General features: G+C 43.9%; 5 protein-coding genes across 44 annotated transcripts; 2 read left to right on the top strand and 3 right to left on the bottom strand.

Annotated features, from left to right (window-relative positions):
• The first annotated feature begins 11,196 nt into the window (after positions 1 to 11,196).
• Positions 11,197 to 25,340, top strand: SMIM17 (small integral membrane protein 17). Of its 2 annotated transcripts, none has more exons than XM_016936942.3 (4): positions 11,197 to 11,253; positions 13,642 to 13,910; positions 15,652 to 15,728; positions 23,181 to 25,340. In XM_016936942.3, the coding sequence occupies exons 2-4, from the start codon at positions 13,742 to 13,744 to the stop codon at positions 23,289 to 23,291; spliced, it is 357 nt and encodes a 118-aa protein (XP_016792431.1). In that variant the 5' UTR covers positions 11,197 to 11,253; positions 13,642 to 13,741; the 3' UTR covers positions 23,292 to 25,340. The 2 variants fall into 2 exon arrangements, with proteins under 2 accessions (XP_016792431.1, XP_016792432.1); XM_016936943.3 differs by having other exon boundaries at positions 11,204 to 11,253; positions 13,649 to 13,910.
• A 5,435-nt stretch (positions 25,341 to 30,775) lies between these two features.
• Positions 30,776 to 39,413, bottom strand: ZNF835 (zinc finger protein 835). 3 transcript variants are annotated; one of them, XM_003316752.6, is made up of 2 exons: positions 39,216 to 39,413; positions 30,776 to 33,367 (listed from the first exon to the last, which is right to left on the bottom strand). In XM_003316752.6, exon 2 carries the CDS (start codon positions 33,318 to 33,320, stop codon positions 31,707 to 31,709), a length of 1,614 nt encoding a protein of 537 aa, XP_003316800.2. In that variant the 5' UTR covers positions 33,321 to 33,367; positions 39,216 to 39,413; the 3' UTR covers positions 30,776 to 31,706. The 3 variants fall into 3 exon arrangements, with proteins under 3 accessions (XP_003316800.2, XP_524413.5, XP_009434768.2); XM_524413.8 differs by having other exon boundaries at positions 39,241 to 39,407; XM_009436493.4 differs by having other exon boundaries at positions 39,189 to 39,407.
• Positions 39,414 to 39,518: 105 nt separating this feature from the next.
• Positions 39,519 to 168,175, top strand: LOC104003467 (olfactory receptor 1L4-like). 15 transcript variants are annotated; one of them, XR_010153635.1, is made up of 7 exons: positions 39,519 to 40,051; positions 51,828 to 51,898; positions 69,430 to 69,499; positions 77,068 to 77,125; positions 158,476 to 158,627; positions 159,604 to 159,856; positions 166,529 to 168,175. XR_010153635.1 is itself a non-coding variant. In XM_063800893.1 (4 exons), exon 4 carries the CDS (start codon positions 129,265 to 129,267, stop codon positions 129,634 to 129,636), a length of 372 nt encoding a protein of 123 aa, XP_063656963.1. In that variant the 5' UTR covers positions 39,525 to 40,051; positions 51,828 to 51,898; positions 77,068 to 77,125; positions 113,393 to 129,264; the 3' UTR covers positions 129,637 to 130,326. The 15 variants fall into 15 exon arrangements, 1 of the variants encoding a protein (XP_063656963.1); XR_010153634.1 differs by lacking the exon at positions 69,430 to 69,499 and having other exon boundaries at positions 39,521 to 40,051; XR_010153638.1 differs by lacking the exons at positions 69,430 to 69,499; positions 159,604 to 159,856.
• On the bottom strand, positions 139,294 to 164,308 carry ZIM2 (zinc finger imprinted 2). 3 transcript variants are annotated; one of them, XR_010153633.1, is made up of 6 exons: positions 164,000 to 164,042; positions 158,420 to 158,499; positions 150,519 to 150,687; positions 147,940 to 148,035; positions 143,064 to 144,079; positions 139,294 to 141,399 (listed from the first exon to the last, which is right to left on the bottom strand). XR_010153633.1 is itself a non-coding variant. In XM_063800892.1 (6 exons), exons 4-6 carry the CDS (start codon positions 150,550 to 150,552, stop codon positions 143,238 to 143,240), a joined length of 972 nt encoding a protein of 323 aa, XP_063656962.1. In that variant the 5' UTR covers positions 150,553 to 150,687; positions 150,966 to 151,037; positions 158,420 to 158,499; positions 164,000 to 164,308; the 3' UTR covers positions 142,905 to 143,237. The 3 variants fall into 3 exon arrangements, 2 of the variants coding, with proteins under 2 accessions (XP_063656962.1, XP_063656961.1); XM_063800892.1 differs by lacking the exon at positions 139,294 to 141,399 and adding an exon at positions 150,966 to 151,037 and having other exon boundaries at positions 142,905 to 144,079; positions 164,000 to 164,308; XM_063800891.1 differs by lacking the exon at positions 139,294 to 141,399 and having other exon boundaries at positions 142,905 to 144,079; positions 164,000 to 164,023.
• Positions 168,176 to 178,609: 10,434 nt separating the features above from the next.
• Positions 178,610 to 233,199, bottom strand: PEG3 (paternally expressed 3). 21 transcript variants are annotated; one of them, XM_063800336.1, is made up of 12 exons: positions 232,684 to 233,199; positions 226,524 to 226,653; positions 204,458 to 204,544; positions 202,389 to 202,423; positions 201,728 to 201,858; positions 192,706 to 192,871; positions 192,034 to 192,123; positions 191,197 to 191,280; positions 190,096 to 190,199; positions 187,045 to 187,147; positions 186,191 to 186,283; positions 178,610 to 186,024 (listed from the first exon to the last, which is right to left on the bottom strand). In XM_063800336.1, the coding sequence occupies exons 6-12, from the start codon at positions 192,719 to 192,721 to the stop codon at positions 182,126 to 182,128; spliced, it is 4,389 nt and encodes a 1,462-aa protein (XP_063656406.1). In that variant the 5' UTR covers positions 192,722 to 192,871; positions 201,728 to 201,858; positions 202,389 to 202,423; positions 204,458 to 204,544; positions 226,524 to 226,653; positions 232,684 to 233,199; the 3' UTR covers positions 178,610 to 182,125. The 21 variants fall into 21 exon arrangements, with proteins under 21 accessions (XP_063656406.1, XP_054528469.1, XP_009434723.2 ...); XM_054672494.1 differs by lacking the exons at positions 202,389 to 202,423; positions 226,524 to 226,653; positions 232,684 to 233,199 and adding exons at positions 194,829 to 194,904; positions 195,575 to 195,687; positions 208,989 to 209,081; XM_009436448.4 differs by lacking the exons at positions 202,389 to 202,423; positions 226,524 to 226,653; positions 232,684 to 233,199 and adding exons at positions 194,829 to 194,904; positions 202,081 to 202,201; positions 208,989 to 209,081.
• Positions 233,200 to 288,358: the final 55,159 nt, after the last annotated feature.

The raw sequence follows: 288,358 nt of genomic DNA on the forward strand, positions 1-288,358 counted from the left end.
TCATCTGTAGAGTGGGGATAACGATAGTATCTGCCTTATAGTGTTGTCAAGAAGTGAAGTAACACAATGATGCATTTAGAACATGCTTATGGCCGAATGTGGTAGCTAACAGCCAGATGTGGTGGCTAACGCTTGCAATCCGAGCACTTTGGGAGGCCAAGGTGGGCAGATCACTTGAGGTCAGGAGCTTGAGACCAGCCTGGGCAACATGGTGAAACCCTGTTTCTACTAAAAATACAAAAATTAGCTGGGTGTGCTGGTGCACACCTGTAGTTCCTGCTGCTCAGGAGGCTGAGGCATGAGAATCACTTGAACCCAGAAGATAAAGGTTGCAGTGAGCCGATATTGTGCCACTGCAATCCAGCCTAAGCAGCAGAGTGAGACTCTGTCTCAAAAAAAAAAAAAAAAAAAAAGAACAGTACTTACACATGGGAAGTTTTGTTATGTGTTGTTATCATTATCAGTATAATAATACTTTCATGTTATTTTTTGAGAATGGGTCTTGCTGTATCCCACGGCTGGAGTGCAATGGCGTGATCATGGCTCACTGCAGCCTCAACCTTCTGGGCTCAAGTGATCCTCCCACCTCAGCCTCCTCAGTAGGTGGGACTACAGGTGTGTGCCACCACATCTGGCTATTTTTTTTTTAGAGTTTTTTGTAGAGATGGGATCTCTCTATGTTTCTGAGGCTGGTCTCAAACTCCTGGGCTCAAGCAATCCTCCCACCTCAGCCTCCCAAAGCATTGGGGTAACAGGTGTTAGCCACCACACCCAGCCAATAATACTTTTATTATCAGCTCCTAAGGTTGATGTAAGGTTTAAATATGACCAAGCTCCATGTCTATTATCAGAACAAGTTTCCCTGATGCTTATTTGTCTACCAAGACCAGGAAGAAATATTAGGAATTATATCCATCCATCTACTCCCTCCTCCCCAGCACCACCCCATGAGGCTCAATAGATTTTCCATTTCCTTTGTGATACGTACTCATTTGCCCAATAAATCTTTTTCAAGGCATGAAAATTCATAGGGGGATCTTTTTGGCCCAAATTTCTTGTAAGAGATGCCTACAGGGAGGTAAATGTTCATTTATAGCTTATCACCTGTTTTACAGAGAGGTTGAGAGGTGGAAAGAAATGGAGGGAAGGAAGAGGTAGGTGTGAAGTTGGCATTTTTCATTGTTGATCCAATGTAGCACAGAGACGTTGGTGTGAGCAGATGCATGTGGAAAGGAGGAGGAGAAATTTGGGTCAGGAAGGAACCTGAGCTATTTTTTTCTCTCAGTGGTGGGTGAGTAGCTGTTTTAAGGAAAAAGAAAGTGGAAAAAAGGAAATAAGAGAGTGAATGCCTAATATATAAATACTCAGAACTTCTCCACCCTCTGATAAATAGGAACCCCAAGAAACAAGAAGCTTTGGGGGTGAACGGGGTGTCGTTCATTCAATAAACATCTGAGCACCTATTCTGTGCCAGGCACTGTTGCAGGGTCTGGGAACCGAGCAATGAACAAACCAAAGTCTTTTACCATATGGAACCACCACTCCTAATTTCTGGGCATGATCAGAGAATGGGATGAAATGGAGAGTGAAGGGGAGGCCGCCTCAACTTCAGTGGTCAGAGAGGGCCACTCTAAGAAGGTAACATTTGAGCAGAGACCCACTTGGCAAAGAGAAGACAGTTACATAGGTATCTAAGGAAGGCATTCTCCTTTCATCCAAGTGTTCACTGATGCTTTGCTTAGAAGAATTGACAACACCCAAGAGTCCATCCTTAGAAGACTGGCTAAATGTATCAGGATTCAACTGGGTGAGAAATGAGTTGAATATTTGAATATGGTAGGAGTTCTGAATTACAGAATTAAATGAAAACAAACAGAACAATCGATGACAGCATATATGTGTACTCTCATTTGTGTTTTCTTTAAGTGAGGGGGCTTCAGGGGCTTTCACTCAGCAGCTATTTACCTACTTTCACAGAAACATTTCAATAAGTTAGCAACCTATATAGAAGTAGTAGTGCTCTGCTAATTATCAGTTGTGTATATAAAGTGTATCAGTCAGTTTTGCTGTGTAACAGACCACTCCAAAACTTAGTGACTTAAAATAACAAGCATTATTAGCTCATGAATGTGGCCACAGGGGCTAAGTTAAACTGGATAGTTCTGGCCTCAGCTGACCTCATGTGTTCAACTGTGGTCAGCTGTGGGCTGCCTGGTCCAGAATAACCTTGTCCAAGATGACTCGCCTCTTCTCCTTGGGCATCTCATCCTCCAGCAAGCCAGCTCAAGCCAGTGCACATGACTGAGCAGGGATTTGAGAGGAAAAGAGAGCATAGAATTCTTTTGAGGTGTGTGTGTGTATGCATTGATCCTCGGCCTCACTTTTCCTATACATAGAATGAACCTGGTTATTATTACTCATTCCATAATAACAATGCCAGATGCCTATCAGCCGCAAACTATGAGATATGCACTGTTGTTATTGGATAAGTTGTGATAAGTAAATTTTTTTTTTTTTTGAGACAGTTTTGCTGTTGATGCCCAGGCTGGAGTGCAATGGCACAATCTTGGCTCACTGCAACCTCTGTCTCCCGGGTTCAAGCGATTCTCCTGCCTCAGCCTCCCAAGTAGCTGGAATTATAGGCACCCACCACCACGCCAGCTTTTTTGTGTGTGTGTGTTTAGTAGAGACGGGGTTTTGCCATGTTGGCCAGGCTGCTCTTGAACTTCTGACCTTGGCTGATCTGCCCACCTCGGCCTCCCAAAGTGTTGGGATTACAGGCTTGAGCCACCGCGCCCGGCCAGTAAATAATATTTTATTGATGCTGAGTTGTTAGTTATTTACATTTTAATATTTCTCACATTGAAATATGTCTTACAATTGTTCATATCTTTGGCTTTTCTTTTTTTTTCTTTACAAAGTTCTTAACTTCTTTATTTTATAAGCAATACATCTGAAAGGAAAATCATCACATTCATGGCATATCATAGTCAGGAAGAAAAATTAGGTTGCATCCTGAGGTTGACCAAACATACCAGATTCACCCTGTTAAGTCCTGGTCCCCAAATAAAACATTGAGCACTTCCTGTAAGCCGGACTCCTTAGCAAAAAAAAAAAAAAAAAAAAAAAAAAAAAAATATATATATATATATATATATATAAAATGATTACCACATCCAGAAAGTTTGTGAACTCTCTTCAAATCTCAGCATGGCAAAACTCAGATATATATATATATATAAATATAATATATAATATATAATATAAATAATATATAATATATAATATAAATAATATATATTATATAATATATAATATAAATAATATATATTATATAATATATAATATAAATAATATATATTATATAATATAAATATAAATATCTATCTATCTATCTATCTGAGTTTTGCCATGCTGAGATTTGAAGAGAGTTCACAAACTTTCTGGATGTGGTAATCATTTAATATTATTACCGCTTTTTTTTTTTTATCATGAAAGAACAAATGTAATGTTGGTAAGCCTGGTGATCTTGTGATTTTTTTTTCTTTTAAATACCTTTTGTGTTTTTAACTTGAGAAGACTTTATAGACATATCTATGTGCCCACAGAAAATATCGACATTGTTTTATGTGTTGTTGGGTTTTCACGTCATTCATGTCAGACTGCATCTGTAGATTTGCAACTTGCTTCCCCCATCCTCCCATGAAATGATGTGTCTTGGAGACCTTTTCATATCCATCCACGATGATCTATTTTGTTCTGTAAAATGAGTATAATAACAACACTCAACCAACATGATCTTGATGAGGACACATTAAGCTCTCAATAAATGTTACTTGATTTATAACGATTCTGTCTTTGGAATCATTTTTCTAGCTAGACTGCAGAAAAGCCCTTTGGGCTGGAAGTGGCTAGGAGAACCTGTTTCTCTAAGCAGACTTGACAGCTCGCTGCCCTTGTATGATTTACCCCATACACCCCTAAGTGATTGTATCCTTCTAGGTTTTAAATAACAAGGTGAGTTTTCCCATTTCAATCATACTTCTTCCCCTTGCCATCCCACCTTAAATAAATGGAAAATTTTTTAGTAGTAGTGAAACAAGAAGGTCTTTGGGGACATATCGCTCTGGGTTTAATCCTGGATATGCCATTTCCAAGCTGACCTGCCCCAGGGGGTCCGAGGCTCCCAAATGATCACAGTTTGGAGATGGCCACGTACACTAGATACATCCACACAATGTGATTAATTCCCTGCAGTTGCCAAAAAGCATGAAATAGATTCCTCTCCTTGTGGGATGGTCCCTACTGATAGGATTCCTTGCTTGGTGCCACAGAACCCTGCCTTATGGGCCACAGCAGATGTACCAGAGGATAGAACAACAGGTCACTGGCCCATGAAGTGGTCTTATGGCAAAGTCTTACTCAACAGGGGTCTGTGATCTTGGATGTCTCAACCTGGCAGATCATAGACTTCATCCTGCCAACTGATGAGCACAGTTCAGGTCACGTCACTCATTTTCCTTGTAATTTAATGAATTACCATCATTAAAACATTGAGATAGTTTACATTTACAAACACTGTCTTTCATTCATTCGACTGTTTCAAAACAACATTCATGGGCCATCTGGTATGTGCCAAGACACGTTCCAGGTTCTGGAGGCTCAGAGGTAAATTAGAAACACACAGCCCCTACCATCATGGGTCTGTACCATTTTAGAAACAAGGCAGACAGTAAGCAAAAAGAAATATTCATAAAGTAATGAGCTCCAGCTTATTTTGAGAAATTGAAATATCAAAACTCACTGGGCCAGCAACTCCATTAGAGGACATAACAGAAAGATAGTGAAGAGCCATATCATAGTGGTTCTAGGTAAACAAAGAGCTCAAAGTCAGAGCCTCAAAGCTCTCTGGCCCTTGAAGAGTTGTGAATATCATCCTATTAGGCATACAGAATATGCTTCAGGCATACTGGGTGTCACCTGCAATGTCCAGCACGTAGTGAGTGCTTTATGAATGTCTGTCTCTTGAGTGATTGTGGAAGCTGTGCCTTTTCTGGTGACCAGATCATTGGGAAGAACACTTATTCATCCATTCAACAATTCCAGAGAGGTTTGATTTTGTGAAGGACTCACTCTTGCAGAGGGTGTACAATTCAAAACCCACCTAATTCAAGACTAACCCTGACAAAAAGATGGTGGGTGTGTCTATTCACCAGCCAAAGCAACACTAAAATAACAGTCACAGTTTACAATGTATGTGATTGGTTGTATTTGGAAGCATGAGAAATTGTAGCCATGCTGCATTTCTGTAAATCTACAATAACATCCCTCTTGTGACCCCAGCTTGCAACATAAAAAATAGGGCTTTGCCGGCTGGGCGCGGTGGCTTACGCGTGTAATCCCAGCACTTTGGGAGGCCGAGACGGGCGCATCACGAGGTCAGGAGATCAAGAACATCCTGGCTAAGACGGGGAAAACCCGTCTTTACTAAAAATCCAAAAAGAAAAAAAGAAAAAAATAATTAGCCGGGCGTGGTGGCGGGTGCCTGTAGTCCCAGCTACTCGGGAGGCCGAGGAAGGAGAATGGCGTGAACCCGCGAGGCGGAGCTTGCAGTGAGCCGAGATCGCGCCACTGCACTCCAGCCTGGGCGACTGAGCGAAACTCCATCTCAAAAAAAATAAAAATAAAAATAAAAATAGGGTTTTGCCAATAACTCGCATATATTTATATAGTCCTCTCCTCCCCACTCCACTGCTTCTCCCAACCCAGAATAACCAACAGCCTGAATCCGGGGCATACCTTTCTCTGAATTTCCTTTCTGTACTTTCCCCCTCTTCAGAGCTTTTTGGGAAACTTCATGTTAATAATTTCAATCCGGTTCAGCCAGGCCCTGCTGTCCTAAGAACAAAAGCTGTCACTTAAAAATGACTTTGCAGTTGTTGCCCTCATCTGCTTTCATCCCATGATCTCTACAGCCCAGAGATCTTTGTTTCCAGGAAACAGCAGGGCTTTCCCCAGGCGGATGGGTTCTTTGAAGGAGGGGGAAAAAAAAAGTCTTCTCCAGCTATTCTGTGTAGAGCGTCAGCACCACCGAACGCTAATGCTTGAATGGTTTAGAACTGCGGACAGCTCATGCCAGACAGATTCAGCACCACGGACAGCCCCCAAGGCAGCTCGTGATGTGAATGGTTCAGCACCGCAGACAGCTCAAGCCTCGCCGGACAGCCCTGCTGGAAGTGGTTCAGCACCACGGATAGCCCTGCTAATATCCATCAGAACCCCGGGCGGCTCAGGCCAGAATGGTTCAGCACCACAGGCAGCCCCCCAGCCTCGCAGGACAGTTCCCCCCAGCCTCGCAGGGTAGCCTGTGCTGGGACTATTCCGGTATCACGAAGAGCCCTGCTGGACTGGTTCTGCAACATGGATGGGAACAAGTGTATTTCGCCATCACCTGTGCTAGATGTAGACGCTCTTCTGAGCTGATTCCTGAGCCCCCTCTGCAACTTTCACCTCTGGAGACTCTGATGGGGCTATATGGGTAATCCAGGCTCTTCTGGAGTTGACCTCAGAAATGCAGGCATCCAACAGTTAATATGCCCAAAAGGGAACTCTGGATTTTCCCCACAAAATAAACTTGATCTCACTTAGTGCACTTCAGGGCACTCAGTTGCTCAGGCCCAAAGCCCAGAAGTCTCCCTTGATTCGTCTTTTTCTGTCACACCTCTCACTCCACCCATTAGTGAGTCCTCTCAGCTTCACCTGTAGAGCAAATCCTGAATCTACCCACTGCTCTCCATCCCCATTGCCACTGCCTTACTCCAGGCCACCGTCGCTTCTCACCTGGTTTACTGCAAGAGCCTCCTAAGTGATCCTCCTACTTTACTGCCCCTTCTAGTGCATTCCCCACACAGCAGTTTCAGTGAGCCTTGGAAAATGTAAACCAGAGTCTATCATACCATTCCTCAGTACCTGCCACTATCTCCAATACACCTATAATAAAATTCAAAGATCTTCCTGTGGCTTTCATGACTCTGGATGCCTCTCTATCTTTTTTTTTTTTTTTTCCTTTTGAGATGGAGTCTCACTCTGTCGCCCAGGCTGGGTACAATGGCGTAATCTCGGCTGCAACCTCCGCCTCCCGGGTTCAAGCGATTCCCCTTCCTTGGGCTCCTGAATAGCTGGGACTACAGGCGCGTGCCACCACGCCCATCTAATTTTTGTATTTTTGGTAGAGACGGGGTTTCACCATGTCGGTCAGGATGGTCTTGATCTCTTGACCTCGTGATCTGCCAACCTCAACCTCCCAAAGTGCTGGGATTACAGGCGTGAGCCACCGCGCCCGGGCGCCTCTCTATCTTACATCCCATGACACTCTCGCTTTCCTGGTCACACTGGCCACACCACCTCCCTGTTGGTTCCTCAGGGCCTTTGCCGCTGGTGTGCTCTGTCCATGGTGCTGAACGCATTCAAGTGTGGATTCAACTATACCTGTCTCCTTTCCACCATTTGGTCCTTAGCTCAAAATATTACCTTTTCTAAAAGGCCTTCCCTGACCATCCCCATCTAAAGTGGCTTCAAAGTTACTATCACAGTGATTTATTTCACAGAATTTAGTGCTTCACAGAATTTAGCACAAACTATATTTCATTTTGCATTTATTGGTTTACTTGACACTGTCTGTTTTCATCATTAGAATGTAAGCTCCATTAGGCCACAGACATTAGTTGCCTTAGCTACCCGGAACAGCATCTTCACATGGCAGTTGTTTAATAAATATTAGTTGTATGAGTGAATGAATGAATGAGTGGATGAATTCTCAGCCCTGCATTAATTTTTCTTTTCCTGGCTAGTCATGGAGCCCCAAAAAGATGTCAACAGCACTTACCTCCTGGTAAAATTGTGGTCCAGGGTTTGTGTTGGGGTCCCCAAGATCATCCGCAGGTTTTATGATTTCCTGGGAGGAGGACTCAAGAGAGACTCAGCACATAGTCATACTCACGGCTATGATTTACTACAGTGAAAGTATACAAAGCACAATCAACAAAGGGAAAAGGCCCATGGGCATAACACATCTGTACTCCAGCCCTTGGCTTGCTATGAGGCTATGGCAAGACAGAGAATATGTTATGTTACAGTAGGATAATGAAGAATTGGAACCAATAATTCAATCTACCACACGTAGTGGTGGCATGTAGCTATAATTTTTTAATCGTGATTTTATTTCCCTTTTAGGTTATGGCACTTGAAACTGGCTTTCCATTTATAGGAGTGCTGTAAAGTTTCCATTTAAAGGTACTTCTTAAATGGTTTTAGAAAACAAAGTCATTTAAAATAAAAATATTAAGTAAATAGGAATGCAGGGATGTTATGTGTAAATGAAAGCAATCATGAAGATGTTACTCATTGCTGCAGAAACAGGGCAAACATTGAAAAAGGACGTTTGAGAGGTTGAAGTTTGAGAAACATTAAAGACATAAAACAGGATTCCAGACACTTTCCCTTCATTGTTTTCTTCTGTTTAGGGAAGAAATCACCTCTAAGGGGTCACTCAGTAACATTCCTTTCGGCCAGGCACTGTGGCTCACGCCTGTCATCCCAACACTTTGGGTGGCCAAGGCAGGTGGACGACCTGAGGTCAGGAGACCAGCCTGACCAACATGGAGAAACCCCATCTCTACTAAAAATGCAAAAATTAGCTGCACATGGTGGTGCAAGCCTTTAATCCCAGCTACTCGGGGGGCTGAGGCAGGAGAATCGCTTCAACCCGAGAGACGGAGTTTGCGGTGAGCCGAGATTGTGCCACTGCACTCCAGTGTGGACAACAAGAACAAAATTCCGTCTCAAAGAAAAAAAAAATTTGTTCCCTCAGAATTCCGGGGAAGCCCCTCAAACTTGAGTCCATTTTGAAACAACCATAATTCATCTGGACTATCAGGATCATAACTGGAGATTTTTACCCCATATTGAGGACCTGCTGTTCAATAATTATAATGATAATACCAGTGACATTTACTGAGCACTCAAAATTAGGAGGCATATGTATTAACCTATATGATGTTCACACTAACCCTATGAGGTAGAAAATATTATTGTCCGCATTTTGCAGGTAAGGAAACTGAGACCGAGTTAATTCACTTCCCAAAGTTATACAGCTAGTACATTGTTAGATCTGCATCTGGACACCCGGTTCCTAACCCTCTCAAGACTCTGTGACCTGGGGCAGCTCACCTGGTCTCCTGCACTAAATGTCTTGTTATCAAAGGAGGTGATGAGGATTGGATGAAATGTCTAATTCTTGACACTTCATCTCTCTTCTCTGCACACTCTGAACTGTCTTTGGAATGGCAGGAAACTCATCTCCTAAACATAGAAATGAAGAAAGTTTCCCATCCCAATTACATAACCTATCTGAAAACTCGTAGGCAAACCCAATCTCAGTCCTTCCATAATCTTGCTGTGTGTCCTTTGTACAACTCATTTAACTCCTTTGTGCCTCAGTTCTCTTCTCTGTTAAATGGGGATAATAATACTACCACTTTGGGCTGTTGGAATTAAATGAGATAATATTAACGAGATGCCTTTCCTTGTAGTATTTTTTTGATAAATGACAGTTATTTTTGTTTTTCTGAATAACCAGGGTAATTCAATTTTCTATCCATTAGGAAAAGGAGGTTAAATCCTTACCTCATACCATTCAAAAAAATTCCAGAAGGTTCAAACAAAATGAATATATAAAATAAGACTGTAAAATATAAGATTATACAGGAAAATGTGTTTATGAGAGTAAGGGGAGGCCAGGAGAAGTGATTCATGCCTGTAATCCTAACACTTTGAAAGGCTGAGCCGGGAAGATCAGTTGAGGCCAGGAGTTGAGACCAGCCTGCGCAACATAGTGAGACCCTGTTTCTACAAAAAATTTAAAAATTAGCCAGGTGTGGTGGCACATGCCTGCAGTCCCAGCTACTCAGGAGGCTGAGGCAAGAGCGTCACTTGAGGCCAGGAGTTCAAGGCTGCTGTGAGCTATGATCACACTACTGCACTGCAGCCTGGGTGACAGAGTAAGACCTTGTCTCAAAGAGACAAGGAGGGGGAGGAGGGGCGGGGAAGAGAGGGAGAGACAAGGCTGAGGAAGGGCATCTTAAGACCCTAAAAGCAAAAAATAAATAAATAAATAAAAAGGATATCTTGTATTTTTATTAAAATTCAAAACTTCAGGCACTGTGTAAACACAATAAAAACATAAGGGAGGAGCCAGGAGAAAATATTTGCCACAGATAGAGTAACAGGCAAAGGATTAATGTGCAGAATATAGAAAGAATGTCTATTCATCAGTAAGTAAAAGCTATATAAACAAATAGAGCAATGCGGAGAGGAGGAGATAAACGGGTAATTCACAGAAGAGAGAATAAGCCTGTTCAAAAACATGTGTTTAATTCTCCTCACTAGTAATCAGGGAAATGTAGCTAAGATGATGCAGGGACACCGTTTTCCCCCTACCTATGGCTTTGCCGAAAATTTTAAAAATTTAATGTAGCCTCCATGAGAGCAACTTGGCTGTAGTCACTGCATTATAAATTTGAACAACAATGGTCATTGATAATAATAGCAGCTATTAGGCACTGTTGTAAGAACTGTACGTGTATTACTTATTATTGTTATTATTGTTTTACTTTCACAGAAATCCTGGGACTTGGTAACCATAATTATTCCCACTTAACAGCATGGGCAACCGAGGCACGGAAATGTTAAGTAACACACCCGAGGACTCACTAGTAACAAATGGCAAAGCCAGCCGCTGCCCCAGGCGGTCGGGCCTCAGGGTCCCCGGGCTGCCACCCCCTGCCCCAGCTCCTTCTCCCTTCCGCCCACCCCGGACTCCCGGTTTGCAGACTGGAGAACCACGGGGGGCGTACGCAAAGCCGCTGGCCTTGGGGCGTCTGTCGCAGGGTACCTCGAACATAACCTACGTGCTCATCAGCTAGGGATGGACCAGCTCGGTACCACACCCCCCTGCAACCACGCCGCGGGTACCCCGCCTCTGCGGCCCATCCACTCCCTTCCCCACGCCCCTCCAGGTGCAGGCTTCCCGGGGGTGGAGGAGGGGAGGAGGACGCCCACGCTCCCCAATTCCCCCACCTCCCACCTCCCACCTCCCACCTCCCCCCACCCCCCCCCCGCAGCCTCCGCGTCTGCGCAGCCGCAGTCAGTGCGGCGCCAGCTCTGCAGAGCCCAGACAGGGTCCGGTTGGGGAGGGTGAGTCCTTCGAGGGACCCCCGCGGGCGGGAAGGAGGCGGAGAAAAGGGGCTGGGGGCGCGGGCGGCGATCCGGGGATGCGCGCGCGAGTATGGATGCGCAGAGGGTGTGTGTGCCTGGGCGAGGGTGAGGGGCAGAACAGCTCCAGGGATAGGGTCCGGGGAGAGGGCGTCTCCAAGCCCGTCCGGTGGGAGAGGACCGGGGTCTGTCGGGGTCGGGTCTGTTTCTCCGCAGCGGCGGTCTGTGTCCTGGCTTGGGGGTTGCAGGTGAATTCCAGCCTCCTCGTGAGGAGGGGAGCACAGACCTGTGTACCCTCGTGGGGCGGCACGGGCACGTGCGCTCGTCTCGCTGGGGCTTGGTGTCGATGTTCGCTCCCCCTGGGGTGTTCAGCGCACCTGCCCGAGTGTGCACCTGTGCGTGTTCGCGTTGTGTGTCCGCCTGGGCCCCTGTGGACCACCCTGCAACGGTGGGAGCGCAGGCTCTCAGCAAACAGGTGCAGCAGCCCCGCCCCCACTCTTCTGAGCTGTGTGGCTTTGATCAGGGGACTTCCCTTTCTGTTAAATGGAAACCTAATAGTATCTGTAGCGAGAAGTATGGCCACCTTTATGTGAGAAAAGGGATTCGCAGGGCTCAGCAGGGCTGGGCACAAGGAGAGTTCTGGGCTCCGGGAAACACTGCCGGTATTTTTATTGCTTTTACTGTGGTTGCTGGTTGTCGTTGTTGTGACTGCGTCTCCATTCTCTCAGGGGATGACTTGTTTGCTATTTCACCATGAACACTGAGGCTGTGGGGTGTGAATCTCCTCCCCCCACCATACCTCTGTCTCATCCCTTTCCTTCTTCCTCCTCCATTCACTGCGGATCCAGCTTCTCCTGACCTTGACCTGATGGCTGTCGTCTTTCCCATCTGTCACCCCGCTTGCCTGCATTTTCTCCTTTCTCATGCCTTCCCCTCCCCTCAGCCTAGATCCATGATTAATTATGTCTCATATTAAAAACAAAGCCAAGCAAAACCCCAAAGCAATAAACAAATCAGAACTCCCTAATGGTACTCTCTAACACTCTTTCCCACGAAGGTCCCATAGGAATTTTCTTGCCCTGAAAGATGTCTAGGCAGCCTCCTCTCCTCACTCCCAACAGACTCCCCGGCCCACACTGAGGTTGCAAATGGGCAACCCCAGGGTCTAATTCAGCCCCACAACTTGTGCTATTTGACTAAAGGTGTCTTCCTGTTAAACACTGGAAATAATTATTGACATCATGAAATGTAGAAAATGCCATCTGAAAATATAGATTTCCAGTCTTCTTTTGAGAAATCACAGGATGGGCGACACCAGTCCCATGCGTTTGCTCTGCAGACATTAGCTGAGTTGCATGGTGCAGCTTCTTCAGACAGGAGACCTCATCTCTCTTGCCCCACTGCCTCCGTCGTCTCTCCTCATGCCATATATCCACTGCCGTTTGTTCATGTGCTCCTTACAATAGAGAAGTATTTCTCTGGACCTATATTTAATTTTCATTTGTAGAAAAGTGACAGTAAAAGAGTCCTCTTGATTGACTCATTGATTGATTTTTGAGAGAGTCTTTCTCTCTTACCCAGGCTGGAGTGCAGTGGCACGATCCTAGCTCACTGAAGCCTTGAACTCCCAGGTTCAAAGGATCCTTCCAATATCTGAGACTACAGGCTCGTGACACCACACCTGGCTAATTTTTAAACATTTTTGTAAAGACTGGGTCTCACTCAGGCTGGCCTCAAACTCCTGGGCTCAAGCAACCCTCCCACCTTGGTCTCCCAAAGTGCTAGGATTACAGGTGTGAGCCACCTCGCCTGGCTGATTTATTTATTAATTCATGTCGTTTCCTATCCCATTTGTTATATACAAATGTGCAGACTGGAGAACCATGTGTGGCTGTAGGTGTGTATATGAGTATGTGAGTGCGTATGTGTGTGAGTATGAATGTGAGTGTGTGTGACTGTGTGTATGAGTGTGTGTGTGTTAGTCTATGTGAGTGTGTGTGAATGTGGATGTGTGTGTGTTTGTGTTTGTGTTGGTGTGTGTGTATGTGACTGTGTGTCTATGTGTGTGTATGTGTGGATGTGTTTATGTTTGTATGTGTGTATATGGGAGTATGTGAGTGTGTGTGTCTGCATGTGCCTGCCCATGACAATCACTCCCTTTCCAGCTTTGTCTCCAGAGCACCCTCTACCGTTTGACCTGCTGTGTGCTTTATTTGTTCCCTGCCTGTCTCTTTGTCTCCCTACTAGAATGTAAGCCCCAGGAGGGCAGGAATCTCCACTTGATTACTGCTGTATTTCTAATGCTTACAGTCGTGCCTAGCCCCTGCTGGCCCTCTGTAATGATTCACTGAATGATGAAATGTCCATCAGTCCTCAGGTTCTGAATCTTGTGCCTGGAGAACCAGAGAGGACCCTGGAGCAGGAGGAGAAAGAGAAGCTTGTCTCAGAAGCTCCACCTCCTCCTGGGGCAATGCAGAGTCTCAGGCCTGAGCAGACACGGGGGCTGCTGGAGCCTGAGAGGACCAAGACTCTGCTGCCTCGGGAGAGCCGGGCCTGGGAGAAGCCTCCTCATCCCGCCTGCACCAAAGACTGGGAGGCTGTGGAGGTTGGGGCCTCCAGCCATGACAGTGATGAGAAAGGTGAGAGGCAGGGGTCCTTTGGGAGGTGAGTGGGTGGAGAGGAAGGAATTGGCAGAGCCTAGGGAAAGACTAAACATTCACTCCTTCACTCATCCATTCAACAGCTATTCATGGAGCACTGTGTCAGTCAGCTTTTGCTGTGTAACAAGTCATCCCCAAACTTAGGGGCTTAAAGCAACAATCACTTATCAGCTCATGATTCTGTGGGTCAGAAGTTTGACCTGGCTTCAGGGGACACTTTTCCTGCCTGTGCTTGTCTGTGCAGCCTCAGAGAGCTGGTGAGGCCACTGGTCGATCTCAGACGGCTTTACCCCCATGTCTGCTGGTGCTGGCTGTTGGCTGGCTTGGTGGTGCTGAGGACAGGCCATGTGTCTCCAGCAGGATTTTTCAGGGTTATCCTCATGGGGGTGCTTGCAGGGTTCTCAGGGATGGCAAGAGAGGGAATTCCCCAATTTTCAAGCACTGGAAGATTTGAAGAGGAAAAACACATGATCTCATTTGCATTTCAAAAATATTCCTCTAACTCAGTGGATTTCAACTGGGCGTGGTCTTATACCCCACTTCTCCTCCCCAGACGATTTTTGGCAGTGTCTGGAAACATTTAGGATTATCCTAACTGTGGAGATGCTGCTGTTATCTGGTGGGGAGAAGCCAGTAGTGATGCTGATAAACGTCCTACCATGCACAGGACGGACCCTCCCCCCACAGAAAGAATGGTGCAGCTCCAAATGCCGATAGTGCCAAGTTTGAGAAACCCTGAGTCTCACTGCATGTGAGAATGGATTGTAGGGCTAGGAAGTCAAGAATGGAAGGTGGGAGGCCAGTTAGGAGATTCCTGCAACTGTCCAAGACAGAGGTGAGGTAAGTGGAGAGATTTGGGACATCTTTGGGAGAAGGAATCAGTTCTTGCTGATGGATGTGGAGAAGGGGAGGAAAGGAGAGGTATCATGATGACTTTTAGGGTTTTGGCCCAAACAGATGGATAAAGGGTGGTGCCATTTGCCGACATCTCAATGGCACCCCATAGCAGAAAGGGGCTGAACCTTATACCAACTACTAGGCACTGTCTTTTTCCTCAGGGGATGAGCAGGGCTGGGACAGAAGGAGTGGATAACAGAGGCCAGCTCTGCTAGTGAGGCTTGGAGCTCCTGGCTGGGGCTAAGGTGCAGAAAGAGTGGAAAATGCCAGGATTTGCCCAGTCTATTCAGCTTAGGGATGAGAAGGACGCTAAGGTTCTGACTATGGGGACATGTCCCCACTAGTGTCTGTTCTTTGGAAGCTGGGGAAGCCTCCATCATCCTGGTTTACTTCTGTGGCTTTTTCTTCTGCTCCTTCACTCAGTTTCTGCCGGGGGCCTGTAGAGAAGGAACTCTTTTATCTACTGGACAGGTAAGGGACTGAAGACTCAAGTGGCAGGGCACATCAGGTGACCCAGTTGAAGTTTTCTAGGTAGTTATAGAACAGAATTCAGGTCTTTCATTCTCTCAGCCCCATATGAATCATCACATAGGCATATGTGTGTTTGTGTGTGTGTGGGGTTGTGTGTTTGTGTGTGTGTGTGTGAGAGAGAGAGAGAGAGAGAAGGAGGGTGAGAGAGAGAGAAAGAGAGAGAGAGAGAGAGAGAGAGAGAAAGAGGAGGCTATTACTAGAAAAGGGACAAGATGCCAGTGGGAAGAGCCCACTCCTGCCATCTGGCCACTCACTCATGGCTCCTTTTTCCTCCACTCCCACCCTCACCCAGACCTGTCTTCTCAAGAGACTGGGCTTTCCCAGGAGTGGAGCTCGGTGGAGGAAGATGACGAATCAGAGGGCTCCCAGGTACACTGGGGGGTTTGTTCTTTTTCCACAAATGTCCCACTCTGTAGATCTCAGCACTTTGTCACATTTGCATTCTCAGCTTGGAATTTACCTGCCCCATAAAAATCTCAAGAGATCTCTTGTGTCTGATCTCTATGGTGATCAGACACAGACTGGAGGGTCTCCATGTGGTGTGTGTAACTCAGTTCACATGTACCCTCCAACACTTCCTTCATAAATCCATCTACCCATGCATCCACCTCTGTACTTCATCTTCTGTCCACTTATTCATCAACCCTCCCTTCCATCCACCCTCTTACCTTTCCAATCACTCATCCATTCATTCATCCACCTCTCAAACATCTACTAGCCATTCACTCATCTGTCCACTCATTCATCCACCTAAACTTTTATTCACCTACTCACTTGTATACCCATTCCATCCATCCATCCATCCATCCATCCATCCATCCATCCATCCATCCCTATACTTCATCTGTTTATCCACTTATCCATCCATCCATCCATCCATCCATCCATCCATCCATCCATGCATCAACCCATCCCTATACCTCAGCTGTCTATCCACTTTTCCATCCACCCATAAACCCTCCCTTCCACCCACCCTCTCACCTTTCCATTCACCTGTCCATTCATTCATCTACCCATTGAACATCCACCAACTATTCATCTGTCCACTCATTCATTTACCCAACCTTTCATCCCTTATGCATCCATATACCCATGCCATCCATCCATCCATCCATCCACCCATTCCTCCATCCATATATCCAGTTATCCATATACATACTCATTCACCCTTTTATTCAGATGCCATCAATCCATCTGTTCAGTCCACCCACCTACATATCCATCCCCTATCCACTCAACTGTCCACCCACCTATTCATTCCTCTACTACCTGTTGGCTGTGGTGAGGATATGGCTAGTATGCATCCACCCATATGCCCACACATTCATTCATCCATCTGTATCTATTCACACACCCAGTCATAAGACCACCTACCAATCCATTCACCCATCCACCCACTATTCCATTTATCCATCCACTAATCATCTACTGAGTTTTAATCCAGATACTACAAGTAAAACCAAAGACAATTATCAAACACATTTCTTTCACTCAAAAACCTAATGTTTTCTTTTTTGAGGAATAAGATATCAATATAAGAAAACCAGTGGTTCTTTCATTTATACATTCATCTCATACATGAGAAAAATCACATAATCACTCTCAGTGAGCACATGAGAGTCCCATCCATCTCCCAATCATGTCAGGAATGTAACTCTGGCTGCCTCAAGCCAGAAAATGGATTTATTGGCTCGTGGTGCAGGGATGAGGGCGAGGGAAACAAACTGGCCAACAAACCATGATAGTGCAGAAATAAGTGCTGGGCACAGTGGAGTGGCCCAAAGGAAGAAGTTAACTGCATGCCAGGAGGTTTATTCTTGGATATCCCAGAGAGGAGGACACACCACACCTGGGGTTTTTGGAATAGTAAGAATTCCATAGGCATAGCAGGGAAGGGAACAACATGTGCACAGGCAAGTTGGTATAGCAAGGTACGTTTCAGGGACACTGAAGTTAAGGGCAGAGCAGTGGGAGGTTTGGGTAAAAATATGGCTGGGATGACATCATTCAATCATTGCACGTCTATTTCTTGAGCACCTACTCAGTGCCAAGCAGTGTTCAATGCACAGAGTGTACAATAGTGAGACAGAAATGGTCCCTGCCTTCATGGAGCTCACAGTCACCGAGGTAGACAGATGACAATTGAAATAAGCAGCTAAAATATGAATTGGGCTGAGTGGTGATAGCTGCTATGGAGAAAAATGAAGCAGGAAGGGGGTTTGGGAGTAGGAGTTGGGGCTTGGGGTTGCTGTTTTAAGAAGCGTGTCTAGGAAAGTCCCCACTGAGAGGGAGCTATTGAGTGAGGACCTGAAGGAGGTGGGGAGTGAGACTGGCAGATGTCTAGGGAGAGCGGGCTCTATGCAGAGGACACAGCAAGTGCAAAGGCCCTGAGGTACAGATGTGCCTGGTACATTTGGGGAACACCAAGAGGCGTGGTGGTCAGTGTGGCTGGAGGGTGGGAGGGAGGACTAGGAGGTGAGGTCATGGGGGCGATGGGGTGGATGATGTAGCGTCTCATGGGCCATGGTGAAATGTGAGTTTTACTCTGAGTGGGGTGGGAGCCATAGGCGAGTTCTGGACAGAGGAGGGTCACGTTCTGATTTGGCCTTTAGCAGGACTCCTCTCACTGCTAAGTCCCACACCGAGGAGGTTGGATGTGTTTTGCAGGCAGTGGGAGCCATCGAAGGGGTTCGGGGACTTACAGAATCACTCTGGGAGCCCATGTGGAAGGAAGGTGGGTTGGATGTGGCTGGGGTTAGAGTTTAGAGGGGCAAAGGAGCAAGTCAGAAATGTGTAGTTAGGGAAAAAAAGGTAGAAATGAAACAGAGAAGAGTTGCCACTTTCCTTGTGCATGTTACAAGCTTCATGCTATTCTTTTTATTTTTTATTTTTTTGAGATGGAATCTCGCTCTGTCACCAGGCTGGAGTGCAGTGGCACTATCTTGGCTCACTGCTCACTGCAACCTCTGCCTCCTCTGTTCAAGTGATTCTCCTGCCTCAGCCTCCTGAGTAGCTAGGACTACAGGCGCACACCACCATGCCCAGCTAATTCTTGTATTTTTAGTAGAAATGGGGTTCCACCATGTTGGCCAAGATGGTCTTGATCTCTTGACCTCGTGATCTGCCCACCTCGGCCTCCGAAAGTGCTGGGATTACAGGCATGAGCCACGACGCCCAGCCAGCTTGATGCTATTCTAAGCTCATCTTATTATAACACATCTAGTAACTGAACACTCATTAACTCTCATAACTCATGAGCCTTGTGAGATTGTTAGCATGGTTTCCTCCTCTACAGATGAGGAAACTGAGGCAGAGAGGAACCAAATGGCTTCCTTCAGGTCCCACAATGAGTGGGTAGCAGAGCTAGCATAGAGTTTGGGCTTGGAGGGGAGGATAGGAGCGAATGGGACCCAGGACGTGTTGAGTTGGGGACCTGATGACATTTCCAGACCTGTGGGACGTGAAAGGTGAAGGAAAGGGACAAGCCCAGGGGCAACACGTGAATTCTGATGTGGGGACAGGGTAGAGGGAGGTTCTAGCCTCCAGCATAGGGATCAAGGAGGCAGTTTGGAAGAAATGACAAGGTTGATTTTAGACATGCTGCTTGGGAGAGGCCTCTGTGACATCATTCATTCACTTGCTCATTAGCCCAGTTGTAATTCCTTGAGCCAGCATTGATGGAGCACACACCAGGGGGCTGATAGGGGAGGGCCTCTCATTGGCAGGCCCTGGGCCAGTTTTCTGCATGGACAGACCCTCCTTCCTGCAGACAACCACCCTCTTTCAAAAAAGAAAGAGGAGCGGGCTGTCTGGAACCAGAGACCTTTGATGACAGTTACAGCCTCATTATGGGCCAGGAGCTGGACTTTGTGCTCTACTTACCTTAATTTACTTGGTCCTCTTATCAGTCCTTGATGTAGGACCTGTTATCCCATTTTACAGATGGGAAAACTAAGGCACAGAGAGGTTATGTGACTTTCCCTTGTCATGCAACGTGTAAATGGCAGAGCTAGGATTTGTACCCAGCATGTCTCTTAACCACTAGGTGTCCTGCCTGTTTGGGGCTTGGGGCAGAGATGAAGGCCTCTCTCTCCCTGTTCTCCTAGTCACTATACCTCCTGTGGAGAGGAGTGAGTGAAGAAGTGGAAGAAAGAAAAAGAGTTACTTTCCGGGAGGGCAGAAGTTCCCAGTCTGTGGGCCCAAAAGAAAGCAAGCAGGGGAAAATGGTCCCATCATTACCGTTCCATAAAATGCAAGCATATGTAACAGCTGCAAATCTTATCTAAGTGCATGAGATTTTAAAAAGATCAATGCCCAGAAATAACTCCTGGTAAAAGTTGCTGTAACAGGCCAAATTCATCCATAGTGTGAGAAGTTGGGGTAGTGGTTACCTTTGAGGTGGGGGGATTTCGGGGTTGATAATGATCTGCTTCCTGTTTGGGGTGCTAGTTACATGGTGTGTTCACCTTCTGAAGGTGCCTCAGGCTGTACACCTAGGATGTGTGCAATCTCCCCTTTCTACATTCCACTTCAACAGAATGTTTTACGCTGGCTGGGCGCAGTGGCTCACGTCTGTAATCGCAGCACTTTGGGAGGCAGAGTCAGGTGGATCGCTTAAGGTCATGAGTTCGAGATCAGCCTGCATAACATGGCAAAACCCCATTTCTACTAAAAATACAAATAGCTGGGCATGGTGGCGCATGCCTGTAATCCCAGCTACTCAGGAGACTGAGGCAGGAGAATCGCTTGAACCTGGGAAGCAGAGGTTGCAATGAGCTGAGATTGTGCCACTGCACTCCAGCCTGGGAGAGAGAGTGAGACTCTGCCAAAAAAAAAAAAAAAAAAAGTTGCTGTATATATCCTTGTATATATCCTGCCAGACATGTTTCCCTATATACTGAGACTGAATTGAGATTTGTGTGCCAGTGCTTGATTGAGGGTTGTGCTCTCAGGTGAAGCCCAGCGGGGAGTGAGGGAAGCTGGAGAGGGGAGGAGAGGGAGCCAGGCAAATATACTGGTAGAACTGAAGTCCAGCCTCCGTCTTATCGCAAGGGAACCCTGGAATGTGAATAGAGAGTTGTCCTCCTCTGGGCTGGGTGCAGTGGCTCACACCCGTAATCCTAGCACTTTGGGAGGCTGAGGTGGGTGGATTACGGGGTCAGGAGTTCAAGACCAGCCTGGCCAAGACGGTGAAACCCCGTCTGTACTAAAAATACGAAAATTAGCTGGGCATGGGGGCGGATGCCTGTAATCCCAGCTACTCGGGAGGCTGAGGCAGAGAATTGCTTGAACCCGGGAGGCAGAGGTTGCAGTGAGCTGAGATTGCACCACTGCCCTCCAGCCTGGGCGATACAGCGAGACTCTCCTTCTCAAAAAAAGACAAAAAAAAAAAGAGAGAGAGAGAGAGTTATCCTCCTCTGAGTCAGTGGAGTGGCCTTTTGTATCCCATATGAGTTATTGTTGGCTGTGGACTGCCCTGGGGGGCGAATTAACCTCCTGGGTAATCCTCTAGGAAGGAGGATCTCATTAGCAAAGGGCATTTGTCAGAAGAGAAGGAGCAACTACAAACTGTAAACCATACAAGTAGCGGCCAATACCCCTAGCCTCCAGGGGAGAGCTGCACCAGCCTGAAAAACAGAAATAAAGAGAAATTAGGTGAGGCATCTATGGGTCTATTATGTGTGATGTGTGTAAAATTATTGGATTTCAGATTACCTGTATTTATTACATTTTCTTAACTTTATATTCTGCTTTTCAAAATTGAAGTATAATTATTTCCAATAAAATGCACTAACCAGAGAGTGTTTACACATGTACATCTGTGTAACCAACACCCCAATCAAGATATTGAGTGCTGTCATAATTCTAGAACATTCTCTTATTTTCCCTTCTGGTCCATCTCACTCCCCAGCCCTGGAAGCAACTACAGTTCTTGATTTCCACTTGCATGGATTAGTTTTGCTTGTTGTTGAATTTTATCTAAATACTGTCATGTAGTAAACTACATATATATTTTTTAATTCCAAAAAAGGAAATTATGGCAAAATTGTTATTCTTCCAGTTGGCATTTTCACTTAATACATGCTGGACAGTTTTCCATTTAATATATATTGATTATCTTCATTGTATTTCAAAGTTACTTTTTCCTGCTGCCAAATATTCTCTAGCTCAGTTGTGTCAGACCCATTTCCTTGGGTGATGAATTGCTAGGCTCCCATTGCTGTCACTGTTACAGAAGGCAATGCTACAATGAGCGTTTGTTCAGTCGGCCCAATTTTATGCATGGATTATGAGGAACTTTATAAAAATTCACATTCTCTGGTTCTCCTCAGATACACTGAACCAGAAAATCCAAAGGGGATCCCAAGATATTCGAAAAATTCTCCCAACAACTTTTGGTGCTCTACCAGGTTTGGGAACTGCTTAAGTGGGTCATTGTCCCTAGGTATCTGGTTGTAAAGGAAGATTTGAAATAAGGTGTCATCCAGAGGGAATCAGCAGGCTAAAGGGAGGAATTTGTTTCAAAGATTAGAAATGTGAATTCCATCAATGATTTATAATATACTTTAATAATTCATAGTCTGTGTCCTTCCATTTTTCTTCTTTCACAGGATTTTTTTCAGTGTTCACCATTGCCTAACTTTCCAGATAATCCATTATGTCTTGTACATTCACCAAACTTCCTTGATATTTTAATAGCAATTGCACTAAATTCATCATTAATTTGGAAAATTGTCATCGTTAAACATTTTGTCTTCTCATCTCTTATCATGGTATGTTTTTTCATTTATGAACTCATTCAACAAATATTTACAGAGTTCATACCCTGTTCCAGGCACTGGGAATACAGTAGCAAACAAAGCAAAGGTTTGCCCTCTTGGTGCTTACAGTGTCATTGGAGGAAGAGACAATAAACATACATAGCATGTCAGGTGGTGATAGGAGCATGGAGAAAAAGACAAGGGGCATGCATAGTGCAGGGTTAAGGGTATCTGGAGGAAGGGCATTCCAGGAAGAAGAACTCATAACTACAAAGGCTTGGAAGTGACTGTGGCTGGAACAGAGTGAGAAAGGCAAGCAATGACGTCAGCGTTAGAAGGAGCACTCTGACTGGCCCATGGGCAAGAAATTGGGTGGGATTATCAAGATAAGAAACAAAATTCTGTATCAAGAGTACAAGATAGATGACAGTGGCTTTAGCCAGGGTGGTGGTAGTGAAGGGAAGGGAAATGGTCAGATTCTGAATGTTTTGAAGATAAAGCCAACAGTACTTGCTGATGTCTTGAATGTGGGTGGTGTCAGAAAGAGAGTCAAGGATACAACAATTGGAGGTCTGGAGGGGCCTGAAGGGGTAATGGGAGGAAAACTGCATGAGGAGCTTTTTTTTTGTGGGGGACATTACAATATTTGTTTGGGGACATGTGAAGTTTAAGATGTCCATCAGATATCCAACTGGAGATGGCAAATAGGCAGTGAGATATATAGTTGGGTCAACAAATACACATACATATGCAAGCACACACATATCTCTTGAGGGGGTGGGGTCATTAGAGCATAGATGGTATGTTAAAACTGAGATTTAATATACCAGTGAGATTTTGAAATTGTCATCCCATTATTCGAACATTTCCTCTGAGAGAGTATAGTTATGTTACATTCTTTTGTTTATCTTATATCTACTCAGTTGTACCGTTTTAAATTCAAACAGCTTTTCTCTTGATATGACATTTCATTTCTGATCATATAAGTCTATTTTCCTGCAAGTAACAATGGTGGCCCCTTCCTTTCCAATATTTATCCTTTTCCTTTTTTCTGTTTCAGGGCTTTGTGGAGTGGTCAAAAGCTCCACAACAAACAACCATAGTCTTGGTAGTGTGCGTGCTTTTTTTGTTCCTGGTTTTAACGGGGATGCCTATGATGTTTCACATTTAACTATAATGGTGGCTGTTGTTTTAAAAGTTTAATTTAATGAAATAGATGCCCTATGTCATGTTAAGGAATTGTGCTAGTTAAAAATCAGGAATAGGTGTTGAATATTTTCAAATGCCTTTCAAACATCCTTTGAGATGATTTAAAAAAAATTTTTGGTGTGAGTTTGCACACACTTTATTTCCATGAAATGAAGACATCATTGATTGTAAAACATTATTTTGTATACCACGGAGAAAGAAAAGTGCTAATTAATCGTTAAGATGCCAGTTAAGATGCCACCAACTGGAAGATATCTCCTGACTTTGAGAAGATGAAAAAATGTGCAACTGAAGATCAATGAAATCTGGTACATTTCCTAACATCAAACCAACTTTGCATTCTTAAGGTTTTGGTGCACCAGTCTTTTCATACACTAGATTATATTTATTGATATTTTATGTAGGATTCTTGCCTCTATCTTCACATGTGAGATTGGTGCTATCTTTGTGAAGTTTTGGTATCATGGTTAAGCTTGCATCATAGAAAGACTTGGGTAACTTTTACCCTTTCTATGCTTTTAAATAGTTTCTGTAGCTTAGGAAGTATCAGTCCCTTGACACTTTAAATGAATTCATTGTTATAACCAGGTCATAGAGTCATGGAGAGAACGTTTCAGCTAATTCTTGGGCAGCTTTCTTAGTTCTTTACAATGTTATCAGTTTATTAATACTTTTTACCTCTTGCATTTATTTTGGAGAATTACAGAGGTTTTTTTTTTTTTTTTTTTTTTTTGAGACCAAGTCTCACTCTGTCACCCAGTCTGGAGTGCAGTGGCACGATCTCGACTCACTGTAAGCAGAGGGTTCATGCCATTCTCCTGCCTCAGCCTCCCAAGTAGCTGGGACTACAGGCGCCCACCACCATGCCCAGCTAATTTTTTGTATTTTTAGTAGAGACGGGGTTTCACCGTGTTAGCCAGGATGGTCTCGATCTCCTGACCTCGTGATCCGCCCGCCTTGGCCTCCCAAAGTGCTGGGATTACAGGTGTGAGCCACCGTGCCCAGCCCAGAGTTCTTTTATCCTCTAGAAAATTCTTCATTCCATAGAGCTTTTTCATATTATTAGCTTAATTATGCATAATGTTTTATAATTAAAAATTTCTCTTTATTTTGTTCTATCCCCTGTATCCTGTAAACTGCTGTTTGTGGTTTACTCATTATTAGATTTGTCAAAGGTTTATCTAGCTTACTATTGTTTTTCCAAAGAACCAGCATTAGGATTCATTTATATCCATTATTTCTTTTATTTGTAATTTGTTTTTCTTTGATATGTATTGCATTTATTTTTTATTGTTTTTCTTCTTTGTCTCAGTTTTTATACTGAATACTTGATTTATATTCTCTTTATATTTTCTATAATAGCATACTTATTAACACAAATGTACTTCTGGATATAGCGTTGGCCACATCTTAACATTTGATTATTCATTTTTGTTTATGTTGTCTAAAAATTACATTGTAGTGTGTCTAAATATTACATTGTAGTGTTTCTAAAGAGTGCTTTGAAACTCAGTGATTTGGTTTATTTTTTGTTTAAAAATAGTTTTGTTTTCTTGTTTTACTGCACTGTGAACACAGAATGTGGCCTATAACACATCTGCTTCCAAAACTTTTTAAAAAGCTTTTAGTGTGGCCTAGAACATGTCCATTTTTTGTAATTGTTTCACGAACATTTAAGATGAAGATATCTTCTCTGTCTGTAGAACTGAAAACTTTATGTGCCTGTTAGTTAACTCAGTATCGTCAATTATATTGTTCAGATTCATGTGTTATCTAATTTTGGCCTATTATATTCATTAAAAACCAATAAGGTTATGTGAAACTTTGTTAGTACAATTGTTTTTGCTAATAAATTTTTATAATCTTTGCTTTATGTACTCAACAGCTGTGTAATTCGAGGCATATAAGTGCAGCATTGTTATGTCCTTGTTAATTAAATAATATATGTAAAACACCATATGACAATGGCTGGCAGATAGTAGGCACTCAATAAATGTTAATTAAAACCTGATTCTGAATCCTTTGTTAAATATAAAATGATTGTTTTCAGTCAATTTAATCCGTTGCCTTAAATTTTACCTTGTCTAATACTGGTTGATATTATCATCCTGTGCTCTTCTATGTATATGAGGTTCTTTAGAGAAATTAACAGGGAAAAGTATGGATTATCTCTCCATTCCTCTCTCAGGCTGATTGCCTGCAACAAGCAACCAGCCCTTAAAAGAAAGGAAAACAGGCCTTAACTATTACATTTTTTGAGATTCTACTGGAAATAAGAGAAGCTCAATTCAAATGAGCTTAAGCAAAATAATAATAATAATTATTATTATTATTCGTTCATGTTACACCAAAGTTTAGGATAAAATTGGCTTTATTTACAGCTGGTTCTGGGGGACCTAAAAATATCACTGGGGCTTTTCCTCTCCTCACCTCCCTCTCTTCCTTCTACATGGCTGGAGACAGCTATCATGGACCCTGTGATCATCTCTTCCACACGGCAAGGTGGGAGACCTGGCAGATTCCCATCACGCACACCTGCAACTCGCATCCTTGTTCTGCCTTGGGGACAAGAGTCCTGAAATTAGGGGAGAGAGAGCAGCAACTGCAAAGGCCCTGAGACATAAACCGACTGCCCAAGTAAAGGATGGAGAATGGACTGCAGCAGGTCAAAGGCGGAAGCAGGGAGATAAGTGTGGAGACTGTCTTAGGTGTCCAGTCAACAGGGGATGGGCCGGGCATGGTAGCTCATGCCTGTAATCCCAGGAGGGAGGCCAAGGCAGGAAGATCACTTGAGGTTAGGAGTTTGAGACCAGCCTGGGCAACACAGTCAGACCCTGTCTCTACAAAAAATAATAGTAATAAAAATTGTCAGGCATGGTGGCATGCACCTGTAGTCCCAGCTACTCAGGGAAACTGAGGCAAGAGGACTGCTTGAGCCCAGGAGGCTGAGACTGCAGACAGCCATGATCGGGCCACTGCACTCCAGCCTGGGTGAAAGAGTGAGACCTTGTCTCAAAAAAAAAAAAAAAAAAAGCACCCAAAAACGAAAAGTAGGGGATGATGATGTTGGGGGGCTAACTGGGCTCTGATTAGCTCAGACAGTGCCACAGGTCTTGATTGATTTTGTGGAATATTGAAAATAATCATGGCCGGGCATGGTGGCTCACACCTATAATCCCAACACTTTGGGAAGCCAAGGTGGGCAGCTCACTTGAGGTCAGGAGTGCGAGACCAGCCTGGCCAGCATAGTGAAACCCTGTCTCTACTAAAATACAAAGAAATTAGCTAGGTGTGGTGGGCACCTGTAATCCCAGCTACTTAGGAGGCTGATGCAGAAGAATCACCTGAACCCGGGAGGTCGGGAGGTGGAGGTTGCAGTGAGCAGCAGAGATTGTGCCATACCACTGCACTCCAGCCTGGTCAACAGAGCAAGACTGTCTCAAAAAAAAAAAAAAAAAAAAAAAAAAAAAAAAAGAAGAAAGAAGAAAGAAAGAAAGAAAGAAAGAAAAAAGAAAAGAAAAGAAGAAAGAATCATGATACTATCAGTAATATAAATCACATTAGCAATGGTCTGCTAATTAGCTCTACAGTATGCCAGGGACCTAATTTCATTGATGACAGAAGTATCCACTCAAGCCACTGACGTTCCATTCTCTACCCGACAGCTGGATAGATCCCATTAAAACATAATCAACCAGATTGGGCAACATAGTGAGACCCTGTCTCTACAAAAATAAAAATAAAAATAAAAATATTAGCCAGGCATAGTTGTGTGCCCCTGTAGTCCCAGCTACTGTGGAGGCTGAGGCAAAAGGGTCGCTTGGGCCCAGAAGTTCGAGGTTACTGTGAGCTACAACTGTGTCACTGCACTCCAGTCTGCACAACAGAGAGAGACCTTGTTTCTAAAACAACAACAACAACAACAACAACAACAACAACAATAATAATAACAATAACACAATTAGGACCATTCATAATCCTCCCATTTCAGGTAAAGCCAAAGTCTTCACAATGCCATCCAGCCCTATTCCAAGTGGCTTCTCTTCCCTCCTCCTTATCTTGCTCCCTCCCACGCAGCCACACTGGCCTCCTTGCTGTTTCTCAAACTCGCCTATCATGCATACTTCAGGACTTTTGCACTGTTCCTGCTCCGCGGAATGCTCTTTCCCCAGAAGCTCCCATGGCTCCCTCATCTCCTTCAGGTCTCAAATGTCACTTCCTCACAGAAGCCTTCCCCGACCACCCTCAAGTAGCACCTCTCTGCGCAGGTCCCGCTCTACTCGTCTTCACAGATTGTATCATGACCTGACAAGTAATGGGTCAATGCAGTTCCAGTCTAGCGTCCTCAATGGCCATTCCTGCCCCTTGGGTGGTTCTCCCTGGAGGAACTGTGAAGATGGAATGGGGGGAGGAGAGGGCTGTGGAGTTCAGGTTGTGCCTCCCCGGAACTCCTCACACATCCGTACCAGCTTGTGGCACCTCCACACGACCCCACCCCCATGCTCTTGAAGCTCCTCCGTCTCTTCCTGGCTTTTTTTTTTTTTTTTTTTGAGACAGCATCTCGCTCTGTCGCCCAGGCTGGAGTACAGTGGCGCGATCTCGGCTCACTGCAAGCTCCGCCTCCTGGGTTCTCGCCATTCTCCTGCCTCAGCCTCCTGAATAGCTGGGACTATAGGCACCCGTCACCACGCCCGGCTAATTTTTTGTATTTTTAGTAGACACGGGGTTTCACCGTGTTAGCCAGGATGATCTCGATCTCCTGACCTTGTGATCTGCCCACCTCAGCCTCCCAAAGTGCTGGGATTATAGGCGTGAGCCACCGCGCCTGGCCACTCTGTCTCTTCCTTTAACAGGGCAGGTTGGACCAGGGTGGTATTTGAATATAGTATCTAGGGAACACTGCGTAGGGGGAAATAAGTACTAGAAGTTGGTAAATACGGCAAATCTAAAATCACAGGGATTAGGCCGGGCGCAGTGGCTCACGTCTGTAATCCCAGAACTTTGGGAGGCCGAGGCAGGTGGATCACCTGAGGTCAGGTGTTCGAGACCAGCCTGGCCAACATGGGGAAACCCCGTCTCTACTAAAAATACAAAATTAGCCGGGCGTGGTGGCGTGTGCCTGTAATGCCAGCTACTCGGGAGGCTGAGGCAGGAGAATCACTTGAATCCGGGAGGCAGTGAGCTGAGATCGAGCCAGTGCACTCCAGCCTGGGCAAAAAGAGTGAAACTTCATCTCAAATAAATAAATAAAATAAAGTAAAATCACAGGGATTAAGTGGACCACCCCTTGGGCCAGTCATGTGGCCTGTGGTTAGTAATTCTCATAGTGAAATAGCCCGATTACCCGCGAGAAGGTTTGGGAGGGATTAATGAGAAGGCTGCACGCTGCCACCAGAGGGCAGCTTCGGCATCCAGTGCTTTGAGGGTTCACAGAATCCTAGGTCCATTTCCTCTTTACCTTATCTGTCAATCCTTACATTTCAGAAGCTCAGAAATATTTTGGATAATTTTTCCTCCACGGACTCAGAGGACTCTAACCTCCCGGGTGCTTTTCTCTTTCTACAGCAGGAGGGGTTCATGGCAAATTCTCATCACCCCTCCCTATTGCTGCTCTGCCACTGAACAGGCGCTCACGGCAGACCAATCTGCCCACACCCAAGGCACTTTCCAGCGGCGCCGCCCATGGGCGTCCCTGCTCCGCGGGAAACTCTCTCACCGGTGGATGCAGCCCGACGCCTGCGCACTGGAGAGGCGCCAAGCCCCCTGCACCTGCGCACTCCGACTGGGCGGGGTCTCCTCGACGTCCTGGCGGAAGGGTTCGGAGGACCGACGCCGACCATGCCCACTACCACGCCCGCAGCCCTGCCAGTTCCCCACAGAGCAGGTTTGACCCAGCTCTTTCTGCTGCTCTCTTGGGTGATAAACTGTGCCCCATGTCTGTAAACTAGGGTAGCATTTCACGCATTCATCCTTTCACCCGGCACTGTCTGAGCCCGTACTGTGTGTCGAGGCCTGGACTGGGCGAAGTTCGGGTCTCTGTGGTCCCTGATTCTGAATAGCTCTAGGGCTGGTGCTGGGATGTTCAACTTACTCATTCGGTCACTCAGCTTTTCTTGAGGACCTACTGTGTGCTGAGACCAGGGCTGAGCAAAGTTTGGGTCACAGGAAGAAACTAGAATGCATGGTCCCTGAACCTGTGGGCTCCAGGGCTGGTGCTGAGGATGTTCACCTGTTCATCCATTTACTTGGCCTCTCCTGAGGACCTACTGTGTGCTCGGCCTGGGCTGGGGGATGTCGGGGGTGAGGGGGATAAGGAGAAACTAAATGTGTGGTCCTTGTCCCTGAATGACTCCGGGGCTGGTGCTGGGGATGTATAACTCTTCATACTGTCACTGACAATTCTTGAGGACCTACTGTGTGCTGAGGCCTGGGTGGTCAGTCAGGAGCCAAGGGAAGAACCAACTGCTTGGTCCCTGGCCCTAAAGAGCCTGGGCAACAGAGCAAGACTCCGTCTCAAAAAAAAAAAAAAAGAAGAAAATTCTGCATATCATATGCTACCATTTGTGAAGAAAGGTGTACTATATATCTTTCCAGAATATTCTATGCATATAAATATTCATATATATGCTTACATATAGTAAGCATTTGCTTCTAGTGAGGGGGACTTGGTAGCTGGGAGACACAGGAGTAAGAACAGTTTTTTTATTTAACTTTATAAATTGTGGACTACATGAGTGTATTCCACCATAAAATAATTTTCCAATGATTATAGTCATGTGAAGTTATGAGATTATAACTTTAATTCAACATTGTAGTAGGTGGATTACATTCATAACTCCTACTTTTCACCCTTCCCTGGGACCACATGCTTAGGAAGGCTCTTCCTGTGCTGATCCTAGGCTTGGCTAGGAGGCTTGCTTTGGCCTGTGGGACTAGATGCAAATGTGACAATATCAGAGACTTGAAAGCATGCCTGTGTGTCCACTCCCTCTCAGACTCCTGCCACCTCCCTGAGAACACACCCAGGTGAGATGTGAGTCAGGAGAAGAAGATCAAATTGGCCCAGCTGAGCCTTCCTGGTCCAGGTCCAGACCAACAGAACCAGCAGCTGACCTCCAGATGCATGAGAAATAGTAAATGGATAAATGAGGGCTGGATGGTTTGTTACACAGCAAGAGCTGACTGATACAAGCATTAAAGTCAGGTCTTTGAGTTAGGGGGAAAAATGGTGGAGATGGGTAGGTGTTTCCTCATACTGAAAAAAAGACTAGGCCCACTCTAAAAATCTTTTGTAGAGGAGAAGCACTCCCTTCTTCTAGAATAACTTTCAGCTCTAGATTTCTCCTGCTCATTTTCTCTAAGCACTATTTCTATCTTAGTGAATCCAGATTTCTTCTTCAGACTCTGCTCCTTTAGTAAATATGCCAACTTGGCCAAAGAAACCAAACCTTTTATTCACTTTAATTCAATTAAATTTACTGAGCAAGGGCTTACTCAATAAAATCAACAATGAAAAGGCCAGCTGGCCAGGCACCGTAGCTCAGGCCTGTAGTCCCAGCACTTTGGGATGCCAAGGCAGGCAGATCGCCTGATGTTAGGAGTTCGAGACAGCCTGGCCAACATGGTGAAACCCTGCCTCTACTAAAAATACAAAAATTAGGCTGGGCGCGGTGGCTCATGCCTGTAATCCCAGCACTTTGGGAGGCCGAGGCGGGTGGATAACGAAGTCAGGAGATCGAGACCATCCTAGCCAACATGGTGAAACCCCGCCTCTACTAAAATACAAAAAAAAAACTAGTCCGGGTGTGGTGGCCGGGCGCCTGTAGTCCCAGCTACTCGGGAGGCTGAGGTAGGGGAATCACTTGAACCCGGGAGGCGGAGGTTGCAGTGAGCCGGGATTGCATCACTGCACTCCAGCCTGGGCGACAGAGCAAGACTCCGTCTCAGGAAGAAAAAAAAAAAAAAAAAAAAAAATTAGCCAGGCTCCTGTAATTTCAACTACTCGGGAGGTTGAGGCAGGAGAATCACTTGTACCCGGGAGGCAGAAGTTTCAGTGAGCCGAGATCGCTCCACTGCACTCTAGCCTGGGTGACAGAGAGAGACACTGTCTCAAAGAAAGAAAGAAAGAAATTAAAGGCCAGCCATAGGTGTTTCTGCAGGTCTACTTGCCCGTGCCCCATTTATAATTTTGCACCAGGAAGACCGCAGGGGAGTCTGGCAGATGTGAGGTACAGTCCTAGCCCTGTGTCTTCCCCACTGTGTGCCCTCAGGCAAGTTAACAAGCTTCTCTGAGCCTCGGTTTCCTCACAGGAAGCGTCGGGGATAACACAGTATCTCCCCCATAGCACTGTGAGGTTGGAAAGGAGGCCCTCAGCTCTTAATCTTCTGCTGGTCCACGCGGGGTTCTGCCAGGGCACCCCTGTTGACAGGTTTCTCCTCCCTGTGAGAGCCCAGGTGTTGAGTCAGGCGTGGGAGCTGGGCAAAGGCGTCCCGAACTGTCTGCATGCGTCCTCTGGTGTCGGATGAGCGCGGAGGAGAAGCTGAAGGCCTTCCCGCAGCCGCTGCACTCGTAGGGCTTCTCCCCGGTGTGCACGATGTGGTGCTGGATCAGGTAGGAGCGGTTGCTGAAGGCCTTGCCGCACTCGGGGCAGGTGTAGGGCCGCTCGCCCGTGTGCGTGCGCTGGTGCAGGGCGAGCGAGGAGCCCTGGCTGAAAGCCTTGCCGCACTCGCCGCACTTGTAGGGCCGCTCTCCGGTGTGGATCTTCTGGTGCTCTATAAGCGAGGACACGTGGCTGAAGGCGGCCCCGCATTGCAGGCACCTGTAGGGCCGCTCACCGGTGTGCACGAGGCGGTGCTGGAGGAGGTGGGAGCGGTTGCTGAAGCGCTTGCCGCAGTCGTGGCAGGGGTAGGGCCGCTCTCCGGTGTGCGTGCGCTGGTGCTGCGTCAGGTGCGACACCTGGGTGAAGGCCTTGGCGCACTGGCCGCACGCGTAGGGCTTCTCGCCTGTGTGGATGCGCCGGTGCTCGGCCAGAGAGGCGCTCTGGCTGAAGAGCGCGCCGCAGTCCTGGCACGTGTAGGGCTTCTCGCCCGTGTGCACGCGCCGGTGCTGGGTCAGGTGCGCGATCTGCGCGAAGGCCTTGGCGCACTGGCCGCAGCGGTAGGGCCTCTCCTCCGTGTGGATGCGCTGGTGGCGGATGAGCGCTGAGGAGAAGCGGAAGGCCTTGGCGCACGCGGAGCACTCGTAGGGCTTCTCACCGGTGTGGATGCGCTGGTGCTCGATCAGGGACGAGCGGTTGCGGAACGCCTTGGCGCACTGGGCGCACGCGTAGGGCCGCTCGCCCGTGTGCACGCGCCGGTGCTGGGTCAGGTGCGTGACGCGCGTGAAGGCCTTGCCGCAGTCGGCGCAGCGGTGCGGCTTCTCGCCCGTGTGCGTGCGCCAGTGGGACGCCAGGTACGAGCCCTGGCTGAAGGCCTTGCCGCACTCGTGGCAGGCGTAGGGCTTCTCGCCCGTGTGCGTGCGCTGGTGCAGGGTCAGGTGCACGCTCTGGCTGAAGGCCTTGCCGCACTCGGGGCACGCAAATGGCTTCTCCCCGGTGTGGATTCTCTGGTGTAAGATGAACGCTGAACAGTAGCTGAAGGCCTTCCCGCAGTCCCCGCATTTCCACGGCTTCTTGGGGCCTCCACCTCTCTCCCGCTGGCGGCTGTCAGGATGCCTCTCCTTCGGGCTCTCCCCAGGCGCGCTGCACCTCCGGGAACTGCTGTCGTCGGGGACACTGGCTTGGGTAGCAGCAGGGCTCGATATGGTTCTTGGGATTCGGCTGAATTCATCGCGTTCCTGCATGCTGTCCCCAGCAGGGTCTCCCTTGCAGGCCACGGCCTCTGGCTCTGGACAGCTTTCCTGGTTTTCCTGCAGGTCCTCAACCTGGCCCTCGTGTTTCCAGTTTCCTTCCAACTCTGCGCCCTGGAGGGCGACCCTCAAGAGTCCCTCCATCCTCGATCCCTGGGCTGCTGTCTTGATCTCACATCTTTTCTCTGGATCTGAAAAGAAAAAGATAGAAAAAAAAATTAAATGTTGCCACTTGTCCTGAGCTGGAAAAATGGCTAACAGCTGAACTGGTAAGAACTTAGCATGGGGTCCCTGGACCTCTGTGCCAATGACATTTTGGGTACAGTAATTTGGTGTGGCGGGACCCATCCTTGTGTTGTGAGATGTTGAGCAGCGTCCCTGGTCTCTCCACACTGGATGCCAGGGACACTACCCCTCAACCCCTGAGTTGTAACAATGAAAAATGTCTCCAGGCCGGACGTGGTGGCTCATGCCTGCAATCCCAGCACTTTGGGAGGCCAGGGCAGGTGGTTGCTTGAGCCCAGGAGTTTGAGACCAGCAAACTGTCTGCTGCCTGGGCAACACAGCAAGATCTCATTTCTACAAATGAAAAAAAAAATTAGCCAGGCATGATGTCGTGCACCTGTGGTCCCAGCTACTCAGGAGGCTGAGGCAAGAGGATCACCTGAGCTCAGAAGATTGAAGCTGCAGTGAGTAGTGATCACACTACTGCACTCTAGCCTGGGTGACAGTGTGAGACCCTGTCTGAATTTTTTTTAAAAAGTCTCCAGACACTGCCAGGTGTCCCCTCCCCTGGGGACAAAATTGCCCCCAGTTGGGAATCACTGATTTAATGGAACTAAAAACAAATTTAAAAGATCCCTGAAAAAGAAAAAAAAAGCATGAATCTGTCAGCTCTTAAAATATGGCCCTGTAATCTGGTGCTGTGAACTGAATTGTGCCCCCTCAAAATTTATACATGGAAGCCCTAACTCCCAAGGTGATGCTTTGTGGAGATGGAGCCTTTGGGAGGTGATTAGCTTTAGAGGGGGTCATGAGGGTGGGGCCCCCACAATGGGACTGGTTTTTTTTTTTGACATGGAGTCTTGCTCTGTTGCCCAGGCTGGAGCACAGTCTTGGCTCACTGCAACCTCCACCTCCCGGGTTCAAGCAATTCTTCTGCCTCAGCCTCCTGAGTAGTTGGGACTTCAGGTGCACGCCACCATGCCCGGCTAATTTTTGTATTTTTAGTAGAGATGGGGTTTCACCATATTGGCCAGGCTGGTCTCAAACTCCTGACCTCAGGTGATCCACCCACCTTGGCCTCCCAAAGTGCTGGGATTACAGGCGTGAGCCACCGCGCTTGGCTGGGACTAATGTTTTGATAAGAAGAGGAAGCGACACCAGAGCTCGCTGTCTGTCAGGTGAACACATGGCAAGAAGGCAGCCGTCTGCAAGCCAGGAAGTGAGTCCTCAGTGTGGTCTGACCATGCTGGCACTCTGATCTCAGACCCCCAGCCTCTAGCACTGTGAAGAAATAAGTGTTTGTTGCTTCAGCCACCTAATCTGTGATTTTTTTGTAAGCTGGAGCTAAGATAACTGGAAAGACAGTTTTCTTTTCTGGGGAAAAATCAGTTGAAACTTTAATTCCCAGTGTGACAGTGTTTGATGTGGGGCCTTTGGAGGATGATTAGGTCATGAGGGCACCCTCCTTAATAGGATTAGCGTCCTTATAAGAGGAGACACCAGGGGGCTCACTTACTCTCTGCTCTCTCTGTCCTCTCTGCGTGTGAGGACACAGGGAGAAGGTGGCCATCTGTAAACCAGGAAGAGAGCCCTCACCAGACAGAATCAGCCAACAGTGATCCCAGATTTCACATTATGGGGACACTATTCAACTCACTATGCTCCCCTTCTACAGGGCTCCATCAGTGAAGGAGCTGCCCAGGGTCTCCCAGGCTCAGAGGTTCATGCTGGCTTGTGGGCCCAGGGTCCTCGTTAGAGATGGTGATCTCAAGCTATTGCAGGTTACCCTGTCTGCTTTCCACATTTTCAGTGGAAAGCAGGGATCTGTTTTTATATGAGCCCAGGAAGTCACTGTTTTTTAGAAAGCCATAACAGAAGCCATACACTTAGTTACTTCTAGTGGGGCTGTGATGCTGAAGGATTTATACCAATTGCCTGGTGTACACTGGACCTGCACGCTGGCGAGAAACTCACCACTGACTTCTGATGCTTTAGTTCTAACAGAATGGGAAGACAGATGGACAAATAACCTCCTGGTGCTGAGAGAGGGAAGGAGGCAGCTGCCTGTGGATCCACTGTGCTGGGGCTAGCCCCAGAGGAGGGGGCTCACACTGCTGGGAGGTCCTTTCCAGGCTGTGTGGCTGCAGGTAAGTGGCTACCTGCTCTGAGGCTCTGCCTGGTTTTCTCTCTCTAAACAGGGCTCCAGCCTCCCCTTCTCCCGAGGGACATGGCAGGTCTCTCAGCAAGCTTGGCCTCATGTTATGTGTGGGCTCAGCCCCTCACACACAGGCATTCCCTGAACCAACTAGTAGGCTGTGTGCATACAGCAGAGAGTGCTCGGCCTTTGGCTCCTCCGGGTACACTCCTGCTGCTGCTGGACAGGCTACGTCTGAAGCTTGTCCTCCCCACTTCCTGTGTGAGATCCTAACCCTTTGTGGTGGTGCTAGGAGGTGGGGCCTCTGGGAGGTGATGATGACATGAGGCTGGAGCCCTCAGGCGTTGGATTCCTGCCCTTATAAAAGAGGACCCAGAAGCCTCCCTTGCCCCTTCCTCCAAATGAAGACACAACAAGAGGGCCCGGTCTATGAACTAGGAAGCAGCCCTCACCAGACACCAAACCTGCCGGCACCTTGACCTTGGACTTCCAGCCCCTAGAACTGTGTGGAAATAAATGCTGTTTCTTTCTTTTTTTTTTTGTTTGTTTGTTTGTTTTGTTTTGTTTTTGAGATAAGAGTTTCGCTCTTGGTGCCCAGGCTGGAGTGCAGTGGCACAATGTTGGCTCACTGCAACCTTCACCTTCCGGGTTCAAGCGATTCTCCTGCCTCAGCCTCCTGCATAGCTGGGATTACAGGCATGCGCTACCATGTTCAGCTAATTTTTTGTATTTAGTAGAGATGAGGTTTCACCATATTAGTCAGGCTGGTCTCAAACTCCTGTCCTCAGATGATCCACCCACCTTGGCCTCCCAAAGTGCTGGGATTACAGGCATGTGCCACCGTGCCCGGCCAATAAATGCTGTTTCTAAGCCACCAGAGTATGGCATTCTGTCACACCCCAAAGGACCTAAAATAGGGCTTTTTTTTTTTTTTTTTTTTTTTGAGACAGGGTCTTGCTCTGTTGCTCAGGCTGGAGTGCAGTGTTGCAATCATAGCTCGCTGCAGCCTGGGAATCCTGGCTCAAGTGATCCTCTCACCTCAGCCTCCCAAAGGGCTTGGATCACAGGCAGGCACCACCAACCACACCTGGTCAAGACAGGGCTTTTGTGTGGGCTATTCTTTCTGCCTGACATGCTCTTCCCGCAGCGTGTGCCTCAGCAAGAGGACAAGAGGAGACCCTGAGGGAGTGATGATGTTTGTGTTCAGGGTGGAGAACACAGCAAGTGCAAAGGTCCCAGGGCAGGATGGTGACAAGGGTGGTAGAGGAAAAGTAAAGGGGGTGTGGGGCTGGACAGAGCAACTGAGGTGCAAGGCAGGGGAGATGCGGTAGAGTGGGGTGGGGGTCAGCTCACACAGGAAGTCACGTGTGCTGGTAAGAACTTGCTGGTGGGGGCCAGGCTGGGTCGGCTCAGGTGCCACATCCACCGGCATCCCCGGAGTGTGCAGGGGTACCCACCTCGTGTGTGGGGGGAGGGCAGGTGGGTTCACAGCGGGGTTGGGTAAACCTGGGTGTTGTGCACACACAAAGGAGCCCAAGGGGAGACACAGGCTTGCTCGGGGGCAGTAGAAGAAAGCTGTCTACTCCCAGCACTTCTGACACGTGGGCTTTCTCCACACCAACAACCAAGTCTCCAATCTGCTCTGGCTGGGAGGCACAGGCAGCTACCAGCCATAAAACTGCCTCAACCCCTCCTTGGGTTTGGTGATTTGCTCACATAGCTCATTGAACTTAGGGACATGCTTTATTTACGGTTACTGGTTTCCAGTAAAGGATACAACTCAGGAACAGCCAGATGGAAGACACACAGGGTAAGGTATAAGGAGGAGCTCAGAGCACCATGCCCTCTCTGGGTGCTCGACAACCCCAGAGCTCGGCAAACCCTAAGTTTAGGGTGGTTATGGGGGTTCCATGACACAGGCGTGACTGACATAGGTGTGATGACACTGGCCATCGGGGAACTCAACTTCCAGCCCTCTCCCCTCCCAGGAGGTAGGGGCTGGCTGAAGGCTGGAATGCTCATCAGGGCTAGCTCCTGTGGCAACCAGCCCATCCTAGGGGCCTATCAGGAGTCCTCCATTAGCATAAATGTACTTGGGGGTCTACCAGGAGTCCTCCATTAGCATAAACACAGGTGTGGTTGCAAGGGGCTTATTAAGAGTTGCAAAAGACACTCCTTTTACCCCTCTCACTCAGGAAATTCCAAGGGTTTTAGGGGCTCTGGTACCAGGAGCTGGGGATAAAGAGTAAACATATATTTCTTATTATATCACAAGATCACAGGTAGACACATGCATTACATCACACTCTGACACACACAGGGTCATACACAATCATACCTGCCCAGACACACACAGACATGCAGAGACACCCAAACCCATATCCAGGGACACACAGTCGCCCTCCTAACCCCCATGCAAGGAGGCAGGTGGGAAGCCATCACCTGCAGCCACACTCACACATGCACACAGGGTCCCAGGCACACGTAGCTACACACACACCCAGCCCCACATGTAGCTCCCTGTGTGAGGAGGTGCACAGAGACGCACAAGGTCACACATGCCACCTGCTCCACACAGGCAGGCCATTACTGGGACATACCCACAGGGGATGGCTGGACACATGTGCAGTCACACTCGGTGGATAGAGCTCCAGCATAGCCAAAGCCCACATGTGCAGCGTCTCCATCATGTGCAGATGCACACACTTCAGACAGCACGGCACTCTACAGGCTCGAACAGCCAGGTCACCCATCATTGTGCTGGCAGGCACATGGGCCGAGCCAGCCTACACGGTGGCACACCCAGACATGCACACGTGGGGTCACACACCTCACATCCAGGAGAACTTTCAGACTTGCCCAAAGTCAGTCACACGTGTATGTGACATGCTGTGATATGCAGACACCGCTTCACATGAACGAGCACATAACACACCGATAAAGTGTTACATGCCTTTACATGCAGTCACATAACACCTGCCTGGACTGGCACCACTGAGTGAGCAGGTGCAGACACAGTGACACTCGGGGACGGGCTCACAGGCAGTCACACACCTGCAAGGCCTGGCACCGCCGAGTGAGCAGGTACAGACACAGTGACGGGCTGGCACCGCCAAGTGAGCAGGGGCAGATGCTGTGACACTCAGGGATGGGCTCACAGGCAGTCACACACCTGCACATGCTGGTACCGTCGAGTGAGCAGGTGCAGACGCTGTGACACTCAGGGATGGGCTCACAGGCAGTCACACACCTGCACGGCCTGGCACCGCCGAGTGAGCAGGTGCAGACACAGTGACGGGCTGGCACCGCCGAGTGAGCAGGTGCAGACGCTGTGACACTCAGGGACGGGCTCACAGCCAGTCACACACCTGCACGGCCTGGCACCGCCAAGTGAGCAGATACAGACACAGTGACGGGCTGGCACCGCCGAGTAAGCAGGTGCAGATGCAGTGACAGGCTCACAGGCAGTCACACACCTGCACCTGCTGGTACCGTCGAGTGAGCAGGTGCAGACGCTGTGTTACTCAGGGACGGGCTCACAAGCAGTCACACACCTGTACGGGCTGACACCGCTAAGTGAACAGGTGCAGACACAATGGCACTCGGGGACGGGCTCACACGCGGTCACACACCTGCAGGAACACGCGCACACTACACACCGTTGCTCTCGCCTCCCGGTATCACCTTCGAACGCGCTGGCCGGCCCCCTCCTAGCCTGGTGGAGTCGGCTCCGCTTCTACTCAGTCTCGGGTCCTCCTGGGCCTACGCAGACCCTGGTGCCTCCTTAGACGAGCGAAGGTCAAGACTTCTGCTGCTGCGGAGGAGCCCGCGCACCAGGCCTGGGTGGACTGCGCCTGCGCATCGGGCCCGGCTGGTTCTTAGGAACTACGACTCCCAGGGGGCGCTGCGCGCTCGCCGGCACCGCGACTAAAGCTCGCAAAGCCTGGGTCATCGAAACTACAACTCCCAGAAGGCTAAGCGTCTGCACACGCTAGGTCCGCAGGGCGCTGACCCCTGGGGGCCCGAGGAGCGCCGGGCTGCTGCCCCGAGCCCCGCCCACTACAGCCTCAGTGCATGGCGGTGGGAGCAGCCAGTAACTCAGGGGTGGGAATTTTTCTTGCTCAGGGGATGAGGCCGAGCCCACAGGCTTAGAAAGAAGGAACCTGAGTCCGGGCACCTGTCATCCCAGCGCTTAGGGTGGATCACCTGAGGTTAGGAGTTCGAGACCAGCCTGGCCAATATGGCGAAACCCCCGTCTCTACTAAAAATACAAATATTAGCCGAGCGTGGTGGCACGCACTTCCAGCTACTTGGAAGGCTGAGGCGGGAGAATGGCTTGAACCTGGGAGGCGAGGGTTGCAGTGAGCTGAGATCGCACCACTGCACTCCAGCCTGGGTGACAGAGCGAGACTTCGTCTCAAAAAAAAAAGAAGAAAGAAGGAAGCTGAGGTTCAGACAGGCTAAGTCCCTACTGCAGGCTGCGGAATCTAAAAAGGTAGGTGCCAGGGTTTGCAACCCACACTTTTATTTTGGTCTCAGGTAGCTGATGTCATTCCAGTCTATGGCAAAGAAGGTGGCAAATCCATTAACATAGATGAAGAATTTCATTTTACTTTTTAGTTTTATTTATTTATTTTTATTATGTATCATGCTTTTAATACAAACTTAAAAAAATCTGGAACAATAGAAACTGTACAGATTTGATCAATCTTTTTGTTTTGTTTTTAAACTAAAATCTCTAAACACACCAATGTCCTATTCCAAAATATTGCACAACATTCTGAATACAAAACCCTTCATTGTATTCCTCCTTCACTGAAGAAAAAAGTTCATGACCCTGCTCCCCAGGCTCCTCTCCAGGCTTGCGTCAATGCCCCCTTCCCATCCCTAGGGAGAAAACTAGAGAATCTATAACTCACTGCATTGAGAAAAAGACATCATTCTGGACTAACAGTTTCCATTCTTCAGAAAATAATCCACCTTTTGATTTGTTCCTGGGAAAGAGGGATAGATAGAGGATGGGGAAAGGGGAGAAAAGGTTTTATTTCTCCTCTTTTTTTTTTAAAGTTTGTTTTTCCTGAAAAAATATGTTTCTCTCATCTTTTTAAGAAAAAATCTTGAAAAGAAAAAAATTATGTTTTTTACATTAGAAATATACATATATTATATATACCTCTTACATTTTACAAATGTAGCAAATTATTCAATACAAACGGACACCAAAAAATGTAAAAAATAAAAAAAAGTTTTCCTAAGAACCAGGTAAATTAGTGCAGATTTCTGTTTTTGTTTTCTTAAAAAAAATAAAATTGAAGCAAAAGTGCCTAGATTTGAGACAAGACAGACTGAACTGGGCCCAAGAGCCCAGCACTGGAGTCATGCTCCTGAACACACATTTTTCTTCCTATTTCAAAAGACACAAAGGGGTTGGTCTCCCCCTCTCTCCCTACATGTGAGAAACAAGCAGACCTGGTGTGGGTGGGTGCCTGTGTGTGTGGATGGGAGGAGAGATAGAAGGGGATGTAAGGCAGCATCCAACCTTTCCCAGAGAGAAGCTATATGCTGGGCCTGTCACCTGTGTGGGAGCCGAGGATGAGGGAGAGGGTGGCCCAGACTGGCCCCTGAGAAGTCTAGGGGAACAGATGGTGCTGGGCTGAGAAGCCAGGACATTGCCTGCCGGGGGAGGTAGAGCTGGTGCCTACTGCAGGGAGAGGAGGCTGGCAGTGCCGGCCTGGGCTGGACCCACTGCCATAGCAGTTGCCTACTTGGGGTCCCTGGGTAGGATGGAGTGGGTGGGGTGCCAGGGGCTTTGGTGCTTTCTGGTGATGGGACCCTGATGCCAAGTGCCCACTTTGCAAAGACGAAAAAGTTCATGACCCTGCTCCCTTGGCTCCTGTCCATGCTTGCCTGGCCTCCTGGGGTTGGAGGAACAAGCCCTCTCCTGGCAGAGGCAGGAGAGAGTTGTATTTTTTAGAAACAGTTTCGCTTTGTTGCACAGGCTGGAGTGCAGTGGTACAATCACGGCTCACTGCAACCTCGACCTCCCCAACTCTAGTGATCCTCCCGTCTTAGCCTCCTGAGTAGCTGAGATTGCAGGCATGTGCCACCACACTGGCTAATTTTTTTTAACTTTTATTTTTTGTAGAGATGAGGTGTCGCTATGTTGCCCTGGCTAGTCTCGAACTCCAATCCTTCCACCTCGGCCTTAAATAATTTTAATAGTTGACATGCACATGGCATTTACTATTGGCCAACATTATTTTAAGGTGCCTGCTCTGAAGGAATTCTGTTAGCCTTCCTAAATTATTCCCTTGGCCATTGGAAACATAGGCATGAGATCATTTTTAGATAATTGGAAAAGCAGAGAAATCTGTGAAGATAGAATGGGAAAAAAATGCATTTCACTAAACCAACATGCCATTGATTGTGAGATACCACATTACTTTATGTAGCCCCAAGGCTGCCCTTAAACCATGACACATGCTTTATTTACAGTTCATATTTTACTTATTTGTAGACCTCAAGAGGCATTCTGTGCTTCCCTCTTCCTTCTGAAAGCTTCATGAGAAGGGACACTTTCCTCAAAGGATGGACAACAGAAACAACTCAAATATTCATTTCCTTTAAATATGGTTTTTAAGACAATTTTCTTTAGAAAGCCACATTTACCTGTTGGGGGTTGATTTATGCTCACCCCCCTCCCAAATATATGTTGGAATGCTAACCCCCTATTCCTCAGAATGTGACTTTATTTGGAGACAGGTTCTTTACAGAGGTAATAAAGTTAAAATGAGTAAATAGGGTGGGCCATAACCCAAAATGACAGCTGTCCTTATAAAAAGGGTGCATTTGCACGCAGAGACACGCATAGAGAGAACATGATGTGTAGAGGCACAGGGAGAAGGCCGCCATCCGCAAACCAAGGAGAGAGGCCTGGAGCAAATTCTTCTTCATGGCTCTTAGAAGGAACCATCCCTGCCTACACCCTGATTTCAGATTTCCAGCCTCCAGAAGCGTGAGGCGATAAATGTCTGTTGCTGCAGCCACAGGTTGGCGGTGCTTTGCTACAGTAGCCTTAGCACCTGATAGATGGTCTCTTTACATGTCAAGCACATTGCAGCGCACATTTGACACACAGGGAGATGGAAGCTCCTGGAGGATAAGTGTTTTGTCTGTGATTTTGAAGGTTGCAAGTGGAGGAACTGGGATTTGAACCCCTCTCTGTGTGATGCCTATGCCTCCTCTGTGTTAACATTTATTTTTACTTATTTTTATTTTTTAGTTTTTGTAGAGATGAGGGTCTCACTATATTGCCCAGGCTGGTCTTGAACTCCTGGGCCCAAACGATCCTCCTGCCTTGGCCTCCTGGTCTTGGGATTACAAGCATAAGCCACTGTGCCAGGCCTACACTTCCTCTTTAAAGCACTTTGCCTCTTTCATTTCCTAGCCTGGAGAAAATGTACTTCTGTGGTCACTAAGAAAACACCTTCACAATCAGGCAAAAATGTCCCCAGAAAATGCTGGCTTGGGCTGCTGAGGAAATGCACCATCAAATCAGGCCACACAACGTTTCAGAGACCCTGAGGCAGGGACTCCATGTCCCAGCTATGTTTGTCACACACCAGTAGGCAGCCTCTACCCAGGGGTGGAAGATTCTAGACCCAGCTATAGGCTCTGGCAACCAGGGCAGGCAGCTCCTTCCAGGAACCGGTTTCTGTGGTTTTCTTTGGTCACTTCCGTTAAGTCTTAAACACCCCCTGGAAGAAAATGAAAGTGTGACGTTGAGGAACGTGAGATCAGATGGCGGAGTAGTTTTCTAGAGCCACCATAACAAAGCACCACAGACCAGGGTCTTAAACAATGGAAACTTATTTCTTCACAGTTCTCAAGAATGGAAGTTCATGATCAAGGTATGGCCAAGGTTGGTTTCCCCTGAGGCCTCTCTCCTTGGCTGACAGACGACGGTCTTCCCCATATCTTCATATGGTCTTCCCTCTGTGTGTGTCTGTGTCCTAATCTCTCCCACACTCTTTTTTTTTTTTTTTAAGAATGTCAGCCATGGGCCGGGTGTGGTGGCCCACATTTGTAATCCCAGCTCCTTGGGAGGCTGAGGCGGGTGGATCACCTGAGGTCAGGAGTTCCAGACCAGCCTGGTCAACATGGCGAAACACCGTCTCTACTAAAAAAAATAGGAAAATTAGCCAGGCGTGGTGGCAAATGCCTGTAGTTCCAGCTACTCAGGAGGCTGAGGCAGCAGAATAGCTTGAACCCGGGAGGTGGAGGTTGCAGTGAGTGGAGATCACGCCACTGCACTCCAGCCTGGGCGAGAGACTGAGACTCCATCTCAAACAAAAAACAAACAAACAAAAAAACCAAAAAACAATGTCAGTCATATTGGACTTGGGACCCATGCTAATGACCTCATTTTATCTTAATTCCCTTTCTCCATCTCCAAGTACAGTCACATTCCAAGGAATGGGGGGTTAGGACGTCAACATAAAATTTCGTGGTGGGGCACAATTTGGCTCATCACAATGGGTAAAATGGGGCATTAAGCTCACATCCTGAATCTAAAACCCACAAGAGGCTGGAGTACTTTGCTTTCCCTGGTTCATGATCACCGTGCTAACTGGAGTGTGGTCACCTTGAAATTGGCTTAGAGGAAGATTTATGGTATCCTCCCAAGTCAAGGGCTCAGGCTCTAAACACCGGCTTAAATAACAGCTGAGTGAAAGTCCACAAATCTTGTTACATCAACTTCTGCTGGATTTTGTTGGACAGATGCTGAAGTCCTCTGTGGAGAAACACCTTAGCAAGCTGTCCAAGTAGTTCATTTCTAGAGATCTCATGACCAATGAGCAATTATTCCAGATTCCCTGTGGGTTGAAATATTCTGAATTTTATGCTGCATTATCATTATAACTGGCTTATCTCTGGCTTAGCATCACGTTTGTGACCTCCTGGCTTCTAAATGTTTAGTGCCCACCTGGCCTCTACCACCAAAAGATCCTATTATTCCCACCAAGCTCATGGAATCCAATTTCCTCGTGGCATTTTCTCCATCCTACAATGGACAGCAGCCACAGGGCTCTTCGCCGATCCAGAAGCCTCTTCACCTTACAGTGTTGGTGAGGCAAGTCTCCCATGGGTCCTCCGGGAGTGTGTTTAAGGGTAGCTGGGCAGTTTGCCTGCATAGACCGATGTCTACATTCACGTTTCCTTAAGCTTCCAGACTCCCCCCTTTACCGTGTACTAGGAAATGGCTGGGATTTTGACCTCAGGGGGGTTGCCAGTCCATTCCAGCTGCTATCACAGGACAGCATAAACAGGGCAGCTTATAACGAGCAGAACAGGTGATGTATTTATTTATTTAAACAGAGATGAGGTCTCCCTGTGTTGCCCATTCTGGTCGCAAACTCCTGGACTCAAGTGGTCCTCTTTCCTCGGCATCCCAAAGCGCTGGGATTACAGGCATGAGCCACTGTGCCTGGCCTTGAAAAGAATCATTCTGAAGGCTAGAAAGCCTAAGATGAAAGTGCCAGGAGATTCGGTGTCTGGTGAGAACCCAATTCCTTGTTCGTAGATGGCACCTTCTTGCTGGCTGTGTCCTCACAGGGTGGAAGGGAGAAAAGAGCTTTCTTGGGCCTCTTAGAATTATGCTAATCCCATTCATGAGGGCTCTGCCTTCGTAACCAAATCACCTCCTCAAAACCTCACCTCCCAACACCATCACCTTGGTGATTAACTTTCAACATAAAAGTTTTTGGGGGGTGACACACACATTCAGGCCTACAGAGGTGGAGTGATCTGCAGACCACGGTTGATTCAGGCGTCACCGCTCCAACATTGGAGACTCTTTTTTTTTTTTTGAGACAGATTCTTGCTGTCTGGAGTACAGTGGCACGATCTCAGCTCACTGCAACCTCCACCTCAAGCAATTCTCCTGCCTCAGCCTCCTGCGTAGCTGGGACTACAGGCGTGTGCTACCACGCCTGGCTAATTTTTGTATTTTTAGTAGAGACAGGGTTTCGCCATGTTGGCCAGGCTGGTCTCAAACTCCTGACCTCAGGTGATCCACCCTGCTCAGCCTCCCAAAGTGCTGGGATTACAGGCCTGAGCCACTGCGTCCGGCCCTGGCCCCTTGATCTAGGATTTCAGCCTCCAGAACTGGGAGAGAATAAGTTTCTGTTGTTTAGGTGACCCCGTCTGTGGCACTTTGTTATGGCAACCCAAGCTCTCTGACATAGAGGCTAAACAACTGCCATGCTTCATTTACTTAATCAGCTGTGGGTCGGCACTGTGGGTTGGGTTTAGCCAACTAGTTCTTCTGTCTTGGCTGGGCCCACTCGTTCATCTGTGCTGAGCTGGGTTGAGCGGCGGCTGGCCCATCTGTAGCCTCTCATCCTCTGCCAGGACAGCCTAGGGTCATTTCCATGGCAGCCTGGCAGGGTTCTGAGAGAGTTAGTAGGAACCGTCAAGCCCGTTGAGCACAAGGCTCTGTACTGACAGCTTTGCACTTCCACTGCAAGCTACTGGCCAAAGCAAACCACAGGTGCAGCCCAGATTTGAGGGATGGGAAAATGGCCACAGGACAAACGGCATGGGTTCAAGGAGGGGTGGAATACTAGGATGAGTTTTGCAATCTGTCATATGCACATACACACATGTGGTGAGTTGGATACAGCCTGGTGTGTGTAATTACAAACACCCCTCTAATAAAAATGTGCAAAGATCTTTCAATTACTCAAGTGATGTTATTTCCAAACCTTTCCTAGCAGAGTCAACCCCCTTTAGATACGATTATTCTCGTGCTGGCTGGGCATGGTGGCTCACACGTGTAATCCCAGCACTTTGGGAGGTTGAGGTGGGCGGATCGCCTGAGGTCGGGAGTTTGAGACCAGCCTGATCAACATGGAGAAACCCTGTCTCTACTAAAAATACAAAATTAGCTGGGCATGGTGGCTCATGCCTGTAATCCCAGCTACTCAGGAGGCTGAGGCAGGAGAATTGCTTGAACCCGGGAGGCGGAGGTTGCAGTGAGCCAAGATGGTGCCACCGCACTCCAGCCTGGGCAACAAGAGCGAAACTCCGTCTCAAAACAACAACAAAAATTATCCTCATGCTAAAATGTATTCCCAACTATGACTTGAATTTCTCTATTCTTTATTGGTAAAAGAAAAATTCAGCCAAGCGCGGTGGCTCACACCTGTAATCCCAGCACTCTGGGAGGCCGAGGCGAGAGGATCATGAGGTCAGGAGATCGAGACCATCCTGGCTAATGTGGTGAAACCCCGTCTCTACTAAAAATACAAAAAATTAGCTGGGCATGGTGGCGGCCGCCTGTAGTCCCAGCTGCTCAGGAGGCTGAGGCAGGAGAATGGCGTGAACCTGGGAGGCGGAGCTTGCAGTGAGCCGAGATTGCGCCACTGCACTCCAGCCTGGGCAACAGAGCATGACTCCGTCTCAAAAAAAAAAAAAAAAAAAGAAAGGAAAAGAAAAGAAAAAAAAAGGAAAAATTCAGAGGTGGCATGTGCAAAACTTGCACCATACATTTATATAGCTGATACTCAATTGAAGAACATGTATGTGATTTTCAGATTCTTGCTGTGATAAATGATGTTTCTGTGAACATGGTTTTTACCAGTTTTTAAAAATGGGTGATATAATAAATAGAATGTGAAGCTGTATCAGTCAGGGTTCAGAAACAGAATCAATAGGAGATACTATGTACCTATCCACATATATATTATAGATGTATATATTAATAGATACAAATTGATCATGTGAGCCAATTCCTTAAAATCTTTCTCTTATCTCTCTCTGTGTTGTCTATATGTATACATATATAATAGAGATTCTGGTGGAAGGCTCTGAGATCAAGGGGGAAGGGAGGCGGGCCATGAAAAGGTCACTCCAAGCCAGATTGGGGTCCTCAGCTCTGCAGACCCAGGAAATTCAGATATATGTGTGTATATATACCTGTCCCTATCTATCTATCTATCTATCTATCTATCTATCTATCTATCTATCTATCTGCCTGCCTGCCTGCCTGCCTGCCTGCCTGTCTGTCTATCTATCATCTAATGTATGCAGAGATTGAGATTTATTTTAAGGAATTGTCTCACACAGTTGTGGGAGTTGGTTTGTAGGGCCAGCCAGCAGGTGGGAAACTCAAGCAGACATTGATGCTGAAATCTTGAGGCAGGATTTCCTCTTCTCTGGGAAACCCTGAGTTTTACTCAGAAGGCCTTCAACTGATTGGATGAAGTCCACTTACATTACCGAGGGCAACCTTTTCTTAAAAAAAACTGGTTGTAGATGATAACCACATCTACAAAATAACCTTCACAGCCACGCCTGGATTAGCATGTGATTGGATTACCAGGCACTGGACCCCAACCAGGTTGGCCCATAAAACTCACCGTTAGCAGGAGTGTTATGGGGAGTGGGCAGGAAGGGGTATGTAGAAAGAAATGACTGAGGAAGACTGATGAGATAAATATTGGTTCTAAGTACAATTAGGAAAGATCACCAAGTCCTACTTTACCAAAAAAAAAAAAAAAAAAAAAGAAGAAAGTAGGCCAAATGTAAACCATGATACATGTTATTTTGTTATTTATTTATGTTTTTTTGAGACGGAGTCTCGCTCTGTCGCCCAGGCTGGAGTGCAGTGGCGCGATCTCGGCTCACTGCAACCTCCACCTCCCGGGTTCACGCCATTCTCCTGCCTCAGCCTCTCAAGTAGCTGGGACTACAGGCGCCCACCACCATGCCCGCCTAATTTTGTCTTTGTATTTTTAGTAGAGACGGGGTTTCACCGTGTTAGCCAGGATGGTCTCGATCTCCTGACCTCGTGATCTGCCCGCCTTGGCCTCCCAAAGTGTTGGGATTACAGGCGTGAGCCACCGCACCCAGCCCACTGCTTTCCATTTTTAAGGTCTTTATCTAGAATTAGAATTGCTGGATCACATGACAATTTTATTTTTAATTTTTTTTGGAAACCTTCAGACCATTTTCCAGAATGACTGCATCATACCACATTCCCATCAGCGGTGCAGAAGGGTTCCAATTTCTCCAAATCCTGCCAATATTTCTTACATTGTGTTTTATGGATAGTAGCCATGTTAATGAAAGTGAGGTGGTTTCTTATTGCAAAGATAATGATTTTTTAAATTTTTTCAGTCGTAATTGCTTAATAATAGAATGTGTGGCCGGACACGGTGGCTCACGTCTGTAATCCCAGCACTCTGGGAGGCCCAGGCGGGCATATCATGAGGTCAGGAGATCGAGACCATCCTGGCTAGCACGGTGAAACCCCGTCCCTACTAAAAATACAAAACAAAGACAAAAAAAAATTAGCCGGGCGTGGTGGCGGGCGCCTGTAGTCCCAGCTACTTGGGAGGCTGAGGCAGGAGAATGGTGTAACCCGGGAGGTGGAGCTTGCAGTGAGCCGAGATCGCGCCACTGTACTCCAGCCTGGAGGACAGAGCGAGACTCTGTCTCAAAATAAATAAATAATAATATAGTAGAATGTGTGTGCCTGCTGGGCATTCTATACCTTCTCAAACATTGGCATCAGACTGGACTATGCCACCCGCACTTCCTCATCCTTGTTGATTTTCATGTGTTTGATTCACAGCAAACACTGCCAACCCAGCATCACAAAGCATGATGTTATCAAAGGAAGTGTAGAGAGATCTTAGGCTGAAACTGTGGAACCCTGGAGGTGGAGGTTCATGTGTGTCAGATGTCTAATACTGCTACGCTTCTCTAAAATTGAAAGAATCAGAGTACCTGGGCTGACAGTTGCAGCTGTGGGGATAGAGAGGCAGAAAAGCAGGAGGTGTTCATTGGAGGGGGAGAGAACGGAAGAGCTCCCCTGGTCGCCTAGCAACGCGGAGACGCCCCACAGGGGACTCTGGTGAGAACAGGCAGTGGCAGAGGGGCTATTCTGCCTCAGCCAAATGTAGCTGCAGAGACTCAGGAAAGTAATGTAGATGTAGAAATTAGAAATTAATTAATTTCTTTAATTAATAACCCTCAGTTGTATATTGAGACGGTCTCCACTGATTTTTTCACGTCTACCGTTTGCATAGTTTTAGGCCAGTAGTTCCCAAAATGTAGTTTAATGACTCCTGGGGGAATCAAGACCCTTTCTGGGGGTCCATAATTCCCAACATTTTCCTAAGAAAATTAAGAATTTACTTGCCTACCGACTTTTCAATTTATCTGCATGATGTAATACTGCAAATGTTTAAGTGGCAGGTTTGAGAATCTAGCTGTCTTGTACTAAGGCGAACATTAAAGAAATTTGCAAAAAAGGCCGGGTGCAGTGGCTCACGCCTGTAATCCCAGCACTTCGGGAGGCCGAAGCGGGCGGATCACAAGGTCAGGAGTTTGAGAGCAGCTTGGCCAATACGGTGAAACCCCGTCTCTACTAAAAATACAAAAATTAGCTGGGTGTGGTGGCGGGCACCCGTAGTCCCAGCTTCTCAGGAGGCTGAGGCAGGAGAATCGCTTGAACCCTGCAGGCTGAGGTTGCAGTGAGCTGAGATCGCGCCACTGCACTCCAGCCTGGCGACAGAGCGAGACGCCGTCTCAAAAAAACAAAACAAAACAAACAAAAAAACCCAAACCCTCAGTTGTATATTCCCAAACCCATCCTCAGTGGAGACGGTCTCCACTGATTTTTTCATGTCTACTGTTTGCATATTTTTAGGCCAGTAGTTCCCAAAATGTAGTTTAAGGACTCCTGAGGGAATCAAGACCCTTTTGGGGGTCCATAATTCCCAACATTTTCCTAAGAAGATTAAGAATTTACTTGCCTACCGACTTTTCAATTTACCTGCATGATGTAATACTGCAAATGTTTGAATTAAGTGGCAGATTTGAGAACCTAGCTGTCTTGTAGTAAGGTGAACATTAAAGAAATTTGCAAACATGTAAGACAATGCTAATTTTCTTACTAATTCTTTGGAAAATACTGTATAATTGCCTATAAAAATTGTGAAATGTTAATATATAATAAGATTATTATTTTGTAGTTTTAGATGTATAATTTTCTCAGCTTCAATATGTAATTGTATGTAAATATAGATCATACAAAGAAAAAATTTTAGGGGTTCTCAATATATTTAAAAAATATAAAATTGGCCTGAGATGAAAAACTTTAAGAATTACTGTCTTAGGTTAAGTTTTTAGATATCAGCTGGCTGGGTGGAAGGAATGTGCACACTCCGTGCTTTTCATACATGGTGTCAAATTCCCATGAAGCTATCCAGTTGTTTCCGTGGCTCTAAATTCTCATGGGAAATGTAACCCAGATCTGTCTCGCTGTTATCAATTTTTCACGCTGCCTACCATAATTAACCCAGTGAAGAATTTCAGTGAAAGGTAGATTGAGCTATTTGTACCTGGCCTTCCAGAGAATTCCCTTTATATAGGATAAGTTTAAATTCTTTTTGGGGGGCCGGCGGGGGTGGGGGTGGTGGTGTCTGGAAAGGAGGATCATAGGATAAGTTTAACATTCTTAGATGAGAAAGTCAAATGTAGATTCCTGAGTTCACAAACCCCAGCCCCAACATTCATGATGTGGGTGATCCTGGGGAAGACATCTGTCCTTCTGAGCCCACCTCCTTCACCTAGAAATGGGCACTGGGGGTGGGGAAGGATTGGACCTGGTGCCCCCCAAGACATTGTAAGAATCAAGAAATAGTAGCTAGGTGGGGGTTTTTGGGCATTTCTACCATAAATATGAAATATAATTTTATTTTAATAATGTGACAAATAAGATAAAGAGTCATCTTCTTATTTATTATTATTATTATTTTTTGAGATGGAGTCTTGCTCTTGTTGCCCAGGCTGGAGTACAGTGGCTCGATCTCGGCTCACTGCAACCTCCGCCTCCCAAGTTCAAGCAATTCTTCTGCCTCAGCCTCCCCAGTAGCTGGGATTACAGGCGCCCACCACCAAACCTGGCTATTTTTTTGTATTTTTAGTAAAGACGGGGTTTCGCCATGTTGGCCAGGCTGGTCTTGAACTCCTGACCTCAGGTGATCTACACACCTTGGCCTCCCAAAGTGCTGGGATTACAGGTGTGAGCCACCTTGCCTGGCCGAGAATCATCTTCTTTGTGAATTTTTCCCCAACCACTGTATCGATAATCGTTAAAACAAATTCCTCCTCAATGCTGTCATAAGAGGTATGCTGGTTCTCTTGTTCCCCATCCCTCATGGGGATATAACTGACTGTTTACCTGTTTCCCCCACCAGGTCATGAACTCTGAGAGTTTGAGCTGAGCCTCTAAAAGCTGTATCAATAGCACCTTGCACTGTTGAAGCAGGTAAGTGTTTTCCTTGTTACTTCTTAAGTTCAGTTGGAAACCCAACATAGCAAATCCTCTGGAATGCAGCTGAAGTAGTACTAAGGCTGGGTGTGGTGGCTCATGCCTATAATCCTGTAGGGAGGCAAAAGCGGGAGGATTGCTGGAGCCCAGGAGTTCAAGACCAGCCTGGGCAACACGGCAAGACCTGGTTCTCCACAAAAAGGAAAAAAAAAATGCTAAGAGGCAAGTATATAGCAATAAACTCCTACATCAAAAAAGTAGAAACATTTCAAATAAGAGATTGGGGGCAGTGGCTCATGCCTGTAATCCTAGCACTTTTGGAGGCCGAGGTGGGTAGATTGCTTGAGACCAGGAGTTCGAGACCAGCATGGGCAACATAGCGAGACCCCGTCTCTACAAAAAATCAGAAAATTAGCCAGGCATGGTGGTGCAAGCCTGTAGCCCCAGCTACTCGGGAGGCTAGGGTGGGAGGATTGATTGAGCCTTTGAGGTAGAGGTTGCAGTGAGCTGAGATTGTGCCATTGCATTCCAGCCTGGGTGACAGAGCTAGACCCTGTCTCAAGAAAGAGAGAAAGAGAAATAAATAAATAAAGAGAGAAAGAAAGAAAAGAAAGAAAACAAACAAGGAAGGAAGGAAGAAAGAAAAAGAAAGAGAAAGAAAGAAAGAAAAAGAAAAAGAAAGAAAGACTTCAGTAACCTAAGGATGCACCTCAAGAATCTAGGAAAGCGAGAACAAACCAAACCCAAAAATTAGTAGAAGAAAGTAAATAAAGCACAGAGCAGAAACAGATAAGATTGAGACCAAAAAAATACATAAAAGATCAATGAAAAAAAAATTGCTTTTACATCATGGTCTTGACCTTGCAGGGATGGCCCCTCCCAGTTTTAGCCAATTTCTCGAGTGATAAATAACTTGCTTGAGAGCATGCCTTTTAGATATAAACCACCAATCCAGAGCCCACACCCCACCCACTCTCTAACAGGGCGCTATACTCACCCCAGGGCCAGGTATCACACCACTAAGAACAGCCCTTTTCCCCAGATCCCACTGAGGTTATCCAAAGTGACCAGCCCTAACCTATGAAATCTGCCTCACTTCTTCCTTTCCACAGAAGCTATAGCAAAGTCTTGTCCACATCCACATTTCACTCACCTCCTTCTGCCTCCTGGCAGACCCTGGCGCTTTCCCCATGGGGCTGCCTGAGCTGAGACGGGCTCTCTTCTCCTGGAAACTGAGTAACACAGTTTATTTCAATAACAGTCACTTCCCATCTGTTGGCCTCAGCATACCTCCAATTTTCCATTACACAATAAATTGAAAATAATATAGGCCGGGTGTGGTGGCTCACGCCTGTAATCCCAGCACTTTGGGAGGCCGAGGTGGGTGGATCACCTGAGGTCAGGAGTTTGAGACCAGCCTGACCAGCATGGCGAAACCCCATCTCTACTAAAAATAGAAAAATTAGCCGAGCTTCGTGGCTGGAGCCTGTAGTCCCAGATACTTGGGAGGCTGAGCCAGGAGAATTGCTTGAACTCAGAAGGCAGAGGTTGCAGTGAGCCGAGATCATGCCGCTGCACTCTAGCCTGGGAGACAGAGCGAGACTCCATCTCAGAAAAAAAAAAAAAGAAAGAAAGAAAATTGAATTGGGCCAGCCCCTCCACACCTGTGGGTATTTCTCATCAGGTGGGACGAGAGACTGAGAAAAGAAATGACACAGAGACAAAGTATAGAGAAAGAACAGTGGGCCCAGGGGACCGGCGCTCAGCATACAGAGGACCCGCACTGGCGCCAGCCTCTGAGTTCCCTCAGTATTTATTGATCATTATTTTTACTGTCCTAGTGAGGGGAGTGTAGCAGGGCAACAGGTGGGGGAAGGTCAGCAGAGAAACATGTAAGCGAAGGAATCTGTATCAGGAATAAGTTCAAGGAAAGGTACTGTGTCTGGATGGGCACGTAGGCTAGATTTATGTTTCTCTTCACCCAAACATCTCAGTGTAGCAAAGAGTCACAGAGCAGTATTGCTGCCAGCATATCTCGCCTCCAGCCACAGGGCGGTTTTCTCCTATCTCAGAATAGAACGAATGGGAATGATCGGCTTTACACCTAGACATTCCATTCCCAGGGACGAGCAGGAGGCAGAAGCCTTCCTCTTATCTCAACTACAAAGAGCCCTCCCTCTTTCACTCCTCCTCCTCAGCACAGACCCTTTAAGGGTGTCCGGCTGGGGGATGTAAGGTCTTTCCTTTCCCATGAGGCCATATCTCAGGCTGTCTCAGTGGGGGAAACCTTGGACAATACCCAGGCTTTCTCAGGCAGAGGTCCCTGCAGCTTTCCGCAGTGCATTGTGTCCCTGGTTAATCGAGACTGGAGAATGGCGATGACTTTTACCAAGCATACTGCCTGCAAACATATTGTTAACAAGGCACGTGCTGCACAGCCCTAAATCCATTAAACCTTGATTCAATACAGCACATGTTTCTGTGAGCACAGGGTTGGGGCTAAAGTTACAGGTTAACAGCATCTCAGAGTAGAAACCATTTTTTTTGGTACAGATCAAAATGGAGCTTCTTATGTCTTCCTTTTCTACATAGACACAGTAACAATCTGATCTCTCTTTCTTTTCCCTACAGAAAATAATATGGAGATGACAGTGTCTTGTACAACTGTGTGATGGCTTGTCTCCCCATGTCTGTGTGATTGTGTGTCCTTGAGTGTGTTGGATGGAGTGTCCTTCTGTGTGTGTGTGTCTGTGTTTCTCTCTGACTCTGTGCGGTTGAGGGCGTGTGGTCTCTCACGTATGATTGGATGTGACTGCGGATCTCCATGTGTGATTATGAGTCACGTTTCACCGGAAAGTTTCTATCTCAGCCTGGATGAGCCACAGGAATGTGCGTGTTCAGGTTTGCTGTGTGTCTGTGTCTGTTTGACCATGGGCTGTTGTGTGTGCATCTTAGTCTGCTGTGTTACATCATGCGCCATTGTGTGTGACTCTCTCTAGGACAGCCCGAGTGTGACTGTGATCATAGAGGGGATGAAGCCCCCTGTGTGTGGGTTTGTGACTGTGAGTGTGTGCTCCAGTTAGGAGGGTTTTGAGCGCTCATGTGAGTGTGTGGGAAGGTTGTGGATTAATTTGCTATGGCTGCTGTAACAAAACACCACAGACTGGGTGGCCTGGGTAGACTGGGTGGCTTAACCTAGTACTAATAGAAGCTTGTTTTCTCCCCGTCCTGGAGCCTGGAGCCCAAGATCACGGTGTCGAAGGAGCCAGTGCTCAGGAGGCCTCTCTCCTTGGCTTCCTGGCGGCCGTATTCTCTCGGCGTCCACGCTAGGTCTTTTTTTTTGTATGCATCCCTGGTGTCACTGTGTGTGTCTAACTCCCTCCTCTATAAGGATGCCAGTCAAATGGGAGTAGGGCCAGTCCAAAAGCCTCATTTAATCCCCTCTTAAAGGCCTTGACCCCAGATAGTCACATCCTGAGGTTCTGGAGTTTAGGGAATCACCAAATAAGTTTTCAGGAGAAAACAGTGAGCCCATAACAGTGTGTTTGTGTGTGGATGTGTGGTCATGGGAGATGCTGTGAAGGTTGCCATTGCGTCCACATGACTCTGCGTGAAACAGTGATTTGTGCAATTATGAAACCCATGTTGTGTGAGTTCCACAAGACCAAGGCACCTTTCATCCACTAAATGTGCACGTGTGTGTGTGTGTGTGTGTGTGTGTGAGTTCAAGACCCAGGCACCTTTCATCCACTAAATGTGCACGTGTGTGTGTGTGTGTGTGTGAGTCCCACAAAACTCAGGCATCTTTCATCCACTACATGTGCGTGTGTGTGTGTCCCACAAGACCCAGGCACCTTTCATCCACTACATGTGCATGTGTGTGTGTGTGTGTGTGTGTGTGTGAGAGTCCCACAAAACTCAGGCACCTTTCATCCACTAAATGTGCATGTGTGTGTGTGTGTGTGTGAGTCCCACAAAACCCAGACACCTTTCATCCACTAAATGTGTGTGTGTGTATGAGTTCCACAAGACCCAGGCACCTTTCATCCACTAAATGTGTGTGTGTGTGTGTATGAGTTCCACAAGACCCAGACACCTTTCATCGTGTGTGTGTGTGTGTGTGTGTGTGTGTGTGATTGAAGGAGATACTATTTGTGGATAAATAAATTGAAACCTCAGGCCACTTTCCTGTCTTATATCAACCTTATTAGAATCCTGCCCACCCCAAATGCGCAATTCCAAACGTAGAGCAAGATAGGTCCTAGGATCCGTCTGGGAAGTGCCCAGGATGCCCTTCCTGGGATGCTTGGAGACAGGATTGGAGCAGGTGATGGAAGCATGGGCTCAGGGCCAGGCAGTCTGGAGACCTCTCCTCTCTGAGCCCAGTGTTGTCTGTAAAATGTAGACACTCCTAGGACCTCACTCACAGCCAGGGGTGCGGGAGATGGCCATGCATATTGTACTGTGCACTTCGGCTCCTGTTCAAAAGGATACGTGGGATGTGAAACCCAGCCTGCACTCTCTCCACAGCTGTGTCCATGCCAGGGCCAGAATTCCCACTGGAGTACGACATCAGTCCATCCAAAGTCCCAGAGCCTACCATGGCCATGTGCACCGTTGTCACTTGGGGAAAAAATCTTCTTAAACAGATAAACAAACATGTGAGAATGCACATATTTTAGAGTATCATCTTGTTTTTAAGCCTGGGCAACATGGTGAGACCCCTTCTCTACAAAAAACAATTAGCTCAGCGTGGTGGTACAAGCCTGTAGTCCCAACTACTCGGGGACTGAGGTGGGAGGATCGCTTGAGCCTGGGAGGTCGAGGCTGCAGTGAGCTGAGGTCGCGCCACTGAACAGAGTGAGACCCTGTGTAAAAAGAAGAAACAGGACAAAACAAAAACCAAAAACCAAATCTTAACTTTTGTCCGCTAATTTGAAGGAACGCCTATGAAATCATCATTGCTGTCACTAGATGGCACTCTTGCACCATGAAAAAAATAGGCTCTAATTATTATTTTTTTCTTTTCAATTTTCAATTGTGGCAAAAAAAATTACACAAAATTTACCATCCTAAGCATTTTGTGACTAATATGTGAAAGATATATTACTAATATCAAAAGCCTGTGATATATGCCCTTTTTATTTTTTTAAACTATGGTATTTATCATTTTAAATATAGTCATGAATCGACCACAGGGATACATTCTGAGAATTTTGTGGTTAGGCAATTTTGACATTGTGTGAACATCTTAGAGTGAACTTACAAACACCTAGACGGTGCAGCCTACTACACACCTAGGCTCTGTGGTATAGTCTGCTGCTCCTAGGACACAAACTTGCGTGGCACGTTGCTGTACTAAATACTGTAGGTACCTGGAACACAGTGGTATTTGTGTATCTAAACATAGAAAAGGTACGGTACAAATTTGGTACTATGATCTTATGGGACCGCTATAATATATGAGACCTATCATTGACTGAAATGTTACTATGCACCTTGTGACTGTATTATTTATTTATTTATTTATTTTTGAGACGGAGTCTCGCTCTGTCACCCAGGCTGGAGTGCAGTGGTGCCATATCAGCTCACTGCAAGCTCCGCCTCCCGGGTTCACGCCATTCTTCTGCCTCAGCCTCCCGAGTAGCTGGGACTACAGGCGCCCGCCACCACGCCTGGCTAATTTTTTGTATTTTGGTAGAGACGGGGTTTCACCATGTTGGCCAGGATGGTCTCGATCTCCTGACTTTGTGATCCACCCTCCTCGGCCTCCCAAAGTGCTGGGATTACAGGCGTGAGCCACCGCGCCCGGCCATGACTGTATTTTGAGTGTGCATCACTATTAAGTACATTCACTTGTTCTGCCACAATCTGCACCATTCCTCTTCAGAGCGCCTTTCATCTTGGAAAACAAGGACTCTGTGCCTATTAAGCAATAACTCTCCATTTCTCCCCCTTCCAGCCTCTGGAAACCACCCTTTTTATTTTCCATTCAGGAATTCTGACTCTTCTAAGTACCTCGTATACCTGGAATCATACAGTATTTTGTCCGGTTGTGATGGGCTTATTTCAATGAACATTGTTCCTCAAAGTTCATCCAAGTCATAGCATGGGTCAGAATTTCCTTTCTTTTTAGGCCCGAATAATATGCCATTGTCTGTATAGACCCCATCTTGCTTATCCATTCCCCAATCAATGGAGACTTGAGTTGCTTCCACTTTGACTGTTATGAATAACGCTACTATGCACGCGGGTGCACAAACGTCTCTTTGAGTCTCTGCTTTCAAAACTTGTGGGTAAGATTCAGAGGTAAATTGCTGGTTCATGGGTAATTTTATTTCTGTTTTTTCAGAACAGTCGGATGGTTTCCCACCACAGCTGCATCACATCACAATCGCACCAACGGTGCAGGTGTTTCAGCCTCTCCAAATCCTGTCAGTGTTGTTATATTCTGTTTAACAGATAGTGACCATGGAAATGGCAGTGAGGTAGTTCCTTATTTCTTTGCCAGGGAAAATATTGCTTTCATTTTTAATACTTATTACTTAATCATGGTATATGTCTTTGGTTATACCGTGGCAATGGCTACTGAAGAGTATCCTGACACATGGATGGGGGTCAGGTCTTGACCTCTGGGGTGCTTTATTGTTAGGGCTGTTGTTAGAGTTGGCAGCAGTTGGATGAATAATGGAATATGATGAGGTGGAAGTTGTAATTGATTTTTTTTTTTGAAACAGAGTCGTTATCTGTCGCCCAGGCTGGAGTGCAGTGGCATGATCTCAGCTCACTGCAATCTCTGCCTGCCAGGTTCAAGCAATTCTCCTGCCTCAGCCTCCCGAGTAGCTGGGACTACAGGCGCCCACCACCATGCCTGGGTAATTTTTGTACCTTTAGTAGAGATGGGGTTTCACCATGTTTGCCAGGCTGGTCTCGAACTCCTGACTTCAGGTGATCCACCTGCCTTGGCCTCCCAAAGTACTGGGATTACAGGCGTGAGCCACCACACCTGCCCAACTGATTTTTATATTATGGTATATTATGGAAAATTGTGTAATTTTTGAGGGCGAGGAGGTAGGATTATTGTGTGAAGATTCTTTAGGTGAGGCAGCCTTGTATAGTTACAGATGCTGATTGGTGGTGGTTGCTGGTTGATCTGTATTTGTGAGCATTTATCTTGCAATTGAGCGTACTCAGGGGAACAGGTTAGATAACTAAAAATAGAGTTAGAAGAGACAGGATAAGGAAAGAGAAGAAGTAGAGTTTAATTAGGCCTTTTTGGGCGGATATGAAAGTGGAGGCTGAAGTTTGGATTTGGACAATGTTTTTTGGTATTGATTTCTTTAGTCAGATTAGTCTAGTAGAAGAGACACTAAACATTGACTTGTGTCTAGATTTGTGTGCGGGGTTGTATGGTGTACTTGATTGGATAAAAACCTAGTATAGGCCGGGTGTGGTGGCTCATGCCTGTAATCCCAGCACTTTGGGAGGCCGAGGAGGGTGGATCACCTGAGGTCAGGAGTTTGAGAATCAGCCTGACCAACATGGAGAAACCCCATTTCTACTAAAAATACAAAAATTAGCTGCGCGTGGTGGTGCACGCCTATAATCCCAGCTACTTGGGGAGGCTGAGGCGGGAGAATCGCATGAACCCAGGAGGTGGAGGTTGCCATGAGCCAAGATTGCGCCACTGCACTCCAGCCTCGGTGACAGAGCGAGACTCCGTCTCAAAAACAACAAACAAACAACAACAACAACAAAAACCTAGTATATTTGAGAACTTGAATGTTTGTGATGGGTATTCAAGTTTAAAGTCACTGGTTATGAGATTAAGATCTGTTGCTACCGAGAAGCCCGTTGGGAACTGCACAGCTTCTCAAACCTTGGACCCAGATTGGCCCATGCCACCCTCACTCCTCATCCGTGTTGATTTCAGTTGATTATTGCTGTTCTTCATGGTGACCACTGACACTCCAGCACCACAAAGATGTCAGCAAAGGAAATGTAGAAGGATCTAAGGTGGAGACTGTGAACCCCTGGAGCCTTTACTTCATGTGGTGTCAGGAGATATTGAATATTGCCGTTCTTCCCTTAAATTTCAAGCATAGAGGTAACTCTGCAGACACTTGCAGCTGTGAGGATGGAGCGGAAGGAATGCTGTACGTGTTCATTGGAGGGGGAGAGAATGGAGGCGCTAATCTGGTTGCCAGGCAATGCTCAGTGTCCTTGGAGATGACTCATGGTGGAATTAGAATGAGAACACGCAGTGGGGGAGGGACTCTTCTGCACCAGCAAAATGCAGCTGTAGAGACTAATAAACTGTATGGAAGTCCCACAGTCTTCCAAATGGATAATCTGTCATTTGTATATTCAGATAATCTCCATTTATATTTTCAGGTCTCTGATTTGTATATCTCTCAGGCCACTAGTTCTCAAAATATTGTTCAAAACCTCATGGCAGAATCAAGATCCTTTCAAAAGGCACACAATTCCAAACTATTTTCCTAGGAACATTAAGATTTTATTTGCCTTTTCTCTTCTTAGCTTTTTCTGCAAGATATGTTCCAGGTGTTTGAATTCAGAAGATGATTGGAGGGGATTAAAGGGAGTTGTAAAATGTTAGACAAGGCTGGGTGCGGTGGCTCACGCCTGTAATCCCAGCACTTTGGGAGGCTGAGGCAGACAGATCACCTGAGGTCAGGAGTTCAAGACCAGCCTGGTCAACATGGTGAAACCCCATCTCTGCAAAAATACAAAGAATACAACAATAGACAGGCATGATGGTGGGTGCCTGTAATCCCAGCTACTTGGGAGGCTGAGGCAAGAGAGTCGCTTGAACCTGGGAGATGGAGGAGCCGAGATGGCGCCACTGCATTCCAGCCTGGGCAATGGAGCGAGACTCCCTCTCCAAAAAAAAAAAAAAAAAAAAGAATCCCACAGCCCCACCATTGACGATGACCTGTCCATGGTGTTGAAGGACCCATTGGGTCTATGAACTCTTACACAGGTAAGGGAGGTAGTTGATGACTACTGACTTATGCAATGGCGACTTCAAAGTATATTTCTAAAATAAATTGAAACCAAGATTCCTTGTTTGATAACCAAGAAAAGAAGACCCCAATTGGGTCGTGTTCTGCCCACATCTTCACATAAAGACTGATTATGCATTTATCTCATCACTCAGCATTAGGGTAGTAAGTGCCATGTGTTAGCCTCCTCCTGTTGGGATCTGAGGGCCACAAATTATCTTTTCAGTGACAGCTGTTTTCTGATTGATTGGTATCACCTTACTTCATATTTTCTATGAAGGATCCATCTTTTACGTCAATGTGGAGGTGAAAGTTTCCTGAGCGACGGATTGATAGCCCATCTCCCTATGTCTCTGTGACTGTGTGTCCTTGACTGTGTTAACTGTGTGTCCCTCTGTGAGTGTGCGTTACCTTGTTTGTGGTTGTATTTCTCTATGATTCTGTGTGGTTGAGAATGTCTTGTCTTGAACGGATGATTGGATATAACTGTGTGTGTGTGTGTGTGTGTGTCTGTATTTGTATTTGAGTTCAAATAAGCCTGCAGCACATTGTGTGTTTGTGTCTTTCTGTGTGAATGTGTCTATGTTTGATCAGGAAATGCTGGTGATTCTTCATCTTGGGTGGTTGTGTTTTATCGTCTGTCATTGTGTGTGACTCTAAGAACTGTCCACATGTGATTGTACTTGCATGAGGGATGAAGCTCCCTGTGTGTGAGTTAGTCACGGAGTTTGTGCACTGGTTAGGTAAGTTTGCATCTTGAGTGTGTGTGAAAGTGTATATACTAATTTGTTAGGGCTGCCAAAACAAAACGCCACATCCCGGGCAGCTTGAACAACAGACATGTATCTACTTACCTTTCTGGAGGCTGAATTTTGAGATTAAGATGTCAGCAGGGCTGGTTTCTCTTGAGGCTGCCTCTGTAGATTGTGACCAATGCTTTCTTGCTGTCTCTAACAGTCTTTCCTGTGTGTGTCCATCTCTGATGTCTCTTTGTGTCCATATTGCTGCTTCTATAAGAAGAAATTGGATTAGAGCCCACCCTAAGGACCTCATTTAACTTAATCATCTCTTTAAAAACCATATCACCAAATACAGCCACAATATGAGGTACTGTGTTTGGGAAGAGGAGGCAGTATTCAGACCATAACAGTGTGTTTGCGTGTAGATGTGTGCATGCTTAAGAAGTGGTTTGAAGACCATTTATTCTGCATGGCCTTGCGTGAAAACATGTGATTCATACTATTACAATCTCCTGCATATAAGCTAGGCTAGCTCAGTGTGTGTGTGTGTGTGTGTGTGTGTGTGTGTGTCTGTGACTTTATTGGAGTTTTGGAGAATACTTCAGGGACATACAAATTGGGTTCTATTTCCACTCTCCCTGCCTTATACCTACTTCACCAGGACCCTGCACACTTCAAAAGCCCCATCCAGAGGTTGAGGAACAGTTTCAGATCTGGACTCTCTTCTCTGGGAAGTGCCCAGAATACCTCTCCTTAGATGCTCAGAGACAAGATGGGAGCAAGTGATGGAGGCATGGGTCCAGGGCCAGACAGCCTGGAGACCTCCCCTCTCTGAGCCCAGCATCCTCCACTGTAAAATGCAGACGCTCCTAGGACCTTACTCACAGCCAGGGCTACTGGGGATGGCGGGATGGCTGTGCATACTGTAGACTGCACTGAGGCTCTGATCCAAGGAGATGACCTGGATGTGAACTCCAGCCTGTATTCTCTCCATAAACTGTGTCCAAGCCGGGGCTTCAGGCTTCCTACCATAGCGTAGCATTGATCTCTCCAAAGCCAGGAAGCCTACCATGCCCATGTGTGCAGTTATTGTCATTTTGGGGAAAAACCTTATTAAACAGAAAAGCAGACTTATAAAAACATACCCTTAGCCGGGCATGGTGGTGTATGCCTGTAATCCCAGCTATTTGGGAGGCTGAGGCAGGAGAATTGCTTGAACCCAGGAGGCGGAGGTTGTGGTGAGCCAAGATTGTGCCATTGCACTCCAGCCTGGGCAACAAGAGCGAAACTCCATCTCAAACAAACAAACAAACAAACACAAACTAAAAAATACCCATTTTGGCCGGGCACAGTAGCTCACGCCTGTAATCCCAGCACTTTGGGAGGCCGAGGTGGGTGGATCACCTGAGGCTGGGAGTTGGAGACCAGCCTGGCCAACATGGTGAAACCCCCTCTCTGCTAAAAATACAAAGATTAACAGGCGTGGTGGCACACGCCTGTAATCCCAACTACTTGGGAGACTGAGGCAGGAGAATCGCTTGAACCCAGGAGGCGGAGGTTGCAGTGAGCTGAGATCGCGAAACTGCACTCCAGCCTGGGCGACAGAGTGAGACTCTGTCTCAAAACAAAAAACAGAAAACAAAAAACAAAACAAAAAAATACCGTCTTAATAATATCTTTTTGTTTTCTCCTTTCTTCCCATTTGAAGGAATGTCTGGGAAATTTTCAAATGCCTTTGCTTACGCTAGATGGCAATCTGGCATCATGGTAAAATTGGCTTTTATTTAACATTTTTACTTTTCAATTTTTAATTGTAGCAAAATATATATTATACAAATAAGCCATCTTAAGCATTTTGTTACTAATATGTCAATAATATGTTACCCATAGAATAAGCTTATTATTTTAATTTTTTTTAATATTCTTAAACCATGGTAAAATAGTACAATTGAATATTCACCTTTTTACCTAGAGACAGGACTCACCTAAGGGCAGAGATGTGTTCTGAGGATTGTGTTTTTAGGTGATATTGTCATTGTGTCAACATTCTAGAGTGTACTTACACAAACCTTGGTGGTAGAGCCTGCTGCTCCTAAGCTACAAGCCTTTTCAAGATGCTACTGTACTGAATTCCGTGGGGGACTTTAACACAATGGTAAGCATTTGTGTAACTGAACATGTCTAAACACAGAAAAGATACAGTAAAAATTTGCTGCTAAAATCTTATGAGACCACTGTTCTGTATATAATATAATGTCATTGACCGAAATGTTGGTATGTGGCTCATAACTGTGTGTGTGTGTGTGTGTGTGTGTGTGTATATATATATATATATATATATATATATATATATATATATATATATATACTTTTTGGAGACAGAGTGTTGCTCTATCCCCCAGGATGGAGTGCAGTGGTGCGATCTTGGCTCACTGCAGCCTCTGCCTCCTGGGTTCAAGTGATTCTCATGCCTCAGCCTCCCGAGTAGCTGGGATTACAGGCACGCCACCACGCCTGGCTAATTTTTGTATTTTTCGTAGAGATGGGTTTTCGCCATGTTGGCCAGGCTGGTCTCGAACTCCTGACCTCAGGTGATCCACCTGCCTTGGCCACCCAAAGTGCTGGCATTACAGTAGTGAGGCACTGCACTCAGCATATATATATATGTGTGTATATATATACACACATATATATGTGTGTGTATATATATGTATATTTATATGTGTGTGTGTGTGTGTGTATATATATATATATATATATATATATATATAGTTTGTTTTTGTTTGTTTGTTTTTGAGACAGAGTCTTGCTCTGTCACCCAGGCTGGAGTGCAGTGGTGTGATCTTGGCTCACTGCAACCTCCGCCTCCCGGGTTCAAGCGATTCTCCTGCCTCAGCCTCCCGAGTAGCTGGAACTACAGCATAACTATATTTTTAAGTGTAAAGTTCAGCAATTAAGTACATTTACTTGTTGTATCCTAATCTGTCCCATACATCTTCAGAACTCCTTTAGTCTGGGAAAACCACGACTCTGTACCCATTAAGGAATAACTCTCCACTTTTCCAGCCCCTGGCAATCACCATTTTATTTTCTATTTCTATGAATTTGACTCTTCTAAGTACCTCGTATACCTAGAATCATATATTATTTGTTCTTTTGGTGTGGATTTATTTCAATTGACAGCATTCTTCGGGCTTCATCCAGATTGTAGCACCTGTCAGGATTTCCTTTACTTTTGTTCAATTTTTATTTTGGAATCATGGGATACATGTGCAGGTTTGTTGCAAAGGCATACTGCCTGATGCTGAGGTTTAGGATGTGACTGAACCCATCACTCAGGTAGTAGGCATGGTACCTGATAGGTAGTTTTTCAACCTGTGTCCTTCTTCCTCTCTCCCTTCTTTGGTTGTCCACAGTGCCTGTTGTTTCCATTTTTATGTCCATGTACACCCAATATTTAGCTCCTGCTTATAAGTGAGAACATGTGGTATTTAGTTTTCTGTTTTGAGGTAATTTGCTTAAGAAAATGGTCTCCAGCTGCATCCATGTCGCTGCAAAAGACATGGTTTCATTCCTTTTTTTTTTTTGAGGTGGAGTTTCACTCTTGTTGCCCAGGCTGCAGTGCAATGGCACGATCTTGGCTCACTGCAACCTCCACCTCCCGGGTTCAAGTGATTCTCCTGCCTCAGCCTCCCAAGTAGCTGGGATTACAGGCGCATGCCACCATGCCAGGCTAATTTTGTATTTTTAGTAAGAGATGGGGCTTCTTCATGTTGATCAGGCTGGTCTCGAACCCCTGATCCCATGTGATCTGCCCACCTTGGCCTCCCAAAGTGCTGGGATTACAGGCATGAGCCACCGTGCCTGGCTGGTTTTATTCCTTTTTATGGCTGCATAGTATTCCACAGTGTACGTGTGCAACACTTTCTTTATCCAATCCACTGTTGATGGGTACATAGGTTCATTCCATGTCTTTGTTGTGAATAGAATGGTAATGAGCATACAGGTTCATGTGACTGTTTAGCAGAATGATTCATTTTCCTTTGGGCATATACCCAGTAATAGGATTGCTGGGTTGAATAGCAGCTCAACGCTTAGTTCTTTGAGAAATCTCCAAACTGCTCTCCACAGTGGCTGGACTAATTTACACTAATTTGCATTTCAACCAGAGTATGTAAGCATCCCCCATTCTCTACAGCCTTGCTGATATGTTATTTTTTTTGACTTTTTAACCAAAAGTTGGTTAACGAGCAACTTGGGTTGCTTCCACTTTTTTTTTTTTTTTGAGATGGAGTCTCGCTCTGTCGCCCAGGCTGGAGTGCTGTGGTGCCATCTCGGCTCACTGCAAGCTCCGCCTCCCAGGTTCATGTCATTCTCCTGCCTCAGCCTCCCAAGTAGCTGGGACTACAGGCACCCGCCACCACGCCTGGCTAATTTTTTTGTATTTTTAGTAGAGACGGGGTTTCACCATGTTAGCCAGGATGGTCTCGAACTCCTGACCTCATGACCCACCCGTCTCGGCCTCCCAAAGTGCTGGGATGCTTCCACTTTTGACTCTCATGAGTAATGCTGCTATGCCCACGGGTGTACAAATATCTCTTTAATTTTCTGCTTCCATTACTTCTGGGTAATATCCAGAGGTAGAAAGATAATTTTATTTTTATTCTTTTCAGAACTGTTGTAATTTTTTTTTTCACAGAATCTGCATCTCATCACAATTGCACCCAGAGTGCAGATGTGCCAACTTCTCCAAGCCCTGTGGGTGGTTGTTATCTTCTGTCTTATGGATAGTGGCCATGGACATGGGAATGAAGTGGTTCATTATCTCTTTGCCAAGGAAAAAATATTTCTTTCACTTTTCAATAGTAATTACTTAATAATGGGATGTATTTGTTGGTTCCTGCACAACTTCTCAAATGTCGGAATCAGACTAGACTGTGTCACCCTGATGTCCTCATCCTCATTGATTTTCATGTGGTTATTGTTTTTTTCATAGATACCACTGATAACCCAGCATCACAAAGATATGACGACTGCAAAAAATAAAAATAAAAAAATGAGAGAACCAATGTAGAAACCATGAATCCCTGCAGCTTATACTTAATGACTTAATGTGGTGACAGAAGATATGAAATATCACCATACTTCCCTTAAAACTAAACTGTAGGGTTACCTCTTTAGACAGATGTGGCTATAAGGTTATAATAGCGGGAATGCAATGCGTGTTCATCGGATCAGGGAGAGAATGGAGAAGGTGACCTGGTTGCTGAGCAACCCTCAGTATCCTTGGAGATGAGTCACCATGGAAACAGCAATAACTCTTCATTTCCTTTTTTCCAGCCCCGACAACCACCATTTTATTTTCCATTGCTATGAATTTGACTCTTCTAAGTACCTCATGTACCAATAATCAGGTACCTAAGTACCTCATATACCTGGACAGTGGTGGGGGATGGCGGGGAAGAAGTTCCTCCTCAGCCAAGGGAGCTGTGGAGACTAAGGAAAGTGATTGGATGTTCCACAGTTTCTTTCATGGACAACCTCTTGTTTACTCAAATGATCTCCACTTATAATCTCCTGTATATCATTTGTATATCTCTTAGATCACTTTTTCCCAAAAATGTAGTTCCAGGACTGCAGGGGGAATCAAGATTTGGAATCCACAATTCCAAATAATTGTCCTAAACACATGAAAAGTTTATTTGCATTTTCCCTCATTTTCTCTGGATGACATAATATTGCACATGTTTGATTTAAGTAGACAATTTGATCATAGCCATCTAGTGGTAAGGAAAACATTAAAGATATTTGCAGAAATGAAAAGCAACACCACCTTTATTGCGAAGTTTGTTTGGAAAATGCAAGCGTACATTTTTCTGTTGTGCTTCGTTTCACTGCGCTTCACAGATACTGAGTATTTTTGAATGGAAGGTTTGTGCAAGTCTGCATTGGCAAGTCTGAGAGTGCCATTTTCCTAAAGTATGTGCTAGAGAGAAGTCAGTGCCTGGCTTCAAGGCTTCAAAGGACAGGCCGACTCTCTTCTTAGGAACTAATGCAGCTGGTAATGTTCAGTTAGATCCAATGCTTTTTTTTACTATTCCAAAAGTCCTAGGACTCTTTATTTATTTATTTATTTTGTGAGGCAGAGTCTTGCTCTGTTGCCCAGGCTGGAGTGCAGTGGCACAGTCTTGCCTCACTGCAACCTCCACCTCCCGAGTTCGAGTGATTTTCCTGCCTCAGCCTCCTGAGTAGCTGCGATTACAGGTTGCACCACCATGCCCGGATAAGTTTTGTATTTTTAGTAGGACAGGGTTTTGCCTTGTTGGCCGGTCTGGTCTCAAACTCCTGACCGCAAGTGATTTTGCTGGTTTTGGCCTCCCAAAGTGCTGGGATTACAGGCGTGAGCCACCATGCATGGCCTAAAAATTCTAGGACTCTTCAGGATTGTGCAAAACCTACTCTACCTGTGCTCTATAAATGGAACAAGGTCAAAATATCAACATCAATAGGAGTTTGAAAGAAGTTGATTCCAACTCCTATTTGATGACTTTGTGGGGTTCAAGAGTTCAATGGAGGAAGTCACTGCAGATGTGGTAGAAAGAGCAAGAACACTGGAATTAGAATTAGAGCCTAAAGATCTGACTGGATTCTGTAATCTCATAAGAAAGTTTTAGATGAGGAGTTGAGGAGTTGCTTTTTTTTTTTTTTTTTTTTGAGAGACAGAGTCTCGCTCTCACTCTGTCGCCCAGTCTGGAGTGCAGTGGCACAATCTTGCCTCACTGCAACCTCCACCTCCTGGGTTCAGGCGATTCTCCTGCCTCAGCCTTCCGAGTAGCTGGGACTACAGGCACGTGCCACTATGCCTGGCTATTTTTTTTTTTTTTTTGTATTTTTAGTAGAAACAGGGTTTCACTGTGTTAGCCAGGATGGTCTGAATCTCCTGACCTTGTGATCCACCCGCCTCAGCCTCCCAAAGTGCTGGGATTACAGGAGTTGCTTCTTTTGAACGAGCAAAGTAAGTGGTTTCTTGAGATGGAAACTACTCCTTGAGAAGATGCTGTGAACATTGTAGAAATGACAACAAAGAATTTAGAATTTAGATTATATTCTCCAGTTCACAATATCCCCACCTTAATGTAAAATATATTATTGCTAGAAAATTATAAGAATCACCTGACCCTTCAATGAGTCATAACCATTTTTCTGGTGGAGGGTCTTGCCTCAATGTTGATGACTGCAGACTGATCACGGTGGTGGTTGTTCAAGGTTGAGGTGGCCGTGGCAATTTCTTAAAGTATTTCTCTGTAGCATGTGATGCTGTCTGGTAGCATTTTACACACAGAACTTCTTTTAAAATTGAAATCCATCCTGTCAAAACCTGCTGCTGCTTTATCAATTAATTTTATAGTTTATTTTTTATCTTCCAGTTTACAAACACCAGCCCCAACATTCATTATGTGGGTGATCATGAAGAAGCTACCGGTCCGTTCTGATCCTCACAATACATTGTAAACAATCAATAAATAATAGCTTGTTTTTTTGCATTTCTAGTGTAAATATGGAATACAATTCTATTGTAATGATACAGCAAAAAAAGTGTTAGAAAGAAGAGTCACTTTCTTTGTGAGTTTTTCCCCAACCACGGTATCCACAATTGTTAAAGCAATTTCCTCCTCAATATTGTCATAAAAGATGTGCTAGTTTTTTTCTTCCCCATCTCTCATGGTGAAATAACAGATAGTTTACCTGTTTTCCCCTCCAGGCCATGAACTCTGAGAATTTGGGCTGCATTTTTAAAGCTGTATCACTGGCAGTTTGTACTCAAAAAGCAGGTAAATATTTCCCTGGTTACCCCTTGATTTAAGAAGGAAACACAATACACCTAAACCTATAGGATAGAGCAAAAGCAGTACTAAGAGAGAGGCTTATAGCAAAAAACTCATACTTTGAGAAGTAGAAAGACTTTCAAATAAATATGTTAATCATCCACCTAGAAAACCTAGAAATGCAAGAACAAATCAAACCTAAAATTAGTAAAGAAAAGAAATAAGGAGCAGGGCAGAAATAAATGAAATTGACGCTAAAAACAATTACCAAAGATCAATCAGACAAAAAGTTCATTTTTGGAAAAGATAAACAAAATTGAGAAATCTTTAGCAGACTATGAGAAAAAGAAGGGAAAAGATCCAAATAAGTAAATCAGAGACAAAAAGCAAATATTAAACTGCTACCAAATAAATATGAGGGATTATTAGTGGCTATTTTTAACAACTATTTTCTAATAAATCGGAAAATCTTGATTCTTCCTATCCATGAGCATGGAATGTTCTTCCATTTGTTTGTATCCTCTTTTATTTCATTGAGCAGTGGTTTGTAGTTCTCCTTGAAGAGGTCCTTCACATCCCTTGTAAGTTGGATTCCTAGGTATTTCTTTCTCTTGGAAGCAGTTGTGAATGGGAGTTCACTCATGATTTGGTTCTCTGTTTGTCTGTTACTGGTGTATAGGAATGCTTGTGATTTTTGCACATTGATTTTGTATCCTGAGACTTTGCTGAAGTTGCTTATCAGCTTAAGGAGATTTTGGGCTGAGACGATGGGGTTTCCTAGATATACAATCATGTCGTCTGCACACAGGGACAATTTGACTTCCTCTTTTCCTAATTGAATACCCTTTATTTCTTTCTCTTGCCTGATTGCCCTGGCCAGAACTTCCAACACTATGTTGAATAGGAGTGGTGAGAGAGGGCATCCCTGTCTCGTGCCAGTTTTCAAAGGGAATGCTTCCAGTTTTTGCCCATTCAGTATGATATTGGCTGTGGGTTTGTCATAAATAATCTTGAAAAAAATGAATAAATTATTGGGCACATTAAACCTACCGAGATTGAAACATGAAGAAATAAACAGCTTTAATAGACCAATAACAAATGACTATATAGAAACAGTTAAAAAAAAGTGTTCCATGAAATAAGAGCCCAGGACATGATGGTTTTACTGCTGAATTCTAGCAAACATTTAGATGAGAACTAACGCCAAATCTACTCAAACTCTTCCAAAATATTGAAGAGAAGAGAATACTTTCACACTCATTCTAGGAGCACAGAATTATCCTGATACTAATATCAGAAAAAGATACAACAAAAAAGGAAAACTATGAGCTAATATTCCTGATGAACATAGAAGCAAAAATCCTCAAGAAAATGGTAGGAAACTGAATTCAACACGTAAAAAGATCATTCATCATGATCAAGTAGAATTCATCCCAGGGATGCCAAAGAGGTTTAACATATGCAAATAAGTAAACACATTAGCAAAATCACAGACAAAAACCATATCATTGTTTTAATAGATGCTGAAAAAGCATTTAATAAAACTCAATATCCCTTCATGAAAAAAACTGTTAAACAGGGTATGAAAGGAACGTGCCCCCAGATAGTAAAAGCCATGTGTGACAAACCCACTGCTAACATCACAATAAATGGAGACAAATAAGCAGGCTTTCCTTTAAGATCTAGTATAAAGGAATGAGGCCCAATTTCACCACTTTTATTCAGCACAGTTCTAGAAGTCCTAGCCAAAGCAGTTAGACAAGAGAAAAAAGTAAAGGGCGTCCAAACTGGAAAGAAAGAAGCCAAATTGTCCTTGTTTGCAGATAACATAATCCTATACTTAGAAAACCTAAATATCCCACCAAAGAAGACTGTTAAAATTGACGAATGAATTCAAGAAAGTTGTATGATACAAAATCAAAATGTAATAGATGGTAGATTTTTATATGCCATCAGTAAACAATCTGAAAAGGAAATCAAGAAAGCAATCCCATTTGCAATAGCTACAAAAAATTACCTAGAAATAAATTTAAAGAAGCAAAAGATCTCTACAATGAAAACTATCAAACAGTGATGAAAAATATTAAAGAAGTCACAGAAAAATGGAAACATATCCCATTGTGATGGGTTGAAAGAATTAATATTGTTAAAATTTTCATACTACTGCAGCAATCTACAGATTCAATGCAATCCCTATCAAAACACCAGTGACATTTTCCACAAAAATAGAAAAAAAATCCTAAAATTTGTATGGAACCATAAAAGACCCTGAATACTGAGCAAAGAGAACAAAGCTGGAGACATTACACTACCAGACTTCAAAATATGCTGCAAAGCTATAGTAACAAAAACAACATGGTACTGGCATTAAAAAACAGGTACATAGGCTGGGCACAGTCATTCACACCTGTAATCCCAGCACTTTGGGAGGCCAAGGCTGGTGAATCACCTGAGGTCAGGAGTTCGAGACCAGCCTGGCCAACATGGTGAAACCCCATCTCTACTAAAAATATGAAAAAACTTAGCTGGGTGTGGTGGCAGATATCTGTAATCCCAGCTACTCAGGAGGCTGAGGGAGGAGAATCACTTGAACCCTGGAGGCGGAGGTTGCAGTGAGCTGAGATCACACCGTTGCACTCCAGCCTGGGTGACAAGAGTGAAACTCCGTCTCAAAAAAAAAAAAAAAAAAAAATCCGAAAAAACAAAATAAAACAAAAAACATGTAAATATATCAATTAAACAGAATAGAGAATAAAGAAATAAATCCATGCATTTTCAACCAACCCATTTTCAATAAAGGCACCAAGAACATACACCAGAAAAAGGTGGTCTGTTACATAAATAGTGCTGGGAAAACTGGATATTCTTATGCAGAAAGAAACTAGACCCCTATCTCTGACCACATAAAAAATCGATCAAAATAGATTAAAGAGATAGATGTGAAACTATGCAACTGCTAGAAGAAAGCATTTGGGAAGTGCTTCAGGACATTGGTCTGGGCAAATACATTTTGAGTTGATCTCCAAAGGACAGGCAACTAAAGCAAAAATGGGACTACATCAAGCTAAAAAGCTTATACACAGTAGAGGAAAAAATAGCAAAATTAAGAGAAATCTACAAAAGAGATACCTGCACTGTCATGTGTATTGCAGCGCAATTGAGAAAAAGCCAAGTTATGGAATCAACCTATGTGTCCACCAATGAATGAGTGTGAAAGGAAATGTGGTAAATATATATATGTATATGTATATATACATATATATATATAATGGAATATTAGCCATAAAAAAGAATGAAATCCTGTTCTATGTGGCAAAATAAATAGAACTGGAGGACGTTATGTTAAGTGAAATAAGCCAGGCACAGAAAGACAAATATGACATATTCTGACTCATATGTGGTTGAAATAAAATTGATCTCATGGAGGTAGTGAATAGAATGCTGGTTACCAGAGGCTGGGAAGGTAGGGGGAGGGAGGGATGAAGAGAGTTCGCATAATGGGCACAAAAATACAATGAGATAAAATGAATAAGATCTAGTGTTCAATAACACAGTAGGGTAACGAAAGTTATCAAGATTATATAGGGTATTTCAAACAGCTAGAAGAGAAGGTTTGGAATGTTCCCACACAAATAAATGAAAAATGTTTGAGGTGATGAACATCCTAGTTACCCTGACTTGCTCATTATTCATTGTGTGCATGTATTAATTTATCACATGTATCCCATAAATATTGCAAAAATTATGTATCAATTAAAAAATCACCACCATTGACTAAGGCCTGTCCATGGTGCTGAAGTGCATGTCAGGTCTGTGAAGAGACCTGATGCTACCTAATGTAGGCAAGGCTGACCTCAAAGTATGTTTATAGAATAAATGGCAGCCAAGCTTTGTGTATTATAAGTGAAAAAGGAGACCCCAAGTGGGTCATGCCCTGCCCACTGCCCCACATAAGGACTGGTTATATATTTATTTTATCACTCAATCATCACTTAGCATATGACACATGTTAGGGACAATGCTGGTAACAGAGGAAACAGAAATAGTGCATATGTGGTCATAGCATTCCACATTCCTCACAGTCTGTGGGTTTTCTGAAGGCACAAAGCTGACAATTGCTGTTTATATTTTGTTTCCCCAATGGTTTAGAGCAGTGCCTGAACATAAAATGTATTGATTGCTAAATAAATGGGATTTCTGGAGATCCTGGCAAAATCAGAGCATATTGAAGGATGAATCAGAAAAAAAAGAAGCAAGGGGAAAATATGGGAGAAAGGCAGAAAAGATTGGAAGAAGGAGGGAGAGAACATCAAAGAGAGGCAGAGTCCATTCACACAGAAGGAGATTCTAGGAGAGAAACAGAGAAAGGCAGACAGTCTGGCTCCAGCCACATTGGCGTTTCACCTTCCCTGTATTGAATAAAGTTCAGGACCTTTGCAGGTGCAGCTCCCTCCACACCCTGAGTCTGTCTTCATGTGGCTCCATCTTGTCTCCAACCAGTGCTCTGAACAGAGTTCACTACCCAAGGGAGCCCTCTCTGACTGCTGTCCCCCGAGCACCTGCTTTGTTCCCTTCTTGAGGCCGGTGCTTCCTTTATTCGCTTTCTGTTTACCGCTTTCTCTCCATTGGAATATAAATTCCTTAGAGTATGATAAAAAAGATGGACCTAAAGTTGTGAGATTTTATTGGTCCTAGGTTTCTTACTGGAGGTTAGATAGGTCCAAAGGACAACAATAACAACCACTTCTCACTTTCCTGTGTATCATTATTAAAAGTATTATCTTCCTGCTTCTACTCTTACTTGGGAAATAAGAATAAAATGATAATGGGGTAAGAGAGTTGGAGGATACAGGATAGAAATGCAGTTATGCAGTAAGAATTCATTTGAAGGGAGAGAAGGAAGGAGGTAATTTTCCAGGCACTGCTCAGCATCCTTGGAGAGGCATCATCATGAAATTACAGACAGAACAGGCAGTGGAGAATGAGCTGTTTCTCCCCAACCACATGCATCTGCAAGAGTGAGGAGTGGAACAGGCAGAGTCAGAGAACAGCAGGGTTGAGGTTTTCCAAGGAGGTACATGCAGCAGAATATGCAAGAGATTCGAGTGTGTCCAGAGGAATTTATTCTAACAATTGACCATGGAAGGTGACCAGATGGGTGTGAAGGTCAGTGAAAAATGGTTAAATAAAGACAGTGTTCGTCTCCAAAGAATAACGGGATGTAGTCCTTAGGTGAGAAAGAGGAGTCACTTGGAAAGTAGGACGTGATGTTGGAGATGGGATGCTAGAACTGAGGGCTTGGAATGATTTTAGGCTAATGGGAGTGGATGGCTAAGGGCATTTGGACAATAGCCATGGAGGAGAGAGGGTCCCTATATAGCTAGTCAGGAGTGTCAGGAGAATCATCTCCATTAGGGATTATCTACCCTGACATTATTGAAAATATGATCTAGATAGTTATTTGTGTTGCAGGGAAGGCTGCATTCTGCATTGTACATTGTTGTGTGTGGAATATGGTCTAGATAGTTATTGGTGTTGCAGGGAGGGCTGCTTTGTGCATTGTGCACTGTTGTGTGTGAAATATGGTCTAGATAGTTATTTGTGTTGTGGGGAGGGCTGCTTTGTGCATTGTGCACTGTTGTGTGTGAAATATGGTCTAGATAGTTATTTGTGTTGCGGGGAGGGCTGCTTTGTGCATTGTGCATTGTTGTGTGTGAAATATGGTCTAGATATTTGTGTTTTGAGGGGAGGGCTGCTTTGTGCATTGTGCATTGTTGTGTGTGAAATATGGTCTAGATAGTTATTTGTGTTGCGGGGAGGGCTGCTTTGTGCATTGTGCATTGTTGTGTGTGAAATATGGTCTAGATAGTTATTTTTATTTGTGTTGCGGGGAGGGCTGCTTTGTGCATTGTGCATTGTTGTGTGTGAAATATGGTCTAGATAGTTATTTGTGTTGTGGGGAGGGCTACTTTGTGCGTTGTACATTGTTGTGTGTGGAGCAGCACTCTCGCTTCTACCCAGAGGATGTCAGTAATTCTCCTCTACTTGTGTCCAGACCTCGCCAACTGTCTCTTGGGGGCAAAGTCACTCCTAGAATAAAAATACTAATATTATATATTAGTATTTAACATTTTCAGCTGTTATAATCTTTTAAAAATTTCAACCTTTGTTTCAGATACAGAGGGTGCAAGTGCAGGTTTGTGACAGGAGAATACTGCACCCAGATATTGGGCATAGTACCCAATAGGTAGTTTTTCACCCCACACCACCATCCCCTGTCTACGAGTCCCCAGTGTCTATTGTTCCCAAGTTTATGTTCATGTGTGCTCAATGTTTAACTCTTGCTTATAAGTGAGAACATGTGGTATTTGTTTTTCTATTCCGGCATTAGTTTGCTTAGGATTATGGCTTCTGGCTCCACCCACGTTGCTGCAAAAGACATGATTTTATTCTTTTTTATGGCTGCATAATATTCTGTGATGTCTATGTACCATATTTTCTTTCTTTCTTTCTTTCTTTCTTTCTTTCTTTCTTTCTTTCTTTCTTTCTTTCTCTTTCTTTCTTTATCTCTCTTTCTTTCTTTCTCTCTCTCTCTCTTTCTCTCTTTCGATGGAGTTTTGCTCTCGTTGCCCAGGCTGGAGTGCAATGGCACAATCTCGGCTCACTGCAACCTCTGCCTCCCAGGTTCAAGCAATTTTGCCTCAGCCTCCTGAGTAGCTGGGATTACAGGCACACGCCACCACACCTGGCTAATTTTTGTATTTTTAGTAGAGTTGGGGTTTCTCCATGTTGGTCAGGCTGGTCTTGAACTCCCGACCTCAGGTGATCCACCCGCCTTGGCCTCCCAAAGTGCTGGGATTACAGGCATGAGCCACCACACCTGGCTCACATTTTCTTTATTGAATCCACCATTGATGGGCACCTAAGCTGATTCTATGTCTTTGCTATTGTGAATAACATGACAATGAACATATGAGTTCATGTGTCTTTTTGGTATAGTAACCCATTTTCTTTTGGGTATGTACCCAATAATAGGATTGCTGGGTTGAATAGCAGCTCCATTTTAAGTTCTTTTAGAAATCTCCACACTGCTTTCTACAGTCACTGAACTAATTTGTATTCCTCTCAACAGTGTATAAGTAAGTGTTCCCTTTTCTCCGCAGCCTCACCAGCATCTATTGTTTTTTGACTTTTAATAGTAGACATTCTGACTGGTGTGAGATGGTATCTCATTGTGGTTTTGATTTGAATTTCTCTGATGATTAATGATAAAGAGAGTTTTCTCATGTTTGTTGAACGCTTGTGTGTCTTCTTTTAAGGAGTGTCTGTTCGTGTCCTTTGTCCATTTTTTCATTGGGTTATTTGGTTTTTGCTTGTTAATTTAAGTTTCTTATAGATTCTGGATATTAGACCTTTGTCAGATGCATAGTTTGCAAATATTTTCTCCCATTCTGTAGGTTGTTTGCTCTATTCGGTTTCCCTGGCTGCGCAGAAGCTCTTTAGTCTAGTAGGTCCCACTTGTCACATTTTCTTTTTGTTTCAAGTATTTAATATTTATTTTCTTTCTTTTTCAGATAGTGTCTTGCAATGTCGCCCAGGCTGGAGTGCAGTGGTGCCCCTCCTGTTGTGAATGTGAGTAACAAACCATCTTTTCAATGGCAGTCTTCTGCTGACCTTTCTACCTGTTGTGTGTGAAGCTGTGTGATTCAAATCAGCTTGAATTACATTTTTGTGAGTTCTGGAAAACCCAGACACCATCTGTTCTTGTGTGTGAGTGTGTGTGTGTGTGTCCGTGGTTGAGGAAGTTTGGAAGACACCCCATGGTCAAACAAGGTGGAGTCTAGGGCCACTTTCCCTGCCACATGGCTATCTTATTAGAACCCTGCCCACCACAAATGACCAATCCCAAGGGTAAGGCAAGACAGCAGCCCTGGAATCCCTCCTTTGGACGGTTCCAGGACCCTTCTCCTTGGATGCTCAGAGATGGGATGAAGAGCAGGTAAGGGAGGCATGGGCTCAGGGCCAGAAAGCCTGGCAACCTCCCCTTCCTGAGTCCTGTGTCCTCCTCTGTAAAATGCAGACACTCCTGGGATGTCACTCACAGCCAGGGCTGCTGGGCTTATTGTACTCTGCAGTTAGGCTCCTGTCTGAGGAGATGAAAGGATGTGAAATCCAGCCTGTACCATTTTCACAAGCTGTATCCATGCCTGGGCTGCAGGATTTCAACCACAGCATAGCATTGACCTGTCCAAAAGCCCCAAAGCCTATCATGGCCATGTATGCAGTTATTGCTACTTGGGAAAAATTCTTATTAAACAGAAAACAAGCATAGGTGAAGATACCCATTTGGAAACAATCTTATTTTTTATCTTTTAATTTGAGGTGATGCTCATTGTCTTATAAGGGGCCTTTGCCATCACTAGATGGCATTCTTGCATCATGGAAAACTACACAGGAACTCCTTTAAAAATCAATTTTGAACTGTGGCAAAATGCACATCACATAAAATTTACCATGTTAAAATTGTACCAAGTACAATTTTAAAACGAATATTGACCATGACCATAGGTTTATAATTTTAAAAATTATTTATGTTTTCAGTTATTTTTCAACTTTTTATTTTTTAACTTGCATTTTAAGTCCAGGGGTACAAGTGCAGGTTTGGTAAATAGGTAAACTGGTGTCATGGGGGTTTGTTGTACAGATGATTTCATTACCCAGGTATTAAGTCTAGTACCCGTTCATTGGTTTTCACGATCCTCTCCCTCCTCCCACCCTTCACCCTCCAGTGGGCCCCAGTGTGTGTTGTTCCCCTCTGTGTTTTCATGTGTTCTCATCATTTAGCTCCCACTTGTGGGAAACAACAGGTTGTATTTGGTTTCTGTTCCTGTGTTAGTTTGCTAAGGATAATGGCCTCCAGCTTCATCCATGTCCCTGCAAAGGACATGATCTCCTTCTTTTTTTATGGCTGCATAGTATTCTGTGGTGTACATGTACCACATTTTCTTTATCCAGTCTATCTTTTATGGGCATTTAGGTTGATTTGCCTTTTCGAAATATGCTAACAGGCATATAAGGTAACTGATCACTATAATTATTTTTACTTGTATAGTCCACTGGTGTGAAGGGCATTCACATTGTTCTGCCACAGTCTCCACAAACTATGTCCCATATTTTGTTAATCTTGCAATCCTGAAACTCTGTGTCCATTAAACCATAACTCCCCATTTCCCCTCCCCCGTCCCCTGGCAACCTCCATTCCACTTTCTGTTCCTGTGAATTTGACTATTCTACGTCGAATCTATTATACATCTAATATACAAGTGAAATCATACAGTTTCTGTCCTTTTGTGGCTGGCTTGTTTCACTTAGTGTAATGTCTCAAGGTTAACTCATGTTGTAGCATGTGTCAGAATTTCCTTTGTTTTTAAGGCTAAGTAATAGTTCGTTGTATGGGCAGACCACACTTAATGTCCCTCTTTATTCTTTGATAGATGCCAGGCTTTGCTGCCACCTTGACTATTATAAGTCATGTTGCTATGAACTTGGGCATGCAAATATCTCTTCAAGACCCTGCTTTTTTTTTTTTTTTTTTTTTTTTTTTTTTTTTTTTTTTTTTTTTTAAGACGGAGTCTTGCTCTGTCACCCAGGCTGGAGTGCAGTGGCATAATCTCGGCTCACTGCAACCTCCGCCTCCCGGGTTCAAGCAATTCTCCTGCCTCACCCTCCCCAGTAGCTGGGACTATAGGCACATGCCACCATGTCTGGCTAATTTTTTGTATTTCAGTAGAGACAGGGTTTCACTATGTTGCCCAGGCTGGTCACCAACTCCTGAGCTCAGGCAATCCGCCCACCTTGGCCTCCCAACGTGCTGGGATTACAGGCATGAGCCACCGCGCCCGGCCGAAGACCCTGCTTTTAATGCTTTGGGCTCATATACCCAGAAACAGAGTTGCTAGATCATATGGGAATTTTATTTTTACTTTTTTCAGAAACTTTTATGTAGTTTTCCGTAGTGGCTGCCTTATATCACACCCTAAGAACAGCACAAAAGTTTTCCAATTTCTCCAAAACCTGCCAATACTTCTTATGCTCTGTCTTGTGGATAGCAGCCATATTATTGAGAGTAACATGATTTCTTTTCTCTTTGGAGAAAACATACTATTTATTTCACTTTTCAATATAGCTTAATAATAGGAGCTATGTGCCTGTTGGGCACTGCACGGCTTCTCACACTTTGGAATCAGCCTGGAAAATGTCATCCTCAGTTCCTTGTCTTTGCTGACTTTTAGGTGATACTTGCTGTTCTTCACAGCGACCACTGACAACCCAGCATCACAAATATGTGATGTGAGCAAAAGGAAATGTAGAGGGATCTAATGTGGAGACTGTGAACCTCTGGAGCTGGTAGTTTGTGTGATGCATGATATAGAATATTGCTGTGGTTCCTTTCCATCGAAAATATAGCTATTCCTCTGCCGACATTTGCAGCTGTGAGAGCAGAACGGCAGGAATGCAGTAGGTGTTCATTGGAGGGGTCGAGTGGAGGAGCTCATCTGGTTGCCAGGCATTGCTCAGTGTCCTTGGAGATGAGTTGCCGTGGAAACAGTGAGGGGCAGAGAGGAGGGGCCGTTCCTTTCTAGCCAAGTGAGCTGCAGAGACGAAGGAAAGTGAGGCGGACGTCCCACAGTGTCTTAAAAATCCTCTCCCATTGACACATTCAGATGGCCTCCATTTATAATTTCATGTATATCTGTTCTGCCTGTGGTTTCCAAAAAGCAGTTCAAGGCCTGCTAGGGGAATCAAGACCCTTTCAGTGTTCCAAACTATGTTTCTAAGAACAGGGAAATTGTATTTGCTTTTTTCCTTCTCATTTCCTCTGCATGATGTAATAATATTGCAGGTGTTTGAATTAAGTAGTCTATCCAGCCAGCAGTTTTTTCATGGGGAAAAAAAACCAGAACAGAATTAAAAAATCAGAGCATGTGGCTTAGAGTAAGTGCCATTCCTTTAAACTTTCACTTCAGTTACACAGACATTTACTCACAGACACACACACTTGCATGTGCACTGGATCAACATGGAGAAGGTGTGGGTTCCTGGGGCCTGCAGTGACCAATTTTTTTTTTCTTTTTTGAGACAGAGTTTTGCTCTTGTTGCCCAGACTGGAGAGCAATGGCGTGATCTTGGCTCACCGCAACCTCTGCCTCCCGGGTTCAAGCAAATCTCCTGCCTCAGTCTCCTGAGTAGCTGGGATTACAGGCATCCCAGCCACTATGCCTGGCTAATTTTGTATTTTTAGTAGAGACGGGGTTTCTCCATGTTAGTCAGGCTGGTCTCAAACTCCTGATCTTAGGCGATCTATCTGCCTTGGCCTCCCAAAGTGCTGGGATTACAGGCGTGAGCCACCACGCCCGGCCTTGCAGTGACCAAATTTTCAATGGTGCTGGTGTGAGCCAAGCTTCCAATTTTCACAGACACGGACTCAGGGGTGATGCTGCAGCTGCAGTAGTTGATAGCCCAGGGCCCATAACCAAGGGGATCTTTTCCTCCCTGCTTTTTATTATGGAAATTCTCAAAAATACACAAAAGTAGACAGAATAATGTATACCCACTGTGAAAGCATTCAGCTATCTTCTCCTTTTTTTTCCTTCGAGTATAAGTAAAGTAAATCCCAGAAATAATATAATTTTACCTACAAATACCTCAGTACGTATGTCTATCAGATCATAATTTAACATAATATATTAAAGGAATTTGCAAAAATGTAAAATAATGCCACCTGTATTACTATTTTTTTTTGTTTGGAATATGCAGTGTAATTATTGTTCAAAAAAGTGTGTTATGATAATACACAATAGATTTATTGCAAAATTTATTATTTTATTTTATTCATCTATTTTGAGATGGAGGCTTGCTCTGTCACCGAGGCTGGAGTGCATTGGCGTGATCTTAACTCACTGCAACCTCCACCTCCCAGGTTCAAACGATTCTCCTGCCTCAGCCTCCTGAGCAGCTGGGATTACAGGCACCCACCACCATGCCCAGCTAATTTTTGTATTTTTAGTAAAGATGGGGTTTCACTATGTTGGTCAGGCTGGTCTCGAACTCCTGACCTCAAGTGATCGGCCCGCTTCAGCCTCCCAAAGTGCTGGGATTACAGGCGTGAGCCACCGTGCCACAATTTTTATAATTTTAAACTTAATATTTTCAAATGTCAATGTATAATATGGCAAATATACATAGATACAAATCGTAACCAACAAAATTAATCATAATTCCTTATTTATCATTTAATATCTAGTCCTACATTTCTGGGGAACTTTATAACCTTTTCTAAAAATTTAAGTAATGTAAATAAATTAGATCAGTGCAAAAATATTTAACTTTGTTCAAGTTGAAATCACGGGCACCTAGTGGGGCAACCTGAGGCAGAGGCAGCAGACGCTGGGATCCACAACTGAGTTAAGACCACAAGGCAACTTCCTCAGGCTGCAAATCCCAACCCGAGCCGACATGAAAATGCTCACAACTGAGAATGATGCTTCCCAGCTTCATCCGTGTCCCTACAAAGGATATACACATGTATACATACGTAACAAACCTGCACGGTGTGCACATGTACCCTAGAACTTAAAGTATAATAAAAAAATACATATATAAAATAAAAATAAAAATAAGGGCCGGGCGCAGTGGCTCACTCCTGTAATCCCAGCACTTTGGGAGGCCGAGGCGGGCGGATCACGAGGTCAGGAGATCGAGACCATCCTGGCTAACACGGTGAAACCCCGTCTCTACTAAAAATACAAAAAAAAAAAAAATTAGGCGGGCACAGTGGTGGGCGCCTGTAGTCCCAGCTACTTGGGAGGCTGAGGCAGGAGAATGGCGTGAAGCTGGGAGGTGGGGCTTGCAGTGAGCCGAGATCGCGCCACACTGCATTCCAGCCTGGGCGGCCGAGCGAGACTCTGTCTCAAAATAAATAAATAAATAAATAAAAATTTTAAGAAAAGCTTGAAACCTAAAAAAAAAATTAAAAAAAAAAAAAAAGAAGATATGCTAACACCCCCCACCCCCAAAAATGCTCACAACTCCATTTAAGCGTACATCTGAGTTTCTTACGGAAGGGAATTACATCTCGAGGGGATAGTGGCACAATGCCGGGGACTGGGTCTATTTCGTAGGTAGGAGCCTTATTCTCCAAACTCCAAATCAGGACTTGCAGGCTGAAAACTACCGTTTACTCTGCGGACATCAGGGCAGGAGAGCAGCCCCCCAGCTGGTCACCTCTACACCCCAGGCCCCCGCCTCTGGCGGCCAGTGGACTTCTCTGTCAATGTGCTCATTGCTTCAGGTGAAACCAGCACCGATTCATGTCCCCGTCGGCTCCTCAAGGCCCTCAGCTCTTCCTCAGTGGAAACCAAAAACTATCTGAGTCTGGTCTCAATCACTTGAGAAGTTTATTGGCCGGGCCTGGTGGCTCACGCCTGTAATCCCAGCACTTTGGGAGGCCGAGGCGGGTGGATCACCTGAGGTCAGGAGTTCAAGGCCAGCCTGGCCAGGATACACACTGCCACATTGCTACAATGCTATTGTTCTGGCTGAGAAAACAATACTCCAGAAGCAACCTCAGTAACAACCTCAGACACAAACGTTTTTCCTTGACCATCTCCTATCCTCCTGTCATTCAGCCCCATTCTTCCCTTGGGCTAGCCATAGAAACTAGAATCCCTCCTTTAAGGTGGGCGATAGAAACCAGAATGCCTTTTCCCCAAAGCCAGTTATAAAATCCAAAAATATTACTTTAATTTTCCATCCATCCTTCTGTTGAAAAACTGGCCATAAAGAAACCTGGCTGGGCGCCGGTGGCTCATGCCTGTAATCTCAGGATTTTGGGAGGCCGAGGCAGGCAGATCACTTGAGGCCAGCAGTTTGAGACCAACCTGGTCAACATGGTGAAACCCCGTTTCTACTAAAAATACAAAAATTAGCCAGGTGTGGTGGCTCATGACTGTAACCCCAACTACTCAGGAGGCTGACACACGAGAATCCCTTGAGCCTGGGAGACAGAGGTTACAGCAAATGCTGAGATTGCGCCACTGTCCTCCAGCCCAGGAGACAGAGCAAGACTCAGTCTCAAAAAAAATAAAAATAAAAAAATAAAAATAAAAAAATGTCTGATCTACCTTGTCTGACTGTAGGTTACAAGACCCTCATTCCAGAGAGTGTCCCTGCACAAAGAGGCCAAGGAGAATCTAAGCAGACAAACCTCACTGGGTTTCCCCACTCAGTCCATTAGCATTAAACCAGACCCTTAGCATCCAATATTTCTACATGGCTCTCCACACTTTGTTGAACCTAAGCATAAAAATGGGCAATTTCTCCCGTATCTTTGGGTGTTCATTCTTAAAGTTCCCATGCGTACATTTGTTTTTTTTTTTTTTTTTTTTTTTTGAGGCAGGGTCTCGCTCTGTTGCCCAGGCTGGAGTGCAGTGGTGTGATCTCGGCTCACTGCAAACTCCACCTCCCGGGTTCAAGAGATTCTCCTGCCTCAGCCTCCCAAGTAGCTGGGATTACAGGTGCACACCACCACACCCGTCTAAGTTTTGTATTTTTAGGAGAGATGGGGTTTCAGCATGTTGGCCAGGCTGGTCTCAAACTCCTGACCTCAGGTGATCTGCCCACCTTGGCCTCCCAAAGTGCTGGGATTACAAGGTTGAGCCACTGTGCCCAGCCTCCATATGTACGTGTTAAGTAAGCTTGTTATACCTTTTCTCCTATTAACCAATCTGCCTTATGTCACTGATTTTCAGTGAACCATCAGGAGGCCAAGGGCCTTGGCCCCTACACCATCCCGTTGTTCCTATGGCTTTGAATTCTCATGGGAAATGTAATCCAGGCCTGTCTGATTCGTTGATTTGCCAGGCTGCCTGCCCTGATTAACCCAGTGAAGGAATTTCAATGGCAAGTGTGCTTGGACTCCAGTGACCCGGGCTTGGCGAGATCGCCTCTAGCATAGGATCAGTTTAGAATTCTCAGAAGAGAAGGTAATATGTAGATTCCCAAGATTACAAATCCTAACTTTCATTATGTGGGTGATCATGGGCTAGACACCTCCCTTTTCTGAGCCTCATTTTCTTTTCTTCTTTTTTCTTTGTTTGTTGTTGTTGTTGTTTTGAGGTAGGGTTTCACTCTGTCACCCAGGCTAGACTGTAGTGGTGTGATCATGGCTCACTGCAGTCTTGACCTGCTGGGCTCAGGTGGTCCTCCCACCTCAGCCTCCTGAGTAGCTGGGACTACAGGTGAGTGCCACCATGCCGAGCTAATTTTTGTATTTTCTTGTAGATAGGGGGTTTTGCTATGTTGCTCAGGCTGGTCTTGAACTCCTGGGCCCAAGTGGTCTACCCACCTCAGCCTTGCAAAGGGCTGGGATTACAAGTGTGAGCCAATGCGCCCAGACCCTCTGAGCCTCATTTGTTTTTACCTGTCAAAGAGTGATAGACATGGGTACAATTTTGACACAATGCCCAATACATTGTAAGCAATCAATAAATATTAGTTGGGTGTTTTTGTATTTCTAACATAATATAAAATACAATTTTAATTTAATAATATGAGCCAATGAGTGTTAGAAATGGTAGTTACCTTCTTTGTGATGTTTTCTCCATCCGCTGCTTCCACAATTGTTACAAGTTCCACCTCAACACTGTCATAATAATAGTGCTAATAGGCCAGGTGCGGTTGGTCACGCCTGTAATCCCAGCACTTTGGGAGGCCAAGGCGGGTGGATCACAAGGTCAGGAGTTCGAGACCAGCCTGGCCAATATGGTGAAACCCCGTCTGTACTAAAAAAATATAGAAATTAGCCGGGCGTGGTGGCAGGCGTCTGTAGTCCCAGCTACTAAGGAGGCTGAGGCAGGAGAATCGCTTGAACCCGGGAGGTGGAGGTTGCAGTGAGCCGAGATTGTGCCACTGCACTCCAGCCTGGGTAACAGAACGAGACTCTGTCTCATAATAATAATAATAATAATAATAATAATAGTGCTAGTACTCTTGTCCACATCTCTCATGGTGATGTAACTGACTGCCTGTTTCCCACACCACTCCATCAGAATTTGGGCTGTGTCCCTAAAACCTGTATTACCAGCATTTTGCACTTGTAAACCAGGTAAATAGTTCCCTGGTTAAGCACCTGATTTAAAAATCAGCACAGCCCAGCCATTGACCACGACCTGTCCATGGTTCTGAAAGGCACGTCGAGTCTATGGACTCACCAACTGGCAACGGAGATTGTTGATGCTAACTTGTGCAAAGGTGACCTCAAAGTATATTTCTGTAGGGCCCAGCCGCACAGGGTTGGTGGGTCTCTCCCCATGTGCGGAGACGAGAGAGTGTAGAAATAAAGACACAAGACAAAGAGATAAAAGAAAAGGCAGCTGGGCCCGGGGGACGACTACCACCAAGTTGTGGAGACCAGTAGTGGCCCCGAATGCCAGGCTGCACTGATAGTTATTGGATACAAGACAAAGGGGCAGGATAAGGAGAGTGAGCCATCTCCAATGATAGGTAAGGTCACGTGGGTCACGTATCCACTGGACGCGGGGCCCTTCCCTGCCTGGCAGCCAAGGCAGAGAGAGAGAGGGAGAGAGAGAGACAGCTTACGCCATTATTTCTGCATATCAGAGACTTTTAGTACTTTCACTAATTTTGCTACTGTTATCTAGAAAGCAGAGCCAGGTGTACAGGATGGAACTAGGAGCGTGACCGCTGAAGCACAGCATCACAGGGAGACGGTTAGGCCTCCGGATAACTGCGGGTGGGCCTGACTGATGTCAGACCCTCCACAAGAGGTGGAGGAGTAGAGTCTTCTCTAAACGCCCCTGGGGGAAAGGGAGACTCCCTTTCCCGGTCCGCTAAGTAGCGGGTGTTTTTCCTTGACACTTACGCTACCACTAGACCACGGTCCGCCTGGCAACGTGCGTCTTCCCAGACGCTGGCGTCACCACTAGACCAAGGAGCCCTCTGGTGGCCCTGTCTGGGCATAACAGAAGGCTCACACTCTTATCTTCTGGTCACTCCTCACTATGTCCCCTCCGCTCCTATCTCTGTATGGCCTGGTTTTTCCTAGGTTATGATTATAGAGCAAGGATTATTATAATTTTGGAATAAAGAGTAATTGCTACAAACTGATGATTAATGATATTCATATATAATCATATCTAAGATCTATATCTGGTATAACTATTCTTGTTTTATATTTTATTATACTGGAACGGCTGGTGTCCTTGGTCTCTTGCCTCGGCACCTGGGTGGCTTGCCACCCACATATTTCAGGAATAAATAAAAGCCAAATTTTGTTGTGTTGTAACCAAGAAGAGAAGGCCCCAATTTAGTCATGTCCTGCCCACAGCCCCACATAAAGACGGGTTAGGTGTGTGTTTCTCCCATCAACAGCCCCTTAGCATGTGCCATGTGTTATGGATACTGCTGGGACAGAGGAAAGATGGCAGAAATAGTGCATATATAATCCTGCATTCAAAACTCATCACAGTCTGTGTGATAGAAAGAATGAATGGCAGGGCACTGTGGCTCATGCCTGTAATCCCAGCACTTTGGGAGGCTGAGGTGGGGGATCACTTGAGGTCAGGAGTTCGAGACCAACCTGGCCAACATGGTGAAACCCCGTCTGTACTAAAAATACAAAAATTAGCCGGGCTTGGTGGTGGGTGCCTGTAGTCCCAGCTATTCAGGAGGCTAAGGCAGGAGAATCGCTTGAATCCGAGAGGTGCAGGTTGCAGTGAACCGAGATGATGCCACTGCAATCCAGCCTGGGTGACAGAGCAAGACTCTGTCTCAAAAGAAAGAAAAGAAGAGAAAAGAAAAGAAGAGGAAGAAAACAGAAGAAAAGAAAGGAAAGGAAAGGAAAGAACCCAAAATAATGGGCTTCTGAGGTTCCAGGTTGTTAATGGGGATTGAATAGGTCCAAAAAACCCACCAAAACAACTATATCTTCTTTCCTGTTGAACATTTAAAAATATTCTTTTAACATTTCTACTTTTGTATGGGAAATAGAAATCTGATGACAATGGGGAGAGAGTGTTGGAGGCTTCAGGATAGAAAGCCTGCAGTGGACTGTGTATTCATTGGAGAAGAGAATGGAGGAGCTGGCCTGGTTGCCAAGCAACGCTCGGTGCCCCTGAGATTGGAGATGACTCACCAGAAAATTAGAGTGAGCGCAGGCAGTGAGGGAGAGGCTGTTGTGCCCCATCAAGAGCAGCTTCAGGACAAAGAAAAGTCATGTGAATGTCCGGCAGTTTCTCTAAAAAAATAGCCTGTTTGTTGTACATTCAGATGATCTCCATTTATAACTTTATGTCCATTACTTTTATATATCTTAGCCCACTAGTTCCAAAAATGTAGTTTAAAAACTTCTGGTGGGGTGGGGGCGGGAATCAAGTTCCTTTTAAAGGGTCCAGAATTCCAAACTATTGTGCTAAGAATGTTAAGATTTTATTTGCCTATTTCCATCTCATTTTCTTCATGATGTAGTATTGTGAGTATTTGACTTACTGAATTTGAGAATGTGTCTTGTATTAAAGGGTTTTATTGCAAAAATATGAAGCAATGCTACCTATATTACTGTGTTTTGTTTGGAAAATATAATCGTTGTTCATAAAAAACATGTTTGTTAACAAATAATAGGTTTGTTACATTTTAGAGTTTTAAGTTTAGAATTTTCTGAGCTCCAATTTATAATATGGTAACTGGGTAAAAAATACAAATTATGCAAATAAAAATTATTTGAGGATCCCCAGTTACTTTGAAAAATATAAAAGTGGACTGAGATTTAAAAGTTTCATAATTGCTCTCTTAGGTTAAGTACCTAGGTATCATCTGATTGGGTGGAGTAAAGCACACCTTTAATGTTTTTGACACGTGAATTCTCATTGCTGAAGTGATAGACAGCTGTTCCTCTAGCTCCAAATTCTCACGGGAAATGTAATCTAGGTCTGTCTGACTTTAATTAATTTGTCAAGTTATAAAATCAACCTAAGTGACCATCAACAGATGAAAAACGTGGTATATATATATGTACATATATATATATACATACAATGGTTTATTATTCAGCCATGAAAAGAGTGAAATCTTGTCATTTGCAGCAGTGTGGATGGAACTGGAGGACATTATGTTAAGTGAAATGAGCCAGGCACAGGAAGGCAAACATCGCATCTTCTCACTCATACATGGGCGCTGAAAAAGTAGATCTAATGGAGGTAGAAAGTAGAGTGGTGGTTTCTAGAGACTGAGAAGCAGGGAAGATTGGGCAATGGGTAAAAATGGTTAAACAGAAGGAATAATGTCTAGTGTTTCATAGCACAGTGGGGTGGCTATAGTTCCTAAGTATTTATAGTATATTTCAAAATACCTAGAAGAGAAGATGTGGAATGTTCCCAAGAAAAATAAATGAGAAATGTTTGGGTGATGGATAGCCTACTCACCCTGATTTGATCGTTACACATTGTATGAATGTATCAAAGTATCACATGTACCCTATCAATATGTACAACTATTATGTGTCAATTTAAAAAATCAGTGCAGTCCCATCACCGATAAGACCTGTCCATGGTGCTAAAAGGCACCTTGAGTCTTGAACTGATGGCATATGCCAAGTGTTTGGAACCATACTGGATACAGAGGAATGAATGCCTGTATGATGCATGCATTTAAACTTTTTTACAATACATGAGTATTCTGAAGGTACTAAGCTGGCTGTTACAAGGTTCATATTCTTATTTTTCCAATGGTCTAGAGCATTACCTGTAGATAACATGTGCTGATTGCTAATTAAATGGATTCTGGAGACCCCAACAATATTAGACTATGTTGAAGGAAGGATAAAACAAAAATAAGAAAGAGAGGGGAAAATAGGGAGGGAGTAAAATGGAAGAAGGATGAAGATAACATCAAAGAGACAGAGCAGAGTCCATGCAGACAGAAGGTTTTCTAGGAGAGAAATAGGGAGAGGTAAACAGTTTGGCTCCAGCCACGTGGGCCACTCTCTTTTCTTGGAATGAATCATCCTCAGGACCTTTGCACATGCAGTTCTTTCCATGGCTGTGGGTCTTCATGTGGCTTCTTCCTGTCTCCATTCAGGATTCTGAGCAGAGTTCACCACCCAGGGGAGTCCTCACTGATTGCCACCCCGAAGCATTTGCTTTGGTTCCATTATGAGGCTGACACTTCCTTTTTAAAAAAAATACAGTCTCACTCTGTCACCCAGGCTGGAGTGCAGTGGCACGATCATAGCTCACTGCAGCCTCGAATTCCTGGGCTCAAGCAATCCTCCCAAGTAACTGAGACCACAGGTGCACACCACCACAGCCAGCTGATTTTTTCTTTAAGACAGAGTCTACTCACTCTGATGCCCAGGCTGGAGTGCAGTGCCACAATCTCAGCTCACTGCAACCTCTGCCTGCTGGATTCAAGTGATTCTCTTGCTTCAGCCTCCCAAGTAGCTGGGATTACAGGCATGTGCCATGAGGCTTGGCTAATTTTTGTATTCTTAGTAGAGATGGGGTTTTGATATATTGATCAAACTGCTCTCGAACTCCTGGCCCCAAGTGATCTGCCTTCCTCGGCCTCCCAAAGTGCTGGGAATTATAGGCATGAGCCGTTGCGCTAAGCCCCAGCTGATTTTTTCTATTTTTAGAGATGGGGTTTTGCTATGTTGCCCAGGCTGGTCTCAAACTCCCGACCTCAAGCAATCCGCCTGTCTCAGCCTCCCAAAGCATGGGGATTACAGGCATGAGCCACTGCACCTAAACTGATGCTTCTTTTCCTTGCTTACTGTTTGCGCTCTTCCTTGCCTGGAATGTAAGCTCAGAGTGTGGTAGAAAAATATACCTAAAGTTGCAAGTATCTCAGGTTTTAGGTTTGTTGCTGGAGATAGAAGAGTTTCAAAGGGCAAAAGTAAGAATTGTATCTCATTTCCTTTTGGACATCATTAAAAATATTATCTTAATCTTGTTACTTTTGTTTGGGAGATAGGAATAAGGTGGCAATGGGAATGAAAGAGTTGAAGTCTTAAGATCAGAAAAGTCTGCCTGGGGCAGTGGCTCACGCCTGTAATCTCAGCACTTTGGGAGGCTGAGGCAGGCAGATCACTTGAGGTCAGAAGTTCGAGACCAGCCTGGCCAACACGGTGAAACCCTGTCTCCACTAAAAATACAAAAAAATTAGCCAGGTGTGGTGACGCGCACCTGTAATCCCAGCTACTCTGGAGGCTGAGGCAGGAGAATCCCTTGAACCTGGAAGGTGGAGGCTGCAGTGAGCCGAGATGGTGCCATTGTACTCCAGCCTGGGTGACAAGAGTGAAAAACTCTGTCAAAAAAAAAAAAAAGCCATTATGCAGTGGTCATGCATTGAAGTAGTGGTGTGCATAGAGGAGCTGGTCCTGCTTCCAGGCTGTGCTCAGAATCCTTGGAGGTGAGTCACCATGAAGTGAGGGTGAGAACAGCAATGGGGTAGCAGCTGTTCCTTTCTAGCCACCAGGAGTGAGGAGTAAGGGGGAGGGCAAGGGTAGTCAGAGCCCAACAGGGATGGGGTTTTCCAAGAGAATCACATGAAACGGACTATGAGAGTGGAGTGTGTGCAGAAAGAATCCATTTCACAGATTGACCCTAGAAGGTGACTTGGATGTGGGAGTGAAGTTTTGATAAAAATGGTGGAATCAATGGAGCATTGGTCCTTAAAGGATAAAAGAATGTTGGTATCAGGAGAGGAGGATAAGTCATCTGTTAGGTAGGATGTGATGTTGGAGATGGGAATGGGATGCTGGAAATGAGGGGAATGAGTGATCTTGGTTATTGATAAGTCATCTGTTAGGCAGGATGTGATGTTGGAAATGGGAATGGGATACTGGAAATGAGGGGATTGAGTGATCTTGGTTATTGATAAGTCATCTGTTAGGCAGGATGTGATGTTAGAGATGGGAATGAGATACTGGAAATGAGGGGATTGAGTGATCTTGGTTATTGATAAGTCATCTGTTAGGTAGGATGTGATGTTGGAGATGGGAATGAGATACTGGAAATGAGGGGATTGAGTGATCTTGGTTATTGATAAGTCATCTGTTAGGCAGGATGTGATGTTGGAGATGGGAATGAGATACTGGAAATGAGGGGAATGAATGATCTTGGTTATTGATAAGTCATCTGTTAGGTAGGATGTGATGTTGGAGATGGGAATGGGATGCTGGAAATGAGTGGATTGAGTGATCTTGGTTATTGATAAGTCATCTGTTAGGTAGGATGTGATGTTGGAGATGGGAATGGGATGCTGGAAATGAGTGGATTGAGTGATCTTGGTTATTGATAAGTCATCTGTTAGGCAGGATGTGATGTTAGAGATGGGAATGGGATTCTGGAAGTGAGGGGATTGAGTGATCTTGGTTATTGATAAGTCATCTGTTAGGCAGGATGTGATGTTAGAGATGGGAATGGGATTCTGGAAGTGAGGGGATTGAGTGATCTTGGTTATTGATAAGTCATCTGTTAGGCAGGATGTGATGTTGGAGATGGGAATGAGATACTGGAAATGAGGGGATTGAGTGATCTTGGTTATTGATAAATCATCTGTTAGGTAGGATGTGATGTTAGAGATGGGAATGGGATGCTGGAAATGAGGGGATTGAGCGATCTTGGTTATTGATAAATCATCTGTTAGGTAGGACGTGATGTTGGAGATGGGAATGGGATGCTGGAAATGAGGGGATTGAGCGATATTGGTTATTGATAATGACAAGGCAGGTAGGAGCGGGTGGCTTAGGGAGATTGAACAAAAGCCTTGGAGGAGAGGTCAATATGGTGATGGTCAAACATGTTGGGAGGATCATCTGTATCATGTATTCTCTTCCAGGGTAACACTGAAAATTTGGTAGGATATTCTTTGTTGTGGCAGGGAGGGTTGTGCTAGGCAGTGTGGGTTGCTCAGGGGCATTCCTGGATTCTCAGCAGCTCTCCACTCCTGTGATGACTAAAAACTCCTTCAGACACTGCCAACTATCTCCTAGGGGGCACGAGGGCTAGCCCAAGCCTGAGGGTGGAACAACACAGAAGCCCTGGAAACCCTTCTCTAGGAGGTGCCAGACCCCTCTCCTTGGATGTCCCGAGACAGGCTGGAGGAGCAGGTGATGGGGGTGTGGGCTCAGGAACAGGCAGCCTGGAGACCTCCCATCTCTGAGCCCAGTGCTTTCTGTAAAACATGGACACTCCTAGGAACTTGCTCACAGCCAAGGCTGCTGGGGATGGTTGTGTGTATTTTCCCCTGCAGTTAGATTCCTGTCCATAGAGCTGATCAGAATTTGAAATCCAGCCTGCACTCTCTCTACAGTTATGCCCACGCCAGAGCTGAAGAATCTCACCAGAGCCATACCACTGAAACTGTCTTTGCAAAAATTACAACAGCAAAAATTATGGCAGTGAAAGAGATCTGATCTAACCGATCCCCATCTTGCCTTTAACCTCCAAAGTGCCTAGATCAGTGCTGAGTTTAGGCCAGGTTAATCTGGGGAGATGTTTTAATTCATAATTTAAGTGATAGTAGCCCTTCCCCCCCAAAACTGAAACTGCCTTTGTAAAGCTAAAGAAAGGTCACCAGGTTAGGAGGATGAGGAGCCTGAATTCTGCTCAGGTGTAGACCTAAATGGTAACCAGGAGTCTGGAGGTCACAAGATTTGCCACTTCCATAATTACCTCTGCAGATAACATCGCTCTTGTAGAACCTAAGATTGGCCTTTTGAAATGTCCTTTCAGGTTTTTGCATTTCCGATGGCCAATGGCTCCATTCGAATCTGTCAACCCACCAACTGGTCCTTTAGCCCCACCCAGAAGTGAAGTCCCTGGCCCACCAAACTAGCCTTGAAAAACCCTAACCTTTGAATTTTCAAGAAGATTGATCTGAGTAATAACTGTCTCCCACGCTGCGTGGCCAGCCTCATATCAATAAACTCTTTGTTGCAGTGTCCTGGCCTCAGTGAATTGTTTTTTGCTTGTTTGTTTTGTTTTTTCGTTTTCGTTTTTGTTTTTGAGATGGAGTCTTGCTTTGTCGCTGAGGCTGAAGTGCAATGGTGCGATTTCGGCTCACTGCAACCTCCGCCTCCGGGTTCAAGCGATTCTCCTGCCTCAGCCTCTTGAATAGATGGGATTAGAGGCATCCACCACCATGCCTGGCTAAGTTTGTATTTTTAGTAGAGATGGGGTTTCACCACATTGGTCACCTGCTCTCAAACTCCTGACCTCAGGTGATCTGCCTGCCTCAGCCTCCCAAAGCGCTGGGATTACAGGCATGAGCCACCGTGGCTGGTGTCTCGGTGAATTGCTTTTTTCTGTGCAGTGAGCAGGAAGAACCAGCCCATCAGGAGCTTACACCATTGCAGATCAATCCAAAGTCCTACAGCCTTCCGCGGCCATGTGCTCATTAATAAAATTTGGGGCACAAATTCTTTTCAAAGAACAAACAAGAAAGTGACACAGCAATTTTTAGGGTCTCATTTTTTTCTCTTCTCATTTGAGGCAATGCGTATGATTTTATCAAATGCTATCAAGCCCCTTTGCCACAGCTAGATGGCACTGTGGAAGCACTGGAAAGTAAATAGGCATTCCTAGTTAAAAATCTGGCAAACTACACAGGATATAAAATTTACCATATACTCCATATTTTGCTAATATTAATTTATAAGCAAAGACTTTCAAGTTTGTTTTAAATTTTTAAATAAAAATGGGTTAAATTATTACATAATTCAATATTTATATTTTAATCATTTTTAAGTGTGTAATTCAGTGTCATTAATTGCATTCACATTATTCACAAACATCACCACCTTCCATACCCAGAGTAGTTTTCATATTGCAAAACCGGAATTCTGTACTCATGAAACACTAACTCTCCGTTCCTTCTCTCTTCGCCCCTGGGAACCGCCATTGTACTTTCTGTCTTTATAAATTAGACTAGTTTGGGTACCTTATGGAAGTGGAATCATAGAGAGTTGTCGCTTTGGGACTGGCTTATTCCCCTTGGCATCGTGCCCTAAAGTTCTTCCGTGTTGTAGCATGTGCCAGGGTTTTATTTCTTTGTAAGGCTCAGTAATATTCCATCGCATGCAAAAACCACAGTTTTTTTTTTTTTTTTTGACAGTCCTGCTCTTGTCGCCCAGGCACGACCTCGGTGTGGCATGATCATTCAGCGGCACATTCTCAGCTCACTGCAACCTCGAGATCGCTCAGTGGCACGAACTCGGCTCACTGCAGCCTCCGCCTCCCGGGTTCAAACGATTCTCCTGCCTCAGCCTCCCGAGTAGCTGGGATTACAGGCGCCCGCCATCATGCCTGGCTAGTTTTTGTATTTTTAGTAGAGACGGGGTTTCACCGTGTTGGCCAGGCTGGTCTCGAACTCCTGACCTCAGGTGATCCACCCCCCTCAGCCTCCCGAAGTGAAAAACCACAGTTTGTTTACCCATTATCCACTCCTCCCTTGATGGACACTTCAGTTTCTCTACTTTTGACTATTATGAATAAAGCTGCTATAAACACGAGAGTACAAATATCTCTTTAAAACACTGTTTTCAATTTTTGGGGGTATATACCCAGATGAGGACACAGGTGGATCATCTGGTAACTTTATTATGAATTTAACGGAAACCATCTCACTTCCAAAACCCCTGTACCACATCATATTCCCAACAACAGGGCGGAAGCCTTCTTATTTTTCCATAGCCTGCCAACACTTGTTATATTCTGTTTTATGGATAATAGCCATGTTAATAATGTGTGGTGGTTCCTTCTTTCTCTCAAAATCTATTTTTTCGATTTTTCGATAATTACAATTATTGAATAATGGGATTGTGTGTCTACTGGGCACCGTGCAATTTCTCGAACTTTCGAATCAGATGGGGCCATGCCACCCTCACTCCTCATTCTCACTGATTTTCACTGGGGGATTGCTTTTCTTCACAGCAAGCACTGACACCTCAGCTTCACAGAGACATTGTGTCAGCCCAGGAAATGTAGAGAGACCAAATGCAGAATCTGAGAACCATTGGAGCTGGTAGTTTCCGTGGCATCGGATGCGGAATGTTGCTGTTCTTCCCTCAATTTTAATGTATCCAGGGTTCCTCTGCAGACAATTGCAGGTATGAGGATAGAAGAGCAGGAAGGCAGTAGGTCTTCATTGCAGGGGGAGAGAATGGAGGAGCTGGTCTGGTTGCCAAGCAACGCTCAGTGTCTTTGGACATGAGTCACCATGGAAACTGAGTGACAACTGGCAGTGGGGGGAGGGGCTGTTCTGCCCCAGCCAAATGCAGCTGCACAGAATTTAAAAAGTGATGTGGATATTTCACAGTTTCGTGAATTAATAACCTCTCATTTGTACACTCTGATGGTCTCCATTTGTAATTTCTTGTTCATTATTTGTGTATCTCTTAGGCCAGTAATTTCCAAATGTAGTAAATCAAGATCTTTGTAAGGGTTCCACAACTTCAAACTATTTTTCTAAAAACATTAATTTTATTTTATTTTATTGATTTTTTTGAGACAGGGTCTTACTCTGTTGCCCAGGCAGGAATGCAGTGGTGCCATCACAGCTTACTGCAACCGCGATCTCCTAGGCTCAAGTGATGCTCCCACTTCAGCTTCCTGAGTAGCTGGGACTATAGGCACACACCTCCATGCCCACCTGGTTTTTAATTTTTTAATTTTTAGTATTTTTTATTTTTAGTAGAGGTCTTGCTACATTGCCCAGGCTGGTCTCGAACTCCTGAGCTCAAGCGATCTGCCCTCTTTGGCCTCCCAAAGTGCTGGCATTACAGGTGTGAGCCACTATGCCCAACCAGAACATTAATATTTTATTTGACTTTTTTCCTTCTCATTTTCTCTGCATGATATAATTCTATGAGTAGATTGAGGAAATCTCTCTCTCTTCTATTTAGGAGGAAATTAAAGGGATTTGCAAAAATGTAAAACAATACCACCTTTACCTTTACTAAGATTTTATTTGAAAAATATTAATGTTGTTCATAAAATGTGGGTTCTTTTAACATATAATAGATTTGTTGCTGTTTTTGAGTTTAAAATTGAACAATTTCTCTGCTTTTATTTATAATATGACTAATATAGGAGATATAAACTGTAGAAAGAAACATTCTTCGGAGATTTCTCAATAATATTTAAGAGTATTGGGATTCTGTCGATGACACAAATGGAGGGAAAATCATTCCATGCGCAAGGATTGGAAGAATCAATATCATTAAAATGGCTATACCACACAAAGTAAACTAGAGATTCAACGTTATTCCTATCAAATGACCAATGTAATTCTTCACGTAATTGGAAAAAACAATCTGAAGCAGCAAGAACAAAGTTGGAGGTATCACATTACCCAACTTCAAACTGTAAGACTACAGTCGCCAAAACAGCAGGGTACTGGTACAAAAACACACGTAGACCAATGAAACAGAACAGAGAACCCAGAAATAAAGCTACTCACCTACAGCCATCTAATCTTTGACAAAGTTGACCGAAAAAAGCAATCCAAAAGGACTCTCTATTCAATAAATTGTGCTGGGATCACTGGCTAGCCATATGCAGAAGAATAAAACTGGCCCCCTACATTTCACCATATACAAAAATTAACTCAAGGTGGAATAAAGATTTAAACGTAACACCTCAAGCTATACAAATCCTAGAAGAAAATCTAGAAAACACCATTCTGAACTTGGGCCTTGGGAAATAATTTATGACTAAATTCTCAAAAGCTATTGCAACAAAAACAAAAATTGACAAGTGGGACCTAATTAAACTAAAGAGCTTCTGCGCAAGAAAAAAACTTTCAACAGAGTAAACAGGCAACCTACAGAATGGGAGAAAATATTCACAAACTGCATCTGAAAAAGGTCTAATGTCAAAAAAATCTGTAAGGAACTTAAACAACCAAACAAGGAAAAACCAAATAACCCCATTAAAAATTGGCAAAAGATATGAACAGACGCTTCTGAAAAGATGATATATAAGCAGCCAACAAATATATGAAAAAATGCTTATACTCGCTAATCATCAGAGTAATGCAAGTCAAAACCACAATGAGACATCATCTCACACGAATAAGAATGGCTATTAATAAAAAGTCAAAAAACAGTAATCGCTGGTGATGCTGTGGAGAAATGGAAACACTTACACACTGTTGGCAGGAATGTCAATTAGTTCAGTCACTGTGGAGAGCAGTTTAGAGATTTCTCAAAGAACTTCGAACAGAACTACCATTTGACCCAGCAATCCCATTACTGGGTATATACCCGGGCATGGTGGCTCACACCTGTAATCCCAGCACTGCGGAAGGCTAAGGCTAGTGGATCACCTGGGGTCAGGAGCTCAAGACCAGCCTGGCCAACATGGTGAAACACCGCCTCTACTAAAAATACAAAAATTATCCAGGTGTGGCGGCGGGTGCCTGTAATCCCAGCTACTCGGGAGGCTGAGGCTGGAGAATCACTTGAACCCAGGAGGCAGAGGTTGCAGTGCAGATTGCGCCACTGCACTCCAGCCTGGGCAAGAAGAGTGAAACTCTGTCTCAAAAAGAAAAAGGAAATTGAGAATACAATGACTAAAATTTGAAATAGATAATGTAACCAACTTTTCCGTTATGTTTGGGGTCATTGCTATGGCAACAATAAAAGGGTTCCCTATTTCCCATCAGTCTTAAGCAAGATCTAGTGGCAACCTAACTGACACTGCTGGCACTTAAAAAGCAAAGGCTAGGCCTGGTGGTGTATGCCTGTAATCCCAGCACTTTGGGAGGCTGAGGTGGGAGGATCACTTGAGCTCAGGAGTTTGAGACCAGCCTGAGCAATATAGCGAGACTAGATCCCTACAAAAGTTTTAAAAGTTCACTGTGCGTGGTGGCAAGGATCTGTGATTCCAGCTCCCACTCAGGAAGCTGAGATGGGAGGATCCTATCAGCCCAGGAGGTCAAGACTGCAGGGAGTCATGATCACACCACTGCATTCCAGCCTTAATGACAAGAGTGAGACCCTGTCTCAAAAACAAACAAACAAAAGCCAAAACAGCATGCTAAAAATATTTTCATAGAAGAAAACAGTCGGCCAGGCGCGGTGGCTCACGCCTGTAATCCCAGCACTTTCGAGGTGGGCGGACAACAAAGTCAGGAGATCGTGACCAGCCTGGCCAACATGGTGAAACCCCATCTCTACTAAAAATACAAAAATTAGCCGGGCGTGGTGGTGCACACCTGTAGCTCCAGCTACTTGGGAGGCTGAGGCAGAATAATCGCTTGAACCCAGAAGGCAGAGGTTGCAGTGAGCCGAGATTGCACCACTGCACTCCAGCCTGGGTGACAGAGTGAGACTCTGTTAAAAAAAAAAAAAAAAGAAAAAAGAAAGAAAAAGAAAAAAAAAGAAAGTCGAAATTATTTGAGGTGTATAATTGTTTTCTTAGCCAGTATGCATGTTTTAAATTTAGGACAATTTATCATTAACTATAGAAATTATAAAGGTGATTAAACCCATATTACTCATGTTCTGAACCAAGAAAGCAGCATATTTGGCATTCTAAATAGTTACAAAACATAAAAGACTGCTAGAGCAACAAGTCAGCCTTGTAATTAAATATGAAAAATCAACTTTTGGTTGTTGGTAAGTCGTATCTCATGCTTACTTTCTGTTTTGTTGTTGGTAAGTCGTATCTCATGCTTACTTTCTGTTTTGTTGTTGATAAGTCGTATCTCACGCTTACTTTCTGTTTTGTTGTTGATAAGTCGTATCTCACGCTTACTTTCTGTTTTGTTGTTGATAAGTCGTATCTCATGCTTACTTTCTGTTTTGTTGTTGATAAGTCGTATCTCATGCTTACTTTCTGTTTTGTTGTTGATAAGTCGTATCTCATGCTTACTTTCTGTTTTGTTGTTGGTAAGTCGTATCTCATGCTTACTTTCTGTTTTGTTGTTGGTAAGTCGTATCTCATGCTTACTTTCTGTTTTGTTGTTGGTAAGTCGTATCTCATGCTTACTTTCTGTTTTGTTGTTGGTAAGTCGTATCTCATGCTTACTTTCTGTTTTGTTGTTGATAAGTCGTATCTCACGCTTACTTTCTGTTTTGTTGTTGGTAAGTCGTATCTCACGCTTACTTTCTGTTTTGTTGTTGATAAGTCGTATCTCACGCTTACTTTCTGTTTTGTTGTTGATAAGTCGTATCTCACGCTTACTTTCTGTTTTGTTGTTGATAAGTCGTATCTCATGCTTACTTTCTGTTTTGTTGTTGATAAGTCGTATCTCATGCTTACTTTCTGTTTTGTTGTTGATAAGTCGTATCTCATGCTTACTTTCTGTTTTGTTGTTGATAAGTCGTATCTCATGCTTACTTTCTGTTTTGTTGTTGGTAAGTCGTATCTCACGCTTACTTTCTGTTTTGTTGTTGGTAAGTCGTATCTCATGCTTACTTTCTGTTTCACTGATTTCTATTTTTAACTTTATTATTTCCTTCCGTTCTTCCTCTTTCTTTCCTTTTTCTGAGACAGGGTCTCGCTCTGTTACTCAGGCTAGAGTGCAGTGGTGCAATCTCGGCTCCCTGCAGCCTCTGCCTCCTGGGCTCAAGCGATCCTTCCACCTCAGTCTCCTGAGTAGCTGGGACTACAGGTGCATGCCACCATGCCTGGCTACTTTTTGTAGAGATGGGGTCTCACTATGTTGCCCACGCTGGTCTCGGACTTCTGAGCTCAACTGATCCACCCACCTCAGCCTCCCAAAGTGCTGGGATTACAGGTGTGAGCTACTGCGCCTGGCCTTCCTTCCTTCTTCTTTCTTTAGACTCAATTTTGTTTATTTTTCACCTTTTTGAAATGGATGATTAGATAATCAATTTTCAGCTTTTCTTGTTTTCCATTATACGTATTTAAGGCTGTACATTTCTATCTAAGCACAGCTTTATGTAAGTATCATAAGTTTTGATAAATAATGTTTTCATTATTTTGCAGTCCAGATTTTTAAAATTTTTATTTTTTGACTGATGCATTATTTAGAAATATATTGCTTATTTTTCTAATATATGGATGTTTTTGAGTTTTCTTTTTGTTTTTGTTTGTAGTTAATTTATACCATGATCAGAAACCATACTCCGATTCAGTTCTTTGAAATTTGTTGAGAATTGCTTTGTGTTCTGTATTTGGTTAATTCATGGGTACTTTATATGATTGTCTCTTCTAGTTATTGGGTGCAGTGTTTTATGTACACCAGTTGGGCCAGGTTTGTAATCACGATGTTTAAATATTCTTGTTTAAAAATTCACAATGTTTAAAAATTCTTGTTTCTTGTCTATTTCTTTTTTCAGTTACTGAGGGAATTATGTTAAACTCTCCTACTAAGAATATGAATTCATTTATTTCTATTTCCAAAAAGAGCATGAGTGTTCTAAAATAAAAGGTTTGAGGATTACTCTCCTAGAATAAATTTCTAGATACAGTTTCACTGAATAGAAGGAAATACACCATTTGTGGTTTCTGATACATGATGCCAAATTGCGACAATGCTTTTCAGTAGTGTTCCTGGGCCCCGAATTCTCATGGGGAATGTAATCCAGCCTGTATGACTTTTCCCCATTTGCCAGCCTGCCTCCCATAATAGACCCAGTGATGGAATGTCTATGGGAAGCATGCTTGGGCTCCTGTTACCTGGACTTCAAAAGATATCTTCTAATATAAAAACTTTTAGAGTTGTCAAAAGAGATGGTAGATTGCATATACCTGGGTTTACCAACCACGGCCCCAACATTCATTACATGGATGATTGTGAGCCAGACACGTGCCCTTTCTGAGCCTTGCTTCTTGCACCTGGAAATACTGGATGAGGTTGGTAAGAACTTGACAAAATACATTCTAGGTGCTTAAAAAATCATTGCTGGGATTTGTTTTTTTGTGTTTTCACAATAAATATGAAAACAGTTTTAATTTAATGATTATGAACAAAAAAGGATGAAAACCAATAGTCAGTTTCTTTGTAAAATTTTCCCCAGCCAGTCTATCATCAAGTCTTTAAATAATTCACTCCTTACAACTGTTGGAGTAGGTGTCACATCTCTTGATTTCCATAACTTCTGGTGCTGTAACTGGCTGTTTGCTGTTTTCCCTATCAGGCCATAAACTTCTTGAGAGTTTGTACTGTGTCTTGACAACCTGTATCACTAGTGCTTTGCATCCAAGAAGCAGGTGAATATTTTTCTGGTGAAGCCCTTGATTAATCAGTACAGCCCCACCATTGGCTGAGATCTGTCCGTGGTCCTGAAGGTCACACTTGAGACTATCAACTCATTCACAGGAAAGGGAGGCAGCTGATTCTAGCTGACTTGTGCAAAGGTGATCTCCACATACATTCGTGGAATAAAGTGAGGACAAGCTTTATTGTTTAGTGAAAAGGGAAGGCCACAAATGAGTTCATGGCATGTCCACAATCCCACATAAAGTCTGGTTTTATGTTTATTCCATCACTCAACAGTCACTTAGCAAATGCTGTGTTAGGGAAAGTATGGGGGGCGGGGTGGAGGCAGAGGAAAAAAAACAGAAATAATGCATATGTGATTCCTGCATTCAAAATTTCTCAGTCTCTTGGTATTCTGAAAGTACTAACCTGACTATACATGTTCATATTCTTTTTATTTTTTGAGACAGAGTCTCACTCTGTCACCCAAGCTGGAGTGCAGTGGCACAATTTTGGTTAACTGCAGCCTCCACCTCCCGGGTTCAAGTGATTCTCCTGCCTCAGCCTCCTGAGTAGCTGAGATTACAGGCACGCACCACCATGCCCAGCGAATCTTTGTATTTTTAGTAGAGACGGGGTTTCACCATGTTAGCCAGGCTGGTCTTGAACACCTGTCCTCTAGTGATCCACCTGCCTCAGCCTCCCAAAGTGCTGGGATTACAGGCGTGAGCCGCGCCCGGCCTTGTTCATATTCTTGTTTCTCCAATTGTCTGTAGCAATGCCTGTACATAAAATGTGTTGACTGCTAAGTAATTGTGCTATCAGGAGACCCTGAAGAAATAAGACTATATTGAAGAATAGATAAGAAGAAATAGAAAAATATAAGAGAAAGAGAAAATATAGGGAGGTTGTAATATGAGAGAAAGGATGAGAAAGTGAAAGAGAGGAAGAAGAGCATATTCAGATAGAAGGAAATTCTAGGAGAGAAATGGAGGTGAATTATTTCTCTCTAGGAGAGAAATGGAGGTGAATTATTTCTCTCTAGGAGAGAAATGGAGGTGAATTATTTCTCTCTAGGAGAGAAATGGAGGTGAATTATTTCTCTCTAGGAGAGAAATGGAGGTGAATTATTTCTCTCTAGGAGAGAAATGGAGGTGAATTATTTCTCTCTAGGAGAGAAATGGAGGTGAATTATTTCTCTCTAGGAGAGAAATGGAGGTGAATTATTTCTCTCTAGGAGAGAAATGGAGGTGAATTATTTCTCTCTAGGAGAGAAATGGAGGTGAATTATTTCTCTCTAGGAGAGAAATGGAGGTGAATTATTTCTCTCTAGGAGAGAAATGGAGGTGAATTATTTCTCTCTAGGAGAGAAATAGAGGTGACATGAGCCTCTGTGTGGGCCTTGAATGAGCCACCCCCAGGACCTTTGCACGTGCTGTTCCCACTGCCACCCGGGTCTTCACAAGATTCCTCCTGTCTTCACACAGGGCTCTGATCAGAGGTCACCTCTCATGGAAGCGGTCCCTGACTGCTGTCCCCAAAAGCCCTTCAAGCACCTCCTGCATTCCACTCATCATGAGGCTGACTTTTATTTCTCCCTGTTTGTGCCTGTACTTACAGTGGAATATAAACTCAATGAACAATGGTAGAAATAAGAAACTCCTGTTTTGAGATTCTTCTGGTGCCAGGAGATTGTTACTGGAGATGGAAAAGGCCCGAAGGACAAAAATAAAACTATACCTGATTTCCTGTTAATCATCATTCAAAATGTTCACTTCCTGGTGTGGCGTATGTGAAGGAACGAGGAATAAAATGTCAACGGGCAAATGAGAGTTGGAGGTCTGAGCATAGAAAAGCAGGAGATCAGTGGGTATTCCTGGCAGGGAGAGTGAACAGAGGGGCTGGTCTTGTTTCCAGGCAGTGCTCAGCGTCCTTGGAGAGGGGCCACCGTGAAGTTAGGGTGAGAGCAGGCAGGATGAGGGCAAGGCTGTTCCTCCCCAGCCACCTGCAGCTGGAGGACTGAGGGATGGAGAAGGTAGTGTCAGAGCTCCGTGGGGATGGAGCTTTCCAAGGGAACCACATGAAGCAGAATATAAAAAGAGATTCAATTGTGTGCATAAAGTACTGATTCTACTGATTGACCATGAAAGGTGACCTAGAGGTAAGGTCAAGATCAGTGGAAGATGGTTGTATGAATGGAGTGTTGGTCCCCAAGAGATGAATGGATGTTGGCATCAGATGGGAAGGAGGGGTCCCCTGGAAGGCAGGAGGTGATGCTCCAGATGGGATGCTTGAACGGAGGGGATGGTGTGATACTCTTTTTGTTTGTTTGTTTGTTTTGTTTTAAAAGTCTAGGTTTATTATGGGTCAACTTGATTCTTTTTTATTATTATTATACTTTAAGTTTTAGGTACATGTGCACAATGTGAAGGTTTGTTACATATGTATACATGTGCCATGTTGGTGTGCTGCACCCATTAACTCGACATTTTGCATTAAGTATATCTCCTAATGCTATCCCTCCCCCTCCCCCCACTCCACAACAGTCCCCGGTGTGTGATGTTCCCCTTCCTGTGTCCATGTGTTCTCATTGTTCAATTCCCACCTATGAGTGAGAACATGCGGTGTTTGGTTTTTTGTCCTTGCGATAGTTTGCTGAGAATGATGGTTTCCAGCTTCATCCATGTGCCTACAAAGGACATGAACTCATCATTTTTTATGGCTGCATAGTATTCCATGGTGTATATGTGCCACATTTTCTTAATCAGTCTATCATTGTTTATTGGTAATGACAAGGTTGATGGGAAGTGGAAGGTTAAGGAAGTTTGGACAGGAAATTTGGGAGAGAGGAAATCAATGTGGAGATAGTGAAAAGTGGTGGGAGGATCACCTGTGTTAGTGTTCTTGCACCTCAGCATCATAGAAAATTTGGGCTGGAACGTTCTTTTATGCAGGATGGAGGAGGCCGTCCTGATTTTCTAGGGCATTTGTCAGCATCCCTGCCTGCTACCCAGGGGATGTCAATAGTTCTCTTCAGTTGTGACCCCAAATGTTTATCCAAACTTGCCAAATGTCTCCTATGGGCAAAATACCCCTGGTTGGGAACCACAGATTACAATACACATAACATTCACCTGTAAATTAGCGGGAAGTAATATTGGTGAGGATGACAGTTCACACCCACAGAGGACTAAGATCACAAAGAGTAAGGGTTTCGTGAGGATCTATGCACCAACCCTGTCTGTCATTTTCTGTAATTCTGATCCATGACATCTGGGACCTTGCTGACTCCACAGGGATGATCTTGCCAGGTCTTGCCTATTCCGAAAGACAGCAGTCAGTTTCCTTGAGAGGAGGGAGCCTTTCACGTGGAAATGAATCCAGAGCCCACACCCCAACCAGCTTCTATGGAGCTGTCACACTCAGGGCCACTGTGACCTGCCCTGTCACCCAGGGCCATAACCATGGACAGCCATGGGCTCTGCCCAGAGCCACTGAAATTATTCCAGGTAGTCAATCCTCAGCCTGCTCGTTTTGTCTCCCTTGTTTTTTCCTTCAGAAACCATAAGGAAGGCTCTTTGCCCACATGCTCGCCCATGAGCTTCTGCCTCTTGACGGACACTGGGGCTTCCCCTGCGGCCCCTCTTGGCTTGGTGTGCCCCCTCCTCTTGTGAATGTCACAAGCTATTTTTGTTTTAGTGACAGTCATTTCCTACTCTTTTTTTATTTTGTTTTGAGATGGAGGGAGTCTTGCTCTGTCGCCCAGGCTGGAGTGCAATGGCACGATCTCGGCTCGCAACCTCCGCCTCCTGAGTTCGAACAATTCTCCTGCCTCAGCCTCCCAAGGAGCTGATATTACAGGCGGCCACCACCACACTAGCTAATTTTTTTGTATTTTTAGTAGAGATAGGGTTTCACCATGTTGGCCAGGCTAGTCTTGAATTCCTGACCTCAAACGATGTGCCCGCCTCAGCCTCCCAAAGTGCTGGGATTACAGGTGTGAGTCACTGCGCCTGGCCCTCCTGTTCTCTTTAATTGTTTTGTGTGAAACTTTGTGATGCAGGGAATTTCTTCCTGCAAGAATTCCTAAATTCCATTTTGTGAGAGTCCTTCAAAACCCAGAGGCATTTTCTCATACTACGTGTGTGTGTATGTGTGTGTGTGTGTGTGTGTGTGTGTGATTGAAGGGGAATTGGGAGATGACTCTTGAGTCTCAGATCATTTACTTGCCCCATATTTACCTTATTGGGACCCTCCCTAAACCCAAACACCTAATCTCAAGGCTACAGCAAGGCAGCAGCCCTGAAATCTTTCCTCTGGGAGGTACCAGCACCCGGCCGCTTGGATGCTCAGAGGCAGGATGGGAGCAGGTGACGGGGGTGTGGGCTTGGGACCAGACAGCCTGGAGACCTCCCCTCTGTGAGCCCACTGTCCTCCTTTGTAAAATGCAGACACTCCTAGGACCTCGCTCACAGCCAGGGCTGCTGGGGATGGCTGTTTATGTTGTACCCTGCACTTAGGGTCCTGTCCAAGGCAAGGGGCAAAATGTGAAACCCAGCCTGCTCTCCGCAGCTGTGTCCATGCAGAGCTGAGGGATTATTTTCAGGCATCCCACTCATCTATCCCACTTCCCACAGCCCACCCTGTACATAGGCACAGCCAGTGTAATTTGGGAAAAACTCATTTTAAACAAACAAAAAAATGTCCCAGCCAATACAACATACCCCTTTAAAAAGTACATTATTGTGTGTTTCTTTTCATTTGAAGCAATGTCTATGACACTGCAACATATATATAACTTAATATTTAACATTTTAACCATATTTAATTGTATAGTTCTCATATTAGGTGCATTCACATTGTTTTACTATGATCTCCGTTGTTCATCTCCAATATTCTTTTCATCTTGAAAAACTGAAACTCTGTACCCACAAACAACTCCCTACTTCTCCCTCACACCTGTCCCTAACATCCATTTTCTTTCTTCTTTCTTTCTCTCTCTCTCCCTTCCTTCCTTCCTTCCTTCCTTCCTTCCTTCCTTCCTTCCTTCCTTCTTTCTTTCTTTCTTTCTTTCTTTCTTTCTTTCTTTCTTTCGAGATGGAGTCTGGCTCTGTCGCCTAGGCTGGAGTGCAGTGACACGATCTCTGCTCACTGCAACCTCCGCCTCCTGGGTTCAAGTGATTCTCTGCCTCAACCTCCCGCGTAGCTGGGATTAAGGCTCCCACCACCATGCCTGACTAATCTTTGTATTTTTTTTAGTAGAGACAGGGTTTCACCATGTTGGCCAGGCTGGTCTCAAACTCCTGACCTCAGGAGATCCACCCGCTTCGGCCTCCCAAAGTGCTGGGATTACAGGCATGAGCCACTGCGCCCGGCCCACTTTCTGCTCTATTAGCTGGACAGCATTAGAGACACTTTTTATTGGAGTCATAGGGTACGTCTTCTTTTGTGCCTGGCTTGTTTCACTGAGCATAATGTCTCAGGGTTCATACAGACTGTAGCATGTGGCAGGATTTCCTTCCTTCATAAGGATGAATAATATCCCATGGTATTGATAGAGGATATTGTGTTTATTCATTCATACTTTGATGGACCTTTGGGTTGCTTCTACTTCTTGCTGTCGTGAATGCTGCTACGAACACGGGTGGACACATATCTGCTCGAGTTCCTGCTTTCGATTATTCTGGGTCTATATCTCGAAGTGGTGTTGATGCATCATATTGTTAGGGAAACAGGAGCATAGGAGAACCAGGGCGACACCATTTTAAAATCTGTCCAAAAAAACTAGCAAGGCACATTCCTTGCCAGCCCTCCTCCATGGCCATTAAGATGTGTATAGCTGAGGAAACAGCTCAATCAAGCCTGCAAGGACAAGCTCCTATGAGAGCAAAATGTCTAGATACCCCAATATGGCATTATATGCTTTTAAGAAGATTATAGTTATGCTTTGATGCATTTATGCACCAAAATGCCAAGGATAGCTTTCTTTAAATCAACAAAATAACAAATTTTGTCATGCTGCCAGCCCACCTGCACATACACATAACTTTGCTTAGCTATTACATAGATAAGACTCCCACATAAGTACAACTTAAAACAAAGATGAGGCATTCCTCCTTTTGCTTTCTGAGGACACCCTACTCTGTATCCGAGTCACTTTCAGTAAATGATCTCTTCTTACTGCACTCCGCAGCTCACCCGGGAGCCCCTCCTGCAAGAGATCCAAGGACCCTCTCTTGGGGTCTGAATTGATAACTGTTTTCTGGCAACAATATGGTAATTCTACTTTTATTTGTCCAGAAACTATTGCACTGTTTTACAAGGCAGCTGCACCATGTGTCCATCCCACTGTCGAAAACCAAAATTTCCACCAGCTTATTTCCACTGTAATCAGATTCAGGATCAGCTGCTTGACGCTCGAAAGCCAGGCACGGGAGACAAGGGTTGGCAGAAGGAAAGACAGGTTCAATCAGAGAGCCAGAAAACCGAGAAGGCGGTGAACTAGCATTCTAAAGCACCATCTTCAATTTTAGAATTCACCATGGGGGTTTTAAAGGGAAGCTTGGTATGGGAGACACGTGGAGTGTGCAGGGTGCAGGTCTGTGTCTGTTCTGATGGCTATCATGGGTTCAACTGGAGAGCCAGAAAACCGAGATGGTGGCGAGCTAGCATTCTAAAGCACCATCTTCAATTTTAGAATTCACCATGGGGGTTTCAAAAGGAAATTTGCTGTGGGAGACATGCGGAGTGTGCAGGGTGCAGGTCTGTGCCTTTGTTCTGGTGGCTATCATGGGTATCACCCACCCTGAGACCTGGCTGGCATTATCCTGACTTCAGAGGAAGAGATAAAGGGGTCAGATGGGAGGGAAAGGAAGTGAGTGATTAAAATATATTTTGAAAACGGAGGTCCCTGGCCTCACAATGATTGAATTGGCATTTGTTAGCGATTTATGGATCGGGCTGCATCCCATCTAGAAATACAAAGGCATTTTTGCCCTCATGGCAGAACAGTTGGCGCACTTTTTTGTCTTTTGTTTTTCTTTTGAAACGGATTCTCACTCGGTCACCCAAGATGGAGCGCAGTGCTGTGATCTCAGCTCACTGCAACCTCTGCCTCCCGGGTTCTAGCAATTCTCCTGCCTCAGCCTCCTGAGTAGCTGGGATTACAGGCGCCCACCACCACGCCCGCCTAATTTTTTGTATTTTAGTTGAGACGGGGTTTCACCGTGTTGCCCAGGCTTGTCTCAAACTCCTGAGCTCAGGCAATCCACCTGCCTCGGCCTCCCAAAGTGCTGGGATTACAGGCGTGAGCCACCGCACCCGGCCAACAGTTGGCTTTTGTAGGGCTTCTTGAGCAGGAACAAAGAAACAGCACCATACAAAAAGGTGGCTCTTTTAACGTCTGGTTATTTTAGGTTACTTTCCTTTTAAGGGTTAAAGCAGAGGGGCTTCCTTCTCTTGGCAGCTCACGTTACTTGGGTCCTTTTAGATCAGATGCTGTGGATCTCTTGTGTTTTGAAAAAACTGGCCTGTTTAGGGATTTTCCTGTTTTTCCAAGTTTCAGTTTGACGACATGCACTTAACCTGAAAGACTCCATTTTTATTTGGTTTGTGAAGGGCTAGAGAAGGAGCTCCGTCCACAACAACGGTCTCCTATCAACTTCATTTAACCACTAAGTGCAGAAGGGTTCCAGTTTCCCCAAAGCCTACCACCATCCTTTATTTTCCATTTTATGGAGAGTAGCCATGTTAATAATGTGTGCTGGTTCTTTTTTTTCTTTTCAGTGGAAAAAATCATATTTATTTCATTTTTCAATAGTAATTATTTATTAATGGTATGTGCATGTCCGTTGGGCACTGCACAATTTCTCAAACCTTGGGATCAGACGGGACCATGCCACCTGACTTTTGAAACCTTGCTGATTTTCATGTGGTAATTGCCCTTCTTCACAGCAACCACGGATGCCCCAGCATCACAAAGACATGATGTCAGCAAAGGAAATGTAGAGAGACCGAATGTGAAATCTGTGAGCCACTGGAGCTGGTGGTTCACATGGTGTCAGAGGTGGAATGCTGCTGTGCTTCCCCTAATTTTAAAATATCCAGGGTCCCTCTGTGGACAGCTGAAGCTGTGAGGATAGAACAGCAGGAATGCCATAGGAATTAGTTGGAGGGGGCAGGTAATGGAAGAGCTGATCTGGTTGCTAAGCAGCTCAGAATCTCTGGAGATGAATCATAATGGAATTAGAGTAAGAGCAGACAGTGCGGAAGGGGCTACTCTGCTCCAGCCAAATGCAGCTGCAGAGAATAAGAAAAGTGATGTGGATGTTCCACAGTCTCCCCTTTCCTTTCCTCTCCCTTCCCCTCCCCTCCCCTCCCCTGCCCTGCCTTTCCTTTCCCTTTCCCTTTCCCTTCCTTTCATTTCCTTTCCTTTCCTTCTTTTATTTTCTTTCTTTCTTTTTTTTTTTTTTTTGAGACAGAGTCTTGCTCTGTTGACCAGGCTGGAGTGCAGTGGCACGATCTTGGCTCACTGCGACCTCCGCCTCCAGGCTCAAGTGATTCTTCTGCCTCAGCCTCCTGAGTAACTGGGACTACAGGCACCCGCCACCATGCCCGGCTAATTTTTGTATTTTTAGTAGAGACGGGGTTTCGCCATATTGGCCAGGCTGGTCTCAAACTCCTGACCTCAAATGATCCGCCTGCCTTGGCCTCCCAAAGTGCTGGGATAACAGGCATGAGCCACCGCATCCAGCCCCAAGTTTCTTAATAAGTTCTCGTTTGTTTATTCTGATGGTCTTCATTTGTAATTGTATGTCCATTGCCTGTATGTATATTTGGCCAGCAATCCCCTAATGCAGTTCAGGATCTGTGGAAAAAATCAAGACATTTCCAGGGGGTCCACAATTTCTAGACTATTTTTTTAAAGAACATTAATATTTTATTTGCTTATTTTCTTCTCTTTTTCTCTGCATGATGTGATATTATAAATATTTGAAGTAAGAAGCAGATTGGAGAATCCATTTCTCTTCCATTAAGGAGGAAATTAAAGGAGTTTGCAAAAACTTCTAACAATATCACCTTTATTACTAAGTTTTTGTTTGGAAAATATAATTATTGTTCACAAAATATGAGCTATGTGAATATACAATAGATTTGTTGTTGTCGTTAAGCTTAAAAAGTAACGTTTTCTCTGACTTTATTTATAACATGATCTACATGAGATCATGTTATGTTTTATTTATATCTTATACCAAGAAACATCCTTTGGGAGTTTCCCAATAATTTTAAGAGGGTAAAAGAGTTTGAGATGACAAACTTTGAGAATTACTGTCCTGGGTTAAATTCCTGGGTTCCGTTTTGCTGGATTGAAAGACACACACACTTAATGTTTCTGAGACATGATGCCACATTGCTATGATGTTCCACAGCTGTTTCTCTGGCTCTATTTTCTCACGGGAAATGTAACCCAGGTCTGTCGGACTCTTACCAATTTTCCAGTCTGCCTCCTCTCATAAATTCAGTGAAGGAACTTCTTTCTCTTTCTCTTCCTCTTTCTTTCTTTCTTTCTTTCTTTCTTTCTTTCTTTCTTTCTTTCTTTCTTTCTTTCTTTCTTTCTTTCTTTCTTTCTGCCTTTCTGCCTTTCTGCCTTTCTTTCCTTCTTTCTCTTTCTTTTCTTTCTTTCTTTCTTTCTCTTTTTCCTTCCTTCCTTCCTTCCTTCTTTCTTTCTTCTTTGTTTCTTTTTCTTTTTTTTTTCGTCTTTTTCAGAATCTCGCTCTGTTGCCCAGGCTGGAATGCAGTGGCGCAGTCTCGGCTCACTGCAATCTCCGCCTCCCGGGTTCACGCCATTCTCCTGCCTCAGCCTCCCGAGTAGCTGGGACTACAGGCGCCTACCACCACGCCTGGCTAATTTTTGTATTTTTAGTAGAGACGGGGTTTCACCGTGTTAGCCAGGGTGGTCTCAACCTCCTGACTTCGTGATCCGCCTGCCTCAGCTTCCCAAGGTGCTGGGATTATAGGCATGAGCCTCGTGCCTGGCCCAGTGAAGGAATTTCTATGGGAAGTGCACGTGGCCTCCAGTTACATGGATGTTCAGAGATCTCCCCTCATGTGGGGTAAGATTAGATATCTCAGAAGATAATGTTCAAGGTATAGTCTTCAGTTTATAAACCCCAGTCCCGACATGGGGTGTCGTGGGTGATCGTGGGCCAGACATGTGCCCCTTCTGAACCTCATTTCCTTTACCTGTAAGTGGAGGATGGGCTGGGTAAAAACTCAACAAAATGGCCAACACATTGTAGGCATTTAATACGTTATAACTAGGTTTTTCTGAATTTTTACACTAAATAGGAAGAAGAGTTTTAATAATTATGAGCAAAAGAGGATGAGAACAAACACAGAGTCAGTGTCTGTAAAATTTCTCTCAATAGGCCAGGTGCGGTGGTTCACACCTGTAATCCCAGCGACTTGGGAGGCTGAGGCAGGAGAATCACTGCAACTCGAGAGAAGGAGGTTGCAGTGAGCCGAGGTCACGCCACTGCACTCCAGCCTGGGTAACAGAGAGAGATTCCGTCTCAAAGAAAGAAAGAAAAAAAAAAAAGGAATGGATATAGAAGAAAAGGAAAAAAGAAAAAATATAGAAGAAAAAGAACATAGGGAAACTCATAATTTGGGATAATAAGCATAATAAAGTCAAACTCAGGAAGAAGAATGTGATTCTAGGAGACAGAGAGACAGGCAAATTATTTGGCACCAGGCCTCTGTATTTCCCTTAAATGAGCCACCCCAGGCCCTTTGCACATATTGCTCCTTCTGCCATCACTGGGTCTTCATGTGGTGCCTTCCTGTCTCCATTCAGGACTCTGACCAGAGGTCACCTCTCAGGGATGCCTTCTTTGATTCCTGTCCCCAGAAGCTTGTCATGCACCTCTGCCTTCCAACCATCATGGGGTTGATTTTTTTTATTTCTTCCATATGTATAAAAAAACAGGATACATGTGCAGAATGTGCCGGTTTGTTACATAGGTATCCATATGCCATGGTGGTTTGCTGCACCTATTGACCTGTCCTCTAAACTCCCTCCCCTCACCGCCTACCCCCCAACAGGCTCTGGTGTGTGTTGTTCCCCTCTCTGTGTCCATGTGTGCTCACTGCTGAACTCCCACTTATGAGTGAGAATATGTGGTGTTTGGTTTTCTGTTCCTGTGTTAGTTTGCTGAGGATGATGGCTTCCAGCTTCATCCATGTCCCTGCAAAGGACATGATTTCATTCCTTTTTTTGGCTGCACAGTAGTCCATGATGTATATGTACCACATTTTCTTTATCTAGTCTATCATTGATGGGCATTTGGGTTGGTTCCATGCCTTTGCTATTGTAAATAGTGCTGTGATAAACATACATGTGCATGTGTCTTTATAGCAGAATGATTTATATTCCTTTGGGTACATACCCAGTAATGGGATTGCTGGGTCAAATGGTATTTCTGGTTCTAGATTCTTGAGGAATCACCATACCGAATCACCATACCATCTTCCACAGTGGTTGAACTAATTTACATTCCCACCAACAGTGTAAAAGCATTCCCATTTCTCCACAGCCTCACCAGCATCTATTGTTTCCTGACTTTTTAATAATTGCCATTCATACAGAATCAAAGAAGACTTCGTATAGCCAAGACAATCCTAAGCAAAAAGAATAAAGCTGGAGGCATCACGCTACCCGACTTCAAACTATACTACAAGGCTACAGTAACCAAAGCAGCATGGTACTGGTACCAAGACAGATATATAGACCAATGGAGCAGAACAGAGACCTCACAAATAACACTACACATCTACAACCATCTGATCTTTGACAAACCTACCAAAAACAAGCAATGGGGGAAGGATCTCCTATTCAGTAAATGGTACTTGGAAAACTGGCTAGCCATATGCAGAAAACTGAAACTGGATCCCTTCCTTACACCTTGTACAAAAATTAACTCAAGGTGGATTAAAGACTTAATTGTGAAACTGAAAACCATAAAAACCGTAGAAGAAAACCTAGGCAATACCATTCAGGACATAGGCATGGACAAAGACTTCATGACAAAAATGCCAAAAGCAACGGCAACAAAGGCTAAAATTGACAAATGGGATCTAATTAAACTAAAGAGCTTCTGCACAGCAAAAGAAACTATCATCAGAGTGAACAGGCGACCCACAGAATGGGAGGAAATTTTTGCAAGCCAAAGAAACTATCATCAGAGTGAACAGGCGACCCACAGAATGGGAGGAAATTTTTGCAATCTACCCATCTGACAAAGGTCTGATATCTAGAATTTACAAGGAACTTAAGCAAATTTACAAGAAAAAAAACAACCCCATCAAAAATTGGGCAAAGGATATGAACAGACACTTCTCAAAAGAAGACATGTACGCGGCCAACAAACATATGAAAAAAAGCTCAATATCACTGATCATCAGAGAAATGCAAATCAAAACCACAATGAGATACCATCTCACGCCAGTCAGAGAGGCTGACTTTTTTGGTTTACTTCCTGTTTTGTAAGATATTGATCAATAGGATGCTGTCTGCTACCCAGCTGATGCCTTATATTCTCCCTCTAGTGGAATATAAGCTCCTTCGAGGATGGTAGAAATAATGAACCCCTGGTTTCCATTACTGATTGTGCCAGAAGATTGCTACTGTGAATGAAAAGCTCCGAAGGACAAAAATAGATCCATACCTGATTTCCTGCTCATTATCATGAAAAATATTCATTTCTCAATGCTGCTTATACCAAGGAAATAGGAATAAAGTAACAATGCACACAAAAGAGTTGGAGGTTTGAGTATAGAAAAGCAGTCATGCAGTAGTACTGGACACAAAGTGAATGGAGAAGCTGGTCCTATTTCCAGGCAGTGCTCAGTGTCCTTAGGGATGAGTCACCACGAGGTTAGAGTGAGAATAGGCAGTGGGGCAGGGGCTGTTCCTCCCCAGCCACGTGTACCTGCAGGAGTGAGGATGAGGAATGACATGGAGGGAGTCATGGCTCATCAGGGTTGAGGGTTTCCAAGAGAATCACATGAAGCAGAGTATGAAAAGGAGATTTGAGTTTGTGCAGAAGAAACTGGTTCTAACAATCGACCATAGACAGTGACCTGAAGGTGGGATGAAGATTAGCAGGAAATGGGTGAATCAATACTATGTTTTTCCTAAAGAAAAGGAAAATTGGCATCAGGTGAGCAGAAGTCACCTGGAAGATAGGCAGTGATGTTGCAGATGGGAGGCTTGAGCTGAGGAGATGGGCTGACAGCCTCTATTGGTAACAAGGCTGATGGCAATCGATGGCTAAAGGAGTTTAGATAGGAAATTTGGGAGAGAGGAGATCAATTTTCAGATAGTGAAGTGTTGGGAGGGTCAGCTATGTTAGTGTTCCTCCACATCAGCACTATTGAAAATTTGGGCTTGAAAGTTCTTTGTTTGCAGGGTGGGGAAGCCTGTCCTGTTTTTGTAAGATATTGATCAATAGGATGCTGTCTGCTACACAGCTGATGCCTACAGCCCTCCTCCAGTTGTGACAGCCAAACATGTTTCCAAAAATTGGCAGATGTCTCCTCATGGCAAAATCTTCCCTGGTGGAGAACCACAGATATTAACGTGTAGGATATTCCCCAGGATTATAGAGGAAAGTGATGTTGGTGAGGACAACAGTCCACATCCACAGAGAATTGAGATCACACAGAAATCGGGGCTTTTCATGAGGCTATGTGTCCCAACCTTGCCTGTTATTTTCTGTAATTCTGATGGGCCACATCTTGGACCTTGCTGACCCTGGAGGGATGATCCTGCTGGGTCTTGTCAATTCCTGGAGATAGTAAACAGCTCCCTTGAAAGGCAGCCTTTCATGTGGAAACCAATCCAGATCCCACTCCCCAATCATCTCCTCTATGGAGCATTCACACTGACGGCCACGAATCACTCAGCTGCCCTAATCACCCCAGGACCAGGCATCAGACAGCTCGGGGACAACCCCTATGCCCAGAGCCACTGAAATTCTTCAGAGAAGCCAATCTTGTTTACCTGCTCATTTACCCCCACTTGTTCTTTCCCTTGGAAACCATAATTAAGGCTCTTCACTCACAAGTCCTTCCATCCCCTTCCTCTTGCCAGATATTTGTCCTTCCTGTGTGACTACCTGATGTGGTGTGCCCCTCCTCTTGGGAATGTGAGCAAACAGCTATATTTGCAGTAACAACTTGTCCCTCAGTCTGTTTTACCGTTGTGTGTGAAACTTGGTAATTTCTGGTCTTGATTCATGCAATTATGAGCCTCATTTTGTGGGAGTCCCTCGAGTACCCTGATGCATCTCCCCGTCGTGTGTGTGTGTGTGCGAGCACGCACCTGTGTGTAGTTGAAGGGGAGTTTGGGAGACACGCCATTCTCAAGCAAATTGGAGATGCAGCCCACTTTCCCTGCCTCTTATCTACATTATTAGAATATTGCCCAACCCTAAATGCCCAGTCCCAAAGATGGAGCAAGACAGGGGCCCTGGACTCCCTCTTCTGGGAGGGGCCAGGGCACTTTTCTTTGGATGCTCAGACATGGGATGGGAGCCGGTGATAGAGGCGTGGGCTCAGGGCCAGAGAGCTTGGAGACTTCCCTCTCTGAGCCCAGTATCTTCCGCCATAAAATGCAGGCACTTGTAGGTCTCACTCACAACCAGGGCTGTGGGGATGGCCATGTGTATGTTCCTCAGCATTGAGGCTTCTGTCCAAGAAGCTGAGGGGAGGTGAAATCCAGCCTGCACTCTTTCCAAGTTGTGCTTAGTTCGAGGATGAATAATCCCACCAGCGCCACTCCCTCATTGATCTCTGCAAAGCCCCTTAGCCCACCGTGGCCTTGGGTTCACTCATGAAATTTGAGAAACAAATTAGTTCAAGGAACAAGAGAGCAAATAAATAGTGACACAGCCATTTTCAGGATCTCATTTTTTTCCTGTTTCTTCTCACATGAGGCAATGGTAATGCTACTGTAAAGTGCCTTTGCCATCACTAGGTGGCACTCTTGAAGCAATAGAAAGTATACAAACGTTTAACACTTTTTATCTTTTCATTTTTAATTGTGGCAAAATACACAGAACATAAACTTTACCGTATAATCCATTTTTTACTAATATTAATTGAAAAACAAAGGCTGGCAAGTTTAATTTTTTTTTTTTTGAGACCAAGTTTCACTTTGTTGCCCAGGCTGGAGTGCAGTGGCGTGATCTCGGCTCACTGCAAGCTCCACCTCCCGGGTTCAAGTGATTCTCCTGCCTCAGCCTCCTGAGTAGCTGAGATTACAGGCCTGCACTATCACACCCGGCTAATTTTTGTATTTTTAGTAGAGACGGGGTTTTACCATGTTGACCAGGCTGGTCTCGAACTGTTGACCTCAGGTGATCACCTGCCTCAGCCTCCCGAGGGCTGAAATTACAGACGTGATCCACCGCGCCCATCCTCTAATTTTTTTTTTTTTTTTTTGAGACGGAATCTCGCTCTGTCGCTCAGGCTGGAGTGCAGTGGCACGATCTCGGCTCACTACAAGCTCCGCCTCCCGGGTTCACCCCATTCTCCTGCCTCAGCCTCCACAGTAGCTGGGACTACAGGCGCCCATCATGCCCGGCTAATTTTTTGTGTTTTTAGTAGAGACGGGGTTTCACCGTGTTAGTCAGGATGGTCTCGATCTCCTGACCTCGTGATCTGCCCGCCTCCGCCTCCCAAAGTGCTGGGATTACAGGCATGAGCTACCACGCCCGACCTAAAAATTTTTTTAATTGTAAAAAATGATGTAGGCCAGGCACAGTGGCTCACGCTTGTAATCCCAGCACTTTGGGAGGCTGAGGTAGGAGCATCTTGTGAGACCAGGAATTCGAGACCAACCTGGGCAACAAGGCAAAACCCTGTCTCTACAAAAAATAAAAATAAATTAGCTGGGCATGGTGGTGCAGGCCTGTAATCCCAGCTACTCAGGAGGCTGAGGTGGGAGGATGGCCTGAGGTCTGCAGTGAGCTGTGATCGTGCTGCTGCACTCCAACCTGGGTGACAGAGCAAGATCTTTTCTTTAAAAATGGTGTAAATTATTACATAGTGTAACGTTGATATTTTCATCATCTTTTAAGTGTGCAGTTTGTTGGCTTCCATTACATTCGGGTTATTTGCAAACATCACTACCTTCCACGCCCAGAACAGTCTTCATCTTGCAAAACTGGAATTCTGAGCTGATTGTACATGAGCTCTGCATTTCTCCTCTCTAAGCCCCCATGAACCACCATTCTACTTTCTGGGTCTATGAATTAGGCTAGTCTGGGGCCTGACCTAAGTGGAATCATGCAACAGTGTCCCTCTGGGGCTGACTTATTCCACTCGGCATAACGTCCTCAGGGTTCCTCCGTGTTGTAGCATGTGTCTGGGTTTCCTTTCTTTGTAAGACTCAGTAATATTCCATTATATGTGAACACTACAGCTTGTTTACCAATATCCACTCATCCTTTGATGGACACTTTCGGTTTTCCACCTTTGACTATTATGAATAATGCATCGTGTCACATTTCCAGCACCAAGGCAGAAGTTTCTTACTTTTCCAAAGCCTGCCAGCACTTGTTATTTTCAGGCTGGGCGTGGTGGCTCATGCCTGTAATCCCAGAACTTTGGGAGGCTGAGGTGGGCAGATAACCTGAGGTCAGGAGTTCGAGAGCAGCCTGGCCAACATGGTGAAAACATGTCTCTACTAAAAATTCAAAAATTAGCCAGAAATCTCTTGAACCCTGGAGGTGGAGGTTGCAGTGAGCCAAGATCATGCCACTGCACTCCAGCCTGGGCAACAGAGTGAGACTCCGTCTCCAAACAAACAAACAAAAAACCACTTGTTATTTTCTGTTTTATGGATCATAGCAATGTTAATAAATGTGTGGTGGTTTCTTCTTTCTCTTAAAAATAATTTTTCTTTTCAAACAAAAACTATTTTATTTAGAAAAGCCATGTTGAATCATGGCCCAGCTTGGAAAGTTATTTATTTATTAAAATTAATTAATTTTTATTAAAACTTTTTAAAAATGTAGATACAGGCTTGTTACAAGGACATCTTGCCTGATGTGGAGTTTGGCTTTTAATGGCCCCGTGGCCCGCATAGTGAACCTGGAGTGAGACAGGCGGTACCTTCCCTTCTGCTGTTGACAGTGTCTACTGTTCTCATATCCTTGTGCCTGTGTACCCAATGACAGGCGGTACCTTCCCTTCCGGTGTTGACAGTGTCTACTGTTCTCATATCCTTGTGCCTGTGTACCCAATGACAGGTGGTACCTTCCCTTCCGCTGTTGACAGTGTCTACTGTTCTCATATCCGTGTGCCTGTGTACCCAATGACGGGCGGTACCTTCCCTTCCACTGTTGACAGTGTCTACCGTTCTCATATCCGTGTGCCTGTGTACCCAATGTTTAGCTCCCACTTATAATGGAGAATGCATGGTAAAAATCATTCTTTATTCTTCAATCATGGCAATTCCTTCATCATGGGATGCACGTGCCTGTTGGGGACTGCAAACCTCTTATCCCTTGGCATCAGCCTGGACTGCACCACTCTCATTTCCTTATCTATGTTAATTTTTGGGTGGTGATTGCTTCTCTTCACAGCAGCCACTGACACCCCCGCATCACAGAGATGTGATGTCAGCAAAGGAAATGTTGAAACTGTGAACCCCTGGAGCTGGCAGGTTCTGTGGTGTCAGATTTCGAATACAGCTGTATCCGATGCCTTCAATGTTAAAGTACCTAGGATCTCTCTGCAGAGATCGTCATAGCGGTGAGGATAGACCAGCAGGAATGCAGTCGGTGTTCACTGCAGGGGAGAGAATGGAGGAGCTGGCCTGATTGGCAGGCAATGTTCAGTGTCCTTGGAGAGAGTCACCATGGAAACAGAGTGGGAACAGGCAGTGGGGGAGGGGCTGTTCCTCCCCAGCCAAATGCAGCTGCAGAGAAGAAGGAAAGTGATGTGGGGCCAGTGCAGTGGCTCAGGCCTGTAATCCCAGCACTTTGGGAGGCTAAGGCGGGTGGATCACTTGAGGTCAAGAGTTCGAGACCAGCCTGGCCAACATGGTGAAACCCCGTCTCTACTAAAAGTACAAAATTATACAAAATACAAAAATACAAAAAATACAAAAATTAGCTGGGCAGGGTGATGCACACCTGTAATCCCAGCTACTTGGAGGCTGAGGCAGGAGAATCACTTGAACCTGAGAGGTAGAGGTTGCAGTGAGCCGAGATAGTGCCATTGCACTCCAGCTTGGGTAATTCAAAGTGAAACTCCATCTAAAAAAAAAAAAAAAAAAAAAAGAGAAAGAAAGAAAAAAAGGAAAGTGATGTGAATGTCCTGTAGTTTCTTTCATGGATAACCTCTCATTTGTATGTTCAGATGATCTTATAATTTCATATCCACTATTTGAATATATCTTATATCAATGTTGTCCCAAAAGGTAGTTCAAGGACCTTGTGAAAATCAAGACCATTTGAAAGAGTTCACAAGTTCTATATGTTCTTAAGAACACTGTTTTATTTGCCTTTTTCCTTCCCATTTTCTCTTCACGATGTAATATTGTATGTTTGAATTAATTAGCTGAAATGAGAATTCGGCTGCTTTGTATTAAGAAAAGGTTTCTTTTTGTAGAGACAAAGTCTTGCCTTTGTCGCCCAGGCTAGAGTACAGTGGTGCAATCATAGCTCACTGAAACTTCAAACTCCTTGGCTCCAGGAATTCTCCCACCATAGCTTCCAGAGTAGCTAGGACTACAGGCACATGCCATTCAACTGGACTAATTAAAAAAAATTTTTTTTTTTTGTAGAGGGGGAGTCTCACTATGTTGACCACGCTGGTCTTGAACTCCTGGCCTCAAGCAGTCCTTCTGCCTTGGCCTCCCAGCATGCTTTGATGACAGGCATGAACCATAGCACCTGGTTATTAAGAAGAGTATTGGCTGGGAGGAGTGGCTCCTGCCTGTAATCCCAGCACTTTGGAAGGCCGAGGCGTGCGGATCACAAGGTCAAGAGATCAAGACCCTCCTGGCCAACATGGTGAAACTCCGTCTCTACTAAAATTACAAAAATTAGCTGGATGTGGTCACGCACACCCGTAATCCCAGCTACTTGGGAGGCTGAGGCAGGAAAATTGCTTGAACCTGGGAGGTGGAGGTTGCAGTGAGCCAAGATCACGCCACTGCCCTCCAGCCTGGGTGACAGAGTGAGACTCTGTCTCAAAAAAAAAAAAAAAGTATTAAAGGGATTTATAAAAAAGTGAAAGAGTGCTCCCTTTATAACTAATTTTTTGTTTGGAAAAAGTAATTGTTGATAAAATGTGGGTTCTGTTAATATGTGATAGGGTTGTTACTTTTTTATGTTTTAAATTTAAAAATTTCTCAGCTTCAATTTATAATATGGTAAATACTCCTAGATATAAACCATGCAAAGAAAAATTCTTTAGAGATTCTCAATTATCTTGACAAGTATACGGGCCTTCTGACTTAAAAGTTTGAGAAATACTATTTTAGGCTAAATTTCTAGGTATAATTTTGTGGGGTTGAAGAAGACACATGCTTAATGTGTCTGATCCACAATGCCCTATACTTTCAGAGTAAGCGAAAGAAAGTATAGAGCTGTTTTCTGGCTCTGAAAGTATAGAGCTGTTTTCTGGCTCTAAATTCTCATGGGAGTGTGATTTATATGTGTCAGGCTTATTGATTTGCCAAGCCGCCTACCATTATAAACCCAGTGGGGAGATTTCTCCAGGAAGTATGCTGTGACTCCCATTACCCAGGCTTTCAGAGATCTCTCTTATATAAGTTTAGAATTCCCAGAAGAGAAGGTAGAATGTATATTCTCAAGTTTATAAATCCCAGGCCAACATTCATTACTGGGTGATCATGGGCCAGACACCTGCCTCTTTTGAGCCTCACTGCCTTTGCCCGTAAATGAGGATTGGGGGTGTATAAGGATTTGGCACAATGCCCAATACATTGTACAAATTCAATAAATAATAGTGGTACATTTTGCATTTCTACCATAAATAAGAAATACAGTAGTAATTTAATGATGTGAGCATATGATGGTTAGAAAGAATAGAGAGGCATTTTCTTTGTGAAAGTTTCTCCAATGACTGTATCCACAATGGTTAAAGCTCTTCTCTCCCCAATACTGTTATGATAGGTGTGCCACTTCTCCTGTTCCTTGTCTCTCTTGGTGATATAACTGTTTACCCATTTCCTTCACCGGGCCATGAACTCTTAGTGTTCGGGTCGTGTCTCTAAAACCTGTATCAATAGCACTTTGAACTTAGAAAGCAGGTAAATAGTTTCCTGGCTTAGCTCTTGATTTAAGAATCAGGACAGAGGCCAGGCACGATGGCTCACGGCTGTAATATCGGCACTTTGGGAGGCCGAGGCAGGCGGATCACGAGGTCAAGAGATGGAGGCTAGCCTGGCCAACATGGTGAAACCCCGTCTCTACTAAAAATACCAAATACCGGGCATGGTGACGCACACCTGCAATCCCAGCTACTCGGGAGGCTGAGGCAGGAGAATCGCTTGAACCCGGGAGGCGGAGGTTGCAGTGAGCCAAGATCGTGCTACTGCACTCCAGCCTTGATGACAGAGTGAGACTCCATCTCAAAAAAAAAAAAAAAAAAAAGAAAGAAAAAAAAGAAAAAGAAAAAAGAAAAGAAAGAATCAGAACAGTACCATCAATGACTAAAAGCTATCCTTGGGGCTGAAGGACAATGAGACTATGGACTCATTGATAAGGGAAGTAGTTGATGCTAACCAACTTATTCAAAGGTGACCTCAAAGTATATTTGTGGGATAAATTGAAAATTTATTATTTTACAAATAAGAAGACAGGGCCCCAATTGGGTCTTCTTCTGCCTACAGCTCCACATAAAGACTGGTTATGTGTTTATTTCATTATTCAACAGTCACCAGCACATGCCATGTGTTAGGCACAGTGCTAGGGACAGAGGGAACAGTAGTGCATATATGATACCAGCATTCAAATTCTTCACAGTCTATGGGTTCACTGAAGGTCCTACGTAACCATTCCAATGTTTGTATTCTTGTTTCTCTAATAATCTAGAGCAATACCCATACATGAAATATGTTGACTGGTGAATAAGTAGGCTTTCTGGAGAACCTGAAAAAAAAAATCAAACTATAGTCCGGCGTGGTGGCTTATGCCTGTAATCCCAGCACTTTGAGAGGTCAGGAGTTCAAGACCAACCTGGCCAACACAGTGAAACCCCATCTCTAATAAAAATACAAAAATAAAATAAAATACACCAGGCATAGTGGCACAGGCTTGTGGTCCAAGCTACTCAGGAGGCTGAGGTAGGAGGATCTCTTGAATCCAGGGGGTGGAGGTCACGGTAAGCGAAGATGACACCACTGCACTCCAGCCTGGGTGATAGGGTGAGACTCCATCTTAAAAAAAAAAAAAATCAAACTGTATTGAAGGATGGGTAAGAAGAAAGAGGAAAGGGGAAAATGAAGGAGAAAGGGGGAAAATGAAAGAGAAAGAGAGAAAATAGGTAGTTTGCGATATGGAAACATGAAGAGAAAGCAGAGAGGGAAGAGAGAGCATTCAGACCAAAGGAGATTCTAAGGGAGAAATAGAGGCAAAATGTTTAGCTCCAGCCACATGGTTATATCTTATACCCTGGAATTAATCAGCCTCAGGACCTTTTCATGTGCAGCTCTTTCCATCACCCTAGGTCTTAATGTTGCCTTTCTCTGACTCCAGTTAAGGTTCTGATAAAAGTTAACCATCCAAGAAAGCCCCCCCTATATTTCTATTTCCTTAATAGAAAGCAGCCAAATTCTCATTTCAGCTAATTAATTCAAACATACAATATTACATCTATTTCCTTCTTTCTTTCTTTCCTTCCTTCCTTCCTTCCTTTCTTTCTCTCTCTCTCTTTCTTTCTTTCTCTTTTTTTTTCGGAGTCTTGCTCTGTCACCAGGCTGGAGTGCAGTGGTGCAATCTCAGCTCACTGCAACCTCCACCTCCTGGGTTCAAGTGATTCTCCTGCCTCAGCCTCCTGAGTAGCTGGGATTACAGGCGCACACCACCACGCCCGGCTAACTTTTTTTTGTATTTTAGTAGAGACAGGGTTTCACCATGTTGGCCAGGCTGGTCTCGAACTCCTGACCTTGTGATCCACCCGCCTCAGCCTCCCAAAGTGCTGGGATTGCAGACGTGAGCCACCACGCCCGGCTGCAGATGCTTCTTTTATTTGCTTGCTGTTCACTGCTTTCGATCCACTGGAATGTAAACTCCATGGATAATGGTTGAAAATGAACCTAGCGTTGTGAGTTTCTGCTAGTTTCAGGTTTATTACTGGGAATAGAATAAGTCCAATGAGCAACAGTAGTAACTATATCTCATTTTCTTTGAGACATCATGAAAATATTCACTCTGTGATGCTACTTATATTTGGGAAATATAAATCAAGTGAAAATGGGGATGACAGGCTTGGAAGTTTAAGGATAGAAAAGCTGGCATGCAGCAAGCATTCATGGGAGGGGGATTGAATGGAGAAAGTGGTCTGGTGTTCAGGAAGCCCTCGGCCTTCTTGGCAGCGAGTCTCCATGAAAGCAGAGTGAGAACAGGCGGTGGCCGAGGGTCTGTTACTCCTCAGCCATGTCCAGCTGCATGAGTGAAGGACAGAGCAGGCAGATTCATAGTCCAGCAAGCATTTATTTTTCTAAGAGACTAACAAAAAGTAGAATACGAAAAATTGCTTCATATGTGTGCATAAAAATTTTGTTTTAACCAGAGATCATAGAAGGTGACCTTGAGGTGAAAGTTAAGATCAATGAAAAATGGGCAAGTCAATGGAGCATTGGTCCCCAATGAATGAAGTGATGTTGGCATCTTGTGAGAAGTTACCTGAAATGTAGGAAGTAATGTTGGAGATGGGGTGCTTTAGGTAAATGGATGGGAGCGGTTTGGGTTATTGGTAATGAGAAGCCTAATGGGAATGGATTGCTAAGAGGCATTGGACAGAAGCACTGAAGAAGAGGAAGTCAATATATTGATAGTCAAGAGGTTGGGAGAACCATCCATGTTAGGTATTATCTACCTTAGCAACGTAGAAAATTTGAGCTGGATAATTCTTTATGTCAGGGGGCTTCTGTTCTGACATTATAGGATGAGGAACAGCATCCCTGACTACTATCCACCAAAAAGCTCACTCATCATAATCAATTGGGTTATTCCAGGGATGCAAGGATGTTTCATCATATGTAAGTCAATAAATGTGATACATCATATCAATAGAATGAAGGACAAAAATCATATAATAATTTCAACAGACGCAAAAAAAGCGTTTCACAAAATTTAATATCCTTTCAGAGTAAAAATTCTCAGCAAACTAGGTGTGGAAAGAATGTACTCAATATAATAAAGACCATATATGGCAAACCCACAGCTAATGTCATGCTTAATGAGAAAATGTTGAAAGCCTTTTCTCTAAGATCTGGGACAAGAACAAGTATGCCTATTCCCACCACTTCTATTGAGTATAGTACTGCACATTCTATCCAGAGTAATTAGGCAAGAGAAAGAAATGAAGGCATCCAAGTTGGAAAGAAAGAAGTTAAATTGTACTTGTTTAGAGTGACTTGACCTTACATATAGAAAATCTTAAAGGTTCCATTAAAAAGTGTTATAACTAATAAACAAATTCAGTAAAGTTGTAAGATACAAAATCAACATGTAAAAAGTAGTAGCATCTCGATACACTAATGGCAAAATATCTGAAAAGGAAATTAAGAAAGCAGTTTCATTTACAATAAGCTTCAATGAAATAAAATTCTTAGGAATGAATTAAACCTAGATGGTGAAAGATCACTACACTGAAAACTATACAACCCTGAGGAAAGAAATTGAAGAAGATACAAGTAAATGGAAAAATATCTTGTGTTTATAGATCAGGATAATGAATATAGTGTTAAAATGTCCATACTACGCAAAGTGGTTCAATGCAACCTCTCTAAAATCACAAATGGCATTCTTCATAGAAATAGAAAACAATCCTGAAATTCATATGAAACCATAAAAGACCCAGAGTAGCCAAAGCAATCTTAAGCAAAAAGAATAAAGCTGGAGGTCTTACACTACCTGACTTCAAAATATACCACAAAGCTATAGGAACTAAAACAGGGTGATTCTGTCATAAAAACACACACATAGACCACTGTAACAGAATAAAAATCCCAGAAATAAATCCACACATTCACAGCCAACTGTTTTTTACTTTTGACAAAGATACCAAGAACACATAATAAGGAAAGGACAATCTCTTCAACATATTGTGTTGGGAAAACTGGATATCTATATGCAAAGGAATGAAGTTAGACCCTTATCTCACCTTACATACAAACATCAACTCGAAATGAATTAAAGACATAGAGGGAAGCCTCAAAACTATAAAACTAATAGATGAATACATAAGGGAATATCCCCATGAAATATAAAGGAAAAGTCATTCGCCTGGGCAATGACTTTTTGGATATAACCTCAAAAGTACTGGCAAGAAAAGCAAAAATAGCCAAATGGGATTGCATCAAACTAAAATGATTCTGCACAGCAAAGAAAACAATCAACAGAGTGAAGAGACACTGCACAATGAGAGAAAATATTTGCAAACTATATATATCTGATGAGGGGCCAACTCACACTCACACTCCTCATCCACGCTGATTTCAGGTGGTGATCTCTTCTCTTCACAGCAACCACTGCCAATCCAGTATCACAAAGGTAGGATGTTAGCAAAAGTAATGTAGAGAGAGCTAATGTTGAGTCTGTGAACTGCTGGAGCTGGTAGTTCATGGTGTGTCAGATGTGGAAAATCGCTGTTCTTCCCTTAAGTTTAAAGCATGGGGATACCCCAGCAGACAGTTGCAGCTGTGAGGACAGAAAAGCAGGAAGGCAGTAGGTTTTCACTGCAGTGGGAGAGAATGAAGGAGCGGGTCCTGTTTCCAGGCAGCTGTCAGCATCCTTGGAGATGAGTTGCCATGAGATTAGAGGGAAAACAGGCAGTGGGAGAGGAGCTTTTTCTCCCCAGCCACGTGCAGCCACAGGAGTGAGGGGCAGAGCAGAAAAGGGTCAGAGTCCAGCAGGGATGGGATATTCCACAAGAATTGCATGAAGAATATAAAAAAGAGATTTGCGTGTGTGCAGAAGGAATTGATTCTGAGGATTAGCCATGGAAGATGGCCGGGTGTAAAGGTGAATCTCAGTGTAAAATGGTAGAATTCCTGGAGCGCTGGTCACCAAGGAACGGGGGGACATTGGTGTCAGGTGGGGAAGGGGTCGCCTGGAAGTCAGGGAGCTGATGTAGGAGATGGGATGCTGATCTGATGGGATAAAGTGATTTTGGTTATTGGTAATGAGAAGTTCAATGGGAGTGGAAGGCTGAGGGAGGATTGGAGAAGAGGTCAATATGTGGATCGTCAAGAGGGTTTGGAGGATCATTATAATGGGTTTTTCCACCTTGGTGGTGTGGAATATTTGGATTGGATAACGTGTCGTGTGGGGACAGGGACTTCCTGTGCATTGGAGGATGTTGAACTGTATTCCTGGCTTCACAGGACCCTTTCAGAGGTGAAAATTAAAAATTTCTCTAGATATTGACAAGTGTCCCCAGTGGGCAAAATCACCCTGGCTCAGAACTACTGATCTAAGTGGGTTATAATAATCAACCACAGTGTGGATCGAAGTATTTTGGGGTCATCACTCCACATCCACAGAGAACTCAGAATAACAGGAAGTGGGGAGTTCCCTGAGGATGTGGGCACCAAACCATCTTTAACTTCCTGTATTCTGATGCTTTGACATCTGGGACTGGCTGACCCTGGAGACATTTCCCCTCTTAGCTGTCTTCAACTGCTGGAGATAGTCACAACTTTCCTGCAAGTGTGCCTTTCATGGGTAAACCAACCAGTCCTAGCTTACACTCCCAGCCACACCTTATGGAGCTCTGAGCCACAATCCACGTGCACAGTCACCCAGGGTCAGGTATCAGAAACAACGAAGGACGTCCCATAACCCACAGCTACTAAAATGACCTAAATGAGCCTGTCATCAGCCTGCTTATCTCGCATGACCTGTTTCTTCCAAAGGGAACTTCAGTGGCTTTGTCCACATTTCCTCCTGCATCTCTCTGGGTTTTTGCTGACCAGGTGATTCCCCGTGTAGCTCCCCTGGCTGTGCTGTGCCCTCGACTTGTGATTATGAGCAACAAACTTTCCTTTTAATGGCAGGTATCTCCTGATCTGTTTAACTCCTGTGTGTGAAACTTTGTGATTCATGCAATGAGAACCAGGCTTTACGTGAACAGACCAGAGCCCAGGTGCAGGGCGGGCATTCCAGAGCCCAGGTGCAGCAGGTGCAGGGCGGTCATTCCAGAGCCCAGGTGCAGCAGGTGCAGGGCGGGCATTCCAGAGCCCAGGTGCAGCAGGTGCAGGGCGGGCATTCCAGAGCCCAGGTGCAGCAGGTGCAGGGCGGGCATTCCAGAGCCCAGGTGCAGCAGGTGCAGGGCGGTCATTCTGCCCACACAGGTATGTGTTGGGGGAGGGCAAGTTGAAACAGAGCCTGAGAGATGAATTCATTAACGAACAAATTGGAGCCCCAAGCCACATTTCCTCCTTTACAGCCACCTTGGTAGGACCCTACCCAAGCCCCAAATGCCAAGCCAGAGTGCAGAGCAAGACAGCAGCCCTCAAATCCCCACTCTGGGAGGTGCCAGGACACCCCTCCTTGGATGCTCAGAGACAGGATGGGAGCAGGTGACGGAGGCGTGGGTTCAGGGCCAGGCAGCCTGGAGACCTCCCCTCCCTGCGCCCAGTGCCCTCCTCTGTAAAATGCAGACACTCCTAAGACCTCACGCACAGCCAGGGCCGCTGGGGATGGCCGTGCGTATTCTACCCCGCTCTTAGGCTCCTGTCTGAGGAGATGAGAGGATGTGAAATGCAGCCTGCACTCTCTCCACAGCTGTGTCCATGCCAGGGCTCAAGATCCCACACCTCAGCCTAGCATTGCTCTGTCCAAGGGCAGACAGCCTGGTACAGCCATGTGTGCGGTTATTTTCACTTCAAAAAAAACCTTATTAAACAAAAACCAAATATATGTAAACACACCAGTTTTTTAAGTATCTTATTTTTTTTTTCTAATTTGAGGCAATGCCTATTGTTGTCAAGTATCTTTGCTGTCATTAGATGGAACTCTTGAAGAATGGAAAAGTAAATAGGTATTCTTTCTTAATATTTAGTTGTAGCAAGATACACATAATACAAAATTTGCGGCCACACACGGTGGCTCATGCCTGTAATCCCAGCACTTTGGGAGGCCGAGGTGGGAGGATCACCTGAAGTCAGGAGTTCAAGAGCAGCCTGGCCAACATGGTGAAACTTCATCTCTACCGAAAATAGAAAAAAATTAGCCAGGCTAATTTGATTCATGTCTGGCTCCCCCGCTCAACTGACAGCAGGCCCCAGGACAGCCAGTGGCTGTGTCATCATGATCTGCTTTGCCCTCACCGTCCTCTCTTACATCCGCATCTTGGCCACAGTGGTTCAGATCCGTTCAGCAGCCAGCCGCCGGCAAGCCTTCTCCACCTGTTCTTCCCACCTGGGCATGGTGCTCCTGTTCTATGGCACCGGCAGCTCCACCTACATGCGACCCACCACCCGCTACTCCCCGCTGGAAGGGCGCTTGGCTGCTGTCTTCTACTCCATCCTCATACCCACCCTGAATCCACTCATCTACAGCCTGAGGAACCAGGACATGAAGAGAGCCCTGTGGAAGCTCTATCTCCAGGTGCCATACTAGGGTCTGCCATCTGGATGCGGGAGGGACCCAAAAATCCACCTTCCCAAGATTTTCCTTGTGGTCGTGGTGGAAGTGTTAGTGCCTCCAGAGACCCCCAGGAACACACCTATTCGCCAAAGTTGTCAACAAAGTTGAATTGCAATGAATCATGCAGGAGAACCCTGATGGATATCTGGATAAAATGGAGACAAATCCAATGTGCATTTAATTTAGGCAAATAGTATTAAATATACACAGGGGAGGAGAGAAAGAGGAGGAGCAAATAATTTAAATAGGGTGGGTGATTCCACCCAAGAGCTCACTCAATAAATTTATGACCTGGACTACGAATCCAATAGGAGACTGTCTCAGCCTGCCTCGGTTTCCATGCACTTCCCCATGTGGACATGTTTTATCCTGCTCAATGTGGTTCTAATGTTTAGTGGTACACATTTTTTCATCTAGTGTTTGTCCTAAATGCAAGCCAAAGCCTTCATCACAAGCAGCAGCATCTATTCCAGAAGAAAAATAGGCCATATTGGACGTGCAGAGAAATGGTTGGTAGTCTTCACGCGGCTGCTTCCTAAGGGAAAGTCAAGGGTACCTTTATCTTTCTGCAATGTTTCTCTGATAGCAAACCCTGTATTTGTTGTATTTCTGGTTCAGCTGCTTTAACAGAAACAAAATAACAGCAACTTAAGTCATACAGAAGGCTTGTTTCTCTTTTGTGTAATCATTTGTGCTTGGAGGTGACCCTGGGTGTCTCTATGCCACAGTCATCCTGAGGCCAGGTTCCTTCTATCTCGTTGCTCTACCATCCCTGAAGGTTTCCTTATTCCTATGGTGGGAGTTGGATCACTAGCACCTCATTCACAATCCAGCTGCTGGAAGAGGGACAGAGGAAATGGAGGGCAAGCTACATGGTTTTAAGATGTGACCCAGAAGTTATACGCTTCACTTCTGCTAACATCTTATTGGCTGGTGTTTAGCCACATGGTCACACTGACCGCAAAGGAGGCTGGGAAATGTTGTCTCCAGCTGAGAGCCCAGATAAAACTCATGAAAGGAGAGAATGTTATTTACTAATTTGTAATCAGTCCCTCACATCTGATCTCTTGATGAGCCACCATTTATCTTCTTACTCAATCCTACCATTATGCTTCCAATGGCCACCTGTACTAATGTTTAGTGGCACTAAAACTTTACATACATTGTCACTTTTATGTACATTATCTCTAATATTCAAAACACCTCTGTGAGGTAGTTGTAATTTTCCTCATTTTTCAGATAAGCAAAATAAAATTCTGATAAGTTAGGCAGTTTACCCGGAGTTAAGAAGGTTGAGAAAGGCTTGATATTTTTAGATTGATATTTTTAGGTTTGATATTTCAGAATCACTCAGGATTCTTTTTTTTTGAGATAGGGTCTTGCTCTATTGCCCAGACATGAGTACAGTGGCATGATCATAGCTCACTGTAGCCTCAACCTCCTGGGCTCAAGTGATCCTCAACCTCAGCCTCCCAAATAGCTGGGACTACAGGCATGCACCACCACACCCTGCTAACATTTAATTTTTTTTTTTTTGTAGAGATGGGAGTCTCATTATGTTGCCTAGGCTGGTCTCGAACTCCTGGGCTCAAGCGATCCTCCCACCTAGGCCTTCCAAAGCGCTGGGATTACAGGCATGAGCTACCATGCCCAGCCTCTACTTCTTTTAATGATAGAGATTGAATTATATGTGTCTAGGGCTTTAAAAAATCTTACCTTACAGAGGCATCTCTCAGAAGTTTTAGGAGTCAGTTGCAGTCCTACCAACGTATCCCTGAGGATTGAACAATTCTGCTCTACCTGGGACCACCCTTTGATCAAAGACATAACCCTTAGGAGAGACATAAATTGGCCAAAGAGAGAGAAAATGGGTAGGTGACCAGCCAGCTTGATCCAGTCTCTGGTGACTACTGGGGCATGGCAGATGCACACAAAGGTGACCACCAATCAGTCACTTTCTTGTATAAACCCTTCCCCTTGAGTGTGGTAGGAACCTGGGATTTGCCTTCAGCCAATAGAATATGGCAAAGGTAAGGGTTGGTCACTTCCACAGTTATCTGAGAGCTCCTCTCTGAGGTGAAAAACACCTCATTCTGTTTTATTATCTCCATTACATTTACCACCCTTATGAAATTATCTAAATTATTGAGTGTGTTTGTTCTACCCCAACCACCCCATTCCTCTGAATATAATATCCATGAAGGCAGGGTCTTGTTTTCTTCAATGCTGTATCCCCTGTGCATAGCATAGTTCCTGACACATATTAGGTGTTAAATATGTATTTTTATGAACAAATAAATGTGAAGCAGAACAACAAAAAACAAAAACCAGAGCTGTTCTTGTGTAAACGAGGGTGAGAGGGCTGGGATCCTTGTCTATTTGGTGTTTTCCCAACCCCTCAGCACAGTCATTTCTGCAACACCTACATGGGATCTTTGAGCTCCACAAACCTGGTTCAGACACCTCTTCTCTAATCAGATTAATACATGCTATTGAATCGAAACCACCATTGATTGTAAGATACTCCACTATCTTGCATTCCATTAAGAAAGAAAAAGACACTGCCAATCAAATTGTGACACTCCATCAATAAAACATCTTGATTTTCCATGCTAAAATGTGCTCCTCAGCCTTCAGATCACAGCTGAAATGTCACTTCCTGATCACCCCTGCTGGCCAACCTGTGTCATTTCTCCTTCTATACTCTCAGCGAACACACACTGCAATTTTAATTAATTATGTAATTATTTGTTTAAAATGTCTTCTGACGCAAAAATGAAAACAGAATGAAGGTTAGAATTATGTCTGCTTGCATACTATTATCCAGTGGTATGTTGATAAACTTGCTCTCTCAAAAAAAATTATAAATAGCATTTGACAGTTTCTATGGTGTAAATATTCTCACCACAGCTGATGTCAAGCTATCAATAGTTCAACAACTTATTTCCAACATTCCTGAATATTTATAATTGGCTCTTGTGAGCTGACACCAGCTTGCTCCAGCACAGTTCACCCAGGACCAGACACTGTATCTGTACATAATAATGGCTTAATAAATGATTGGTTAGTGAATGAATAAATGGTTGTGAGTCACACTGAATGAATATGTAGCAGGTATTTCAAAGTTAACATTTCAAAATACAGCCCTTTATGTCTCCTTCATACCTGTGGTTTTTCCGTTTTCACCTCAGTTAGCAGCACTGACATCTGCTGGTCACTCAGGTCAAAAACCTCTAGGCATATTGATTTCTCTCTCTCCCTCACCTCTTCCCAGCACTCTTCTCATTATGTCCATGAGTCCTGTCAATTCTATCCTCAATGTGTATTCTATTCTGTTCCAAACCCATCCCTCACACCATCCCCATGGCCACCATGCTAACCCAGCACATCATGGCCTGGCCACAACAGCCTCCTGCCTGGATTCCCTCCCTTCAGTCTTACCTTTCAAAGCTCATCCTCCCTCCACCTTCACTCCCCACACCCTGCCTATGCAAAAGCCACAGGGTGTTGCTGAAAAGATAAGTCAGGTCCCATCATCCTCCCGCTGCGGCCCTCCAGGTCCTCCACGATCGGACCCCACCCAGCCTGCAGCCTCCTCTATCACGCTCTCTCCTGCAGCTTTTATTCCCAGCTATGCTGGCCTTAGCTCAGTTCTTCAAGCAAACCATTCTTCTCCCTACCTCGGGGCTCTGCACTTGCTCTTCCGTCAGCTGAAATACCCTTCCCCAAATCTGAGCATCACCGCCTCTGCATATCTGAGCTTCATTCTAAACGTCGTCTCTTTGGAAAGACCTCTCCTAACCACTTCTTTAAGTGGCATCATCCCCTCCCCCTCTCGCACATCCCCTCGTTTTATTGCTTTCTGAGCCCTTATCACTGTTGGAAATCACCGTGTTGCATAACTTTGCAGAGCGTGAGACAAGGACTTGGGAAGGGTGGTTTATGCCTGGGAAAAGGCAGGCCGGGTGCCGGGATGTAGTGCGCCTGCGCGCCGTCTCCAGACTACAACTCCCAGAATGCGCGGCGCCCCGAGCGTATTTCCGCTTCCGGTGGCGTTTTAGCGGGAGATCCGAGCGTCTCGGCTGGTGGAAGGGGCGAGGAGCTTTGCAGTTGTGTGCGACTGTGTACAGGTGAGTTTGTCCGTACGCGTGATTAAGTGTGTGCGTGTGATGAAGTGTGGGGGCGAGTGTTGCGTGAGCAAACCTGTGAGAGGGTGAGAGTCCGTCCGTGTAGGTGAGGGAGCTAGCAAGAGTGTGAGCGAGTGCGAATGTCCCTGCAAGTGTGGGCGCGATGTGTTTGAAGGTGTGTTTGTTCGAGAGGGTGTGTGTTGGGGTCAACGAGGGTGCATGTGTGTGAGTGAGGAAGCGTGAGTGTGTGGTGTGTGCGCGAGCCAGCAAGCTGGAATGGCTCTCGCGTGCTTGTAGATCGTGAGCGTGACTTGGTGGCTTTCTGTGATGGTATTGGGTGTGTATGGCTTTTTGCTGTCCATGCATGATTGTGTTAGGTTGACTCGTGTTGGTGTTGTTTATGTGGGAATGTGAGGGATTTAGTTCATGAGATTACGTGTGTGTTGCTCTGCAGTCTCAAGCTTGCTGGGTTAGCTGTTTCTGAATAGGATTTGACCCAAGTTCAGTGTCAGCTTTTCAAACAGCCTAAAAACTCTGGCCTTGGGCATTGAGAAATCAGAAAGTTTTTTTTTTCTCTCTGTCTCTCTGACTATAACAGTTGTGGAAGAATTAGACAATTCTAAGAAAGAAAGTTTCCTGAATTAGCATTAGGAAAACTAGACACAAAAATCCCACTTTCTGAAAAAATGAGAAACTTCCTAATTGTAACTAAAATGATCAGTAAACAAGCCACTTGCTGGTTTGGAAGAAAGGAAACACACCTATGTGTTCTCTTTCTGCCAACACTTGAATTCTCTGGTCCAACTGTTACGCCTTCTACATGACTTCCATTAAGAACAAGCAGCACCCTTAAATGCATCTCAAGTGTTGTATGTCGCTAAAGGCCATGACCGGTTCTTGGTTTTCCTTATCTCCAAGCTAAGCCTCAGTTTCTGCATGCACAAAATTAGGAAGATAATATCCACCCATCTACAACTCAATGCATTGAGTCACATGAAAGTTTTGTAGACAGGAAAAGTTCTGTGGCACTCGGCCTGATCAAGTCAGCTTTCCTGGGTGTTGCTGAGTTAACTGTAAGGATTATATGGAAGGACCATCCCTAGACTAATTCTAGACCTGGCTCCTAATGTGCAGGTCAGCAGTTCTTTCCGTGACTGGCAAGTCTGAGGTCATTTGCAAGTTAAGGAAGATAAATGTACTGATATCTGACTTGGTTTGCGCCAGAGATGATTTTTTCAAAAGATGTATTAACTGGGTTGGATGCAGTGGCTCACCCCTGTAATACCAACACTTTGGGAGGCTAAGGCAGGAGGATCGCTTGACCCCGGAGTTCAAGACCAGATTGGGCAACATATCAAGACCCTATCTCTACAAAAATAAAAAATAAATAAAAAATTAGCTGGGCATGGTGGCACTTGCCTGTAGTCCTAGCTGCTTGAGAAGATGAAGTGTGAGGATTGCTTGGGCCCAGGAGCTCGAGGGTGCAGTGAGATGTGATCACATCACTGCACTCCAGCCTGGGCAACCGAGCAAGAACCTGGCTCTTAAAACAAAAATTTATTAACTGGAAAATTAGGCTTCTTCAACAGTTATTTCAAACTTAAGAGCCGGATGCCCCCACATAATATTAAAGCTGATTTTCAAGGATCTCTTTTCTCAATGTAAGAATGAGTCCCAAAAGTGAGAAAAGATCTGTGAAGGCTGTGGTGGAGCAGTGAAAAGCATTGTAATTTTCTTGACTCTTTGGGCCAAACATACAGGAGGGACTTCTTTCCAGTAAACAGGAGTGAGGAAAAGACAAGGAATTTAAATATATCTATGTATGATCTGCAAAATACACGAGCTGTGGCATATAAGTTAGAAAGATCCAGCCATCTTTCATGGTTTACAGCAGTAGATGGACACAGCTTTGCAGAATTGCAGAACTTGGGTGATTGAGATACCTAAACCTGGAGTTTTGAATCCCAGCTTTGTCATTACTAGTTGTGTGGCCTTAAACAAGTCACATCACCTCCCTGTGCCTTAGTGTCTCTGTATGCAAGATGGGGCATTGTTACCCATCTCACAGTGATGGTGTGAGTGACCGATGTGAATCTCCCAGCATCCAGAAAGGCCCTCCAGTCTAGGAGGGGCCCTGAGACTATCAACAGTGGCCAGTTAGGACAAACCAAACTGAAAATAGCAATTATCAAGCCTTTATTCACTGACTTCAATAGCATAAACAGAGGCCAAAAAGAAAAAAGTGCCAGCTTCTCTGTTCTTCTTCCCACGTAGCAGCACCGGGCGAGGGTCAGATGAATCTATACAGGAGGTAGGGCTCATCTCCCTGCCAGGGAACCCTGAACAAAGGGCCCCAGATCAGACTTCTCCAGTCGGGATGATTTTACCTCCCAGATAAAATGTCGAATGACATTTTTGCTTGTCACAATTGGAGAAGCGGGTGCTCCTGGCATCCACTGAACAGAGGCCAGGGATGCTACTAAACACCCTACAGTGCACTGGATGGTCCACAGGAGTTGCCCAACACCAAATGTCAACTGCACCAGTGGAGAAATCAATCCTGGTGCTGCTCCCACATCTGATCCTATCACTCTCCCTCTCACTCGCAACTCTTCTACTGTCTCCTCCACCAACATACAAAGCTATTTTCTGACCAAAGAGCTTTGCTCATGCTGTTTCCTCTGCCCGGACACTCTCTTCTCCAGGGTCCCAGGCTGACTTCTCATCTGATGGTCTTTGCTTAAAGGCCATCTCTTCAGAGAGCCTTTTTTGGACCAACCTGTCTTAAATTAGCCCTCCCACTTCCATGGTAACGCTCTACCCTCTTTCCCGGTTTTATTTTTCTTCATAGCATTTACCACCTTACTTTGCTTATTGCCTGTCTCCCCCATATTGCACATTAAAGTTTGAGAAATACTGGTTTCAAGAAAGGATTGAAAACTGAGGATCCTACAGGGGCCAGCAGAGATGATCTTGGGTGACTTTAATAAAGCAGCCAAATGTAGTTAGTCTGGTTGTACAATTTCAGAATTCCTTGGCAATGCTGAAGTGACCCTATTCTTGAGATGCTGGCTTTCTACAAGAAATGTAAGAAAAACTCTATAGAAGAAAACTCACAACTGCAAAAACATGCAGAAATAACTAAGGAAAACTTGTGACATTTTGATAAGAAAACTATAAAGCTTTACTGATTGATACAAAAGCCTGAATGAATGAAAACACAGTATCATATTCCTGGATGTTAAGATTAAATGTAACAATGTTAATCCTTCCTAATTTATAAGTTCATTGCAATAATAATCAAAAGGTTGGTTTTTGATTACTAAAGATAAATTTTAATCTGGAATAACGGAAACTTACATATATAACTTCACATAAATTTATGCATACATGTACATATACTTTTTAAAGGCACAATGATGGAAAACATTAAATATAGCCATAAAAATTAAGAAGAATATAGATCTAGGATAAAACAGGGCAACAAGCCAATAAAAGCAAGTAGATGGTCCAAATATAGAACCTACATTATAAAATATAACAATTTATAATTTACTAATAATGTTGGGGCAATTAACAATGAGGAAGAATAAATTTAATTCTCTTTTCATACAATATGCCCAAGTAAATTCAAGAATCACTAAAGCATATTTTTAAAACTCCAGAATAAAACACTAATGTTTACAGAGGGTTAGATTTTGTAGGGTTGGAAGAAAATAGAAGGATTGAAATATATAAAAATTGAAACATTTTCAAAAAATAAAGAAAATACCAAAGAGGGAAAATCATTTGCAGCCAAGATGACAACAAAGAATTAATATCTTTATTATGCAAAGAGATGGTTCAAACTGATAGGAAGCTATTAAAGTCACATAGACAAATGATTAAAAGACAGACAATGTGAAGAGAGGAAACAATGGCTTAAGAAGCTTACAGGAGAAAGTTCAACATCCTTAAAAATCGAAGACAATTAAAATGAGATGCCCTTTCCCCTATTAGCAAAGTTGCTACTAAACACCCTACAATGAAAAGTGCTGTTATTACATAATGCCAGCTGGGCGGGAGGTGTGGGGGGTAGTGGGTGTGTGTGAGGAACACGTATCCCCAAGCATTACTAGCAGTAGCAGCAGTGCAAACTGATGTAATGTTTCCAAAAGGAACTTGGATATATCAAAAATCTTAAAAGCAATTATACACCTTCTGATGCAGCAATTCCTCTTTGGCAAATATGTATCGTAAAGAAATTTTACATTTGGAAAAAGGTTTAAGCACCGAAATGTTGATTATAGTATGTTCATAACTATGAAAAATTGAAACTGAATTTTACCTCCTAACAACAGAGGAGGAGCCATCCACAGAAAGCACTGGGTTTGCTGTGCCACTGTTAAGGAGGTGATAACCACAGACGAGTGAGTGATGACAGCAGTTTTGTAAGGTATAAGATTGGGTAGAAAAACAAGATATACTATCGCACACATGGAATAGTCACAGCTATATGACAACTATCTATAAATACCTTAAGAATAGGTAATACAGGGTTGGGTGCAGTGGCTCACACCTGTAATCCTAGCACTTTGGGAGGCCAAGGCAGGCAGATCACCTGAGGTTAGGAGTTCCAGACCAGCCTGGCCAACATGGCAAAACCCCATCTCTACTAAAAATAGAAAAAAAAAAAGCCGGGCAGGGTGGTGCATGCCTGTAGTCCCAGCTACTTGGGAGGCTGAGGCAGGAGAACTGCTTGAACCTGGAAGGCAGAAGCTGCAGTGAGCCACGATCGTGCCCCTGCACTGCAGCCTGGGCAACAGAGCGTAATACAGTCACGAGGGTAACAAAGTGGACAGGTATAGACCATGAAAATGAGATCTTTACTTCAGCTACTCCCCAGAGGCAACTACCTTCATAAATCTAGTCATTAATTTTAAGTTACAAGAAAACAGACTAAAAATGTTAGTGGTGTTCATAGTGTATTTTTCTGTTTCGGGGCAAAGGGAGGGAGAGAGATCTACATTTCTATAAAGTAGTTGCCTTTAATGAGTCAAATATTGCTTTAAAAAGAAAAATAAACATTAATCCATCAGAAATGTGTACTTAAAAGGAAACTGAGTTCACACAAATTAGTAAGAAAAAGCATAAAGACAAAAAAGCTAAAGAGGTAAAGGGCCTAGGTTATACATAAAGAAGTTTTTAAAACTTATTTGGAAAAAATGCATAATAATGCAAAAATGGATTAATTATTGTTAATAATAATCTTTTTTTGGTTTACCAAATAGGTGAAGATTTTTTGGTTGTTAAGTGAATAAATACCCAGTGCAGGCAAAGTTATTTAAAGGGAGTATTTATTTGGTACCAGGGTGACAAAGGCAGTTCTTTGCACATACAAAAACTGCTTAGTGTGTCTTGTTTGCCTTGGGTGCTGTGCTGAGAAAGATCCAACCCTGTCCTCAGGTTCACTGGAACCAGAGAGTGCATAACTGGTTAACAATGCCTGCCAGGGACTCAAGAGGGAGGATGGTAAGTTCACCACCTATTTCATACCTCTGGCCCTCCCTATGCTGAGGGCTACAAATGGCAGAGCCCCTCCACAAACAAATCCAGCAGGATCTTTCGAGAGCCTTAGAAATGTTCATCACATGTCATCTAGTGAAACCACTTTTTGGAAATCGATTCTAAACTGTAAATACAGTAATTTATGCTTTGTTAATCAGACTTTTATATAAATTAAAAATTGTCACAAAATCAGAAAAGAACTTTAAACTTGTAATGCTATTTTTAAAAACCTACACATAGAAAAAAATATTTGTAGAAAAAATACTAAAATATGATAAAACGTGGTTGCGTTTTGATGTGTTAACTGTGGTTTACAACTCTAGTTTATTGCTGCTAATAAAACATTTTAAAAAATAAATTTTAGGCCGGGTGCAGTGGCTCACGCCTGTAATCCCAGCACTTTGGGAGGCTGAGGTGGGCACATCACGAGGTCAGGAGTTTGAGACCAGCCTGACCAACATGAGGAAACCCTGTCTCTACTAAAAATACAAAAATTAGCCGAGTGTGATAGCACGCACCTATAATCCCAGCTACTCAGGAGGCTGAGGCAGGAGAATCGCTTGAACCCTAGAGGCAGAGGTTGCAGTGAGCCGAGATCATACCACTGCACTCCAGCCTGGGTGACAGAGTGAGACTCCATCATCTCAAAAAAAATAAAAATAAAATAAAATAAAATTTAAAATACTCCCTAATTGCAACTACTTGTTACTGAGTGCCTTCTAAATACCAGGCACTATTAGGCTCTTTTCTATAGATGAACTCTAGGCCTTTTAATGGTTCTCCCAGGGGAGGATCCCCATTTCCTAAGAAAACGAGGTATAATCAGCCTCTAAGGAGGACCTTGAAATTTGACCTCAGCTCTCCCTGGCTCCAAAGCCCACCCTCTCTCTTCTCTGCCAAGGGTCTCTTCTACTTGTGAATATAACTACCTCCCTGGACTTGTACTAGTTGCATACCTAGAACTATTAGGAAGTTTATTAGCCTTCTCTGTTTTGCAAAATTTTCTTTAATATGCTCAATATTATTTGTATAGTGAGGAAACAATACCTAATAAAACTATGTTAAAAATCATAGTTCAGGCCAGGCACGGTGGCTCCACACCTGCAATCCCAGCACTTTGGGAGGCCGAGGTGGGGTGGGTCACAAGGTCAGGAGATCAAGACCATCCTGGCTAACACAGTGAAACTCCATCTCTACTAAAAATACAAAAAAAAAAAAAATTTGCCAGGCATGGTGACGGGTGCCTGTAGTCCCAGCTACTTGGGAGGCTGAGGCAGGAGAATGGCATGAACCCGGAAGGCGGAGCTTGCAGTGAGCTGAGATTGCGCCACTGCACTCCAGCCTGGGTGACAGAGTGAGACTCTGCCTCAAAAAAAAAAAAAAAAAAAAAAAAAGTTCAAACAAAAGACTTCAATTCATCTGTGGCTCTTTTGAGGCCTGACTTAAATCCTGTCATATCCTAATATGGGTTCATCATGCAAATTCTTCAAGGAGAAGAGGGTTGTGGAGGAGAGGTAAGTGGTTTATAATCCTTCCCTAGAGAAAAAAAATCAACACAACTTTTAAACCCTGCTAGAATGAGGCTAGGAGTGTTTCTAAAACCTTCAAGATACAGACATTTTGGCTCAGGAATTCCACTGCTGAGAATTTCCCCTTAGGAAACAAGACCAGATGCAAAGACGTTAGAGCAAATCAATAAGGAAAAATGCCAAAACCCCAAAACCCAAGGGCTAAAGGGGTGGAAGCATAACTATAGCAGCAATGTGTATATAAGAGATAAATTGGCCGGGCACGGTGGCTCACAGCTGTAATCCCAGCACTTTGGGAGGCTGAGGTGGGTGAATCATGAGGTCAGGAGATTGAGACCATCCTGGCTAACATGGTGAAACCCCATCTCTACTAGAAATACAAAAAAATTAGCTGGGCGTGGTGGCGGGCGCCTGTAGTCCCAGATACTCGGGAGGCTGAGGCAGGAGAATGGTGTGAACCCGGGAGGTGGAGCTTGCAGTGAGCCAAGATTGCACTACTGCACTCCAGCCTGGGTGACAGAGTGAGACTCCATCTGAAAAAAAAAAAAAGAGAGAAATTATAAGCAACCCCAGTTTCCAACCATGAAAGGCCAGATGAAATAAATTAGGACACATCCATGCAACCAAGTACTAAAAGGAAATTTAGGAATGTATTTCTGTATATGGAAAGATGTTCATAATATATGAGAATGAAAATGATAGCCCTCAAAACAGTGTTTATGGTAGTATATTTCATTTCATAAAAATATAACTTTTTTTTTCTGAGATGGAGTCTCATTCTGTTGTCCAGGCTGGAGTGCAATGGTGCAATCTCAGCTCAGTGTAACCTCTGCCTCCCAGGTTCAAGCGATTCTTGTGCTTCAGCCTCCCAGGTAGCTGGGACTATAGGCGAGCGCCACCATGCCCGGCTATTTTTTCATATTTTTAGTAGAGACGGGATTTCATCATTTTGGCCAGGCTGGTCTCAAACTCCTGACCTCAGGTGATCTGCCTGCCTCGGACTCCCAAAGTGCCAGGATTACAGGCATGAGCCACCATACCCAGCCTAAAAATATAATTTTTAAAAGCTATACAGGTTTATGCGTAAGAAAAAATGGGCATAAACTTTTAGCAGCAAGTATATTTGGGAGGGGGAAATACAAATATTCAAAGAAAAAACAAACATATTTTCTAGTTTTCTTCAGGGAATGTATATTACTTGCATCACCACTAAAAAACTTAAAACATGAGTGTTTCTAAATTTATAGGCACGAGCCACCGTGCCCGGCCTACAATGTGAATATACTTAACATTACTGAACTGCATGCTTAAAAACGGTTAAGACACTAAGCTTTATGTGGTTTTTACCACAATGAAATATAAGAATTTTTAAATGAGTTCTTCTAAATTTAAAAATGTAAACATGAAGAGGAGTCTCTAAACAGACATATCACGAACTGGGTAGGAACAGGAGGGAAGTTCTATATTAACCTCAGGGTTGCACAGGCCTTAAAAACGTGAGAGGGGATTGCTTTAGATTAAGAGACTTAAGAGATTAAACAACCAAATGCAATCTGTGGACCACATTTAGATCCAGATTGAAACAAGCCAACTGTCAAAGGACATCTTGGAGATAATCAGGGAAGTCTGGTTATCGTGTGAGTAAAACCCTTTGTCTGAGGTGATTTAAAAATTTCCTTTTTAAGTAGAGGTACTGAAGTTTAAAAAACATAAATGAGTCCATTAAAAATATGTCAAGTAAATAACAGTTCAAGCAGAATACAGATTTAGCAAAAACTGCAACAGGAGAAGTGAAATAAAAGACTGATCAGGCTATGAGCCTTCTGACCATGAGGAAAGAAGCAGATTTCATGAGAGTGAATGAGGTAGAAACTACCTTAAAGACATGATAGGGTTTTCCTGGAGGTGAAGGGAGAAAAATTATGGAAGATATAGAAAGGAAGTGGTTCCTGAAAAGGATGGGAGCTTATTGAAAAGGCACAGGAGCCGACTGAAAGAGCTCCCAATGGCCAAAGCTGTAGCCATTTGAACAACAAAATCAATGACAGTACTGAATTACAGCCCGTAGAATACATATCCACGAATCCAATCTGATATAAAGGAGGGCAATCCTCCCTCACGATGAGTATCACTGAAAAAGGCAAAATCTATTAGCTACTTTCCTATGCAACAAAAATATTCTTTGTAAGCTTTTCACCTGTGTGACGTGAGGAATCCCCTCTTCGAAAAATTGCAACTTTTTTTTTTTACCACACTTTGATGAATGTTCAAGTTGTTAAGCTGGGGCTAGTGAAAGGCCTTCTCACACTCACAACACTCTAGGAGGAAGCCAACAATGTTGAGAAAAGTGTGTGCTGTGACTGAAGGTTTCTCAACAGTGATCGCACTCAACAGTTTTCTCTTGAGAATGGAGTTGATAATGTTGAGTGAGGTATGAGGGTCGGCCGAAACATTTCCCACATAGCTGACACTGGTAAGGCCTGTCTTGAGTGTGAGTTCTATAATGCTGAATGAGATATGAATTCCGACTGAAGACTCTGCCACAGTCACAACACTGGCAGGCTCTCTCTCCAACGTAGTCATGTTTCCGCTGATAACGAATTAAGTATGTCTTGCTGTGGGACAACCCAGGAGGAAGGACTCTTGCTGCCTCATGGGCTTTGAGATGTTGAAGAAGATGCACATTCTGGAGAAAAGCTTTGCCGCACTGAAAACATTCAAAGTAGTCCTCCTGACTATGAATTCTTACACGTTCACAGAGATTCGCACACTGGATGGAAGGCTTTCTACCTTCATTGCAGCCAGAAGTCTTCCTACCAGAATGGGTCTTCTGATGTCTTTTGAGGTGTGGCATGAGATAGAAGGCTTCACCACACTGTTTACATTCATAGGGTTTCTTCCCAGTATGGATCCGTTCGTGTCTCCTAAGGGCTACTTGAGTACTAAAGGTTCGTTTGCAAAATTCACATCTGTTGTGTTTGTTCTCTTGGGATGCTGACTGGGGACTCGTACATATTCCAGGAGCAGTGCCTTCCTGGGGATCCTTTCCTAGAGGATCCTTTGATTGTTTACTAAGATTAGAGCTTCTCTCAAATTCATCACTGCCATAGCTTCTTTCCGGAGTGAGGGTCTTGGGGTCATTCATTGTTATAGGAGTCAGAAGTTTCTCTTGGTTGCCCTGGTGTGGTTCCAATGGATCATCATGAGACTCTCCTGCAGAGACAATGCCAGAAGTTACCTACCGCCAAATTATCCAATCCTGCCCCCCAATAAATGATATTTCTACAGGCAGGCTTTGCCCTGGAGTTAGTGCTTTGGTTTCAGGTCTCTTTTCCTAATCTGAAAAAAAAAAGTAAAAATTCCTCTATTCTTTTTACTCAGAGAGACATACCAATATAATAGAAATAAAGAGACCAAGGATAACAAACAGATCTTATGGAGGTTGAGAGTTTTCTGAAAACCTAAAGAGAAAATGGAAAAAGGATAGAAAGGACAGTAAGTGGCCGGGCACAGTGGCTCATACCTGTAATCCCAGCACCTTGGGAGGCCGAGATGGGCGGATCACAAGGTCAAGAGATTGAGATCATCCTGGCCAACATGGTGAAACCCTGTCTCTACTAAAAATACAAAAAATTAACTGGGCATGGTGGCGCGTGCCTGTAGTCCCAACTACTCAGGAGGCTGAGGCAGGAGAATCGCTTGAACCCGGGAGGTGGAGGTTGCAGTGAGCAGAGATCGCACCACTGCACTGCAGCCTGGATGACAGAGTGAGACTCTGTCTCAAAAAAAAAAAAAAAAAAAAAAGGAAAAGACAGTAAGCAAGGAAGAGTGAGGAAGAAACAGAAAAAATATCATCTAGGAGGATGGCGTGTCAAAAAGATGCCACAATTGTACAGAGTAGAATGAGCAGAAATCAGAGAAAGAGCTGGGGTTGGGGTTTGTCAGCATTTTCCAAACCATGTTTGGCAGATCGCTAATATTCTGAAAAACAAATAGCTGTTACCATGAAGGGGGCTCCACTGTCAAGTTAATTTGGGAAATGTTGTATGACACAAATCAAGCAGGTTTCATTCCTGTAGGATTCAGAACTTTTAATATGCACCTTGAACCCTAAAGAGGGAAGGTACAGAATGTGGCATTTCTTAAAGTGATCTTGCTATGAAACATTTTTTTTAGAACATCTATTACTGTGGTTCTTCAGGACTACTGAGGAAACACTGGAGCAAACAGGTCAACAACCTCTTGTTCAGAATTAAACAAAGATTCTCCTTTCTTAGCTTTGAATCTCTTGTTTTACCCCAATCTACACTGCCAACCAATCCTCTTTAATTCAATATTTATTAAATGCCTGTTTTGTGCAAGGCATTATCTAACCAGATGGGTCAGAGGTCTGTAAAAGGGACTCTAATCAGACTGTAAGTGACGACAGGAGCAGAGATGGGGGAACTGACTCCACTTAGGAACAGGAAATGATTAGTGGAGGGGACAGCATTTGGCGTCAGTAAACGGGGAAGGGGGGCGAGTTTATATAAAACAGCCTGAGTTAAGCTATAGAACTGTGAAAATATACAGTCCTGGGGAGCTAGAAACACAGGATCTTGGTTGCAAGATCTGTAGATGAGGCTGGGATGCAAATTTCAGGCCAGAATGGGAGGAACTTCAGTGTTTTGCTAAAAGTTTGAATTTTATCTTGACGGAGGTAAGAAGCTGATAAAAAGTCTGTGCTTTATAAAGGCAACTCTCTGGTTGGAAAAATACTGAAGCCAAGGAAGTCAAGTATAAGACTGTGGTTTGGAAGAGAGGTGATGAACACAGTGGTTGCATCCTGGCAGACACTTGAAGTATGTGAACAGAGTACAGGTAAAACAGCAGAGCCAGAACATGGCTTAGGAAGTCATCAGGAAAAGAGGGATAGCTGGGCCCATCACAATGGATTGACTCTTTTAGGAAGTGGTCTTTGAAGAGAACACTCAAGAATGGAAGAGTAAGAGAACACCTAGTCCTCACTGGCTCTTCTGTTTTCCTTACCCTGCTGTATATCCAATATTTCAGCATGTTCTGTCAGTTCTCCTTTCAGGGAATACCTCCAACCTGACCCCTCTACAACCACAGCCTCAGCCTCCATCATCTTTAGCCTGGTGGACTTCAATGGCCTCTTGAACTGGTTTCTCTGGCTTTTCCTCTTAAAGCCCGTTCTCCATAGGACAGCCAGATGGATCTTTCTAGAATAGCACTGCCCAGTAGAACTCCCAGTGATGATGGAAATGGTCTACATTTTTGCTGTCCAGCACAGTAGCCATTAGCCACATGTTGCTATCAAATACTTGCAATGTGGCTTGTGTGACTGAGGAACTAAATTTTAAATTTTATGTAATTCTTACTAGTGTAAATGTAAGTAGCCACATGTGCCTACTGTCTAGCATATTGGACAGCAAAGTTCTAAAATATCAATAACACTACTTCATGCCCCTGCTCAAAACTTCCCACCATCTTTGCATCTCACTTATAATAAAATTCTTCAACATATTCCTAAGCGGGCTGGCCCTTGACTATCTCTGTGATCTCATCTTCTATCTTCCACTTAACTCAGACCATATTGCCCTTCTTACTGTTTTTGGAACACCCAAGCTCATTCCAATCTCAGGGCCCTTGCACTTGCTGTTCGCTCTGCCTGTAACACTCTTCCTCAAGATTTCTACATTGGTCAGCCCCCCATCTCATTCAAGTCTTCCACAGTGAGGCCTTCTCTGACTATTCCATCTCAAGCAACCTCCCATATCTCATTCTCTATCCACTTTACGCTCCGTTATTATTTGTCTATTTTTTAAAACTACTGCCCCCATTAGAATGCAAGCTCTATGAAGGAAGAGATTTGTCTGTCTTATTCATTATTGTATCCACAGATACTAGGACAGTATCTGGCCCACCACAGAAGCCTGATAAATATCTATGAGATGACTGAATAATGAAGAAACCAGAGTAGGGAAAGAAAAGAAGACAATGAAAGAAACAGAGAGGAGTCTTCCTGGTAACTTCTTGAATTTTGTTTGGACATCCACTTTTCCACTCACACAGACAAACGTGGAGGAGGGCTGTGTCAATCAGCACTGTACTGGACACAGCTGCTAGTTCAGGAAAGGGATATAACCCGATATGGAACAATGAAAAATCAGGAGAGCTGGAAAAGATGCTTCCTCTCTCTTGAGAATGCTTCTTGGACACACCAGCTCTTTCTTGCTCCTTTTTTGTACAGGAACAAAAAAATGCATCTAGGATTTATTGTCAGAGTCGAAGGCAGTGTAGAAGGAGAAAATGAAACTAGGTCTTCGATGACTTCACTGGGTCCCTGAATACAGCCCAGCTGATCAGTATTATAGGCTAATAATCCCTCTATGACTTTAGCCAGTTTGGGTGTGGGTTTTCCGTTAACTACAACTGAAGGACAACAGTGATCCAGCTGCTGCACATGGTGACCCAATTCAAAGAAGGGGATTTCATGAAGATGGTAAGCGTTATTAGACTGTAGCCATAGAGTTTGGAGGAGGTGAAGTCTATGGTTCCAGAACTATAAGGATGCTAGTGGGAACCTTTTGTGGAAGTTTCAGAAAAGAGCGTATATGTGTGTCTGAGTTGGCAGAAGTAGGGGGATGGAAACCAGAGGGTGGGGATTAAGAAGAAAAGGGAAGGGAGCGTCTAGGTGTCAACAAGTCTGAGGAGCTGATGTGAGGGAAAGTGGGAGGGCAGTGAGAAAGACAAGTGGTATCAGGCCAGGATTTTTTGTTTGTCTCAGTTAAAGAGGAGAGATCTATGATTTTTAGCTGCAAGGAGAAAGGCATGAGTGAATGGAAGGGCTGGAACACAAGGGTAAAAGGACACTGGCCTCCCTGGAGCTAAGCAGGAGAGGAACTCATGTTGCATGAAGAGATGGGCTTCAGAAAGGAGATGAAGGGGAGTACTGAGGAAAAGAGCACCTACCAGACTTCTCCTGGCCCAGGGGACTTTGAGGAAAGCTCTCTAACTAGCATTTACTGGTTCCCCCCTCCTACACCCCAGGCTTCCCCCTCACTACTCACCTGGACAAATCACTGTATGTCTGCTGTCTGTCTCCATTGCATGTGATTCCTCCTCTTCCAGGCGTGAGATAACATCAGGTTTAGAGAATTGGTGCCCTGTTGGAGAGGAAGATTCAGAACTCAGGGTTTCAGTAACTCCCAACCTTAGGTCCCAAAGACTCTGGAATAATAAGGAAGGAACAAACTCTCGCAGGAGTAAAATGAAGCCTGTTTCCAGCCTATAGAGATTTTACCCCCTAAGGGACATCTAAAATGTATGGAGATATCTTTGGTTATCATAACTGTGGGAGCAGAGGGAGGGGTTCCTAGTGTCTAGTATGGCTGGAGGCAGGGACACTGCTCAACATTCTGCAAGACAGCCCCACAACCCGGGACGATCTGGTTCCATGTCAAGAGTGCCAAGGTTGAACAACCCTGCTATGAAGACTAAAAAGGGGGCATGAGGGCAGTGTGCTGAGCTCTATACTTCAGCACCAAGAATCTGACATAGCTGCTCAAAAAGTCAACATTATCGTTCTTTTCCCTCCTGGGATAACGTCCACTGCCCCTTTGTCTTGAAGTGCTGCTCCTCCCCCTCCCTTAGTTCCTTGTTTCCCAAACTTCTATCATTTGCATACCAAATTATTATCCATTTGTTTACTGTCTGACTCCACTCAAATGTAACATCCATGAGAAGGGGAAATGTCATCTATTTTGTAACCAAAATGCCTATACCAGGCCTTGTATGTCTGAATTCACTGACGAGTTAATGAATGACCCTTGCATTTTGGCATTTCTATGTGCCATTTATAGTCATATTCAGTATTTAATGTTTTTCTTTAGATCACCTTTCTTTTTAACTTAGATATGCTTATTTTCTTTTTTCTTTTTTTTTTTTGAGACAGAGTCTCACTCTGTCTCCCAGGCTAGAGTGCAGTGGCACGATCTTGGCTTACTGCAGCCTCTGCCTCCCAGATGCAAGTGATTCTTCTGCCTCAGCCTCCTGAGTAGCTGGGAATACAGGCGCCCGCCACCACACCCAGCTAATTTTTCGTATTTTTAGTAGAGACGGGGTTTCACCATGTTGGCCAGGCTGGTCTCAAACTCCTGACCTCAAATGAACCACCTGCCTCAGCCTCCCAAAGTGCTGGGATTACAGGCCTGAGCCACTGCGCCTGGCCAATACGCTTATTTTCAATGGAAGCTTTATATCAACCCTATAAATGGAAACCAATGTCACTCACACACACACACAAAAATGGAAGGTAACATCATGATAAATATAACAGAAACTAAGGTTATTGAGTGCTAGCTAGCTTCTGTTGCCTATCTAACATTCAGGGTTTGATGTCTACTCTCTCTTTACTAAAATAGAAGAATAACAAGATAGACATGCTAACACCAAACTGATATTCTCTACTTGATACCATCAGAAGGCTTAAAGGAAAATTGAAGAACTTCTTTTTCACCAACAGATTGAAGGATTATGTCATGCTGTCCATGTACTGCCTAAAATAATCTATTTAGCCCACTGTACTCATTCCACACTTAGGAAGACAATGTCCCAGGTGATATATAAGATCTCTATTAACACAAAACCTTCAGTGTTAAAGAAGCCAAGGGCTCACAAGATAGAAATGCTCCAGGTCACTGCATGAGAGCTGGAATGATACAATTAATTTATTTCCTCTATTTTGATACTATTCCCTCTATTTTAAGTCATAAAATGTGGTAAGCTAGAGAAGAGTGTAAAATATGCTGGAAAATGTACTTCCTTGTAACCGATAAGAACCAGAGTTAAACATATGCATCCCTGTGCTAGGTTTGGGGTAGGATGTGTGTTTTCCCACTAGGTGTCTGACTTCACCAAGTTACTGCCAGTGGAACAGTGTTTGTTTTGGATTCTGTTTTTCAGGAGACCTCAAGCCCCCAAAAAAGCCACTGAAAAAGGAGCTTGGCACTGGCAACGTAAACTTTTCACTTTTCACTTTCAACTTTACCTGTGAGAACAGGTAAAACAATTTTGCCTCCGCATGTAAAGAGAGATTGGCAATCTCTGATTCTTCAAACTCAAGCCAGTAGAAGTCTTTGGAGCTCCTGGAATTTTTAGCAATTCCTTCGCTCATTCAGTAAACATCATTTTGAGCCTTCCATTGTGCTGAGAACTGGTGGAGCAAACCCCTGTCTGGTAGCACATCAGAGTTTAAAAGAGCAGATTCTGGAGTCTGCTTGGGGTTAAATCCCAGCTTTCGACAAGTACTTTAGCCTTTCAATGACTCAGGTTCCTTAACGTTAAAAATGTCAATAATAACAACAATAAGTATACCTCCCCCTCACAGGCCTAGTGTGAGGATTAAAGGAGTTGAAATATGCTAAACACTTACTTACACAAGTGCCTGACACATATGTCGTGCTCAAGAAATGTTAGCTATTTTATAATTAACAGTGAATTTGATATTCAAATATTAAAATATTGCCTCTGACCTGGGTTGAGACTCACTGACATGGTGAACCACCATTACTGATGAGAGGACACGAAGGAGTTGAGAGCTACTGCCCTAGTGGGAAGAAACCAAGTCCTGTGGAGAAGGCATACTTACCCAGGGAGACCAGGTTCCGGTAATTCTCCAGCATCACCTCCCTGTAGAGGTTTCTCTGAGCAGCACTAAGGGAGCTAAGTTCCTCTGGGCTGAAGTCCACAAGCACATCCTCGAAGGTCACCAACTCCTCAAACACCAGAAATGTTCCTAAGTGTTTGAAGTCCAGGAACTATCCCAGAGAGAGGAGAAGGGACGTGATTAGAGAGGACTGAACATGATGCAGGCATTCAGACCAGCAGAGAGCTTCCACGTGCTCTAATCCAGAGCCACAGGCACCTGGCATTGCATCTTTCTTTGTCTTATCGAGTCTGAGAGAAGTGGGAACATTACTGAAACAGTTCCTATTGCTAATTACTACAGATTTGGGTTGAGGGGGAAATATCCTTTTAAGCCACTTTATAAAGACAGAATGCAAGCATGCAAATACTTAAAAGCTCAGCAGTATACCTCAGCCTCAGGAATCAGAGTCCTGGCTCTGGTTCTTTGTGAGTTTGGGTAGGTTAAGCCTCAGGGTCCCACCTGTAAAACAAAGTGCTCATAACATGAAGAGATATTCAATCTTGTTAATAAACAAGGAGATGAAAATCAAAATGACAAAATACCATTTTATACCCATTCAATTAAGTATTGGGTAAAAATTAAGTAATTGAGTGAAAATTAAGAAGTGGGACAATACCAACTATTATATAAAACATGGATCCACTGGAGATGCTAAGGGAAATGTAAATTAGAAAACCACTTTTGATCCAGAAATTCTTTTTTTAATTTTTAAAAATTTTTGTGGGTACATAGTACTTGTATATACTTACGGGGTACATGAGATGCTTTGATATAGGCAGGCAATGTGGAATAAGCACATCGTGGGGAATGGGGTATCCATCCCCTTAGGCATTTATCCTTTGAGTTACAAAGGATAATAAAGAGTTACACTCTTTATTTTAAAATGTACAATTAAGTTATTATTGACTATAGACTCCCTATTGTGCTATCAATAGTAGGTCTTATTCATTCTTTCTACTTTTTTTTTGTACTCGCTAACCATCTCCACCTCCCTCCAGCCCCCCAACTACCCTTCCCAGCCTCTGAGAACCACCCTTCTAATCTCTATTTGACCCCAAAATTCTATTCCTAGGTATATTTACTCATGTGTACTTAAAGACATGGATGGGCATGTTTACTATAGCATGTTTGGAACATCCAAAATCTGGAAATAACCCAAACATTCATTAACAGTAGAAGAGATAAATATAGTATAGCCATACAATGAAATAGTATTCTAGCAATAGAAATCAATTAACTACAGTTATATACAACAATCTTAGTAGCCTAAGGTTGAATTTAAAAGGCAGATACCATATACCCAAAGGAAAATAAGCTGTCCTACCAAAAAGACACATGCACTCATATGTTCATCACAGCACTGTTCACAGAAGCAAAGACATGGAATCAACCCAAGTGCCCATCTACAGTGAACTGGATAAAGAAAATGAGGTGTGTATACACCATTGAATACTATGCAGCCAAAAAGAGAACAAAATCGTGTCCTCTGCAGCAACTGGAAACCTCAGATGCAACGGGAAACCATTATCCTAAGCGAACTAACGCAGAAACAGAAAACCAAATACCACGTGTTCTCACTTATTAGTGGGAGCTAAACACTGGGTATACATGATCATTAAAATGGGACAACAGACACTAGGGAATACAAGAGGAGGCAGGGAGGGAGGAGAATAAGGGTTGGAAAAGGCCATTTATTGGGTACTATGCTTACTATCTGAGGTGACATACTCATTCATGCTCCAAATCTTAGCATTGTGCAATACACCTTTGTAACAAACCTGCACATGTGTGCCCTGATTCTAAAATAAAAATGAAAAAAAAAGATAGACTGACCTCTTCAAATCTAACATTATCCTGAGGCAATAGGATACTTACCTTCCTTAGCAAATCTGAATATAGAAAATTGTAACACGTGTAAGAAAATGCATAGGATCTCCCCACTCAAATATGCTAATCCAATAAGTCTTTATAAACAGTTAATGATAAAAATTGAAAATTAAAACTTACTAGCCATTTTGCTCAAAATGTTGTAGCAGTTAATGATTTTTCTGTTTGTTTCCAGTCATACTTTGGCAATAAAAAAAATGATTCAAAACCAAAGGTACATTGTTGTTAGGCTGAGGTCTTAACCTGGCAATCACGGATTCTTAAGGCTGAGCTTTGTAGTGCATGTGCACCTTTCTGGAAGATAAAAATTCCGTTTCTCAAAGGAGTCTGTGACTCAAAATATTTAGCATAGAAAGCAATCTCAGTTTTTCATAACCTTTTTTCTTGTGCTTTATTTTACTTAATACAGTTAATATGCTACAATACCTTGAATATAATGGATAATCAATATTATTATATTAAAAAAAGATTGTTAAAAGAGAAATGTTACCTGATTCAGTATAAGAAAATTGAATTTAGTTGTAGAAAAGGTATCTATTTCAAGTAAGAATCACTGTATGGTAGGTCATGATTTCTCAGTCACAGTGTCATATTTAAACGATGGTGGTCATGTGGTAGTCAGAGCATTTTTAAGACTGCTATCTTACTGTTCCCAAATGTTTTCCTACTGTAAACTGTCCATTGACCCTCCTTTCTTTTTTCCATCTCATCCTCTGTAACTATTAGAGAAAATCATGGGAACAAACCTATACTGGAATAAGGAGTTTTGAGTTCTGCTATTAGCTAGTTGTAAGGTATGGGTTAATTAATCTTTGATTCTCATTGTCTCATCTTTAAAATAAAGAGATCCATTACATTATCTCTAAAGTCATTTACACTCTAAAATTTTATAATAAAACACATAAAATCCCTTGATACTATAAAAATAAAAAGGCAGATACCAGAACATTACATAAGACTCTGATATCCATTTTATTAATATACATCTTTTGTGTTTTAAGTGAAACTTTCTAAAACTTTTTATGCAAATCAACAAACACTGGATTAAATTAGGGATCATATACTGGCTGCCCAGCTCCTTCAGATGGGTTTATTTGGCTCACATGGTCCTTCTATTCTTTTTTAAAAATTTGTATTAGCTGCCAATACAAAAAAAAAAATTAGGAAATGTCATTATTAACTGGTTTTGTGGCTTCTGATTAAAAGCATTAGAAAATCTGGGGACTGGGTCCACATTCTCACATGGCACCATCAGCAAAAGCTGAGTCACAGCTGCCCCTATATATGGGACAGGCACTCCCCCTGTTTCTCATAATCCACCCAGACCAATTCCTTATTTATATTCCCTTGGTAGTCCCTCCGGGGCATCTTCGCTTGGAATCCCTGGCGCAGACAAGGTAGGGACAGAGGGCTACTCTCAGGAGCAGATATTCTAGAACAGTGTTTCTCAACCTTTTTTCCTTATCTCGCTCCCCCCCACCCCAGTAATCTTTATACGTCATTTTTTCTAATCACAACCCCCATGAATTTTTTTCTGGTTCTAAAGAAAGCAGAGTATATTAATTTCATTATTGTCTTTTAGGTTTCTAAAACATGACTTAACAAGAACACTGGAGAACATTTTTGAAACAAAAAATCAGAAAACCTCATAACAGTATCATGTCCCTATAAGAGCTGCCATTTGTTAAAGGCCTACAATAAGCCACACCCTTTGTGTGGGTAGAAGGGGTTGTCTTCATTTACACTATTTTCATTTTTGCAAAGTACATTCCAGCCCTTGACATGGATATACTTTTTCAAACAATTATAAATTAGCATTGATTCACATACACAGGTATTGGATGCTTCCAATTTTAAGGTGCACACAAATCACCTGGGGATCTTGTTAAACACAGATTCTAATTCAGTTGGTGGAAGTGGGGCCACAGATGCTGTATGTCTATTTTTTTAAATAACAGCTTTATTGAGATTTAATTTACGTATTATAAAAGTCACCTATTTAAAGTATACAATTTAATGGGTTTTTAAGCATATTCACAGAGTTGTGCAACCATCACCCCAATAAATTTCAGAACATTTCATCGCCCCAAAAGAAACCCTGCACCTTCTAGCAGTCACTCTCCATTTCCCTCCAACATCTTCCCACGCCCTACCCCAAGCCCTAAGCAACCACTAACATACTTTATGTCTCCATGGATTTGCTGATTCTGGATATTTCATAAAAATGGAATCGCACGGTACCCCATACATTTTAATATCGCAAATATACTGTGTATGTACTGTATGTATGTCTGTGCTGTACACATAAGAAGAATAGTATGTGTTCACCCTCAAGAACCAATTTTCTTCCCCTTGAAGGCAATATCCTCCTTAAGAATGCGTGTTCTAGGACACGATTTTCAAGGAAAAGGCCCTTTTCAATTGCTCTGTGACTTTTTGGCACCCCCATATGGTTCTAAGAACACTTTTTTCCCTCAAACAGAGCCTGACACCGGTAGACATTGGTGAATAAACAAACAGATGATGACACTACCAGAATCATTTGTATAATCTTGTACAACGTGAAAAAAGTTTTATGTTTGATGATTTCATTAAACTATTATTCATTATTTTGGAGGAAATACATGGTAGGACATAACTACCTTTCCTTTTTTTAAAATTCTGGACTATTCTAGCCTATCCATGCTTCCCAGTGGACCCCATTGTCTCAAATCCCCAAATCCAAAAATTTAGTTGAAATAGGACGGCCAGATAAAATTCAGCATGCCCAGTTAAATCTGAATTTCAGTAAGTTTTAAGGGGCTGAGTTTTTTTAAATCTTTGACAATTTCATTCATGGATAGTGTGTTGGGTGGGAAGAGCACTGGGCTGGCAGTTCAGAGACCTGGGTTCAAGTACTGTACTGTTTTATTGTTTTTTGTTTTGTTTTGTTTTTCTTGTTTGTTTTTTGAGATGGAGTCTCACTCTGTTGCCCAGGCTGCAGTGCAGTGGTGCAATCTCAGCTCCCTGCAACCTCCACCTCCTGGGTTCAAGCAATTCTCGTGCCTCAGCCTCCCAAGTAGCTGGGATTACAGGTGTGTGTCACCACGCCCAGCTAATTTTTGTATTTTTAGTAGAGATGCGGTTTCGCATGTTGGCCAGGCTAGTCTTCAACTCCTGACCTAAGGTGATCCGCCTGCCTTGGCCTCCCAAAGTGCTGGGGTTACAGGTATGAGCCACTGCACCCGGTCTGTACTGTTATTTAATTTCATTGGACAAGACAGGTAACATCTCTGATCTGGACCTTGATCTATAAATGGTCATTGTACTTTTTGTATCATAGGGTTTTGTGAAGAATAAATTTTGTTATGTGTCTATTAAAAATCTTTTTTGGTTTTGTTTTTGTTTTTTGAGATGGAGTCTCACTCTCACTCAGGCTGGAGTGCAGCGACATGATCTTGGCTCACTGCAACCTCTGCCTCCCAGGTTCAAGTGAGTCTCCCACCTCAGCCTCCCAAGCAGCTGGGATTACAGGCATGTGCCACCACGCCCAGCTAATTTTTGTAGTTTTAGTAGAGACGGGGTTTCACCATGTTGGTCAGGCTGGTCTCGAACTCCTGACCTCAAGTGATCCTCCCACCTTGGGAAGGATATTGGCCTGAAATTTTCTTTTTTTGTTGTCTCTGCCAGGTTTTGCTATCAGGATGATGCTGGCCTCATAAAATGAGCCTCTTTTTCTGTTGTTGGGAATAGTTTCAGAAGGAATGGTACAAGCTCCTCTTTGTACCTCTGGTAGAATTCGGCTGTCAATCTGTCTGGTCCTGGGTTTTTTTTTTTTTTTTTTTGGTTGGTAGGCTATTAATTACTGCCTCAATTTCAGAACTTGTTATTGGTCTATTCAGGGATTCGACTTCTTCCTGGTTTAGTCTTGGGAGGGTGTATGTGTCCAGGAATTTATCCATTTCTTCTAGATTTTCTAGTTTATTTGCATAGAGGTGTTTATAGTATTCTCTCATGGTAGTTTGTATTTCTGTGGGATCAGTGGTGATATCTCTTTATCATTTTTTGTTGTGTCTATTTGATTCTTCTCTCCTTTCTTCTTTATTAGTCTGGTAAGCAGTCTATCTGTTTTGCTGATCTTTTCAAAAAACCAGCTCCTGGAGTCATTGATTTTTTTTGAAGGGTTTTTTTTTTTGTCTGTATCTCCTTCAGTTCTGCTCTGATCTTAGTTATTTCTTGTCTTCTGTTAACTTTTGAATTTGTTTGCTCTTGCTTCTCTAGTTATTTTAATTGTGATGTTAGGGTGTCAATTTTAGATCTTTCCTGCTTTCTCCTGTGGGCATTTAGTGCTATAAATTTCCCTGTAAACACTGCTTTAGCTGTGTCCCAGAGATTCTGGTACGTTGTGTCTTTGTTCTCATTGGTTTCAAAGAATTTATTTATTTCTGCCTTAATTTCGTTATTTACTGAGTCATTCGGGAGCAGGTTGTTCAGTTTCCATATAATCGTGCGGTTTTGAGTGAGTTTCTTAATCCTGAGTTCTAAATTCTTTTCCTTAAGAATGTTGATATTGACCTCCACTCTCTTCTGGCTTGTAGGGTTTCTGCAGAGAGATCTGCTGTTAGTCTGATGGGCTTCCCTTTGTGGGTAACCCGACCTTTCTCTCTGACTGCACTTAACATTTTTTCCTTCATTTTAACCTTGGTGAATCTGATGATTATATGTGTCTTGGAGTTGCTCTTCTCGAGGAGTATTTTTGTGGTGGTCTCTGTTATTTCCTGAATTTGCATGTTGGCCTGTCTTGCTAGGTTGGGGAAGTTCTCCTGGATAATATCCTGAAGAGTGTTTTCCAACTTGTTTTATTCTCCCCGTCACTTTCAGGTACACCAATCAAACGTAGGTTTTGGTCTTTTCACATAGTCCCATATTTCTTGGAGGCTTTGTTCATTTCTTTTCATTCTTTTCTCTCTAATCTTGTTTTCATGCTTTATTTCATTAAATTGATCTCCAGTCTCTGATATCCTTTATTCTGCTTGATCGATTCGCTATTGATACTTATGTATGCTTCATGAAGTTCTCGTGCTGTGTTTTTCAGCTCCATCAGGTCATTTATGTTCGTCTCTAAACTGGTTATTCTAGTTAGCAATTCCTCTAACCTCTTTTCAAGGTTCTTAGTTTCCTTGCATTGGGTTAAAACATGCTCCTTTAGCTTGGAGGAGTTTGGATAAACAACAGTTTTTTACATAAGTATGTCTTAAATATGAAACATTGCATCCTTATGCAAAAAATTGTCTATCTGAAATTCAAACTTCATAGTTATGCTAAAAATTTATTTATACTTATGCTAAAAATTTATTTGTAGTTTATCTAAAATTCAAATTTAATTTGGATGTTGTGTATATTTACTTGCTAAATCTGGCCAGCCGAAGTTGGAGTAACTGCACTACCTTAGGCAGCAATAACTAAGTGGTTATGAATGTGGACTCTAAAGCCAGACTGCCTGGGTTCATATCTCAATCGTATTATTTAACAGCTGTGTTACCCTTCAGCATATTATTTAGTCTTTCTGCCTCCACTCCCTCATATATAAAAAGGGGAACAATAATAATGCAAACCACATAAGGGTTTTTCTGAATAAAATAGAATACTAAAAAAATAAGTAAACAATTAATTCAAAAGACAGAAAAAAAGGAAAAATATTAAATATATAGTATGTGGGATGGTGATAAGTACAACAGAGAAAAGTAAAGCACGGAAGGAGGATAAAACAGTCAGAAGGATTTTTCTTGGAGAAATAAGAAAAAAAAGAATCATAAGCAAATGTCAGATTAGTCAGAAAAAAGGCTCAGTAAAGTGATATTTATATAAAAACTTAATGGAAATGAGGATGTGGTTTAATTAAATAAGGAAGTCCACAAATTAGGAAGATAAGATCCCCATATTTGATAACCGTGTCAGAGGAAAGCCTGACTCACCTGGGACCCAGCAGATGACAGATTGTCTAACATCTCTGTGTTCCTCTTTTCTGCAGGGACAGAGTCCTGAGCAAGGAAACCTAGAAGGGAGAGAGGAATAACCATGGAATTGAGTCCTGTCTGGTAGCACTGACAGACACAGTGGCCAGCCACCCTCATGCCACCCTGTCCTGCCATGGGAAGGAACAGCAGCTCTAGAGTTCCTATGGTGAGAAAGTCAGATATCATTTCTCAACTCAAAATAACAAGTTCCAAAAGAGAGCTCTGGTTATTTCCCAGCTCTAAATGCTTCAATGGCTCCCACTGCCTTCCAAATAAAGTGAAAGTTCCCTCCATATCAGTCATTTCGGGCCTCGCTGTCCAGTCAAGATCACCACAGAACCTCTGTTTCTCAACTGTAAAGCAGAAATAATGACAATACCTATACAGTAGTCCCCACTTATCTGAGGTTTTGTTTTCTGCAGTTTCAGTTACCCATGGTCAATTGGGGGTCAAAAATATTTAATGGAAAATTCCGGAAATAAATAATTCATATGTTATAAATTGTGTGCCATTCTGGTGATGAAATCTCACACTTTCCTGCTCTGTCCCACCTGGGACATGAATCATCCCTTTGTCCAGTGTATCCACTCTGTATACACTACCCCTTAGTCACTTATTAGCTGTCTTGGTCATCATATCAACTGTCACAGTATCACAGTGCTTGTGTTCATGTAGACCTTATTTTACTTAATAATGCCCCCAAAGCACATGAGTAGTGATGCTAACCTACTGTTATAATTGTTCCATTTTATAACTAGTTGTTAATATCATACTGTGCCTAATTAATAAACTTCGTCACAGGTATGTATGTAGAGGAAAAGACATAGTATATATAGGGTTTGATAATATCCACACTTTCAAGTGTGTTAGAATGTATGCCCCTCAGATAAGGGGAGTATACTATACCTCTAAGGGCTCTTGTGAGAATTAAACATTACATATGTAAGGCACACAGTAGGTATTTTTTTGGTAAATGGCAGCTCTTATGATTAAGCCTTTCCTACATATTTTTCACTCGTTGATCTAAAAGACAACCACCCCTTTCCCTCCAGGAGCCTTAACCTTGATGGCCTTCCTTGCCTATATATTCTCTTTTCTGGGTAAACCCTTCATTAATCTGTTGTTTCTTTCTGGTACCCTAGGGAACTCTCTTTCCTTCTCACTGAACTCTAGCTTCATCAATAACTCAGTGCCTCTGGCCAAGTTTTTAGCCTCTGGGACAACATCCACTATATCCATATGAGGCACTCATGTAACACGGTGATTAAGAGTACAGATGCTGGAGCCAGCAGCCTAAGTCTGAATCCTGACTGCCAATTATTAATTTAAGTTGTGGAACCATGGTCAAGTTACTCAACCTCTTTATGCCTCTGTCTCCTGGTCTACGAAATGAAGGTAATACCTATTTCACAGAGCTATTAATAGAAGAAAATGAATTAACATGAAAAAACACCTATGATAATACATTAAAACATTCTAAGTGCTCAAGTGTTCACTATTAGCATTTTAAAAATTCTTTTAAGTAATGTGGGAGCACAGAATGGGATTAATCATAATCCTTAGTTCATGATATGCTATCTTTATTGAGCCATGCATGGCTCTCATGGTTATTTTAAATTCATTTGTTTATATTTTTAAGTATAATTAAGGCCTGTGAATGTACTATCCAACCCAAAAGTAGAACATTCCCAGTAACTTACATCTGCCTGTGTGCTTCTTTCATGTCCATACTCCAGCCTTCCCTCTAGAGATAAGTATGCCCTGAGGTCTGGTGTTAGTATTCATTGTTCCCTTGCTATATATATGCCCCAAACAATACTTTGCTTTTAGTTAGTATTATTTGTTTCAAAGGACTATAAGGACCCAGTGGCTTTCTTCTCTCATTCTTGAAATGCCTCCTTAGCTCTAATCTAATAACTTGAGTTTCTAAGATACCAGTCAAATTTTGGCAGAAGTTGAAATTCCAGCCTTTGTATCTCCCACATTTTATGCCCCCTTGCATCTAAAATTTAGCTAATCATTCTTGTTCTTGAATAGAAAGACTAAATAATGTAAAGACCAATTTTCCCAAATTTACACTTAATATATTAATGGCACAAGCAATCCCAGGAGATTTTTTTTTTTTTTGTAGTGTGTGTGTCTTGTTTTATGTTGAAACTAAGGTTTACACTGGATAAGAAATGTGAGGCAAGGTGAACAAAGCTGATACACTCAGAGAAATAGTATATGTTAAAAGCAAAAGCCAAACCCACATAGGCATCAAAAGGAATGAAATCATGTCCTCTGCAGCAACATGGATGCAGCTGAAGCCATTAACCTAAGCAAATTAACACAGAATCTGCGGTGGCTCTTGTCTATAATTCCAGCATTTTGGGAGGCTGAGGTGGGTGGATCACAAGGTCAGGAGTTCGAGACCAGCCCTACCAACATGGTGAAACCCCGTCTTTACTAAAAATACAAAAATTAGCCAGGCGTGGTGGTGGGCCCCTGTAATTCTAGCTACTCGGGAGGCTGAGGCAGGAGAATTGCTTGAACCCGAGAGGTGGAGGTTGCAGTGAGCCGAGATCATGCCACTGCACTCTACCCTGGGTGACAGAGCAAGACTCTATCTCAAAAAACAAAAAAACAAAAAACAAAAAAACCCAAATACTACATGTTTCTGCTTTTAAGTGGGAGCTAAACACTGGGTATACATGGACTCTAAGATGGGAACAATAAACACGGAAAATTCCAAAAGGGGGTAATGAGGAAGGAGGGCAAAGGTTGAAAAACTGCCTATCCAGTACTATGTTCACTACTTGGGTGACAGAATCATTAGAAGCCCAAACTTCAGCAGCATCCAATATACCCATGTAATAAACTTGCAAATGCACCCCTGAACTTAAAATAAAAATTTTAAAATAACCCAAACCCCAAATTTCTTTCATCTCACATGAGATTAGGCAGATCAGACTGAATGTATAAAATGCATTCTTTCATTCATTCACTCAACAAAATTTCTATTTAGTTCCTATTACGTGCCAGGCATACAGCAGATATTCAATAAACAGAAGCAGCCAGTTGCTTCCTCCTTCTCACCTTCCTTCTCACATGCCTGAATAAAGTTTGCCACCATGGTTCCTGCCTCTTTGCTGTTCTTGGGCTGTTTCGACCTCACCCATGTCTGAATCTCCTCTGGCAGGGTGCTCAGAAACTGTGTCAGCACTAGTTGCTCTATCATCTGCTCCTTGGTGAGGATCTCTGGCTGCAGCCATTGCAAACAGAGCTCCTGGATTTGGCTCACAGCTTGATGAGGCCCATTCACTGACAGGTACTGAAAATCCCCAAACTTTTGATGAGAAACTTTCAGTGTCTCTGTTTCTAGTTTCTTCTCTTGACCACACACACAAAAGATGTAGGGATTCCTCAAGATATCTGAAACCCCTGTCACATCCAGCATCTCTACACCTTGGCCCTTTACAGGACAGAGCTACTCTTAAAGGCAGGCTGCTCCAGTACACAATGTTGTGGAAGATGGTAGGCAGCGCTGTATCAGCTGAAAGGATACAGAAACCTCAGGACCTGCAGAAATTACGTACAGACTTACAACTAGCCTGCATAGTTATGACTGGACAGTGGAGTGAAGGTGATCTGAACAAGTATTACACAAAAGATGACAGCTATAGCCAATCAACATAAAACAAGGCTAAACTTCATTAGTTATCAGAGATATAGGAATTAAAACCCCAATAGGATAACACTATGCACCCTCCAAAATGTCCAAAATGAAAAAGTCAGACAATACCAAGTGTTGACAAGGAGAATAGAGCCACAGTAGGATGATATATTTGTATATTGGAATGCTAAACAGAAAATATGAATGTTAAGTTGCTGTTGAATGAAAGAAACGAGGCTCAAAAAAAAGGTCTGTATTATATGATTCCATTTATATAAAGGTCAAAAACAGGCAAAATAAACCTAAAGTGTTAGAAGTCAGAATAGTGGCTGCTGTTGGGGGGAAGGGTGGTAATGACTGGAACCAGGCATTAGGGCTTCTGGAAAGCTAGGAATGATGTGGACACAGCGTATTCACTTTCTGAAAACTGAGCTACACATTTGTGGTTTGTGCCCTTTTCCATATGTATATTTTGCTAAACATTTTTCAGCTGTATTATAGTTGTAGGAAAACATCTAGTCATAATATCAAGCCGAAAAAGGAAACCTGTACATAACAATATATGCTCACCCATATAAAGCAGAGAAAAGGTGGTAAACCAAAATACTGTGCCAGTGGGTTAAGTACGAACGGTAATATTATAAGTGATTTTTATAGGTGATTTTGTACTTTCTCCCTCAAAACTATTTTCTAGCTTCAAGATGTTCTACAACAAACCTTCATTTCTTCTGTAATCACAGAAATAAAACATACCTTCCATAAAGGCTACACTCACTCTAAGAAACCATGAACAAAGATGCCACTTGGGGAAAACATTTTTTTCTTTTCTTATCCCCACTAAAACTTACGCCTTTTATTTCTATAATTTAACAGTTTTTCCATTTGAAAGCATTTATTTTTGTTTTCCATTAGAAATCATAACGTAATGAACATCACTGAAACTAAGTATTTGCTCCCAAATTACATAGACAAAAGGGATAAACTGTTTTTAAAAGTTCTTGACACAATCTGCCAAATTTTCCTTTCAACGGCTACCAACTTCTTCTTCCAAACTCAATGTATAAGATTACATGTCTCACTCAGTCCACCTTACAAGCCAATAGTGCCATCTTCATGGGCTTGTAATCAGGGCAGTCACAAGAGCCCCATTCTCATAAAGCCCACAGGCCTAGTTTAATGCTTTACTGTCACTCTCTTGAAATTTTTCACAATTTTTTGGACAAGGAGCCCCACATTTTCATTTTGCCCTAGGCTCTGCAAATTATGTAACTGGTTCTGCCAATCAAGAGCATTATCATCCCTCAAAATCTGTTGTCAATTAGACAGATTTAAAAATATATCATTTTATTCTTTAATTTTACATTTCTTTTGATTAATAATACGGCTTTCTCTTTGTTTCAGATTTACAAGCCAATTATAAATTGTTCACGCCCGTTGTGCTTCTTTCCATTGGGGTGTTTCTTTTTTTTCTTTTCTTTTTTTTCTTTTTTTGAGGCAGAGTCTCGCTCAGTCGCCCAGGCTGGAGTGCAGTGGCGCAATCTTGGCTCACTGCAACCCCTGCCTCCTGGGCTCAAGTGATTCTCAAGCCTCAGCCTCCGGCCTTGGGGTGGGCTCCAGGCCCACCAGCGCAGAGCCGTCCTGGGTCCCTCCCTGCAGGGGCACCGATTTTAGGGCAGTCAGACGCAGCCTCGCCTTTGGGGTGGCTTTTCCACCACAAGGCCCCAGTAGGGCCCGCCGCGGAGTCTTCCTCACGAAGCCGCGCGCTGCCCCGCGCTGGATGCCTCTTGCGCCCTCAAGTCCACTGGGGCCCCAGCCCCGCCCAGGCCCCTGGCTGGGCTACCCGCGCGCCGGCCGCTATCCTACCCCGGGCCCAGCGAACTCACCTCGCACGCCTCACGCCCTGGCCTGGCTGAACGCCTCCACGCCGTGACCAAAACCAGCAGCGCATGCGCCGTGGCTGGCTTGCGCGTGCGCTCTGCGGTGGACGGGCTGAGGAACCACAGCCGCTCCTGGCCCAGTGCCCCGTGAGACACGAGGATAGGGTTGGTACGGCGAGGAGAAGGGCGGCGACGTAGGAGGGCGCTCCTGTGACCTTCCTTCTTAAAACTAACGCCTTCTGTTGGTGGTGGGCGCCTATAACCCCAGCTACTCGAGAGGCTGAGGCAGGAGAATTGCTTGAACCTGGGAGGCAGAGGTTACAGTGAGCCGAGATCGCGCCACTGCACTCCAGCCTGGGCGACAGAACGAGACTCCATCTCAAAAAAACAAAAACAAAACAAAACAACAAAAAAACTAATGCCTTATGTTAAGTTTTGGAGAGTTAATATATTACTTAGAACTTGAGGATAAGTGGTAAAAATAAAAAATAACAAACTAATTTCAAAAATTTGAAAATAAGCGGTAGTCAGTGAAAACCCTTCCTCACACCACGTGTGCACCATTCACCAAAATTTTACCCCCAAAACATACGTAACCACTGTAACTGATCTGAAGTGCCCCACCAATGTTTCTTTATACTTGTAGAAGAAATGTATATGTATATGTGTGTAAGGCTTCCCTCAGTATTCCTGGGGGATTTGTTTTAGGACCCCCCCAGGGTATCAAATTTTGTGGACGCCGAAGCCTCATGTAAAATGGCATAGTATTTGCATATAATCTATGCACATGCTTAGGCATACTTTAAATCATCTCTAGATTACTTACATTACCTAGTACAGTACCTACACATCATTCTTGCGGATTTGACAGTACGCAGCACACATGGCAAATTTAAGTTGTGGTTTTTGGAACTTGGTGGAATTTTCTTCCAAATTTTCCTTTTTCTTTTTTTTTAACTTTGTTAGAGATGATGTCTCACTCTGTCACCCAGGCTAGAGTGACAGAACAGTGGCATCCTGGAAGCTGGATGCCACTGCTGCAGGTTGGCTCCACTCATGCCCGAACCTCTAAGCTGGAGGCTGATCCCCGCTGGAGAGCGGGTCAGTCGTCTAGGCCCAGGAATGACCAAGCAAAGCTTACCCTCTGGCTGCTCACCCATGGCCAACTGGGGTGAGCTTGCTCAGTGAGTCCACTAAAGGTCCCCCAGGCAGTGGGGGGCGGGGAGGCTGACCATATGCCCAGAATGAGTGGGACAAAGAGCAGGCAAATGAAAGCGTTGCCAGAAAAGGGTCTTGATCCAAACCCCAAAAGAGGGTTCTTGGATCTCGCACAGGAAGGAATTCAAGGCAAGTCACAGAGCATGGTGAAAAAGGCAAGTTTATTAGAAGCTATTCCATTACAGAGCAGGGTGTCGTCAGAAAGCAAGCAGACAAACACACCATCTTTGTTTTAAGTTTTTAGGGGTCTTGTCTACGTAAAGACTAAACTAAGCTGTGACTACGTGAGGGTGAGCTGAAAGCATGACAAAATTTATTATTCTATTGATTTAAAGAGGCCAGGCACGGTGGCTCGGCCAGGCATGGTGGTTCACACCTGTAATCCCAGCACTTTGGGAGGCTGAGGCAGGCAGATGACCTGAGGTCAAGAGTTTGAGACCAGCCTAATCAACATGGTGAGACCCCCTCTCTACTAAAAATATTTTTAAAAAATAGCTGGGTGTGGTGGTGCACACTTGTAGTGCTAGCTACTCAGGAGGCTGAGGCATGAGAATGGCTTGAACTCGTGAAGTGCAGTGAGTTGCCCACTGCACTCCAGCCTGGGCAACAGAGTGAGACTATGTCTCAAATAAATAAATAAACAAATAAATAAATAAATAAGCTGTGACTATGTGAGGGTGAGCTGAAAGCATGACAAAATTTATTATCATATTGATGTAAAGAAAACCATCCTTAGAAAGGTGAGAGAGGAATTGAAGGGTTGACAGTGTAGACTACAGAACCAGGAAATGACCTACCAGCAAGTCTTTTATGTGTGTGTGTTCTTTTCTATTTCTTTCTGTTTATTCCTGTTAGTGTTTGTTCTCTTATGCCTGTGAAAACCTCCTGCATGCCAATTTCCATGCACTGGAGGAACTTGGATTTCTCCCCGTCTTAAAAGTACCTCTTTCTTCTTCTCCTCCTTCTTCCCCTCCTCCTCCTCCTCTTCCTCCTCCCTGAGGCCCTAAAAACAAGGTGGCCTTGGCTGCTCTACCAAAAGGAGGATGATTCAGAGGCTGTGAGTTTAAGGGACCACTTTTGGGGGATTGGAAGAAATCTCCATTATGAGGTTAAGGTACCTATGGGAGACTACCTGAGACAGGGTGCCAGTGATGCCCACTAGCCTCAATAAGACACCAGGGATGCCTGAGTGCAATGGTCAATATCGGTTTTGTGCACAGTAAGGAAAATTTAGAGCTTAAATGGTTAATCTGCTGATACAGAGTTAAGTAGAGTCCTCTAAAGCTCCATATCTTCCTTTCTTTTCTTCTCTGCCAGCTTTGAATCTGCTGTTATTAAGTTGCTGGTGCTGAAATAACACTTATTATTTATGGTCTAACTGAAATGGGAACACTGGAAACTTCTTTGAAACTGAAGAAAAAAATGAAAAAGAAGTTTTTACAATCAAAACTGCCATGAAGACTGCTTTACCCAAAATTTTGGTCCACAGCTTTCATTGAATTACTTATCAGGGCAAACAAAGTTTAGCCATGTGAACACGTTCCAATTTTGTTAGAAATAATTTGGATCCAGCTATCTTTATACAATGGTGAGTTCGTATTGCATCTCATGGCTAAAATACTGAGGTAAAGGCTTTTGGATCTTTGTGTGTGTGTGTGTGCATGTGACAAAAACAAGCAATGGGGAAAGGAGTCCCTATTTAATAAATGGTGTTGGGAGAACTGGCTAGCCATATGCAGAAAGTTGAAACTGGAGCCCCTCCTTATACCATATACAAAAATCAACTCAAGATGAATTAAAGACTTAAATGTAAAAACCCAGACTATAAAAACCCTAGAAGAAAATCTAGGCAATACCATTCAGGACATGGACACAGGCAAATATTTCATGACAAAGATGCCAAAAGCAGTAGCAACAAAAGCAAAAATTGACAAATGGAATCTAATTAAACTAAAGAGCTTCTGTACAGCAAAGAAATTATCATCAGAGTGAACAGACAACTTACAGCATGAGAGAAAATTTTTGCAATATATCCATCTGACAAAGGTCTAATATCCAGCATCTACAAGGAACTTAAACAAATTTACAAGAAAAAAAAACAACGCCATTAAAAAATGGGCAAAGGACGTGGACAGACACTTCTCAAAAGAAGAAATTTGTGTGGGCAATGAACATTTTTTTAAAAAAAGCTCAACACCACTAATGATTAGAGAAATGCACATGAAAACCACAATGAGATACCATCTCACACCAGTCAGAATGGCTATTACTTAAAGGTCAAAAAACAACAGATGATAGCAAGGTTGTGAAGAAAAATGAATACTTTTATACGTTGGTTGGAGTATAAATTAGTTCTACGCTTGTCGAAGACAGTGTGGTGATTCCTCAAAGACCTAGGGGAAGAAATATCATTTGACCCAGCAATCTCATTACTGGGTATATACCCAGAGGAATATAAATCATTCTATTATAAAGATACATGTGCATGTTCATTGCAAAATAGCAAAAACATGGAATCAACCTAAATGCTCATCAATGACAGACTTGATAAAGGAAATATGGTACGTATACACCAAGGAATACCATGCAGCCATAAAAAGGAACAAGATAATGTGTTTTGCAGGGACCTGGATGGAACCAGAAGCCATTATCCTCAGCAAATTAATGCAGGAACAGAAAAGCAAATACCACATGTTCTCACTTGTAAGTGGAAGCTGAATGATGAGAACACATGGACACATGGTGGGGAACAATACACACTGGGGCCTGTTGCAGGGTGCGGAGTGGGAGGGAGAGCATCGGGAAGAATAGCTAATGCATGCTGGGCTTAATACCTAGGGGATGGAATGATCTGTGCAGCAAACCACTATGGCACACATTTACCTATGTAACAAACCTACACATCCTGCACATGTACCTCTGACCTTAAAATAAAAGTTGGAAATAAAAAAAACCCTAAACATACACCTACTACCTGATCCAGTGATTTCATTTTTAACTATTTACCCAAGAGAAATAAAAACATATGGCCACACATGCAAAAGAAATACTTGTACATGAATGTTCTTAGCAGCTATATTCATAATAGCCAAAAATCTGGAAACAGGCCAGGTGTCAATCAATAGTAGAATAAATAACCAAAGTATGCTAGGTTCATGCGATGGAATACTACACTCAGCAAAAAGGAACAAACTGCCTATACATGCTATAAAATGGATGAATATAGAAAAACATGCTGAGTGAAAGAAGAGTTACACAACGAATGCATGCTGTGTCATTCCATTCATGCTAATTCTACAACAAGCAAAACTAATGTGTGGTGAAAATAAATTGGTGGTTGCCCCTAAGGAGACAGAGTTGGAGACTGATTGATGAGGAGCAAGAGGGAATTTTGGGATTGACGATATTGTTTTGTATATTAATAGAGATTTGAGTTACACAGGTGTACATATTTTCCAAAACTCATTGAATAATATCCTTAAGATCTGTATGTTTTGATGTATGTAAATTTGACCTCACAATAGAAAAAAAAGAATCCTTAAAAAAATGAAAGAACTAAGTACATATAAATGGGAAAAATGCTTGTAGACAGACTTTTCATGTAATTTAAAATCTTATAATTATCTTGAATAATAAATACTCATTAGATGTTGGGTGTTTTCCAATTAAAAATGGGTTATAATATGAAAAAACCATGTTTCTAAAAATTACAGAATGGTTTCAGCTATAAAATGCTAACATCTGATAAACAGTTCAAGATTTATTGCTTCCTGAGTTTTCACTAAAATTTAAGGTTACTAAAAGTAAGAATTGCAATAATATATAACTCTGTAAGTTGTATTCTTATTGAGAAAACAATAATTTTATGTAGTTTAGAGGTTATTTAAAAGTTATTTATTTAAAAAGGTAGAAAGGAACCAGTAAGTAAGAGAGAGAAAGAGAGAAAAGATTTTTAGACATAAAGATGTATTTTTGGTAAGAAAAGAAATAATTTTATATAAGAAAAGGATTTCATGTGGTAAAGTTTTGTCCTAAAATAAAATGACCGATTATTTTAAAAGAGGTATTATAGAACAAATCAAAAGGTCCAAGCATGTCATAGATGGTCTGTGTAAGTTCATGATCAAGTCTGTGGAAGAAAATTTATAAAAGGAATTTTGTATATGATTAAGTTGGCTATAATTAATAAGAAATTGTTCATAATAGTCTTTCTGAGATTGGTCCCCTATGTTAAAACAAGGTTTCTTGATGGTATTACTTTTTTTTTTTTTTTTTTTTTTTGAGACAGAGTCTTGCTCTGTCACCCAGGCTGGAGTGCAGTGGCACGATCTTGGCTCACTGCAACCTCCGCCTCCCAGGTTCAAGCAATTCTCTGCCTCAGCCTCCCGAGTAGCTGGGATTACAGGTGCCCACCACCATGCCCAGCTAATTTTTTTGTGTTTTTAGTAGAGACAGGGCATTCATCATGTTGGCCAGGCTGGTCTTGAACTCCTGACCTCGTGATCCACCTGCCTCGCCCTCCCAAAGTGCTGGGATTACAGGTGTGAGCCACCTCTCCCGGTCTCTTTATGGTATTAATTTACTATTAATGAGATTGTAAGAGGTTTTGATTTTTAATTCTATAATCTTCGACCTATAGCTCCCTTATCCTCAGTGGCCTCTGCAGGCAACACACTCCCTCCTTACCAATCCCCTTCAGACTCCGCTGAGGGACTCAGCCCAGCCACTACCTGGAGCAGGACATTTACCAGCCTTACTCTATGATGTCCCTTCCAGCAGGTCCCCAGTGCGGAAAGAGAGATGTTTGCTGTACATTTTCCCTTCACAACTTCAGAGCTTTATAACGGAAAGTCTCATTCTAAAGGACTAAGGGAAGATCCTGAGGGGTTTCAAAACCTCATTCAGAATAGTTTCAGACCCATGACCTCAACTGGGCAGATGTCCAGTCCCTTTTAATATTCTCCTCAGTGAAACAGAAAAATACCTCTGCTCTCAAAAGGGCAAGGGAGGAAGTGGACCAATCCCATAGAGAAGAGACAAACAATCCTATTGTAGCTCTCAGAGCACAGCAGACATTAGACATAAACTCCAAAAAGTAAAATTAGAGCTTGATGCTCTCATCTCAAGACTAGTAGACCTGGCCAATAAGGTGTCCAACAACCGGGATAGGGATGAAGAACATAAAGAAGACAGAGAGGACAAATGGCAAGCCCACCTACTGGCTGTTGCCCTCAAGTGCCAGCTGGATAACTCACAGGATACCTATCCATAAAGTACCACAGCTGAAGAGAGTGATCCCTGGTCCCCTAACAGAAAGGATCCTAAAGACCTAAGGGACTAGGACCACACCAACATGCCCTCTATAAGGGGGAGGATCACTGGAAAAGGGACTGTCTCCTTCATGTCTGAAGGGAGGGGGAAGAGGGTAGGTTCCACCAGGTACCTCACAGAGGCAGATGGTCCAAGTAGTAAAAATGACAGGTCCTGGGGACTCCTCAATTGGCCCTCCAGGTGTCCATCCCCCAGGAGCCCAGGCTGACACTGGGCATGAGGAACAAGCCTGTTGACTTCTTGGTCAACACAGGGGGCCACCTACTTGGTTTTGAATACCCCCAAGGATAAAATTACCCACCAAAATTGACTATGGAAACGTGAGGGAAGGCAAAAGATAGCCCCTTTATTGAGCTCCTAAAATATAAACTAGATCAAACGAGATGCACTAAAAGGGATGACCCCAATGATTAAAAAGCTTAGAAAACAGGGACTTCTGAGGGCCCGTCAATCCCCTTGCAGTACTCCTATCCTCTGTGTTAAGAAATCAAATGGAAAATACCAATTAGTGTAAGATTTAAGGACAATTAATGAGGTCACAGAAAACAGAAACCCAGGGTACCTAATCCTTATACTCTATGGTCCACTCTGCCTCCAAGTTGTACATGGTACTCAGTCCTGGATCTAAAAGATGACTTTTTCTGCATTCCACTGGCCACAGACTCTCAGCCTCTCTTCACTTTCAAATGGCAGGATCCTCAGACAGGCAGGAAACAGCAACTGACATTTACTGTGTTGACCCAGGTGTTCAAAAAACTTCCCCAAAATATCTGGAGAGGCCCTAGCCATGAAGCTGGAGGATCTGACCATTTCGAATGGATGGGAGAATGTGACCAAGCATTCCAAAAGCTGAAAACCCAGCTCACAAGGGACCCAGAATTAGCCCTACCTGATTTAAGCAAACCTTTCCATGTTTATGTTCATGAGAGGGGAAGAATTGCCCTAGGAATACATATTCAAAGCTTGGACCCACTGACCTGGGTAATGATCTACTTTTCCAAGCAGCTGGACTCAGTTGCTAAAGGATGGCCACCTTGCCTTTGGTTGGGGATGGCCATGGCCACTCTTTCAAAAGAGACAAAAAAGTTAACTGTCTGGACTCCCCACCATACCCAGACCCTCATAAAAGAAAGGGGGCAGAAGGGCTGTCCGCAGGCAAGGCTATCCAGTTACAGGTAATGCTTATTGATGACCCCCACATAACTTTGAAGGTGTGTAACAGCTTGAACCCTGCCACCCTCTTTCCATCTGAAGATGGTTACCTATCTCACAACTGCTTAGAGGTGATGGTGAAGTGTACTCCAGTAGCCCAGACCTTAAAAGTGAACCTACTGAAAATGTGGAAGTCCAATGGTTCACTGGTAGGAGCAGCTATCTGCAAGAGGAACAGAGGAGGGCAGATGTGCTATGTTCTCTCCCACTGAAGTTACACAAGCCAGCGCTCTCTTGCCAGGATGCTCTTCACAGAAAGCAGAGCTTGTTGCTCTAACCCAGGCATTAGAGTTTGGGGAAGGGAAGGTCCTCACCGTATACACTGATTCCAGGCACGTGTATTCCATCTTACACCCACATGGGGCTATTTGGAAGGAAAGGGGCAGGTTAAACTCTTAAACGTTAGTGCCATCATTTTAAGATTATTGGAAGCTGGAAGAAAACCAGCCCACATGGCAATAGTTCGTTGCTGAAGCCACCAGAAGTGGGACATTGAGGTAATTAAAGAAAATAATAAAGCCAACCTAGGGTCAAAACAGGCAGCTTCAGGGAAGGTCACATTCCAAATGCCACTTTTGCCTTTCCTCCTGGGTCCTGCTCTTTTAACCCTAGTTTTCTCTCAAAAGGAATGGAAAAAGGCCACCAAATGGGGTTATACCAAAAATCCTGACCATCCAGGATGGCTAATAAACCCTCGTGGACAATTTCTTTTCCTAAAAACAGTTGCACTGCAGGCCATTAAAAAGGCTCACTCTAACACCCACTTTGGTGAAGAAATCCTTTATAACTGATTTTGTGAAAGCATGACTGTCCCAAACTTCAGGGAGTCAATCAAAAAGGTGGCTGGGACTCATCCCACCTACTATGTTAATAACCCCTGATACCCACCCCACGTGGGGATAGCGGGGGTGAGAGGAACTCAGAGAGGGCTCCTCAGCTGGTCCAGTTCCAAGGTAGATGTCCAGGGGAAGATGAGAAAGTTGATTTCATAGTTATGCCCAGAGGCTTGGGAAACTTTAAATACCTCCTGATCTTCACTGACACCTTTTCAGGGTGGATAGAAGCCTTTGCCACCTGCACTGACACTGCACATCAGGTGGCAAAGGTGCTATTAAAGAAAGTTGTCCCAGGAATTGGGCTGCCTCAGTCAATCCAACTGAGGGACCAGCATTCATATCTTCCATTACTGAAGCTACTTCTCAAAGCCTAGAAACAAGATAGCACCCACATGCTACCTGGAGACTGCAGTCTTCAGGTAAGCAACGAGTAGGTGTAGCGATTTCTGTCAAGACTATTATTCCTACCTAATGGTTGAGTATTTCCTCTTCTACATGCTTGACGTACTATGATCTCATGTAACCCTCACAAGGTAGCCTCTGTTATTTCTCCATTTTACAGAAGAGGAAACTGAGACAAGAAAGCTTCAGTAACTTGTCCCACTCAGTATGATTAGAATGGGACAGGCAGAGGGTTAGGATTAGAAGTGTGCATCTAACCTTCTTCAAGGGTGGAAATTTCCAATCAGTTATGTTACAAACATTTGTAAAATAGGCATGTTCCAAGAATGGTACAAGTAATGCACTCACTTAAACCTTATAGTAACCCCGTAACGGGGGTACTAACACCAGCCCCATTTTACAGATGAGGAAACTGAGGCACAGAATAGTTAAGGAAATAACCCAAGATTGACAGCTGTTAGTGGCAGAGGCAATATTTGTGACCAGGCAGTTAGACCCCAGAGTCTGGGCTTTCAGCTTCACCAGGCTGGCATTTTCAGCTGCGAGGCATCAGAGTAGACTGGAGGGTTGGGTCTCTGCTCTGTCCCCCTTCCTTTGCAGAACCATCCTTCCTCTGCTCCAGGGTTTTTCAGCCTTGGCTCTACTGACATTTTGGGTCGGTTCATTCTGTGTCCTGGGGGTGGGGACACTGTCGTGTGCATTATAGGGTATTGAGCAGCTTCCACCCATGAGATGCTGGTAGCATCACCCCTTCAGTTGTGACAACCAGAAATGTTTCCAGACATTGCCACATGTCCCCTGGAGGGCAAATCGTTCAATCCCATTTGAGAACCACAGACTTACTCCACAATTTCATTGTTTAACTTTAGGGAGAGTCTGGGACCTTCCACTGGGAAGGGCCAGGCACGCAACTCAGGCTGGGCCAATGAGAGTCCTACATCCCCCAGTTGTGGATTGGTTCTGCAGTAGACATGTGACCCATCATGGACCAATCAAAATATTCCCCAATCCTTCCTTACTTGCTTTATCTAAGTGTCTCCCACTGATTGTTTATTAGTTGCAAGGAGGGAAACCAGAAAGTATTCAGTGGGTAAATCAGGCAAACACCTTGACTGGGTGGATCAAAACTAGCATCACCAGTGATGGCATATGGATCTCTTGTAGGTTAAAACGTGAGGTCCTGAGAGGACACAGAATCACTTATGTGGTATTCCAGGAACGACTGCATAACCTGAATCTAATTCATAGGAAAATGGCCCCCCAAACCCCAAAGTGTGTCAGAGTGTGACTTAGAAACCAAAGAAAGGCTGAGGAGGTTTTCCAGATTAAAGGAGGCTACTTTACAACTGCTAAACACAGGCCTGGTCCTAGCCCTAGAAAGGATACTGTACTGGAGAAAAAAAGAATATTTAAATGGAGGGTATTTAGCAAGTTGATAAAATTGGAATATTGACAGATTTGATAAAAGCACTGTGTCAATATTAAATGTGCAAAGGTTATAATAGTACCTCAGTTATGTAAGAGAAAATTCTTATTCTTAGGTGACACAGACTGAAGTATTCAGAGGTGAGCTTTGTGATGTGTGAAATCTATGCCCAGTGGTTATAAAAAGAATGTATTAGGTATATATATAATAGAGTGTGCAAATGACAAAACAAATAGGAGAAATGTTACCAATCAGTGAAGATGGGTGATCTTTGTACTATTCTTGCAACTTTCCCATGAGTTTTAAATTATTTCCCAATATTTGTTTCATTCCTGTAATGAAGAGCCCCCAATTAATAGATGCTTAAATATGACAGATGTTTATTTCTCACGTAAAAGCCTGGATAGGTAGTCAAGAATCATCAGACATAAGCTCTTATCTCATTACTCTGACATCTTCAATACATGGCTTCCCTTTTTTGATCCAAGATGGTTGCTCCAGTTCCTACCATCATTTCTACATTCCAGCCTGTGGGGAAGGGGGAGGAGAGAGTAGAAGGCTGGTTGTGACCTGGAAATCACACATACCTTTACTGTGCTCATCCCACAGACCAGACATTAGTCACATGCCTACTTCTAGCTGCAAGGGAAGCTGAGAAAATATTTACTTCTTCTAAATAGCCACATAACCAGTCAACATTTAGCAAGAACAGGAGAATGTATATTGGGAGATATATTGTTACTGCCTTCCTCCCCGTACATACTGCTGTGGTCTGAATGTTTGTGTCCCCACAAAACTCATATGTTGATGTTCAAACCCCAATCCAACAGTACTAAGAGGTGGGGCCTTTAGGAGGTGATTAGGTCATGAGGGCTAAGCCCTCATGAATGGGATTAGTGCCCTTATAAAAGATGTGCAAGGGAGCTACCTAGCCTCTTTTGCCATGTGAGGATGCAGCAAGAAGTCATCATCTTTGAAGCAGAAAGCAAGCCCTCATCAGACTCCATATTTGCTGGCACCTTGATCTTGGACTTCCCAGCCTCCAGAACTGTGAGCAGTAAATTTCTGTTGTTTATAAATTCCCCAGTCTAAGATATTTTGTTATGGCAGCCCAAATATACACATACTCTTGGTTCCATGAGGGCAGGGACCATGTCTGATTTGTCCCCCACAGAATGCCAAATGCCCCAAACAGTACCTGACACTTACAAATGGCCCATCAATTATTGAATGAATTAAAGTGGCTTGGGAGTTCAGAGTCAGAGAAATTTTAAGAAGACTTTGCATGGAGATGAGACCTCATGGTTCTTGAATAAAAGGCAAAACGTGGTTATAAACCAAAATGAAAATTGACTGCTTTCCCAGTGATCCCTGAAGACTAATTCAAGATGACAGGCAAATGACCAACGTATCCCTTTATGCGCTTCCTCATGATGGGATGAGGGAAAAAACAGAATAAAGAACTTAAATCAGAATTTTTTGAGAAAGTGAGTTCCCATTTGTATCATGTTATGATTATACAGACAGAAACTTTCCATATGTTCAGCTGTGATAGGATAGATTCCCTTGAAAATAAGTCTTCTTGAGTTTGGAATGGTCATCAATATCTGTGACAGGGCAACAACAACAAAAAAACATGTCTAGGCCAGGCACAGTGGCTCACGCCTGTAATCCCAGGATTTTGGGAGGCCAAGGCAAGAGGGTCACTTGAGCCCTGGGCACCATATTGAGATCCTGTCTCTACAAAAAATTAAAAAATTGGCTGGGTGTGGTGGCACCTGCCTGTGATCCCAGCTACACAAGAAGATGAGGCCAGAGGATCACTCGAGCCCAGGAGGTTGAGGCTGCAGTGAGCTGTGTTTGTGCCACTGCACTTCAGGCTGGGCAACAGAGTGAGACCTTGTCTCAAAAAAGAAAGAAAATTAAAAAGAAAACACATTTGTGCTAGAATTCTCTGCTTGCAAGTAACTTAAATTCATTCAGGTTAATTTAAGGGGGAAACTGGATCTTACTGGAATAATATTGTGTAGCTTAAAATAGTGAGTAAAGAGTTATCAGTCCTTCTAGTAGGACAGCAATCAAAGAAGACTTGTTAATCTCATTAGGGGGAAATAATAGACTCTCTTTTCTCAGTGTGGCCATAAGAATGACTGGGCTTTGAACACCTTCAATCTATGTATTGCTCTGCTGAAAATTCAAATTCTTGGGTGAGGAAGTCTGACTGGTCTACCCCAAACCACGTAATTAGTCCTTTGCTGGCATGAGGGAGGGGCAGGGATGGTGATCAGAAGGAATGGGGTCAGGATAGTCCACCAAAACCATGCAGTGTGCTGTTATTTAACGGATGCTGGGCATACAGAAGAGCTATCCTGGACAATTCACCTTTTGGCTTTGTGGAAGAAACCATGCAATTATCACGGGGAACCTTCTTGAACTACTTTGGTTTGAGAGTAGTCTCCCCAGATTTTTTCTGTACTCCTTGCTGCTGCATATGGTATATAAGTGGTACGAGGCATGCAGTAAGTCAGCAGACATTCCTGAGAGGCTGGTGGGCAGGAAAAGTCAAGTCTAAGCCCAGAATGAATCTCTATTCCATGAGGCTACAAAACTGCCCTTTCTGTGGTTAAAAGGGCTTGGTATGATCAATCAATCTGCTGTCTGGCTGGTGGGGAGATATGGTACCAGTCCTGGCTTCTTCATCACTCCTGCCTTTCTAGGGGAGGAGTGACTTAAACTCGAGAGCTGGCTAGCCTGCAGACAGCGTATGTTCATTGCTCTTCACCCTGCAATGTTCTGATCCCCAACAATTAGTGTTTAGATTCAACATCCACTAATCCTTGAGAGGTTTGTCAAAAAATGGATTAACCATGTAAAAGAAACCCAAGGGCAGGCAGTTCAGCCAGACTCCACAAGGCACTGGGGTGGATGAGGCACCAGGAACCAGGATTCCCTATGGCTTTATGGCCTATTTCCTTCTAGGCCTGTTTGTTCACAAGTATACCCAGCCCCAACCCATATGACCACCTAGGTAGCCCTCACTCTGAGTCTGACTGGACACGGGGAACCTATGGGCATCAATCAACTGACACCAGGGAGAGGTCAAGTCTAACAGAATAAGCATAGCAGTAGTGAAGTTAGTTACCCCTTCAACTGGGTTGTGGGGTGGAGGAAGGAATTGCCCAAGAGTATAAGGATTGGTCAAACAACCCCTAATGACACCCACTTCATTCCCTTCCTTTACAGCCTCTTGTAACACATTATTTAGGAAATCCATCCTTAAAAAGTCCCAACCCTCCCACCCTGACCTATGCTGATGCCCCTTGTCACAGAATGACCATGGAAGCTGTGACCAAATAGTCAGATGCCACAAGATATAAAGTTCTAAGAACATGAAAGAATGCAGGACTCTGCCAAATCCTAGTTAGAATTAGTGGCAAGTACACTTTTATATCTTAAGAACAAAATCCAATCATGTGACATGAAGGATATTAGACGGGCATGAAGTACACAATCATCTCCTCCTCCGACTTATGGAATCAGGGACACAGCAGCCGCAAATTGGGTATGGTGCTATCCACTGTGGTCGCCAACAGGGTTCCAGTTAGCAAGCTGGTTGAAAAGCTCTGATCATTATGGAATCACAGGCATGTTTAAAAATTACTCTCAGGGATGACAATCTGCTGAATTGCATGGGATGTTTCTGGTGGGGAAGTCAGGTTAAAGTATGGTTAATGAACTTGGGGGAAAAACAGTACAGAGATGACCCACTCAGGATAATTACCTTTTAACCTCAGGCAAGAGTCAGGAATAAACACTTGAGATTCTATAACATAGTATCAACACTTTTATGTTAAGGGTTTATTATTGTCTGTGATTTTTTATGTTTGAGACAATCTCACATTTCCAATTAAAAATGCCCACTCAAGTAACTAAGATGTACTTGCGGTCATTATCAACTTTAAAAAAATTGTTGGAACATATGTTTTAGTTTCATAAGGGCAGTTACAAATGTGAAATCAAACAGTATTTAAAAATCCCTTAGAAGTAATTGTTGAAATAGATAATACTTAAAAATAGAGTAAGATTTGCAAACCAAACTTTTTAGGCTAAAGGAGGAACTAAGCTTTTGGATTTATAACTCTAACAAAATAACATATTTAAAGCCCCAAAAACAAAACAGACAGAGAAATATTTATTTTTAACTTTATTTTTATTGTTGACACTATTACAGATAGAATGACCACAACCATATTAACAAACCAAAAACCTGTGCACAGAAACAAGATGAAGAAAATATATCAAGATGTTAACCACACTCTTTGGATGGTGAAAACATGGGTGAGTTTCTCTTCTACATTTCTGTAACTTCAAAGTTTCTATAATGAACACATTTCATATATAATGGAAATATATGTAGTAAAGGTGGACTACCAAAACACTAGAATGATGACCTTTCAAGGAAACCGAAACAAAATAACCATAATCCCACAACAACCACACAACTATTTCTTGTTTTCCATCTTTCTTCCCATCTTTGACATTTATGCATACTTATCACTAACACCCTAATAATCACAGACTAGTGCACAGATCAAGATGTTAACAGTTAATTGTTGTTGGGTGTTGGGAATATGTGTGAATTTTCTTTACTGAATTTCCAAAGTTTTGTATGAGTATGTATTATATTTGTAATGGAAAATACATACATAAAATTTATTACCAAAACACCAAAGATTATTTAAGGAATTTGAGACAAAATATTTAACCAAATTCCCACAATGACAACACTATTTTAGTTATTTTCCACATCTTTTCATTTAAGACTTTATGCACACATATTTAACACTGTTATCACAAGCGTGTGCACTGAAACAAGATAGAGGAAACAGATCAAGATGTTAGCAGTAGTTGTTGGGTGTTGGGAATATAGGTAATTTTTTTAAATAATTTACTTTATTTTCTAATTTTTCCTCTGGGTATGTATTATGCACACCAATGGAGACATACATAATACACTGTTATCAGGACATTATTATAGGGAACATTTGAAAAAATTAAAGTGAAAGTATTTAACCATAATTCCACAAAGGTAACGTAACAGCTATTTTGAATATACATTTTGACACAGTTATAATCATAAACCTGTGCACAGAAACAAGAATGAACAAGATAGAGGAGAGTATATGTCTTTGGATGGTGGGGATATGATTTTTTTTCCTCCACTTTTCTGTATTTTCCAAGTGTGTGATAATGAGTTCAAATTATGTTCACAATGAAAATGTGATCATAAACTTTTTAGTAACACTACCATAAAGAACATTCAAGAAATTTAAGAAAATAATGCTCAACTATAAGCCTACAACAACAACACCACAACAGCTTTTGACTATAAGCATATATATTTTTAAACAGTTATAACTGTAGTATAAATATACTTTCGTGTCCTGCTTTCTCCACTTAATGTTCTGTAAATATATTTCCACGTTGCTACATAACTCGTGATTATCATTTTTAAACAGTTGCATTAAGTGTCCACAGATAGGTTTAAACAATCATTCTCTTGTTTACCATTTGTTACTACCTTTTCACTAGCTGAAGGTTGGAACGGACACCCTGACTTACAGCAAGTTGCTTTCTGAAAAGGGGCTACCACTGCCAACAATGTTAACACCAAGTAATGTACCCACAAAGTTCACCCCGACATCAACACTGATTCTCGTTTCAAGAGTCCTTTTCCCATGTAGTAAACCTCACTGCCCCTCAGCTTTCCTGATGTCCGTTCCAACCTCAGGCCTTCCTATGCAGCCAGCCCTCACCTACACCATACCATCAAAAACTCCTTTTCCAAACTGCTCAGGACACCCCACTCAATTCATTCTCAGAAACCTGGCCTTCTACAGTTCTTGCCTCTGGTGTTTTCTTCTGTCTGTCTCCTCTCCCCTACTAGATCTGGTGATATATTAGGACTCCCTTCTTTGACTCACTCATTTCTGCTTCTTGCTCTCAGCTCTACAATCTTCCTAAACTTTGACACTCCCTGCATCTTTGACATACTTCCAAGCCCTAATCCTGCAGATCCAGAAGAGTAAGATTCAGACACATTTCCCCCAGTGGGTACTTTAATTTTGCTTGTTCAAATGATCTACACTTACATTTTGCAAATCTTTTTTTTTTAATTTTTTAAATTTTATATTTTTTTTCCAGCCAACTCAAGGCCAAAAAAAATTTCTTAATATAGTTATTATGTGAGGGGAGGGGAAGCAAAGGAGCACAGGTAGTCCACAGAATAGGACACAAGAAACCTCAAGCTGTGAGGTCAATTTGTAATTAAAAGAATACTAAGATTAGATGAACACAACACTCAGAAATACTCTAGGAGAGCTGAAAAAGAAGGAACAGATGTTAACAAAACAAATTAAGGCTGCTGGGGAACCTGAGTCCATGTTAAGCTTGGGTTGACTGTAAAGAATTTTTTTTTTTTTTAATGCAAGTTAGACATGGAGTTAGAGGGTCAGATAAATAACGAAGAGAATTAAGTTAGCGATAGAAAGATCTAAGGATACTAGCTCCTGGGCACCTAGGGTGCAAACTGACTTGTGGCAGCATAAGCTGATGCTGCACAGGGGACCCAAGCCATGTTGCTACTTGTCACTTAAGGCAGGAAGCGCACAAAGGAAGTGATGAAAGGTTATTAGCCTGCAACATTATTTACAGCATGAGAGCCTCTCCTACGGTTCTCAACCTTCATTAGGCACTACTGTGATCTAGTGATGGTTGTAACCCATTCTTTAAAGGCAAAGATGTAAGATTTACAGGGAAAAGCTTCGGGTTTTATCAATTCACTATCATCAAACACATATTGAGTTGGTTAAAAAAAAAAAAACCCCAGAACACAATGAGAACCACTTCAACAAACATAACATGTGGCAACCAATCAATCTGGGTCACAAAAAGCCAATCCGTATATTGTAAAGCCTTACAGAGTATTAGGTTCCAAAGTGTTGGTGCAGATGAAATGGCTGCAGAAAGAAGCTAAAGTACTTATCTTTTCAAACAGTAAGGAGTAAAAGCCATGTTATCTATCATGCCTACAGCTTCACAAGACTATTTAAGGGTAAGAAACAAAACAATTACTCAAAAAGATATTGACAGGGTTCAAATAATGCACAATAAATCTTTCTCAGGATCTAAGACACTTAAAAATATAATCAAATTTGTTGCTCTCTTCCTCCTCCAAAAAAAAAAAAATCAAAGAATACCAGGTAAGGTACCTCTGCAGAGTAAACTGTAACTGTATATCATATTAAATCCAAATATATGTGATCACTGTTCTGTCATAATTTGCTATTTTATATACACCTCATGAAACGCTATATATACGTTACACAAGTGTCATTTACAGTTGATTTGGGCAAACTTTGTAGTCTGGAATACTCATAGGGTTTTCTCAATCTGATTACTTGGAAAGGTAAGATGTGTGCTATGGCTTTCCCACATGCAGACACTGACATCTGAAGGGGAAAGCTTAAGACTGTGGAATCTGCACATTCGGTCTCTTTTCAATCTGAGTTTAGAGATGTTAAGTCAGGTGTGTAACACACTAAGGTTAAGTCTCCTACTGACATTATCATGGATTGGTTTGAATTCTCTGTGGTTTGGTAAGGGTCAAGTCCTAGGTGAAGGTTTTCTAACCTTTACCCCATGCCCTCAGCCAGTGTGGGTATTCTGGTGTCTGGCGAGGGACAGGCGGTCATTGAAGAGCTGCCCACAGACGTCACATTTGAAGTACTTCTCATCAGCTTGATTGGCACCACCTGTGCTGGTGCTGGCACGTTCGATGTAGCCTGAGCACTCCCCAAAGGCATTTGCAGGCTCAAATATGATCATGCTGGCATGAGTTTTCAGGTGTTCACCGAATGCTGTGCTGGAAGTGAAGGTTTCTGTGCATTCATGGCAGTCATAGTATGGTTCTTCTACCTGAATCTCTTGATCTTCACCTTCTTCTGGGTCTTCAATTCCCACACCGTCAGGCTCGTCGGCATCTCCCTCTGGCTCTTCAGCTTTTCCCTCTGGCTCTTCAGCTCTTTCTTCTGGGTCTTCAATACCTGCACCATCTGGCTCATCAGCATCCCCATTTGGCTGCTCGGCCTCTCCATTTGGCTGTCCAGCCTCTCCAATGGGCTCTGCAGCCTCTCCATCTGGCCCTTCAGCCTCTCCGTTTGGCTCAGCAGCCTCCACTTCTGGCTCAGCAGCCTCCACTTCTGGCTCGGCAGCCTCCACTTCTGGCTCAGCAGCCTCTACGTTTGAGCCCTGAATCCTCAGAACTACTTGTGGAACATGGACATTGGCTTCAACTTCCTGGGCTGCTGCTGCTGCAGCTGCTGCTGCTTCATCTTCTTCTTCTTCTTCCAGATGAAGCTCCTTATGTTTAGTGAGGACTGTGCTATGAATAAAGGACTTACCACAATCCTTGCATTCATAGAATGGTATAGCTCCTTTGAGGGGCTCAGTAAGAAATGAGGTGTGAGTATAGGAGGACCCGTACTCATAGGGCTCATTCTTATGAACAGTTACGTGATCTGCAAGTTCTGCTGGGTTGATGAAAGATTCTCCACAGACTGCACATTCAAAGAGTCTCTCTTCGGTCTGACTTCTCTGAAACTCAGTGAGGGCTAAGCCTGGAATGATAGCTTCCTCAGCCATCTGGCTCTGCTCCAGTAAATCATCTTCCCTATGAAGTCTCATATGCTCATTAAGGGCAGAGCTATGAATGAAGCCTTGTCCACACAAAAGGCATCGAATGGCTGACCCAGCAAGAGCAGGATTCCTCTCCGCAGCACGATTCCTCCGTGGCTTCATGGGCAAGAGGGCAATAAAACCATCATCACACCCCTTCATGGAATACAACTGGTCTTGTTCATGGATTCTCTGATGCTCGAAAAGGAATGAGCTATGAATAAAAGATTCCCCACACTTTGGACATTCATACAGCTGCTCTCCAGTGTAATCTCTCTGATACTCGCTGATGGAATGGGTGTGAATTACAGAATGTGTGTACTCCCGACTGTCAACCAGGCACTTCCTGCTGTGGACTTTCTGATGGTCTGTGAGGTCTGTGAGATCCACAAAGCCCAGGCCACAGTCCTCACATTCATAGATTTTGTCATCAGGGTCATCCTTCTGAGGGTCTTCCATGTCTGAGCCTTGAATGACAGGGTCTTCAATTGTCTCCTGACCATGGGTCTCCTCGCTGTGGGTCTCCTCCCCATCAGTATTCTCGCCTTGAGACTCCTCGCCATGAGACTTCTCTTGGTCATAGATTTTCTGGTTTGTGTTGAGGTCTTCGCTGGTAGCAAAAAATTGTCTGAACTCCTTACATTTGTTCCACGCTTGCTCTTTAGCATACTGCTCTTGGGCGTAACTTGTTTGAGGGTCAGTAGGGGCCAAGCTGCGAATGACAGACCATTCATAGTTTCTGCTTCCAGAGGGCTTCTCTCTTTCATGAATCTTCTGGTGCTCAGTGAGGTCAGAGCTATGAGCAAAGCACTCCCCACACTCCTGACATTCATAGAGCATCCCTCGAGGGCGAAATGTTTGTTCACCAAAAGGCAGAGAGTGAATTACAGAGGTCTCATTGCTCCTATGCTCAATGTATTTCTTTTTAGCACGAGCCTTCTGGTATTCACGGACATTTGAGCTGGGAACAGAGAATTCGCCATCCTTCTTAAACTCACCAGATCCCTCTCCAGGAACACTTTTCTGAGGTTTGGCACGGGATACACTCTGTATGACAGAGTCTTCATAGTTGCGATTCTTACTGCCCCCTTCACAAGGGTTCTCTCTGGCAGGAATCTTCTGTCGCTTATCATTAAGGTCTGAGATATAGATGGAGGATTCTCCCTTCTCATTAGATTCCACCAATTCATTTCCATTGTGACTTCTTGGAGGTTTGGAAGCCACTAAGCTATGGATAACAGACCTACTGTATTCCCTTCCTTCAGAGGTGTTCCCTCCAGCACGAACTCTCTGATGGTTGATAGCATCGAAGCTCTGAATGGTAGACTCTGCCATTACTTTTGGTTTACTGGGCCCTGCTACACTGTGACTTTTCTGAGCTTCCACAGAGGCTAAGCTATGAATAACAGACCTCTCATATGATTTTGCCTCATAGACATTTTCCTTAGTGGGAATCTTCTGGTTTTCATAGGGGTTAGAGCTAATGGTGAACGCCTTTTCGTCCTCATCACTTTCAAGAGGTCTTGTTATAGTATGACTCTTCTGAGATTCCGTGAATGGCCCACTATGAATGACAGATTTCTCATACCCTCTGCCTTCAAAGAGGTTCTTTCGAGAATGAATTTTCTGATGCTCACTGAGCTCTGAGCTTTGCATGAAGGCATCCCGGCCATCTGTAAAGTCATAGAGCTTCTCCTTATTGTAAGTTTTCTGACGCTTTTTAAGGGACTGACCAGGAATAAAGGTTTCCTCACACACTTTACCCTTGTTTTCAAATGGGTTCCCTCTAGTATGGATTTTCTGATGTTCTTTCAGGGATGAGCTATGAAGGAAAGTCTCCCCACACACCTTACATTCGTACATTTTCTCTTTACCATACATTTTCTGAAACTCATTAAGGGCTGGGCTGGGCCTAAAGGTTTCCCCACGCTCACGTTCACGTTCATGTTCACGCTCATTATCTTTGTCATCCCCAAAGTGGATTTTCTGGTGCTCAATCAGGGCAGAACTATGAAGGAAGGTTTCCTTACACACCCTGCACTCGTAGAATTTGTCTTTGCCATATATTTTCTGAAGCTCGCTAAAGGTGGGGCTAGGCATGAAGGCTTCCTCACATTCCTGATTCTTACATTCCACAAGATAACCTCTAGCATGAATCTTCCGATGTTCAGCCAAGGCGGCACTCTTATTGAAGGTCTCTCCACAGTCCTTACATTCAAAACGTTTCCCTCCAACCTGACTTTTCTGAACTTCACTGACAGCCACACTGTGAATAAAGGACTCACCATACTCATAGAGGTTCTCTCTAGTATGCATGATCTGGTGCTCAACAAATTCTGAGATGACACTGAACGACCTCCCACACTCATCACATACATATGGCATTGCCCCAAAATCAATTGGCTGTGACTCGGTAAAGGAGGGGGAGCTGAGGCTGCTCAGGCTGCTCATGCTCATGGCTTTTCTCATCTCACTACCACATTCAAAGGGCTTCTTCCTGGGACAGGCTTTTTGATCGTGAATCGAGCCCTTCCCATCTGTGTCAAAATGATAGCGCCTCTTTCTTTCAAGAACTCTCTTTCTGGAAACAAGGGTTGAATTAAACCTAAAGCCTCCCCTAAATGCATTCCCTTCATAAACCCGCTGCTGGATCACTGACTCCCTCTTGTTCAATGAAATGTCCTTCCAGTTATCATCTGACATTCTGGGGAATCTCTGTGACCGGTCGCTTGACTCCCTTGCTCTTCCCGATTTGGAACTGCGTGACACATCCTTGATGAATTTTTCCATTATCACTCCGTGGGAAGATTCATCTTCACAAATCCCCCGCCGGTGGGTTGATTTTTTGGCTTCAGGCATAGTTTTTAGACCTGGAAAGAAACCCCAAATGTAAATACTCCCTAGTCCCCATAAGAAGGACAGTGGGACTTGGAGGGGTGCACCCTTCTGTGATGTTTAGGAATGCAAAGTGTAGAAGTTCCTTGATAGCATCTCACTGGTTGTGTGGCTCCTCTGTGGGATGTGCCTCCTGCTTACCTCGACTGGTGCTTGGGTAGGCACTTCTCTTGGATCTTGATGAGTGGCCCTGCGTCATGTGGGAGTGGCCATCGTCTTCAGCAAGCTGCACTCCTGGTCACAAGGACAATATGATGCCTCAAATTCAAGTTGAGGACCAAGATTCATCACCATAAATTGATCTTCATCTTTCACTGAGCCACTAAATATGAGGTGGCCCACATCTGATTCCTTGGATGTCAGAAGACATTTGCTGTCTCATTTCCCGACTATCTATTCCCTAATCCATTCTAATCTACATGTAATTCTTCTGACTCCACTCAGAAATGTGTACAAAGACCCCACATGTCCCTGAAATCAGTGCATTGTCTTTTAGTCTTCACCTTCTTGTAACCACTTTTTAAGTCCTCTTTTCCACTGGCCTTCTTCCTCTTACCTCGCGACTGCTCTTCCTCCACCCAGTCCCTTGAGGCCCCATGGCCTTACAGACCTGCAGCACAGCCAACTGCCCACTACCAACTTGGGCTAGATGTCTTCCAGGAAAGTCCACATGGGAACTCAGGATCCCATCCTGAATGTCTACTTAAAAACCTCCAGTGCTACCACTCTGGAAAAAAGTATCAACTCTTGTGGCAAGAAGCATCTCCCTGCTTGTCCCCACCCTGTACAATGTATCTTTACCCAAAGCCAGAGGCATTTCTTAAAAACACAAATTTTATCATTTACTCCCTCATTTGAAATCTTTCAAAGATTTCTTATTACCCTTGAAGTCCAAATATATTAATGTGGACTCTAACATCCAGCTTAAAAAGGAGCAAGATGACAAAATGCTCCAATGACTGGACTGGGAGTGACTGAGAGAAGCAGCTGCTTACCGAGGGAGAGCAGCTTCCTGTAGTTTTCCATGTTGTCCTGGATTGTGTTGTGAGGTTTCCTGTCCTCAGCGAGGTCCACCACATTTTGGTATGATTCAGCATCCTAAAACAGCAAACACAGACCTCTCAATGGAGTCTGTCCCCACCGATGTTCAAAGACAGAATAACGTTGGCGACATGGGAGTTACATATATGAAGTTATATAGGAAGTGCTCACGGTATTGGGGTTCTGAGTGATCCAAGTCAAGTGTTACTAGGGACCTACGTCGTACCTACCTTGGTGCTACACTCTGAGGCAGATCCCAAAGACGCATGACACATATTCCTTGCCCTCATGCAGCTTATAATTTGGTTGGAGAGAAAAGACTCATGAAACAATTAGAGAACAATAAACAATAAATTGGGGTACAGATAGTAAGTGCTAAACGGGTTTTGTAGAGGGACAGTTCAGGGTGGGCCTGAACAGTGTGCAAAGGTTTGTGGAGGGCAGGTGGGGCCTTAAGTGGTGGGTGAGATTATGACACATATAGAAAGGGATTGGTGGGAAAACTTAGACTAAATATCAAACAGGCATGGAATACTCAGGAAACAGAAAGAAGACACACACATTCAGGAAGACATCTGGTCAGGATGTGACTTAAACCTCCCTCCCGGTTTCTCCATGGCATAGCATGGCTACATTGAGGGAGTCTCCAGTTCGCACAATTCCCAAATCACCCAGGAATAACTGTAAGCCCTGAGGGCATTTTTATAATTGCCTTTTCTGTCTTAATGGATATTTACCTAAAAAGGAATTTTAAAATTCCTCACATTACTGAGGAGAACCTTCTACCAGGATTCTAAAGGACCTTTGCTTATTGCCAGAGGGCTGACTAGAACTGTTTTCAGGGAGTCATGGTCCCAGGAAGAATGGCACTGAGGCTGGAGAGAGACTTGAGGAGGGAGATGGTGCTGTGGGAAGCCCACAGGCTTTGGAGCTGGACAGAGATCTGGGTCAAAGGAGGATTGCACCAATTATGAGCTATGCAGCCTTGGGAACGGAAGTCTTTTTGAACCTTTCTTTCAGGTTCTTCACCTGTAAAATGGGGAGAAGAGTATCTATCTGCTTTACAATACTGTGGGTGAGGATTTTCTGCAGTGTGATGTCTTGCTTAAATATTAAGAAAATTATGTAAAGGAAATACAAATGTCTTGATATTAAATCTACCATAGTTCTATTGCTGGGAAGAGGCATGGAGCAACATGAAAAATGTAGCAAAAAAAAGAGGACTTGCTGAATAAGCAAAGACAAAGAGGTACGGGTATCTGGGTTTAAGAGGGAAGCCTTATCCATGCACTGCCTGTGTCCTGCCACAAAAAAGCAGAAACAACAACAAAAACTAAGTAGGGCAAGGAAACACAGCAGAGCTTCACAGATAAAATTCTTTTTTCACATGAAAGAAAAAGCACGCTTTGATTGAAAATTAAAATCTAGGCCAGTGGGCAGCCCTAAATTGGTTGTTCGCTTTGTGTTTGTAATCAACAATGACATCTTAATGCATACAAACTGCAATCAAGTTCAATGGAAGAGATGCTGTTCTGAAAACAATGCTAGTATGGCTCAATGTAGTTTTCACAACATGATCTATACATGTGAACAATTAAGAAATTTACACATGAAGCTAAAAGATGAGAGAATTTTCTGTTGTGTACACCTTCAAAATGTAATTTGTGTCATTTGCTGCTGGTGTTACCACCATACTGAGTCAGTAGGAATCAGTAGCTTCCAGACTTTTAATTATGCAGACATGGGGCTCGGATGCCAATTCTTCACACATTGTCAAGGAAGGGCATTTAAAAAGCAAAACAAGACAAAGCCCAACTACCAGGACACCAGTGGCCAGGCCCACACATGCCTCCAGCCTTCTTCCTATATCCCAGCCACCTGGCCCTTGGTTTGGTTCCTATCCCACAACTTTAGCTGAGCTCTCCCTAATGCCTGGGGTCCCCTCCCCCAACACCTGACCCGGCGTGCTCCTGGCTCTAAATGGCAACTGTTAATGCCTCCAAGACATTTCCCTTCAATCCAAATCAAGGCCCTTGTTACAATTTCTTGTTAACTCTCTATTTTTCCTTGAGGACACTGAGAATGATGAGCAGTTATATACAACATTTGTGTCAATACTTATTTGTGCAACTGTCAAAAGCTTCTCAGGGCAGGGCCCCTCTCTGTGTTGCTCACTGCTGTGCCCCCCAGGGCCTAGGCCTGCTTTCTGACATGGGATGGGTACTGATATGTGAAGGAAAGGAAGGCTCAGCCCAATGGCTTCTCCCTTCTTTGAGTCCAGTCAGTGCTGGGGTCCTCCTCCACACTCCACCATGTATAAGTGACCCCTCTCCTCCTTCCTAAAAAACAAGCTCAAGTTCCACATTTTTTTTCCCTTCATGAATCTCCCTGGCACATGCTGCCTCTTAAACCACAACTGCCATAATTGTTAACATTTAACGGTGTGCCTACCATGTGCCAGGTACTTTATGTATGTGTGTGAGTGACTTTTCACAGCAGCCCTGGGAGCAATCACCATATTCATTTTACAGATGAGGAAACTTAAATTCAGCTTATGAGTAAATGGCCCAAGGCCACACAGCTAGCAAGTGGCAGAGCCAGGCTTTAAACCCAGCTCCTGTCAGCTCCAGAGCCTTTGTGCTCCCTGGCCAGTCTACTCTGCAGACCCACAGCTTTCCTGGCTCCCTCCTGAGGACCAGAAACATCTCCAGAGTCACTCTGCTTCCCTGGCCCTGTAGGGAACGGCCAATGTGACCAACCTACCAAGTGACACACATGCTGAGAGGGCAGGAGCTCCTCTGACCACATGAACGACACAGAAACAGCCAGCAGCAACCTGGGCTACTTGTCACCTAAGGGATGGGCCTGGGCTCCTCCTGGAGTGCTGGGACTCTCACCCCAGCTGGACTCTAGGGGGCAGATAAACACATCATCTGGGGAAAGAAAGGCATCTCTGCCATGAAATGAAGATGGCCTTTCTAGAAAGAGAGGAAACCTGAGCATACCTGAGATCGGGACTCATAAGCCCTGGAGTCCCTGTCGTCATCTCTGTCCATTTCAAAGCTTGTTTTCGCCACCACAGGAAGGGAAAGATCCCGCTGAGGCATCCCTGGGAAGAAAAAAGGCATCAACAAGAAGCAGGGCCCAGTCCATCCTGCAGGTCCCAGGTTTGTCCCACTCAACTATGAAGCCAGCTGGGGTGTGAGTGTATGAGAGCAAGTGCCTTTCTCTTCTCTGCATTCTGTGGCAGCCTCTGAGGAGTCCCATAAAACCAGTGGCCCTACAACAACCCAGACCCAGGGCAGGGCCAGGGGCCCTGCCTCATCCTTCTGCTCCCAGTCTCGGAGGTGGTTCAGATTGTGCCCAAGCTGTGTGGGTCCAGGTACAGTGCCCACTAGCCTCATCCTTTGGGCACAACCTCTGGGTCTCCCCAGCTGCAATGTGTGACAGGGAGATGGCATCAGAGACCGTCCCACAGGGTCATGGCTCTGAACAATGCCTAATGTGTTGTGAACCGTCACTAAATGTCACTCACTCCTGATATCCTTCTCCTGATCAATTTTAGGGTGCCCTGCTGCCCACAGCAGTGTTCTCCAAGTCCAGGAAGAAGAGGAAATGATTTCCAGCAGTATGGACACCAACAATACACTGGTGTGATGATTGATTCCCTTCCAAATCTCAGGCCTGGTGCTCAGATGTGGCACTTCCCTAACACTGCAGGAAGTCATGGCAGACATTCCTAGTTAACAATATTGTTACAATGTGTTTTTCATTCTCGCCTTCTGCCTATGGCACTTCATACTAGTTTTCAATTTTTGCAGTGGCATAGTCTTTCATACAGAAACTTCCAGTTTTTTTTTTTTAATGCACCAGCTTAAGAATACTGAGCAAATAGTTTAGGTGGCAACAGGTCTATGTGGTGAAACCTGTGCTGGTGGTACCGAGTGGAACTTCAAAAATACGAGCCTTGGACTAAACTTTTGGGGAAGCGGAATATACTCCAAATGGAGCAGCAGAAACTTCGAGGCCCTGGCACTTTCCCCTTGAACCTGTGCACAGCACATGCTCTATATCTCCTACTGGGAAAGAAAGTGGTTAAGACTCACTGCTTCTTGGGTTCCTGGTGTGGGACCAGCGGTCTCGTGGCTCCATGTCTCTGCTTCTGCCCCTCCGGTCCCAGTCCCGGTCACCTAAGCAGGTGAGACATTCCAGTGGTTAACAAAGCTCTTCGACACACCTGTTTTCCCTGCATGTGCACAAACACCCCTCTGGAAAGAGATGCTACCCTCTTCCCCAAGGAGATGGATCCAAAACAGAGAGCTCCAGGTTCCCAGGCTCATCTGGCCCCTTCTTTATCATATACCCGCAACATGGTTTCTGCAGGCTTTGCCCAAGTGGGGCTTGCTTCCAAGCAAGTTCCAAAGCTCAGTCCAGTAGCTAACCCCCACTTCAGACTCTTTGCTGGCTTCCCAGTTCCTAAGGGGCTGAGTCCACATTCAGGAGAATGGACTGCAGACCCTCTACTGTCTGGCAGCCGATCTCAAAGTACATGTTATTCTACTACAAAAAAAAACAAAACCCAAGAAAACAACACACACACCCTCCCTGAAAGCAGTGCTCCCTATAAAAGCTCACTGAAGCATCTTTAATGAACCTTCCTGAGGAGGCTGGGGGTACAGCTGGAAGCAGCCTGTTGCAAATTCCAAATAGCTTTATATACTTTATCGTTGAATAAAACGGTATTAAGTATTTAAGGTGTCTGTTTAGATATAAAAATGTCTCATTATGACATCAATTAATTTACCCTCTCCTCAGATCTCTGAGTGAAGCTGACCACTCGGGGATGGCGGGTCATCTTCATGGAGGCCCCAACCCACTGTGTCTCCATCTGGAAGCATCTGGCAGCGCCTGCCCATGGGTGACCAGTGGGGATGGGTACTCACCACTGAAAGAATGGACTGAGTGAGGTGGTGAGGACTCTCTTCTGTTCCGGGTCATGTCGTCGTCGCTGGTCACGTCACTGTTGTTGTCGTCTAAGAGGACACCGGTCGCCAAGTTACCATCTCTGGCCCACATTCTCACAATAGTTCCCCCCAATCCCTGAGCCGCATCTCCCTGTCACAGACACACATGGTTGGAATGACCTGATCTTGACATTTCTGAGCTCAAAACCCTTCAGTGGCTTCCAACCACTCCTGACATACTAAAAACTGGGTGGGGGGAGCATGGTGGCTGTGACCACCCCGACCTCACCCCCAGACACAAACAGCCAGAAGGCAACCTCCTAGCACACCACACCAAAAAGGCAGGAGCCATAGGAGGTTTTCTCCCTTCTACAGAAGTGTCTCCTTTCCCTCTCCTGACTCAGGATGGTGGTTCTGCACTAGGGAGGTTTTGGCGACCAGGGGATACCTGGGCATGTGTGGAGACACTTTTGGTGGTCACACCCAGAAAATCATGATGCAGCTCAATATCCCACAGTACACAGGACATCCCCACTGCTGCCCAGGACAGAGAGTGATCCAGTCCAGACCATGTCAGAAGTGTGGAGGCTGAGAGCCCCAGGGAACACCTGAGGCCTGCACTGACCTCCAACACCCCGTGGAGACTCTCACCTTCTGGTTGGTACATCTCCTTGTAATTCTCCAGCAGAGTGACGAGCTTCTCACAGTTCTCCGGCTTTTTTGCTCGCACCCAAGGCTTGAGCTTTTCAGGGATGATGGTCAGGTACTGCTCAAGGACCAAGAGCTCGATGATCTCCTCCTTGGTGTGAGTCTCCGGCTGCAACCAATCGAGGCAGAGGTTTCGGAGTTTGATCAGGGTCTTCCGAGGCCCAACAAATTCCACATAGATTAGGTTCCGAAACCTCTGATGAAAAAACTCAGAGTCAGTTGGACCTTCTCCTATGATGACATCCGGCTCCTTAGTCAAGTCACTGTCTAGCTCATACAGATTTGGGGCCCAGGACTTCTTAGGTTTGGTGGCAGACAAGTGCTTTGGAGGCAGCATTTCTCTAAGTAAAATTTTCACTGGAGGAACCAAACATGAGTCAACAGGAAAGACGCGGCAGCCTGTGACCGTCAGTACTCAGGGACCTGTAGATCGTAAGGAGATATACACATGTCCCAGAAGTTGAAGACCAGGCAGCAGTGGAGGCCACCTTACCAGAGGCATCGACAATGCTTTTGGGATATGGGAGTCCCCAGTAAATAGGCAAACAACCGCACAAAGTTGGCCTCAGCACAGCAGTTACAAGCATGACCCCTGGGCTTCACAGAGACCTACTCGAGGAGTTAGCTCGGCTACTAACTTGGGCTAACTTGGGACTGTGGGCAACTTGTCTAATGCCCTAGAAGTCTCTCTGTAATCTGAGAGATGAGAATAACAGCACCTCCATCCCTTTCAGAATTGTGAAGCTTAAATAAACTAAGATACCTAAAAAGACTTAACTGCCCAATGCAAGGCACAAGAGAAATGTTCAAGGCCCTAGCCAGTACTAAAATCAGACGTCAGCATGTTTATTAGCAAAAATGAAAAGGGGAAGTAGGAGTTGGGGCAAATCCTCCCCTAACATTTCTTCCCTTAACACAATTATTAAAACACAGTATACAACATGTAAAAAATGGAAGACCACTCGAAAATATTAAAAGTACTCAACTCTAGGTAATATGACATTATTCCCTCAGACAGTGAGAAGTGACCATTGAGCCTCTTGATGCTACTGCACGTTCTTTTGCCTTCATCAATCTTGACAAAGGTCTAATCTGTCTAAAAGAACCGGCTTTCTGTTTTGACATTCCTTTCTTACTGTTTCTTTACCTAGTTCATTTATTTCCTTCTCTTTATTTTATTATCTGCCCCCTTCCATTTTTTAAACTTTTGAGATTGGACATAAATGTAAAGATTTTCAATCTCTCCTCTTTTTTATGTAACCAAGTAAAGCTATACATTTCCTTAAAGCATTTTTGCTATTATTTGCGTTTTATTGCGTATTTTAATGACTGGTCAGCACATCTGGTGCAACTAAGTAAGGCAATATGGGAAAGAAATCTAGGTCTGGGAGCATAAACTACCTACTGGCTTTACTTCCAGAGAAGAAAAAAAACCATATGCAACGAAAATTTTCTCCCTTTGTTTTAAAAGGAAAGCAAGTTTAAATTTTTTAATTTGGAAAAAGTCTAAAGGAAAACTGAAGGTGTTTCCATTATTCAGAGTCTCTCATTAGACATTATCACTTGGAAATCAATGTGGTAATCACGGTAAACTCATGTTTACTCGTCTCAGTGATGGGCTCCCACTTTCCTCCCTATGCAAACTGCCCTCCCACGCTCTCTCCTGCATATTATCATCCCATGGAGCTTGGGCACCATCCAATGCAAATGCCTCGATCCTGAAGACCTTAGCGACTGGACTATTTCCTTGCTGCCTTCCTTCATAGGACTGAGAAACCACAGAGAGCACAACATAGATAATGCTCTGCTGGGCAGAAGAATCCCAAAGCAAGGGAAGGCAACAGATCAGAGAGTCCAGGCTCCAGATGATTGGTGTGACATTTCAGACATGGTCACTCTAACCCAGGACAGGGCAAGAGCAGAGGTCTGTGCCTGTGAGGGAGACAGGCAAGGGCAGACGGCCCAACTCTGTTATGTGGCAGACAGACCCAGGAGAACACTCTGGTACCTGAAATGATACTAGCCCTCATCCTCAGGCAACAAGATACCCTCAGATATGTAATCACCTGTCTGGGAACAGGATCTTTTCGGGAACTTCAGACCAAGCAGCTATCCACAGGAACAGAGTCAAAACACAGGTACCTGCAGAAGTTTTAAAGGAAGAAATACATAGACTAAGAATATGAAAGACATGTAGAAGGAGTGTCAGAGAATTAACTCCCCAAACAACTGGGGACTCAAATAGCACTGGGGTGATGCCTTCTATACCTTCGGGGAAAGGCCATTCCCATGCTATATAAAACATGCCAGACAGGAGAAATAAAAAGCTTTCAAACTGTCTTTATGAAACCAGAACAAGTCAAAAACGCAAGACAAAGATATCACTAAGAAACCACGAACCAAAACTCATGAAAGCAGAAATAAAAGTCTTAATGCTGCTATTATTGAACATTATTCTATGCAGTTCTACTCAATTACAATAAGACAAGAAAAACACATCTGAGGCACAGAGAAATAAAACTAACGTTCCCTTATGTAAGATCTATATACATATATATGCTTCTATTCTGTGAATTTCTCTCCCTAACAGACATGAATTGAAGCATAAAGTACCCTAGGTGAAAGCTATATATCAGAATGGTAGGCTTATAGAGTTCAATAGGAAACCAATAATTTTTTTTAAAGAAAATACAAATAGCCCAACCTGACTCAAGAAGCGAGAAAAATATGACCACTAGGGAAGAAATCTAAAAAGCTGAAATAATGTAAAGAGCAACTTCCCAAGTAAACTTTCTGTGAATAAAATATTTACCGTGTTATAAAAACCATTCCAGCGCACAGAAAAGAGATGGAGGACTTCCTACAATTAATTTTGTGACCACTTGAATGCCCATATGTATCTTGTCACAAGGTGGATGCCAACTTCTGTGCCAAAAAAAATAAAACACATTGCTTTTCCTCAAGAAATTCAGGATTAAACATACACAATCTTCCCTTAACATGCTCAAGATTTTCTGACCAGGCCAATAGAACTTGGCCCTTGGTCAATAGAAGCCATTGAAAAATGGAAGTTATTTTTTTAACAGAAAAACCTTAAAAAAAAAAATCAGACCTGAGCTACTTCCCACCATGGCAGAGGAAACTCATTTGGGAGTAAAGAAAGGCTCTGGAAACAAAACAATCAATCATAAAGCCGGGCAACATGTTTGTATGCACGGGAAGAAACAAGTACACTCATATACTGCCTGTGGCAATGCAAATTTTATCAAAATTAAAAGTGCACATATCCTCCTCTCCTACAAATTCTACTTCTATGAATTTACCTCAGAGATATGTAATGACCTATGTGCAAGAATATATTCATTGAAGTGTTGTTAATAGACAAGATATGTTATGTTTGTATAATGAATTACTATGAAACCCTTTAAAATAAGGCAACTCTAAATAAATGAGTATGAGATGATCTCCAAGATAGTTAAGTGCAAAACCGGACACAGCACTGTATACAGCATTCTAAGAAACTAAAAACAGATGTGCTTAGACAGATGATTTCTAGAAGGATATATAAGAGACTATTAATGATGACTAATCGCAATTGCCTCTGGGGAAGGGAACTAGGGGCCAGGAAAGGGAGGGCAACTTACTTTTTCATTGTATATTCTCCTTTTGTTTTTTGTTTTTATTTTTATTTTACCATGAGCATGTATTACCTAGTCAAAAAAATAAATTCAAAGTTAAAACAAAACAATAAACAAAACTACCAGTAGAGGCCTTTAGAGGTTGTGCTACTCACAGAGCGGGTGCAGGCAGCCGTAACATCTTTACACTGATGCTGAGCCCAGGCTCTCCCCCGCTCGCCTCCCTATCACCATCCACAGTTTGAATCCATGGTCATACCCTAACCTGGCCATTAGCAGGTACATGAAAGTCAATTTAGAAAACCCTAAAGAATCAACTTTGAAACCTGTTAGACCCAATAAATACTTATGATATTGCAGTTGCAATCTGAATATACCCCTCAATTACACCCAACAACTGTCAGTACATAAATACAATGCCATCCCCTATCTTGGCAATTCCACTTCTGAAATCTAACTCACAGACCCATCTGCCCATGTGCACAAAGATATACAGTTCAAAAGTGTGTTCACAAAAGCACTGTTTACAACAGCAGAGAACAGGGACAGTCAGGCAAATGCTCAAGCATAATTCCAATGGCAGAGACCACTGAAAGGCCACCACGTGGGAGACAGGAAAATAAAGATGGGCCCAACTTTTCTGCACTATAAAAACCAACCAAAATAAAAACCAAGCAAAAAGGGAGGGGGAAAAGTATTTTGTAACACAGATGACAGTTAATGTTTGAAATGTAAAAGGCTTTTGGCATTAGGAAAAATAGCCCAATATGAAAATAAACAACACTAATACACAGAGTTCCTAAAATTAGTGATAATAAAGGCCGGTTACTTAACATCAAAAATCAAAGAAATGTAAAATATTACAATAAACTTTTTTTGACCTGTTGAATGGGCAAATGTTTAAAAGATGAAAATTGATGCTAGTGAGGGTGTAGAGAAGCTAGCTGGTGCAGGCATGAACCACATTTCTGGATCCCATTTTGGCCACTGTTTAAAGATACTAAAAAAAACACCTACTTCTTTTGAACCAGCAATTCTCCATTTAAGAACAAATATAGCCAAGTAGATAAAATGATAATAAGAAAAAAAAGCTAAAAAGTCAGCTGCAGCTGGGCGCAGTGGCTCACGCCTGTAATCCCAGCACTTTGGGAGGCCGAGGCGGGTAGATTACCTGAGGTCAGGAGTTCGAGACCAGCCTGGCCAACATGGTGAAACTCCATCTCTACTAAAAATACAAAAATTAGCTGGGCGTGGTGGCAGTAATCCCAGCTACTCGGGAGGCTGAGGCAGGAGAATCACTTGGACCCAGGAGGCAGAGGTTGCAGTGAGCCAAAATCGCACCACTGCACTCCAGCCTGGGCAACAGAGCGAGACTACATCTCAAAAAAAAAAAAAAAAAGTCAGCTGCACACTATGGTTTAACCTTTGTATGTACAGCTAATTTCTGGTTTGTAAAAGGTAAAACCTTGAGCACAAAATAATGGCAGGTAACACATTTTACACATGGAATGGTGGGAAGGGACGAGCACCACTGACAGGGAAACGTGTTCTGTTGTGTTATTGCTACGTAACCACAGTCCTAACACAAGTCACATTAGAGCAACCCAGAGCCAAAGGCAGAAGAGGAAGTGCTGGTCAACCTTCTCCTGCAGGGCTACCTGACACAAGGTGGGCCATATGCAATGAGGTTAGCTGCCTTCCTGGCCGAGTGGCCCAACCCTTAGCCTTGGATTCACCCCGTCCTCTACTTGCTGCCCAAAGGGCAACTAGCAGTGGGGTGAGATGCTGAAATTTGCACCTGCCAGGGCCACATACTTACCTCACCCTGACTGGGGAAGACCAGATCCCACGTGACCTTCTGTGACAGCGAGTCTGGCCAATCAAAAGCATAACTGCTCTACCCACTTGGCCCCCACTTCCCCAGGCCAGCTTCTCCATGGCAACAGCCACGCCTACCACTGAAGAAAACAGAAGATACGTGTTTGCAGGTGCTGAGAGGAAGAAAGGTCTAAAGGCTTGCCTGATGCTATCAAATGAAATATTAAAGCTGAGGAGTTAGTCTGCCTGAGGATGGCCTAAACGGGCCATCAATAAAAACGTAGCTTATTAATCAGAGCTGTGCTTGAAGATGTATGAATCCAACAGAACAACAGAGCACCTGTATTTATACCCTACCGCAAGGCCCCATGGGCAAAGACTCTGTTACCTTTTTCATCTCTATATTTTTATAGGTGTTCAATAAACATTATTTGCATATAGATGCAAAAACATTTAATAAACCCAATCTAACAAAGTCCAAATAATAGCCCATGATCTTGAAAGGCTATTCCAGGAATACAAGGAGGATGTCCCATCAGGGTAAACTGTTACATAAAGGATGAAAGGGGAAGAGGAGCCCACGAGCAGTATTTCAAGTTAAAAAACATTTGCAAACTTCAACAGCCTTTCCTCATAAATTCTTAGCAGAGTAAAAGCAGGAGACCATCTAAGCATTATAAAGACTTATCTCAAATAAATGCAAACAAGCATGTTATTAAACACTAAAGATGTTCCTCTGGAAGTGGGGACAAGGAAGGGACAGCTATACCAAAACTACAATTTAACATGACCCTGGAAGTCCTAGCTAGTGCAACTGAAGAAAAAGAAAAGTATAAATATGGGGCAAGCATTATTTTGAACTACAAAACCTTATGAGTAAATACAGCAAGAGAAATAATTCCCATTAATAGCAAAACAAACAAATAAATCTCCATAAATAAATTTAACAAAGTTACCTGCAACTTCAAACAAAATTTCAAAACTTTACAGAAGGAACACAAAAATTAGCCGGGTGTGGTGGCATGCGCCTGTAATCCAAACTACTCAAGAGGCTGATGCAGGGGGGCCCTGGGAGGTGGAGGGGGCAGTGGGCTAAGATCATGCCCCTGCATTCCAGCCTGGGTGACAGAACTAGACTGAATCACCAAAAAAATAAAAAACAATAAAAAATAAAATAAAATAAAATAAATGACAGAAGGGCAATAAGTCTGAAATAAATACATAAAGACACATGTATCACATTTAAAAAGCTCCTTTTTATTTTGAGGTGGGGAGTTTTGACAAACTGATAATCCAGTTCTTCTGGAAGAATAAATGTACAAGAATATCAAGACAACCCTGCATAAGGTCTATTTGGAGTGGGAGGTGGTTTGTCTGTAAAATGACTCCAACACACAAAAATAAAGTGTTTTTTCCAATATAAGGATATAAGCACTAGGACAAATATACCACTGGGACATAACAGAGTCCAGAATTCAACTGTGTAAAAGTCTATAGACACATGGGGACTTAATTTATAATAAAGGACTGGAAATGGATTCCTTATTTAAATATAAACTAGGAACTTTCTTACAGCTAAATGGCAAAGGATAACTTTAACAAAAAGGCCATGACAGGACCGCTTATACCTCAGTGTTTGGTTACTCAAGCATGCATTTCTAGAATTAGGATTGGCCTTTGACGTTAGGAAAGGCCAATATAACCACTGCTGGCATGGAGCCTCCCCTAAGAAATTAGGTATTTCAGCTACACATCTCTGGAAGGCTAAGGCCACTAGGGCCAGTGACAAACATACTTTGTTCTAAGTAAGTTACTGCATCCAAAAATCAGCATCTCTCCTGAGTTTTCATTAAACAAGGAATGAAAACAAAGTATTTAGCAAAATGTTACATAACCATTAAGTCGTGTTGTCAAGGAATGTTACAGCTTTATTTTCTGATTATAAAAATAAAACACAGCACTACATGCAGGTATTGCAAAACATTCACCATAGAAACTGCAAGCCACACCCACTGGTTAACTTTGTTGCTATTAATAAATCTTAAAATCTATACATATGTTGTTCTTACTGCAAATATTCCCATTTACGTGTACATAGAGAATGAGAATGTCCACACAATGGAATATAATGCAGTTTTCAGAAAGCAAAGCTATAGATGGAGACCTTGAGTGTGAACTGTTTAATAAATGGCATGATCTCATGTATGTAAAAAAATAATCAAACATATGGCAGTACATACCAACTAAACTGGAAGAAAACTCACATAAACTTGTATTAAGACTATTCATAAAATAGAGGAAATCTATCAGAATAAATGATTAATAATAACAAGTCTCTGTTTCTTTTTCCATCTCTATTTAAAATGTTATTTTAACTTCGCAATCAGGAAAAAAACTGAATATAAAAATGTAAGTAAATGCAATTACTGTTTCCTAGCGTGTTTGTTTTCCTTCCTGCCCAGCTTGTTACAGCACATCAGGCCCTGCCCTTTCTCTGCTGGGGTCCCCATAATACAACCTCCCTCTGACCCTTAAGCACTCCCACTGACAGTACCCTGTGGTCACCATCTGTACCTCCCCTCTCCAGTGACTGTACCACAGAGGGGGCTAACACGCATCAAGCTCCACACCCAAATCCTCACTTCATTGACAGCTGTCTAGCCGTCATATGGCTCAAGACTGAACTCTGGCCCACAGGGCAAACCCATATCCTTCCTGGCTTGAAGGTGGGCTCCCACACACCCCTCATTACTAAAGCTTCCACATCTCCCTCTGCTCTCTCTTCAGAGCAGGACTCAGTGTTAAGTAGTAGCCAACAGCAGTTAGGGGCACACAAGGGCTAGCTGACTCTGGGCCAGGGGACAAAGAAAGGTCACCAACTTCAAGGGGAGGGAGGAGAGGCGCCAAGTGATGGGGCCACTAATAAAGGATCCCTCTACACAGCCAGGCAGGAAGGGTGCTTCTGGGAGTCTGGCGTTCTTTGATCTCCAAAGGATGTTTTCTTTACACTAGATGTCTAAACATGAAACCTCTCTGTATACAGAACAAGCCTGGCACTGCCTGCTGCATGACAGCATTGCCATTGAAGTCTGGATGGTGGTACTGATGCCATTCTTTGGATATTTTATGACACCTTACTTCTATTCCATTAAAATGAGTAGGAAATAAAAGCATGGATCTCACAATTAATATAACACATAATAAAGATGAAACTCATCAGGCATCCTTGCCAGAAGTCAGGGAAGATCCATGGCTTTAATCAGAGAAATGATGGGTCAGTGTTCAACTGAGCAGGGAAGAACTTAATGAAAGAACACATCATGCACTAGAAAGCATCTGGGACCATGTGTGAGAAGAAATCCTGTGACTCCGGTTTGGCCTCAGGCTCCCACATCCCATCTGATGCAGGAGAAAATCCACCGAGTCTCCTTCAGTCCCATTTCTATTTACTTACTTTGGTTCCTCACCATGGTGCACCTAGATTCAGCCCCCTAACTCGTTCTACCTACCTCATTAAAAGGGGGCTGGAATTGAGAACTTTAAAGTCAGGAACCGAGGAGGTTACTCTCTTCGTCTCCCAGGGACAGCGTGGTGTGTGGTCTCGTCTCTCTTCTTGTTTGCTCCATTCTCCTGCCTCTCTCTGCAGACCGACATTCTCTACTTCAGCACGCACATGGAGTAAGATGCTGTCCCAGCCCAGGCCTACGTCACCTCCCAGTTTAAATGCCCGACACTCAGTGTCCCTTCATCCAAATTCTCAGTATGAAAGTGCATGCTACAGCCTGATTCCTTCTAGGGCAGTGGTTCTCAAACTCAGACGTGCAGAAGAGTTGCCTAGGGTGCTTATGAAATACGGAGCTACCTTTCCAGGTGGGATGACTCAGGAGGTCTGTGGTTCCCCAGGAAAGAAGCATTCCTACAATCACTCCAGGAGCTGTTCTTTGAGAACCACTGCTCTAAGGTATCCAGTCTGGTCCAATCACCTATGAATAAGGTACATATGGGACATAGGGACTTTAGAGGGAACAATTTTATATAGGAGCAAGGAGTAAATGACCACCAACTCCATCTCACAGGCCACAACCTCCACCCTCTGGTCTGTTGGCTGGCTTCTCTCAGATAATCTCAACATCCTGGGCTTATTTCTACCACATTAAGCTTAGCACTTACCACACTGCAGCAAAATCTCCTTGTTGTTGTCCATCCTTGAGAGATTTCCCCAAAAGTTTAGAAAGAGAGGAAATAATATCTAAGAGTTCAATCTTATGACCAGCACAAAATGGTTCAAGACAAATAAAGCTACTTTAAAGAGACAAAATGTCTTCCAGAACAGTATGAGTTATTTGACTATATTCTAATAACAATAATTGGCTCATCTGACTTTTTTAAGGGGAGGGAGTACTAAAATGTAGGCCACAAAGCTTGGTCCATCCAACCATCTACAGGATAGTGAACAACTCTCATCAGACCTAACTTGAATGGAGTTTGGGAAGGACAAGGGTGTTAGATAAGGGGCTTCCAATATCTTGGTAACCCTAAGCAAGGGTTTCACTGTGACAACATGGCTGTACCAGGCTATGTGACAAACCAGCGCTATTAAAGCTCACCCACATCCTCTTGGTTCTGATTCCATACTCACCAAGCAACCTTCTCATTATGGTTGTGTTTCCCATGTAGGTCTGCCTACAGGGAGAGAATCTGCTGATCATACACACTGCTGAGTACTTGGGTCCCTGCTACTGTACTCCTACCATGAATTAATAAACCAGAATTGTGGGAACAGGAACATCCTATTTCAAGTCACATGTCAGTACGGTTTTAAGTCTCCTGAGCTTAGTTAAATGTGGATCTACCAACATGAGCCCTCCGGCAAAGGAGGTTTCCAAGTCTCCACAGGGTTAAGCAACATAATGCATATCTTGAGGCACTGAGGCCAGGAATACACCAACCCATCCCAAGGGCTCACCTGGTCATGTTAGCTTCTCCCTAAGCAGTATTCCACCACCACCATAGCCACCTATCTTGGTAAACACATTCTTACTCTTCTTGTGATGGGAGTTTCCATTCAGTAGACACTGAGGCCAGGGATTATGACATTCACTTCTGGAGACTCTAAGCCTGGCATGATCCTGTCCTGGATCAGGCCCAGTATCAATGCTTGCTGACAAATGAACAAACAGACAACCTCTAGCTATGTGCTTGCTTCCCCACATCATGTGACTCACTGTGCCTTCTCTGAATCAGTCAGCAGGCCATGAACAGAGAAAGTGAGGAGTCTCCCTCCTCAACACCTCTCAAATAATCTACCCACTTCACTCCTCCCTGTGATATGACCACAAACCAAGCCACCATCTCTCACCCAGGCCCAAGTTGGTCTCCCCACACCCACTGCGTCCACACTCCCCTTCTGCACCCTGAAACCAGATGATCTTTTTAAAACCACAAATCTGATTATCATGATACTCCCATGGTTAAAAGCACTTCCCACTGCACTTCAGGTCAAGCCCAGTTACTCACCACAGATTACAAGTCTTTTCACAATGAAACCACAACTTACCTTCTTCCTACCTCAATCAGATGCCACTCAACAATTCCCTTGCTCTAGGAATCCTGGATTTTCAGCTCCTCTCTCTGCATCTCTCAACAACAACCCTATCCCCTCTGCTGAGACTACTCTCCCCATGACACACACCATTCACACTCCTTCAGGGCTCAGCTTTAATCTTCTTGACCATCTCAGGGAGGCCCCTATGTGGCCTCTCTAAGATTAAGTCGGCTGTTGCTAGCAGATGTTCTCTTGCAAAAGTACAAATCAAACAATTATGTTTTCCACAGCTTTAATTCCCAAATAGACTAAAAACTCTTTGAAAACACTTCCTTTCCCCCACTGGGGCTATGTCCCAGTACCTGGCACAAAGTACACACTTGATCAATATTCGCAAATGAGTGGATGAATCTCTCATGCTTCTTTAATCACCAGGCAAGAGAAAAAGAGTAGCCCTGAAGGAGTAGCTGAGTATGAGAAAAAGAGGGAGGATACTGAAATGGATGGTGTGAGGCCAAGGAGAATTTTTAGAGAATACACAATCCACCAGAAGAGTCTGGGTGTTCTCAGAGGGCACAAATGGTGCTGGGGTGGCTATGTGGAACACATATGCAGTAGGAAAGTGTCAGAGTAAGGAAGTGCGGTGGTCACTCCAAAGATGAATGTGGCACTGTGAGGAGGAAATTCAACTCACCTGGACCCAGCCACCTAGCGTTTGGACCTAGTCCCTCTTCCTCTCGCCAGTCGTCTCCAAGAAGGACGGAAGATCAAGAAGGCAAAGCTGTAGAGAAAAAGAAAATGTGAGACGCCAAGTTTATTTTGCAGTTACTGGGTTCCTCAGGGGGGAACAATACCACAACAGTTCCACATTTATCTTCTATGATGGCACAGGTCAAATGAGACCATGAAGAGCATCCCATCCAGGATGAATGGCCATGGGTATAGCTCCCTTAGACCACGTCACACCCTGGGATGTACTCGTAGACTTTCTCCAACAAGGTTACATCAAAGGCATTCAAGTCAATTTCTGGGGTGTCTTACAACCTTCTCTGGGGCTCTAGATTAAGGAATCAATTCAAGAACCCCATTTTTGGCGCTGGCCGTCCCCATATTAGGACCGCTATCCTATCGTTATTATTAGGTAATAGTACCCTTTATCACGTAAAATATTTTAGGGTTTATCAACATGTTCTCAGTGGACTAACAGGACATAGTCCAAGTCCCACTGCACCTCAGAGTATGTGTTCAATCAATTAGAGGTCCCTGGGGGAAGGACCTTCATGATTATGAGACTGGTTTATATTCCAAGAGTCAGGTGGGCATATTTTGGTGAGGTTAAAGAGCTTATTAAAAACTATTCAAAGGATGGGCGCAGTGACTCGCGCCTGTAATCCCAGCACTTTGGGAGGCCAAGGCGGGCAGATCGCCTGAGGTCAGGAGTTCGAGACCACCCTGGACAAAATGGCGAAACCCCTGGTCTACTAAAAATATAAAATTAGATGGGCATGGTGGCGCGCGCCTGTATTCCCAGCTACTCTGAAGAGGCTGGGGTGGGAGAATCACTTGAACCCGGGAGGCAGAGGCTGCAGTGAGCCAAGATCACGCCACCACACTCCAGCCTGGGTGAGAGGGCCAGACACTGTCTCAAAAAAAAAAAAAAAAAAATTATGACAGGCTAGGAAGGAAGCGTCATATGTGTCACTTTCCCTACCTCAAACAAAACCAAAGGGCTGACTTAAGATCTCCTTGGGTGGAGCCAGGGCTAGGTAAGTGAGCTCTACGACTCCGTAGGAGAGCTAGGGCTGGGAGGGCCACACCCAAACGAACTAAGCTTTGGAAGCTGGGCAGCCCTCTAGCGGCTCTGCTCATGAACAGTTTCTTCAGAGGCCCCACCCTACCTATGGGGCAGCCCCTTTAAACACACCCCCACCTGCCCAGGGCAGCCTCCTAGTTCCCATGCACTGCCCCTCTCAGGACCACCCGCAGCCCTGAATTTTTCCACCTCCAGCTGTACGATTTTGAGTGAAAATCCTTCACCAAGAGAGTCTCCAAATCACCTAGACCCCAAATCTTACACCCACAGCCCACTTCCTCCATTTTCTCACTTAAAATCCCACCTTTCCCCAAATCTCTTAAAACGTCTGAGTTTGGCCTTGGATTCCACTTTTCTCCTCGCTGACCCAAGGCTGCACAGCTGAACCCGCCCGCTTCCCGAGGCCTGGCTTTGGCGCCCCCTGGAGGAAGTAAGGCGCCACCAGCCATGAAGGCACGCTGCCCAAGATAGCGGGTAGGGCTCAGCTGGCACGCCAGTGCAGCCCGCGGTCACTCAGGAAGGCTCCAGTGCAGGCCCCACCCATGAACCGGCAAAGATGGCACAGAATGAATGAACACGGCCCTACGGCCCCGCCTACCTTGAAATCCCCTCAGCCCCCTCCAACAGCCCTGCTGTCACTCAAGATGGCGCCTGCGCAGTACACCTCTGCTGCCCCCCGCCACCGGCCAACACACGTGGTACTAGGATGGACGGGGCTCACGCCCACTCCTACAGCGCAGCTGTCATTCAGTAATGGTGCCTCCGCAGTGCACCCGCCACACTGAATGCCGGCTGCTCTATCAGACAAGACACACATGCTATGGCCCCCCTCAGTCACTCAAGACAAAGCAGACCCTCCCTCAGAACCGCACCTGCAGCCAGCCCAGCTGTCATTCAGGATGGCACCTGCACAGTACACCTTGGCTGCCACCTAATGGCCAGCAAAGATGATGCCACAGAGTGGGCGGGGCCCTGCAGCCCCCGTCAGTCACTCAGTCCTCTGCACCCGGCCCTACAGCCAACCCAGCAGTCATTCAAACCAGTGCCTGTGTGACTGCCCTCAAGTGCCTCACTACAGCCAAAGATTGCACCACAGTGTACCAGGCTCGGCAGCCCCTAGTCACTGAGACAGCCCTCCCTCATGCCCGCCCCTGGGGCCGACCCAGGTGTCACTCAAGATGGCGCCTGCGCAATCAACCTCGGGCGCCACCCTGTGGCTAGCACAGACAGTACCGTGGAGGCGGTGGGGGGCAGTGGAGGTGAGGGTGCTCTCAGCGCTATCAGTCCCGAGGAACGGTCCCGGGCCCCAGCCCTTAGCCCCGCCAGCAGGGCGCCTGCACAACCCGCCTCGCAGCTCCCCCACTAAGCCGCCCCCATACACAAGATGGAACCGCACGCATCCTGTGGTGAACAAAGTCTCGGTCAGGCAACAACAGGGGAAGGGGTGAGCCTCTGCCACCGTTAGCCAAAAACACAGCGAGCGCGCTGATAACCCGTCACCCTGTCCTTAAGGATAAATGGCTCCGCGGCCGCTAAGGCAAACTCTTTAGGCACGTCTCCCGGCTCCCCCAGATGCGGGGACTGAGCCAGTCCCACTGGCAAAACAGCCTGGCGACCAGCACACACAGCCCAAGGAGCGCGGCACTCCACAGCTTTCCATCACCGCAAGGCAGGCAGGCACAGCAACCGTGGCCCCGCCCCTCCCTGTGGACAACCCCACACCTCTGCGGCAAACCGCAGCCGCCCCGATCAAAGATGGCACCCAGGTGGGCGGGGCTTGAACAGACCGTCCCGCCCATGCCACCCGCAGCCACTTCAGCCTTGCCCCGCCACATCTGCCGCCAACCAATCCGGGCAACGCCTGCGCGGCAAACCTCAGCTGCCCCCATCAAAGATGGCGCCCAGGCGGGCGGGCCTTGTCTCGCCCAACCAACTAGGACAGCGCCTGCGCAGCAAATCTCAAGCACTTTCATTAAAGATGGCGCCCAGGTGGGTGGGGCTTGAACAAACCACTAGGTCCAATGCCACCCTGTCACTTCAGCCTTGCCCCGCCCCATCTGCCACCAACCAACCAGGACAGCACCTGCGCAGCAAACTCCAGCAGCCCCCATCAAACATGGCATCTAGGTGGGCGGGGCCTGAGCAGATCGTCATATCCAATGCTACACAGTCACTTCAGCCTTGCCCCGCCCCCTCTGCTACCAACCAACCAGGGCAGCACCTGCATAGCAAACCTCAGCAGCCCCCATCAAACATGGCGTCCAAGCGGGCAGGGCCTGAACAGATCGTCACATCTAATGCCACCCAGTCACTTCAGCCTTGCCCCGCCCCATATGCCACCAACCAATCAGGGCAGCACCTGCGCAGCAAACCTCAGCATCCCCCATCAAACATGGCGTCAAAGTGGGCGGGGCCTGAGTGGATCGTTACCCAATCACTTCAGCCTTGCCCCGCCCCACTTGCCGCCAATCAACTAGAACAGCGCCTACTCGGCAAACCTCAGCCACCCTCATAAAAGATGGCACCCAATGGGTGGGGCTGGAACAGACCATTACATCCAATGCAACCCACAGTCATTCAGCTTTGCCTCGCCCCATCTGCCACCAATCAACCAGAACAGCGCCTGCGCGGCAAACCTCAGCCACCCTCATAAAAGATGGCACCCAGTGGGTGGGGCTTGAGCAGACGATTACGTCCAATGCCACCCAGTCACTTGAGCCTTGCCCCGCCCCATCTGCCGCCAACCAACCAAGGCAGCTCCTGCACAGCAAGCCTCAGCCGCCCTCATTTAAGATACCGCCCGAGAGGGCGGGGAAAGAAAACCCCTACAGGCAGGACAGCCCTTCGCCCCTCCCACCACCACTGCGGCAAACAAGCCCCGCCCCCAGAGGGTAGCCGGGCACGCCGGCGCCGCGAGGCCGATGGCACCCCGCAGGAAGGGGCATTTTCGCAGCCCCCAGACCCAGCCCAGGAGGCCCAGGGCTCCCGAGAGCCGCATTCCACCGTGGCAACAGGGATAGCATTGGTGTCGACCTTGCTGGACTTGCCGTGGCAGAGCCCCCGGCTGTCTGCCCTAATGCCCCCGGTTTGCTGCGGTGGCCCCCGGCCAGTCAGAAAGGCGCGGAGACCCCGCAGCAGCCCCTCAGACCCCGGCCCGCAAGATGGCGGCACCAACGCAGCAGCCCGGGCTGCACCCACCCCTGCCCCAAAAAGGCACCAACCATCCACAGCCTGGCCGCCACTGTGCCCACTCTCGGACTGGGCAGCGGGCGGCCAAGTACCATGTCCGCCAGCCCGCCCTGCCACGAGGGTCGCTGGCTTGCCGCGGGGTCTTGGGCTTGCGGCAAGACGGCCACTCTGGCCCAGAGCCGTCGTGACACCAAGGTCCCGCGGGCAGGGAAGGCGCACTCACCTCACCGCTGCGCAGCCTCGTGCACGAACAGCCGCCTAGCGCACCCTCATGGCGCCCGGCGCCCGGCGGCGCCACCAGCCCAGGGTGGACATCTCCCGCGCCTCCCAAACCTCTCCTCCCGCAGCTGCCCAGACTTCTGCACCGAGGTGCAGCTCGACGCCTCCTTGTCAGGGCTTCTCCGCAGAGGCGGGGCTTCTGTGCTAGCCAATCAGCAGCCTCGCCGCCCTCTCCGGGCCCCCTCACCACAGCCCTGTGACGTGCCAATCAGGCTGCGGTTGCCACAGCAACAGTTTGGCGCGAAGGCTGGGGGCTGACGTCAGGGAGTGGCCGTGAGGGACCCCAAAGCCAGGTCTGGAAAAGGGGGGTGGGTTGGGTGGTGGGGGTGCAGCCCCCAAAGAAATGGGGGTCGAAATGGAGGAAACCCCACTGAGATGCTCAAATGTAAAACCGCTGAAGAATAAAGGGACAAATGTACACATCTGTCTAAATGAAAAAAATGAAAATCCTGGCCGCAAAAACACATACATTAACGTCTAAAGACCTGCAGGGAAGACAAGACTTTTCCGCCTGGGACACATGAAAGACATCGAGCTAATTTCCTTAATAAATGAAGAGCTCTTGGAAACCAACGAGATAAAGACCAAACCAAGACAGAAAAATGGGCAAAAGGGATAAAACTGGCAATTCGCAAGAAAATGCAAACGGCTGGCCGACCTGCGAAGGAAACATCACGACCTATTTGCATAAAGAAATGCAAACCTGAAACACCGGGCACGTGCGGTTTAGGGGAGCGGGCAGTCTCACACACTACTGAGTTGTTTCCCACCAGCCGTCAGTACAGACCTTCCACTGCGTAAGCCCACTGCATTGCCATTTAATGAAACAGCAAGAAAATGAGAGAGAAAAATAATGAGGTAGAATTGTATGGGATTATTAAGGATTGAATTCTCAGTAGATTTAGTGAAATATACAAGTTACTGAAGTTTGTAGAAACGAACTGGTAAGTAAGTGTTTTCTCATTTATTTGTTTTTTAAGGATAAACCCAAATATAGGTAAAACTGTTGGAAAGGTAGGCAAGAAATTGTTGATGAGTTACTTCTAGGGACAAGGAATGTGGGGTGGAAGAGGGATTTTTCCCTTCTGCCATCCATACTGTGAATTTCCTTGGCAGAAATACGTATTTCTTCTCTGGCAGTAAAATCAATGAATTACTAAAAGTTCACTAATGTACTCTTTGGTCCAACTATTCCACTCTCAAGGAACTAAAAAAGCAAAGGAAATACAGGGATATACAGAAGATTCTATACAGGGATATTCACGGAGCATCATTTTTATCACCAAAAATGTGCTCCATAGAAAAGAATTAAACTGTATTCTGGTAAATTTACACAGCGCGATTTTAACTGACTAATAAAAATGCTGTATGATTTTAACTTTAAAGGAAAAAATCTGTAAGATGTGGTTAATTACCAAAAGGTGTTTACCTAAGGAGCACACAGACTTTAATACCCCAAATTAAACTTTATATTATACTCAAGGAGTTATCAGTGGTTGCTTGCTACACTGAGAAGCTGCTTTATGTGTTTTAGACTCCCTAGACCATCAACAGTCTCTTTTTGCCCAGCAGTGCCACATAAACATAATATACGAATGAAAACACTGTGCTTCTTATGAAAATACACGTTCAAAACAAGTTCCCCAGCAGGAAGATTGAAGGTGAATGTGGTAGTACCCTGACTTAGGTTACAGATTTTCAAATCTGGCTACTCATTAGGCTCACCTGGAGGGCTGTTAAACAATGCAGATTCCCAGTGTCCCACAGAGATCTTTGTTTTTCAGGTTCCCAAGGGATCCTAATGTCTGGTTAAGGTTTTGTAGGTGATTTTAATATATTTTAAAGACTCCATCATCCCCCTGTCTCCTCAAAGGCCTCTATCTGCAATACCAGTTTCTCTCCGGATCCTGAATCATTAATTTCCACAGGACACCACATGCTCTCAGAGCTCCTGCAGTTACCACCCCCTTGCTCAGCACCTCTTGGCCCTGAAAATGCCTCTTGATAGAGCAGTCTACTGTCACTAACTCAATGGTTTTACCATACATTCTCTCCTGCTAACATATATGCCCCACAGGCTTCCATCCCTTCCAAACCCACTGAAATTGCTTGACAATTTCAGCAATTCCTTATGTGGCCAAGAAACTTGCTCTTAATCTCACTTTATCTCTCAGTAATATTCAACATCCTCATTAAAACAAGCAAACAAAAACAAAATCCCATGCTATCTTATTTTTGGTGACAATTACATGGTCCTGGTTTCCGCTCCCCCCGCCATCAGTGGTCTCTTCTCAGTCATAAATGGCTTCTGCTCTGCTTGCCATCTACACGCTGGAGGGTCTTGCCTCAGAACTTAGTCACTAGTCTTCCCCATCAATGTCCACTCCCTAGGTAACAACCCTTCCCTCCTCACCTAGTCACATAATTTAAATGTCACCTACATGCCAATGGCTCCCAAATTCCAATCCTCTGCCACAGGACTGTCCACAAAAGCGCAGTCTTTTGCTTAGAAACTGACTGCTCCCCTTGGATGTCTATCAGGCAACTCAAAGCATTTTAAACAAATATTAATTTCCCTTTTCCCCATTTCTATAAACAGTAGCAGTTGCTGAAGCCAAAAAACAAAAACAAAAAACGACAAAAAAACCCCTCACGATTGTTCTCGTTCCTTTTTTCCTTGCCACCAACATCCAATTTATCAGCAAGTCTTGCTGACCCTATCTAAGGCAAATCCCAAATTTGTCCCATGATTTCCCTTTCCATGGTAGTCCTAAGAAACATTATCTTCCTACAAAAACCCTTCTTCCATTCCAAACCCTTCCTCCAGTATTCTCCACACAGTATTAAGGGTGATCTTGCAAAGCAAAAAAGATGTCAATGTTCCAGCTTGAATGACCTCCTGCCCCCCATCCCAATTGCATTTAAAGTCCAAAAGCCCAAAATTAGAAGAGCCAACATTATCTTTTGTCTTAGAGGACAATTAAATATAGGTGTTGTAAAATTTCACAGTCTTTTCCTTCAATGCCTAATTTAAGAAATTCTTCCCCACACGGATGTCATAAAGATATTCAAATAGCCTGTGCATTTTAGTTTTCTTTATGGTTATTTTTGCCTATGTTCTGTGTTAGGGATCTAATTTTCCCCTGACTTTGTATCATATTTCTGTATATGAGCAGGTCTGTGCTTGAACTCTCTTGTTGGTCCCCTGATCCATTTCTGTATCTCTGTGCATTAAGGCACCATATTATTACAGCTTTACAGTATCTTGGTATTTGAAAGGGCGACCGCCCTACCTTGTTTTTCAAAAGTGTCTGGCCCTACCTTGTCTTTCAAAATTATCTGACTCTTAGCCCACCATCTTTCAAATAATTTTTAGAAGCAGCTTTTAAAGTTTGATGAACTATCCTATTGAGATTCTGACATTTTATTAAATCCACACAGCAATTTAGAGAAATTGAAAACATTATATCAAGATCTCTCATCTTTGACCATTGTCTATATCTCTTACGGCTGTCAATGATACACTGTAATTTTTTTTTCCCTATAAAGGCCTTATTTGACTTTAGGAGGTCCTTTTTTTCCCCCATTAATTGTATAATTGGTTATTTAATAGTTTCATAATTACAAAAAAGTTGCAAAGATAGTACAAAACTTCCCCACCCTGTTTTCCCTGATGTTAATACCTTACGTAACCTTGCTACTTTGTCAAAAAGAAGAGATAATATTAACGCTAAACAAACTACAGACTTTGTTTTGATTTCATCCATTTTTCCATTACTATCTTGCTTCTGTTCCAGGATCTCATCCCAGACACAGCATTACATTTAGTGATTACATCTCCTTAGGCTCCCCAAGGCTGTGACAGCTTCTCAGTATTTTGTAGAATACTCAGTTTGTTTGATATTTTCTCACAACTTGATTTGGGTTATGAATTTTTGAGAAGAGTATCTGCTATTGCTTTTTTTTTTTTTTTTTTTTTTGAGACAGAGTCCGGCTGTGTCGCCCAGGCTGGCGATGCAATGGCTCAATCTCAGCTCACTGCAACCTCCACCTCCCGGGTTCAAGCAATTCTCCTCCCTCAGCCTCCTGGGTAGCTGGGATTACAATCATTTGCCATCATGCCCAGCTAATTTTTGTATTTTTAGTAGCGATGGAGTTTTACCATGTTGGCCAGGCTGGTCTCGAACTCCTGACCTTGTGATCAGCATACCCTGGTCTCCCAAAGTGCTGGGATTACACCGCACCCAGCCTGCTATTGCTTTTTATACGCTGACTTTGGATCCAGTGAACTTGTTGACTTTTTTTTCTACACAAATTTTTAAAATATTAACATGCTAATTAATGACTTCATTTTTACTTTCGGAGTTTCACCATGTTGGCCAGGCTGGTCTCGAACTCCTGACCTTGTGATCAGCATACCCTGGTCTCCCAAAGTGCTGGGATTACACTGCACCCGGCCTGCTATTGCTTTTTATACGCTGACTTTGGATCCAGTGAACTTGTTGGCTTTTTTTTCTACAGAAAAAAATGTTCCTGTATTTTTAAAATATTAACATGCTAATTAATGACTTCATTTTTACTCTCATTGACAATCATACCTCACTTCATTAACATAATGCATTGGCTAGGACTTCTGGGGTGATATTGAACAAGTCTTGTCCTATATTTGAAAGGGGATACTCTTATCTTTACTATGAAGTAAAAACATTCACTGCAGGCTTGTTTTGTACAGCCTCTTTATTGGGGGTTAAGGAAATTCCCTTAAGTTCTAGTTTTTTAAAAAAATTTATCATAAGTTTAATTTTATATAATGACTTCTCTGCATTCATTGGGAAGATTGTATTATTTAACATCATCTGATGATTGGTGAATAAAGCAGGTTTTATGTTGAAAACTGTATTCCTAAACCCTGCTTGATCATGATTATGAGTATCTGATTCATATACACATGCAGCTGGGTACTACTGAGTTATACTTTTTTATTACACTATCCTTGTCTGGTTTTGCTACCAAGGTTATAACAGCCTTATAGAATGATTTGGATTGTTATCTCACTTCTTATATTCTCTACCATAGTTTATAAACTCCTCTCCATTGGAAATTATGTCCCTTTTTCTATTACTAATATTATTAATCTCTCCATAGTTTCTCCATCAGTTTTGCTAAAGATTTGACAGTTTTGTCTTTTTAAAATGACTTGATTTTGTTGACCATATTCTTCCTTCTTTTCCATGTAATTAATTTCTGTTCTTTTTGTAGTTCTTTCTTGTTCAGTTCTGTATTTCATTGTTTCCATTAGATTTCCTCTTTGCGACATGAAGAAACGTCTTTAGGGGTCAAAGATCTTGGGGAAAAAAACTATCTTTTGAATACAGATTTCCAAATTAATTGCATTATACTCATATAGCATGGCCCATATGCTACTATTTCACATTTGTCAAAGCATCCTTGGTGATCTTAAGATATGGTTAATTTTAATTCTTCAATATATTAGAAAAGAATGAGTATTGTCTAATTGTTAGGTATCAATTTCTATTTATGTTCATAGAATCAACTTGTTAACTGTGTTCAGATTTTTAGTATTCTTGGTAATTTTTTGTCTGCCTGATCTATCTGTTCTAGATATAATAAAATCTCCCAATATTCCTATGGTTTTATCCACCACTCCTTAAAATTAATAGTTTTTGCTTTATATATATATTTCAAGGCTATGTTTTTAGGTGCAAACAAGGCCATGACTCTTTGTTGAGAAACACAGGGAAGTTAATCTGTTTACATCTTTAATTATTGATGTATTTGTTTAATATGCTTTTTGTCATTTATTTTCTCCTTTCCTGCCTTCTACTAAATTGATCAAGTTTTCTTTAGTCCCCTTTTTTCCTTCTGCTTATTTGGGAGGTTTCAATTATATTTATTACTTCACTGTCTATCTTTAAGTTCCTAATTTCTACACAAGCATATATTTTTTTAACAGACTATAAAGTACTAAAGCAAACATGTTGGCACACGTTAGCAATTCACTGGATTTCCCATTCCCACCTTCATTAATATTGTCTAGAATTTTAATTATACCTGTTTTAAACAAATGAAAACATTTTTACAGTCAATGATTAATTATATTTACTGGTATTTCAAGAATTTATTCACTCATTCTTGTTTCTTGAATCTCACTCCTTGTCCCTCGAGGTTTACTTTTTCTCATTGCAATAAATCCTTAAATGGGTCTTTAAATAAGTGTATAAGGTAGTCTATTTGTATTTCTAAAAATGTCTTTATAAGACATTTTTGAATGACATTTTAGCCAGGTATGGAATTCTTAGGTAACCTTTATCTTCTCTCCTTATTTTGAAGATATTATTCCATTGTCTTCTAACAAACCTGATGAGGAGGTCTGCATCAGCGTAATGTTCCTTTCTAATAACGTCTAGTTTTTCCCGCGGTAGCTTTCAGAATAGATGTTATGTATAGATTTTTGTTTATCCTGCTCAGGATTGATGTGACCAATGAAGGTCTTTCTTCCATTCTGGAGAATTCTTGGGCCAGTGTTTCTTTAAATATAACTTTTCTGCCATTCCATTTCTACTCTTTTCAACCTATAAAGTATAATGACCCGTCTTAATCCATCCTCCATTTGTCTCAATCTTTCTGTTTTTCATACTGTTTTCTGTGTTTTCTGAGTAACTTCTCTTTTTAACTGCATCTGGTAATAGCATTTCCCTAGATGTTTTAAATACAGTAACTATGTTTTCTGTTCTATGATTTCCAATTGGTACTTTTTTTATATCTACCTTTCTCAAATGGATGAACATTTTATGGACACTATTCTTTATTTCTTCAAAAATCGTAAAGTCACACTAACACTATTTGAATTGCATTTTGAAAGGACTGAATTCATGTCTTGATTGCTGGTTTTGCTGTCTTGTTCATTTTAAGATTTCCTAACTTTAACCCAGTGCTTTGCAAGTTTAGTTTCTAAGTGTTTTTCCTATGGGTTATCTTTTCCCCTCCTCTCTGAACTTTTCTTCCCTCCATGTCTTTTTGGCTGTCTCTACCTCACCCATGAGAAGCACAGTCCAGAGACAATCTTGTATTGTCAACTGGGGATTTTGTGCCATGTGAAAAAAGGGGTGTATTAGTCACTGAGCAAGATTAAAGCTTAGGCTGGGTCCTCTCTGCACGGCTCTGTTTTTTCACCCCCTGCCACCACTCGTAAGTAAAAAACCTGGGTAACCATCACTGTTTTTGTTGTTGTTGTTTTTCCAGGCTCCTTTTATGTCAGGAGAGTCCAAATCCAGTACCTGTTTGCCACAATGAGCCGGGGACCTCAACATGCATGGAGTGCTTCTGGACCTCATTACCCAAGAGCAGTCAGATTCTTAATTTCCTCTGCCTTTTTCAAGATCATTACTTCAGAAGGTTTATGTTTTCAATTCCACATATCCTTGCATTTTTCTTTCAAGTTTTGACCCATATGGATATCTTAAATATTCCTATTATTGCAAGTTTATATTAAAAGGAGGTTAAATTGTGAACTCACAAACTCATAGCATCATAGCACCATCTCAATCAAAAGTATTATCTTCTGTGAACTGCAACAGTTTTCACTTCTTTCGCAAGTGTGGAGTGACGTTTGCCTGAGGCTGTATGACCTGTGATATCATGACAAATTGAAGGCCAAAGCAGATGCGAATCCAGCTGTTTTCTATTAAGTCAAATGCCAAGGAGATTTACAAAGATGTAAAACAATGCGCCTCTTCTCAATAACCTTTGGTTTTGAAAATTGTTATTTTTCATAAAAAATGTTGCTTCCATTAACCTGTAATAGGTTTACTACCATTATTTTAAATAAAATACACATTTTAAATGACTTAATTTTTTCTTAAGATATAATTGATAAGTAAAAATTGTATATATAGTGTACAACATGGTGTTTCAATATACATATACATTGTAAAAGGATATCAAGCTAATTAACATATCTATCACCTCACTATTTTTGTGTGTGAAGAACACTTAAGATCTACTCTGTTAGCAATTTTCAAGTATAAACTATAGTCACCATACTGTGCAACAGATCACCAGGACTTTTTAATCCCATCTAACCGAAATTTTGCACCCTTTGGCCAACATCAGCTCATCTCCTCTGACCCCTGACAACCACCATTCTACTCTCTACTTGTATAAGTTCAACTTTTTTAGATTCCACATATAAATGAGATCATGCAGTGTTTGTCTTACCATAATGTCCTCCAGGTTTATCCATGTTGTCATAAGTGACAGCATTTCCTTCTTTTTAAAGGCTGAAAAAGTATGCCATTGTACATATATTCATTTTATTTATCCATTCATCAATCCATGGACAATTAGGTTGATTCCACATCTTGGCTAATGTGAATAATGCTGCAATGAACATAGAAGTGTATACTGATTTTGTTTAGATATGTAGCCAGAAGTGAGATTGCTGGGTCATACGGTAGTTTTACTTTTTTTAAATGAATTTCCATACTGTTTTCCATAATGGCTATATTAATTTACATTCCCACCAACAATGTACACAGGTTCCCTTTCTCCATATCTTTGCCAACACTTGAAGCTTTTTAGTTTGATTCAATCCCTTTTGTCTATTTTTGCTTTTTCTGCCTGTGCTTTTAAAGTCTTATCCAAAAATCATTGGTCAGACCAATGACAAGAAGTTTCTTCCGTTACGTTTTCTCCCAGTAGTTTTACAGTTTCAGCTCTTAAGTCTTTAATCCATTTTGAGTTGATTTTGTAATATGGTGTGTCTAATTTCATTCCTTTATATATGGATATCTAGTTTTCCCCACCCACTTATTTAAAAAAAAGTCCTTTCCCTGTTGTGTGTTCTTGACACTTTTGTCAAAGATTGACTGACTATAAATTACGGATCTATTTCTGGGCTATTTTGTTCTATTGGTCTCTATGTCTGTTTTTATGCCAGTATCATGCTGTTTTTATTACTGTAGCTTTATACTCAATTTTGAAATCAGGTAGTGTGATGCCTTTCCAGCTTTGTTCTTTTTGCTGAAAGTTTCTTTGGTTATTTGGGGTATTCTGTGGTTTCATAAGAGTTTTAGGAGTATTTTTCTATTTCTGTGAAAAATGACACTGGAATTTTTTTATGGAAATTGCGCTGAATCTACACATCACTTTGGGTAGTATGGAGATTTTAACAATAGTTTCTAATCCATGAACACCAGATATTTTTCTGTTTGTGTCTTCAACTTCTTTCATCAAAGTCTTATAGTTTTCAGTGAACAGGTCTTTCATCTTTCTGGTTAAATTTATTCCTAAATAATTTGATGGTACTGTAAATGGAATTGTTTTCTTGATTTCTTTTTCACATTTTTCAGATGGTAGTAGTACCTGGAAACAATATTGGTTTTTACTGCAACTTTACTGAATTTGTTTATTAGTTTAACAAGTTTTTGGTGGCATCTTTAGGGTCTTCTATATATAAGACCACATCATCAGCAGAGACAATTTCACTTCTTCTGTTCGAATTTGTATGCCTTTCGTTTTTCCTTATCTTGCTCCTGATCTTAAAGGAAAACCTTTCTGTCTTCTACCACTGATAGTGATGTTAGCTGTGGGCCTGTCATATATGACCTTTAATATTTCGAGGTATGTTCCTTCTATACATAATTTGCTGAGTTTTTATCATGAAAGGAAGTTAAATTTTGTCAGATGCTTTTTCTGCATCAATTGAAATTATCACATTTTCTATGCTTAATTTTGTTAATGTGATGTATCACATTTACTTATTTGTGTATGTTGAACCATCCTTACATCCCAGTGATTAATCTCACTTAATCATAGCGTATGATCCTTTCAATGAGCTGTTGAATTTAGTTTGCTAGTTATTTTGTTAAGGATTTTTGCGTGTATGTTCATCAGAGATATTGGCCTGTAATTTTCTATTTTTGTAGTGTCTTTGCCTGGCTGTGGTATCAGGGTAATGCTGACCTCATAAAATGAGTTTAAAAGTTTTCCCTCCTCTTTAATTTTTGGAAGAGTTTGAGATGGCTGGGTGTTAATTCTTCCTTAAATATTTGGTAGAATTCACCAGTGAAGCAATCAGGTACCAGGCTTTTCTTTGTTGGGAGGTTTTTGATTATAGATTCAATCTCCTTACTCTTTATTGATCTGCTCAGAACTTCTATTTCTTCATGATTCAGTTTTGGTAGCTTGTATGTTTCTAATAATTTGTTCACTTCTAGGTTATCCAATTTGTTGGTGCATACTTGTTCATAGTAGTATCTTATGATCCTTTGCATTTCTGTGCTATGTCTCCTCTTCCATTTATAATTTTATAATTTATAATTTATTTTATAATTTATAATTTTATAATTTTGAGTTTTTTCTTAGCCTAGCTAAAGGTTTGTCAATTTTATCTTTTCAAAAAACCAGATTTCACTATTATGATCATAGTTTCGTTGATTTTTTCTATTGTTTTTCTATTCTCTATTTCATTTATTTTTGCTCTGATCTTTATCTTTCCCTGTTTCTCTATATTTTGGGCTTAATTTGTTCATCTTTTTCTAGTTTCTTGAGGTGTAAAGTTAGGTTCTTTGAGATCTTTGTTTTTCTTAATATAGAATTTAACACTATAAACTTCCCTTTTAGAATTGCTTTCTCTGCATCCCACGTTCTGGCATGTTGTGTTTCCATTTTCATTTGTCTCAAGATATTTTTTATTTCCCTTATGATTTTTTCTTTGACCTACTGGTTGTTCAGGAGTGAGTGTGTTAATTTCCACATGTTGTTTTCCAATTTTCCTCATTATTGATTTCTAGTTTCATACCATTATAGTCAGAAAAGATACTTCATATAGATATCAATCTTCTTAAATTTGTTAAGGCTTGTTTTGTGGCCTAACATATGATTTGTCCTGGAGAATGTTCCTTGTGTGCTTGAAAAGAATGTATATTCTTCTGCAGTTAGATGGAATGTTCTGTATATGTGTGAGGTCCATTTGGCCTACAGTATTGTTCAAATCTTATTGTTTTCTGCTTACTCTATACATTACTAAAAGTGAGGTACTGATGTGGTTTCGCTCTGTGTCCCCATCCAAATCACATCTTGTGGCTCCCACAATTCCCAAGTGCTGTGGGAGGGACCCAGTGGGAGATAGCTGAATCTTGGGGGCAGGTCTTTCCCATGCTGTTCTCATGATGGTAAATAGGTCTCACAAGATCTGATGGTTTTGAAAATGGTAGTTTCTCTGCACAAGTTCTCTTTGCCTGCCACCATCCACATAAGACTTGACTTGTTCCTCCTTGCCTTCTGACATGATTGTGAGGCCTCCCCAGCCATGTGGAAATGTAAGTCCATTAAACCTCTTTTTCTTCCCAGTCTTGGGTATGTCTTTATCAGCAGCTTGAAAACAGACTAATACAATAAATTATACCAGTAGAGTGGGGCGCTGAAGAGATACCCAAAGATGTGAAAGCAACTTTGGAACTAGGTTAACAGGCAGAGGTTGGAATAGTTTGGAGGGATCAGAAGAAGACAGGAAAATGTGGGAAAGTTTGGAACTTCCTAGAGACTTGTTGAATGGCTTTGACAAAAATGCTGGTAAGTGATATGAACAATAAGGTCCAGGCTGAGGTGGTCTCAGATGAAGATGAGGAACATGTTGGCAACTGCAGCAAAGGTGACTCTTCTTATGTTTTAGCAAAGAGACTGGCAGAATTTTGTCCCTGCCCCAGAGACCTGTAGAACTTTGAACTTGAAAGAGATGATTTAGGGCATCTGGCGGAAGAATTTTCTAAGCAGCAAAGCATTCAAGAGGTGACTTGGGTGCTGTTAAAGGCATTCAGTTTTACAAGGGAAGCAGAGCATAGGGAATGCTTCCAGTTTTTGCCCATTCAGTATGATATTGGCTGTGGGTTTGTCATAGATAGCTCTTACTATTTTGAGATATGTCCCATCAATACCTAATTTATTGAGAGCTTTTTAGCATGAAGGTTGTTGAATTTTGTCAAAGGCCTTTTCTGCATCTATTGAGATAATCATATGGTTTTTGTCGTTGGTTCTGTTTATATGCTGGATTATGTTTATTGATTTGCATATGTTGAACCAGCCTTGCATCCCAGGGATGAAGCACACTTGATCATGGTGGATAAGCTTCTTGATGTGCTGCTGGATTTGGTTTGCTAGTATTTTATTAAGGATTTTTGCATCAATATTCATCAGGGATATTGGTCTAAAATTCTCTTTTTTTGTTGTGTCTCTGCCAGGCTTTGGTATCAGGATGATGCTGGCCTCATAAAATGAGTTAGGGAGGATTCCCTCTTTTTCTATTGATTGGAATAGTTTCAGAAGGAATGGTACCAGCTCCTCCTTGTACCTCTGGTAGAATTCGGCTGTGAATCTGTCTGGTCCTGGACTTTTTTTGGTTGGTAAGCTATTAATTATTGCCTCAATTTCAGAGCCTGTTATTGGTCTATTCAGAGATTCAACTTCTTCCTGGTTTAATCTTGGGAGGGTGTATGTGTTGAGGAATTTATCTATTTCTTCTAGATTTTCTAGTTTATTTGTGTAGAGGTGTTTATAGTATTCTCTGATGGTAGCTAGTATTTCTTTGGGATCGGGGGTGATATCCCCATTATCATTTTTTATTGCATCTATTTGATTCTTCTCTCTTTTCTTCTTTATTAGTCTTGCTAGCGGTCTATAAATTTTGTTGACCTTTTCAAAAAACCAGCTCCTGGATAAAAGTTCGAAAAATTTGCAGCCTGACAATGCGATAGAAAAGAAAATCCCATTTTCTGAGGAGAAATTCAAGCCTGCTGCAGAAATGTGCATAAGTGAGGAGGAGCCAAATTTTAATCCTCAAGACAATGGGGAAAATGTCTCCAGGGCACATCAGAGGTCTTCACAGCAGCCCCTCCCATCACAGGCCTGGAGGCATAGGAAGAAAAAATGGTTTTGGGGGCTGCGCCCAGGGTCCCCGTGCTGTGTGCAGCCTAGGGACTTGGTGTCCTGCATCCCAGCTGCTCTAGCCATGACTAAAAAGGGCCAAGATACAGCTTGGCCCATGGCTTCAGAGAGTACAAGTCCCAAGCCTTGGCAGCTTCCACGTAGTGTTGAGCCTGCGGGTGCACAGAAGTCAAGAATTGAGGTTTGGGAACCTCCACCTAGATTTCAGAGGATGTATGGAAACACCTGAATGTCCAGGCAGAAGTCTGCTGCAGGGGTGGGGCTCTCATGGAGAACCTCTGCTAGGGCAGTGCAGATGGGAAATGTGGGGTCAGAGCCCCCAAACAGAGTCCCTACTGGGGCACTGCCTAGTGGAGCTGTGAGAAGAGGGCCACCATCCTCCAGACCCTAGAATGGTAGATCCACCTACAGCTTGCACTGGGCACCTGGCAAAGCTGCAGACACTCAATGCCAGCCCATGAAAGCAGCCTGGAGGGAGGATGTACCCTGGCAAAGCCACAGGGGCAGAGCTGCCCAAGACCATGGGAACCCACCTCTTACATCACCATGACCTGGATGTGAGACATGGAGCCAAAGAAGATCATTTTGGAACTTTAAGATTTGATTGCCCAGCTGGATTTTGGACTTGCATGGGCCCTGTAGCCCCTTCGTTTTGGCCAATTTCTCCCATTTGGAACAGCTATATTTACCCAATACCTGTACCCCCATTGTGTCTAAAAAGTAACTAACTTGCTTTTTACAGGCTCATAGGCAGAAGGGACTTGCCTTGTCTCATAAGAGACTTTGGACTGTGGACTTCTGAGTTAATCCTGATATGAGTGAAGACTTTAGGGGACTGTTTGGATGGCATGATTGGTTTTAAAATGTGAAAACATGAGATTTGGGAAGGGCCAGGGGAGGAATGATGTGGTTTGGCTCTGTGTCCCCATCCAAATTTCATCCTGTGGCTCCCATAATTCCCACGTGCTGTGGGAGGGACTCAGTGGGAGATAGCTGAATCATGGGGGTGGGTCTTTCCTGTGCTGTTCTCATGATGGTGTATAAGTCTCATGAGATCTGATGGTTTTGAAAATGGTAGTTTCCTTGCACAAGCTCTCTCTTTGTTTGGTGCCATCCATGTAAGACTTGACTTGCTCCTCCTTGCCTTCTGCCATGACTGTGAGGCCCCCCAGCCATGTGGAACAGTAAGTCCATTAAACCTCTTTTTCTTCCCAGTCTTGGGTATGTCTTTATCAGCAGTGTGAAATTGGACTAATACAGGTACTGAAATCCTCTGACTTTATTTCTAGGTGTTTGTTTTTGAGACAGAGTCTCGCTCTGTAGCACAGGCTGGAGTGTAGTAGCATGATCTCGGCTCACTGCAACCTCTGCCTCCCGGATCCCGGTTAAGCAATTCTCCTGCCTCAGCCTCCTGAGTAGCTGGGATTACAGGCGCGTGCTGGAGATGGCATGGTGGGGTTCCACCATGTTGGAACCCCATGAGACTTTGGACTGTGGACTTCTGAGTTAATCCTGATATGAGTGAAGACTTTAGAGGACTGTTTGGATGGCACGATTGGTTTTAAAATGTGAAAACATGAGATTTGGGAGGGGCCAGGGGAGGAATGATGTGGTTTGGCTCTGTGTCCCCATCCAAATTTCATCCTGATGGGGTTCCACCATGTTGGCCAGGCTGGTCTTGAACTCCTGACCTAGTTATCCACCCACCTCAGCCTCCCAAAGTGCTGGGATTACAGGCATGAGCCACCACACCCGGCCATATTTCTAGTTTTTAAAATACCGAAAACTATACATATTGATAGGTATAAGCCACATAAGCAAAAGTTCTTTAGGGTCCTCATTTTCATGAGTGTAAATGGGTTTTGAGACCAAAAAGCTTGAGAATCTCTGGTCTACAGTAAATCTGTAACAGTCTGGGTTATTTGAGCAGATTGGATGGAAATCTGTCTTTTTCACTATTATGATCTCAAGGCCTAGCACAAAGCTTAATACACAGAAGTCTCTCGATAAGTGCTTATTCAGCTATTGTTTCAGCAAATATTTGAGTACCTACTATCTTATTAGGTTGGTGCAAAAGTAATAGTGGTTTTTGCAATTACTTTTAATATAAGACCCAATGCTAGGTCAACTTCATGGTTCATTGTAAATCAAATTGCAATGGCCCCTGCCATAACTTATTTATTTAATATGTCTTCAGAGTTTCAGTCCAGCTGGGAAGAGACATTCAATAAACCTTTAAAGATTATGGTAAATGCTTTAAACAAACAAACAAACAAAAAACCCAGGATGCCGAAATGAGGATGGTTGTGTTTGTATGGTAGATACAGAATAGTCAGGGATCTCTGAGGAAGAGAAACTAAGACTAAATTTTGAAAAAGCCAGCCTGGGGAAGAAGAAGGGAAGAACATTTCAAAAAGACAAAACAGGCAGGGCGTGGTGACTCACGCCTGTAATCCCAGCACTTTGGGAGGCTGAGGCGGGGGATCACTCGAGGTCAGGAGCTTGAGACCAGCCTGGCCAACATGGTGAAACCCCGTCTCTACCAAATATACATAAATTAGCCAGGCATGGTAGTGCATACCTGTAATCCCAGCTACTACTCGGGAGGCTGAGGTGGGGGAATCGCTTGAACCCAGGAGGCAGAGGTTGCAGTGAGCCAAGATCGCACCACTTAACTCCAGCCTGAGCAACAGAGCGAGACTCCATCTCAAAAAATAAAAAAATAAAAAAATAAAAAGAACAAAACAGCAATATACAAAGATAATAAAGGAAAAAAAACAGAAAAGACATCAGAGTGGCTAGAGGATAATGAGGGGTGTAAAATGAGGTTGTACAGGTATTCAAAAGCCAGCTCTTTTGGAACTGTAGATTAAGAGGAAGATCTTGAACTTAATCCTAAATGTAATGGAGGCCATTAAAGATTTTTAAATAAGGCCTGACACAGTGCATTTTAAGATGATTCATGTTGCTCTGTGGAGAACTAGGGGACTAGAGATACTTAACAGAGGAAGCAGGAAGACCAGTTAAGGGGCAGCAAAGGATGGCAGGGCTCCAAACTAGTATGGTGGCAGTAGAGATACGGAGAAGTGAACAAATACAAGATGTACTTTGGAAACAATATAGAGAAATCTTGCTGATGATTTGTGTATGTGTGGCAAAGAAAAAAGAATCAGAAATGAGTTCCACATTTCTGGTTTGGACAACTGGGTGCACAGAAGTGTTATTTGGTGAGTATCTGAGACACAGGTTTCCGGGTAAGAGCATAACATCAAAAGCTATGTGGGACATGTAATATTTAAAATGCTTACACTAAAGCAAGTGGAGACACTGAGCAGGGATTCTGGAGAGGTCTCTGCCAGGGCTCTGAAGTCCTCCACACATAGCTGATTTGTTGCATGGTCAGATTAAAATAAACACTACTTTACAAGATAAATAAAGAAACCAGTTCTTAAGTATTTCGAATTCATGTGTATATATTCAGTGCTGCTGGATAAATATCTTCAGATACAAATTTGTACACCGTTCCTCAGTAGTGCAAATCTAACAAATTTTCCTTAAGGAAAACTTTTATTTTTTAACTTTCTCAAGTAGGAGTTTCAGGACAGTATAAAGCCAAACATTCATATTAAAGTAACCAACCCTTTCACAAAAAGTACCACTAAGTCCAAATATTAAAAGAACAGTTCCCAAAAGCAATTAATTACATACAGGATTAAAGACAGGCAAAAGACCACCTCCATCATGAATCAGATATTATAAAAGGAAAATATGTCAAGTCTGGCAGACAGTGTTAAGGTTCAGAACTAAAGTTCAGCTTATATGTCCCTGTCCAAAAGGGCACTGGACACCATTTCTCATGAGAAGCTAAAACATTCAGAAGTCAAGCTATAACATGGTAACCAAAGTAGTATATGTAGAAAATGCAGGGTTACTCATCCACTTTTTGCTCAAGTTGGCTTACCAGCCAGAAAGTTCTAACCCTGAACTGGCAAAATGGTAGATGTTCATTTATCCAACCATCTAATAAACAGGTAATGCGTATCAACTACATTCAGACACTAGAGACACAGTGATAAACAATGGAGACACAGTCTCTGCCTTCATGGGGCTTATAGCTCACTGATGAAGCCAAACAATCAAATAAGCATATAAATAACATAAGTAACAAGCAATAAATGTGATGAAAGAAATATTGTACTATAACACATACATCAGAGAGCCTGACCCAGACTAGGTAGTAAAGAAAGACATTCTATGCCTAGTTAACGGTGTGCACAAGGCTTATGAGGCTGGAGGAGTACAGAAACCTGTGTAGCTAGAATACAGAATGGCATAAGATAAAGGCTACAGAAGCACAGAAGAGTCAGACCTTGCAAGACCTGTAGGCCATTTAACGACTGGAGATCCCATACAACCCGCAACTGTAGCACACTACAAGAATTTCTCCCAGGTGAGATCGGCACTCACATCTCAAGCAGGTCCCCTGAAAAACAGCATGATTTCCACACATACTCACATGTCAATGCCTAAGAACATGACCAGAATGATAAGGAGAGCTACTCTGGCTTCCACAATGCAGATCATCATGCAGGTAGAGAAAATGCATTTTTATCTGGTTCGTTTTAAAGGCCCATCATGAGATAAACCTAAGAAGAATGGAGAAAAAGGCAATAATTGATATAAAAGTAAAACATGAATCAGAAAGCAGAAAAACATCTGGAGCTAAGAGATACAGATTTAACAAAGTCTAACAATAAGTAAAATGTTCACAAAGAGGAGACTGGATGAATAAATTATGGCACATACATTTAATAGAAAAATCTACAATGATAAAAAAGCATGCAAAAACTCTTATGGAACAATCGCCAAGATACATTGTTAAATGAAAAGCCAAGGTGTTGAACAGTAAACACAGTATACTTCATTTATTAAATAAAAAGAGAAACACACTGTATACATATTTGCTTCTATATGCATGGAATAACACTGGAAAGATATTCACAAAACTATTGACATTGGTTATCTTTTTTTTTTTTTCTTTTTCTGACTCAAACACATCTTCTGAGACACTGGTTATCTATAGAGAGGGAAAGATGGGAGGAGGAATTTTCTCCTTTTTGAATTTCAAACCACACAAATATATTACCTATTAAAAGTTTAAAAAAGTTAATATTCAATACGATTTTAGATGAGTACATATGAAAATTTTAATGAAAAGGAACATTTTCAAGGAAAATAAAAATTAGCAAACTGACTGCCAAATGGGGGGGAAAAAAGGTAAGAAAAGCCTTCTTACAAAGAATCCTGTATGTTAAAACTTTCTGGTACATTTTAATAATCTAGCCCCCACAGGCTCCATGAGATAAAACTAATATTTATTGAATATTTCCCGTGTGCTATATACTGCATCAAGCATTACATGTATTTGCAGCTCATCCTCACAATTCCTGAGATAGGTGTTCTCATCACCTCTATTTTACATATAAGGAAACTGAAGCATATCCAGTAAGTAACTCCAGAGGTCAGACTCTGCAACCACTATCCTACATTAATTCTGTATTAATAAACTGGAAAACCTTAAAGAAATGCATAATTTTCTAGGGAAACAAAATTACTTGAAATCTGTTTGACTGTAAGTGTTCTTCCAATGCCTAAGGAACAAATTATTCTTAGTCTGCACAGATAGTTCCCAGGACATTAAGAAGAAAAAGACGAGGGCTTGCCAATTCATTGAACTAAATTAGAAGAGTGGCTTTCAAGAACATATTTCCTACAATGAAAATGTGTTACAAGAATAGCTATCTTGTATGGGACACTTACCCTGTGCCAGGCACTGGAGTAAGTGCTTTATAAAAGATCTGGGTGCCACTTGGAAAACAATCTGGCAGTTCTTCAAAACGTTAAACATAGAGTTACCACATGACCCAGTAATTCTACTGGTAGGTAAAATTAAAACACATGTTCACACAAAAACTTGCACATCAATGTTCTTAACAGCATTATTCATAACATAGCCAAAAAGGGGAAAAAACCCAAATGGCCATTAGCTGATGAACGGATAAATAATGTATAGCCAAACAACAGAATATTATTTGGCAATAGAAAAGAACAACGTTCTAATACGTGCTACAGCATAGATGAACTTTGAAAACAGTAGGCTAAGTAAAAAAAGGCAGTCACAAAAGCTCACACCTTGTATGATTCCATTTATATGAAATGTCCAGAATAGGCAAATCTATAGACAGAAAATAGGTGAATGGTTCCCTACGGTTGGAGGAAGAGGGGAATGAGGAGTGAAGAGTTTTTTTTAGGGTAATTAAAATGTTCTCAGATTGAGGGCAGTGATGGCCATACAACTCTGAATATTACTAAACACCACTGAACTGTACACACTGTAAATAGGTGAATTGTATGGCAGACGAATTATATCTTGGTAAGGCTGTTATTAAAAATACGTATCTAGGTGTATTTTCCTAACAACCTTAATGAAACTGAAACTAATATACTTATTTTGTAGACGAGAAATCTGCAGCTCAGAGGGGACACTATCTACTCATGGTAATAATCTAAATAGTTGAGAAAGCCAGAATTCAAATACGAGTTTTTCTGTCTATACTGCTTACTATCTCCCAACACAATCCTATGCAAATGCACTGAAAATCTTCAAGAAACGGCCTTTTTTCTTAGAAAACAAACTTATGGGTTGGGCGTGGTGGCTCACGCTTGTAATCCCAGCACTTTGGCAGGCCGAGGTGGGCGGATCACCTGAGGTCAGGAGTTCGAGACCAGCCTGACCAACATGGAGAAACCCCATGTCTACTAAAAATACAAAAAAAAAAATTAGCCAGGCGTGATGGTGCATGCCTGTAATCCCAGCTACTAGGGAGGCTGAGGTGAGAGAATTGCTTGAACCTGGGAGGCAGAGGTTGCGGTGAGCCGAGATTGCGCCATTGCGCTCCAGCCTGGGCAACAAGAGCAAAAGTCCGTCTCAAAAAAAAAAAAAAAAAAAAAAAAAAAGAAAACAAACTTATGACTAACAGGTTCATGAAGGCAGCCTCCTAAGAACAAATAATTCATATACAGTTGAAAATCCCAAATCCAAAAAAATCAGAAATCCAAAACACTTCTAGTGTCAAGCATTTCAGATAAGGAATACTCAACCTATAATGCTATTAAGCATTTCAAACCTACAATAAGAGGGAAGCTGTCCATTTAAGAAGCTAGCAGATGGCTTCCAAGTGCATCTTAATTCAAGAGTGCCCTGGAGAATAATAAAAATAATAGCTATAATTTATCAAACTTTTACAATGGGTAAGGCCTGGCACCAAGCACCTTATGTGAATGATTATGTTTAATTATCATAACAACTTAATAAGGTAGATGCCATTATTACCCAGGTTTTACAGATGAGAGGCAAGCCTTAAGAGGTATCTTTTCCCAGGTTACAAGCTAAAGGGTGGCAGAGCTAGAAATCAAACTCAAATCTGTTAGATTCCTGAGCCTCAGCCCTCAACCACCACTCAGTACATTTCTAGGCTATTAAATTTGAAAGCCATAATGAAATGGAACGTTCTTGAAAGGAAGGGAGATAATAAAAACTTGGCAGATGTCAGGGGAGTACTTTCCTCAAAAAGTTCTCCAAGCCTTTGCCATTTATAGGCAACTTTCTTCACATTTCCAAAGAACAAATAATTCTTATGCTTTATAAATTGTGTAAATTTCAGCAAAAAGAGACAAAAGTGTTTCATTTGAAGAAAGCACATGGATTTTCAACCCCAAATATACCTTATTTTGACATAATAAGAATGTGTATGTACCAGGAATGTGTCTGAGCACTTTATAATTGTTAGCTTCTCAAATCTTCATGACAACTATCTAAGGTAGGTACTATTAATAATCCCTATTTTACAGATGAGGAAGGGGAGGCACAGAGAGGGTAGATGACTGGCACAAAGTCACATGGCTAGAAAGTGGCTAGGATTAAAAACCAAGTCATCTAGCTCTACCCTCCAGCACTTAGTCTACTCAACCAACTCTCAAAAAAGAATATGCTATAGCTAATATATGATTCACTGGACTCCTAGCACTGTGGATTATCACACTGACTCCCTTCACATGTATTATCCCAACTGACAACCAAGAAGGTAGGTAAGTTTACTGCCTATTGCAAGATGAAGACCATGAGGCTGAGTGATGTGCTAATTTGCCCAAATACACCCAATTAACACATATCCGAACCAAAATTTTATTAAACCCACGTCTTTCTGACTCTACATCACACCACTAGTCACTGTGTCATGAAATACTATGGTAGGGGTCAGCAAACTACAGCAAGCAGGCCAAGTCCAGTCTGCTGTGTTTTTATACAGTTCACACAGCCAAAATACAAAAATTCGGTTGAATCAAAAATAGATGGGCCAGGCACAGTGGCTCACGCCTGTAATCCCAGCATGTTGGGAGGCCGAGGTGGGTGGATCACGAGGTCAGGAGATCGAGACCATCCTGACTAACAAGGTGAAACTCCGTCTCTTCTAAAAATACAAAAAATTAGCCAGGCGTGGTGGCACGCACCTGTAGTCCCAGCTACTCAGGAGGGTGAGGCAGGAGAATCGCATGAACCTGGGAGGCGGAGGTTGCAGTGAGCCGAGATCGCACCACTGCACTCCAGCCTGGGCGACAGAGCAAGACTCCGTCTCAAAAAAAACAAAACAAAACAAAAAAAACTTGATGGTTGAAAAAAACAAAATATTTCATGAGAAAATTAAATGAAACCTAAATTTCAATGTTCATAAATAACATTGGCTGTGTTTTACTGGACCCAGACACACCCATTTATTTACAGCTGCTTTCACACTACAAGGACAGAACTGAGTAATTTTGACAAGACATCGGTATATCGAACAAAGCCTGAAATATTCTCTGTTTGGCCCTTTACAGAAAAGATTTGCTGACCCTCTTTGTTATTATATTTAAAACTCTTATTAAAATGGAGGAGTAGTGCACAAAAAGTACCCCCCAACCCCCGAAAAAAGGAAGAAAAAGCATGGCCTCAAAAGGTGACTGGAGTAGGAATGGAAACTAACCTCCAACTTTCCAGGAACAAATAATGTCTCTGTTCCATAAAGTGTTCCAAGGCCTAGAAAACAGTGGAGGGCTTCCCAGTTCATTTTAATTAACTGGTTCACAGAGGTTTACACTCCCTAAGCTGTTTTAATTGGAAAGAACTCTGCAGAATGGAAATAACAACAGCTGGCAGTTATGGAACTTTCCCTGTGCTGCCAGGTGCTGTGGTTAAATAGAAGATTTCCATTTAATCTTCCTGACAACCAGGAAGGTAGGGTGCCATTGTTATCCAATTCCACGGATGAACCTGGGTCCTCGGGATGTTAAACAAATTGCCCTATGTTCCACATAGAGCTCAGCACTCTAACCCTCATTTCTGCCCTCCAGAGATTAGTCTTAACACCACACCATTTACTTTTATTAATAAATCTGCAAACATAAGGAAATACATAATTTCCTGAAAAAATATAACGTACCAAAAGTAACTATCAAAATAATCTTGGTGAGCTGTATAAATTTCCTACCAACTCCCAGGAAGCAAATAAGTATGTGCCACAAATTGATCTGGGTCATAAGAAAATAGACAAGTTTTAATACCCTAGCTCACTGGGTTGCAATAGCACTCATCTCTAACTCATCACCACTAAAAAAAAAAAAAAAAGCACAATTTAAAAAAAAACCATGCAAGATAATGATAGCTAACATTTTTAGCTGAACTATGTGCCAGACACTAAACACTCCCCATGCAATAACTCATTTAAACTAGGAATAAGTATCCCCTGCAGACTAAGACATAAGGAGGTTAAATGGTTGTCCAAAATCACACAAGCGAGAGGGCCTGGATCCAAATCCAAGCCAGCAAGTGAACAAACCCGGCATCCTTAACAGACTTTCAGCTAATAAGTCTGAGAATCCTAATTATACATGCTCAATCCAGGGAAAAAAGAAATTGACAAAACTGAGCCAAACTTAAGGGCATAAAGGGGTGCGTGGTATACCTACAGCTTTCAAGCAATGTCAACAGTCTCTACGATTCACTCAGCAAAGCAGTTCTGAACCAAAACTATCTTCCTCTAAAAGAGACCAAACTCCACATAAACGTTACAATATGGATGAACTTCAAAAGTGTTCTGCTAAAGGTAAGAAGAAAACATCATAAATTGTACAATTCAGTTTTCATGGAACGTCCAGAAAAGGGAAATCTCAAGAGCCATAAAGTGGATTAGTGCTTGCCTGGGGCTGATCCTCAAATGGGCTCGAGGGAACTGGGGATGGTGGGATTGGTTGACGTAAACATTCTAAAAGCGGGTTGCGGTGATGGCTGTACAACTCATACATTTACCAAAAAATATTCAGTTGTACACTGGGTACATTTTGACGTAATCTGCATCTCCACAGAACTGTCTAAAAGAGGCTGAGTACCCCAGCAACTGCTTCTTGTCGAAAGCCATTTCCTATCCTCCGTGCTAGGCGTCTCACAGGTTTCTTCCCCAGTCAAATCAATGCTAATAATCGGAAATAGCAAGTTCTGAGAAACGCTAGCGTAGAATGGGCGCACTAGGGGTAAGGGGATGGGCCCCAGACTTCAGCAGCCGTTCTGGGAAGTTGCTCGCCTTTTTCGAAGACTCTAGCTGCAAAACTGGAAGCCGTCGGTGGGGCAAGGCAGAGAAGAGACCACGTCTGGCGGATGAGTCCTGTGATTATCAGGTCACCTGGGTAACGCCCAACCACGACGGGCTGGGTCTCCGCGCGAGGCCTGCAGCCCGGCGCGGACTGGAATCCCCAGCACTGCCGTCTGGAGGACATCCGCGGTATCTCCCCAAGAGACGGGAAGTCTGTGTGTCGAAGAGGCGCGGGACGCAAGCCCACCAACCTGGCTGACCCCAGGGAAAGGCCGAGCGTCCAGCCCGCGGGGGCCCAAGATGGTGCCAGAGTTCGAGGCCCTCTGTGCATGCACCCCGCCCGCCTTCGAATCTAGCCTGTTCGCCGTTGTGGTTTGTCCTCCCGGTTCCTCTGAAGGAGTTGGTCAGTAGAACCATGGCCTCCATTGACTACGTCCTCAGAGTCGCAGCTCTCTTCAGTCGAGCTCCAGTCACAGAGGACGGTTGTGGTGAGACCCAGGCAGAAGTATTTCCGGTCAACGAGGTCGCGGGTAGTGCGCATGCGCTTCGTGCAGGGCCCCGAGCAAGGGCGCCTGGGAAACCTTGCGTGAAGTGACACACGCCCTGTCCTCAGGGAGCCCACGGCCGACTGGGAAACAGGAGAACGGGTCAAACGTGGGACGCCCGTCAGCTATACCCAAAGGTCTCTGATAGAGCTTGGAGAAATGTGCATTTGGACACATTATTTTTACATTGTGATCTAGACAGTGAGGTAATCTTTTAAAAAATAAGTTTTAGAATTCTATTAAATTTCAGTTTTAGAATTATATTTAATTATATTTTGAATATTTTGAAATATTTTGAAATTTCATACGGTTTTTTTGTTTTTCCGGTTTTTTTGAGACAGGGTCTCGCTCTATCACCCAGGCTGGAGTGTAGTGATGTGATCACAGCTCACTTCACCTCAACTTCCCAGGCTCAAGTGATCCTCCCTCCTCAGCCTCCTGAGTAGCTGGGACTACAGGCACGCACCATTACACACAGCTAATTTTTTTTTTTTTTTTGGTATTTTTGTAGAAATGGGGTTTCACCACGTTGCCCAGACTGATCTCGAACTTCTGGGCTCAAGAGATCCGCCTGCCTCGGCCTCCCAAGATTTCGTTATGTTGTGGGGAAAAGATGTATGATTCTATGATCAGAATGAAAGCTCTGAGAGGGCAGCCACTGATGAGTGTAGGTGCAGTATCCTCTGCACCTTGCATGGTACTTGGCATGGAATGGATGCTCCTTGAGTATTTCTCAAATGACTGACTGGAGTCTTTGAAAAAGGCACCCTGAGTTACTGTTAACAGACAGATTCGCTAATAATTAGCTACTGTTAATCGAATAGATTAGCTAATAACACCAACTTTTGATTTGTCTCAGAGTGACCTAGTGTGAAAAGTAGGGTTGCAGATTTAGTAAATAAAAAATGTAGGATAACCCTGTCAAATGTGATTTTCAGATAAACTAAGCAAATAATTTGTTAGCATAAGTATGTCCCGTTTGGATATGCTGGGTGTCCTATATTTTATCTAGCAACTTAGAAGACATGTTAAGGTGGGGGGGAAAAATGATTGTGTTCCAATTAGAAAAAGAACTGGAGGAGAAAAGAAAACGGTATCCGGAATTTGTAAATAAGTACTTCCAAACAATTCTAAAGCAGGTCAGAAAACTACACTTGAGAAACTGTGATTTATAAAGTTTGTGGTAAGTGTTGTATTTATATCATCTCAATTGAAACCTCTTACACAGTAGAACGATTATTTTTATTTTATAAGTGCAAAAAGAAGCTCAGAGATAGGAGGTTACTTGTCCAAGTTCTAATATTTTCACTGTCACCCCAAAAAATATGTATTGAGGCCTCTCGGTGGCTCATGCCTGTAATCCTAGCACTTTGGGAGACTGAGGCAGGCAGATTGCCTGAGCTCAGGAGTTCGAGACCAGCCTGGCCAACATGGTGAAACCCTGCCACTACTAAAAGTACAAAACATTAGCCAGGTGTGGTGGCGCTACCCTGTAGTCCCAGCTACTTGGGAAGCTGAGGCAGGAGGATCGCTTGAACCCAGGAGGAGGTGGTTACAGGGAGCAGAGATCACACCACTTCACTCCAGCCTGGGAGACAGAGTGAGACTCCATGTCAAAAATAAATAAATAAATAAATAAAATAATAATTATTATTTATTGAGAGCTGACTGTGTGCTGCTGGTCTCGGATTTCTATTCCACATAATCTGCCTCCAGAGCTGGAAAATTCCAGTGTCTGACCATTCCTCAGCCTCCCTCCCCTTCCCCACTCCAGCTGCAGTTTCCATGGTAACAAACTGAACCTGCTTCTGTAGCTAACAAGAGCTAAGAGTTTTTGAAAGGGAATAAGCCAGAACAACTGACGTCAGCGTACCCTGGCTGGGGGATGGGAAGGACTGCTTGAAGCCCTAAAGCCTTCTATTCCTCCATCAATGGTTTATGCAAGAATTTTGTATGTGTCAACATCTGTCCTTGGATGGAGTCTCTGCAAAAGAACAAAAGTTGTCTATGTAAACCTCTGCAGACCCCATGAATTCATAAGTTTTCACTTCAGGAATTGCTTCAAACACTGGTGACATAAACTTTATGCATCCTTACCATATTAAAATGTATTTAGTCATTATTCAACCAATAATGATGGGGGGCACTTCTACATATCAAACAGTGCTAGATCCCAAGGATATAATTACTATCAAAACAGACACAGTCTCTATTTTCCTGTTTCTTAGAGTTCAGTGGAAGAGACATTTGTTTATTCTTCAGTGTATTCTAAGGAGCCTTATGTGTGAGACATGTATTAGGGACTGGGAGATACACAGATGAGTTCAAAACAAATCGTTGAGCTGCATGGAAATGATCCTGGTGGGATTGGGGTCAGACATTAAATAGATAATCACAAAACAGCAGATATTTACTGAGCAGTTACTGTGGTGCCAGGCACTGTTTTAGGCAAGGGGAACAAAATAGACTTGGTGTCTGTTCTCATGGAACTTACATTCTGATGGAGAGGGAAAATATATAAATGAATTCATTTGCTTTTAGTTAGAAGAAAAAGGATATTAAACTCAAATTGACTTAAATAAAAAGGAGAATTTATTGGCCCAAGTAACTGAAAATGCCAGAGATAGAACTGATCTCATCAGTATTCATGAACATAATTTATGTTGTTGCAGATCTCTGTAGTTTTTCTGCCCAACACTCCTTCCCCAGGCTTCCTGCCACAGAAGCCTTCTTTCCTATGGAGAACTGGTTAGCATCTGACCTAGGCCTGGTCACTTCATGCTGTTGCTATGCCCACAGTGATTGGTTCAGGAATGGGCACATGACTCCAATGGGCCAGTCAGAGACTTACTTACCTGGGACTTTTCCTTGGGAATTATGAGAAATATCGTTCCCTTTGCTGTGATGCTGAACTGGTCTGAAGTGTGCCTGGCCTATAGCCATCTTTTTTGCCTATCTGAATAAGTCAAGAAAGAGCATCCCACTGTGTGTTTTTAAGCTTCTACTAGATAATGCATGTAATGTGCTTAACACAGAGTAAATTCTCAATAAATGTTAGCCAGTGTTGTTAGTGATTTACAAAGGAATGAGTGAGAAGAAATTATTTGCAGGAACTGAAAGATTGTGGGTTTGTTAACTGCTTCAAAATGAAGGTAAATCAGGAGGGTTTTTGGAGTGCATGGAATGAAAACATGGAGGTCCACAGTATAGAGCAATGTTTCCTCTGAGCCACGATGAGGTTTTATGAGCTGTCCAGGGTTCACTGAAGAATATACTTGCCTGGATTCAAAATGCTTGGACCAACCCATTCAGACATTCACTGACCCCTTCCCTGGGTAAGATTCTGTAAAAGAGAAGATGCACAAGGCATGATCATAGCCATTGAGGACCTTATACTCAACTGGAGTAGCAGGGAAGTGAACAACCAGTAACAGTAAGGCCAGAGGAGTACGGGGCAAGCTTCAGCTCCACATTCATTCACATAAGAAATACACAGGAACATATCTAACATGCCAGCCATGGTGCGAGGTGTAAGAGATATTGTATTGAACCAAACTGATGCCTTTTTTATTGGAACTTATAATCAAGTGCAGTGGTTAGCAAAACTTCAGGAACAGACCAGACAATAACTATTTTAGGCTTGTGGGCTGTACAGTCTCTGTTGTAACTATGCAACTCTACCATTTTGTGTAAAATCTGCCATGGACAATATGTACGTGAATGAACATGGCTATGTTCCACATTATTTTGGGACACTGAAATTTGAATTTCAGATGATTTTGTCACATCAAAACTACTCTTCTTTGGATTTGTTTTCAACCATTTAAAAATACTGAAACCATTCTTAGCTCATGAGCCATACGAAAACAGGCAGTGGGGCCAGTTGTAGTTGCTCATGCCTATAATCCCAGGACTTTAGGAGGCCAAAGCAGGAGGATCGCTTGAGCCCAGGAGTTCCAGACTAGCCTGGGCAACATAGAGAGACCCTATCTCTACTAAAAATAGAAAAATTAGCTAGGCATGGTGGCACATGTCTGTAATCCTAGCACTTTGGGAGGCCAAGGAGGTAGGATCGCTTTAGCCCAGGAGTTCAAGATCAGCTTGTGCAATGTATCAAAACTTCACCTCTACATAAATATTAAGGCTTAAACAGCAGAAATGTGTTGTCTCACAGTTCTGAAGGCCAGAAACCCAGCAGGGCTGGTTCCTTCTGACAACAGGGAAGAAGGATCTGTTCCAGGCCTCTCCCCTAGCTGCTGGGGGTTTGCTGGCAGTCATTGGCCATCGTTGGCCTCCATTGGCCATTGCCCTGATCTCTGTCCTCATCTTCACATTGTCTTCTCCTGTGTACACATCTGTGTCCAAATTCCTCCTTTTCACAAGGACCCCAGTCGTACTGGATTAGGGCCTGTCGTACTCCAGTGTGACCTCGTCTTAATGTCTTACATCTGCAACAACCCTATTTCTACATAAGGCCACATCCTTAGGTAGTCTGGGGGCTCAGACTTTAACATATGAATTTCTGGGGTGGGGTTGGGGATCCCACAGCAGCAAGTGTGCCAGCCTCTTTGCTGGTCTCCCTGCTTCCACTTTTTCCCACTTCCTTTCATTTCCCCAGCCTAGGCAAGGGTGACCTTTCTAAAATGCAGACAGGACCAGGAGCCTGCTGTGAGTCATGGGGCTCACTGAGGCCTGGTTTTTTGGTTTTTTGCTTTTTGGGATTTTTGTTTGTTTGTTTGTTTTCGAGACAGAGTTTCGCTCTTATTGCCCAGGCTGGAGTGCAGTGACGAGGTCTCAGCTCAGGAATCAAGGGAGGATTCCTAGGTGTCGTGGGCCAGCGTCCCCTCTGCACATTCAGCCCATGTGGATGTTTTGAAGCTTCCTCTCCTCGGGGGGCACAAGCTTCAGCCAGAAAATTCATCCCATTTGTCTCAAAATTTCTGTAACTCTCCAAAGAAATTTGATCATCTCCCACTATCAGCACTGTCAGTTGGGGTCTGTCCCCAGGACTCCATCCATGTTGCCACCATCTCTCCCTGGGCATCTGCTGTGGCCTCCTAAACGTTCTTCCTTTTCTATCTAGTCACCTTCCACCCGTTCCACACACACACAGTGGCCAAAAAGAAAGCCTCACTGTGTAATCTCCTGCCCCTGCTCCAGGTACCCCAGGGCTGCCTGCCCATCAGGGTAAAGTCCAAGTGGCCAACGTGATGCCTCGGGCCCTCCAAACCCAGCCTTGCCAGCTGGCCCAGCTTCACCTCTCTCTGCTCCCATCCTGGGTCTCCATGCTGCAGCAGTAATGACAATCTTCCAGTTCCCTGCGGAGGCCACGTGCCCTCTGAGGAGCTGGCTGTACTCACTGTCCCCACAGACTCATTTCTCCCCTCCCATTTTCTCCTCAGTTCACTCCAACCAGGATTTGCTGCCACTCTACAAAATCTTCTCAAGATCAACAATACCCTCTGCCTGACCAACATGGTGAAACCCCGTCTCTACAAAATACAAAAAATTAGCTGGGCCTGGTGGCTCTTGCCTGTAATTCCAGCTACTTGGGAGGCTGAGGCAGGAGAATCGCTTGAACCTGGGAGGCAGAGGTTGCAGTGAGCCGAGATTGCGCCCCTGCACTCCAACCTGGACGACACAGCGAGATTCCGTCTCAAAAAAAAAAAAAAAAAAAAAGAAAAAAGAAAACACACACATACAAGAAAACAAAAAACAAACAAAAACTACATCAGACACTTTCTAAGGATTAGGAATGTATTGGTTAAAAATCAGGTGAGGCAGTTGTCTCTGGAGATGATGTCTTAAAATTAAAACATGAATGGAAACCCAATATGGTCAACCCATACAATGGAATATTGTTCAGCCTTAAAAAGGAAGGAAACGCGGGCACTTCTTACAACATCGATGAACATTATGACATTATGTTAGATGGAAGAAGCCAGTCACAAAAGGACAAATACTGTATGATTCCACATGAGGCACTTAGAGTAGTCAAATTCATAGAGATATAAAGTAGAATGGTAAGTGCCAGGGGCTGAGCCGCAGGAAATGGGGAGCTGTTGTTTAATGGGTACAAAGTTTCAGTTTTTCAAGTAGAAAAGAGTTCTGGGGCTGGATGGTGGTGATGGTTGCACAAACATGTGAATGTATTTAATGTCACTGAACTTGAGGATTAAGCTCTGATTTTTTTGTCTTGCCCAAATTCCTATGTAAGGGGTCTGGGAAGTCATGCCCTACAAACCATAAATTCTCATCAGATAGGTTTTGTTTAACCCTATATATTGTAACTTACTTTCTCATCTGACTCCGGCATAACGTTATGTGATGAAGAAGAAATTTTACCCCAAACATGTTTCTTTGCCATGTTTTGAAATGGCCATTGAAAGCTGTCCTTTGTGGGGGAAAATTCGCATCTGTAAAGAATCTCTATAAACATAGCTAGATCTTTTTCTTCTAGGCCTTCCCAATCCTGAGGAGATTAACTAAGAGTCTAGCACCTTTTAAAGGTCTGAATATGAAGGATTTGTCATCTATTGTCTCTAAGAGCAGCCACTATAAGACTTCAAAAGAACCCTGGGGCCAGGCGCAGTGGCTCACACCTGTAATCCCAACACTTTGGGAGGCTGAGGCAGGCAGATCACCTGAGGTCAGAAGTTCGAGACCAGCCTGACCAACATGGAAAAACCCCGTCTCTACTAAAAATACAAAAATTAGCCGAGTGTGGTGGTGTGTGCCTATAATCCCAGCTACTTGAGGGGCTGAGGCAGGAGAATCGCTTGAATCCGGGAGGCAGAGGTTGCAGTGAGCCAAGATCATGCCATTGCATTCCAGCCTGGGCAACAAGAGCCAAACTCCATCTCAAAACAAACAAACAAACAAACAAAAAACCTTGTCCACAATCTTTTATCTTAACCTGAACATTTTCTTTCTGTAGATTCCAACTATTTAGACAAACTCAACCAATTGTCAACTGGAAAATATTTAAATTTACCTATAGCCTGGAAGCACCGCCCCTGTCTCATGCCTCCCTAAAATGTATAAAACCAAGCTGTACCCCAACCGCCTGGGGCACATGTTCTCAGGATCTCCTGAGGGCTGTGTCACGGGCCATGGTCACTCATATTTGGCTCAGAATAAATCTCTTCAAATATTTTACAGCATTGGACTCTTTTTGTTGACAAACTGTACACTTAAAAATGGTTAAGACAGGGCCAGGCGTGGTGGCTCATGCCTGGAATCCCACCACTTTGAGAGGCTGCAGCAGGAGGATCACTGGAGCCCAGGAGTTCAAGACCAGCCTGGGCAGCATAGTGAGGCCCCATCTCTACAGAAAATTGAAACCTGAGACAGGCATGATGGTGTGTGCCTCTCTAGTCCCAGCTACACTCAGAGGCAGCGAGAAGATTGCTTGAGCACAGGAGTTTGAGGCTACAGTGAGCTGTGATCACACCACTGAACTCCAGCCTGAGTAACGAGCGAGATCCTGTCTCCAAAACTTTTTAAAAGCAAGGGTTAAGATGGTAAATTTTATGTTATATATCTTTTTTTTTTTTTTTTTGAGACAGAGTCTTGCTCTGTCACCCAGGCTGGAGTGTGGTGGAGTGCAGTGGCGCAATCTCAGCTCACTGCAACCTCCACCTCCCGGGTTCAAGCAATTCTTCTGTCTCAGCCTCCCAAGTAGCTGGAATTACAGGCACATGCCACCATGCCCAGCTAATTTTTGTATTTTTAGCAGAGATGGGGTTTCACCATGTTGGCCAGGCTGGTCTTGAACTCCTGAGCTCAGGTGATCTGCCCACCTCAGCCTCCCAAAATGCTGGGATTATAGGCATGAGCCACTGTACCCAGCCTGTGTTATATATCTTTTGCCACAGTTAAAAATAATTTTTAAAAATTAACACATAAATAGGCCGGGCACAATGGCTCATGCCTGTAATCCCAGCACTTTGGGAGGTCGAGGCAGGTGGATCACCTGAAGTCAGGAGTTCGAGACCAGCCCGTCCAACATGGTGAAACCCCATCTCTACTAAAAACACAAAAAATTAGACAGGTGTGGTGGTGGGTGCCTGTAGTCTCAGCTACTTGGGAGGCTGAGACAGGAAAATCGCTTGAACCTGGGAGGCGGAGGTTGCAGTGAGCTGAGATCGCGCCATTGCACTCCGGCTTGGGCAACAAGAGCAAAACTCTGTCTCAAAACAAAAAACAAAAAAACAGAAAAAAAACACATAAATAAATGACACCTACCTTGTAAGCTCATCCTCCATGCTGGGAACACGTTTTTGCCTCTTGGCTTGGCTTCCCAAAGAGTATATTACCCCAGAGTTTCAGAGATACACACGTTCTAGTCCTCACCTAAGCTAATTCCATTCCAGTCCAACTCTTCCACTTTTAAATGGCCCCCTTGTAGGAACATCCACATCACTCATCTGGGAATATCATCATTTGGCAATTTAATGATCTCTAGGCAAAGACACAGTAGAGATTTTACCCACTGGTGTGGCTTGGAATGCTGCCTGTGGTGGCTCAGTGCTGTGCTCAACTTGGCAGAACCAGAGTGATGTTTCACAGAGTCCACTTTCTGTTATGGTTCTCGGCTGGGCTTGGCCACCAGAGGTGTTTGCCTGGGATGGAGAACGCATGGGTGGAGCGGCAGCTGTGTGTGCTCTGTGTGTGCGTGTGTGTGTGTGTGTGTGTGTGTAGAGGTTACAGTTGGGCCAGGTGCTATGCAGCTCATGCACGTCCCTGCCAGCTGCTGGCTCACCTTGTGTATGTGTGTGTGTGTGTCTGTGTGTGTTTAGAGGTTACAGTTGGACCAGGTGCTATGTGTGTGTGTATGTGTGTGTTTAGAGGTTACAGTTGGACCAGGTGCTCTGTGTGTGTGTGTGTGTGTGTGTTTAGAGGTTACAGTTGGGCCAGGTGCTGTGTGTGTGTGTTTAGAGCTTACAGTTGGACCAGGTGCTGTGTGTGTGTGTGTTTAGAGGTTACAGTTTGACCAGGTGCTGTGTGTGTGTGTGTGTGTGTGTTTAGAGGTTACAGTTGGGCCAGGTGCCGTGTGTGTGTGTATGTGTGTGTGTTTAGAGGTTACAGTTGGACCAGGTGCTGTGTGTGTTTGTGTTTAGAGGTTACAGTTGGACCAGGTGCTGTGTGTGTGTGTGTGTGTGTGTGTGTGTGTTTAGAGGTTACAGTTGGGCCAGGTGCCGTGTGTGTGTGTATGTGTGTGTGTTTAGAGGTTACAGTTGGACCAGGTGCTGTGCGTGTGTGTGTTTAGAGGTTACAGTTGGGCCAGGTGCTGTGTGTGTGTATGTGTGTGTGTTTAGAAGTTACAGTTGGGCCAGGTGCTATGCAGCTCATGCATGTCCCTGCCAGCTGCCGCCTCACCTTGTGGCTCATGGGGGCATTCCCAGCTCCCACTGAAACCACCTTTGCAAAAATTATATCAGTGAGAAAATGTTGGCATGGAGGAGAGCTGATCTAGCCAATCTTCCTCTTGCCTTTAGCTTTCAAGTTACCTTAATTATCACTGGGCTTAGGCTGAGCTAACTTTGAGAGATATTTAGGTTATAGTTTAAGTAATAACATCCCTTCCCCAAAACTCAACCGCCTTTGGAAAGCCAATGAGAGACCACCAGACTAAGGGAAGGGGGAAGACTGAATTCTGCTAAGGTGTAGACTTAAAGATTGCCAGCCGTTATTCTGGAGGTCCTGCAGGTAACATCGCTATTGTGGACTGGCCTTTTGAGATATGTTTTCAGGTTTTTTGCATGTCTGACACCCATGACTCCACCTGGACCCATCCATGATGGCTCCTGTGGCCCTACCCAGAACCAACTCAACATAAGAGGATGGTTTCAACTCCCTATAATTTCACCTCTGACCCAACCAATCAGCAGCAACCATTGCATAACCACCCCCGCCCCTTATCCCAAACTACTTTTGAAAAACCCCCAACCTACAAGCCTTTGATGAGATTGATTTGAGTAATAACTCCATCTTTTGTATGGCGTGGCTGGCCTCACGTCAATTAAATTGTTTCTTTACTGCCATAACATGGTCTTTATTTGTGCAGCAGACAGGAAGAAACTTTTGGGTGGTTACACCACTAGCTTCTCCTGGGCTGTTTGCATGTTTTTAGCTCACACTGAAGGGCTCCAGGGTCTTCTGCAAAATGCCCCATCCTCACAGGCCATGAGAGACTGATGGAGGTTCCAATTCATCTCCGTGGTTGCTGGCAAGACCTCCCAGATCCATTTGCACTTGTTCTTCTTCACTTTCCTTTCTCAATGGCAGCACCAGCACCAAACATAGGTTCCAGGGCTAAGCTCGACTGTCGAGCCACCTCCACGGTTGCAGAAGGTCAAGTCCCTATTTTAAAACAAAAGCAGAAGAAATCTTCATGCCACATCACTCCTAGTGATTCCAACACCTCGGATTGGACCCTGTGCCAGATCCGCCATCTTTTTCTCAATGTATCCTGTACGTCCAGTCCAGGTCTCTGGTCACGCATGAATCCCGCTTTCACTGGACGTTTCCACTTCGGTCTGGTTCCAGTTGGTCTCAGTCCCTTGACTCCAAATTCTGAATTGTTTCTTTTTCAGTGTTAATCAGATGTGCTCGGGATGCCAGCACCCACCCACTCACCAGGTCAGAAGTCTGGGACGTCTTGGGTCCTTCTGCCCCCCTCAAATCCATCACTTGCATCTCCAACAGAAACCTTGGTTTGTCCACACCTGTCTCTCACTGCCTCCATCCCCACGCCACCCTCCTTAGCTGCCGAGCTTCTGTTATCTCTTCCCTGTTCAAGAATTACCATTTCCTTGTTGTATCTGCTTCCTCACTGCCCCTTTCCCATACGTTCATCACATACAGCCAAGGTCACCTTTCCAAAAAACATACTGGCTATGAGTACATTGGGCTGCCTGGGAAGAGCCAGACCCCAGCAGGAAGCTGCAGAAACTGTCAAGGCAGGCAAGACACAGACCTCCTCTGTCCCCACTCTGAGTAGGAGTAAGGAGGGAGGCCACAGAAGGTGAGTCAGGGTGTTGCCAGGGGAGGCTGCATCTGCTTGTCCCCCTCTCTCTCCTCTGTCTGCCTCTCTAAAGACCTCACCCTTCTCAGGGAGTAGGTGCGGCAAGGGGAGAAGGCCCCTGAGATGCTCGTGACCCTGACCTGCTGGGTCAGCCTTTTTTCCCTCTCTGGAATTGCCTTTTTTTCTTCTCAGAGGGTGGAGGCCCTTGGCTTTGCCTGAAATTCTTTGCTTAGTCACTGAACACATAAACCTGTTCCCTGTCAGTCACCCCAGGCAGAGACAAAGCTATAGTTCTTAAGTGCTCCTGTCTGCCCCAAGTTCAGCCAATCAGCTTCCTATCGCTGCCAATTTTACCTCATTTTTCTTTTTTCTTTATTTTATTATTATTATTGTTTTTTGCGATGGAGTCTCACTCTGTCACCCAGGCTGGAGTGCAATGGCCCAGTCTCAGCTCACTGCAACCTCCGCCTCCCCGGTTCAAATGATTCTCTGGCCTCAGCCTCCCGAGTAGCTGGGACTACAGGCGCCCACCACCATGCCCAGCTAATTTTTGTATTTTTAGTAGAGATGGGGTTTCACTATGTTGGCCAGGGTGGTCTCAAACTCCCGACTTTGTGATCTGCCCACCTCGGCATCCCAAAGTGCTGAGATTACAGGCATGAGCCACTGCGCCCAAGTTGTTTTTCTTTTTTGTGATGAGAAGCTTTATTTATAATAACCGCAAACTGACAACAACCCAAATGTTCATCAGTTGATTAAAGAAGTTGTTTTGTATTTTTACAATCAATATTCCTCAACAATAAAGAGTAAACTATTGGCAGATGCATCATTATGCTTAAATCCCCAAAAGCTGGGTGTGGTGGCTCACATCTATCATCCCAGCACTTTGGGAGGCTGAAGTGGGAGGATCACTTGAGCCCAGGGGTTTGAGACCAGCCTGGGCAACATAGGGAGACCCCATCTCTACAAAAATATTTAAAAATTAGCTGGGTGTGGTGGAGCATGCCTGTAGTCCCAGCCACTTGGGAGGCTGAGGTGAGAGGATGGTGTGAGCCCAGGAGATTAAGGCTGCAGTGAGCCATGATTGCTCCACTGCACTCCAGCCTGGGCGACAGAGCAAGACTCCATGTCAAAAGAAAAAAAAACACAAAACATTAAAATGAGGTCATTATGGTGGGTGCTGGTCCAATAGGACTGCTGTTCTTATTAGAAGAAGAGGTTAGGGCGTGAAAAGATCACATTCTTTCACCACTTTCTTCTAAACAGGCTTCCTCCCTCCCACCCATGACACAGCTGTGCTCAAAATCTACTATGTTGTCAGATCCAACAGTCACTCCTCTGTCCTCAGGTTATGTGGCTTCACTGTGGCAATCAACAGAGTTGACCTCTTCCTCCTTCTCAAAAACGCTTTCTTCTTGTGCCTTCATAGACCCTCTATCCTGATTGTCCTGGCCCCACCTTCTTCCAGCTCTTCTTCTTCTGCTTGTAGGTGCTAAAGCTGAAAGCGTGCGCACCCTCTGACCCCGCCATTCTTATTCAGGGAGCCCAGATGACCACTCCCCAAATGTGCACTGAGCGCGGAGTAATAATAATTGCCAATATGCATCGAGTGCCCACATTAGGCCAGTCACGCGCCCTGTCCAGGAATGCATTTAGACGAACAATTTATATCTCCTTCACGTTTCACAGAGCTGACAGTCTCGTGGGGCCCCAGTTGTCAAAAAAATTGAGAATAAGCAAGTTCTCACAAGCTTGGGAAAAGATGGATTAGTCAGCAGCCAGGGAAACGGAGCTATCAGAATCAGTTTTAAAGTCGTACAACTGACCCGTGGCAGCCTGCCTCAGTGAACGCGCCTTTGCATGCCAAACAATCATTTGGTTAGGAAGGACTCACTCTGATACACACGTCTCTGAGTGCCAACCAATCCACAAGGGTCCCAGTTGAGAAATCACGGTCCTGCAGATGATGTCAGCCCCTTGATGTCTATGAAAGCCCCACAACCTCTGAACTCCACATTGCCCCGAAACCCTCCATAAAACCAGACCGTTCTGCACAGAGAGACTGTCTGGTTAGCAGAGCTCTCTCTCCTTTATTATGGTAAGAAATCAATTCAGCATTGTTCTTTTATTTCAGATATTGAATTGTGTTAGCTTGGGCTGCCATGACAAAGTACCACAGACTGAGTAGCTTAAACAACAGAAATGTATTTTCTGACAGTTCTGGAGGCAAAAAGTATAAGGTCCGGGTGTTGCTGGGGTTGGCTCCTTCTGAGGCCTCTCTTTGGCTGATATCTGGCTGCCTTTCCCCCATGTCCTTACAGGGTTGTCCCTCTGTGTGTGTGTCTGTGTCCTGGCCTCCTCTTCTTAAAAGGATAGCAGCATATGGATTAGGACTCACCCTAATGACCACATTTTATTTACCTCTTTAAAGATCCTATCTCTGGCCAGGCACAGTGGCTCACACCTGTAATCCCAGCACTTTGGGAGGCTGAGGCGGGCGGATCACAATGTCAGGAGTTCGAGACCAGCCTGGCCAATATGTTTGAAACCCCGTCTCTACTAAAAATACAAAAATTAGCCAGGCGTGGTGGCGGGTGCCTGTAATCCCAGCTACCCGGGAGGCTGAGGCAGGAGAACCGCTTGAACCCAGGAGGCGGAGGTTGTGGTGAGCCGAGATCGTGCCACTGCACTCCAGCCTGGTGACAGAGCGAGACTCCATCTCAAAAAAAAAACAAAAACAAAAAAACAAAACCCACAAATACCACTGGGTGACAGTTGTCTACAGTATTCAGAACAATAGCATCCTATCCAGGTGTGTGGTCTGGGAGCAACTGGCTGCCCTATAGAGGCTGGGTGTGCAGTAGACTCTACCAACTAGGCGTGTGTAAGTGCAATCTAGGATGTTCACACAATGACGAAATTGTCTAACAGCGCACTTCTAAGCACGTTTAGGGATGCACGGCTGTGTAGAGTTCTTGGCAGGTGTCAAGTAAGTAGAATTCTTCCCAGGAAATTTTTCTTTTTCTTCTTTTTCTGAGACAGGGTCTCACTCTGTCACCCAGGCTGGAGTGCAGTGGCACAATCACAGCTCACTGCAGCCTCCACCTCCTGGGCTTAGGTGATCCTTCTGCCTCAGCCTCCCAAGTAACTGGGACCATGGGAGTGCGCCACCATGCCTGGCTACATTTTTTTTTTTTTTTCTGAGGTGGAGTCTTGTTCTGTCTCGCCCAGGCAGGAGTGTAATGGCAGGATCTCGGGTCACTGCAACCTCTGCCTCCTGTGTTCAAGTGATTCTCCTGCCTCAGCCTCCCGAGTAGCTGGGATTACAGGTGCGCACCACCATGCCTGGCTAATTTTTTGTACTGTCAGTAGAGATGGGGTTTCACCATGCTGGCCAGGCTGGTCTGGAACTCCTGACCTCGTGATCTGCCTGCTTCGGCCTCCCAGAGTGCTGGGATTACAGGCGTGAGCCACCACGCCTGGCCCACATTGCCTTTTATACTTTCCTTTTTTTTTGATAGTAGCCATCCCGATAGGTATGAGTTGGTATATCATTGCGGTTTCAAATTGCTTTTCTTTAATGATTAATAATGAACATTTTTTCACGTGCTTGTTCGTCATTTGTATATCTTCTTTGGAGACATGTCTATTCAAGCTCTTTGCCCATTTTTGAATTGTGTTATTTGATTTTTTTGGTGTTAAGTTGTTGTAGTTCTATATATATTTTCAATATTAACCACATATCAGATGTATCATTTGCAAATATTTTCTCTTATTCCATAGGTTGTCTTTGCATTCTGTCAATTGTTGTGTTATTTAAGGCACAAACATTTTACATCTGATATAGTCCCATTTGCCTATTTTCACTTTTGTTGCCTGTGCTTGGTGTCAGATCCTAAAGCATGTCATTGCCTAATTCCATTTATTTTAAAAATTTTCTTGTCAGGCGCGGTGGCTCACACCTGCCATCCCAGCACTTTGGGAGACTGGGGGTGGGTGGATCACCTGAGGTCAAGAGTTCAAGACCAGCCTGGCCAAAATGGCGAAACCCTGTCTCTACTAAAAATTTAAAAATTAGCTGATCAAGGTAGTGGGTGCCTGTAATACCAGCTACTCAGGAGGCTGAGGCAGGAGAATGCCTTGAACCCAGGAGGTGGAGGTTCTAGTGAGCCGAGATCCCACCATTGCACTCCAGCCTGGGCGACAGAGCAAGACTCTGTTTCAAAAAAAAAAAAAAATTGTCTTGATTCTGTTTGTCAGTTCCCACACCCCATTCCATCCACTCCAGGAGAAAACAGACATGTCTCCGGCTCCCCCGGACTTCATAGAATTTAACACTGTGCCCAGGGCACAAGCATGAAACATACTTGTTCAATGAGTGGATGCTCTGTTGCCGATGTCTGACAGAATATTATTTATAGCTTACACCTGACTGTCCCTAGGCAAGGTCTCTGAATGCTTCTGGTCAGCACCAGAAGGGAGGGACGAAGCTTCCAGAGGAGACCTGCCTGCCACTGTCCTGTGATGGGGAACCTAAGGGACAGGCAGACGTTGGCTTTTGGTCCCCCAGAGAGCTGGCTCTGTACTGGGGCTGGGAATCTCCCTGATCTTTGATTTGCAGGGTGAATGGGGTGGAACCTTCTGCCCCTCCCTCAATTCCCCTACTCTGGTGTGCAGGAAGCTGAGGCCTTCTAGGAGACTGGGGATACTGAGGCTGAGGGAGGTAGGGAGGAGTTAGGAGGTTTTTGATTCTCACTTGAATCTTTCCCACTGTAGCTGAAAACAGGGTTTTTGGGTCACCTGCCCCAGCAGGGGATGGGAGTATAGGCGGGGTCTGCATCTGCAACCCCCTCCTGACTGGAAATCTTAACGGGGCCAACACCTCCCCCGTTGCTGGATATGGAAGCAATGATACTTTCTCCCTTCCAGCTCTGCACTCCTTATACCCCACTGGGATAGAAATCCTGTCTCTTGGTGTCAGGCAGGGGTCTCCGGCTACCCCTCCTCTGCTGGGGTGGAAGATGGAGAGGTCAAAGGAGCAAGCCTCCTTCCTGGCCCTTGCAAGGGCCTGCAGCCTGGCAGCCAGAGGGATTAAGGACAAGAGGCCCCTGGCGTCCCTGAGTCTGGCGTGGCTGCCCAGGAGCCTCCCAGGGGAGCCAGAGTGGGCCAGAGGGCTGGAGGCTCCCAGATCGATCAGAGGTCTGAAGGTCACTGGAGCTGTGACCTTCAAATTAGGATACTTGTAACCCAGGAGGCTGGCACACCCCCACGGGGGATGGGGCGCATAGTTGAAGAGAATCCATCTCCCGGAGAGGTGCCGTAGGGCCCCCCTTTCACCATGACCCTGCTAACACTTTACAGATGAAAAGCATACCTCTCTCTCACCCCCTAATCTTATCGCAGTGAATTGCCCTGGGGTGAAAGAAAAGCCTCTGGATCCCAAACCTAGAATCACTTTGAAATACTGCTGTCCCCAACGGCTCCCTTTATAGAGGCCCTGGGCTGCCTTTGAGGTGCATATTTTGCAAGGTTGAAAGCAGGAGGGAGTGAAAAAATGCCTGCATTTGCCTCTGAGGTGCTAAAGGAAAAAAATAGCTCAATGACGATGGATGGGCAGACTTTATTTGGGATCACCGCAGTGGGTACGGGGACCACTGCCATAGGGGCTTGCGGTTGGTGAGAGAGGTTGGGTTAATTCCTGAATACAGCAGGGAGAGTGGGAATTCACAGCCAAGGAGCAGGGTCGGGAGCAGTGGCTAGAAAATTGCTAAGAGGAAACTTCACAGATAAGGGCGATTCTGGTTAAACTGACCTTGCTAGATTCCTACTGAAGGCAGCCCCGGGTGACAGGAGGAATCCAATCACACATCAAAGGGGATCAGATGTCGACAGTGGAGGGTTCCTTCTAAGCTCACTTAGCAGGGTTCTTCCCTGAAACTGGGTCTTAGATGGGCCTAGCACAAGATTCAGAAGCCTGTCTAAAGTGCGGCCAAGCCTGGGCGCAGTGGCTCATGCCTGTAATCCCAGCACTATGGGAAGCCAAGGTGGGCAGATTGCCTGAGGTCAGGAGTTCGTGACCAGCCTGGCCAACATGGTGAAACCCCATCTCTACTAAAAATACAAAAATTAGCCAGGCGTGATGGCACATGCCTGTAATCCCAGCTACTCAGGAGGCTGAGGCAGGAGAATGGCTTCAACCTGGAAGGTGGAGGTTGCAGTGATCTGAGATCATGCCATTGCACTCTAGTCTGGGCGACAGAGTGAGACTCTGTCTCAAAAACAAAACAAAACAAAACAAACAAAATAACGTGTGGCCAAGCAAAGAGTCTTTGTCAGTGGATCAGTGTCTATATGTCAAGTCAAAGGAATATATTGCAGATAATATAGTATCTTCTGTTTTCCTGAATGTTGATCTGGATGTGTAGGAGAAAGGCTTTCATCAGCTTTGGCTGAAGGGTGGTTTTGTATTGCAACTCTGTCGTCGACATTCAATAAATACTGAATTCACTGTCAGTCAGTCAATGACTTCTTGGCTAGTCTCTTGCTAGTTTATCCCTACCAAGCCTTACTTCACCCAGGCAAATGGCAATGGGGACTCTGTTGTTGATTCTCTAGTAAGGGATGGACATCTACAATAAATTTATTATAGATTGTCTCTTTACTTACTTGTCATATATAAGATTATTATATAATTATTGCATTACATATTTAATTATATGTTATGGATAAGATTATTGTAATATAATAGTAATAACCTATAATGAATGAGAAATGTGCCCCTTTTGCAAGCCCTGCACTTACTTGTCTGATACCTTTCTTCTTGAATTTCATGGAATACTGTCTCATTCCAGTAATAAGAAAATTCACGGAAGATACAGGCATGACCTAAGTGTTCTCACCAAACATTTTCAGAGTATTCTCGCAATAACCCTTTGATTGGGTACTTTCAGAGATCCTTTTTATTTTCCACATAGGAAGAGATAATTTGTCTAACAGCTACTGAATAAACAGATCCAAGATTTGAACCCTCATAGTTTGGATGGGAATCTGAGTTCTTTCTTTTTTGTTTGTTTGTTTAGACAAGCTCTTGCTGTGTTGCCCAGGATGGAGTGCAGTGGCACAACCACCACTCACTGACACCTTGACCTCCTGGGCTCAAACAATCCTCCCGTCTCAGCCTCCCAAGTCTCAGCACACCTGGGACTACAGGTGTGCATCACCACGCCCAGCTAATTTTAAATTTTTTGTTAGAGACGGGTACTTCCTATGTTGCTCAGGCTGGTCTTGAACTCCTGGGCTGAAGTGATCCTCCCACCTCAGCCTCCCAAAGTGTTGGGATTACAGGCATGAGCCACTGTGCTTGGCCAACCCACATCTCATTCAGCTCCTGCACCATTTCTCTTCTCCCCCTTAGAACTAACTCTATAGCCTCATCTTTACTTTTGCATTTCTCTATCTCTCTTAACCTCATTCCAATCAAGCTTTCATCTATACCATTTTACTAAAAGGCCACCAATAATCTCCACGTTGGCAAATCCAGTAGTTGAGTTCCAGCTGTCATAAGGACTTGACAATTTGTCACCTGTCCTTCTTCTTCTTTTTTTTTTTTTTTTTTTTGAGACAGAGTCTCACTCTGTCACCCAAGCTGGAGTACAATGGCATGGTCTTGGCTCACTGCAACCTCCACCTCCCGGGTTCAAGTGATTCTCCTGCCTCAGCCTCCCAAGTAGCTGAGATTACAGGCGCACACTGCCATGCCCAGCTGATTTTTGTATTTTTACTAGAGACGGGGTTTTGCCATGTTGGCCAGGCTGGTCTCAAATCCCAACCTCAGGTGATCCGCCCACCTCGGCCTCCCAAAGGGCTGGGATTACAGGCATTAGCCACCGTGCCTGGCCCAACCCGTCCTTCTTAGAAGACTTGAGTCCATACTGAATTGGGTTCACCAGACCTCCCTGACAATTCTCTCTTCTGGCTTTCTTCCTACCTCCCCTGTTGCTGGATATGGAAGCAATGATACTTTCTCCCCTTTCCTTCTCTATACTCCCTATACCCCACTGGGATAGAAATCCTGTCTCTTGGTGTCAGGCAGGGGTCTCCGGCTACCCCTCCTCTGCTGGGGTGGAAGATGGAGAGGTCAAAAGAGCCAGCCTCCTTCCTGGCCCTTGCAAGGGCCTCCAGCCCGACAGTCAGAGGGATTAAGGACAAGAGGCTCCTGGCATCCCTGAGTCTGACCAGATTGTAGTAGCCAGCCTCCAAAGTGGCCCGCAATAATCCTCACTCCCTAGTAGTGCTCACAGTCTTGTGGTCTCTTCTGACACCGACCCAGAGCTGGTTCATGACCAGCTGAGGCTGAGGGAAGTGGGAAGGGAGAGTCTAGGAAGTTTTTGATTCTCATTTGAACCCTTCCCATTGCAGCTGGAAACAGCAGAACATGGAGGAAGTGATAGTGTGTGTGACTTCTAATGCTAAGTCATAATGGACATTGTAGTTTCCATTTGGATCACTTGCTTGGGAGTAGGGGTAGGAATTCAGCCACCATGTTGTGGAATACTCAAGTAGCCCCTGGAGAGGTCCAGGTGCAGAGGAATCAGCTTGCCAGCACCAACTTGGCAACCTTCGAGTGAGCCACGTAGATTCTCCAGCCCCAGTCAAACCTTCTGACCACCTCATGAGAGACCCCAGACCAGAACTGCCCATCAGAGCTGTTTCCAAATCCCCAACTTTCAGAAACCATAAAAGATAATAAATGATTATTGTTTTAAGTTAATACATTTTTGCATGATTTGTTATGCAGCAAATTGCTAACCAATACATATTCTTTCTCAAATTCCTTTCCATGTTTTTCTACTATCATGTCTCAATTCTAGAGTGCTCCAGAGTTCAGTGCTCAGATCTTGTCTACCACCTGGATTTGATACCTAAATGATCCCACACATTGCTAAACTTTGCAATAGCATCTATATATTGTTAAATCTCAGATTTATAGCTCTAGCTCAACATCTCCCATGAATTCCATCAACCCACTGTTTATAGGAAATTTCCACTTAGATGTTTTATAGTGCTTTCCATCTTAACATAGCTACGAGTGAACACCTCATCTCACCTCATCCCTGACACAGCTACGTACCCTCAGTATGCCCATCTCAGTAAATGACAACTCCGTCCTCCCAGCTGCTCAGACCTAAGGCCATTTTTTTGATTCACAGCTCTGCATATCCAATCCATCAGCAAATCCTGGTTGGCCCTCAATATGATAGTGGCTTGGACAATAATACTGATTAGATTCAGGAAGAATGTTCCAGGTGAATGCTCAGAGGTAGAACCAAGCTTATGTTCTCCAGAAACTTCAAGGAGGCTGTGGTGGGCTAAATGTTGCCCTCCCCTAAAAAGATACATCCATGTCCTAATCCTAATATTCAGAGCCTGTGAATATTGCCTTGTTTGAAAAAAAGGTGGGGAGGTGTTGTGGGAGATATGATTATGATTAAGTTAAGGTTCTTTTGGTTTTTTTTTTTGAGAGACAGGGTCTCACTATGTCACCCAGGCTGAGTGCAGTGGGACAATCACAGTTCACTGCAGACTTGACCTTCCAGGCTCAAGCGATCCTCCTGCCTCAACCTCCCAAGCAGCTGGGACTACAGGCATGCACCACCATGCGTGGCTAATTTTTTTTTTTTTTTTTTGAGACAAAGTCTCGCACTGTCACCCAGGCCGGACTGCAGTGGCTCAATCTCGGCTCACTGCAAGCTCCGCCTCCCGGGTTCACGCCATTCTCCTGCCCCAGCCTCCCGAGTAGCTGGGACTACAGGTGCCCACCACCATGCCCGGCTAATTTTTTGTATTTTTTTAGTAGAGATGGGGTTTCACCATGTTAGCCAGGATGGTCTCGATCTCCTGACCTCGTGATCCGCCCGCCTTGGCCTCCCAAAGTGCTGGGATTACAGGCGTGAGCCACCACGCCCGGCCCTGGCTAATTTTTGCTTTTTTGTAGAGACAGGTCTCACTGTGTTGCCCAGACTGGTCTCGAACCTGAGGATCTCAAAGCGATCCTCATGCCTCAGCTTCCCAAAATGCTGGGATTACGAGTGTGATCAACTGCACCTGACCTTTTACCATTTTTTAATTGTGGTAAAATAGACATTACATAAAAATTTCCATCTTGACCATTTATTTACAGACACAGTTCAATGGTATTAAATACATTCATAATGTTATGCAACCGTCACTGCCACCCATCTCCAGAACTCTTTTCATCTGTCCCCCAACTGAAACTCTGTCCCCACGAAACACTAATTCCCCATTTCCTCTTGTTCCCAGCCCCTGGCCACCACCATTTTACTTTCTGTCTCTATGAATTTCACTACTTAAGGTATTTCATGTAGTTGGAATCCTACAGTATTTGTCTTTTTGTAACTGGCTCATTTCTCCTACAATGATGTCCTTAGAGTTCATGCATGTTATAGCACATGTCAGAATTATCTTCCTCTTTAGAGATGGATAATATTCCATTGTATGGATGGACCACATTTTTCTTACCCATTTATCTAGCAGTGGACACCTAGGCTGCTTTCACATTTAACTATTACTGTGAATAATGCCATTGTGAATATGGGTGTGCAAATATCACTTTGAGAACCTGCTTTCAATTCTTTGAGGTATATACTCAGAAGTGGAATTGCTGGATCATATGGTCATTATATTTTCAGATTTTTTTTTTTTTGAGAAAAAGTCTCACTCTGTTGCCCAGGCTGGACCAAAGTGTCATGATCATGACTCACTGTAGCCTCAACTTTCCAGGCTCAAACAATCCAACCACCTCAGCCTCCAAGTAACTGGGACTGCAGGTGCATGCAGCTAATTTTTAATTTTTTTCTGTAGAGATAGGGTTTCTCCACGTGGCCCAGGCTGGTCTTGAATTCCTGAGCTCAAGTGACCTGCCTACCTTGGCTTCCCATAGTGCTGGGATTACAGATGTGATCCACAACGCCCAGCCTTTTTTTTTTTTTTGGCCAGTTTAATAGGTGACAAATAGTATCCTATTTTCTTAGTTCACATTTTGAAAAATGAGCAAAGTTAATTCACCTTTAAAAATTTTGTGAGGCCAGGCATGGGGGCTCACGCTTGTAATCCCAGCACTTTGGGAGGCTGAGGCAGGGCGGATCATCGGAGGTCGGGAGTTCAAGACCAGCCTGGCCAACATGGTGAAACCTCGTCTCTACTAAAAATACAAAAAATTAGCCGGGTGTGGTGGCACATGCCTGTAATCCCAGCTACTCGAGGGGGTTGAGGGAGGAGAAGAGCTTGAACCTGAGAGGCGGAGGTTGCAGTGAGCCGAGATCATGCCACTGCACTCCAGCCTGGGCAACACAGTGAGACTCTGTCTAAAAAAGAGAAAAAGAAAAAAAGAAAATGTTTGTTTCCTGGCAAAAACAAGGGCAGAATCTGTCTGGAGGGGTATAACCTAACCCAGGGCATACAGGATTCCCACTGATAAAACCCTAGTAAAGACAAGCCCACAATCCAAAACTGCAAACAATGAAAAGTCCATCCTGAATGAGGTTTAGCAGAACAATCAAACGGCAGGATTAGATCCCCAGGAGTTGCAGCTAACAGAACTTCTGCCAGTCATGCATTCACTTATTTAACAAATATTTATTGAGGATGTGCTAGGTTCCAGGCAGTATTTTAGATGCTTTGGGTACACAAGCATACAAACAGTTTACAAGTCCTGCTCTCAGAGAGCATAATTCCAACACTGGATAGAGACTATAAAAGAAAGTTATTGGAAGATCATTATACATGGTATGCTTCTATCACATGTACCCCATAAACGTGTAGAACTATTATGTATCCATAAAACTTTAAAATAAAAAAATAAATATATTCAAAATGATCCAAGACAACTCAACTTGATTTAAATCAAGCAAAACAACTTGATTTAAAAATGGGTGGAGAAGTTGAATAGACATTTCTTCAAGGAAGTTATACAGATGGCCAAAAGCACATGAGAAGATGCTCAGCATCACTAATCATGAAGGAAATGTAAATCACAATGGCAGTGAGAAGCCAGGCATGGTGGCTCCTGCCTGTAATCTTAGCACATTGGGAGGCTGAGGCAGGGGAATCACTTGAGGCCAATTGTCTGAGACCATCCTGGGCAATAAAGTCCTGTCTGTACAAAAAAAAAATTTTTTTTAATTAAAAAATTAGCCAGGCATGGTGGTGTTGCCTGTAGTCCTAGCTACTTGGGAGGTGAGGTGGGAGGGTATCCTGAACCTGGGAAGTGGAGGCTGCAGTGAGCCATGATCGTGCCACTGCACTCCAGGCTGGGTGATGGAGCGAGACCCTGTCTCAAAAATTTATATATATATCACAATGAGCCATTAGGTTGTGGCTATATAGATTTTTAAAAGGCAGAAAACTACACGTATTTATGAGAATGTAGGGATATTGGAATCTTGTGCACTGTTGGTGGGAATGTAAAATCATGCCCCTGCTATGGAAAACAGTATGATTTAAAAAAAAAAACGTAAAAATAGAATTACCTTATGATTTAGCCTTTCCACTCTTGGGTTTATACCAAAAAATAAAAATAAAAACAAAAGTTGAAAATGGACTCAGGAAATGGATATCTATACACACATAGCGGCATTACACCCAATAACCAAAACACAGACGCGATCCAATGTCCATTGACAGGTGCATGGATAAATAAAAATGGAGTCTGTCTATATAACCGAATATTATTCGGCCTTAAAAAGAAGGAGATTCTTATACGTGCTACTGTATGGTAAACCTTGAAGACACTATTCTAAGTGGAATAAGCTAGTTACAAAATGACAAATACTGTAAGATTCCACTCATATAGGTATCTGAAGTAGTTAAATTCATAGAAACAGGCCAGGCACCGTGGCTCACACCTGTAATGCCAGCACTTTGGGAGGCCGAGGCGGATGGATCACCTGACGTCAGGAGTTTGAGACTAGTCTGACTAACATGGTGAAACCCTATCTCTACTAAAAAATACAAAAATTAGTGAGGCGTGGTGGTGGGCACCTATATTCCCAGCTACTCGGGAGGCTGAGACAGGAGAATTGCTTGAACCCAGGAGGCAGAGGTTGCAGTGAGCCAAGATCGTGCCACTGCACTCCAGCCTAGGCAACAGAGTGAGACTCTGTCTCAAAAAAAAAAAAAAAAAAATTCATAGAAACAGAAAGTAAAATAATGGTTGCCAGGGGCTATGGGTAGAGGAAAATGGGGAGTTATTGTTTAATAGTTCTAGAGTGTCAGTTTTGCAAGATGAGAAAGGTCTGGAGATTGGTCACACAACAATGGGGATACACTTAATAACTTGGTTAAGATGGTACATTTTATATTCCATGAATTTTACCACAGTTAAATTATTGAAGACATAAAAAAAATCCAAATATTTGAAAACAACAAGACATAATCAATAAAATATCGGGGATATTGAAAAAAAAAACCTTTGTTTCCTAGAAATAAGAATTTAGTCAGTGAAGGTGTTAACCAGGAGATTAGAGCCATCTAATGAGATAATTAGTGAACTGGAAAATAGATATAAGGAAACCATGTAGAAGGTGGCCAGGGAAAATAAAGAAATTTTAAATATGAAAGATGTTAAGAGCTGTAGAAGATAGAATGAGAATTCTAACATATGTGTATGTAATGCATTTCAATTTTTTTTGGCTGCAATTGAGAGAAACCAGTTAAAATGGGCTCCAGACAAAATGATGAAGGGAGATAGCTTTTATTGACCCCAGTTACAGTCAGATCCAGGTGTTGAAAGCTCCTTCGCCAAATTCTGCTGCTTTCCTGTTCTCTGCTTTGCTTTAATCTCTCTTGGCCTCATCCTCAATCAGGATCTTCCCAACCAGTGGCAAGTTTGCTACTAGCAGTCACAGGTTTCCCTCCTTTCCAGCTTCTCAACCCAATTAGGAAAAGTAACATTTTTTGTTGTTGTTTGTTTGTTTGTTTTTTGTTTTGTTTTGTTTTTTGAGACACAGTCTCGCTCTGTTGCCCAACTGGAGTGCAGTGGCATGATCTCGGCTCACTGCAACCTCTGCCTCCCGGGTTCAAACGATTCTCCTGCCTCAGCCTCCCAAGTAGCTGGGATTACAGGCTTGTGCCACCATGCCCGGCTAATATGTTTTGTATTTTTAGTAGAGATGGGGTTTCACCATGTTGGCCAGGCTGGTCTCGAACTCCTAAGACTTCAGGTGATCCACCCGCCTCTGCCTCCCAAAATGCTGGGATTACAGGTGTGAGACACCATGCCTGGCCTAAAAGTAGCTTTTTTTCAATAATTTCAGCAAAAGTCGCAGTTGGGGCTAGCATAGCCTTACTTAGATTCTGTGGCCATCCCTGAACAAATCACTGAGACCAAGAGGACGTGCTGCTCTCCTGGGCCAGACCTGGGTCCTTTTCCCTTTCCTGGAGTCAGCAGGGTGGGCTCAGCCCTGCCTGAACCATACGAAAAGAGAGCCGAGAAAGGAGCCATCTCAGAAGAAGCCCAGTGAAGACTTGGCAGGCGAAAATGGCACACGGGGCTGGGAACATGGTAGCTATGGTAAGAAAAGCAAGGGACGCGCATGTGTTCCGATAGTGAAATACGCGTATCAACTGAATTCACATCCACGTTTGTGTTTTCCCTCTTCTCTCACATATGTCTAGCGCAGTAGCAAATATTTTTGCCTGCTTCTTTCTATTCAACATTCAGGAAATGAGGCTATTCTTAGCTCACTCTTATTTGGGGCTTTCGAAACATGAGACACAATTTTGTGTATTTTGCATAGATTTTCTTACTTTACCCTGACCACAATCCTGTAAGTCCATATGCTTTTATTTTTATGTTTTATTTTATTTTTAGGTTTTAGAGATGGGGGTCTGGCTCTGTTGCCCATGTGGAGTGCAGTGGTGTGATCACGGCTTACTGCAGCCTTGAATTCCTGGGCACAAGTGATCCTCCACCTACAGGTGTGTGCCAACATACCTGGCTAATTTTGAAAAAGTTTTGTAGAGACAGGGTCTTGCCCAGCCTGGTCTTGAACTCCTGGCCTCGAACTTCTGGCCTCAAGCAATCCTCCCATCTCAGCCTCCCAAAGTGCTGGGATTACAGGCGTGAGTCACCTGACGTGAGTCGCCCAGCAGGTCATACATTTCAATCATAATTTTCACTTCACTGATGAAGAAACTGAGGTGCAGAGATTAAATAACTTGTTCATAGGCACACAAAAGTTAATTATGGAGATGTAATTGGAACTGAGGCAGTACAATTCCAGATTCCATCCCTTAACTGCCGTAGTCTGTGCTGTGTCTCTGGAATTCAATTCATTTTGAAGATAACTCTCATCCAGCAATGCATGACAAAGTGGAAATGTCCCCTCAGAAGCAGTTCCCTTTGGCCGGGTGCGGTGGCTTTCGCCTGTAATCCCAGCACTTTGGGAGGCTGAGGCGGGCAGATCACAAGGTCAGGAGATCAAGAGCAGCCTGGCCAACATGGTGAAACCCCATCTCTACTAAAAATACAAAAATTAACTGGGGCTGGTGGTGCGTGCCTGTAATCCCAGCTACTTGGGAGGCTGAGGCAGGAGAATCACTTAAACCAGGGAGTTGGAGGTTGCAGTGAGCAGAGATCGTGCCACTGCACTCTAGCCTGGGCAACAGAGTGAGACTCCGTCTCAAAAAAAAAAAAAAAAAAGAAGTAGTTCCCTTAAATGGTACCAATTTGCACATTAGAATCAATTTGTTCAGTGTGTATGAAGCCCGTGACTTTAATGGTGGTTCCCTCTGGGTGGTCCTAGAAGACTATCCTGGTTACAAAAGAAAGAAGCCCCATTTACTTCACCTCATACCCCATGACCACCCCACACCCATAAGGGTTTTCAGTCAGCAGACATGGCCACTCCATGGAGCAGCTGGGGCACCACTGGTCTCAGAGGGTTGAGGATGACAGAAACAACTCGAACTGGTTTCAGCAAAGAGGGGGGATTTCTTGGCTTAGGTAACCAAATCTGAGGGAGGGAAGGGGTGTAGTTGTCTTCAGGGTGATGGAATGCAGCCAGCAGCTGTCTCTCTACCACTTGAGTCTGCGCGTTGGCAGTGAGCTGTCATGCAAGGCTTCCCCATGAGGTCAGAATGGTGCTATTCTCAGGTTATCCATCTGCAAGGAGAAGACCTGCCTCCCTTGTCCTTAGAAGGCTCTTCACCAGCCTGGCTTGGGTCACATGCCCACTCCCATGGCCAAGGCACCCAGCATACTACAATAGGTGACCTTTGTGGGGATACGGGTGAGAAGAAGCAGTCCCTAAAATAAAAGCCAGGGTGAGTTTTCCCGAAGCAGCAGGGAAGAGTGCCACACAGATGAACCCATTCATACCCACCTTGCGCCACATCCTGTGTTGTGGGGTCTTAGGAACTCCTTCCTGGAAGAAATAACCTGTGTGACGGGCCTTGAAACTTAGCAGGAGCTTGCTGAAAAGAGGAATGAGAGGGGCCAGGTGCAGTGGCTCACACCTGTAATCTCAGCACTTTGGGAGGCCAAGGTGGGCGGATCATGAGGTCAGGAGTTGAAGACCAGCCTAGCCAATATGGTGAAAGTCCGTCTCTACTAAAAATACAAAAGAATTAACTGGGCATGGTGGCGCATGCCTGTAATCCCAGCTACTCGGGAGGCTGAGTCAGAAGAATTGCTTGTACTGGCACCCAGGAGGCAGAGGTTGCAGTGAGCAGAGATCATGCCGCTGCATTCTGGCCTGGGCTACAGAGCAAGACTCTGTCTCAAAAAAAGAGGAATGAGAGAGGAACGAGCATTTGGCAGACATGCAGAAGTCTACAGATGAGTAGTTTATTCTGACTGGCCCATGGAGGCGGTGGTGGTGGAGGTGGGTAAGGTGAAGCATGGCTGCAGGGGAGGCCACAGAGAACTCCACAAGGCCTGAACCTGACCTCGAAGGCGCATGTGTACCTTGGATGGGTACAGTGGATATAAAGTTTTGCTCACCCCGTGTTCACTCTTTTATGAACAAAATACCCTTTTCCTTTTGGAGAGCACCCTCTCCCACCCTCTCAGTCCATGGAGCCTATGAGGCCTCTCTCTCCAGCTCCTGTGACCTCTACCTGGTCAATAGAAGTCACTGTAATTGGCTCAGGGATGGACATGTGACCCAATCTGGGCCAATGAGGGGCAGCCCTAGGAGTTTTGCTAGAAGGGTTGCAGACTATTCCTGCTAGGAAAATAAGACCGATAGATCTCTAATTTTTTTTTTGAGACTGAGTCTCACTCTGTCGCCCAGTCTGGAGTACAGTGGTGCAATCTTGGCTCACTGCAACCTCCTCCTCTTGGGTTCAAATTATGCTCGTGCCTCAGCCTCCCGAGTAGCTGGGATTACAGTAATGGACCACCATGCCAGGCTAATTTTTTTTGTATTTTTGATAGAGACAAGGTTTTGCCATGTTGGCTAGGCTGGTCTCAAACTCCTGGCCTCAAGTGATCCGCCCTCTTTGGTCTCTCAAAGTGCTGGGATTACAGGTGTGAGACACCGTGCCTGGCCTCTGATAAAAATTTTTGGGGGGTTGAGTCCAGGTACGCATGAAGCCAACTACCCCTGGACTTTTCAACTACATGATTCAGTAAACAACTTTTATTTTTGTTTGTTTGATTTCGCTTTAGCAATCAGCATTTCTGTTGCTTGTCATGGAAGAGATGTCTCTAAACAGGAGACTGATGGAGTTAGACTTGTGTTTTGGAAGGATGTCCTTCTTGGGATCGGAGAATGGTATGGAAACAGCAAGCAAGAGTGGAGACAGCCAAGCAGTGAAGAATCAAGGGCGGGGTGGACTAGAGCCATGTCACCTGGGGGATATATCAGTGTGAGAGATGAGAAATGGATGCACAAAAATGGAAAACAAGAGAGATGTGGGGAGTCATTTATGGGCAGACGTTGATCTCCACAAGACAAGGTGACTATTTGGATATGGAGAATACAGAAGAGGGATGAGTCAGGGATTACTTGACAAGGGCCCAGGAGAGGGGCTTTATCTGTCATGCCTATTTCAGATGTAAGTGATGAAAAATAAACTCAAATTGGCTTAAACAAAATAAATAGGAATGTAATAGGCTCAACATCTGTCAAGTTCAAGGAGCTTCAGTACAGTTAGATCCAGAACTTCTAATGATTTTATCAAGATATGACCTTTATGTCTGTGTTTCCTTTTTTTTTTTTCTTGAGACGGAGTTTCGCTTTTGTTGCCCAGGCTGGAGTGCAATGGCGCCATCTCGGCTCACTGCAACCTCTGCCTCCCGGCTTCAAGGGATTCTCCTGCCTCAACCTCCTGAGTACCTGGGATTACAGGCACCCACCACCATGCCCAGCTGATTTTTTGTATTTTTAGTAGAGATGAGGTTTCACCATTTTGGTTAGGCTGGTCTCAAGCTCGTGACCTCAGGTAATCCACCTGCCTTGGCCTCCCAAAGTGCTGGGATTATAGGCGTGAGCCACCATGACTGGCCATGTCTGTGTTTCTCAGACCTGCTTTCCTCTGATGTGGTTTCATCCTGCCACAGGATCTCCCCTCAAAAAGGTAAAGATAGCTGCCAACATCTCAGCACCTGGGTGCTACCAGCTAAGAGACCCAGAGGAAACAGAACACTTCTATCTCAATAGTTCCACCAAAGTTCCAGGCCCACCCATTAGTCAATTCCTGAGATGCTGATTGGTCAGACCTGGGACATGTGTCCGTTCCCACATCAGGAAGTGATGTGATCTCCACTTACACTGCACAGGCTGAGAGTGGGGTTGGTCTGGATCCCCAAGGAAAATAGAAAGTGCTAGAATTAGAATAAAGGGGGAATAGATGTGGGGTGGGAAAACCAACAGAGGCTCACTTCAGTGTGCATGGGATACATTTCTGAGTAATATGGGAGGGTGGTTTTTGTCTAGGGATCTACAGAATGTGTGTTTGTGTGTGGGGTGGGGATGAAGGGATGTCTTTAAGGAGCCCAGCAGCATTGAGGATTGGTCTGGGACGGAGGCCCAGCGTTTGGAGGCCTGGATTTGGCTGCTATTTTATATTTTATTTTATTTTATTTTATTTTTTGAGATGGAGTTTCACTCTTTCACCCAGGCTGGAGTGAAGTGATATAATCTTGGCTCACTGCAACCTCCGCCTCCTGGGTTCAAGCAGTTCTCCTGCCTCAGCCTCCCGAGTAGCTGGTACTACAGGCACATACCACCGTGCCCGGCTAATTTTCGTATTTTTAGTAGAGACAGGGTTTCACCATGTTGGCCAGGCTGGTCTCGAACTCCTGAGGTGATCCACCTGCCTTGGCCTCCCAAAGTGCTGGGATTACAGGCGTGAGCCACTGCTCCTGGCCTTGGCTACTATTTTAGATAGGGCAGTTGGGAAGAGCCTCTTTGAGGAGATGACATTTAACCTGAGCCCCACAGGGTGAAAAGAGCTTGTCTTCATCTTCACGAGGGTAAAGGGATGATTTAGAGGTAGGAATTATCTTGGGATGATCAAAGAACAAAATGATGACTGGCGAGACGAGAACATGGTGCACAGTGGGGAGCCGGGAGGCAGGATCTTGTGGGCTTAGTCAGTTCCTCATTGAACACTAGTATGGAAAGCCATGACAAAGTGTTAAGCAGAATCAGTAAAGCACAGTGTCACTCATGCTTTGAGGATTACCAGAAGGAGGACAGGCCAATCATAAGCCTGCTCAAGAGAAGGGAAGGAGGAAGGAGAAGGGGGAACTTTCTCTGTCACCTTCCTGCCCTGTTGAGGCAGTTTTCAGATGTTGGATGTTTAACACAACCCAACCAAGACTGGGACCCGGTGCAGTGGCTCACACCTAGAATCTCAGCACTTTGAGAGGCCAAGGCGAAAGGCTTGAGCGCAGGAGTTCAACACTAGCCTGGGCAATATAGTGAGACCCTGTCTTTATAAAAAAATAGAAAAATTACCCAGGCATAGTGGTGCATGCCTATAGTCCCAGCAACTCAGGAAGCTGAGGTGGGATGATGGCTCGAGCCCAGGAGGTCAAGGCTGCAGTGAGCCATGATCTCACCACTGCACCCCAGCTTGGCGACAGAGCAAGACCCTGTTTCACACACACAACACACACACAAAGATTGGTATGGTCACTCTTACTTTACTGACAAGAAACCTGCATGCAGAGGAGCTAAACCACCATCCCAAGGCCATAAAACTACTGCGAGTCTAAGCCAGGATATGTCTGAATATGAAGACTCCTCTGAATGCTGGGTCCCAGAAGCACTAAGCTTGGTTATGAACCTCATGGGCTCTACATAGCTTCTCACCAAGTTAGGTCCTGTTGAGCCTATTGTGCAAGGAAGGAGACCAAACACCCTGGAGGTTTGCTCACCTGGCCTGAGTTACCTGGCCGTGGAAGGCCCCTGGGCTCAAGTTCCCTGAGAGGCAGGGGTTAAACCATGTGTCCTAGAACCTCAGCTTGCATCCCACCCTGGAATTTTCCTCTGAGTTGCAAAATCAGGCAAGCTGCCAAGCCATATATACATTGCCGGGTAGCCAGGCAACACCGTGCTTTTTCTGGGAAGGAGCACAATGTGGTCACTGTGCTGCCAACGCCAGGTTCCAGATGGAAGAAAGACTTTAATCCCCAGCTTCACGGCTGTTTGGCACACTTCGCTCCTGAAAGCCTGCTCGGGCCAGTTTTCACTCTGACTCTCCAGTGAGGCCATTTTGTCTCATTCCGTTTCTGATGTTTCAATGTTAATCCTTTACAAGTTGGTTTTAGTGGAGTAGGAAATGGCGGAGAAGGCTGGAGGTGGATTCAGATGCAACAGGGATGGCACTTACACCTTTCGATGAAAAAGACGTGTGATTCCGCGATTTTGCAGTTGTGAATTGTGCTGCTATACGCACATGTGTGAAAGTATCTTTTTCACATAATGACTTCTTTTCCTCTGGGTAGACACCCAGTAGTGGGATTGCTGGGTCAAATGGTAATTCTACTTTTAGTTCGTTAAGGAATCTCCACACTGTTTTCCATGGTGGCTGTGCTAGTTTACATTCCCACCGGCAGTGTCGAAGTGTTCCCTGATCACAACATCCATGCTAACATCTACTGTTTTTTGATTTTTTGATTATGGCCATTCTTGTAGGAGTAAGGGGGTATTGCATTGTGGTTTTGATTTGCATTTCCCTGATCATTAGTGATGTTGAGCATTTTTTCATATGTTTGTTGGCCATTTGTATATCTTCTTTTGAGAATTGTCTATTCATGTCCTTAGCCCACTTTTTGAAGGGATTTTTTTTTTTTTTTTTTTTTGGTCACTGATTTGTTTGAGTCCATTGTAGATTCTGGATATTAGTCCTTTGTCAGATGTATAGATTGTGAAGATTTTCTCCCACTCTGTGGGTTGTCTGTTTACTCTGCTGATTGTTCCTTTTGCCATGCAAAACTCTTCAGTTTAATTAGGTCCCAGCTATTTATCTTTGTTTTTATTGCATTTGCTTTTGGGTTTTTGGTCATGAAATTCTTGTCTAAGCCAGTGTCTAGAAATGTTTTTCCAATGTTATTTTCGAGAATTTTTATAGTTTCAGGTCTTAGATCAATCAACGAGTGAATAAACAAACTGTGGTATATATATATATACGATGGAATACTTCTCAGCCATAAAAAGGAATGAATTAACAGCATTTGCAGCAACCTGGATGAGATTGGAGACTATTATTCTAAGTGAAGCAGCTCAGGAATGGAAAACCAAACATTGTATGTTCTCACTGATATGTGGGAGCTAAGCTATGAGGGCAAAGGCATAAGAATGATACAATGGACTTTGGGGACTTGAGGGGAAGAGAGGGAGGGGGGCGAGGGACAAAATACAACAAATATGGTGCAGTGTATACTGCTCGAGTGATGGGTGCACCAAAATATCACAAATCACCACAAAGAACTTACTCATGTAACCTAATACCACCTTTACCCCAATAACTTATGGAAAAATAAAATAAAATAATAATAAAAAAAGAAAAAATGTGTGAGCAAAATGATTAATAGGCAAATGATAGAAGAAAAAGAAAAAGCCCATGAAGTTAGAAAGAGAGGCATCACTTCTTGAGTGAACAGGAAATGGAAATCAGAACCACATAATGTCAAGTTTAACTCTCAGAGTGATGTAAACATGAAAATCCTAGGGCTGGGCATGGTGGCTCACACCTGTAATCCCAGCACTTTGGGAGGCTGAGGCAAGTGGATCATGAGGTCAGGAGTTTGAGACCAGCCTGGCCAATATGGTGAAACCCTGTCTCTACTAATGTACAAAAATTAGCTGGGGGTGGTGGCACACATTTGTAATCACAACTAGTTGGGAGGCTGAGGCAGGAGAATCACTTGAACCTGGGAGGCAGAGGTTGCAGTGAGCTGAGATCGCACCACTGCACTGCAGCCTGGGTGACAGAGCGAGATTCTGTCTCAAAAAAAAAAAAAAAAAAAATCCTGATAAAGGCCAGCGTTGGTGAGGGTGGGCAGAGTAAGTGTGTGCTGTCATACATGGCAATGGGAGACATTTAGGGTATGACCTCTCTGGGGTGATTTTATGGGACTTGCCAACATTTTGACTATGTATGACCCCCCCAACACAGCAAATGTGTTTCCACTAATTAATCTTGCAGAAATACTCAGAGAAGTGCACATTTTAAGGTGAGAATTGCAAAATATTGGAGATTCTCTATCAATATAGAAATGGTAAAATAAATGGTGTTGCGTCCATACCATTGAATCTTTTGCAGAAAAGGTTGATGCAGAGATGTGTGTTTCGGCATAGGAGGTTGCCTTGCCTGGGACATACCGTTGGGTCAAATAGGGAAAAAATTAAGTTGGTGAATGATATATAGAGTCTGAATTCAATTCTGTTGAAAGAGTATATATGTATATATATGTTTGTATTTACTTATATTTTTAAGAGTATGTATGTATATATTTGTTTGTATTTACTTACATTTTTAAATACACCAAGAACATTTCTGGACTTTGTATTTTTTTTTTTTTTTGAGACAGGGTCTTATTCTGTCACACAGGCTAGAGTACAATGGCACAATCACCCCCTGTGGTCTCAATCACCGCCTCTGGTCTCCTACCTCAGCCCGTTCACCTGTGGAGTAGCTGGGACTGCAGGCGTGCACCACCACGCCTGTTTTTTTTGTTTTTTTTTTTTGTTTTTTTGTAATGATGGAGTCTCACTGTGTTGCCCAGGCTGGTGTCAAACTCCTGGGGCCAAGCGATCCTCCTGCCTTGGCCTCTCAGAGTGCTGGGATTATAGGTGTAAGCCACCATGCTCATCCAGAAAAATAAAATATTAATACTGGCCATCACTTTAGGATTAAAAAGTTGTCAAAAATGCACTGTTGGTTCAAAAAACAACAAAGGGCAAGTTGCCATGCTGTATGTAGAATATTATTTTATGTCTATAAAAAAGAACACTGTGTGTGAGCATGCATGTGTACACACAAACACAGATACTATATATACATCCTTTGTACAAAAATTTAGAGAAGGTAAAAGCAAGAAAACCTTGCTAGTGATTGGCCCTGTGGGATTGGGAGAATATATTTGCTTTTTTGCTTTCTATATTTCTATATAGTTTGAAGTTTCTCAAAGGTTGCATTTTTTTAATTTAAAAAAATTATTTAAAATACCTTTAAGAAACTGCCATAGTCCTACTACCCTAACAGGAGTAATTTTAGCAATTTTCTGTATGAATCTCTCCCTCTCTCTATATATATCTTTCTTTCTCTATACCCCCATCTATATACACACATACACACCTACCCAGTAAGTGATTTTTTATCCCTTAAACCCCCTCCCATGGGAGAGTCCCCCCTTTTCTGAGTCATCAGTGTCCATTATACCACTCTGTGTGCCTTTAGGTACCCATAGCTTAGGTCCCACTTATAAGTGAGAACATACAGTATTTGGTTTTCTGTCTCAGTTACTTCACTTAGAATAATGGCCTCCAGCTCCATCCAAGTTGCTGCAAAACCATTATTTCATTGTTTTTCATGGCTTAGTAGTATATTCCATAGCATACAAATATACCATATTTTCTTTATCTACCCATTGACTGATGGGCAGTTAGGTTGATTCCATTTCTTCGCAATTGCAAATTGGGCTGCGATAAACAAATGAGTGCAGGTGTGACTTTTATAGAATGACTTTTTTTTTTTTTCAGATGGAGTCTTACTCCATCACCCAGGCTGGAGTGCAGTGGCTTGATCTCAGCTCACTGCAACCCCTGCCTCCCGGGTTCAAGTGATTCTCCTGCCTCAGCCTTCCAAGTAGCTGGGGCTACAGGCGCCCATCACCACGCCTGGCTAATTTTTTTTTAGTATTTTTAGTAGAGACAGGGTTTCACTATGTTGGCCAGGCTGGTCTCAAACTCCTGACCTCGTGATCTGCCCACCTCAGCCTCTTTCCCTTTAGGTAGATACCTAATAGCGGGATTGCTGGAGGGAATGGTAGATCTACTTTTAGTTTTTTGAGAAATCTCCATACTGTTTTCTATAATGGTTTTACTAATTTACTTTCCTACCAACAGTATCTCAGCATTCCCTTTTTACCACATCCCCTCCAACATCTATTGGTTTTTGACTTTTTTAAAATGGCCATTGTAATCGAGGTAAGGGGTATCCCACTGTGGTTTTAATTTGCATTTCCCTGAACTTCTTTTTTTTTTTTTTTTAACTTTAAGTTCTGGAATACATGTGCAGAACATGCAAGTTTGTTACACAGGTATACATGTGCCATGGTGGTTTGCTGCACTATCAACCTGTCATCTAGGTTTTCAGCCCCGCGTGCATTAGATATTTGTCCTAATGCTCTCCTTCCTCTTGCTCCCCAGCCCCCGACAGGCCCTGGTGGGTAACGTTCCCCTCCCTGTGTCCATGTGTTCTCATTAAAACTTCTTCTTTTTAAAAACAGTTTTGCTGAGGTAAAATGTCATCAAATAGACTCTACATAAAGTGTACAATTTGGTAAGTTTTGACATCTGTCTGTACCTGTGAAATCTTCACCACAACCAAGGTAGTGAACGTAACCATCACCCTCAAAAATTTCTTTTTGGCCAGGCGCCGTGGCTCATGCCTGTAATCCCAGCACTTTGGGAAGCCGAGGCAGGTGCATCGCCCGAGGTCAGGAGTTCAAGACCAGCCTGGCCAACATGATGAAACTCCGTCTCTACTAAAAAATACAAAAATTAGCCAGGCGTGATGGTGGGTGCCTGTAATCCCAGCTACTTGGGAGGCTGAAGCAGGAGAATCGCTTGAACCCGGAAGGCAGAGCTTGCAGTGACTGGAGATCCCGCCACTGCACTCCAGCCTCGGTGACAGAGCGAAACTCCATCTCAAAGTCAGCAGCAAGAGGTCAGGAGTTTTTATTCCCTCTTCAATGTTTTATTCCCAATATTTAGATCAGTGCCTGGCATATAGTAGATAGTCAAATTGTAATTTGAATAAATCCCAGCTTCCTTTTGCTACACCAAGGCCCACAGCTCCTGCTGGTAGCTTTACACTAAGAACGACTGCGGTCTGCCAAGATCATGTGTGCACGTGCCTCCGGGCAGCTGCATCCAAGGACGTGATTAACTGCTAAGCCCCCCTGGATCTATGCATTCCTTGGTCAGCACATTTTCTTCCCAGTAAAGAGGCTACAGACCCAGCGATGTTATGTAATCCCCACCACACCCCATGTGAGACAAATCCTCTAATCATTTCAGATGAAAGATTTGAAGCACAGAGCCATTAAGGATGGATCAAGGTTGGACATGAAATTGGCGTGGTTTTATGCAGTGGATGGTAACCAGGACCCAAAATAGGATTCAAGAGAAGTCTATTTGGGGGTGGAGCAGTGGAGGCAGGAACCCAAATATAAGAATGTCATGCTGTGGGCCATCAGTCAATGGCATTTGGGGTCTGGGGGTGAGGAGAAGGATCTGGGCTACAGCTGGCATACACTGATGGTGGCTGGGCCTGTGGCTGTGGCTGAATTATCTCAGAAGAAATGAATTACCTCAGAAATGATAAAGGAGGATTAGGACCATCCACACCCTTGGTGGAATGCCTGAGCTCTGGTGGAAGCAATATCTGTTCAGACGGATCTCAGCTCAGTAAGCAAGAAAAACCCACCACAATGGCTTCAATGAGTAAGGGATTTATTTTTCTTCTGTAACTGGGGGTGGTCTGTCATAGCTCACTGACTTCATCAGGGATTCAGGCTCCTTTTTTCTTACTCTCTCCACCTTTCATAGCACACGGACTTTCATAACACAGAGACATCTTCCTCATGGCTGCAAAACGGCTATGGCGCTTCCAGGCATCACATCCGTGTTCCAGGCAGAAAGAAAGCGGAAAGACCAAAACCCTTCTCCTTACAAAGCTTTGCTTTTTATTTGAGAATGGATGGCAAAAGGATTTTCACCCACATCCCACTGGCCAGAACTGTCTCACTTGTCCCATTTATACAGCTGCAAGGGTTTCTGGGAGAAAATATTTTTGACTGAGCACATTGCTGCTATGGACAGAATCAGAGGTTGTTAACATTAAACAAGAGAGAGAGTGGAATGCATAGCAGGAAGGCAAGCAGAATGTCTGGCACAGTCAGTAGCAAAGTGAGGAGAGAGCTTCGAGAAGAGGGGTCTAAGCAGGATCCTGGAAGTGAGGGGGGCCTCCAGAGGGAGTGCTGAAGGTATTTTCATTTCAGGAGGCAAGATCTGGAGGAGAGTTGGGAAGGGAATCGAAATAGCTCTCAAATGCCCTCACTGCCACCCACTAATGGAGACATGATCGTTCCTCTTCTACAGATGGCAGAATGAAGTCTTACAGATGTTAACAGGCCCTTGTCAAGCATTTATATACTTGAATAAGTAGTCAATACACGTGATACAAACCTTTTATTTAAAGCACAAAAGAATACATATTAGTGAATTTTCCTTCCCATCGCTGTGTCCCAGCTCTCTTCCCTGGAGGCAACCACGGCGAACAGTTACAGTTGATCTTCATTATTTGCAGATTCTGTGTTTGCAAATGTACCTACTTACTAAAATGCATTTGTAGCCCCTGAATCCATATGCACAATGTTTTCATAGTCATTTGTGGATGTGCGTAGAGCCGTGAAACATTCCAGACCCTCACTGTACAGGTTCCCAGAGAAGGTGGACCGAGGTCTCCGCCTTCTTGTCTCAGCTCTCATATTGTAAACAACTGTCCTTTTGGCCGTCTATTTAGTGCCACATTTTTTGCACTTTGGTTGGTGATTTGGCTGTTAAAAATGGCTCCTAAGCATCGTGCTGATGTGCCGTCTGGTATCCGTAAGCGCAGAAGCTATGATGCGTCTTATGGAAAAAATCTGTGTTAGATGAGCTTTCTTCAGGCACGAGCTATAGTGCTATTGGCCATGAGTTCAATGCTAATGAATCAGCAATATATATTAAATAAGGTGTCTGTAACCAAAAACTCACATAAAGCAAGGTTTTGTGTGAATCGGTTGATGAAAATGCAGGAACCTGAGTGTGTTTAACCTTTTTTTTTTTTTTTCATTTTCCGTATTTGTGATGCTTTGACATTTGAGAATGTGCTGATCCCAGAGAGCCTGCCTCTTCCAGGGCCAGCCAGTTCCTAGAGATTGAAACAGTAACCTAGGAGTGCACCTCTCTCATGCAAACCGGTCAGTCTGGAAACCTTCCTTCAAACCACATCCTTCAACTACCACCTTTGTGGGGCTCCCACAAGTGACCCACATCCCCCATGCCCTAGTATTGCCTCAAGTCCAGGTACCAGACAACTAGTGGCAGCTACACCCTGGAGCCTGCTGAAATTATTCCAATTTGCCAATCTGAAGGCTGCCTACCCCCAACTGGTTCCTTCCCAAGGAGACCATAATAAAGTCCTGTGCCTTCCTTTCTCCTCACTCCTCTGTCTCCCGGCCAACCCTGGTGCTTCCCCATGTTCCCCCATGTGGCATGCTGTGCCTCTGGGTTCTAGGGATCTGTGTCTATGAATCTGTTCCTTCACAACAATCATTTCTGTGCCTGTCTTTTTTTTTTTTTTTTTTTTTTTTTTTGAGACAAGAGTCTCACTCTGTCACGCAGGCTGGAGTGCAGTGGCTCAATTTTGGCTCACTGCAACCTCCGCCTACTGGGCTCAATTGATTCTCCTGCCTTAGCCTCCTGAGTAGCTGGGATTACAGGTGCCCGCCACCATGCCCAGCTAATATTTGTATTTTTAGTAGAGACAGGGTTTCACCATGTTGACCAGGATGATCTCAATCTCTTGACCTTGTGATCTGCCTGCCTTGGCCTCCCAAAGTGCTGGGATTACAGGCGTGACAATTTTTGTATTTTTAGTAGAGACAGGGTTTCACCATGTTGGTCAGGATGGTCTCGATCTCCTGACCTCAAGTGACCCACCCACCTCGGCCTCCTAAAGTGCTGGAATTACAGGTGTGAGCCACCGCGCCCAGCCTATGCCTGTCTTACCATGCCTGATTATACCAAATCCCAGGAACATTTCAACACTGACCCTGTATATTCCCTAGAAGCAATGGTTCCATATTGCTAATTCAGTGTCCACAGTGACGTTATAGAACACATAGCTACCCTGAATAATCAGAATCGACTGTTTGTGTTTATCCTTCCAGAGATGTTCTGGACCTGTGCCAGGTAATAGATTTCTTTCTATTTCTTTTTTTCACCACATAAATGTATGCACATTATAGATGCTATTTTGCATGTTGATTTTTTTTAAAAATTGACAAATAACAATTGTGTATTTCCATGGGCTATAGTGATGTTTTGATACATATAATGTATGATGATCAGATCAGGGTACTTGGCATATCCATCATCTAAAACATTGATCGTTTCTTTTTTTATTTTTATTTTTATTTTTTGAGACAGGGTCTCACTCCGTTGCCCATGCTGGAGTGCGGTGGCGCAATCTCGGCTCACTGCAACCTCCGTCTCCCAGGTTCAAGCGATTTTCCTGCCTCAGCCTCCTGAGAAATTGGGACTACAGGACAGGGGCCCGCCACCACGCCTGGCTAATTTTTGTATTTTTTTAGTAGAGACAGGGTTTCACCACGTTAGCCAGGATGGTCTTAATCTCCTGACCTCATGATCCGCCCACCTCAGTCTCCCAAAGTGCTGGGATTACAGGCGTGAGCCACCGCACCTGGCCTATTTTTATTTTTTGAGACAGGGTCTCACTCTGCTGCCCATGCTGGAGTGCAGTGGCACAGCAATCACAGCTCACTGCAGCCTCGACCTTCCAGGTGCAGGAGATCCTCCCACTGCAGCCTCACAAGTAGCTAGGACTACAGGCACATGCCACCATGCCTGGGGGTTTTGCCGTGTTGCCCAGGCTGGTCTTGAACTCCTGGGTTCAAGCAATCTGCCTGCCTTGGCCTCTCAAAGTGCTGGGATCACAGGCTTGAGCCACCACACCCAGCTGCCACAATGATCATTTCTTACTGTTGGGAAACTTCAATATCCTCTGGCTAGCACTTGGAAATGTTATGTTATTGTTCACTGTAGTCATCCGCAGTGGTATAGAACACTAGAACTCATCCATCTTGTCTGCATCCTAGTTTTTAAACCTGACCATGTGTCTTGGTGATTGCCCACTGTGTTAGCTTGGGTCTCCAAGAAGTAGACACCAAAACAACATTAGATGTGTAGGGGATTTATTAGGGAATAGATCTGTAAGGGAAAATGAGGAATGAGCTGGAGGAGTCTGGAAAAGTTATTGAATTTGGATGCCACCACACCCGACCCTGTTATCACTATTTTAACCCTAACTTGTACACCACCAGGAGTTCCAGTGGCAGTTTGCTTTGTGACCAGTTTCTCTCTTTCACAATCACCACAGGCTATGGATCCCTGGACATCTTTCTAGTCCTTGGCAATCTCTCTCTTCCAGTACCAATCCACAGGCATTCCATCTTTCCCAGGGTGAACAGGGCTAACCAATTAATTCCCCTTCTTGCAGGACTTGGCATTATAGCCCATAGGGGAACTGGAATTGCCTCCTTAACCTATAGCCAGCTCTCGAAGGAAATAGCCAACAACATTGATGCCATGGCTTGAAGCTTCGCAACTGTGCAAGAACAAATAGACTCTAGCAGCTGTAATCCTCAGAAATCGTTGAGGACTAGATATGTTAACAGCAGCACAGGGAGGAATTTGTTTAGCCTTAGATGAAAAATGTTGCTTTTGGGTAAGTCAATCGGGAAAAGTACAAGACAACATCAGACCTGGACGGATTCGCTGCTGGTAACATACTTGGCCCATACATACTTTGCCCATAACAGCCTGGCCCAGGGCTGGGTGGTCGAGTAGACAGGCCTCGGGTGGCAAACTGCAGTGCTGGGAATCAGACCAGTTCACCTGATTCCCGGGGGGCTGCCTTTGGTATTCTGAACACGCCGCCAGGCACAAAGCGCTGGATGTTGGGTGTCTCGTTCACCTCTCACTGCCTTTTACAGATTTCAACGCATAGCATCATGATGAGACCGCAGCTCTGAGAATGACAGAAAGCACCAATCTCCATATCACATGACTCCTGAGTAGAGGAAAATGGATTTGAGCTAAGGGCAGGTGAATTAAAAAGTTGGTGCAAATCAAGACAAAGCAGTTTGATTGTTGACACATGGCCCAGTTTCTGAAGGCAAACTCAGCTCATCAGCCTACTGTGGGATTTTCCCCTAGGCTGAAAAGCCAGGTTTGATTCCAATAAACATATACATTGCAGTGTAATTAGGCAAGGGAACAGGGTTCTTGGAGCCACAAAGCCCCATGGTCAGCATTTGGGTGACATCTACTTCCTGACTGTAAACAGATTTAAATACACCATCTGTTTTGCAGATATTTCTCAGAACCTGTTTTTAATCAGTTTTTCTCTCTAATTTTCGGATACTGACAATCTTGTTTTCTTTTTCTTTATGTTTTTTAAAAAATGACATAAACCAGTATTGCTTTTATTTTTTTCATGTGCTTGGCTTGATTATTTTAAGCTAATTTATATACCTTCATTCGTTCCGTAACAGCCAAAAGTGAAACTTTTTTTTCCTGTTTCTTTTGTCATCAAGGCACAAAGAATAACAGCTTTCAAAATAGTCTTTGGTTTTGTCCTTTAACTGGTAGAAGGTCATCATTTTGTTTTCGCTTTTGTATTTCTATTTCTGATAGATAAATAGACATAGAAAAAATGATGTACAGAAGTTGGCTAAATTGTGATAATATACTCTTTAATTTCTGTTAACTTTGGATAATTCTAATAATGTTTCTTCTTGTTTTGAGTTTTTTTGTTTGTTTGTTTTTGAGACAAGGTCTCCATAGAGTGAAGATTTACTCTGTCACTCCCTGGAGTGTGGTGGTGCAACCACGGCTTACTGCAGCCTCAACTTCCTGGGCTCCAGTGATTCTCCCACCTCAGCCTCCCAAGTAGCTGGGACTATAAGCATGCACCACCGTGCCCAGCTAATTTTTTGCATTTCTTTATAGAGACGGAATTTTGCCATGTTGCCTCAGCTAGTCTTGAACTCCTGGGATCAAGTGATCCACCGCCGGCCTCGACCTCCGAAAGTGCTGGGATTTCAGGCGTGCACCACTGAGCCCAGCCTGGGCGAATTCTTATGTGGGGGTCATTTATTACCATGTCTGTTATTGGATCACTGCTATTTGACAATTTAGGGCAGAAATATCAGAAAATAGGGAGGCCTTGGAGGCTTCCTCTTGTTCGTGCTGTGAACTGTTCGGTGTGTGCTCACAAATTCCAAATGAGGACGGAATAAATTAGCTCGGTTTTGGGATGCCATTCGAGGCTCCTTTATAAAACTTGGAAAGTTGATTTAAAAGATATTTCTCTTTCATTGTTTTATTTTTAATTACAAAAGCAGTAGATTTTTTTGGATAAAGAAATTAGTTTCCCTTTCACATTCCAAACCAATGTTCAAAGATTTGCTGGTTTCTGCCTCCTTCTTTCTGCTTCTAGAGCTGCCTCATGATCCAATGTGGTTCTTCTAATTATTTGCTTAAAAATGCTTTTAATGTTTTTTGCCTAACCAACTTATTTTTAATTTTGCCCACCCTTTGCCATTCCCTACCCCCAGGCCCGTACGTCTTTGCCCGGTTGCTATTGAGGTGCACATACTTTTAGCAGCCTGTGCCATTTCACAGGGCACCACGAGCAGGCTGGCGTCGGCCTCCTTCATTGATGCCACCAGTCACTTTTTATTACCTGCCTACGTTCCAGACCAGGTTTCCTCTATTTCCTGAAGATTAAGACCCTCTGAGTGTCACTCTGCCCTGCTAAATCAGTTCCGCTCATAATCCTCTGCTTAGAAATATCTACAGGGTGGACTGGGTCACGACCGACATCACCATCTGACAGCTGTTACAACTCCGTGCCCAAACTAAACTTTTCACTAAACACTTCTTTAGGGGACATCAAGGACCTCCTCCCAGCCCTGCCAAATTAACTCACTGAATACCCATTTGCCAAAAGCTGGTTCTCCACATGATCACATTTTTAAAACGTCCCAATTTGCTGGTTTATCCCAAGTTGTTTTTCTCAAAACAACAACAACAACAACAACAACCCCGCCCACACACACACACATTAGAAACATTTCATTTCACTTCTTTAACAAATGTTTGTGGGGTTTTTACTACACACAAGGTGCCAAAGTGTTGGGGTTAAAGTAGTGAGTAAGAGAGCAAATGTTCTCATCCTCATGGAACTCCCAGGCTGGTGGAGGAAACAGGCAAGAAGGACATAAATAAATATGTAACACAGGTGGTCATGGAAACATGTAGAGCACCCTGAGGCAGCAAGAAGAGTGGGCATCAAATAATATAACAACATATATGATGTAGTATTTATATAGTATAATACTATGTGATGCAATACAATGTATAATGTATACAGTATAAAAAATACCATTTGCAGCCGTAAAAAAGAATGAGTTCATGTCCTTTGCAGGGACATGGATGAAGCTGGAAGCCATCATTCCCAGCAAACTAACACAGGAACAGAAAACCAAACACCGCGTGTTCTCACTCAAGTGGGAGTTGAACAATGAGAACACATGGACACAGGGAGGGGAACATCACACACCAGGGCCTGTCGGGGTGTGGGGGAAGGGGAGGGAGAGCATTAGGACAAATACCTAATGCATGTGGGGCTTAAAACCTAGATGACAGGTTGATAGTGCAGCAAACCACCATGGCACATGTATACCTGTGTAACAAACCTGCACGTTCTGCACATGTATCCCAGAACTTAAAGTAAAATTAAAAAAAAAAAAGACAGTTGACTCTTGAACAATGGGGGGAGTTAGGAGTGCTGAGTCCTGTACAGTTAAAAATCTACAGATAGGCTGGGCTGCAGTGGCTCATACCTGTCACTCCAGCACTTTGGGAGGCCAAAGTAGGTGGATCACTTGAGCCCAGGAGCTTGAGACCAACCTGAACATAGAGAGACACTGTCTCTACAAAAAATACAAAAAAATTAGCCAGGCATGGTAGTGGGTGCCCGTACTCCCAGCTATTCAGGAGGCTGAGGTGGGACAATCGCCTGAGCCTGAGAAGTCGAGGCTGCAGTGAGCTGAGATCCTCGCACCACTACACTCCGGCCTGGGTGACAGGCAGAGTGAGACCTGCATCAAAAAAAAAAAAAAAAAAAAAAGGAAATTCATGGAGAACTTTGGACTCTCCCCAGACTTAGCTACTAATAGCCTACCAAAGACCAGCAGCCTTACCAATAACACAGTCAATTAACACATATTTTGTACGTTACATGTATTATATACTATACTCCTGAAGTAAAGTAAGCTAGAGAAAAGAAAATGTTATTAAGATAATCATAATGAAGAAAAAATATGTTCACTCTTAAGTGGAAGCAGATCATCTTAAAAGTCTTCCTCCTCATCATCTTCCATTAAGTAGGCAGCGGAGAAGGAGGAAGAGGAGGGGTTGGTCTTGCTATGGCAGGGGTGTCAGAGGCAAAGAAAACCTGTATATAAGCGGACTCGCACATTTCAAACCTGTGTTGTTTGAGGGTCAACTGTATAGTATATAATGCAATATAATATGTAATATAGGCCAGGTGTGGTGGCTCACGCCTGTAATCCTATTACATTGGGAGGCCGATGTCGGGCAGATTACCTGAGGTCAGGAGTTCGAGACCAGCCTGACCAACATGGAGAAAAACCGTCTCTACTAAAAATGCAAAAAATTAGCCGGGCATGGTGGCGCATGCCTGTAATCCCAGCTACTCGAGAGGCTGAGGCAGGAGAATCGCTTGAACTCGGGAGGTGTAGGTTGCAGTGAGCCGAGATCACACCATTGCACTCCAGCCTGGGCAACAAGGGCGAATCTCTCTGTCTCAAAAAAAAAAAAAAATATATATATATATATATAATATATAATATATAATAGATATGATATAATGTAATATGTAATGTAGTACTACATAATACTATAATATTTAATAATATAGCGTATAATAATATTGCTTAGGGAGTAGACTTTTAGTGTTCTTATCGCAAAAACAAAAGTATGTGAGATAAGGCATATGTTAACTAGCTCAATGTAGCCACTTCACAATGTACAGATTTTACAAAACACATACACAATAAGTACATCTAATTTTTGTTTGTCAATTTAAAAATAAAATGTTAAAAGAAAAATATGCCATAAAACAGAACAGAATGTAATATCATCTAATATGTGACATGATGATATGATACGGTCATGTGTTATGCAATGCAGTAATGTGTAATATGGTTTAGAATAATACAGTGACCTGGCCGGGCATGGTGGCTCACGCCTGTAATCCCAGCACTTTGGGAGGCCGAGGCAGGCGGATCATGAGGTCAAGAGATCGAGACCATCCTGGCCAACATGGTGAAACCCCGTCTCTACTAAAAACACAAAAATTAGCCGGGCATGGTGGCGTGCACCTGTAGTGCCAGCTACGCAGTAGGCTGAGGCAGAAGAATTGCTTGAACCTGGGAGGCGGAGGTTGCAGTGAGCCAAGATCAGGCCACTGCACTCCAGCCTGGGAGACAGAGTGAGACACCATCTCAAAAATAAATAAATAAATACAATAGAGTGACCTAACGTAATTTGTTGGGTGGTGGAAAGAGTAGAGCAGGTGGAGGGAGTGGGGAGTAGTGCAGAGGCGGCTGATGTGGTCAGCTGTTATAGTCAGGAAGGCTCCTCCAAGCAGGGGACAACTGCCCCAAGACCCGAAGGATGTACTCATTCTACCACAGCAAGATTCTGGGGGAACTGCAGAGGGAACCGGAAGGGCACAGGCTCCCTGCAGAGGCACAGAGCATGCTCAGGGAATGGAGGGAAGCTTGGTGTGGTGGGAATGGAGTGAACAAAGGGGAGATGGGAGAAGGTAAGAGTAGGCTGAAGAAGAGCAGTGGATCTCATGGGACCTCATGGGACCTCGCAGGCACAAGGGAGCCATCTGGATCTTGTTCCCAGCACGATGAGACCCTTGGATCTTCTTCAACGTTGTGATGTCTGGTTTCTGGATCTGGTTGCCCCTGATCCTCAGTGTCCCTTGGTTTGCAGCCACAGGGCTCCAAGCTCTGCCTCTAACATCACAAGGCATTCTCCTCCCTGCATCTCTGCGTGTCCTCTTCTCTTCTTATTGGGACACGAGTTATTGGATGTGGGACCTTCCCTCATCCGCTGTGACCTCATCTAAAATAATGATATCTGCAAAAATTCGATTTCCAAATGAGGCCACATTCTGTGTTCTGAGTGGACATGAATTTCGGGGGACCCTGTTCCACCTAGTACAGCTAGGAATTGGCATGGGCTGGATGGAGTGAGTGTGGGTAGAAGTGAGAAAATGCTCACTGACATGGAAGGAAAACCCAGAGAGTTTGGGGTGTGCAAACCAAACGAGGAAAGATTTTAGCAGAGAGGACGAGGTCTAAGTTGTCATGTGTGGTCAACAATTGGATCTGATGAAGACTAAGGACTGGATTGTTTCTGGCAAAGTGGAGAATCCTGGGGAACTTGACAAGAGTAGGTCAGTGTGGGTTGGGAATGGAAGCCAGATACCCATGGGCTCAGGAGAGAGGGAGGGGAGAGAGTTGAGGGGAAGGAGCAGAGAGATGCCTTGGATGTGTTTTGCCTATGAAGGGGCAGTGGCTAGGGAGGAACTTAAGATCTAAAAAGCATGTGTTTTTTTAAGATGGAAGACAACACAGTATGTGGGAATGTTGATGGGAAGATCTCATGCAGAGAAGGAAATAGATCGGTTGATGCCAGCAAGAGAAGATGACAAACTGACTTTCCGATGAGCCACAAGTGATGGGATGCACTGTTCAGGGGGAGGAGCTGGAAAGAGGATTTGCCAAATGGACAATTTGCCAAATTATGGATCCACTGTAAATGAATTTCTACTAAATATTTGTAAACATTACACAAAATCATGCCACCATGGGATGGTGTTAATGGACTTCAAGGGTAACTCTTCTCTTTCTTTTCTTTTCCTTTCCTTTCTTCCTCCCTCTCTCCCTTCCTTCCTTCCTTCCTTTTCCTCCATTCCTTCCTTCCTTTCCCTCCCTTCCCCTCTTTCTCTCTTTCTTTTTTCCAAGGCAGAGTCTTGCTCTGTTCCTCAGGCTGGAGTGCAGTGGTATGATCATGGCTCCTGCAGCCTCCACCTCCTGGGCTCAAGCAATCCTTCCACCTCAGCCTCCCCAGTAGCTGGGATCACAGTTGCACACCACCACGCCCAGCAATTTTTTGTAGAGATGGGGTTTCTCCATGTTGCCCAGACTGATCTTGAACTCCTGGGCTCAAGCAATCCTCCTGCCTCAGCTTCCCAAAGTGCTGGGATTACAGGTGTGAGTCACTGCACCCAGCCAGCTTTGATGTTTTAGTTTCATTTCAGCTGAAATTAAATTTGGTTTCACTGTAGATTTTGTTTCACTTTGGCAGATTTATCTCAGCTCTGTAGCTGATTTGCAAATCAGGCTCAAAGACGCATCAGATTTAGGTGTAATTCTCATTATAGACACTGAGCATTTCTCAGATGTCTTACCCATGTTGAAAACATTTGTGTGATCACACAGGGTAACATATCTGTTAAGAGAATTTCAAAAGACAGGAGTGAAAATGAGTTGGATAATAGAAACCTGTTCTACCTTTTGTATTACGCTTGGTGGAAGCATCCCGAAATTCTCATTTTAAGATATAAAAATCCTCAGAACACACTGAACTTCAGTTTGGCTACAATGAAGCAGCTACAGCCAATGTAAAGCTAAACTAAAATCTGCCAAAAAAATGAAACGAAAACTTCAAGTCAGATCATTCAAACAGCACAGAAGTTTCCAGGAACTCCCTTACAATTGGGATCGCTGTAGCTGTCACAAGGAGTTAAAGGAAACATGCTTCTGTCGCTGTTAACTAGCTGCATCCAGTGAATTGGGCAAATTTGGCCATTCAGGGAATTAACCATCCGCAAAAATAAATAAATAAATAAATAAAATAAGCCAGTCATTTGAAGAACTGATTTTCAGGGAATTTATTTAGTGTTGGTAATGTCTAAAAGTTACATGTGTGGTTGTTGGTTTTATGATTATCTTTAATGCATTCCGATGTATATTTATATATATGATCTTCTCCATGCCTGACATATTTCACGGTAAGATAAAGAAATTCCCGTGGCTTATAAGGAATGGAGACTGAATTTGAATTCAAGTTGTTTAGAAAGAAATGGATGAGCACTGAACCCACATATTTGAATTTTTTAAAAGTCCAGCTGACAGATGTTGAATCAGCTTATCCCCCTGTTGGGGAATTTTGCCCCAAGGTAAAAGCAAGCTTTGATTTCAGCACCGTATGCATCGCAGTGAAGTTGGGCAAATGAATGGTGTCTTCCATACACAGCACTACGTGTTTGGCATACGGAATCCCTCCCTTGCCCAGCAGTAAACAGACTTGAATACACCATCTGTTTGCACACCAACTGTTTGCAAGGAAACTTTTTTTTCCTTTTCTTTTTTTCTCTGTAAAGTTAATGTTGTGACAACTTTATATTTTCTTTTTTAAAAAAAACAGAAATCTGTGTTTGTGTTTACTTAGACCTGGGCTGCCTTAGATGGTTCTCAGGCTCACTTATACACTTTCATGTGTTCCATTAAAAAATGTGATCGCTTTCTTTTTCTTCTGATTTTGGTTGCAAAGGCTAAGAACTTTCAGAACAGAATTTTGTTTTTGTCTTTAATAAGGAGACGTTTCGTGTTGTTCTCTGGTTTTTCAGATGGATGGACACAGAAAAGACAACTAATACCCTGAAATTGGTTGAAACTTGATTATTCATTCTTAAAGTCTGATAATTATAACTGTCCAGTAACTTGATAATTCCAGTTCTGTTTTCCTGTTTAGAACCTCTACTTTCTTATTTGAGAAAAAATGTTTGAGGATGTTATCTCAGTATGTGTTTACTTATCTCAGTACACATTCCCTTGAACTTTTCGCTTATCATGACCATTGAAATATCTTGGAACATCAGTGTTAGAAAAGCAGGAAGAACGTGGGAAACTCCCCCTGTGTGCACGGTGGGCCCCTCTATGAATTGCACCAGACAAATTCCAAACAAAGTGATGGAGAAAATCCCCCAAGAAAATTAGCAGTCTTTTTTATTCAAACTTTTTTATTCAAACTTTTTGTTGTACTGTGTCAACAGCTCTCTGGAGACCACCGTGTGCCCCTCCTGTTCCACAGCCACCCCAAAGCAACTGTTAAAGATGTTTTGTGGGCTGGGCACAGTGGCTCACACCTGTAATCTCAACACTTTGGGAGGCCGAGGCGAGCAGATCACCTGAGGTCAGGAGATTGAGACTAGCCTGGCCGACATGGTGAAACCCTGTCTCTATTAAAAATACAATAATTAGCTGGATGTGGTAGCGGGCACCTGTAATCCCAGCTACTCAGGAGGCTGAGGCAGGAGAATCGCTTGAATCCAGGAGGCGGAGGTTGCAATGAGCTGAGATTGCACCATTGCACTCCAGCCTAGGCAACAAGAGTGAAACTCTGTCTCAAAAAAAGAAGAAGAAAAGGAGGAGGAGGAGGAGGAGAAAGAAGAAGAAGAGGAAGAGGGAGAGGGAGAGGGAGAGGGAGAAGGAGAAGGAGAAGAAGAAGAGGAAGAAGAAGAAGAAGAAGAAGAGGAAGAAGAAGAAGGAGAAGAGCAGCTACCTTGACAGGAACGTCCACCTTGGAAGGTGACAAGCTCTGGGTGAAAAGGAAAGTTGGTTTTATTCCAGAAGTGGCACCCCTGGGGAGGCGGTGAACAGTGGAGGCGTGTTCCAAGACCACCTCTCCACGTGTGCCTCCGGATCAGGGAAATTAGGGGAGCTTAAATGATGGTCAAAGTGCTTTTGGGAACCGTGCACGGGCTCAGGCGGACAGTTAATCGCGGCTTCCTTGGTCAATGTCCCTGGCCTTCTGCAGGAATGCTCAAGCTGTTCTTATCAGGGCGGTCAGCACATTCCCAGGGTGGCTGGTCAGCTGCTCTCTCTTTTAACTCTGTTGAAGGCCTTGTTCTCCGGAGGCTGTTTTTAATAAAGAAGCTACAAACTCGAGCAAAGCAAGGATTCTATGCAAGCAAGCAAGCAAGTTTTCTCTAACACGGAGTCTGTACTGTGACACAACTTCACCGTCTTCATCCTGTCCAACTCCTCACCTTGGAAAGCCTCCCCTGCACCCCCATTGTTTAAAACAACCACAAAACCCTCTGCACAGCTTTCTTCCCCGAGTCCTCCTGGTGATTCTGCACCTCCTGGGTCTTCTCATTCACTGAACTGAGTGGGTTCCCTCTCGAAACCTGACCTTTAAATACAGACGTTTCTGAAGGACTCTGTCCGGGGCTCCTTCCCTTCCCTCTCCACATCCTCTCCTTGGTGGATTTCATGGGCCGCTTGGCTTTATATGCCGTCCATATGCCCCAGACTCCCTGCTGTAGACTGACTGTGTGCACCCATTCCCCATTCTTATGTTGAACTCTTACCTTCACTGTTTTCCACAATGGCTGAACTAATCTACACTCCCACCAACAGTCTGTAAGCATGCCCTTTTCTCTGCCACCTTGCCAGCATCTATTATTTTTTTACTTTTTAGCAGTAGCTATTCTGACTGGTGTGAGACAGTATCTCATTGTGGTTTTGATTTGCATTTTTCTTAATGATCACTGATACTGAGCTTTTATATATATATATATACTTCTTGACCCATCAATCCCATTACTGGGTGTACACCCAGAGGAATATAAATCATTGTATCATAAAGACACATGCACATGTATGTTCATTGCAGCACTATTCATGGTGGCAAAGACATGGAATCAACCTAAATGCCCATCAACAGTAGACAGGATAAAGAAAACGTGGTACATATATACCATGGAATACTATGCAGTCATAAAAAGAGACAAAATCATGTCCTTTGCAGGAATATGGATGGAGCTGGAGGCCATTAACCTTAGCAAAGTAACACAGGAACAGAAACCAAATACCACATGTTCTCACTTATAAGTGGGAGCTAAGTGATGAGAACACATGGACACATAGAGGGGGAACAACACACACTGGGGCCTATGGTGGAGGATAGGAGGAGAAAGAAGATCAGAAAAAAATAGATACTGGGTACTAGGCTTAATACGTGGGTGATGAAATAATCTGCACAACAAACTCCTGGGACATGCATTTACCTATATCACAAACTGTACATGTACCCCAAACTTAAAAGTTAATGAAAAAGAGAAAGAAATGTTGCCCTCTAAGGTGATGGTGTTAGGTGGCGCCTTCCAGGACCGTCTACTCTAAGAGGATCTCCTGGGTTATTTGCTGTGTCTGCTTCTATGGTCTGGCCTTCACAACACTTAGTACAGTTCCTACTTATTTTATTTACTGGCCTATTTCCTGTTTTTTGTTTCTCTCTATGACATAATATGAAATGGCCGGGCCCAGTGGCTCACGCCTGTAATCCCAGCACTTTGGGAGGCCGAGATGCGCAGATTGCCTGAGGTCAGGAGTTCAAGACCAGCCTAGGCAACATGGTGAAACCCCGTCTCTACTAAAATACAAAAAGAAAATCAGCCGGGCGTGGTGGCAGGCGCCTGTAATCCCAGCTATACAGGAGGCTGAGGCATGAGAATTGCTTGAACCCTGGAGGCGGAGGTTGCAGTGAGCCAAGACTATGCCACTGCACTCCAGCCTGGGCAACAAAGTGAAACTCTGTCTCAAAAAAACAAAAAAAAAAAAAAAAAAGAAAGAAATACATATTTGGTTTCTGCTCATGTTCTGGGCACACAGGTTCGAATTGAAAAGTGTCTTTTGTTTGCTAGTGGTGACTGCTACTAGGGGCTCCCGGACAGCCTCAGGTTGGGGGTGGTTGCCGGGGAAATCAACCATGTGATTAGAGGGTTGGAGCTTTCAGGTCCCTCCTCGCCACGTTGAGGAGAAAAGGAGAGGGGCTGAAGGTTGTTGATCACCAATGGCCAGGGATGTAATCAATCATGCCTACATAATGAAGCCTCCATAAAACCCCAAAAAGGACAGGGTTTGGAGAGCTTCCAGGCTGCTGAACACGCAGAAGCGCTGGTGGGGTGGTTCGCCCAGAGAGGATATGGAAACGTCTCACCCCGTACCTTCGTAACTACAGCCTCATCCTCCGGATGTGATCTCACTGTTATGCTTATAGGACTCAACACATTAATCACAGCCCTTTACTCTCTGTACACACTAATCACCACACAGCAAGGAATATTTACATACCACATCAACGATATTAAATCCTCATTCATGCAAGAAAATACCCCAATACTGATACACCTGACACCCCTTCTCCTATAATCCTTAAACCCCAAAATGATTTTGAGTTTTATATGCTGTTGTTATAGTTTAACCAAAACATTAGATTGTGGATCTAATAACAGAAGTCTACAATTTCTTATCTACCGAGAAAGTATGCAAGAACTGGTAACTCATGCCCCAATATATAACAATATGGCATTCTCAACTTTTAAAGGATTAGAGTTAACCATTGGTCTAAGGAACCAAAAACATTGGTGCAACTCCAAATAAAAGTAATCAATACATTTTCCTCCCATACTGTAACACCCCTAATATCACTAATTTTACCAACTGCTGCTACCTTAACCGACATCTACTGTAGTGATTTGTACCCCAATTACGTAAAATCATCCATTGCATGCACCTTTGCCATTAGCCTCATCCCGACAACCATATTCATATACACGAGCCAGGAATCTGTCATCTCTTTGTAATAAATGGATCATCTAAGTAACGTGGTTTCCCGAGTTCTGTGAGCCGCTGTAGCAAATGATCACACCCAAGCAGGGCACCATGGGAACCCTGACTTATAGGCTGTAGGTCAAAAGTACAGGTACCAACTGGGGACTTGCAATTGGCATCTGAAATGAGGGCAGACTTGGGCTGAGCTCTGGCCTGTGGGATCTGACTCTAACTCCAGGTAGTGTCAGAACTGAATTTAGGCCAGGCGTGGTAGCTCATGCCTGTAATTCTGGCATTTTGGGAGGCCACCTTAGGCAGGAGGATTGCTTGAGCTCAGGAATTTGAAACCAGCCTGGGCAAGAAGGTAAGACCCCATCTCTGTAAACAAAACTAAAAAAATTAGCCGAGTGTGGTAGCACATGCCTATAGTTCCATCTACTTGGGAGGCTGAGGCAGGAGGATCCCTTGAGCCCAGGAGTTTGAGGCTGCAGTGAGCTGTGATCCTGCCACTGCACTCCAGCCTGGGGGACAGAATGAGACTCTGTCTCAAAAAAATAAAAAAATAAGAACTGAATTTAGTTATGGGACACCCAGTTGATGTCTGCTGGAAAATATAGAGTAGAAAAAAAACCCCACACATTTGGCGTCAGAAGTGGTCTGTGGTGAGAGTGCAGTAGGAGAATAAACAGTTGTACATGTTCCCTTCCTAGAAAAGTTATTTCCCTGCACTGAGGGCCTGTATTAATTAGGATAGGCTGATAGCACTGCGGTACAAACAATCCCCAAACTTCAGTGACTTAAATCACATTGATTTCTCATTCACTCTATATTCATTTTGAGTCAACAGAGAGCTCTCTTCATTGCAGTCACTCAGGGTCCCAGGTTGTTGGCACATCCACCATCTCAGTGTCTACTTTATGGAAAATCCAGCCTGCCACACTAGACTTGCCAACCAGAGCATCTACCATGGTATTTCCATGTAGCTTGGGCTTCCTCACAGCATGGCAGCCTCAAGGTTGTCAAACTTGTTACATAGTGGCTCCAGATTCCAAGTATGAGCGTCCTAGTAAATAAGACGGGGATGCATGGACGTTTATGAAGCAACTCAGAAGTCACATAGCATTACTTCCTACCCTGTGGGTGAAGGTAGTCATGAGCCCACCCACAGCGGGTACATAGACCCCACTTCTCAATGGGAGGAACGTCAAAGTCACACTGTAGCAGAGAATATGGAAAGAAAGATATTGTCATGGTCGTTTTTGTAAAACCGTCTGCCATGACCCCTGTCTCTCCTGGCTCTCTCCCTCAGCTTCGCTGGCCTTTTTTTTTTTTTCACTTCCTTAAATGCCCTAAGTGCTTTCTTACTTCCAGGACTTTGCTCCTGCTGTTCGTTTTGTGTTGTGTTGCTTTTTTTCCGGGAGCACTTCTTCCCAACACCTAAAGCACTCAGCTTCCTCATCCTCCTTCAGTCCTTACACCATCAGAGAAGACTTCCCTGACCACCATAGTTGGGCCTGTGTCCCCTGATACTATCTTTCTCAGATACTGATTTGTTTCCGTTGTAACGCTTAGTGTAATTTGTAACTTTTTTTAATTGATTATTTGCTTTTCTGTATTATTTCCAACACGCAGAAAAAAATATATAGGGAATAATATAGTAAACACGACACCCAGATTTATCAAATCTTTACATTTTGCCATATTTGTTCCAGAGCATTTTTTTTTTAATTAGGCACAAATGTAGGTGAA

Source organism: Pan troglodytes, chromosome 20 (genome assembly GCF_028858775.2).
Source record: "Pan troglodytes isolate AG18354 chromosome 20, NHGRI_mPanTro3-v2.0_pri, whole genome shotgun sequence".
Lineage (NCBI taxonomy): Eukaryota > Metazoa > Chordata > Mammalia > Primates > Hominidae > Pan > Pan troglodytes.

Coding starts and splice junctions, on each gene's coding strand:
- LOC104003467 (XM_063800893.1), top strand. CDS start 129,265: ATGTCTGGCTCCCCCGCTCAACTGACAGCAGGCCCCAGGACAGCCAGT.
- ZIM2 (XM_063800891.1), bottom strand. CDS start 158,452: ATGTTAGACAATCTGTCATCTGCTGGGTCCCAG. Junction 148,036..150,518: donor CCGGAACCTGGTCTCCCTGG/GTAAGTATGCCT, acceptor CCTCTCCAACAG/GGCACCAATTCTCTAAACCT. Junction 144,080..147,939: donor ACATACAGTGATTTGTCCAG/GTGAGTAGTGAG, acceptor TTGTCTCTGCAG/GAGAGTCTCATGATGATCCA.
- SMIM17 (XM_016936942.3), top strand. CDS start 13,742: ATGCAGAGTCTCAGGCCTGAGCAGACACGGGGGCTGCTGGAGCCTGAG. Junction 13,911..15,651: donor CCATGACAGTGATGAGAAAG/GTGAGAGGCAGG, acceptor ACCCTCACCCAG/ACCTGTCTTCTCAAGAGACT. Junction 15,729..23,180: donor ACGAATCAGAGGGCTCCCAG/GTACACTGGGGG, acceptor TTTCTGTTTCAG/GGCTTTGTGGAGTGGTCAAA.
- PEG3 (XM_009436446.4), bottom strand. CDS start 193,099: ATGCTGCCTCCAAAGCACTTGTCTGCCACCAAACCTAAGAAGTCCTGG. Junction 192,124..192,705: donor GGAGATGTACCAACCAGAAG/GTGAGAGTCTCC, acceptor GTGTCCTCTTAG/ACGACAACAACAGTGACGTG. Junction 186,284..187,044: donor CAGGAAGCTGCTCTCCCTCG/GTAAGCAGCTGC, acceptor CCTTGTGACCAG/GAGTGCAGCTTGCTGAAGAC.
- ZNF835 (XM_003316752.6), bottom strand. CDS start 33,320: ATGGAGGGACTCTTGAGGGTCGCCCTCCAGGGCGCAGAGTTGGAAGGA.